The sequence below is a fragment of the Manis pentadactyla genome, chromosome 9, assembly GCF_030020395.1.
Source record: "Manis pentadactyla isolate mManPen7 chromosome 9, mManPen7.hap1, whole genome shotgun sequence".
NCBI lineage: Eukaryota > Metazoa > Chordata > Mammalia > Pholidota > Manidae > Manis > Manis pentadactyla.
The window spans coordinates 111,539,838-111,785,350 of NC_080027.1; the positions used below are offsets into that span (position 1 = coordinate 111,539,838).

Here is a 245,513-nt window from a genome sequence, read left to right on the forward strand (position 1 = left end):
AATGCAGGTAGAACAGACACTGTGGTGGGCAGATCACAATTATTTTAGTTTTGTTTGGCCATGTGTGCTAGTTACCATACAGAGATTTGGTAAGATTGTTATATTTCCTAAGGTATCTAGAGCTCCTAATAGGAAAGCTGAAAAGTAAGTACAAAATAATGATGCACAATCTCAACTCTCTCCATCATACTGCAGCATAGACATCAGCAAAATAAGAGGGCAGTGGGATCTCCATGTCTAGCTGGCCTGCTGTGCAGGGAACAAGAGGCTGAGTGTATACCAGGTACCAGATTGAATTGTGCCCACCTTAACCATAAATGAAAACACCCACTCATCAGTCTGGTTTTCCTACTTAGGCCTTTTCCACTACCACTGAGCGTTTAAAAGATAGTCAGGGGAGGGCACAGCTGCATGCTGTGGGGCCTTGTGTTTCCTTCTACGTCATTGCGGAAAGTGCCCCTTTTCATCACACCTGTGGACCCAGTAGGTGCTGAAAGGAAGTGTCAAAGAGATCTGAACTGGGTGACTGAATTTGTTCCAACTCAGTTATGGGGAACCAGCAACCTTGGGGTGGGTGACGTGGGCTTCTAGATGCATTCACAGTTTGGGGTCCAGGGAGGGAGGGGAGATGCAAAGAGGTAAGTCCAAACAGAGAGGCAAAAGGGAAGAAAATAAGGAATATATAGAGAGAATAATATTACCTAAGGGATGCTCAGTGAATTTCTTTACAGTCCATAGGGACAGGGGCCCTTATGCCCTGTTTCAGTAATTATTTGATTACGGATGTTAGGCAGACGCTTGACAGCGTGAGCTTGTTCAGTTCTGTTCCTTGATGGACAATTACTCATTTTGCAACTGAGCCAAGTCTCTCTTTCCTTCCTTCTCCCCTAGCTATTTTGCTTTGCTAAGTTATCAGACATAGGTCTTATTTCCAAGACGTTTATCTATATTCTCAGGGAGCTATGACATTTAAAATAAGGAAGAATGCAATAAAGTCCATAATAGAAGGCCAGATGAGGAGGCACGGGAGTTCAGTGGAGGGAGATATAATTTCCAGGCAGGATAGGGAGGAGATTATGGATTTTCCTACTTTGGGGCTAATATTTATAAAGAATTTCTCAGTCAATGGGGATGGAGTGGGAGAAAGCCCTTTCCATGCTAAGCAGTTTTGGCAGGAATATATCAGGGAGGTCTAGCACGAGGCATGAATAGTGAATGACAGATTATTTTGACTGAAGTAAAGAGTACACAAACATAAAAAGGAAGAAATTTCGGTAGTAGGGTGGAGCTTTAATCTGCAGGGCCTTGGATGTCTGTAGTCATAGCTCAAGATGTTATTAAGAAATGGACTGATTCACTGCAAAAGACAGGGCAAACTGCCAGAGGCTGGACTGCCCCTGGGGCTGGGGCAGGAGCTGCAAGGAAGTCTAGGCAGGGAGACAATGCATTGGAAGGGATATGCGGAGAAATATGGCGGCAGGTAACAGGCGGCCACCTGGGCAAGCAGAGTTGGTATTGGGAAGTGGGTAACAAGCCCCAAGGCTGGGAGGTACTGGTTCTGGGGAATCTAGGAACAGGTGGCACTGAGAAATACAACCAGGAATAAGGGAATAAAAAAGTCTGTCAGCAGTTAGAATGCTCCAGATGCTAAACTCAGAATTATAGGCAGACTTCCAAGCTCTGGAAGAAGGAAAGAGTGGAATGGAAAGCAAGAAGCAAGGCCCCCGCCCCAAAGGGACCGGGCAGATTTCCAAGCCCGGAGTCAGACCTGGAACGCTGACCTGACTAGCAGGAGGAATGGTCTGACGCTCCATTCCAGAATGCTGAGGTGAGGTCTTTTCATTCCTTCTGCGTAAGGTTATGACTGGTGTTAGACGCTGGGTCCCCGTGTGGAGCACAGGCCCAGCTGTGGGGAGGGGAGGAGACAGACGCTGGAGAAAAGGAATCCACTGCTGGCTAGAGTTTGGGCTTTGTTTGGTAGGCAAATGGCAAAAAATGGAAAAATTCAAACAAGGGAGTATCTTAATTAGAGGTGTATTTCAGGAAGATTAGTTTGACCTTTGTATGTAAAATTAAGTCAAGTGAGTCCTCACCTGTAACAAATTTCTACTAGTCTCCCTGAATACTTGTCCAACATGTTTACTTTTCTCCACACCTCCTTTAATACTGTGGGTTGAATAAGCTATATTGTTAAAATTAGTTAATTAATAAATATTAATTTCACCTATTTCCTTTTACTTTTTTAATGTGGCTTCTAGGAAAGTTAAATTTGCATCAGTGGCTCTCATTATATTTCTTTGGGGGCAGGGCTGCTCTAATCCTTTCTCCATATGCAGTCAGATATTTTTTAAATGCAAGAATTCTCATGTAACTACTGCACGAAGCCTTTCTATGGTCTCCATTATCTCAAGATAGAGCCCAGATTCCTTAACATGCTCCCAAGTTCTTTGTAATCTGCCCCTTACACCTCATCTCTCAACAGCCCCTTTCTGTTGCCCTCATCCTTCAGGCATATCAAACCACGTTCAGTTCTACCTGTGAAATCACTTTGTTCTCTTCAGCACCCATGCCTTCAGCATGCCACTCCTTTTCCTGAACTGAGCATTTCTCCTCTTTTCATCTGCTAATTTTTGTTTCCCAGTGAAGCCTCAGCTTTAGGTATCCCTGACTCCTTGTCCCTTGATGCTAGGGGCCCCGCCATGTGTCTGCTCCATTATCGCCTTCTCACACCCTTTGTAAGGTCCTGTTTTCTTTTCTCTCGCCTCCCTAGACTGTGCATTCTTTGAAAGCAGGGATTCTGTACTGATCCCCGCAGCATGCCCAGCACCCAGCACAGTGCCTGGAGCAGGACGGCTGCCTGCCTGGTGCTTTGAATGGGCCACCAGGCCAGGCCATATGAACCTAGACCTGATGGCAGCGCTGGCAGTCACAAGGACAAGACCCTGGTGACAGAGCCAGTAAGGACAAAATTCTTGAGTGCTGGCCACTGTTTGGTGCACCTCCGATTACTAATGGGGATGAGGAACTAATGTACTTCATAAGGTGTCATAAGTCTTAAATAATATAAGGGAAAGCAAAGATACAATCAAATGTTCTCAGAACAAAAATCGATTTTTTTTAAAGTAGCAGGATATTTGGAATCAGAAGACTTTGGTTTAAGAGCTGGGCCCAGCATTTGTATTATCTTTGTGATCTTTATAAAATGAAGATAGTAACACCTCTGTTTTGGGGAGTTCTTGTGAGGACTGAGAGAACTAAACTAGGTAGGATCAGTTCGTAAACTGCACAGTGACAGAAAGCATTGGTGATCACCAATACAAAACACTGTATACCTGCAAATAAGTAATAATCACGCTATGGTGACTAAATTGTACACAAACCTAACCTATCCCTGAAAATTACAGGGATGTTAATTTCAAGCAAACCACTCTACCACAGAGGAGCTTGGATGGACTACACTGGGTGAGGTTACATATTTCCATCACTATGACCCCTGGAATGCTCTGATGAGAGTGAGCAAGAGGTACAGTGGGCACAGGTGTGGCAGGGCTGGGCTCTCCTTCCCTCTGCCTGGTCTACAGTGGCCTCATGTGCAAGCTTGGGCTCACACTATCTGGTCTTTCCTCCCATTCCTTGATCAAGGATAACACTAACACTGAGGATTTCCAAGGTGGGATTTGGAAAAGGCCCTTCCATCCAGCCTATATACTTGCCCCTAGGTATGTGCCAGACTCTCTGGGATGTGCTAGAATGACTCTTCTACAAGGAGTTCTGATTTGGAATTTAGAGTCTGGATGGTTCCAGAAAAGCCCACAGTCATGCCCTTCCTTCTTGCCTATTTGCTTTCTTCATTCCCTTATCTGCCTCCCTGACTTTAGATCCAGGACTTGTGTGTACGCTTCAGCACTTCACACACAGGATATGCTCTGTTAAAGTCCCTGAAATCGTTACCTATTTACCTAACCCTTCACAGAGGATTATTTGAGGGATTATGGGATTGTATAAAATAAACAAAAACATACTTCATGTCTCCAGGGGACATACATCCAGTTAGTATATTGAGCTATCAAGATGAATTAGTGCTCAAAAAGTACTTCATTTCCTACTGGGCATTGTGAACTAGTGGGCCATGCCTAGGGTTTTATTTGATCTGTGATCCTCCTTAAATCCTGGGCTTTCCTCTCTTCTGTTCCCTCTGTCTGGATTGCTCTCTCCCCCTCCCCTGCCTTCTTCCTCTACTTCTGATTCCATCACATCTTTCAGATCTCACCTTAGAGATTATTTGCTCTGGGAAGCATTCCTTCCTTCCTAGAGGATAAGCCACAGTCTACTCTCTAAAGTGGTAAAATTCACTTTTTTTTGTGTGTGTGTATATATCTGTGTGAGTAGTTTTTGCATATTTGCAAGATTTGTAGCATTTTGATAATTACTGTTAAAGTTGTATTTCTATAATATATATTTTTCTTTTCTTTCCACCTTCTCAAAAGTCCTCTTTAAGGCAGAAACTTTCCATTCTCGGTTTCCTGTAAAAGACAAATATTTCTGTGAAAACACTGTTTAAGCTACTCGGCAGTTCTGGGGTTACGTAACAACAAGGAGGATCATCCTACAGCCAGCGACCTTTCTCTTGGCATTTGTCAAATTGTCATGTCCACGCTTTGCCTGTTTCTCCCTCTAATCCATTCCCACCATGAGGCAGGTAACACAACTGTCTTGTCAAAAGTCATTTCTTCAGTGCCTAGCACAGCACCTGATACATGGTTGACTTTCAGTAGATGTTTGTTGTATGACTGAGTTAATAAATAGGTAAAGGAATCCCTCTCAGAACCCAGAACCATTTCAGAATCAGAGCGTATCAGAGTAAATCTTACAATATTATGATCTGGCCTTTGACGAAGTGACTCTCTTACCGCTACTGATTTCTGTTCTGTTTAGTCATGTTATTTTGGATATAGCTTTGGCTGTAAATTGTAAAGCCAAATTTACAGCAACTTAAACAAGAAAGATTTCTATTTCTCTCTCACAAAATAGTCCAGAGATAAGCAGTCCAGGCCTGGTATGGCAGCTGGTCTGTGAGGTAAGAGAGGCAGCTTTTCCTATCTGCCTCCACCTGGAATGAGGCCCTGCTACAGGGTAGCTGTCATGGCAAAATCTTAGAAAATCTGATTTTGTACTGGAACCCTCTGGAACCTACACCCAAAGTGAACTTAATTTCTTTTTGGTACCTGGAACTGATTTTTCTGGACCCTCTTAGGGCAGCTTGAGTCTGGTATGGATTTATATAACTAATCAAATTGAGGGATTTCTCACTGCTGGTCTAATCTCCACTTAACCCCACATCTTCCTAGGTGGGGAAACCAAAAACTTAGCTCTAGTTGGGCATGTATGCCAAGAATGCCAGCTGGTCCTCGTGCTAAGGTCATGCAACTTTCAATCAAGGGTGGTGTGATTTCCTGAAGCACAGGATGCAATAATTTATAGCACAGCATCCTGGCAAGTTACAGGAGAGAAATTCCTTTGAATCATATAAAGTATATTACCAATTTGACTATAAGAAAAAGTATATTACTTATTTCATTATAAGGTGTCACATAACTTACGATTGGACCATCATTTCTTTACAGTGCCTTTCTGTTGGGTTTATGTTATTCTAGGGAGAAGTCATTAAATTTTATGATTAAGGTTCAAGATGAAGGCCAATGTACTTGTCAGTTCTATTTCCCATAATACACACACACACACATTATCCCTGGAGGAACAGGGGAGAAAAACAAGGTAGGAATGGGAACTGTGTGCAGCTTTCTAAAGCAGCATCTATTTGCCTATCTAGAAGCTGATATACTAAGCAAATGACTCCTCCCTTTCTCCTACCCCAAACTTAACATATTTTCAGTCTGCAGACCTCAGTTCACTTCATGTCTTAGACAAAACAGAATCAGTTTGGGTTAGTATGAGTTGATTCTGCCAGTTAAACAGGAAAATAACAGGAACCAAAGATCTGTCTAAATTTGTTCCTGATGTTTCAAAAGACATTATCTAACTGATATATAATCCACAATCAACTCTCTAAAGTGGTAAAATTCACTTTTCTTTGTGTTTTTGTGTGTATCTGTGTGAGTAGTTACCACATTTGCAGGACTTTGGTTAATTACTGTTAAAATTATATTTCCATTATATGTATTTTTCTTTTCTTTCCACCTTCTCAGAAGTTCTCCTTTAAGGCAGAAACTTTCCATTCTTGGTTTCCTCCGAAAGACAAATATTTCTGGGAAAACACTGTGTTTAAGCTATTCAGCAATTCTGGCATTACATAACTGACCACACTAAGACTTTCAATTAACTTTGGTTACATTTTATTGAAGATTGTCATAGAACAGAATAACTAGTGATAATTTTTGAAACTGTTGTGTTTTAAACAGGGAAAATCCTCTTAAAGTATGTGTAGTGTCTTGTGATAAGGACAGAAGGTAAATCTCTTGTCATTTGAAGTAGTCTGAAGTCCACTAACTGTATTACAAGACTGATTCAGTGTGTCTGAGTGTGTCAAATGCAGTAAGCTTTCCTGTCAGCATTCATCTCTGCAAGTCCAGCTTTCCTTCCTCTTTTTTCCCTCTTGCTCTTCTCTCTGGTTATTTCTGTTTGCTCTTCTTCAGTTGTGGGTACATTATGATACTGTTTAGATTCTGCTTCTCTTCCACTACGGAGGAATCCTGAGAATTCATGGTTTCCAACAACCTGTCTACATGCTAACTTGTAACTCACTTTCTTCATTCCCAGTCTTGTCTTCTCTTGCTGTCACTCTCCAGTTCCTTTATTTTCTTTCTTCCCAGATTTGAGCTGATCATATATTTTTCCAAAGTCCTTCCCATTTTCTTCATATTTTCATGTCCCCACCACATTCCCAGCATCCCAGTCTTAAAACCTTGCAGTGTTTTTTTCTTTCCTCTCATTTACCTTCAACACGCTGTCCATCATCGAGTGGCAACATACATTTTTTCCAAAACTTCACTCAAATTCATTTCTTTAATTAAAAACCCTTATCTTGTCTCAGCCTGCATGTTAACTGTTTGGCATATACCTTACTGTAAAAGCTCCTATCAGATGGCTCTATCTCTGTGCTTTCAAAGCTAACCTATGAACAAATAGAGTCATCTAGTTCCTACTGTTTCATCAGCTCCATTTCCTCTGAAGAAAAATTCAAGAATCTCTATCAACGGGCTACTTTACTCAAGCCTCACTTCCCTGGACTATATGAGCCATTTCTCCAACCAAATATCATCCTTTGAACCCTGCCATCCTCTCTACCAGAGGACCTCCCTCTTTTCCTCCCAGTCCACATTTCTCCTTTTCTTCAAAGGTAGTGGTTCACACAGGCTTAATAAAGACTGTAATTATCTGCAAATCCTTTGGTGTGTGTGCCTTCCGACCGATTTTCTCAGTGTTCTCTCAGTGACACATTGCTTGGTCTGCCTTGCTCTCTTAATCTGTACTTGCTAATTTCTGGCTTTATAAAGTCATTTGACAGTTACTCCCTTCATGTCCCTTCTCTGCCTTCAGATTATAAGCAGCTTTAAGGTAGAGACTATATCTAAGATTTATTTATGTCACTCAATAATAATTACAAAGCACTTACTGAATTTATAGCATGGCATTTATCTATGTTATCTGTCAATCACTTGTAGTTATTTATTGAGCATCTACTATGTGCTAGACACTGTGAGGTGCTAGAATATGATGAAGAGAAAAACTGGCATTACCTTTGCCTTCATAGAGTTTGGGGAAAACAGACATTTATGAAATAATTATACAATTAAATGTAAAATTACAACTGTGATAGAGCCACAAAGAGAGGCACTTGGTGCCATGTGAGCAAATAATAGGAAGATTTAACCTAGGTTGGGGGAGAAGAGAGGGACCCAAAAGGAAAGGGCTCTGTGATGGGGGAAGCCATATATGTTCAAGACATTGAAAGAAAAACTGCCAGAGTCTGGAGAGTGTACTGAGAGTGGGAGGAAGCTGGAGAGGTAGGCAGGGCCAGCCTGGGCAAGGCCCTGTGGGGTATGGGAAGGATTTCGGTTTTTATCCTTAGCATTTGGGAACCACTGGAGGGATTTAAGAAGAGGATCGGATGGGATGGTGATTTGAAAAGATCACTCTGATCACTGTGTGGAGGTGTGTTGAGTGGGGCAAGAATTCTGAGCACACTATTTTTCTGTGCCACGTAGCAACTCAGTCAATGTTGCTCACTGACTGAACAGTTTGTGGGGCTTATGATTCTTCTGGGGTTCTCTGTATCATGATGTTTGGGCTTTAAGATGCAAAATCTTGAGTTACTTGATATCTGGCTCTAATTTTGAGTATAGTCAGCCTCCCATAGCTTTTATAATCACTGACCTGACATATAAGAATAATAATAAGAACAATAAAAACAACAACAGACAACATTAACTGAGTATTTACAGTGGTGCCAGTTGTTATGCTAAAGGCTCAATGTGGCTATCTTATTTAATTTTCATTATAAGCCAATGAAGAAGGTATTTGTATCCCTATTTTTTTTAAATAGGTTTACACATGTTAAAGACCTTGCTTCAGAGAGAAGTGGTATATCTGGGATTCAAATTTGGTGTTTGACAGCAGAGCCATCATTCTTATCCACTGACTTATAACAGTTCTAGTTTATTTGGGTTTTCAGTACCACTTCAATATCATTATTATAGAAAAAGGCTATTCCTTTAGCCCTGAAAGAAGATATTATTTGGCTAATTGCCTAGTAACTCCTTCCAGAATCTTGGTCAAAGCCCTTTATGGCATCAGGTCACCCATTTCCCACTTCGCAGGATGTTTTATTATACATCACACAGATTGTTATGTCTGAGCTGATTATTGTATGTTTTGATCTTTTCAACCATGTGAATGAATTTCTGGCTTTCTGTCCTTTTTTCTTTTACAGAAATCTATAATTAGATGAGGTAATAATGCTCATTAGCTCAAGTCACAAATAGCATTCTAGTAACCAACTTCCTCCTCAGGAAAGCATCACCAATAATTAAGAGTTACCACCAACATTTGGTGAACTATTAGTTCAAAAATGTTTGCCATCGTGGCCAGAGGAGTCCTCTGCCTTTGGCCTGCCACCCGTCAAATGCTATTGTCTAAGTTTCTTCCGTCTCTATTTTCTGCCTCCTAGGGCAGCCTCTTCTTGAGTTGTAGTAAGTCCATCTAAAATTGGTTTGTAATTTGCCATAACAAAGCATTGAGAATTTTTAACTTTTAGTATCTCATGGTGATTAATAAAATCACTTTGGGACCTTAGACCATGGAAGCAAATCATCTTTAACCAAGCATGACTCATTATTTACTCTTCGCAAAGCAAGGTGGAAAGATCAAGCAAAGAGGAGGTGAAGGGGGCAATCCCAGTTAGCGTAGGTACAAACAAGCATAGGAAGATGCTCAGCTGAGAGTGGGGAGTGAACACGCAAAGGTAACTCGTGGGCAACACAGTGCGCAAGCCTGAGGAATGGGGAGAAGCATTTCACAGCAGTGCTGGAAGGACTGAGTCGTTTGTATTTTGACAATACTTTGATATTGTTGGAGGAAGGATCAAGAATTAGTAGATTTATTTGTTTATGTCCTCCACCAAAAGTGGTTTAGGGAACTACAGAAGATACAGTGTATAAATAAAATATTGCAAAGTGGCTATTATTAATTTCACTCAAAAGTGGGAAAGATTTTCAGACTCATCTATTCAGGTAAAGGCTGTAGGCAACTTAGAGGCAATGTGCACTCAGCAGTCCTAAGGTGTAGAAGGAGAATTCTAACCTCTTGCTTATTTAGCTTTCTTCACATAGTTACTGTAGTTTTTATTATTTCTCCTGGGGACTGTTTTTCCTTTAACCTTTGACTGGACATAGTCCAGCATTGAATTTGAGAAAGAAACACAGGCTTTCCTACCTCCTACTATCTTATGTGGATACTGACATCTTCAAGATGTACTTTTAAGTACTTAATTTCTAAGTGTAAGTGCATTATACTTGCACTGCCCTTATTTTTCTGTCACACAATACACGTAAAGAGCATGCTGATTGCAGACAAAAGAGTAAATGAATATGGAATTACACTAAAGGGAAAGAATATAGAGGTAGGGAGGGAAAGAGATACATTTTTATCCAAGGTCTCCTATGTTCCAAGCATTCTATCAGGTGCTTTATACGGGACATTTTAATCTATTAGGTGCTTTATATAGTATGGTTTATTTAACAGCCATGATAAGTTTGAAAGGAAACAGATGAGGACACTAAGGCTACAAGAAGCGAGGGTCAGAGTCTTGGTTGGAGGGCATCTAGACTGGGATTCAAACTGGCTCTCAGATACCAAATGTCCCATCATTTCCCCAGACATGTAAGTATTAGTCCATGTTACTCTACATATATAAATACACTCTATCATAATTTTTGTATTTTTCACTTTTCCTTGCAACCAGAGAGTAGAATGAAGTCTAGGATAGTGATGTCATAGAGGCCTGTGAAAAAATGAATGGATGAATGGAGCGTATAAATGATGTATTTCTACCTGTAGATAGATTTTCTTAAAGAATTTGCATAGCAGCTGCTTATGTTTGCTCTTACTAGCTCTCTATTTATTTGCTCTGGTGAAGGTATGAAGGAACTTGAGGTTCCTCAGTACCTCTTCCCTTATTGCTACTGACTTGTCAGTGACTGCCAATATGCACCATAAGACAATTCCTAGCAACATCCTAATGCTTTAAGTATAGATCTATTCTGATCTTCTCCCCTCCCTGTAACAGACTTTTAATGTACAGTACAGTATTGTTAACTGTAAGCACCAAGTTGTACAGCAGATTTCTAGAACTTTTTCATCTTGTGTAACTGAAACTTTATACACATTGAACAGCAACTTCCTACATCCCCCTCTCCCCACCACCTGGCAACCACCATTCTACTTTCTGCTTCTATGAGTTTGACTACTTTCTTCTTTTTTTGATATATTTTTCATTGAAATATAGTTGAAATACACTATTATATTTCAAGTATACAACATAGTGATTCAACAGTTATACTATCAGTAGCTACTGTCAACATAGAAAGATGTTACAGCACTATTGACTATATTCTTTATGTGGTATTTTCATCCCTGTGACTAATTTATATTATGAGTGAGATTTTGTGCCTCTTTATCCCCTTTACCTATTGCACTTACCCATCCCAACCCTTAGCCCATGGTAACCACTAGTCACTGTCAGTGTCTGTATATCTATTGCTGTTTTGTTTTGTTTTTAGATTCCACATATAAATGGAATCATATGGTATTTGTCCTTCTAGAAGTTTGACTACTTAGGTACCTCATATAAGTGGAATCATGCAGCATTTGTCCTGTGACTGGCTAATGTCACTTAGCATAGTGCCCTCAAGGTTTATCATGTTGTGGCATATGACATGATCTCCTTTTTAAGGCTGAATAATATTCCATCTTATGTATGTACATATCATAGTTCCTCTATACATTCATCCACTGTTGTACAGTTAGGTCGTTTCCATTTCTCAGCTATTAGGAAGAGCGCTGTAGTGAACACTGGAGTGCAACTATATATTTTGAGATCCTGATCTCAAAATCTTTGGGTATCATATGGTAGTTCCATTTTTAACATACTGATCAACCTCCATACTGTTTTCCATAATGGTTGTACTCATTTACATTCATAGCAACAGTGTACAAGGATTCCCTTTTCTCCACATCCTTGCCAATATTTATTTTTTTGTTCCTTTAATAATGGCCATCCTAACAGGTATTAGGTGACATCTTATTGTGGTTTTGATTTGCAATCCCCTGATGATTAGTAATGTTGAGCATCTTTTCATATACCTGTTGGCCACTTGTATGTCTTGTTTGGAGAAATGTTTATTCAAGTCCTTGGCCCATTTTAAAGTTAGGTTATTATAATTAATTTTGCTATTGAGTTGTAGGAGTTTCTTACATATTAGGGATATTATAATTCCTTGTTAGATATGTTGTTTGCAGATATTGCCTTTTCACTCTGTTGACTGTTTTCTTTGCTATGCAGAAACTTTTTAGTTTGATATAGTCTAACTAATTTATTTTTGATTTTGTTGTCTATACTTTTGGTATCAGTGAAACCAATGTGCCATGCAGCTTCTCCTCTATGTATCCTAGGAATTTGGGGGATGTCCAGTTTCCCCAATACCATTTGTTGAAGAGACTATCCTTTCCTCATTGCACATTGTTGTACCCTTGTCAAAGATCAGTGGACTGTGTATGTGTGGGTTAACTTCTGGGCCTTCTATTAGGTTCCCTTGGTCAATATGTCTGTTTTTATGCCAGTTCCATACTGTTTTGATTACTGTAGCTTTGTAATATGTTCTGAAATCATAAAGTACAGGACCTCCATCTTTGCTCTTCTTCAAGATTGCTTTGGCCATTTGGTATCCTTTGTGGCTCCATATGAATTTTAGGGCTGCTTATTCTAATTCTGTAAAAAATGTTATTATAATTTTGTTAGGAATTGCATTGAATCTATACATTGCTTTGGGTAGTATGGACATTTTAACAATATTAAAGACTTCCAACCCATGAAACATGGGATATCTTCCCATTTATTTTTGTCCATAAATAAACTGAAAAATGGATTCAGTAAAGTTGTACAACACAAAATCAATATATAAAAATTGGTTACATTTCTATACACTAACAATGAACAATATGAACATGAAGTTAAGAAAACAATCCCATTTACAATAACATCAAAAAGAATTAAATACTTAGGAGTAAACTAAACCAAGGAGATGAAAGACTTTTACACTGAAAATTATAATACATTGCTGATCTCCTTTTAACAAAAACTGACCTATCTTCTTAGGACCATGCTAGGTCATACATAAGCTAATCTGATAAATAAATTCAAATTTAGTTATAAATGGCTTGCTAGTTCAGACTTCTCACATATTGACCAGGAGTGCACTAACCCAAAGGTATGTGTGATAAAGTAATACTGTCCGAACTGCCTGCAGGTGAAATATTTTAACATTTAAAAAATTATAAACTTCAACACTTGATTGCTGCATGTAGTATAAAACCAGCCTTTTCTGTGTCTCAGCATTTGGACAAGAGCACATACATTATCAGGTATAAATACAAATTGTTTCTCTTGGAAAATCACTCTGAAATTTTAATGTAATTTGGTGAGAACACATCATTTCAGGTTTCCCCACATTGCATACATACAGAACTTTTCAGTGAGTTTGGGAAAATACAGTTTAGGAGGAGGCGCAATAAGGAAAGAATGGAATATTTTTGGATCACTTACCATGTGCTAGATGATTGGCATGCATATTTCATTTAATCTTTGGCCCAACTCTATGAGGTAGATGTTTGTCCCATTTTACAGATACGGAAATTAAGGCTCAGGTAGGTAGTGTCCAATTTCACTCTTGTAAGTGAGGATTTGTGTGGATTTGAAGCTGAGTCTGCTTGTCTCAAAGCCTGTTCTTCCCCTTTACACACCAGGTGGCTGCCAGCGAACTGGTGGGGTAGAGAGGTGGGTGATGAGGTCTGCAACCTGAGGGGGCCTTGTGAGTTACAAGCTGCCCTGTCCAGGAAGGCTTCCTGGGAGGGGCAAGTTTGAAGAAACTGCTTGCTATCCCTGAAGTGGCAACTTTTCAGTAATCTCCAATTTTACGGCCAAAAATCAGGTTACAGAAGTGGTGAAATCAGTCTTGTGAGTTGCTTAACTGTCGTCAGGTGCATTTTGTGGTCTTTACCATCACTGGATAGTTAGGTCCACTAGGGGTGGGCCTGCAAACCTGAGGAGGCAGGGAGGTAGGGCTCCACATAATTTTCCTCCAGACATTGGGGACAATTGTCCTGGAGATCACAGAAGATCTAATCTATGTGCTTTTTAAAAAAATTAGAAAACAATCACTTCAGTTTCATAAAAGGATCATCCCCTCTCTCCACCATTATTGAGAGTGGCAGGTTCTGGTTGAATAAGAGGAACTTGGTTGAGTGACTTCAAGGTGTTCTCAAGTGTCCAAAGATCCTTTTGCTTCTCCTTGATGGGTCCTCATTGTAATTTTTTCTGCCCTCCTGGGAATATCAGTGCACTTGATTCTCTAGTTTTTCAGCTCACGATATATTTACTATTAACCAAAACTTACTTAGCTTTATGCCTTAGCATGGCAATTAGTGAGAGGCCTTTAAAAAAACTTTAAAGTAGATTAAATTCATTTAAGGGTGAATAATAGAAGACCCCTAGAGGTTTTTCGTAATTAGGATGGAATTCTGTCATGTGCCAAAATTTGATTACATCATCATTTGATATATCCTTGTTGACTTATTAAAACTGGATCTAAAAAAATGTCATAATCTCTTGTCCTCATAGCAGATCTTTCTGTTATGATGCAACTCCCTCTGGCAGCCTCCTCATCCCTGTGGTTATTATTCTCACTGGGTCTCTACAGCACCGACAACTCAACGGATGGTGGCTGCTCACAGACTCACAGAACTTCCAGGGACACTGGCGGCCTACTGGCCACACTGTCAATCCCAGCAAGGCTCTTTCCTGCTTTGCCCCCTTCCCACTCGCAATGGCAGTTACTGCTGCATGAGCTTTATCCTCATGGGTGTTAGAAGTCCAGAGCGATTTCCTGCTGGTAGTACGTGGATGTCGGGCACGCTACAGCCCGTGGGCATGGGTTTCGGAATATCCTCTCACAATTCTTTCCGTGTACTGATGAAAAACTTCCCGGCTTCTGGCACGGCCACTCTCACTGGGGGGTCACTATGATTTAATCTAAATTTAATGATAACACTCAGATAATGGTAGTTTTTCTGATCTGCCCCTCCCAGGCTTTCTGCACCCCTCTTCCCCCCTTACCGTTTAACGAAGGAAGGAGAAGACAAGCACCAACATCCCCGTACCACCCCAAGTTCTTTTCTGGCACCTGGGGACCATCGGGAAGAACTGATCAACTTCAAAGAGCTGTTTCCGGACACCTTCAGAGCTGAAGAATTATTTCATGCCCACTTTACCCACGGATGTCAGAGAGGGGGAGAGGGCTCCGAGCCCGAACAGGAAAGCCTGACATCACGGAGCGGCGTGGGGAGGAGTCCGAGCCCTGGCCCGCCCGCCCGCGCGCTGCGCTGCCTTTGTGGCCGAGTCGCGCGCACTGGCGGCGGGGCAGCGCGGCGCGTGTCTGAGCTCGGGCGCGGCGGCCGCGCGGGGTGCGGGCGGCGGGCGCCGCGGGCTGAGCGGGGCCGGGGCTGCGTGGGCCTCGGAGCAGGGCGCATCATGCCGCGTCCACGTACCGAAGAGAAAACTGAGAATGAAATTGCTTTGGCAAGCTAAAATGGTAACGAGAACCCCCCGGCTTCTCCCGAGGCTGCTCTGCTGGGGAATCTTCTCCCGCTTTCTCTGGGCGTGTTTGGACTGCGTCGGAGGGAACGGAGCAATCCGATCCCAGGCTTGGGAGCTGAAGCTTTCTCACTCTGCTTTGTGTGCCTTCTTGTCTGCGTGTCTTCTCCCTTTAACGATGCCTACTTTCTCAGCCATTGCCTGTGGTGTATCTGGGGCAGATGGATGTCAGGACAGGAAAACTTTTAAGGAAAGAACTGTTCATCCGGGTGAACGGCGGAGCGCTTCTGCGTCCCAGCGGCTCTTTCACACAAAGTTTACCAGGGACGCGGAGTTCCAGGGAGTCGCTGCACACGTTTTGCTTGAAACTGCGTGATGATGTGTTGCATTTTCTGCACTTGCCAGATATTTTACGGAACTAAAAGCTTTTTACCTTCCCTCTCCTCCCACCTCGCTAAATTTCTGGGTCCTAAAACAGTGAGAGCAGAAAAAGACATGGGGAACATTTCACATCCAAGGGACTGAGGACTCTTGGCATTTGAAATACTTGTGTTTGCGTTTAAAACGTAGTTTGTTCAACTAACTGGGCCAATGATAAAAATGCAAACTTTTTTTAAAAAATGAATTATTTTCATTTCACTTAAGGAAGAAAAAATTTAACCACGGTTTCTTTAGGAAAGAAAAAAAAAGACTTAAAAAAACGACTTAAGATATGTGAGCAAGTCTAGGAAAAATAACTAGATGGAAAAGTTCGGGGATCCTGATACCACAAGGAAAGGGCTGAGGGCCAAGAAAATCTCAGCATTCCCTCTATCGCAATGTGTCTTGTGTTGCTCTGATTGTAATATTTATTTTGAACAGACCATCTTGTGCTGGGAGTGCTGATGTAAGCAGCAAAGCAGCTGGGATAGATTGTGGCTAGCAGAAAGGAAAAAAAAATACTCTTTTTCTTTCTCTTTATCCCATCCCCCTGGCAGAGCTCGATTCAGGACTGGGGTGAAGAGGTAGAGGAAGGAGCTGTTTACCATGTCACCCTCAAAAGAGTCCAGATTCAACAGGCTGCCAATAAAGGAGCAAGATGGCTAGGGGTGAGTAAAGCTGGAGAGACTGCGGACTTTGGAGTTGCAGTGTCTGGTCTGTGAATATCATTATTATTTAGCAGGGGTAGGCTTTTTTTTTTTTCCTTTCTCGTTTGGCCTTAAAAAGGAAACTGCCAAGTGTTTGCACTAGCTGTACAGGTCTGTTTTTGTACTTAATGTTTTCCAAAGCATCTTCCCTAGGTTTGTCAATAATTCAGAGCCTCTACGAAACGTCTTGAGGTATTTGGCAAATAGAGAGGGGATGGAGCAGCAGAAAGTGACACAGAGTAACAGGATCAGAAAAACTGGCACTGTTACACAAGAGCCATAAGCAGTTTTGTTCCCGTGGTCCTCCTCTTTCCCGTCCTTGCCTGTTGATGCTGACCGCTCCTCTCCTACTCCTGTAGCTTGATCAAGTACCCAGAAGGCTTGGGCAGACCGTTCCAGATCTGCTTCCTGGATGTGTGTGCGGTGGTAGCGGGTGGCAGGCTCCCCCTGTTGCCCACTCTCTGCAGCCTGTGAAGAGGCAAATGCGTGTGTGCGGAGAGCCCACGACCTCTTTGCAGAGTACATAGAGGGCCGAGTCTTTGGAGAAGCACTGAGAACCAAAAATACTGGGTGGGATCCTGTGAGTTATCTGGTCTCGCCCAATGGGTCCTTAAGCACATTCCCAAAAAAGGGGTGTGAGGAATGGAAAGCTGGTGAAGGACTAGTACTTGGGCAAACATGACATGTGGAAGAACGAAGGAATTCTTGATCTGGAAATCCTCAGAGAGCAGTGCGAAGTAACACAAAAAGCCTTGAGAAAGAAAATAACCTAGGCTGACTAGAGGGTATGGAGCGTGGTTTCAGCTGGCCTTCACTCCAGCCCTGCTCAGGCTTCCCAGGTGATGGGCTTGAGTGCATTGAGGGTTATGCACTTGCATCCATTCTATGCTGGCTCTGGGTTTCAGAAAATTCAGAGTATTTTGAGCCATATTCAGAGGTGGGTATGAAGGAGGACAGGAAACAAAACTGCCTAGGGCCGCACGTTAAACCAGAGGCAGTGGCACGTGACTTGTAACTCGGAAGTTTAAGGCAGGATGGCCAGCAGCAGTGATTTCCTCTGCCATGGGACTGCTGACCAGGCGTTCACGGCTCTGGGCTTCCCCAGCTGCTTCAACTCAGGCCTTTCCTGCTCTGCACTTTAAGCAGAGGTACCACCAGCTCGGGCTATATATAAACTGTGACACCTGCAGGTGTGGCCTGGAAAGGTAGCAAGTTTTCCTTTGAAAACCTGAGGTTCTCACTAATCAAGCAAGTACCCTTACTCCGATGATGATTTTAAAATTAATTGGCTTGCATCTGCAAGAAAGCAGAAGTAGAGCTCTGACAAGTCATCACTTTGTTTTTGGTGGTTGTGTATATGCATATTATTTAAATGTGGTGTTGATGTGGTTTGGCCTGTCTGGATATTTCAAAATGATTCACAAATTCTGAACCAGCTGCCTTCAAAAGGGTCATTACATTTCCTGAAGCCGGCTGGCTCCCCTCTTTCTAATGAGACTGATGTTGCTTGGGTGACAGTTTTAGTTTTTAGCTAAACACAATAGCAGCGAATGAGCAAGTCATGGGGAAATGGCGAGGTTAACTCTGTAGGCCCCAAACACACCGAGTACGGATCACTGAGCGGTTCACAGTTACTCAGTAGTTCTCACTGACTGTTCTGTTCACTGGTCTCCATTTCTCTCCCCCTCTCCCAGTGTTCTCAAATTTACACAGAGTTCAGAGCTGGTTCACCCAGATTTAGCAGTAGGGCTGAGATATTGAGACAGGATAATGTACAAAGATTGCTTCTAGTTGATGGAGGAATCTCTCCCTTCCCCCCATTTCCACACAGTGTGATTTGCTACTACCAACCCGGTCCCCGAGAGCAAGTTCGCAGGCGCTCACCTACTCTAACTCCATTTGTTTTCTTGTCTTAGGTGTCCTGTTGGGAAGCTCTGTTCTTTTCCTTGGAAATTCCAGGCTTAATTAAATGTGATTCAACCAACTGAGCTATAGCAATAACAAAACCTTCCTCTTCAGGACTGAGAGGCTTCTCCATATTTGTTTCCTAAATTCTAGTGACCCTTTCAAAATTCTTCAGAGCAGCTAGTTTTAGAGTGAACTAGAGATTGCGGTGAGGTGACGGTATTATTGAAATATGACAACCTTATGGGGAAGGTGGTATCATGGTTATCCTTTTTCTCCGCATGAGCAAACTAATAATTAGAGAGGTTAAATCGCTCCAGGATAACACAGCTAGGAAGTGGCAGAGGCTGGATTCGAACCCAGATGGTTAGTTCCTGTCCTCAGAAACTGTGTGTGACCTTACGGCTGATCCTATAGTAGTGGAAGGGAACCCTGGCTTGGAAGAGCTAGAATGCTTGTGGTGTATTTTTCTCCTAGAGAATCGCACCTGGGGCAGGACTTGGGTGATGTGGCTTTCTTTTCTTTATGTTTCGAATGATACTTTGAGCTACAAATTGAGACATTTATTGTGAAGGCATATATCTTATTGACCAGCTCCCCATTTTGGATGTGTAAAGTATGGTGCCACAAAGATAGTGTGAGCTTCTATAGCACAGGAGAGGTGGGCATAGCTCTCATGCCATGTCTGTAAAGCTTACTCAAAAAACCTAAAAGACTGAGTACAATTTTTATATTTTATAGTACTCAGATCCCAAAACATAATTAAGGCTCAGGTTCAGAAGGATAGCAAAATAATTACACATCCTTAGATGTGAAGTATCAGACAATCCAAAACATTTAGGGTAGTCTTTTTTGCTTTGTTTGTTAAAACTCTCTGTCCTTGGCTGTAAAATATGCCACTGAATGTGGCCCAGGCTGGGCTTACTTACCCAAGCAGCTGTAGCTTTGCCCATTGACAGTGAGGTTTTTAAAATTATTTTATTTTATTTTTATTTTTTATTAAGGTATCATTGATAGACACTCTTATGAAGGTTTCACAAGAAAAACAATGTGGTTACTACACCCTTATTACTGAGTCCCCTGCATACCCCATTGCAGTTACTGACAGCGAGGTTTTGTGGGTCAACTTTGAAAAGCCAAATATTATTGAAAAATGACCCAATTTTTCCTTTATAGTAACCAATCAGACTGGGATAATTTTACTCAGCTATCGCCCTCAAAGAAAAGTGGCTCTGATTAGGTCACAGAATTATCTTAACATTTTAGGATTGGATCACGTTAAAAAGTAATTTCACCCAACAGTTCAGTTAGCTTGTGGAATGGACAGTGATGTTTGGAAGAGCATGGTCAAAACTCTTCATCTTCCTTGGTCTCAGTGTTGTGTTGATATAGACAGTGATATGTAGAAATGAGTTAAGAAAATATCGATATTCTCTGGAAGTAGGAAATGTACCATTTTAGGAAAAATACTCAGAGAGCCAGAGGAAAAGGATCCAACTGTAGGAGAGGGGCTTTGGTGTCAAGAATATGTCATCGGAATATGACAGATGCAGCGTCCAGGAAAATGTGACAAACCTATGATGAGCTCAAAGTAAGGGTATTTGTTTCACAATTGGGTTGGTAGCGCCAGGTCCCCTCTGCAAGGTCTGTGGGGAGTGGAGTGGTCAGCAGAGAGTCGCATGGCTTTTCCCAGTTCTACACTTCTGTGGTTATGTGGTCCTTGTGGTGGGGCCCTGGTGCCCGCCTCCCGTACCTCTCGTATTCATCATGTTACCTCCCACATAGGACCTTGTTGGGTTGAATTGAAATGCTTGGTGGCTGGAAGGTTGGTAAAGACACTGAAATAGGACAGGAGAAGGCAGAGTATATTTAGAATTAAAAGGAACTGGAAATCTGTTAGAGAACCTGGTGTTCAGGGTGAACTGTGGCCAGCCTGGGGGTTACATGGTGCGTTGGGAAGACAGCCACTTGTCACATGTGGATTAAGAAGGTGACTCTCGTTTAGATAGACTATTTGGATGGATCTCCCTGGTGTTTCGGTGGTGTTGCTATCCAGGTTGCCTTCCTGTGGCATACAGTTCCCCGAATTTCAGTCACTTCATTTCTGGAAGCTTCCCTGCTCTGCCAGGTCTGGGAGTTCCAGAAGCATTCACTCTCTCTTGTCATGCATTTACCTCACTCTGTTGTAATTGCCTGTTTATATCCCCCACTAGACTGTAAGCTTGGTAAGTGGGAACTATGGCCAATTGGTTGTCAGAAACTCAATGAATGTTTGTTGAATGAATGGATCAAGCTTCATGCCCTTTTGGGAGACTAATAGTGTCTTGATAAATATGAAGGTATGGTAGCTCCTTATTGAAAACAAAATCAGCATGAAGGTGTTACTTATTCAGAAGAGGAGGAGTGTGAGGGAGTGAGAAAAAGCCATTAGGTAATGATTATAGCTATCCTATATCCTTTCTGGAACAATGCAGGGCACAAGCAAAACAAGAGGCTGTTCATTTTAATTAAAAAATTCATTTTTAAAAAATTCAGTAGTGAAAAAAAAAATTCAGTAGTGAATTAATGAGACAGTTCCCCAGTACCTTTTAAAAAGCAAGGGGGCCGTTGTACTTGCCTTATTGCTGAATACTGGGGAAACAGGCAATGCGTGGGTTAAAAAGTGTTGGCAAGCATTACAATTCTGTGTGGTTGGAAAGCTCAGGGGCGGGATTTTGGAACTGTAAGGAGATAAGCCCTGGAGGAGCCCTTAGTTTACAGTAGGTCATCCTTGTTTTCATCTGGGAAAACAGGCCCTTGGGTTGCATTATTCTTGTCTATTGGAATGTTTAATTTAGGCTTTAGGAAGTAAGTTTCAAACTTGAGCAGCCATCTGTAAATGAAGCAACTGGTGTTTTTCGTGTTGACCTTGCGAACATGTTTCTAAAATGATCCAATAATATGGTAGCCTACACCAATCATGAAAATATGGTAATTGCCTGAGATACCATTATTATGTTGGCTTTGTTCACTGTTTTCAAAATCTCTTGGGATCTGTGTAAGAAATATTTCTCTTGTAATCAAGAGTATTTATTTCAGTTCAGCAATCCAGGGGACCCTCATTCGAGCTCAGAATACATGTCTACATAACAGCATAAACTTAAGAGGCACATTCATACCTTATACTTCAAGTAAACATTCTGTTAAGTCCATATTGTAAATATCTTTCATTCTAATTTCTATGAAATTATAGAGAAAAAGTTTCTTGGAGCTTTCAATTTAGAAAGAGGAGAACAATAAGGTAAATACTGTGCCTTTCCCCTTTGACACTTATCAGGATCGGTCACCACTCTATCCCACTTAGTTTGATTCCCTTTGTGACATACAGATCCTTTTACACTTCCCCGTTCTAAACAACCAGAACATTGCAGTGGCTGTCTCACACATTTGATGTTAAATATGCAACAATCTGCAAGAAGTAAAACATTTAAATTTCTACCATGATACACTTCTTACAGGGAAGAGAAAGATTCTGTAAGCAGAGCAAGGAAAGTATGTGTTAAATGGGAGAAAGAGACTAAGTGTTGCCTCATTCCTCTTGAGTGCGGCCAGCTTGTGCCTGGCTTCCTGATGGGTGTGGCCATCTTCACCACGTTGACTTGGGATCTGGAGTTTTGCGCAGTTTCTTGGTCGCTTGGTAGTAAGCACATCCCGTGTGGGTTCCCTCAGTGCTGTTGCATGTCTCTTTGTGATTCTGTCGTGTGATTTGAGTCTGCTCACCTTGCCTTGCATGGCTTTCATTTATTCATCAGAAGCCTACTTTATGCCAGACACCACGTTAAATCTTAGGAATCCAAAGTAGAGCGTGGCACCCTTTGCCCTTAAGGAACTCACAGGTCGTAGGAGAGACGGGAATTTACACTGGTTGCAGTGTATTCTGGCAAGTGTCCTGCTGTGGGAGAGACCTGCACTGTGGGTTAGGGGAGCCCCCGAGCGGGCAAGCACATCAGATGGCACTGGGGGTGGGCACTTTAGGAAGGCTGTGCAGAGGACAGGCCCTGTCATGGGGACTTGAGGAGTTAAGTGAGGGTTGCGTGGGACACAGGAGAGAGGCAGCCAATGGGAACACAGTGTGGGGTCAGCACAGAGGCCAAGGAGGTGACCCCGTGTGAGGCCCAGCATGGGGAGGAGAGAGGGTGTGTGGTGGGAAAGCCACAGGAAACAGGCTGGAGAGAAAGTCTCAGGCATGTTGCTGAGAACCTGCAATGTGGGATCTGCTTTGCCTTGAATGCTGGGGGAGTCATCCAAGGGCTTTAAGCAGAGTGGTATGGTCAGATTTACATTGTAGGAGAGGACTGACAGCTGAGGGGTAGGTGTGTTGGCAAAGAGCTGATTGGGGCATGGAGAGGAGAGGGAGTTACGTGGTGAGCGAGGAAGGCAGTGGGGACCGGAATGGACACCGTGGCAGCAAGAACCCAGCGGGTGGGTGGGGAAATGCAGTGGAGGGCGCGTGGTGGGAGTGGAGGGCGAGGAGTCCTGGCCGGCATGGGTGCTAGGGTCCCTGGGTTCAAAGAGCAGTGAAAAGCCTCGGGCTTTCTGGGGTCACCATCATCCTCTTCTCTTCGGGTGAAACGTCTGGGGACTCAAGTCAGCCATCGTCCGTACATTTGCTCGCAATGCCTTCTTCCCTGTCGGGAGGCCCTGCAGATAAACAGAGCGGGCGCACCTGGTGTGTCTCATGCCGAGACTAGGCCTCAGTTCTGGATTCCAGAGAAGTGAGAGAGCTGGTGGTTTTCGTTTCTCCTTCCCCTCCCTCCCCTCCCTTTCTTTCTTCCCTTCTTTCTTTCTTTTTTTTTCTTTTTCAGGTCTTCTACTTGCCTACAAACTAAACAGATTGAATCTGTGGGCCATGCAGAGAGGATGAATATGGAACCCACAGGACTATGATTACAGAGTTAGATTTTAGACAGCAGCAGTTAAACATAACAGTCATGTTGTTAGAGACACAAGATATTTTATGGTTAGCTGTCCTGGTCTTTTTCTGTTTCTCTGTTCAGTGTTTTTAACTGAACTGGACTCCCTGGTCCTGCTTGTCCTGGCTGCTGGCATTTTTGCTCCTGGAAGCTCTAGGCTGACTGCTAACTCCATTTGTGTGTAAAAGAAAAAAATTTGGGAAAATCTAGCCCTTCCCTAGTTTATTTACTGCTACTACAATCTTAATCTCTTTCTCTCTTACACACACACACACACACACACACACACACACCCCCTAAATTAGAATGTCTTTTCACATCTTATTCTTTAGGATTTAGCACATCTGTATCATGGTCTCTTTTATATAGTTGATCAAAGACTGACTGTCATGTTTTGCTTGGTCTCCCTGAATTGTGTCAGTATCGTGATTAACTTTTCTCTGAAGCTGTCTTCAGTTTAAAAAATAAAAATAGAGGCAGGAAGGAAGGAATAAAGATAAGCTTTTCAATTAGGTACAAGACTCTATCTTGGTGGAAGCTCAGTCAGTCTTATGCGAAGGGAGAGTCATGGCATTTATCATCGATAAGGACATTAGCCCTTTGGCTTGACATTGTAGAAACACCTGTGCCTTGTCACGAACGTAGCTGTGTATTATATCCCAATAATTGGGGTTCTGCCCGGCTTGGTCCTTCAAAGCTGTCTTCTCCTCTGTGTCAAGCAGTGCATGACTTCTGTGGGTAATAGTGGTAGTGGCTGGGGTGGGACAGTGTATTCATGGTGGCTGTATTTTTTTCACCCTCAGCGACTCATTGCCCTACATTTTCTAGCAGTTAATTGCTTGTGCCATCTGTGGCCCATTCTTTCGAATTCGTTTCCACACGGTTAATCTTATCCCATGTAAACTCCCCCAGACATGTTCTGTTTGTTTGCTCTTTTCAGCAAAGAACTGAGCAATTCAACTTTATTCTTTATTTTAATTCCTGCTGATTTAAATACCCATTTTTCATCTTTTATAAAAGCAAAGCCAAGGCTGAGTCCTTCCAGTGTCATAATTCAAAAGATAATTTGAAGGCCTGAAACGAACCGTTTTTGCTAAAACTAGTCTCTTTGGTGGGTAATATGAACCAAGGCTCTTTGAAATGCTCTTGCTAGTAACTCTTCTCTGGGTATGTGTCATTCTCATGCCTGTAACTTCCGTCACCACTGGTGATGGCGCTAGAATCCGGGGAAAATTTTTATGCAACAAAAGAACATTTAATGGATATAGGCAAAAATAATTGAAACTGGATTAAACATTGGCCAGAAATACAGTGCTTTATAGTCATGACTTTTCCAGTTAAAAGGGCAACACTTGAAATTGTGTTTTGAGGTAACTGATACTCCTAAACACAAAATTCAGGAAATTGGAAGCATTTGGTTAGTTCGTGAAGCATAGAAAAAATTGCTGTTTTCTATCCAAATGTCAACCCCCCTCTTAATGACACAACACAATGAGCATATCTATTTAAAAAATGTCTTAACCAAGTATTAACAGGGCCCAGAGCCATGAAGGGCTGGCCTGGTTCTTTCTCCCCGGTTGGAGCCTTCTCAGGAGCTGGCACCTCCTGTGCCCTTCCGTTTCAGGGTGTTTCTAGCAGGAACTCCAGCTGAGGGGGGAAACCTAGAGCACTGGTCAGCCAGACAGACCTGAATTCAGAGTTCACCTCTGCTGCACAGGGGGGTAGGTGGGCCAAGCTGTGCGGGCCTCTCTCTGAACTCAAGTTCCTCACCTGTAAAGGGGAGTGATGGCAGTACCTTCCTGGCAGAATTACCATGAGGAGTGAATGAGTTATGGGTGTGAGGGGCTTGGCACGGTGCCTAGGGTATAGTATGCACTCATTCCTGGGGAGGAGAGCTCTCACTAGGCCCCTGTTCTTGGGGTCCTCTTTTGAACCCTGCCGTGGAACCTTGTAGAAGCTGGTGCCTTTCTTGCATGGGCTCCCATGAAGCCTGGGGTGGTGTCTAAAATGATCACTTGATTAACAAATAGTATTAGCAAGGCTTTAAGGCACGGTCTTGGCATCACTCTCTAATTTTGCACGTCTGGGAGGAAGGGCCATGGCAGGGCTTAGAAAGCCTTGTTGTTAGAAGTAACATCTATTGTGTTTTCTCTGGCTGGCTGCCTGGACAGTGAAAGACAGTGCAGGGACTCTAGTATTTTGAATTTCAAATCCCCTCCATATTTTCCTATATCATTAATTAGTTAGTGTTCTTAATTTTATGCTTTAAAAATATTTTACTGCTTAACAACGGGCTATATTCTGTCTTCTGTATTTGCTATTTCTGACTGAAAAATGGAAGGGTAGGAAATAATTTGTCTAAAAATTGATTGGTAAGCATTATGCTAATCATTCTTCAGTTGGCATGATCAAGGATGTTAGCCAATTGTGTTTGCACCATACATTCCAAGTACTGGGTTAAACTGCATAAGTTAAAGATGAATTTCTTACTCTGCCACGTGTTGGTTAGCTAATGAAATACTTCATCTCCAAACCAGGAGTGAGCTGAATTGCTCCTGAGGTGGTGACTTTTAGCCTGTCACATGGCATTTTAAATCTTCAGTTTCCATATCTGGGAAATGGGGACAATACCTGCTTTTCCTTCTGCCTGTGGGTCCTTTATAAGGATCATACGAGTTAACGTATATCAAAGTACTTTTTAACATGTAAATAATTATTGTACAAATGTAAGGATCTTCTTATTTGACCTAAAGGTTTTTCTTCTTTTTTCTCTCTCTTCTCACCACCTAAGGGCTTGAGGGGCGTATGGTCTGTTCATTAGTCCTGCCTGTCTTCCCTCATCCCAGAGGGAGTCTTCTCTGTATTTGTTTCTTCCCACTTGCTGATGACCTAATGACATCTTCATGGCCACCAGGCAGTGGTGTTTCCTCTGTCATCGCCACTGTCACTGCTGAGATTCTAGGTGCACTGGCAATGCGGGCAAGTGCTCTCTCTATAGATCGGATTTGGGAAAAAAAACACCCTGTACTACAGGATTCTGAAGACAAATGCAGTGAATATCTTGCATGTGAAAACTTTCCTTTCTTTTTCTTTTTCTATTATCTCCAGTATAAGGTTTTTGTTTTTGTTTTTAGAATAATGGCTGTTGCTTCTTTTGGATTCTCCTTTTCTTTCTAGTACTTTTAATTTGTTGCCAAGAGGGGGGTGGTAAAGTTAATGTACCAAGGAATGGAAAGTGCTGCCAGCCTTCCAGAGCTGCTGGAAAATCAAAGCCTGGTTGGAGGCCAAGTTCTGATGTAGGACTTGAACTCATGACCTAATGCCAGAGGCAGGAATGTTACCAACCGACCCACACTGACCCTCATAAGATGTAGGCATTTAAAAATACTTCCTTTGAGTAGTCCTATTGTTGCTTTCTGTGTTTTTCCTCTCAGCCTTTTCCTGCAGCGTTCCTGGCTTCCCTGTTAGGAATCCAACTTTAGTTTTAATATCTATTTTTCTCACTGTTTTTCCATTTGCTAATTGCAGTTGCTTCCTTCTTGCTTTACTTTTCTCCTGTGTGAGTCCCTTTTTTTGTTCCTCTTCCTTCCTGTCCTTCTTCTGGATTAAAAATAGTCTCCAGGGTCTCTGGCTGCTTGCCCATGAATCTGACCTTCCTTCTATTCATGTAGGGTCCCTCCTAAGCATCTTAAGATCCTTTCCTACTCCCTCAAGATACTAGAACCCCTGCGTCCATGCCCTGTTATTTGTGCCTGTTCTCAGCTGACTTGTGAGGCTAACTGACCCTTGTACTCAGAGTTGTTACTAAAAATTAAATTTCTTGTACAAAGATGCTGAATAAGTGATTTGCTCATGTTAAGTGTTACTGACAAACACTGAATTCTCTCTGCTTTTGCTGACTCTGGGTGTCGTGCTAAAGGAGAAGGGACCCTTATACACTGACTGAAAGCACGTGTCAACATTTATTATGTACAAAGTAGCAATCCTGTGATCAGCTGAGCCCAGAAACCAGCTCTCATCCAACATACTGCTATGGGTACCCTGGAGGGACATGCTGCCATTTTGTACCCACAGAAGTGTTTCTCAGGGAGCTGAAATTGTTTTAAGTTTTCTTCATGAACATTCTTTGGCTAGAGTTGGAGGATTATGATATTCTTTCTATCCAATGTTGACCTAGACAGTCCACAAATGAGTGTCTGCTTGAGGGGTAAAGACTTGTAAAACTTTAGATGACAGGGCTAGAAAGTGCTGATGGCAGCAGCCGAGCCTGAACTCCTAACAGTTACAGCAACAGGGTTTCGATGGTATTCGTCGGTGTGGCAGAAGGAGGTTTAAAAGGTTTCCTTCCTTCTGTCCCTCCAGGTCCCTATGTGGTTCTGTCTCTGGGAAAAGAACTAGCCCTATTCTGAGTTGAGAATCCAGTTGAAGATTTCACTATCTGTCGCAAAGTCCACATTTACACACAGCTCTGTCTTTCTCATGTCACTGCTTTTGCCATTGTATCAGCCTGCAGTGCTTCTCTGCACTCTGAGTGACTGATGAACTCTACTTACCTCTCACGTCTCAGCTCAAATGTCGTCTTTACTCTTCTACTTTTCCCCTCTTCTGGAATAATTACCCTTTTATCTGGGTCACCTTAGCACTTTGCCCAAAGTTCGATTACAGCACTTAATCACACCATATCCTTTTTTAATGTTTTTCTTTGCCCTATTCATTGGAGTGCCTCAGGGGCAGGGACCGTATTTAATTAATCTTCATCTTTCCTGGGATTATGTCTGAGCCACAGAGACCGTCACTTGGGACCGTGTTTGAGCCACAGTCTGTACTCAGTAAGCATCTTACAAATTGGTTGATCATCTCTCTATTATAAAACATGCACCTGTATGACATTTTTTGGCCATTTGGTAGTGTTGTAAATCCCATTTTTTGGAACAAAAAGGAAAATATTGGATAAGTAAGCTAGATCTAACTTATATTTTATATTTCAGTTAATGGCACAATTAAAAAAAAGGAAAATGCTGCTTTTGTCTCATTTTGGTCATTGTTACTTGATCTACATGTTTCATGATCTTATGAAAACTAACATACGTATGATGGTGACCTTTATTTACAGGATGACATGCTTTTAGAGTTAATCCATAAGCTTCTTAGTGACATAGAGGTTTGAGTCATGGGTCAAGAATAGATCTCTGGGAACCTAATTTCCACTTTGAACTCCAGAGTTATTTTACTTAGGGTTTTCACATTTTATTATATCTTATATCTGAGGGCTACAATTTGCTTAAAGCATGTATTGACTTAGTATTAAGACACTGGCTGAGCTCCATGCCAACACATTTTTGTGAAGGATCTGCCATCCTCTGGGCACATATCCGCAAGGTTATGCACGTAATGATGAAGCTTCTCTGCAATTTTTGTGGCAGCCTTGTGTAGGGCACTTTCTGGGGTGTGCTCCTCCGGACTCATTGGCCAAAGGGACTTAAAAATGAGCGATGTAAATTATATATTATTATGTAACATACTATCTATATACTTTTCAATTTTACTTAGTAAAACTCACTTCATTCCCTTTGCTGTCTCACCCTCCCGAGCTTTGCTCTGCTCTGTGGTCTTAACCCTTAACTTTCTTAACCCTTAAATTTCTACTTCAGGCATCATGTAAAGCCTGTGCTGGGAGTTTTGAGAATTCTAGCTGTTAGATTTTTTCATTCATACTGTCCCAACGTAATTGGCTCTGTCAAAATGAGAAGTTTTCAGACTGCTTCTGATCCTTCTTGCCTTTTGTTAGAGCATGTTTTCCTTACTGTATAGGGATTCAATAGCATATATATTTGCTTTGGAAAAGAAGAACCTCTTTTACGTAATGTTATTCTTAAAAGAGCGATGCAACATTATATGTATTTTTTTAAAAGAAGAGAAACCTATTTCTACTGCTACAACTCATTTGTTTAACCTTTGGCTATCCACCCTCCAGTGTTTGTCCATGGGCATGCATTTTAATATAGCTGCAATCATGTTATTTATTCACTTTTGCAATCAGCAAGATACATTTCTCAGGACAAATTCTCTAAAAGTTACTTTCTAGTTCGAATCTTTCTGTGACATTTGTTAGATTTCTGATGTCACAGACAAAAGAATGCTTTTGGACTTTGTGTTTGAGGAGGTTCAAGGTGATAGTGCCTGTTCTTGGTTCACAAGCTTCATTTCTGTTCTTTTTCCTTGTGAAACCTCCCATTCTTTATCAGGACAGAGGAGCTATCATGTGGAGCCTGCCAGAACACGAGCAGAGGGCATGTGAGTGAATGTGCAGCCCAGCTCAACATGAGCGGTGGTTGAGTTTCCACTGCTGAGCCCCAGTGTGGGTCCTGTGGCCCTTGGGATGTGGGACCAGAACTCTCTAGGGCTGTGCTGCTCAGTGTGGCAGCTACCAGCCACATGTGCCTGTTGAGCGCTTGAAATGTGGCTAGTCCGGATTGAAATATTCTGTACATATAAAATCCACACCAGATTTCAAAGACTTCCTCTGAAGAAAATAATGTAAACTAGCTCAGTAGTTTTCTATAGTGATCACATGTTGAAATGATAATAGTTTGATATAATGGATTAAGTAAAATATATTGTTAAAATTAATTTCACCTGTTTTCTTCTCAGTTTTTTTTTTTACTGTGACTACTAGCAAATTTAAAATTATATATCGCAGCTGGCATTATATTTCTATTAGTGTTGCTCTAGGGCCTTGTGTTTCAAAATGCAGAGTGTAGGTTGTTAATGGGTTCTGAAATCAGTTTAATGGGTCAAAAATTGGTATTTTAAAGTTGGAACCGCATGGAACAGAAAATATCAGAACGGCATTATTGTGAAACTTTTTAAGTATGAGCATGTATATACTGAGTCATGTATAAAACGTATCTTTTTTTTAATATGAATCATAGTTAAAAAGTTTGAGAATCACTGTTCCAGGGTGGTCCAGCTTAACCTAAAGCATTACCGGGAAGCCTGTTTGCTTTGTAAGGGGGGCGCTGGTACCTTGAACATCATACAGATTTAGGTCTGGTTGGCGGAACCAGACCTGCGTGATGCTAACCCTGATCAGTCGTGCTCAGCCTAAAGGCAGTAGCTGCTCAGGAGGCTCCCAGAGTGAAGGGTGCCTGTTGACTGAAGTCTGGACCTATGTGCTCAGCACTCAAGTGTCTCTTGAGCCCAGGAATGACTTTTGTCTGATTAGTTGCCTCTTAAAGATTTCTTCAAACTATTATCATCTCAGCATGTGATCACTATAGGAAAGTACTGGGCGATGATGCTTTGTAAGAAGCACGGAGGTTTCTGAATGACCTTGGATCCAGGCTGGGTTGCACAAGGGTTTGACCCTTAGATCTTCCGCCCACCACCGCCTGTTGAAATCAGAAGGGGCTGTACACTCATCTAGCATCACAATCAGACCTCTTCCCTCCTGACGGAAAACATGTCCTTACAGGACACGAGAAGTGAGGGCAGTCCCCATACTCTGCCTTTGGCTGGCTTCTAAGTAAAGGACATGTAAAGCCACAGAAAAGGGGGGAAAGCAGCTCCAAAATGAAGTTTATGGTGTTGTATGGGCCTTGCGTTTATTCTGACAGTTGTAAAAATTCTTTCAGGCTGACCCATTTTTCCTTTCTTAATTAAAAAAAAAAATTCTGGCAGGCAGGAGTAAGAAATGTGAAACATGTGACTAATGCCTCAGCTTTTTCTCCTGGAGCCAGATTCTTTAAAATTATACCTTAGGCAGGCTTGGTGTTTTTAAAGCAATAGCCCACAAAAGCCATCAAAGGTTTGTTTCTGAAACTTAGAGACTCAGATGGCATACGTTTTCAGGAAAGTGTCCCAAAGCACAATATTTAGAAGTTACTGAGCTGAAATCTTCTTTGGCGATTTTGCCCTAGTGAATTAGATTCCCCTAGGACCTGGCAGAGGGCCAGGCAGCCTTTCTCCTCTCTTTCGCTTGAGTATTTCCAGTCCTGTTGGTAGTTACCCAGAATTTTTGAGGGAGTTAGGCTAAATGATCTTCAAGATCCCTTGTAGATGAAATATACTGTGATTCTAATGGTGCACTGAGTTGGCAATCAGGAGCTGTGTTTATGCGACCTCTTGTTCTATACTTACCACCAATCATTTATTCACCTAGTCACGTGAGCCCTGCTCTGTGCCAGATATTGTTTTTGGCCTTTATAGGAAAAGGCATTGAATTTTAGAGCACTTACAACCCTGGAGATGAGGGCCTCCAAAGCCTGGTTCTGGTCTCCCTGTCTAGTGCCGTTGCCTGTGTCTCACCTTCACACACTCCACACCTTCACTTAGCGAGGCTACTTTCTTATCCTAGAGTCTTTTTTCCCACTGTTGTTTCTGTCTGAAATGTCCTCCTTTCCCCAAATCTCCTGTTTAAATCCCGGCCACCGCTTAAGAGTCCATTTCCCATTCCTCTTCTTTGAATCCACTCTGGTTTCCCAAATGGTAAATTACCCTTTTCTGAACTCCAGAGTACTTTGTACTTCTCGTGTGCCACCACCTGTAATCTTCCACTAGGGTGGACTGTGAGATTGCCATATTTGCAAGTTAAAAATGATTGACTACTGGCAACTGTGCATGGTTAGGAATGTCTGTATGGAATTTAGGTCTCTTTGCAGATAAATGTATCACGCCCCTGGCGTATGTGCAGGAAAGATGACTTGGTCTTTTCAGTTTTACGACTATTAATTGTTTTTACCTTAGGTCTCATTTAACAAGTACTTGGAGAGTTCATTAAAAAAAATCTAAATAGAAATATTTATTTTTTATCAAATTTAATTTTGTTAATCTTAGCAAATTTTTTTTCCCAGTTTTTCAAAACCTCCTTAAATTCTGATTTGTTTAGCCAGCGTGTCAGCTCTAACTTCCAATTCATTTTAATGAAGTTCTGTATAATTGTCCTCTTCACTTATTAAAATGATTTCATCAGTGTGGCCAAAGGGAAGGATAAGACTTTGTGTTACATTGCTAGAGACATTCCCCACCCCTGGCCCTACTCACCCCTGGTCAACACGGCTTCACCATTCCGCATTCCTCGACTATCTGATTTGGTACAAATCTAGCCAACTCTTCAACTCATAGTGCTCCATTTTATCTATAAAGATCTAAGGATGGTTACTGGAGTTGGTAGAATGGTTTTTTGAGTCTATGGATGTCATGTCTGCCACATTCCATGTTACTTGCCTAGGGTCAGAATTAGTTGGAAAGTTAATTTTTGATATGATCTTGTTTCCCCAGTGATGTTATGTTAGCTTCTAATGATCTGCTTGCAGTCACCTGGGATATTTGTGGCAGCAGTTGGCAGGCAGAGCTGTGCATTGTTTCTGATCTCCCTTAATGTCTGTCTGAAAATTGGCACAGTTTTCTTCTTGCCAGCCTTTAAACTCTTCTACAAGTCTATGCTTCTGTGAAGATCCCATTCATCAATATTATCATCACATCTGCTGGTTCTTTCAGTGCCATTTCAGGTAGTTTATCTGGCTCTGGAAATGTGAAGTCACTTAAAAGGCTAAGTGCTTTCTTATTATCGCCGTCTGTGTTGAGCTCTAGTTTCGTCTTCACCATGTTTGGTCTTCCTCTTCCCGGTTTGGAGATCATATTCCTTGATAATGAAGACGGAAGCATCAGTGGAGCGGAGTAGTTCTCTTCCCTCTCATTATCAGTTAACATCCCCCACCCATCAGCTAACATAGCTGAAAAAAGCTTTTCCCTTGACCATTCACATTTTCACAAGACAGTTCATCATGACGACTAACTTTCACGTTACCGTGTTTATAGATAGGCGCTACCCTAAGTATACAGCCTTACTCTGAGGCCTTCTTTCTGGCTCTAGTAATCTGGAAAACCTGTACACCCCCACCTTGATTGCTTTAGATACTTTCTTTCTCTTATTTCACATTTTAAATATTTGTCCTACCTTTCTTGAATCTAATTTTAAAATCATCGCCTTCCTAATGTTTGGGGTGAGTGCCGCAGGTAGGAGAGCATACTCACCTCCTCCGAAGGTTTCTATAAACCCTGCAGAAGTCGCTTTTCAGTAGTGATCACCGTTATGTCTACAGCAATGGCTGTTTTCATTTCTGCTCTGAGCAGAGTGGACAAAAACCTGAAAGAAAGTATCTGTGGTTGTTGGTAACTGTTTGTACACTGAGAGGGAGGAGTCAAAGATGACTGTAGAACATTTGGTGTAGCTGCACTATCAGAAGAGTGGTGTCATTAGCAGAAACAGGAATTCTGGGGAGAAGAGCTTCTTTGTGGAGCTGGGTGACCTCCTGAGCTGTGAAGGAATGGTCCAATCATGCCCAGGCTATTTCTACTTCCGAAGGTAGAAAAATAACACATTTCAGAAACATTTCCATCAAGTAAATAAAACTTCGAATGTTGGTATTTGAAAAGTCCCTCAGTGGAAAAGCCACCACTCTGGTGTTGAATATTTTATTTCCCCATGAAGGATCACGGTCATGTGACTTGAGTGTACCAGTTTTCTAAAAAATCTGAGTGTTTTTGACCTCAACTCACACCCTGAACAACTTCCTTCCAGATCTGCTGGAGGGAAATGTTAAAGGCATTAACCTCCTTTCTTCTTAGTCTCGGGCCTTTGACCAGAAGGTATGGAGTTGGGTGATGTTGGGGCCATAGAGAAGTATATGGTGGCCGAACTTACAGGTGACCAGACTAGAAACTCTCACTGGTTTGCTTCCACACTGACTGCAGCTTTATTATGGGACACCAGCAGTCTGCTCGTACCTCTCATGCCTTTTTGGCAAAGGAATATATGCTTCTAACTAACTCCTAGGTGCCCATCATATCACATAAGTAGAGTGGAAAAATGCTTCATTTTCTCCCCAGTTAAAGCATAGAAGTAGAGCATAGCTCCTCAGTTCACTTCTAGCCAGACTGCCCTCTACACATTCTAACTTCTTCCACAGTTGCCTTCTTGTCTTTAAAGAAGCATGCTCCTCTTTCCTTATTTACTTTGGGTGCAATAGCTGCATACACAATTTCCCTGGCACAATGTACTTTAAGTTTTTATTTATTTTTAATTTTTAATTTTGCTATCATTAATCTACAGTTACATGAAGAACTGCTTTAAGTGTTTTAACCTTACAAGCTACAGCAGTGACTTCCAGTGTGAAGAGGACCCTCCCCCCCTTAGAGTGATAAGTGTGTGTGGAGTTATGTGATGGGTATTCATGCAGCTCAGTTCATTACATAACGTAATGGTCACTCACTGCCGGATACTTAACCCATCTCACATTGTGTCCACTTGCAAAGACAGTGCATTCTTTGTTTGCACCAAATAAGCAGCTAGGGATTCTTAGCTTAGCTATTAAGTTAAATCACATTCCTGGAAAGGGAAATGTTGCAGCTTTCTTTTTTTAATTGGAGAGGAGAATGCATTTTTGAAAATCCAAACACAGTTACTACGGGCAGCATGACCACTGCAGCCTTTTAACAAGAGAAGCTTATGTTTTGTTTGATTAAGATACTTACAATTTCCCATAGTCCCGTGGCCTTTCTTCTGTTCATATGAAATCTAAATAGTTGCCTTCACATGATTTTGGTGGCCTAGAACAGCTATGTCTAATTTGCCTACAAGGGTGTCTTTTTTCTCCCAATACCCCATAGAGGGAATTTTCAATGGCCATTGCGTATAAGATCTGAGCGTTTTCTGATTCATTCACCCTGACGTGGAGTAGGCTGTCACTATTTGCCACAGGTGGAATGAAGGGTAGGACATGGGGATCTCTGAGGAGCAAATGGTGGTGCTCTGTCAGGGTGTCTTTGGAGTCTAGGGTCTGGGCTTGGCGCTGGCCTCCGTCAGTTACTATTAGTGTGACCAGGTAAGTTACTCAGCCCCTGGAGCTTCTGTGTCCTCATCTGTAAATTGGGATTATTGTGAGGAGCAAATGAGATTGTGTGTACAGAAGAGCTCTGAATATCAGAAAGGGACACACAGATAGAAGATAAAGGTAGTCTGAATTGTTCTGGTCAGAACTGAACTTGTACAGTAATACCGATGAACTTACACACATGTTCACTTGCTCTGCTCTGCTTCAGTCAGGAACAGGTCCAAGTGAAGTGTATGCTTCTACTCTGAATAAAACTAATATCAATAGATGACTATGGAAAAATAATAAAATTGGTCCCTTGCTACAAGTAAGGGAAGAGAGGGTGTTGGAGAGGAGAGTGCTAACACCAAAATTTTAGAAGGGGGAGCTCATGCTCAAGTAAAAGCAGATTATTTTACTTCAGTCATTGTTTATTTCATTTACTGATCATTGGAATCCCTGTGCTGCTGTCATGTGCTTCTGAATCACTAATGTTTATTATAATAACCTAGGGCCAAGTGTAGATTCCCTAATTACAAGGATTTGCATTTGGTACGTTGGAGGTTGGGCCTCAGTCTGCTGGAGCCCTCCCTGGTGATCTGATACAGGTAGATCATGGTCCACATTTTGAGAAACTCTTGTCTTCTCTAGTAGTCTTCTAACTGTATCCTTTTGTATTTTCATACAGTTTTTCATGTAGAACCATGCTATATTTGCTCATGGCATACTTACCTACTTAAAATATTTTAATGGCTTCTCATTGATATTAGGTGAAAGATCAGAATTCTTCTCTTGGCTAAGTTCACCTGCTGCCACCATCCTCAGGCTCACTCTCCTGTGGCCACATCAGCTTCTCTTTGTCCTTCCATTTGCCACTCTCTTCGTGCTTCAAGGCATTTGCACATGCAGTTGCTTCTCCTGAAATCTCTCTTTTACCCTTTACGTGGTGAACTTTTTACCCAATAAGTGGTGAACACTTATTGATTGATATGATCTCTGTTTGCTCAGTGAAATTTTCCCTGGTCCCCAAGACAACAACTGATCCCCTTATGTTCTTCTAGTACCTTTTTATGGGGAGCAGCAATCTACTACCATTAGATTATTTGTCTTCTCTGCTTGAGTGTTGGCTTCTGAGGATAGGGACCATGTATATGTGCACTTTTGTATCTGTGGTGTCTTATTATAGTACCTTGAACATAGTAAGAGCCCAATACATATTTCTAAGTATTGAAATGAATGAAAGTAGGATTTGTGGTAAAGAAGCATTTCTCTCAGCCTTCATTTAGGAAGGTTTATTGACTTAAGTGGCAAGAGGGCCTTGTTATGAAATGTAACACTTAGCATTCTAGAATGAGCTGTTAGGATACCTGGTTGTCCCAGTAATAAAAATTTATTATAAATTCAGAGACTTCAATGTTCTTCGTGTTCAAGGCCCAGAACCTGGCATGGGAGAAAGGGGAAGTTAAAAGGCTTCAAATTAAATCCTTACTTTATATGATGTCATTCATGCAAAAAAGTATTGGAAGCTTCTTGGTAGTCCAGTGCCTCACAAGTCATCTTCTTGCATGTATTTGCCCTTCTGTCACATAGCTGGTTGAATAGTTTGTGTATTCATTTCCTCTGATACTCTCACTTGGAGTTGTAAGAAGTCAAAATAAGTGCATATTCCCACTCTCTGTTTTCAGGACAAGTAATTGGCTCAATGGCATTTACATCTGATAGAACAATGAGGGCAATGTCAGTCTCAGAGAATGAGAGGTCCTTGTTGTGTGTAGTTTGATTCAGCATCTCAATCTTGATGGGAAAAGAGTTCTGGAGGAAAAAACCCATGACTTCAGTAATTTTTAAAATCATGACAAGCAAGTATGAAATGAATTGAGATTCCGAAAAAGCTCAAAACAGTCATTTTGATAAATTCACTTCAGTTTTCCACTGCTGTGAAGAGATTGAATCAGTTAACTTTGCTTACCTAAGCTTTTTAGGTAACTCAGAGGACAGAGTTTCATATTTTTCAGTAGATTTATGGATTTAGTAATCCTTTAGTTCAGATTTTAAAATAACTTGCAATTTAATTACAGCATTAATTTTGGTTTTCACTCATTATTCACAAACATCTGTTGTGTACACTTTGTGTGTTAGATGTTGTTCTGTACCTCAGGGATACAGTTAGTGAACAGAATAGACGAGGGTGCTGCTTCTGAGGGTTGACCTGTAGCAAGTAAACAGGTGTGTGCCATAAAGAAATTAATGTAATAATGTGATCTGGGCTGTTGGGGAAACCATGGGTAGCGTGATACCAAAGGGATGGTCTGGGGTTTATCTGAGGAGAGACCACCTAATCAAAAGAAGTGAATGAGGGGAAAGATCCACCATGAGATAATCAGTCTAAGCACATTTTAGGAAAAGGTGCAAACGCAAAGATCATTAAGTGTCAATGAGCATGATGTGTGTTAACTGAAAGAAGACTGGTGTGGCTGGGGCTGGAGAGGGGAGGAGGTGGTTTTAGTGGTAGGGGTCAAAGATCGGCAGGAGGGGCTTTGTGGGCCATGGTAGGAGTTTGGTGTATTATTCCAAGTGTTATGGGAAGCCAGAGGGAAGTTTTAAGCAGGGGAGTGACATGATTGGATTTGTGTTTTTGAAAGATCATTGTGGCTGCCATAGAGCAATTTAAAGAGGAATTTACTTTAGCAGTCCAACCAAGAGGCAATGATCAAGCATTGTATGTTTTCATTGTGTACATACAATGTAACTTTTCTTGTTTATGTGCACAGATTTTCTATTTGAAGAATCAAATAAAGGTTATTTAGGGAACATAATGTCAGATTTGTTAAATTAAAAAATGTATTTTTATCTTAAAAACATTAATTTAATTAATATTCATGAAGCCCTTATCAGTGTGGTTATAGACTAATTTCTGGGGATATAAATATGAGTAGTCTTTACCTTTTAAAGTATCCACAGTCTGATGGAGGATGCCTGTAAGTAAACAAATTCTTATACTGTGAAAATGTGTGGCTTTTATGAATAAAACTGCTATAAAGGTTTCTGTTCATATCTTTTGGTGGCCATAGGCACTCCTTTCTTTGGAAATGTATCTAGGAATTGTTGAGTCATAGGTATGTTTGGCTTTAGTAGATGCTTGGACTTTATTCTAAATGTAAAATGTGTGCTTTAGAAAGAACATTTTTGGCAAGAGTAGAGGCAAGTAAGACTAGTTAAGTGCTTGTTACACATACCCGGTTAAGAAATGAGACTGAAATTAAGGGAAGACAGTGGGGATGGGAAGAAATACAGAATGGAGAGCTATTTAGGGAATGGGACAGTTGGATTTTGGAGATGAGGGGGAGATAAGGTGGGAATAAAGATGACTGGGGGATTTATGACATGAACCATTAAGTAAGAGACTAGAGAAGGAAGGGGTGAGCTTTTAGAGGAATAAATGAGTTTCTTTTTGTACATGTTGAAATAGGGTTCCTTATGGACTTTCCAGTTGGATGTGTGGTAATTGGAAATTAAGGTCTAGAATCTAGAAGAAAAGCAAGAGCTGGAGATAAAATTGGCAAGAGCTGGAGATAAAATTGGCAAGTTAATATAATATTTGTGTTAGGTGAAGCTGTGGGGATATATGTGTGGGATGAACAGGGAAAGAGTATAGACTAAGAAGAAAAGAGGCCTAAGGTTAGAAATGCTTCCATATGGATGGTAAGTGAAGGATGATGAGGAATCAGTGACCAACCTGTAGTGTTGCAGGAGAGCCTTGAGGGAGATGGGGTAGAGTTCTGGTTAAGTGGGACTCCAGGGCCAGACCACTTGGGTTGAATCCTGGCATCAGCCACTTTTTAGCTATGTGCCCTGATAGAAGTTACTAGCTTTTCTTGGCCTCAGTTTTCTGTAAAATATCTATAAAATGGGGATAATAAATGTATCTGCTCTATAAGGTTATTATGGGATACACACAAAATGCTTAGAATTACTAGTTGCTGAGAAAGTGATGCGCATAAGAAAAAGGGGAAGAGAATTCCAGGAGGGAATCAATATGCTAATTCTATGGAGCTACCATGGGATCTAAGTGCTGAAGCATTTCCGTAGGACTGACAGCCAGGTGGAAGAGCCATGAAGGCAGAAGTGAACTGTATAGGCTCGTCTTAATACTGTCCCTTCTTGTTGGAAAACTCATTGAATTTTGTAGGATAAGTACATAAGAAAGATCACATGGCTTGCTTGAAAGCCCTCAGGTCATTGACATGTTTATAGTGCCTTGGTTTATTATAGTTCTTTTATCTCTAGCAGTTCAAAGCATAGCTCACATTTTTTGAAATCATCCTTACAACATCTAGGTGAGCTAAGGAAGGGAAAGGTTATATTACTCCCAGTTTACAGATGAGGAAACTAAGATGAAGAGAGGTCACATGGCTTTGTCTAAGCTTATTTTGGTTAATCAGCTTCTCCTTTATGCCATCAGTAAACCTTTACTCATTTGTTTTCACATTGTCAAGCACAGTATTTTGCAAAGGGTAATCAATGGATCTTCTGCATTTAGAATCACTTGGGATGCTGGCTAAAATGCAGATACCTTGGCTTTATTTAGGTCTAGTGATCAGAATCTCTGGAACATAGGCTCAGGAACCAGTGATTTTTATCCAGCATCCCAAGTGATTCTCTTGGAAGTGGTTTAGTATGTTCAAGGAAGCAGAAATATAAATCTCCAAGTGTACATCGTTTTCAGTGACATTTTTCACAAAAAAAATTTTAAATATTTTATTTTCAGAAACTCAAACTACTGTAACCAAAACTTTGAACCTTTTCCAAACATATTTTCTGATTCCATTATCTTTGTGAAGTTGAGGAGTGCCTTTGGTTAAAAGTAAAGCCTATCTGACCTATCCAAGTGAATGACAAAAGAGTCCAATGGTCTGTTATAATAACATTGCTGAAGGTGTGGGAGCGAGGCCGTGGCTGAGGAGTATATATGTACTTCAGTTTGGTCAGTGGTTCCATATGCAGTTACTATTTATAGTTATATAGTATTGGTTAGAAAGATTTGCCCTCTATTCATAGCTTCTATCAGTTTGCATGTGATGATGAAATCAGCCATATCTCTCGATGGTATTTGTAGCAGAGCAGCATAAAATGTTCAGGATCAGATAACTTGAAGACTCTGACTCTAAAGGGCCCGGCAGTGATGGCTCATGAATCTGCTTTCTTCCTGGTCAGTTGTAGAGGAAGTCATCTGTGAGTCGGCATCTTGTCCGCTTGGTTCTCTGTTTTTACCACTGGCTTCTAGTAGTCACAGAGTAGTGACCCAACAAATATTTGTTGAATGAATGAATCCACTTAAGTGTACTTAGAAACTAACAAAAACAACCAAATTAAAAAGTTACTCTAGCCCACTGATGGGATAAATAGAAGTCACTAACGAGTACCTGAAGATGAATTGAACTGGGACTAGAAACAAATCTAGTTCCATGCAGTATTTTCCTGCCTGCCTTCCTTATCATCGAATCTCAGGGCTGCAAGAGATCTTTATCCATATCAGTTTTGAAATTCTCTCTGCAAGGCCCCAACTTATTTGCCTGGCATTTATTTAAATTATTAAATATGAGCTGGTATGAAGCTCTGTATATCCCTTTCATTCCATGCCATTCGGTGAAAAAAAGAAATCACATTCATACTCTAGTCTCTGCTGGTAGGTTTTTAAAGAACACAGTCCTTCATTTCCTTTACAGATTCCCTTGGTTCCTCATTTGGCTTCTTTGCACAGTGGAAGCTCTTTTAATACTGTTTTTACTGACTGACATCAAGAGTGAGTCGTGAGCCATGGGGATGATGAGCATATTATTAGAAGGATATTTTCTTTACAACGAACATGCCTATCTTTTTGCATATTATCTTTACATGCTGTCTTTTTACATTTATTTTGGGCCATTAAATCAAGTGAGCAGAATGGGTGGTTTTTCAGTATTTGTTCAGTTGGAGAATTGGATCAGTGTTTTTGCCAGTTAGCTGTCCTTTCTCTACTCTACCTTTTCCTTTATTTATTTTTGTTGACTGTCAGCTCAACAAACCTGGCACTTTGGCTGTATCCTGTAATCAATTGTATTATCACTCTGTTTTCTAAAAATAAAATGAAATTTCCTTTTTATAAAAGGAGATTTATAAACCAAGAAGGTAGGAAAATTAATTAATAATCTGGAAATCAGAGCAGAGCATGAGTGCTCTCCATAGGTCTCTGCACTGTGTTATTCAGTAGCCTATCATGTAGCTTACTGACATTGTTCTCCTGGCTTCTTTGGAGCCTGTGGGTGAAATCATTCATCTTTATGAGACTTAATTTACTCATTTATGAGACTGTAATAGTGAGGGGGATTTTAATTTTCCTCTAAAGAGGATGTTTAGTACCAAAGCAATATTTTTTCACCCTTAGGTGTTTAAGACTTCAGTCAGTGTTAAAAGGTAAGAGGGGTAATATCAGAAAGCATTTGGTATAATAAGATTAACTTTTGGGGTAGGTGGAAGAAAGTGAAGCAAGAAGGATTTTAGTATTAGCATACAATATTTTCTTTTATGGGTAGAATCCTGAATAATTTTGTAACCACTCAACATGCCTTCAGCTCTTTTATCTAATATTCTCTCTTTCCTACAGCCACCCTATGGAGTATGGAGATTCTGGGCTATAGAGTTCTGCTAGTCTTGGGTGTACACACGTGGAGCTCAGGTCCCCAGTCCTGGGTCACTTTGTATTCTGATGCAGGACACCGTAATGGAAAGACAGGGCTAGTTTCATATCCTGACTCTGTCAGTTATGCTAACTGGCTGGTTGACTTTGGGAGACAGCTTGCCTCTCCAAGCCTCAGTTTCCTCAAGTAAAGTGAGAATATTTTTTGTATAAGAGAATTATAAGGATTGAGCACCTGGCCCCTAAGTGCTCAATAAATATCTGTTAGCTTTCTCTTCTTTTTCATGTAGGGTATAAGAATAGTTTTCTAAGAATTAATTATAGCTTATGGAGAGGAAGCCTATTAAGAGAAAAAGCCACTTTACTTAAGTGTGTCCTTCAGAGAGATTCGAGAAAAATTGTTCTTCATACCTTGCCCTAGATTCGGTCACCTGGTAGTGTTCTGGAAGATACCTGCTTGCTCTGTAGGTAGCTGTTCTGCAAGCCCATTATCTAGGAAGATCACCTGTGCCGCGCGCAGTGCTGAGAGATGGAGTCCTTGCCAGAGGCTCTGTGTCCCAGAGCTTTGTGGCAGCTGTAAAGGCAAATTTACATTTGAATTTATAAGTCCACATAGACTTTAAAGGTCTCATTTGGAGGAGCAAAGGAGCAGGCTGGGCAGTCATTGCTTGGATTCTGAAATCCACAGGAGTAAAGATTTTACGGCATTTTGATAATGGGGCTTTGATTTTTAAGCTTAATCATTGTAATAGGTGATAATAGTAGTGGGAACTAAATGTCTACTTTGTTTAAAACTAAACTAATCCCATAGGAAAGTGGGGAGGGTAAGAGATTCCTTAATGTGGAATGCAGAATAAGAATCAAAATTATGACTAAGTTTGGAAACATAAGGCAATCATTATCCTCTGCTCCTCTCCCCACCCGCAAGGGTTGGTTGGAGGAACAGTTTAAATCTCACAAGGAGATAAAGCCCCATGGAACTGTCTGTGGCATTTGTGGAGGGCTGGGAAAGCTTCTGGCCTGTGGAGAAGCCTTTCCATTCAGAGCCGGTTTCATTCATGGAGAATATTAGGTCACGCGGAAGCTCGCTACCCTCTGCTGACCTTTTCAGGCAGAGGTTGGCTGGGCTGCACAAAAACAGAATGGATTCCAGAAAACCAGGGCACCTGTTAATCTGTGACCTCAGGATACGAAGACCTTGGGCATTTGAAGCTCTGAAAGAGAGGAAAAGGAGGGAGTTGTGAATTTTGCATGTTCACTCTGGTTTTTAAACTGTTATGTGCCCGTTTGTGATGCTGTTTGGTAAATGCAAAAGTGACTGAGCTCAGACCTCCTTTGCCCCATGCAGCTCCAAATCCTTGAACTTCTCAAAATAGTGTGTGATTTCTCCATTTTATTTAAGAAGATAACCAAGACTTTAAGTTACTGCTCTAGGGCCCATAATAAACTGGCCTCAGAAATAGAAATGGAACCCAGGCGAATGCATAACATCTTAATCATCAGCATTGTGAGTTTCAAGCAGAAAGGTAACATATAAAAGTGAAATCATTTTATTTGAAAAATGTAGTCGGCAAACTCCCTGAAATCCACTTAATTTTTAAATCTGGTTCCTTAAAGACTTTGGAATCCTTAAAGGAGGGCCAGAATGTCAGAAACAGGGATTTGTGGCAGAGAAGACCAAGTCTGTTATGGATTAACATTGGGTGAAGCAGATTCACAGCTGGGAGGACCATTCTTTTTTTAGGCAATGGTAAACACAACTTCCTGCTTCCTCCAGGAGAGTTCCTGGACTCTGTGGGGTGACCTAGGAAACCCCGCTGAGACAGGATGGCAGAGGGGGCTGGGATTTCTGTGTGATAAAACATGGCCTTGCTTGTTACTAGAGTCCCTTAGCATTTTCCTGAGGATGAAGGGTGCCCATCACAGAAACCTGACCACATTCGAACATGTGGCTTCAAGCAAAGTCAACCCTTGGGGTTCTTGTAATTTTTTTTAGAGCACATTAATTTGTTAGGCGCATGCTTCTCTACCTCTTATTCCTTCACATGCCTACTTTTCCTTAGTTCAGAGGCATATTTTTTTAATGCATTCAACGAAGTCAAAGATCCTAGTGATGACACAACTGCCTTGAGTGGAGTAGACACAGAAAGAGGAAAATGTTCAATCCATACAAAAGTCTCTCTTGAATTTACCATTAACATAATCTGAGAAGCTCTTCTGGGCAGTGGTGCACTATTAAATCAGCTCTCCAGCACGAATGCCCTGATTTGTAGCCAATTTGCCAATTTCCATGTTGTTAATATTTCCATGAGGGTTGAGTTCACACTACCAACACAATGTCATTGAACACAGAGCTGAGGAGTACGTGCAGTTGGCTCCTGCAAGCAGTACGAGCTGGCTCCAGCACACCGCCAGCTAGTCCCGATATGTTTGCATAATTAGATGGAAGCTATTATGTATGTTGGCATATATATGAATCTGAAAGTGAATATTCAGGGTTCTCTGCCCAGGAATGCTACCCCAGATCAGGCAACGTGTAAATTTGCCCCGTGTGCAGGTGTTTCTCGTGTTTGATGTCTCTACTCTTGGAACCCTCTTAATTTGGTATCCTTCCAAATGCCATCCTTAGCCCTCTATTCCTGTTCTGCACACTGTCTGGAGGAGTGAAGCCATCTTTTTTTTTTTTTTTTTTTTTGTGCAGAACACTTTATTAATAAGGATGAATTTATAGTTACTTTTGAATTTAAGCCATACTCCTTTGGATTCAGTGTTAACAATACTGAGTTGACACAAAAGTTAATGAGTTACTTAACTTAAATAGACAATTTTGAAACCGACAATGTGCTTTAAAGTCAGATAATTTCTTCTAAAGTAAAGGAATTGGGCTCAGCAATATGGATGCAAATATTAAAAGAATGATTTTTGGAACTCAACTCAGTGGAAAACTTGTAACTATGGTTTGGATAACTTGGGTGTGGGAATCTACTTTTTTTTTTTTTTTTTTTTTTAAATTTTTTTTATTTATTTATTTTTTTTTTTATAATAATTATTTTTTATTGAAGGATAGTTGACACACACTATTACATTACATGAGTTTCAAGTGTACAACACAGTGGTAGAACATTTATATACATAATTCTAGGTTCCAGCTATCACCCTACCAAGCTGTTACAATATCTTGACTATATTCCTTATGCTATACATTACATCCCGGTTACTTATTTATTTTACCATTGGAAGTCTGTCCTTTTTTTTTTTTTTTTTTTTTGTGAGGGCATCTCTCATATTTATTGAAAAAATGGTTGTTAACGACAATAAAATTCTGTATAGGGGAGTCAATGCTCAATGCACAATCATTATTCCACCCCAAGCCTAATTTTTGTCAGTCTCCAATCTTCTGAGGCATAACAAACAAGTTTTTACATGTAGAACAAATTCTTACATAATGAATAAGTTACATAGTGAACAGTACAAGGGCAGTCATCACAGAAACTTTCGGTTTTGCTCATGCATTATGAACTATAAACAGTCAGTTCAAATATGAATACTCATTTGATTTTTATACTTGATTTATATGTGGATACCACATTTCTCTCTTTATTATTATTATTTTTAATAAAATGCTGAAGTGGTAGGTAGATACAAGATAAAGGTAGAAAACATAGTTTAGTGTTGTAAGAGAGCACATGTAGATGATCAGGTGTGTGCCTGTAGACTATGTGTTAATCCAAGCTAGACCAGGGCAATAAAACATCCACGTATGCAGAAGATTTCTCTCAGAACGGGGGGGTGAGGTTCTAAGCCTCACCTCTGTTGATCCCCAATTTCTCACCTGATGGCCCCCCTGCGACTGTGCCTGTCTTAGGTTGTTCCTCCCTTGAGGAATCTTACCCGTCTCTGGCTAACCAGTCATCTTCCGGGGCCATACAGGGAAATGTGAAGTTGGTAAGTGAGAGAGAAGCCTTATTGTTTGAAAAAGTTAGCTTTTTACTTCTTTGCATATTTATGCCCTGTGGCTTCTATGCCCAGCATTTGTCTTGAGGTATCTTTACCACTTGGAAGAATTATGATACTCGGTAAATTTGATATGAGGCACGAATTCTATTTAAGGGTTGTAATTAGGAAGGAAGAAGAAAAGCTATAGAAGTAGCAGGCGGAAGAAAACATGGGAAGATTGATTATTTCTTTGATATATCTTCTTGTAGAGTAACTTCAGCATGTATAGGTTTTAAGCTACTACTTAAATTGCACACACACATTAACATAATAGGAGTATAGTTACATAACCAAAGCATATCTGTAATTACCAGCCATCTGCAGTGAAACCAAGAAAACCAGTTAGGCACCTTAGGCATTTGTGAAAACTTATCTATGATATGGTGGATATTGTCCAAATGAACTTGAACAGTCTGAGAGAAATCAGACAAATTAAAACAACCCATTCCTGGGGACTGTTCACATGCCATATGTTCTTTTAACAATAAATAGTTTGTAGTTGTAAGACTTTGGAGCGCTACAATTTGCACTTCTCCAAATTCTTGGTTGAGTTCCAACAGTATAGATCCAGTCCAATTTTGTTGTTTTACTGTATGCACAGGCCAGCTTCGATATCTCCTTCCTCATTCCCATGGCAGGTCCAGGAACTGGTGGGATGAGTGCATCTACAGCTGTAGCAGTGCATGGATCTTTGTTGGGGTTTTTTGATGATCATCTTCTGGCATGAGTCTTCCAGAGGGTGCAGATGTTGGAAGTTCTTTTTCATATCGTATCTTAGTTCATTTTCGGGGTAGCCCAATTAGGCTTTGATCCTCTGTGTAAACACAAACAGACCCTTTGCCTACACTTTTATATGCCCTTTATACCCTTGTGTAGAACTCGTTGGAGGTTACCACACAGGAACTGCCCTTTTTTTTTTTTTTTTTTTTTTTTTTTTGCTATCACTAATCTACACTTACATGACGAATATTATGTTTACTAGGCTCTCCCCTATACCAGGTCTCCCCTATAAACCCCTTTACAGTCACTGTCCATCAGCATAGCAAAATGTTGTAGAATCACTACTTGCCTTCTCTGTGTTGTACAGCCCTCCCTTTTCTCCTACCCCCCCATGCATGTTAATCTTAATACCCCCCTATTTCTCCCCCCCTTATCCCTCCCTACCCACCCATCCTCCCCAGTCCCTTTCCCTTTGGTACCTGTTAGTCCATTCTTGAGTTCTGTGATTCTGCTGCTGTTTTGTTCCTTCAGTTTTTCCTTTGTTCTTATATTCCACAGATAAGTGAAATCATTTGGTATTTCTCTTTCTCCGCTTGGCTTGTTTCACTGAGCATAATACCCTCCAGCTCCATCCATGTTGCTGCAAATGATTGGATTTGCCCTTTTCTTATAGCTGAGTAGTATTCCATTGTGTATATGTACCACATCTTCTTTATCCATTCATCTATTGATGGACATTTAGGTTGCTTCCAATTCTTGGCTATTGTAAATAGTGCTGCAATAAACATAGGGGTGCATCTGTCTTTCTCAAACTTGATTGCTGCATTCTTAGGGTAAATTCCTAGGAGTGGAATTCCTGGGTCAAATGGTAAGTCTGTTTTGAGCATTTTGATGTACCTCCATACTGCCTTCCACAATGGTTGAACTAACTTACATTCCCACCAGCAGTGTAGGAGGGTTCCCCTTTCTCCACAGCCTCGCCAACATTTGTTGTTGTTTGTCTTTTGGATGGCAGCCATCCTTACTGGTGTGAGGTGATACCTCATTGTAGTTTTAATTTGCATTTCTCTGATAATTAGCGATGTGGAGCATCTTTTCATGTGTCTGTTGGCCATCTGTATTTCTTTTTTGGAGAACTGTCTGTTCAGTTCCTCTGCCCATTTTTTAATTGGGTTATTTGTTTTTTGTTTGTTGAGGCATGTGAGCTCCTTATATATTCTGGACGTCAAGCTTTTATCGGATGTGTCATTTTCAAATATATTCTCCCATACTGTAGGGATCCTTCTTGTTCTATTGATGGTGTCTTTTGCTGTACAGAAGCTTTTCAGCTTAATATAGTCCCACTTACTCATTTTTGCTGTTGTTTTCCTTGCCCGGGGAGATATGTTCAAGAAGAGGTCACTCATGTTTATGTCTAAGAGGTTTTTGCCTATGTTTTCTTCCAAGAGTTTAATGGTTTCATGGCTTACATTCAGGTCTTTGATCCATTTTGAGTTTACTTTTGTATATGGGGTTAGACAATGGTCCAGTTTCATTCTCCTACATGTAGCTGTCCAGTTTTGCCAGCACCACCTGTTGAAGAGACTGTCATTTCCCCATTGTATGTCCATGGCTCCTTTATCAAATATTAATTGACCATATATGTCTGGGTTAATGTCTGGATTCTCTAGTCTGTTCCATTGGTCTGTGGCTCTGTTCTTGTGCCAGTACCAAATTGTCTTGATTACTATGGCTTTATAGTAGAGCTTGAAGTTGAGGAGTGAGATCCCCCCTACTTTATTCTTCTTTCTCAGGATTGCTTTGGCTATTCGGGGTCTTTGGTGTTTCCATATGAATTTTTGAATTGTTTGTTCCAGTTCATTGAAGAATGTTGCTGGTAGTTTCATAGGGATTGCATCAAATCTGTATATTGCTTTGGGCAGGATGGCCATTTTAACGATATTAATTCTTCCTAGCCACGAGCATGGGATGAGTTTCCATCCGTTAGTGTCCCCTTTAATTTCTCTTAAGAGTGACTTGTAGTTTTCAGAGTATAAGTCTTTCACTTCTTTGGTTAGGTTTATTCCTAGGTATTTTATTTTTTTTGATGCAATTGTGAATGGAGTTGTTTTCCTGATTTCTCTTTCTGTTGGTTCATTGTTAGTATATAGGAAAGCCACAGATTTCTGTGTGTTGATTTTGTATCCTGCAACTTTGCTGTATTCCGATATCAGTTCTAGTAGTTTTGGGGTGGAGTCTTTGGGGTTTTTTATGTACAGTATCATGTCATCTGCAAATAGTGACAGTTTAACTTCTTCTTTACCAATCTGGATTCCTTGTATTTCTTTATTTTGTCTGATTGCCGTGGCTAGGACCTCCAGTACTATGTTAAATAACAGTGGAGAGAGTGGGCATCCCTGTCTAGTTCCCGATCTCAGAGGAAATGCTTTCAGCTTCTCGCTTTTCAATATAATGTTGGCTGTGGGTTTATCATAGATGGCCTTTATTATGTTGAGGTACTTGCCCTCTATTCCCATTTTGCTGAGAGTTTTTAACATGAATGGATGTTGAACTTTGTCAAATGATTTTTCAGCATCTATGGAGATGATCATGTGGTTTTTGTCTTTCTTTTTGTTGATGTGGTGGATGATGTTGATGGACTTTCGAATGTTGTACCATCCTTGCATCCCTGGGATGAATCCCACTTGGTCATGGTGTATGATCCTTTTGATGTATTTTTGAATTCGGTTTGCTAATATTTTGTTGAGTATTTTTGCATCTACGTTCATCAGGGATATTGGTCTGTAGTTTTCTTTTTTGGTGGGGTCTTTCCCTGGTTTTGGTATTAGGGTGATGTTAGCTTCATAGAATGAGTTTGGGAGTATCCCCTCCTCCTCTATTTTTTGGAAAACTTTAAGGAGAATGGGTATTATGTCTTCCCTGTATGTCTGATAAAATTCCGAGGTAAATCCATCTGGCCCGGGGGTTTTGTTCTTTGGTAGTTTTTTGATTACCTCTTCAATTTCGTTGCTGGTAATTGGTCTGTTTAGATTTTCTGTTTCTTCCTGGGTCAATCTTGGAAGGTTATATTTTTCTAGGAAGTTGTCCATTTCTCCTAGGTTTCCCAGCTTGTTAGCATATAGGTTTTCACAGTATTCTCCAATAATTCTTTGGATTTCCGTGGGGTCCGTCGTGATTTTTCCTTTCTCGTTTCTGATACTGTTGATTTGTGTTGACTCTCTTTTCTTCTTAATAAGTCTGGCTAGAGGCTTATCTATTTTGTTTATTTTCTCGAAGAACCAGCTCTTGGTTTCATTGATTTTTGCTATTGTTTTATTCTTCTCAATTTTATTTATTTCTTCTCTGATCTTTATTTTGTCCCTCCTTCTGCTGACCTTAGGCCTCATCTGTTCTTCTTTCTCCAATTTCGATAATTGTGACATTAGACCATTCATTTGGGATTGCTCTTCCTTTTTTAAATATGCTTGGATTGCTATATACTTTCCTCTTAAGACTGCTTTTGCTGTGTCCCACAGAAGTTGGGGCTTAGTGTTGTTGTTGTCATTTGTTTCCATATATTGCTGGATCTCCATTTTGATTTGGTCATTGATCCATTGATTATTTAGGAGCGTGTTGTTAAGCCTCCATGTGTTTGTGAGCCTCTTTGCTTTCTTTGTACAGTTAATTTCTAGTTTTATGCCTTTGTGGTCTGAAAAGTTGGTTGGTAGGATTTCAATCTTTTGGAATTTTCTGAGGCTCTTTTTGTGGCCTAGTATGTGGTCTATTCTGGAGAATGTTCCATGTGCACTTGAGAAGAATGTATATCCCGCTGCTTTTGGATGTAGAGTTCTATAGATGTCTATTAGGTCCATCTGCTCTACTGTGTTGTTCAGTGCTTCCGTGTCCTTACTTATTTTCTGCCCAGTGGATCTATCCTTTGGGGTGAGTGGTGTGTTGAAGTCTCCTAGAATGAATGCATTGCAGTCTATATCCCCCTTTAGTTCTGTTAGTATTTGTTTCACATATGCTGGTGCTCCTGTGTTGGGTGCATATATATTTAGAATGGTTATATCCTCTTGTTTGACTGAGCCCTTTATCATTATGTAGTGTCCTTCTTTATCTCTTGTTACTTTCTTTGTTTTGAAGTCTATTTTGTCTGATATTAGTACTGCAACCCCTGCTTTCTTCTCACTGTTGTTTGCTTGAAATATGTTTTTCCATCCCTTGACTTTTAGACTGTACATGTCTTTGGGTTTGAGGTGAGTTTCTTGTAAGCAGCATATAGATGGGTCTTGCTTTTTTATCCATTCTGTTACTCTGTGTCTTTTGATTGGTGCATTCAACCCATTAACATTTAGGGTGACTATTGAAAGATATGTACTTATTGCCATTGCAGGCTTTAAATTCGTGGTTACCAAAGGTTCAAAGTTAGCCTCTTTAGTATCTTACTGCCTAACTTAGCTCGCTTATTGAGCTGTTATATACACTGTCTGGAGATTCTTTTCTTCTCTCCCTTCTTGTTCCTCCTCCTCGATTCTTCATATGTTGGGTGTTTTGTGCTGTGCTCTTTCTAGGAGTGCTCCCATCTAGAGCAGTCCCTGTAAGAAGTTCTGTAGAGGTGGTTTGTGGGAAGCAAATTCCCTCAGCTTTTGTTTGTCTGGGAATTGTTTAATCCCACCGTCATATTTGAATGATAGTCGTGCTGGATACAGTATCCTTGGTTCAAGGCCCTTCTGTTTCATTGTATTAAATATATCATGCCATTCTCTTCTGGCCTGTAGGGTTTCTGTTGAGAAATCTGACGTTAGCCTGATGGGTTTCCCTTTATAGGTGGCCTTTTTCTCTCTAGCTGCCTTTAACACTCTTTCCTTGTCCTTGATCTTTGCCATTTTAATTATTATGTGTCTTGGTGTTGCCCTTCTTGGATCCTTTCTGTTGGGGGTTCTGTGTATTTCCGTGGTCTGTTTGATTACTTCCTCCCCCAGTGTGGGGAAGTTTTCAGCAATTATTTCTTCTAAGATACTTTCCATCTCTTTGCCTCTCTCTTCTTCTTCTGGGACCCCTATAATACGGATATTGCTCCTTTTAGATTGGTCACACAGTTCTCTTAATATTGTTTCATCCCTGGAGATCCTTTTGTCTCTCTCTATGTCAGCTTCTATGCGTTCCTGTTCTCTGATTTCAATTCCATCAATGGCCTCTTGCATTCTATCCATTCTGCTTATAAACCCTTCCAGAGTTTGTTTCATTTCTGTGATCTCCTTTCTGGCATCTGTGATCTCCCTCCGGACTTCATCCCATTTCTCTTGCGTATTTCTCTGCATCTCTGTCAGCATGTTTATGATTCTTATTTTGAATTCTTTGTCAGGAAGACTGGTTAGGTCTGTCTCCTTCTCTGGTGTTGTCTCTGTGATCTTTGTCTGCCTGTAGCTTTGCCTTTTCATGGTGATAGGAATAGTCTGCAGAACTGGGACGAGTGACGGCTGGAAGGACTTCCTTTCTTGTTGGTTTGTGGCCCTCCTCTCCTGGGAGAACAGCGGCCTGTAGTGGCTTGTGCTGCGCAGCTGCGCGCAGACAGGGTTTCTGCTTCCTGCCCGGCTGCTATGGAGTTAATCTCCGCTGTTGCTGTGGGCGTGGCCTGGCTCGGGCAGCTACTCCAAAATGGTGGAGTCGCGTTGGAGCAGGAGCTGCTGGGAGGCTATTTATCTCCGTAAGGGGCCTCCCTGCTCCCTGAAGCCCAGGGGTTAGGGTGCCCAGAGATCCCGGATTCCCTACCTCTGGATTAAGTGACCCGCCCTGCCCCTTTAAGACTTCCGAAAAGCACCCGCCAAAACAAAACAACGACCACAAAAAAAAACAAGAAAAAAAATTTTTTTAATTAAAAAAAAAAAAAATTTTTAATTAAAAAAAAAAAAGGTGGTCGTTCGTTTTTCTTTATTCTCCAGTGCCAGCCTCAGGCCTCTGCTCACCGGTCTTTCTGCCCTGTTTCCCTAATATTGGGGTCCCTGTCCCTTTAAGACTTCCAAAAAGCGCTCGCCAAAACAAAGCAGCAAAAAAGCAAAAAAAAAAAAATGGTCGCGCGCTTTTCTTATGTCCTCTGTCGCCCAGCCTCCAGTGCCTGCTCACTGTTCTTGCTGCCCTGTTTTCCCAGTATCGAGGGCCCTGCACTCTGGCCCGGATGGCTGGGGCTGGGTGTTCGGCAGTCCTGGGCTCCGTCTCCTTCCCGCTCTGCCTGCTCTTCTCCCGCCGGGAGCTGGGGGGAGGGGCGCTCGGCTCCCGCAGGGCCGGGGCTTGTATCTTACCCCCTTCCGCGAGGCGCTGGGTTCTCTCAGGTGCGGATGTGGTCTTGATATTGTCCTGTGTCCTCTGGTCTTTATTCTAGGAAGGGTTGTCTTTGTTATATTTTCATAGATATATGTGGTTTTGGGAGGAGATTTCCGCTGCTCTACTCACGCCGCCATCTTCCGGGAATCTCTGAAGCCATCTTAATTGATGTAAGTTCAACACACTTCCATCTTAGACCCCTCTCCCTGACTTAGATGCTAGTCCAGCTGCCTGTTGGACTGAACTATTGGAAAGTCCTAAAGATAGAGTTTACACTTCTAAAGTGGAACTCCGTGTCTCTGCCCCATAGAAATCTGGCTTCCCCGTCTCTATTTTCTTTCATCTTAGTGGCACCATTATCTTTGCAGTCATCCACACTAGAATTCAGGTAGTTTCCTGGTTCTGTCTTTTCCTTCGTCTTCATCCTCTACATTCAGTTAATCACTAAATCTTGACAATTTCTGAATATTCCTTAACTCTGGCTTTCCACCCACCACTTTCTCTACCCCCATTATTGTTGGTTAAGCTAAGGCCCTTACAGTTGCTCATCTAGAATATCAACACCTTTCCGAATGATTTTAGCAACTTTAAAACTTCCCATCAAATCTATCTTCCATGCTGTGATTTCTCTGCCTATGTTTAAACCTATAGGAAATGCAATCTAAGTTCCTCAGGATTTGACCTGAGTTCTCCATAATCAGGTAGTTTCCTGGTGACTCTCTCGCCAAGCTGTTCATTCCCATTGTCATATTACTTCTGCAACTGCATGTTTCCTTCCACATCAGTTTTCTTCTTAATGTCTTCATTGGTGCTGGTCTCTTTACCTGCCTTGTCTTCTCCAACATTTAGAGCAAGCATCACCTATTTAAGAAGCCTTTTCTGATGCCACATCTATGCTGGGTCCCTCCTGGGTCTTCCATGGTATCTGCCAGTCTCTCCACCACTTATATTGAGTTATGGTGAATTCTTTGTGTCTGTTTCCTCCACCAGACAGAACAACCTGGGTGTCAGAACTGTATGCTATTTACCTTTATATCTCTACTACCTTGCATAGTGCCTGGTTTAGTTAATGTGTGTTAGTACTAAGCTAGTAGTATTTAATGTAAGGCTTAATAAGTAGGTGAATAAATGAGAGATCCAGTCTGTGCTCTTTTTATGCACTTAGTGTAGGGTTGCCAGACTTACCAAATAAAAATATAGGATGCCAAGTTAAATTTGAAATTCACATAAGCAACAAATACTTTTTCAGTACGAGTACATCCTAACTACTGCATGGGACATACTTATGCCCCTGCATTTTTCAGTTATTCATCATTTACCTGAATTAATTAATTAAAATTTAACTGGCATCCTGGCAGCCCTAACCCAGCAAAAACGTTAGTTCATATCTAAAGTAGAAGTTTACATGTTGCAGAAGCTCACACTGAGCTTGGCATACATGCCCAAGGGTTTTGTATAGACAGCCTCACATCTCTGAATGCCCCACGTATAAATAGCTCACAGTACTCAGACGCCCTGGCTTCACCACAGTGCTCTGCTGTGTGCCATGATGTTCACGTATTTTTTCTATGCATGTCAGGGAAATTTAGTCTATATGTATTTGGACAATATGGACAGATGACCAGAGCTTATTTGTGAGTAATCTCGCGGCATTTCCTGTAGTAGGATGGTTTCTCACTGCTGGATGGTGGTTGTAGGGCATTTGAAAAGGGAATTTCAAATGTGCCCAGGGTATTCTAGGATGAATGTGGAGAGAGCAATGTGCATCATCTTCTGGTCTCTGAAACTGGGATTTAGATTTTCTCAAGGCAGTTATGCCTGGAATAGTACTCATTATTTACTTTTCTGCTCAAGCCAGGATGCCCGAGAGCTCATGTACTGCAGGTTGAGCATGGCTTGGAGAAGCACTTCATACTGCCTTCAGTCTCCTGAGGTTGTTGACTTTAACACATTCCCTGTCAAAGTATCAGATGACTGAAATTTTATTTTGATTGAAGGAATTTTTTTTTTCAAATGAGAAACACCCAAGTTGTTAACAGTTCATATTTTAGAAGGTGCAAGAGTCTATTTCTCCATGACCAGAGACAGAATTTAAATATGGCACATTTCATCTCTCACATTCTCTTTCTCCTGTCCCCTCAAGCCAAAATTGATAAGTATGGGAATTTCATGGCTGGGATGGCTGGGCAGAATTTAGATTTCCCCCATAGGAGTCAGACATGTTCTCTTAGGAAAAGCTGAGTCCTAATGGCAGAAATATTAGCCAAAAAAACAATCATGAAACATTTTTGTGGCCTCAGTATCATGATCTTGTCAGGAAAGCGATGGTCTCTGATTAAATCCAGATTGAGCTGTTTCCTGTTAGCGTGCTAGCCCGGAGGGCAGGCTCGGCCCTGCATGTCTTGCTCTTTAAATCTGGGTTATTAAACACTTGTCTGCCAAGACTCTCCCTCCCGCTGACCCCCTGCCGCCTCCCTCCAGTCCTCTTTTAAATTAGAATTCAAAGGTATTGAGATATTACAAACAAAAACAGATCCTATGGTCTCTTCAAAGGGTTATGTAGCTATTGGATATTTTGCAGCAAAAATGAAACTAAAATGTTAGCTTCTCCAGTCTGACCATAAGGCCTAGTTTGTTTCTTGTATTTCACTTTTGCATAATTTTATTTCAACATAGTTCCAGTAATAAGCAGTTGATTAAAACCTTTTTGTTTTATTAAAAAATGCTCTATCTGAGTGTTGGTACATTAGAGCTCACCTTCAAAACCCTGGTCTTCTCCCTGATATAACAAGTAGTTGTTAGGATGCTTATTGAATGTGCAGAAAATGGCATTCAGCAAGTGCTCTGACACCTGAACATACGTTGTTCATTTTTATGAGACTGATTTTAGGCGCCAGAGCAAATCCTGTACTTCATTTTCTGATATTGTCATTGATGCTCATTTATTGCACTTAGAGAATGACTTTTAAAATCTAAATATTTAAAATACTTTATTAGCCATTCTGTTAGCACAAACATGGTCCTTCCTGATGTACAGATGCAAACAGAGTTAAAGGGACAAATGGGGATCAGGCATGCATACTGAGATTTTTTTTCAGAATAGGGGGACAACTGAAAGGAAGAGACGGGGTTAATGGGTGACCTGATTCCATTCCCATGGGAGAACCTTGGCTTCCTGCCAGATCTGTTCTCTGGCAGGAAAAGGGACCCACTTCATCAGGTCCTTTGACAAGCATTTTTCTCTGTATTTGAATTTTGGGCCATATGAGTGCTTAAGGAAAAACTAGTTCTTTTAAATAGTTATTACTTTCAATAAGAAAGATTTAGTTTGCAAGTGAAATTTGCATTGTGAGTAAAACAAGAATCAGCAAATTATAACGTTGATTGGTAAGGGAACCCTGACATTGTCATAAGGTAAGGAGGCTTGATTTAGAGTTAGAGCTTGAATATGCTTGGAGACTGAGAAAACAATCCCTTTGTTGTTTGTTGAGAAGCCAATCCTAACCTTAAAGTATATTTTTTAACTACTACTTCTAATATTATCAGGCTGATAATGATTTTGACCAGTGACAAAGTTAAACACACAAAACATCCCTAAAGTCTGGTATTAAGAAAGAAATCAAAAGAATGTAGATGTTTGAAGATAACATTATATTTTATAATGTCTTGATTTTTTTCTTTTTAAGTGAAAAGTGGCAAATGCAAATTAAATTTTAAGTGCATCACAGTGACTTAGCTAATGTTTTCCAAAGTATGTTCATTCTAATGTTCTGCAAGATGCTCTTAGAATAAAGGGAAATCCATTTGGAAACATCATATGCCATATCCTTCTCTTGGAATTTCATAACGTTAGCTTATTAAAGACTTCAAGAAATTCTGTACTAAAGAAATGTATTGAACTTTATGTTCCCAAAGTTGACGACAAGACCTTTTGTCTTGGAACTGGCATTTTACGACTCATACTTAGGGCAACACTATAATTAAAAACTTAATTAGACTTTGAAACTGTATATCTTTTTCATTTATTGTTTCTGGTTAAAGTTAATGGGAACTAGTGGGAGAGAGCTGGGTACTACGAGGTCCATTCTAAAACTACATATAGACTGATAAAGAACAAGTATAAGCCACCTCAGAATCAACAGGCCTAAGTGGCCTAAAGAGACATTTGGTATTTTGCATGAACCAGATCTCTCCTTACTAAGCTAAAAGTGTCTTTCAAGAATGTAATAAAGAAATAAAGTCATCTGTCACATAAGCCGGGGTCTTAATATGAATTCCTGTCAGCAGCTAGACATGGTGACATTCAGCTATTCTAACCCCTTCCTAAAAGTGATCGCCCCCACTGAGGTCTTACTGAAAACAATCTCACCAGCTAATTTCCTTCCCTTGGTTTAACTTCTGACAGGCCAGGTGAAGGAAAAGCAAACATACTACTTAGTAAGCACAATGCCATCATGCAGAGATTCAGACCTCCCTTTTTTGCCCCTCTTCTTTAATTTTCACATGCCTGATTATTTCAATTTAGGAAAATCTGGTGAAAAGCAATTCAGATTTACAATTCAGAGAAATTGCCTGGTGATTATTTGCCTCACTTAGAATGATCATTTGCTTTAGGAAAAGAACCTCTTGGTAGGTCATCTTCCCTAGTCCTATGAAGGCCATGTTAAACTTTGAAAACTGCATCTCTGGATAATTTGTTAGGCACGGATTCATTGTAGAATGTCAGGCACACCCATATTTTTTGCAATTTAATTCTTTTCCCTCATACTCAGTTTTTAAGCTATATGGATCTTGTCACTAATCAGTTCTTATGTTTTATGTCTGCCAAGGTGCAATTATACCTGCTTATATTATTCAGGTTCATTCTCATGTGATAGCTACTTGGCTTGTACACTGCAAGTCTGTGCAAGGCAGGGGGGCACGCACCCTTTCCATTATTGCCCAGAGATTAGCCCAGTGCTTCTTGGGTAAAGCCATTTCTCAGTCAACTCCATTAAATGCTGATGATATCAAATCAGAAAACATATCTCTGTAGATTTCCATAGAGAACATACTCCTATCATGGCTGACTTTTCAAGCTATCAATGTGATGTCAGCTGGTTCACACAAACCCTAAAAATTTAGCAGTCAGCTCTCCACAGCCAGTGTGAGTCAGCTCCAGCACACCACTGTAGGAACTGTCTTTCAGAATGAGTTTGAGAACTTACTATGGAACAGTAAGAAGGGAATGACTGATAACACACGCTAAACTTGATCCTGAGGTCATAGAAAACATCCTTGATAAAATATGCCACAGTGATTCTCGTTAGGGTGGTAAGCAGCTAACGTGTCCACTGTGAAGGCGCTGACACGAACCCAGCCCCCACTACCAGCACCGACTCTACTGCACTCACAGGTGAGAGGACCGCCTCATGTGATTTGTAGGGAAATTAAGTAAGAACAAGAGAGAACATGCCAGGCTATGATTCGACTCTTTTAGTGTTTTCAGTTTCGCCTTAGGCAGTCATTTCTGATCATAATCATGAATTTATTGTACAGGTTGAAGGGGACCAGCTGCCTCCAGGACATACAGTCAGTCAGTATGAGACCTGTAAGATCAGGACCATAAAAGCTGGCACCTTGGAGAAGCTTGTGGAGAACCTGCTGACAGCTTTTGGGGACAATGACTTTACCTATATCAGCATCTTCCTGTCAACGTACAGAGGCTTTGCCTCCACTAAAGAAGTGCTGGAACTGCTGCTGGACAGGTAAGACTGAAGGCCATGGGGACTTGGTGGGAATGTAAGGTGCTTCCCAGAGCAGGCATGAGGCTCAGAATCATCTGCGCTCGGTGTGCTGGGGGAGATGGACGGGGAAGGGTGATCTGGAGGGAAGGACCATTGGAACAAATGGCATGAAGATTACTCAGGAGTCATTTTATGGTCTATTTCTGATAAAAATATTTCATAACAAATAGTTAGGAATACATACCATAAATATAGACTTAGTCATTTGTAGTTTCAGTTACTATTTGCCACTCTAAAATTTTCTCTATATTTTTATAATTTTATATAATTCCAGTTAAAAAAATCAGGAATTTTATTGGGTGGTTGTGAGAATTAAATATGCTGATATGTGTGAAACATGGAGCTCAGTAGTAGATCCACAGGAAGCAGCTAATGAATGGTGGCTAAAATGATGGTGGCACTAATAACAGTCACCATGTATGTGCATGTGCATGATGCACATGGATGTGCACATCTATATCACCCTGATCTGTTGTTGCGTCACATGTTCCATAGAGTGGAGCAGTATGCATTATAATTCACACACTGATATTATATTTTCCCCCTTATTTTTATTTATAATTAAACTTGGCCTTTTAAAAATTATTACTAAATCGATTTAATATTGGGAGGAACACTGTCAGCCAGTTCTTTTGGAATCACAAAAGTCCTCTAAATCCTCATATTCTGGGGTTTCCTGGCATAAGAAAGTAAGTGAGATGGGATGTTTTTGTTGGAGTTACTGGATATTGTTTTCTAACTAGATTTCTTTAAAATTTGAAAGTAATGTCTGTTCATGTTAAAAATTCTTATACTAGAGAAGGATTTATATAGGTATAAGGACTAAAAATAGATACTTTTTATGTATACTATAAAAAACTACTAACGTTTTCTCATATTGCTGCCTTTTCCCCAAATAACTTTTATTAGATTTTAAAAAATATATAGAAGTAGAAACAGACCATAATCTAATTAGGCAGACCATAATCTAATTAGGCAGATAACATGTATTAACATTTTAAAAATGGAAGTAATTCATGTATATAGTGAAAAGTTCAAAGAAATCAGAAAATTATAAAAATAAAAAGTAAAACCAGAAAGTGAAAATTTCCTTTCCTTCAAGTCCCATTTCCCAGTCCCATTCCTCCTAGGAAAGCCCTGTAAACCATGCCTTTGTATTCTTCCCAAATTTTTCTGGGTGTAAACACATATATGTGTATGTACATATATACACATTTACATAGATATTTATCTCATATATTTGTTCATGTATGTATGATATTGATCATATAATGTGTATTTACATATGGTATAAATAAAATCATAGTACACGGTCTGTTCTGTAACTTTATGTATTTTTTTATTTATCTGTGTATCTTGGGGATTTTTTACTCATAAAGGAAATTAACACTTGTAAAGGGCTTAGAAATATTGAAAGCTGAAGAAATATGAGTTACTGTTATCAAAGTCAGTACATATAGATAGATGTATCATATTCTTTTTAGTGACTTTATAGTATTTATTGAATTGAATTGATTCTATGAATGGACAGTTAAGCTCTCTAGTTTTCTTAATTTGATTTTTGAAATTTTAAACAATGCTGCAAAAAGTGCCTTTGAATATGTATACATATATCTCCTGAGTACTTGTTTGAAAATTCTATAGGATAATTTCAAAGAAGAGTGATTGATGGGTCAATATATAAGCATTTTATGTTCTTTTAAAAAAGTTTTGTTGAAGTATAGTTGACATAATATTGTATTAGTTTCAGGTGTACAGCATGGTGATTTGACATTTATATACATTATAAAACGCTTACCACGATAAGTATAGTTGCCATCTGTCAACACACAGTTATTATAATATTACTGGCTGCTTTCCCTACTCTGTACTTTTCATCCCCATGACTTACTTATTTTAAAATAGGAAGTTTGTACAAACTTCACCTATTTCCCCTCTCCTCCCCAGCTCCAGCAACCATCAGTTTGTTCTCTGGATTTATGAGCCTGTTTCTGATTTGTTTTGTTTTTGTCTGTTTGTTTTGTGTTTCAGAGTCCACATATATAAGTGAAATCATATGTATTTGTCTCTCTCTCTCTGACTTATTTCACTTAGCGTAATATCTCTAGGTCCATTCATGTTGTCGCAAATAGCAGATGACATTATCTTTAATGGTTGATTAATATTCCATTGTGTATATGTACCACATCTTCTTTATCCATTCATCTATTGATGGACACTTAGGTTGCTTCCATATCTTGGTTATTGTATATGTAAGCACTTTAAAATGTGAAAAATATTGCTAGATTGTCCTCTAGAAAGTTGCACCAACCACACTCCTCCTGAGAGGATAGAGTCGCTGTTGCTTCACTTTCCCCACAACCTTGTCCACTGTGGATATTTTCATCTCTACTATGGAAACCATCTCTACCATGATTTCCCATTGAAAACTGGCTGATTATTTTAATATTTGTGTTTTTACATTTATTAGTGAGATATAGCATCTTTTAAAATACTTATTAGGCATTTGTGATTTCTGTGAACTGGCTTTTCATCCTTTATTTTTTTACTTTGGATTATTGCCATCTAATTATTGATCATCTAATTATAACTCCTTGTATATTAATGAAATTAGTTTTTTGCTTATATGCTAGAAATACTTTTTCCTGATTTATACTTCAGTTTTAAAAGTTGTTTATTAATCTTTTTTATGAAGACATTCAAAAAAATTTATGCAGTCCTATAATCAAGTTCTATTCCAATGCAAAAATGGTTATTGATAACAGATTTTTCTCAAGATATTTTCCTTGAGATACATGTAGAGTGAAATCAGTTGGTTCAATAGTTACTCATATGTTGATATTTAGGAACATTCATAAAATGTCTATCTGATTATGATAACTCTGGACTTCACTCTAGATAGGAAGTTCTATAGTTTTTTGCATAGCATATTTAAAATATGAACATAAATCTGTGGGATTAGTGAGTCATTTCTTTCAGCGTTTGTCTGCTTGTATAGTATCTCTCACCTATAAATGGAACCTGAAGAATTATATAAATTCTCTTTTTGTTATTTAATAGTTATAAAAAGGATGCAGTATGCTACCTGTTGGCAGGGAGTATGAGGAAATAGGTTAACACATCAAAATATTCTACAAGTTGTCTTTGGAATTAGTAACCTCTTAACTTCTTGGATGACTCCATTAATACTAGGCCCAGATGCCCACATTCAGGAAAGGAGTGCACATGAATTCCAGCTGTTCATGAGCCATAAATAGTGGACCTACACCCAGGAATTAGTGTTCAGTCAATGGCTTGTGTACATCCAGCTTTTATGTGATGATTTTTAAAATAACCTTTGTTCTACTAGAACAATATTTTTGTTCTCATAGTAGATAAACATTTCTGGATTTTTTAAGTATTAGCTAGATGATAATTATTAAATAACAGAATCAACATGAATTCAAATTACATTTAATTCTCCCTATCATTTAAGGTATAACTGAATGAAGAGTTAAGATTTATCTGGAACCATTTGGATGGGCCAAGGCTTGGCCTTGAGTTTGGTCTCACAGTTGTACCCTTTGCTTGCTTCTGAAATGAGTGGACCCAACATGTACTGAATGCCTGTAAAGTACCTAGTGCTTTGCAAGATACTATATGGATGAGACTTAGTTGGTTCCCACTCTTACAGTGAATTTCCTCAGAAGATGCTGGTACTTAATAACCTCCAGGGCCCCTCACTTGCAAAACCCTCTACATAATTTTATTCATAATTTTGTGTTCTTTTTCTTGGAGAGGACCCCTCAAATTACATATGCTGGCTCTGCAAAACCTGGATCCACCCCTGAGAACTTAATATTTCACAGCAGAAGAGAAGGCTTACATTCATAAAACAAGTAGACAAATGCTTAAGATGGTGTAAAAATGAATCTCTAACATGTTCTCAGACATTTAGACAAATAAACCCCATTTATTTTGCTTCCTCTACAGAAATGTGGATTTGTCCGTATATGTACAAATTTCAACACGAATATTTGTCACCCCATTTCCTACTCACACTTAGATCTCATGACCACATATTACTCTTTGTTAGATTTTAACCAAAATACAGATTCTGTGAAACATTGGGCTCTTAAATTGGTTGTTGAGGGTCTTAATGTCTGTAACTGGGAGGTAAGCAGTTAAATTGCATGAACTTACCATTTTTGAAAATAGGCTTGATATGCTGTTTTTTTGTTTTCTTGTTATTAAATTGTGGTAGATGTGTTTGCCTTTGATGTAATTTTTTAAATTATTATTCTTGGTTTCTTAATAGTAGATTGCTTATCTTTTGTGAAATTAACACTGATAAGTTACTATAGGGTGTGCTAATTCTAACCAGTAAAGACTGGGTTGAAGGCAGGTGCTGTAGTATTTTTCTCCTGCCAAAGGAAAGCTTATTTGAAGTCAAGCTTCGATTTTCCTTAAGACTTCCAATCCTGTGGCTTTCCTCATTTGGAACTGTTTGCTTTCTGTGATTAGAAAAAAAAAAAATCTTTCAATTTTTTCATTGTGCTAATAATATGAGCTTTTGTGATTGACCAGTAGATATTGGTTTGAAGTTGCATATGTCTAATTCCATGTGTTTGCTTTATCCCTTAGTTGGTATGATCATCAGTTCACAAGGAATCCTGTTTTCTGAACTTCTTACCATGGCTCAGAGTTAATTCTAGGGCTCATTGGCTTCCTTTTAACCTAAGAAGAAAGTTTTTGAATTGTGGTTTAGCTGTGTGTGCTGGGGCTTTGAGATTTTATTTTCTCTAACTTCAAACATGCATTCCACTTAAAAACACATTCCTCCCATCATACTATTATGGAAAGCAAGGGAGTTACATACCACTGAAAACAGCCCACCTCAATGTGGGGAGAAGTGTAACTCAGCTAGTGATCTTCTCTGAGAACCATGAAATGTTTATACAGATACCTAGATTTTTCTTCAGCTACTGATCACATCAGCTGCTTTTGGGCTGTTTCTTAGTCTTTCTGTCTCTGATCCACTTGTCTGATATCAGAGGTAAGCAGAATGTGAAGGACAAGCAGAATAGGGGTGAACTAGGTGTCCAAAAACTTTTGCTAAGCCGCTAATGGCCCTTAGGTCACAGTTTCAAAAGGACTGAGCAATAATCGGAATTACTTTCATTCCAAGTGAATAGTCCCAGGGGAGGACCTTTGGGGAGGATAAAGGTTGGAGCCATCCATAGGCCTTATGCTCTAAGACCAATCTGACTTGAGTTTGCTTGCTTAGGTCACAGAGAGGAGGCTAGTTCAGTGGGTCTTTGAACTTACTTCTTCCCATATTTGCTTGCCATGCATTTTCACAGACTTTATACCATTTAGTTCATTTATCATTATATTACCCCCATATTTACAGGTGAGAAAATTGAGGTTCAATCAATCAGTAAGTGGTGGAGCTGGAATTAAAACCTACCTCTTTCTGACCTGGAAGTTCTTTTCAAGTGTATCATATCACCTCCTATGATTTGTTAATGCCATTTTTAAATGTCATTTTTAAAGGAGGGGGTGCTTTGGGAATCCCCTCTACTATCCTTTTCTCTACTCCCTCAGTTGATTTTCCTTGAAAACTGCATCTTCTGAGGGATACACGGTTGTGAGCAATTCACATGAACCTCAAGGATCCTACTCATTCATTTAATCGAATGATATTAACCAGATGTTTAATATGTACCATGTACTATCCAAGGTGCAGTGTTTATAATGCTGGGCAAACTGGTCATGACTCCTGCAGTATCCTCCCTTAATGGCTAGTGGGGTAGAGTAAGATTAAATCATAAGATTAAATTAGTGGACAAATAAATGTATATAATTAAAATTGATAGAATCCTTGGGATAGAAGAAGCTAGGTTCTGTGACAGAGACAGGAAGAGAAGATTTGGGGTGGGAGGCATTGCCCAAACAAAACTGGATATTGGCCAGTGATCTTAGGTGGTCAGATAGTTCCTGGGCTACCAAGGTCATTGTTGAGTCTGTGTGTCTGGAGTGTTCCTGTTTATTTGATGTGCTCAGGCCCAATCCCCTGACTCACTCCACTGCTCCTCCAAGAGTATTCTTCTTGGAGGACAGGGTTATAGCAAATGAGAAAGCTTGGAGGATGTGTGCAAATATATTACTACTGTGTGGGCAGGAATTTCAAATCTATACTTCATATGATACCTTGAGTAGTAACACCTTCATATGTAAAAGGGGCACCAATTACCAACAAGAATGGAACTGCTTTTGCTAGTGAGACTAATTTCTCTACAGCATAGAGAAGAGTTGATCAAATCTAAAGTTTGAAAACTTTTCATTTGTTTCTGTAGACTTTGTCATAAATGCCATATATCCTTCCTTTTCCTTTCAGAGGTTTAGGATACTTGATGGGAAAAGCAGTTTCTCTGTCTTTTAATCATGAGATTCTTGCATAAAGCATGGTGAGAATGGTTAAGGCTTGGGAGTCAGAAAATGAATTTGATTGCAGTTTTGTACCCCTTACTTGCTCTGTCACATTGGGGAAGTTATTTTATATTACTAGCTTTGGTTTCCCATAAAATGAGAATGAAAAGTAACCCTAACTTATAAGGGTAATATGAGGTTTAATCTTGATAATGTGAAGTTCTTAGTATAGTGGCTGGTGAATATTAAGTGCTTAAGAGAGTACCATTAGTTTCTCTATTTTCATGACACCACTATTTGAAATTATCTTTCTTATCTTATATCCTGTCTGTCTCCCCTACTCAGACACCATGTCTCTCTTGTTCACTACTGTACAAGTGTACTGTAGAAAGGAATGGTTATGTGGAGATAGGAGCTGAGGAAGTGCTTGCCTAACAAATAAATAATGGTTTTTAATATGCATGTGCACTATGAGCACTTGTGTTAGAAGGTACAACAGTGTACATTACCCAGCCTCTGCCTGCATTTAGAATGAGACAAATAAAGCCATAGGCTTGTACCATTGCTTTCAAGTCAGTCAGGGATCAATGTATACTTTTTTAAAAAAATTGACTTCATTTTTTAGAGAAGTTTCAGATTCACAGAAAAATGAGTGGAAAGTACAAGAAAGTTCCCATATACCTCCTGCCCCCACACGTGTGCTCATTTTCAATATACCCATCAGAGTGGTACATTTATTACAATCACTGACACATCATTAACCTCCAAAGTCCATAGTTTACATTAGGTTTCGCTCTTGGTGTTGTACATTCTGTGGGTTTGGACAAATGTATCGTGACATGTATTCATCATTAGAATGTCATACAGAGTAGTGTCACAGCCCTAAAAATCCTCTGTGCTCTGCCTGTTCATCTCTTCCTTTCCAAACTCCAATCTTTGGCAACCACTGACCTTTTTACTGTCTCCATAGTTTTGCTCTTTCCAGAATGTCATGTAGTTGGAACCATACAGTATCATGTTGCGTTTACAGATTGACTTCTTTCACCTAGTAGCATGCAATTAAACTTCCTCCATGTCTTTTCATGGATTTATAGCTCATATTTCTTCCCTTTCTGAATGTACCAGTTTGTTATTTATCCAGTCACCTACTGAAGGACAATTTGACTGCTCCAAGTTTTGGCAATTATAAATAAAGGTGCTGTAAGCATCCAAGTGCAGGTTTTTATATGGGCATACATTTTCAGCTCCTTTGAGGAAATACCAAGGAGTGAGCATGCTGGATCATATGGAAAGAAATATGTTTATTTTATAAGAAACTGGTAAACTGTCTTCCAAAGTGGCTGTACCGTGCTTCACATCTTTGTCAGCATTTGGTATTGTCAGTATTTTGGATTTGGGCTCTTCTGATAGGTGTGTAGTGGTATCTCATTATATTTTTAATTTTCAGCTCCTAATGACATGATAGGGAATGTCTTTTCATAAGCTTACTTGCCATCTGTATCTTACATGTGTATCTGATTTGGTGGGGTATCTTTCAGGCCTTTTGCCCATTTTTTTGATGGTAGTGTTTTTTTTTTTATTGTTGCCTTTTAAGAGTTCTTTGTTTATTTTGGATAATGGTCTTTTGCAATGTGTCTTTTGCAAATATTTTCTCCACATCTGTGGCTTGTCCTCTTATTCTCTTGACATTGTATTTTGCACAACAGACATTTTTTTAATAATTCACATTTTTTAATTGGAATATAGTTGATACAGTTGATACAATATTATATTGGTTTCAGATTTACAGCATAGTGATTCAATAATTATATACATTACTCAAAGCTCCCAAGAAGTTTTTAATTTTGATGAGATCCAGCTTATCAATTTTTTTCTTTCATGATTCATGCCTTTGGTGTTATATCTAAAAGGTTACTGTCATACTAAGGTCATCAAGGTTTTCTCCTATGTTATCTTCTAGAGGTATAATAGTTTTGTGTTTTATATTTAGATCTGTATCCATTTTGAGTTAATTTTTCTGAGGGCTGTAAAATCTGTTTTCTAGATTCATTTTTTTGCATGTGGGTGCTTAGAGTTCTATCACTCATCATTTGTTGAAAAGACTATCTTTCTTCCATTATATTGCCTTAGCTCCTTTGCCAAAGATCACTTAACTATATTTATGTAGGTCTGTTTCTAGATTCTATTCTGTTCCATTGATCTACTTGTGTTTTTGCCAATACCATACTATCTTGATTACTATAGCTTTATAGTAAGTTTTGAAGTCAGGGAGAATCAGTTCTCTAGCTTTGTTCTCTTTCAATATTGAGTTTGGCTATTCTGGATCATTTGCCTCTTCATACAAGCTTTAGAATTCATGTTTCAGTATCCACAACATAATTTTCCTGGATTTTGATTGGGATTTCATTGAATTTGTAGATCAAATTGGGAAGAACTGACATCTTGGTACTATTGCGTCTTCCTATCCATGAATATGGACTATCTCTTGCTTTATTCAGTTCTTCTTTGAACTTTGAAACTTCAGAGTTTTGTAGTTTTCCTCATATAGATCTTGTACTTTTTTTTAGATTTGTACCTAAATATTTCATTTTGCAGGGGTGCTGATATAAAGGTACTGTGTTTTTAATTTCATATTCTACTTTTTGATTGCTGGTATATAGGAAAGTGATTGATATTTATATGTTAACCTTGTATTCTGCAATCTTGCTATAATCACTAATTACAAGAGGTGTTGGTTGATGTTTCAGATTTCCTACATAGACAATCATGTCATTTGCAAACAAAGACAGTTTTTATTTCTTCCTTCCCATTCTGTGTATCCTTTAGTTCCTTTTCTTGTCTTTTTGCAATAGCTAAAACTTACTGTACAATGTTTAAAACAAGTAGTGAGAGGGATATCCCTACCTTGTTCCTGATCCTTGTGGGAAAGCTTTGAGTTTCTCACTGTCAAGTATAAATTAGTTGTAGGTTTTTGAGCAAATTTCTGCCTATTCCTAGTCTGCTGAGTGTTTTATCATGAATGGTTGTTGGGTTTTGTCATATTCTTTTTCTGCATCTATTGATATGATCATGTGATTTTCTTCTTTACAGACTGTTGATGTGATGATTATATTAACTGGTTTTCAAATGTTGAACCAGCTTTGCCTACTTGGAATAAATCCTACTTGGTTGCAGTGTATAATTCTTTTATTGTTGGATTCAATTTGCTAATTTTTTTGAGGATCTGTGCATCTATGTTCATGAGAGATATTGATCTGTAGTTTTCTTTTCTTATAATGCCTTTGTCTGGGTTTGGTATTAGGGTAATGCTGACCTCATGGAATGGGTTAGGAAGTAGTACCTCTGATCCTGTCTTCTGTCAGAGATTGTAGAGAATTGGTATAATATCTTCCTTAAATGTTTGGTAGAATTCACCAGTGAAAACATCTGTGTCTGGTACTTTTAGTTTTGCAGGGTTATTGACTATTGGTTCAGTTTCTTTAATAAATATAGTCCAATTCAAATAATCCATTTCTTCTTGTGTGAGTTTCATTTAGCTATACATTTCTGACCTACATCATTTTTCTTCTCTCTGAAGAACTTCTCTTAACATTTCTTGCACGGTAGGTCTACTGGCAACAAATTCCTTCAGTTTTTTGTTTGTCTGAGAAAGTCTTTATTTCTTCTTAACTTTGGAAGAGTAATTTTGCATAGTACAGAATTCTCAGTTGGTGTTTTTTTCTCTCAACACTTTAAATATTTCACTTTGCCATCTTCTTGCTTGCACAATTTCTGAAAAGTTGGATGTAATTCTTATCTTTGCTCCTCTATAGGTAAAGCTCCTTTCAAGATTTTTTTCTTTATCTTTGATTTTCTGAAGTTTGAATATGATAACACTTAGGTGTAGTGTTTCCGGCATTTATCCTGCTGGGTGTTTTCTGAGCTTTTCAGGATCTGTGATTTTGTGTCTGACATTAATATGGTAGAAATTCTCAGTCATTCCTTCAACTATTGCTTCTATTCTTTTCTCTCATTTTTCTGTTTCTGTTATTTACATTACACATATATTTTACCTTTTGTAGTCCTATAGTCCTTTGTATTGTGTTCCTTTTTGTTTTTCAGTTTAGAAGTGCTTTTCAGGTTTTCATATCGTCAAGTTCAGGGATTCTTTCTTTAGCCATGTTCAATCTACTAATGAGCCCATAAAAGGCATTCTTCATTTCTGTTAAACTGCTTTTGATCTCTAGCATTTATTTCTTATTCTTTCTTAGAATATCCATCTCTGTGCTTATATTATCCATCTGTTCTTGTATGTTGTCTACTTTTTCCATTAAATCCCTTAGCATGTTAATCATGGTTTTTAAAGATTTCTGGTCTGATAATCCTACCATTTCTGCTATGTCTGACTCTGCTTCTGATGCTTGTTCAGTCTCTTCAAAAATGTCTTGTAAGTTTTTAATGAAAGGTGAATATGAGGTACCAGGTAAGACGAAATTGGCCTTTAGTAAATATAGTTGTAATATAGCAGGGAGGGGAAGCATTCTGTAGTCCTACAGGTTGGTTTTAATCTTACAGTAGGCCTGTGCCTCTGAACTGTGAACTTTACCAGTGCTTCTTTGTTGTTATTGTTCTTTTTTTTCTCCCTTAGGGAAAGGATGTCTTGGGAATGGGTGGGTGGGTGGATGGAAATGGGTATTTTCCTTTTCCTGTATGGAGGTCTAGATAAGGGTGGAGTTGGGTATTTTTCTTCCTTTAGGTAGGTTAGGCTCTGCTAAAACCCCAGGAGATTAGATTCTGGTAAAGTAGTTTATTGTGCAGGTAGGTGTTGTTAAGAAGAGATGCTCTGGTGTATTTCAAAATAGTTCCTTTCCCCCTCCTTTTGCTGGAAACACAAGGGGATTTTTTTCTGATACTCACTGTGAGAACCTGATCAAACTCATAGAGATAAAACTCAATAGTGTGATGGTCTGTCTATGACTGGGTCCTCCTGCAGTTTTTATCTCTCAGACTTGTCCACACTGAGCCTCCAACAGTTCAATTACAGTTCAAGTTTTCCCACCCTGACACTGGTTCCTGTGGCAATTTCTGCTCTGATAAGTTGTGATTTCCTATATTTACTTCCTGTATCTTCAGTTTTGGGGGGAAGCAGTTTTCCTTGTGACCTCACTTCCCTGATGCATCTAAGTAGAGCTGTTGATTTTTCACTCTGCTCAGCTTTTTACTTGTTAGGATGGAACGGCAACTTCTAATCTAAGTTCCTGACATGCAAGATTGGAACCTGAATTCCTCATTTGCTCATTTTTCCAATTGGGTTATTCATTTTCTTGTTGTTGAGTTTGGGGGAGATTTTGTATATTTCAGATAACAGTTCTGTATCAGGTTTGTCTTTTGTAAATATTTTCTCCTTGTCTTTTGCTTATCTTCTCCTTTTCTTGACTGACTGTACATTTCTAAGAAAAAGCTCTTTCTTTCCCCTGGGAGCTGTGAGGTGGTCCTAGTAAACCTCCTTTCAAAAGTTCATAACACAAATCCATTCAGTTCTCAAATTCTTTCTTAGCATAAGGAGCTTGATAAGAATTTTTGAGATGCATACAATATGTTCCAAATTATTTTTTGTTAGCCTTCACTTAAAAATAATTGTTTATTTAGTTCTGGAGTTAGCCTAGACACTTGGCAAATATTCCTAGATTCATACTGGCATGCAGTGCTCATGAGATTTCCTTACTTCTTTCTTTTTCAGTAGGAGATAAAGTTTCTGATACCCTTCCTTTGCTCTTCCAGGTCCAAGGAGAGGGGATTATAGCAGAGTACTGGAATCTCACCTCCTTTGAGGGCCTCATAGCATCTTACACTCGTGACTGTAAGTCACCTCCAGGTGCTGGTGTCTTACAGCAGTAACACTCATTAAATGCTTTTTTTCCCCCAATTTTTAAAATTTTATTTTGGTATCATTAAAGTATAATTACATGACCAACATTATGGTTACTAGACTCCTCCCATTATCAAGTCCCCACCACATACCCCATTACAGTCACTGTCCTTCAGCGTAGTAAGATGCTATAGAGTCACTACTTGTCTTCTCTGTGCTGTACCGCCTTCCCCATGCCCGCCCCACCTACATTATGTGTGCTGATCATAATGTCCCCTTTTCCCCCTCATCCCTCCCTTCCCACCCATCCTCCCCAGTCCCTTTCCCTTTGGTAACTGTTAGTCCATTCTTCGGTTTTGTGATGCTTCTGCTGTTTTGTTTTTTCTTTGTTTTTATACTCCACAGATAAGTGAAATCATTTGGTACTTGTCTTTCTCCGCCTGGCTTATTTCACTGAGCATAATACCCTCAGCTCCATCCATGTTGTAGCAAATGGTAGGATTTGTTTTCTTCTTATGGCTGAATAATATTCCATTGTGTATATGTACCACATCTTCTTTATCCATTCATCTACTGATGGACACTTAGGTTCCATTTCTTGGCTATTGTTAATAGTGCTGCGATAAACATAGGGTGCATCTGTCTTTTTTAAACTGGGCTCCTGCATTCTTAGGGTAAATTCCTAGGAGTAGAATTCCTGGGTCAAATGGTATTTCTATTTTGAGCTTTTTGAGGAACTTCCATACTGCTTTCCACAATGGTTGAACTAATTTACATTCCCACCAGCAGTGTAGGAGGTTTCCTCTTTTTCCACATTCTCACCAACATTTGTTGTTGTTTGTCTTTTGGATGTTGGCCATCCTAACTGGTGTGAGGTGATATCTCATTGTGGTTTTAATTTGCATTTCTCTCATAATTAGTGATGTGGAGCATCTTTTCATGTGCCTGTTGGCCATCTGAATTTCTTCTTTGGAGGAATGTCTGTTCAGCTCCTCTGTCCATGTTTTAATTGGCTTATTTGCTTTTGTTTGTTGAGGTGCATGAGTTCTTTATATAATTTGGATGTCAACCCCTTATTGAATATGTCCTTTATGAATATATTCTCCCATACTGTAGGATGTCTTTTTGTTCTACTGATGGTGTCCTTTGTCATTAAATGTTACTATTAAACTCATACCATGACTTTTTTTCCTACACTTTTGTTTCTTAGAGTTATTTATGTCTAAATTCTATCACTTGGGTAGAAAAGATTTTCAAAATAATGTCATGACACTCTCTTCACTTATTTTAGTAACTCCTTCCCAACTCTCCATAAAATCAAGTGGAAACAAATAGAGTGATTCAGCCATTGAGTCTTTTCTCCCATTGTGCGTGAAAAAGCTGAGATTTATTGGTCAGTTGGCTCCAGGGTACTCATCCCATTTATGTAGTGGGAAATCTTTCAGGAAATACTAACATTGCCTTATTCCCTTTTATAGCTTAAAGTACAGACATACTGATATTCTACTAGGGTGAGAATTCCCATTTCTTGAGATTTTTGTTACAGCAGATGAGTCTAAATACATATTCTCTAGGTTTGAGTGTCGATGACCCTATGGACAAGACAGCCCTTGGATGGTTGCATATATTGAGTGGTTTGACCAAAAAAAGGCAGATTGCAGAAAGATAAATTGTACTCAGATCTTATTTCCTGTGACTATTAGGAAGATAAAAAAGTATTTGCTACTAAAAAAGAAAAGGGTTATAACAGAGCTGTGAGAATCTTCAACTATTGAAATGCTTCCAATATTGAAAATAGCATTGAAAAACTTTTGTAGGGCATGTTCCTCATGAAAGGTCCATGCTCTTGCTGGTTCATGCTTTATCAGGTAGAGAAAAATTGTTTAGTTCATAAAATGTTAAAAGATATTTATGATAATAATTTACAAACTCATCTGTGACATGCACAATAATGGCTCCTAAAGATATCTAGTCTTAACCCCTGGAACCTATAAATATGTTGAGTTACAAGCAAAGCAGTATTAAGGTTGCAGGTAGAATTAAGGCTGCTAAGCAGCTGACCTTAAAATAGAAGATAATTTTGGATTATCTGGGTGGGCCCAGTGTAATCATAAGGGTCCTTTAAAGTGAAAGGCGGAGGCAGAAGAGTCAGAGAAAGAGATGTGAGACTGAAAACTGGATCAGAGAGATGCTGTGTTTCTGGCTTTGCAAACGGAGGAAAGGGGGCCTTGAGCCAAGGAATATAGGCTGCCTCTAGAAGTTAGGGGCAATCAAATGGATTATTTCCTGCAGCCTCTAGAAAGGAACACAGTCCTGCTGAGCCCTTGATTTTAGCCCAGTGAGACTTGTGTTGGACTTCTGACCTACACAACTCTCAAATAACAAATTTGTGTTGGTTAAGCCACTAAATGTGTGGTAATTTGTTGTGGCAGCAATAGAAACCTAATACATTAATAAAAATTTTAGTCTGTTAAAGAAGTTGTTCACAATTTGGTGAGAAACAAGGAATTCTTGGCAGGGAGATTGCCTCCAAAAGTCCAGAGCTCATGGGCTGCTCAAGGAAGCTGCCAGTCAGGCGATCATGTACCTTCACCACTGTCGTGTTCAGGATATGGTGCCCTGTTCGGCCTTGGCTCGCAGGCTCAGCTTTGAGAAGCATGGGCAGCAACAGAAACAGGGCTTAGTCAGCATGACCAAGCCCTGTTACTCTTTTCTCGCTCTAACTGTGCCATTGCTTTGGGTTAACCAAAAAAGTTTCATTTGGTACTCCTTCAAAATTACATCCAACCGTAATCACATAAGGAAAAATGGAAATAAATTCTCCAGCCTGCTGGGTCAGTAAATATTTATTTTTGCCAAATGGGCCCAACTTTCACCCAGAAGCACTGTGGGAACTCTCTGTGGGAACGTGTGGTGACTGCAGAACCCTGGCTGTGTGGACTGGTAGTGAAGGTTCTGTGAAGGAGCTTTTAAAGGGATCCTATCAGAGACCTCGCCTCAGCTCATAACCAGGCTGGTTTTCTTTTCTTGAAATGAGATAAAAATGTTTCTGTGAAGTAGTTTCTTTTATTTCACTTGGCAAAGGGATAGAGGACATGTAATAATCATTGTTTTTCAGAGAAGAATACCAAATTGCCTAGTAGATTTTTTTTAAATGAGCTTTTGTTTAGAAACCACAAAAAAAACCTGACAAAAAACTGAAAGGCAAGGTGCATATATTCTGAGTGGGAACTGAAAAGTTCTAGATTCAGGTTTGATCATCTAAAGCAGTGGTTGTGATCATTTTCCAACAGTTGGTCAGTGGGGGGTTGATCACAAGCTAAAACTATGGAGCCTCTCTATAGAAAAAAGCACACCACCAAATTTTGCATACCAGATAGGGAGTCCCAGACTTCCATAAGTTCATCCAGGGAACCTGGTTATGACCCCTCCCACCCTGCAAGCAAAGGCTCCTAGTGTGGGTGATGGGGGCCACATAGGTGGCCATTATGAGTCAGAGGAGGGTACCGCTCCTGCCTTGTATTATGGAGCAAATAGGTATGGTTCTGAAAATTAAATTCATTTATTTTGTTAAAGTAAATTTAATGGTTTCATTAAAATAAGTGTAATGGTTTCATTAAAGTAAATTTAATGATTTTTTAAAAAAGAGTATCTTTGAATCTTTAAAAGGAAAATGGGCTGGCGTCTTTTAATTTTTTCTTGTCACTTCTCTCTTACTTGACATTTCCTTTTTTTTACGTGTGTGTGTGTGTGTGTGTGTGTGTGTGTGTGTACATGAACCCAGCACTTGAGAATGACCTCAGGCCTCCCTAATCCTGGAAAATATAATTCTTATGCTTTGGTCTCAACTAAAGTTGCTAGCACCAGTTTAGATGAGTTAGTGCTATATTAAGTTTGAGGAAGCATGGGAAAGAAAAGTAGTCCTAGAAAGGAGGAGATACCATGATCCTAACCTCATATTCATTGTACATGGTTTTTTTACATTGCATATTTCATAAATGTGAATTCTCAATAGCAGCTTATTGTGGTTGGGGAATTCTGAGCCACAGTCTCGCACTGATTTATTAAATAGCATATTAATTCATCTTAAACCTAAGACCTCGACTTGTCACCCGACTCTGGTGGTCAGAGAGCTGCCTGCTCCCTATCCCAGTCCGGGTCGTGTTTCTTCCATCCTCTCTCATTGCAGCCACAGCCGGCGTACATGCTAACAAGACGTTATCTGCAGCTGCTTGGTTAAAACTGTTATGAACCAGAAGTGGAAGGATGAGCCACCAAGCTCTGGTGGCAGAAATAGGTCAGAGAAGAGAAAGGGATGCCAAGGGCTTAGAACAGAGACTAGAAAAAGCCTTGCAGCCCGGCCGTGAGAGCTGTCACACTTAAGAGATGACTTTAAATTTGGATGAGGAACCAGTTATAGCAAGAGACAGCTTTTGATTTTCTTTTTCTGGATGAATAATGATTGTACAATTTTCTTGGTTTCCTCTTCAGACAGTTGTGGGTTGGGGCTGGGGTTAAGGCATTGTTTTCAAGGAAAACTTTATAGCAATTTGTAACTGTCAAGTTGAACAGAAATACCAGATAGTTTTTTGCTGTTCATGTTGTCTTAACTGTCAGGCGGTAACTACAGAGATAAGGTGGAGAATGGAAGGGAGGGAAGGTGGAGGGCCCTTCAGAGCAAAGGCCTAGAGGGGAGGGTGGCAGCTCTTCCGGCATCTTCTAGCTTTTTCTAACCCCGAGAGGACTTTGCCGAGAGAACCAGCCCTTGGGAGTGAAAACATTCTGCCAGCTCCTCTCTCAGCACCACTGGCTGCTTCCTTTCTTGCAAGAGAACAAGGAGTTTTTGCCTTGTTGTCTTTGACCTTTTCCTTCTCTCTTTGAATAACCGACTCCACGGTGGTAACAAGACCTTTCCAAGGTAGGCTTGGTGGCCGTGACCCAGTTCTCAGGTCAGACTTGGGTGGACAGGTTCCCGCCATGGGGGACATTATTCAGAGTGATTACAAACAGCCCTTTTGCTGATCTGTGGGACCCAGTCCAGTCTTTGTGAAGCCTTCCCGTGATGTTCCAGGCATCTGCAGGCTCTTTCACCCGTGTCAGCCTCCTGAGTCAAGGTCAGCTTCTGAACATTTTTCTCATACCTGACCTGTCTTTGCGGGTCAGTTAAAGGAAAATCGCTTCAGATGTTCATGGGCTGGGGTTTATTGGAAGAGCACCGACTCCCCGAGGTCCTGGAGTCAGCTTCATGTGAGGTCTCTCTCACTGGCTTCCCCCACTCTGTCCTTTCATCGTCCCCAATAAGGAGCTTCTTTCCTTCTCTTCCTTGCCCAGCCTTTCTTTTATTTGTGGTAGTAAAGTGTTAGTTAATTCATTTAGCAGATGTGTATTGAATGTCTGCTAAGAGCAGGCTTCATTGCTGGCTCAGGATATAGCACTAAGCAAGATAAAAGAATAAAACCAAAGTCCTTACTGTGGCCTGCCAGGCCCTCTGATCTGCCCTCGCCACTCTCCTGCCTCATCTCTCCATTCACTTTCTCAGCTCTGCTTCTTCACTTGACTTCTGGATGTTTCTCAAGAGCACTGTCCTGCCACTGCTCCAAGGCCTTTGCACCAGCTCTTCCCTTGCTTGGAAGGCTCTTCCCCTAGAGATCAATACAGCCCGCTCCTTCACCTTCCGGAGGACTTTATTTCATTGTCACATTCATACCCAAACACCTCGTCCGGAGTATGATGTAGCTGAGGTATGTGGCCGGAGTACGTGAGACCTCCGGTCATGTCTGATGACCCTTACCTGCTTTATTGTTCTCTGTTGCGCTTTCCGCTGTCTGACTTAGTTTACTTTAGCTAGTTAGTTTATGGTCTCTCCCCCAAGGTACAGTGTCCGCTCCATGAAAACAGGCACTCTGCTTTGTTCATTGCTGTATCCTCAATGCCACATATAGTACCTGGACGTGGGCCTTAATAAATATTCATTAAATGAGAACTCAGTGAGTGAAAGAATGAATGACTAAGTAAATGAATGAAAAACTCAAGGTTTCTAACTTCAGAGAATTTATAAACTGCTGGAGGGAGACATAGAATAAACAAACCGGATAACTACTTCATGTGATAGGGTAGTGACTCAGAGGTTGGGCCCTAGAGTCTGACTGTCAGGGTTCAAATCCCTTTCTCTTTTATTAGCAAATGCCCTGTGTCTTTGAGGGCAAATTACTTAAGCTCTCTGGGTACCATTTTCTTATCCATTAAATAATAATAATAATACCCCCACATAGGATTATTGTAAGAATGAAATGAAACAACCCCCGTAAAGCACTTAGCACAGTACCTGGCATGTAGTAAGCTCTCAATAATTATTAACAGCTATTATTATTGGATCCCACTTGCCATAGTCAAGTGGAGCCTGAAGAGTTTTTCAGGCTAACTCCCATCCTGGTCTGGTGCTACTGAGACTTTTCTGTTAGGGAGCAAAGGTTAGAAGGCCCCCACCAGAAAGACTGTCTCTGGGGACAACTTTATATGAAGGTTTCTTTGAACCACAAATATCCCGGTCCTCCCTTTAAACATATATTGAACATTTCATCTGTCCAGATAGTCTCCAAACAATACTTCCATCCCTTCTGGAAATAACTGTTTCCTGTTTACATATCAGCAACCAGTTAAAGATTGTGTTGATATTTTTTTCTTTTGATAGTAATTTTAGACTGCAAAATAATTGCTTAAGGCTGTACTTTAGAAGACATTCATAAATCTTTCTTTTGCCTTGTGATACAGAGAAAAACCATGTCAAAAGTCATTCTAACAATTTGTATTTTAATTTATGTTCTATGAGTTACCATTTAAAGAAGGGTAGTTTCTCATTGGTAAGCCTTCTTAAGAGGCTAGAGCTTTGATCTTAAATCCTGGGGAGGCTTTGCAGAAATTGGAGGTGACATTGTTGACAGGTTTGTCTGTAGCTATTCTACTGCCATTAATTAAACATGCACACATGCACACATATACATACACCCTTTATTTACTCGACCCTGGATAAATGAATTGAACTTGACTTTCAGTTTTGATGGGAAGCTATGAGGGGGCCCAGGAAACATCAAAGAAACACTCTTAATCGAGTAAAACTAACTCTCAAATGACCTGGCTTGCACATTAAAGAGTTCCTGATTCCAATGCTGGTCTAGCTTGATTAACACAAAGTGTTACTTCTCCTTATGATAAGAGAAGTGCAGGGACAAATAATTTCATCCCCTCCCCACTAAGATCCAGAGAGCCACAGGCTCTTTAATTTTATCCAGCTTCTAAAGTTCTCCTTTGTAAACCTGTATATGCATGTTTTTCATTTCATACTGCCTACACCTTCAAGATCTCATCTTTTAATATTTTAAAACTTAAATGCTCTTGCATTTTAATTTTAGATTTTTGGAATGCTCTCAGCTATCCCAAAGCTTTCTTATGCTCTTAAATCTTTAGAAATGAAGGTACAGACAGGTTAACACATTTGTTTAATCAAAAGCCAAATGATGCCCTTGCAGAGACAAATCTGAGCCTCATAGTAGGGAAGTCCATTTTCATGTCTGCTTATGGAAGCCCACTAGACCACTCATTTGCTCCCAACAGAAATAGCCATCATGTGGCTTTTTCTGTTTATATTCTAATAGACAATAAACACAATAACTAATTAATTAGACAATATATTAGAAGGTGTTGAAGGCCATGGAGAATAAAAAAGCAATTGTGTTAGGGTTGTTTTTACATTGGGTGGTCAGGGAAGGCCTTACTGAGAAAGTGACCTGCAGAAGCCGAAGGACGAAGGTGGCACCACTGGCACAGGTGCAGGAAGAGGCAGCAGTGAGTGTAAAGGTTCTGAGGCAGGAGGACACCTGATGTGGGTGGAGCAGCGAGGAGGCCAGTGAGGCTGAAGGAGAGTGAGTGAGTGTAGGAAACATGGTCAGAGATTTGGGGCAGGTCATCTAGGGCCTCCTGAGACAGGTGAGACGTTGGCCTTTTCTCAGAGTGACATGGAGCATTGAGAGGGTTTTGAGCCGAGCAGTGACAGATCTGATTTACACTGACTGGGACTCCTGTGTGGCTGCTGCTAGAAGCTGGGAGACTAGTTAAGTATTGCATTGATCGAGGCCAAAGATGGTTGTAGTTTAAGCCAGGGTGGTAGTGGCGAGAAGTGTTTGGATTCAGGATATGTCATAAAGGCAGAGCCAAAGGATTTCTTGGTGGACTGGGTGGAGAGGAGTTAGGGGCAACTGCAGACCTCGAGCCTGGACAGCTAGGCCACGGGCGCAGCCCACGTGTCTCGTCTTACTGTGGGTGGTTCACACTGGTCTCCAGATTATCGGCCATCACCCTGGTCCTGACTATGAACCTGTAGACACTCTGGTGGCCAGAAGAAGTCCCTGTATGGTCTTCGGAGCCCTCCTTCTGAACAGATGCTACCAGTTTGTTAATGAGAGAGCGCTCTGCTCACCACGTAGGCTGCTGAGTCCTTCATGACACCTTCCGACTGTCCCGGTGGCCCCAGCTTCTGGGAGAGGAACTTCAGTAGGAGTGAGTGCCATCCCAGCCTGTATCTGAGCTCTGAGTCCGACACATGTAACAAAAGAGCAGCAGAGCATGAGAAGCTAAAATTAAAGACAAAGAATAGGAAGATCAGGAAAGTTTTAGTAGAAACTTCTGTGAAAAGAAAAACTTCAGAAATAGTAAAATTATATCCTTTCTTTGTAAAGCCTTTTCCCTTTTGTTTCTCTCTCAGCTTCTAGTTGGAAGAAAAAGGGTCCAATATTCCCAGGATAACCAGAGAGAGATTTAATGAACACACAATGTGACAAAAACAGAGATTAAGTCCCACATTTAGTCCTTGAGGGCTGGCAGAACAAGAGTGTATGGGTCACTGCAGTCAGGTCCTGGAAGATGCTGTGGCTGTCCTAGGGCCTCTCCACCACCCCACCCTAATCTTTCCTGTGCAAATAAACCAACAAGCCTATTGTGAGAGAACATGAGGACATGGTTCACCATGATGGTGGCCAAGGAGAGAGCCAAAAAAAACCCTTCTCTGTTTATTTATAGCAATCTCACTTCCCATCCTTGCCTTGCTCACATGGGGCCGAGTAAATCTTAATCTGAGTTATTATCTCAAGAAAAGCAAAGGGTAGCTCGGGAAGCCCTCTAAACAGCAGGTGCAAGCCAGAAAGAAGAGGTGAATGGGGAGGGCGGAGGCAGTGGAAACTATCTTCGGGAGGCCAAGAAGTCCATAAGGCTGATTAGCTTGAGGAAGGAGCAGGTGGATTTGTATGTGTATGTGCCGGGGGCGGGGGGGTGGGGCTAATGCCTAAGGGCACAAACTGGAACCCACTGGGATAGGGTGATGGGGAGCCCAGATGGACTGGCATTCAGTCAAACCAGATGGTGGGCTTTTATTTTTAAAAGGATTTGTAAATCCTAGGAACAAGGAACCATACGGGTACTGGAGCCTTTAATGCCATTAGTAGAAGACAAAAGCATGCTCTTTAAAAATGTGAGCCCACCAATTATAGAATTTCTGTTACCACAAGTACCAGGACAGGCTACCAGCTTGTGAAACTCCAAGGTCTCTCTGGATTCTTCATTGACGGGGAGGGAAACTGCAGAAATTGTCAAGGCATTCTAATAGAAAGACTCTTCCTTCAGAGTTTAATGTGAATTTACTAAATGGATGTTCGGAACCAAACCAAACATGATGTGTGTACATGAAAGAGCCTTATGTATGGAGCTAGAAGAACAGCTAACAGTAGAATTAGGGATTAATCAATTACTTGGTAAGTTTTGAGTTTGTATGAGACAAATTTCAAATTTAAGCATCTATTGCTTTCCCAAGAGTTGTCCCCCTGTGTCCCCCTCCCCGATTGCTGGAGAAGTCTGGGTGAGTCTGGCCCCGGTGTGCCCACAGCTGCTGCACTGGTGGCTGACACGTATGAATTCTGCTCTTCGGTCCTCATGTCTTTGTTAGCCATAACGTGAGGGTCCAGAATTATTTCCAGAACCCTTCTCCAATAGGACTTATCCTCAAGGAGTGCAATGTGGAGCCATCACTCTGTGCTCTGTGTGGCACAGCTGTGATCTGTGCGAGCGGAGCCACGCCTTCCTTCAGTAGGGACAGCCGAGCGTGGGCGTGTCGGGTGGTGCGCTCGGGAGTCCACGAGGAATCTGATTCTTCTGCTAAGAGGAGAAGCCTAATTTCATCTAAGAAATTGCAAAGAAATGTTAAAAATTAAGAGAAAGTTTTAATCAGAGTGATTCATTGTTAAATCACTCTTCTGTTTAGAATATACATAACCCCATTAAGTAAATAGCAGTACAGTTAATGGTGAAACACCATTAACTGGACGTTTTTGTGTTTGGTTTTATTTTTATCTGTGAAGGTATGGAAACCTGACAAGCCCAGACTGTGAAGAAGGGGGAAGCCGGAGCTCATCCACGTCTAAGACGGTGATCCGGAAGTGAGTGCACCTTTTCTCTGCATCACACACTCTCAGTCAACACCTATTATCTTAAAAGAATGTAATTTAGTAGAGTGTTTTTTATTCCTTTGGAACATTGCCCTGTTTTTTCCCATAATGTATAAAGCCATGGAATTATTTGTTAACTATCTGACAATATTCATTTATTCACCAAGGAAAAATGTACTGAGCACCTACTGTTTGCCAGACCCTGTGCTAAAGTAAGTCAGTCCCAGCTTTTATGAAGTTTATATTTTTGTAGAGAGAGACAAAAATCCGCAGAAAAAAAAGGAGAATGAAGTAAGGCAGCGGGGCTTGGTCCTGATGGAGAGTTCAGTCCCCCTGGGGTGCCAGGAGGGGGCTTTTTGAGCTGGTGATGTTGGAACAGAGACTTGCGTGTGGTGCAGGGTAGACCTTGTGAATATCCAGGCAGAGAGAATACGGAAAAGGCCCTGAAGCAGGAACAGTGTTTGCGAACGAGTAGGCAGGTGAATGAGTCCAGAGCAGAGCGAATGAAGTGGCGGGTGCTAGGGAGGAGGTCCGTCAGGTAGTAGGGACGCCAGATCACATGGGGACCCATAGACTTTGGGGAGGATGTTGAATTTTGCTCTGGGGAAGATTTGTACCTAGGAGGTTTTGAAGAGAACCTCTATGGCCTGATTTATATTTTTAAATGGCTCTGTTTGGAAAACAAGCCCTGACAGTGGGGGTAGGAGCAGGGGTAGAAGCCCGCTTAGAACCCTTATGAGGGTCCAGAGGAGGGAGGGTGGTCACATGGTCTTGAATAGTAACGGTGGTGGGAGTACCAGCTTCTGCAGAGATCTGGAAGGTGCTGCCAACAGGATGTGCTGATGGAGTGGATGGGCCATATGAGAGGAAAAAGGAGGAAATGCTTCCTCTCAGGGCCGTGGTGGAAGCAACTGATAGAATAGAACGTCAGCTCTATGGGGCAGCAAAGACGGGGGGTGGGGAGCATGTGTCAGTAACTTCATCTGTGACACGGTACTTTTGAGGTATTCGGATGAGGATGGATTTCAGGGAGAAGTCTGGTTGGAGGTATAAGTTTGGGCATCCTTAGTTTGCACAAGGTATTCAAAGCTCTGGGACTGAATGTGACCTCCTGGAGACAAAGGGGTTGAGGAAGAAGAGAAAGGTACCTAGACTGAGCCTTGATTCCCTTTCAGTGTTTAGAGTTAGGGAAGTCGAGGGTCCGGCAGAGGAGACTGGAACAGGCAGGGGAATGAGAAAGATACAAGCCCAGAAAGGGTTTCAGAGGGGAGGGACCCGCTCTGTCGGGTGCTGCCCATGCTTTGAACAGGAGGAGTCTGCAGTGTGACTGGTGCCTTTGTGATGCTTCGGCCTTTGGTTCCCTCGACAGGCACAGTTTTGATGGATGGAGGTGTTGGCCCAGAGAGGATGGAAGGAGAGGAAGTACAGATGGTGGGTTTAGCAACTCTGGGGGAATTTTGTATAAAGGGGGACAGAAAAATGGGAGTAAGGATGATCTAGGAGCAAGAGAGCATTTTTTTCCTTGTGTATGTGGGTTTTTTTTTTCAACTTTTTGATAGTTTATGATGCTGATGGGATGCAGGAGACCCTGAAGAAAGGTCCGTGACACAGGGTGCAGCTGCCGTAGGAGTGATGCTCTGGAGTGGGGGTGCTGTACACCAGGGTGCCTGAAACCACTCGTGGTAAATCTTCATCTGGGGCCGGAAGTTCTGGGGTCTAATGCTGTGGAATTTTTAACTCCTCAGAGGCTTGACTGATGGACTCCTTTCCTCAGGAGTTGGGGGTGTGAAGGTTAGAAAACTGAGTATCTTTTTAACTCCTGAGTTAGGCTCCAGGTAGCTTTATAATTTCATTGGATGGGCCATAACTTTCCAGACAACCGGACACACCAGTGTAGATATTTGAATACTCAGCACAAGATGGGGTGAGTGGAGAATGTGGGGAGGCTTCTTGAAGGAGATGACTGTTGAGGTTAGCCTTGAAGGGGGTGAGGATTAAGGCGGTAGAGCCATCCAGGCAGAGGAACAGTGGGACCAAATCAAGGAAACTGTAGTGTATGTGATATTTTGGGGAACAGCACAGAACTGGTGTGGCTGCTTGACAGGGTACAGCTGGGTAAGGGGAGTCGCCGGAGCTGAGGTCTGTCATGAAGAAGCATCGTAATTTCTCACAGGAAAATTTGGACTTTCCCTGGAAAGCAGTGGGTAGTCAGCTCTAAAAAGGTTTTACAGGAGGGAAACAATGCCGTCGGGTGGGTGATTTGGGGGAATGGGTTACACTTACCGTCTTCTCATTCCAAGTGTGGTCCATGGACCAGGAGCATCAGCATCGAGTGGGAGCTTGTTAGAGATGCGGAATCTTAGGTCCCACCCCAGACCCAGACTAGAATCTGCATTTTAATAAGATCCTCAGGTGATTCTTATGTACTTTAAAGTTGGAGAATTGTAGGATTAGAGGAGTTTTGTTGTTGCTAATTTTGTTTATCCCTGGAAAACTTACTGAAATGATACATTTTAAAAAAGAATTTGACAATGAGTATTTTTAAGCATATACAAAAGAAGAGGTACTGTAAGAACTGAGTGTCCAGCTTGTCAAATGTAACCTCGACCTGTGACCTTTTCAGAAATAAGCAAGTTGTGATCCACATAGTCTGGATTTGAGTCAAATCTAGAGCTCCCCATCAACTAGCAACGAACACTCTGAGGAGGGCAACAGTCTGAAAAAAAAATACCCAGAGTTTTTCTGTTTCCCTGGGGGGTATTTTGTGGCAGTTAAAGAAAATTGATTTGTGCTCTGGATGTGAAAAATCATGCTCATTATTTTAAAGGCCTGCTGAAAAACCTCATTCAGATTTATTGTGTACCAGGAACAGTAACGTGGGTGAAACTCCAGGAGAAGCTGTTTTAAAGGGCTTTACAGTTTTAAGCACATTATGAAGCCTTAACAAAGAGCTTCACATAGAACTTCCCCGAGGGGTCCATCATCTGGGGGTGATGGTCCTTTCCCAGAGCCTCACAATGAATTGGTAGAAAGTTCTTGACCCTTTTCCTCAGACTGAGTTGCCTTTAAAATTATGCCTGATGAAAAATAAGCCATTTTATCTTATAATGGGTCACTCTGTCCCACCACTACTGGAATGCCAAAATCTCCTCTCTCCGCTGACCTCTTCCTCCTTCCCATTTCCCTTTCTTCTGTCTTACTTGTCCTTTTATTGTTTTTCATTTCACCTCACCGTTGTCTTTCTGCTCTCTTTTTCTAAAGTCACCCCTCTCCTGGTCATCTCTGTGACTAGAGAGGGTCACTGCTTTGTATTTCTGAGAGGAAATCTGGGAAACACCTTTTTCATTTCATATGTAACATATTGAAAGTTCCTTGATTATCCCAGAGCTCAGGCATTTGACTTGTGGCAACATTTGGAGGCTTCCTGACGGTTAATGGGTACATAGGAGATGGCCATACAATATGAACCTTCTCAAGGGGTGACTGTCCCCAGAGAACCTTTGGCAATATCTGGACATCTGTTTTGGTGTCTCAACTTGGTTGGAGGATTCTGTGGACATATAGTGGGTAGAGGGTAGGATTGCTATAAAACATTCCACAGTGCACAGACAGCCCCCTTCCACCCCACCCACAAAGGACTAGGTGACCCTCAATGTCAATAGGGCCTAGAGGCACCCTGCTATATGATGAGGCCACTGTCCTCAAGTGAAAACTATCTTTATTTATGAATACCAAATATATGTAAAAATAGGACCATGCTTATTTAGAAGTTTATTTATTCATGTCTCTTCTTATAATTAGGTGAACCAAATGCTTGAGCCTCATGGAAGGCAATGTGCTCTGGGTCAGGAACCTGGAGAACTCGAATTTGACCTCCTCCTCAATCACGCTGTCACTCACCAGCCAGATGTCCTAGTCACTTTACCCTCTCTGTTTCAGTTTCTTTACCTGAAAAATGAGTCCTTGGATACATGATCTCTGAGGCTCTTTGAAGTTTAATGATGTCCAAGAAAGAATTTATTTAGCCTTCTCTTCATCTTTTGAAAGATAAAAATGAGTAGCAGAAACAGAGGTACAGTTCAAATATCACATTGAATTTTTGAGAGGTACCCTCGACTGCCTTTCCTCTGTTGGAAAGACTTTGTAACCAGTTTTGATAAAATAGGAAGAAAAAATAGACTTGGTTGATTTGCTTATTAATCAGGATGTCACAATTACTCATTATGATCTTAAATAAAGAGATGAGCGAAAGCCCGGAACTGTGGGGCAAGGCAAGGAGTGCAAATGCCCATTGTTTTCCTTCACTGCGAATCTGCTCTTCTTGTGATTTCAGGTGGGAAACAGATGGCAGAAATTCAATGACATTCTAAGAAGTAAACATCCTGTTTTAGGGCAGATATCTTCTTCACTTTTGCATACTGGGGGTGGGGTGGAGGTGGGGAACCGCTGTTGGGTTTAACTATGAACCAAAAAAGCTCAAGTATTGTTTGGTTTTTCAGTTTTTGATGTAAAGCATAGAGCAAGACTTACATCTCGTGTAGGCTCCCAAGTTCCAAGATAACAGTCTTCCTGTATTTCTCAATATGGATCTAATCAACCTTTCAGAGATTAAAAGCACGTAAAAGAAGGAAAATATGGAAATACAGATGAAACAGTCAAGATGAAAGATTGGTTTCTGGTGTGTTGGACCACAACTGACTAGTGTTTCCCATGAATATAAAAAAGCATCAGATTATGCCATGACTCCCATTTGTAATCCCATTCCAGTAGTGGTGGGACAGAGTGACCCATTATAATTTGTAACAGCCTGAGTATGCCCATTTCAGGCATTGTGCAGAATCAGGAACCTATAAAGCTACCTGGCTAAAAGAGGAATTCCTTCAATTGCGAAGAATTCAGCTTCCAAGGCTCCTAGATGTTGGAATACTTGCACAGTGATTTCTGATGTTAGTGCTAAACTGATGTATATAATAAGGTGCACCATGTTTATTTCTATAATCGCTAAACTTGTTATTACTTGGAAATCAAGAACCTCACTTCCTATGGCAGAAAAAAACATCTCTGCCCACATTCATTCTACCTATGCCCTTTTGCTCCTTCTGCTGACATTTTTACATGAGAAAATGCTGTTTAGAATCATGAAATCTGAACCAGATGGACAAAGGAAGCTTTCTAGTACAGATTTGCTACAGTCCTGAATTGAGGAGTAAAGAGAACGTAAAGAAGGGACCAAGAGCCTTTACACCATGAATTTTCATACTCTGAAGTAGATCTGAGATGAGAATATCTACCTCTAAGTTAAGGAGGTTTAAAACTCCTCCAGAAATGATACCTTTTCCTTTTTCTTTAATGACTATTACAATGTAGAAATGGTTTCTATTTCCTCTTCTTTCATCACTGTTTCTTTAATCACGTGTTTTCTCATCACTTCCTTCTGTAATGCCATGTTTTGTTCTCTCAAATTCTTTACCACAGCAAAGCCTTCAAGTGTGGGACTCACTGCTTTCATCTCCACACATTCATCTGGTATGAATGTCATTCCTGTAATCTTCCCAGAAGTTGTAAATAGTGATACCAGATCTTAGTCACTGGTAAAGAGTCGTATAAATTGTAGTAATCCAGGATGTTTTTTAAAAAACACTTAAGAGAAAAGGGAGATGAATTAATGAAAGTTGGTTGTGATTCTTTAATGCCTGGGGAACTTTACAGTGAAAAATATTTTTAAAATCTTCCCAGAGAGTTTGCAGTCGATATTTATTCCAGCAAATTCAAATACCCTAAGAAGGCGATTGAAATTAATCTGAGTATTATCATAAATATGTAGAAAAGAAAGAGGGTTAAAGTACAGAGCAAAAATAAGATTTAAAACTGCAAATTTAGAGAATTAAGGGCTATAATATGAAAGGAGTATTTTTAAAAAGTTAAATCAAAATGAAAGAAGAAATGGACTAATAATATGCTATAGAAGAGAGCCTTGTATTGTCTAAAGAAAATTAGAAATTAGATTTTCAAAAGCCATTGAAATCTTGAATCAAAACTGTACATTTAAAGGAGAAGTTTAGGCTCCCAAGCAGAAGTTACTTTCTAATGATTAAGAAATTAGCATGGACACTCAGTAATTCAGAACGAAGAGAAATCAGTCCCCTGAGACTCTCTCGGGTTTTCTGTGTGTTAGAGAAAGGTAGACTGACATCCTATGGCATGTGATTCATCCTGTGGTCTCGTAGAGGATGAAAATGGTAACACCACCATCACCATCCCAGCAGCCAGTGGGCACAGTCTGCAGTGTGCTTATTGGAGGGATGCATTCCGTTTCTTTTACCATCACAGATATGCTGTGAGATATTGTCCTCCTTTGATAGTGTGTGAACTGAGGCTTCAGAAAAGTTGTGTAGCTTTTACTAAGATCAGTTAGCTGGTCAAGTTAGAGGTCTGGTATTTGACCTCAGTTCCAACTGATACCAAGACCTGGGCTTCTCACCATTTTGCTCTTGGACCTGCTGTTTCAAAGAGAGCATTGGGACCTCGGGTGCTCCTGATCCCCCCAACTCTGTTTGCCTGAACCGCAGCAGTAGGGCTGCAGGCAGACATACATGAAGAACGAGACTATTATCACTGTTGCCCTAATGTTTTAGCGGGATATTGTTAGCATTCTGAGATCCTTTAATTTGGGATTATTTCCTTTATTCTGTGTTGTTTTGCCTTGCTTTCTTATTGAAAGCACACCCTGAGCAAGGTTCCCAAACAGCTGTTCGAAATGTGGAAGTTATTCTTGTTTCCTGGGGAAGGAGACCAGATTGGCCAGGCCCATTGATCTGCGGGCTGCTTCCTGCTCTTGGGGCCTTGGAGCATCTGTCACTGCCAACAGAAACTCCCCTCGAATGGAGAAAGCTGTAGAGGGCTTCAGCAATGATTCCATCAGAGGCCTATTTATAATATAAAAACCCTCTCAGACTGTGAGGAATGGGAGAAGAAAGTTACTGAGGTCCCTGAAGAATAGTTTCAGTGAGGGGCAGTGTCCCTTTCTAGTAATAAGAGCCGGAATTCATTGACTGCTTAGCAGAACTATAGCTCCTGTGTTAAGTACCCTGTATCCTTTTAATTTTCTCATAATAACTCTATGTGTTATTATTCCTGTTTCAGAGATGAGGAGTCTAAGACAGATCAAGGAGCATGTCCTAGGCCATGCAGTGAATAAGTGGAGAGCTGGGGTTCACTCCAGGCCTTGACCGCTGTGCTCGGTGGCCTCTACTTCTCTCCCTGTGATAATGGGGATAATATTCCTCTTAAGGACTTAGGCTGGACCCTCTTGCTCGTCCTTTTTTTTTTATAATTAAGATTTTTTTGTACAATAGTTTTAGATTTCTATAAAAATGGAGCAGATAGTACAAAGAGTTCCCAATACCTCCCTCACAGTTTCCCCTATTATTAACTTCTTATATTAGCATAGTACACATTATAATTAATGAACCAGTATCAATCTATTATTAACTAAAACCCATAGTTTATTCAGATTTCCTTACTTTTGCCTAATGTCCTTTCTCTGTCCTGGTATCCCCTACAGGAGGCCACTTACCTTTAGTTGTCATGTCACGCTAGGCTCCTTTTAGCTGTGACAGTTTCTCAAACTTTTCTTGTTTTTGCCTTTAGGCCTTAGTCGTATAGAGTACAATTCTTGTTTTTTTAAAAATAACGCAAGTTAGCTTTTTTTTTTTTTTTGGAAACCACTATGTGTAAGGGATTATTTTAAATTCTTTATATATATTATTTCTTTTAAGCCTCATAACTCTATGAGGAGAGAATCCCTTATTCTACCCATTTTACAGATGAGGAGCTGGGGCATAGCAAGGGCAGGTTACAGCTAGGAAGTCGAGAACTGGGAACCCAGTTAGCCTGACTCCAGAGACTGTTTAGCCACGTCGGTTATGCTGCTTATGAAAAATGGGCATTCAGGAACCCTCTTCCTTTTCTTCCTTTTCTAATGGAATGCAGTCACTGACTTACTGAGTGAGGTTTGGTGATATGGTGTTAAGTCTGTGCACAATAATTCTCTTCAATTTCTGCTAATTGACCTTCCGACTCCAGGGCCTGTATACATCTGGTCTGGGAATGAAAGACAGGTGTGACAACACTCTCGGCTTTGGGCTCATCTCCCCCTCCTCTCAGACCCTTCCCATCCCCACTGACCCTGTACCTCTGTGTGTCCTCCCTGTCACAGTCTTTTCCTTCCTCTTCCTTGCCGTAGCATTTTCTCTTCTTTAACTGCCCCGTGGCCCTCCCTGGCTTCTGTGCCCTGTGCTTGCTTCTGGTGCTCAGCTCTGACTCTGGCTTTGTTTGCATTAATTTCTTGGACCTCTTTTACTCTTTCACATTCCCTCTCTGTGTTCATTGCTGGTACCAAAATGTACAATGTACAAGAAAGTATTGCAAGATGACCTTGACAAGCCCAGAGAATAATGTTTCCATCCTTTCCTGGCTTTTTTCAGAAAAAAAGGGGAAAAAAGTCTCTGTACCTTCCTTTGTTCTTTCTCGTCAGGAAAACCATCTATCCGGAGGCCTCATAGGCAGTCTCTATCTGGTAACCTTCTGTGGCAGAGAGGAAACCCATTCTGTGACCAGGAGAACCAGGTGCAGGGCCCAGGCCAGAGCCGGTGCCTCTCTCCCTGCGGGCCAAGTGCTTTGGCCCCCAGTCTCAGGGCTTGGCAGGACCGCATGCCACATGGCTTCAAAGGCCCCCCTCTGCAGAGACCTTCTTACCTTTCCATTATTTACATTAGGAAAAGATCCAGTTCCTGGAGAATATCCTAGAATAGAAAAACATTTTTTGCTTTTGAAAAATGGTTTCATGTCTTATCTTCTGCTGATGAATAAGGAATAGTAAATTATCTCGAATAGATATCTGGGGAGAGAAGAGAATTCAAAATGTACAGAATTACTCTTTTTGTCATGGTAATCCTTTCTTGGCTTGGAGGCTATATACCATGGGAGAGATGACTTCATACCTCAAAAACTTTGCATTAAACCTTTTACCGATTCTAGAATATTTTACTACCTCTGGGATTTTAATATGATTTAATACATTTACCTTAAAATCCCTGAATGTATTAAAAAGCTGTGGCTTGAGCATAATAGCAGGCTAAATGATCGCCTCAGTCAGTCCTTTTTTTGTACTGCATGCCTGAAGGTCCCCAAGGGTGATGAGAAGTTGTGTATTATCTCCTTGTACCTCTCTGCTAAGGCACCTGTCTAGTATCTCCCAACCAGATATTATTAAGTGTGATTTCTGTTTGGCTGAGAAATCAAATGAGTACAGCAAATCTCACCATGCCCCAGTCCTCCCCTCTCTTCCTGTTCTTTAACAGGTCTTCTTTTCGTTCTTCGGAAATGTTTTGTTCTCTCACCTTAGGGCCTTTGCTTACACTGTTGCCCCAGAGCCAACTCTGTGGCTCTGCTGTGACATTATTTCCGCAGGGAAAGATCTCAGCTGTGACATTATTTCCGCAGGGAGATCCTTCCTGAAGCCCTGACCAGATTTGCTCTTTCTGAAGGCATGCTTCTGTAAGACCCTACACTCCCCTGTCATGGTGTTCATCACATAAATAGTTTTTACAAATGTGGAAAATAAAGGGCACTCAATAAATATTTGTTTAATTAGTGAATTAATTCTCGCAGGGGTCTTTTTTCTTAGAAGGAAAAGTCTTAGCAGCTGCATCAGTGAGTTCCAAGCCCTGACGTTCGAGCATATGCCTTCCTTCCCCTACCGTCCATTGCAGTAGGTTGGAAAAGGTTCATGTACTACAAAGTTTTGCACATGGCCAAGAATGCCTGAGGTAGAAAAGCAATCCTCGTTGTCCCCTCTGCTATCGAGTTTGGGTCCCTGCCCCCTGGCCACCCAACATACTTACTCAGGGACTGAGGAGTTTTGCTCTGTAACCCACCAATGATTACTTTGGAAGGGCAGGTCATGTACTGGTTTCTCTCCATGCTGAGTTTAGGTTATAACCTCACCATCTTAATCTTCCCATTTGGTTTCACAAACTACTTCTTCGGTCTTCACAAGTCTTCAGCAAGCTTGTCTTGCACTTTGTATTACAATTTGGTGTCCCTGAATTGATATGTCTGGAGGAGGATACCTCAGGGGTGTGTGTGGCTTGTTCACAGTGCCGTCTTCCTCCTGTAGGCCTGGAGGCACACTTGCTGTAGCTCGGTTTGTGTTCTTGGCCATTCTTTCTAATATAGGTGGCAAATTTGAGCTAATTTCTAAAGTGCAGATTGATTTTCACTGAGCTATTTACCTTTTCCAATCCCTTTTTTTTAGGACTTAGAATTATCTTTAAGACTGCGAACAGTTGTGTTTCTTTTCAGGGATCTTGAAATGTCCTTATTGACTTTATGTCCTTTGAAATCACAACTGGCCAGTATCAGGTAGATGAAGGCAGACATTACTATGCCTGTGCTCCAGATGGGGTTCAGTGGAGTTAAGTGACCTCTCCATTCCCTTAAGCCGTAGGGTGTAGCTCGATGGGAATCAGGCTTTCTGGCTCCAACCTCCTTTCTTGTTCAGTGCGCAGAGCCAAGTAGCTTCTCTAGTTTAACAGTCACATCTTTCCTGTAAGTTTGTGACTTTAAACCAGGATTTCACTTCAGTATTAAAGTTTGTTACATCCCCCCAGTTAACCAGTTCTGGCTAGTGTGTAAGTCAGATCTCAGGAGTGGAGCCAGGAAGGGTAAGGTGGAAAAGCCACTGGCCGGGTAATCCTGTTGCCTCTGTCGTGTTTGTGATATTGCTTTCCTTGTTGAAATCTTAAAAGTTTCACATTTTATCTGCTTGGTAGTCTATCAAGCGCGGAAAGTTTCTTCCCAGGACTGGCAAACTTAGAACTACTATGATCTTTGGGCACCTGTCCAGGCCCTTCCAGAAAGCCTACCTCCCTGGCATGCTGAAAACACTGTGGACAGAAGGACAGGGGTTGGCCCGTGTTGTATTGTTCTGTGTGTGTATGTCTTTCTCTTCTTCCCTTCTTCTCCTTCCTCTCCCTTCTTTCCTCTTTGGTGTGAAAATGCTTTTCCTAGCTAATTCAGTGTCTGGGTTTGTAGTGAAACTTCAGAGCCCTCTTAGTTAGCCTAAGCTTCAGGAAGGGCCCTGTCATGAAGGATAAAATGAGAAGTGACCAGTGCTGGTTAAAAAAATCAGACTGAGGACAAAATGCACGCCTAAAAGTAAGACCAATCTGGCCTGGGGTCCCTCCTCAGAACTCCTCCTGACCTCCAAACCTGTAACTTCCCATGAAAGTAAGTTCTGTATAATACGCCCTATAGAAATACACAAGTACGCAAGAGATGTAAACAAGGACACACATTTCACAATTGTTTGTAATTGTGAGAACCTGAAAATAACCGAGATTCTCGTACACTAGTAGAAGAATACTTATATTGATTATGGAGTGTCCATGCAATGGAAAACTGTCACCATGAGAAATGGTGAGGTGGACCTACAGGTAGTGGATGGAAAGGTGTCTAAACATATTCTTCAGTGGGGAAAAAATCCATGTTGGTTTATTATATACATATCTATTTACATATATATATATATATATATGTATATATATATATATACACACACACATATACATAGAAAAGTCTAGAAGGATATACTCCAAAGTGTTAACAGAAGGTTATTAGATAGAATGGGATTAGATAGAATAACAGGGGGAGTAGATATTTTGCTGTTTTAGATTATACACATTTGTAATACCTACTTTATTTTGCAATAAATAATCAGTTTTATAATTTTAAAACTAATAATTATGGGGCATAGAGGAGTAAATGATATATTAATATCTTTTAATATCTGTAATTTGGAATTTCTGCCTGGGTTTTCTTTCACATTATGAAACTCAGGGGCCATCAGAGCCTTTGGATTGCTGGTCTTGTTGTTAGATAGATGCTTTTTTGGATTTTTATTGTATGATATGAATTATCATTCCTCCATATCTATTTTCTATCAGGATCATTAGAAGAGTATTCTTTCCCTAAAATGTTAAGAAATATTAAATATGTAGTAGCATTAAATTAATTCAACATTCTTTTGAGAAGTGCAAAACTGTATGCAAATGTCAGGTTTTCCTGTGTTCTAGCTTGTCGCCCCACCTGTGTGCCTGCACCAGTTCTAGGCTCCATGCTGGCCACAGAAGGAGAGAAATTATTCATAGAAAAAGTCATATTCCTTATACAAATGAAATCTTAGAATACTGCTTCATCATTTTCTTCTTCAATTCATGATACTTGTTTTTGGTGCAGAAAGGAAAAATAATGAATGTAAATGTGGGCTCCAAAAAAGTACAAGTCCATCAGTTTGGAGAGGCGGGGTGTTAGAGTTTCAACATATGAATTGGGGTGGGGGGCACAAGCATTCATACATAACAGGTGATGTAACAAATGAATAATGAAAGTCCATTAGAAAGAAGTCATTAATTTCATTTTACTTATGTTTTCAATTAATCTCAGAGCCCAGATTAATGTCTTCTAGCTTTCTGGAAGGGAAAGAAATTTTTGTTTAAATCTTTAGTCCAGATTAAACAAAAAGATAGAGAATATTGAATTATGTCTGTGGTTTTAAATTCCAGCTTTTATTTGATGGTGTTATATCATCTGCTTCCGGGGTAGATATGTGGATATTATACTTCCAAATGCCTTCATGTCACATTAGTGAAGCAATGGTATCCACAGCAGTGAAAACAGTTAATACATTTATTTTCCTTCTGTTTGTATTTCAATTCCCAAAGTTGTATTAAATTGCCTTTACTTGTATTTATGCCTGGACCATAGCCCAGCTTCCTGGTGAGAAATTGGAGCATGTGAAATTTCATGCCCAGCCTGCAGTTTCACCTGTATAGATTATATCTTTTAATCTCTTTATAGTTTGTTAACTAAGTAAACAATTTGAAGTAGAATTAGATGATAATTTTAAAATTTGCTCAAAATTTTTTTCAGATTAAAAATTTTGGTCAGTGAGGTCTTTAGCTAAAATGAAGTATCACGTTGCTGTCAATAAAATATGGATTGATGCATTTTATTTATAGTCCTTGTCCTCTTCCCCAGCCATCGTCAGGCATACCCCTTAGCTCTGGACATGGCTGGGCATTAAAGAGGAAAATGCCATCTTCTCCGTGGGACACAGCCCAGCCTGTCTTCTCTGAATAGCCTAAAGACAGCATGCTTGTGGTATTAGTATGTCTGTCTGTCTGTGCCCTGGACCTGTTTCACCTGAAGTGGGCTCTGCTGAATATCAGAGGAAGTCACCTTCACACTGGCTTTGCCTATCAAGTTTTTCTCCTTTAGCTTTCAAAGACCTAGTTTTTCTACCCATACTGTTTCTCTCACTTGAAACATATTTCCCTCTAGTAATCTGAGAGAAAAAGGATAGTTTGGTAAGGACATTTTTGGTGCTTAATGCTAAAACCCCCGTGATCTTTGGAAAATTATGCATTTATATTTTCCAAACCTAGGTCCCTCCTTTCATCAGTTTCCATCAGAAACTAACTGGCCTACTGTCAGTTATTTCCTAAAATGTTAATATAGTAGATTTTTTGGTCTTTGGTATGAATGAATACAGAATTAGAAACATATAATCTCTGTGTGCAGACTGCTTTGAAGTTGCTTCAAGACAGTATTACTAAGTCTTGTCCTGCGTGTCTTTTTCTTCCCTGTATGGGTTTTTCCCAAGTTTGTGATTTTTTTTTTTTTTTAACTTACCGGTCTTTCTCCTGCTCCCCAGCCACCACGTAAAATAATAAAATGCAGCCCGCTTGTTTTCAAGTGCTTTAACTTCACTGACGTTGCCGGGAACTGTTGGATGAGTGACATATTGACCACCGGCTCAAATTGTCCCCGGGCTGGGGTAGGCCTCGGTGTCCAGGTTTGCCTTGAGTCCCCACAGCAGTTGGGTGCACTGACTCTCCATGTCTCCCTGTTAGTGCGATTGCCTCCATCCTGAGGGCCTGGCTTGACCAGTGCGCGGAGGACTTCCGGGAGCCCCCTCACTTCCCTTGCTTACAAAAACTGCTGGATTATCTCAAACGGATGATGCCTGGCTCTGACCCAGAGAGAAGAGCACAAAATCTTCTTGAGCAGTTTCACAAGCAGGAAGTGGAAACTGACAGTAAGTATTCGTCTGATTCCAGGGCAAATGTGAGATTCTGGTTCCTCAAACTCCCTGTTGAGGAAATGTTCCCTCTCTCCTTGATGAATGACCTGGATTTCCCTCAGAAAGACAGCTGCTTGGAGGATGGGTGGTGAGTGTAAAATTCTAAAGGTTATTGAAGTGCTGGTTACAGAGCTTAGAGTTTTAGAGCAAAGAAGGGGACTTTGAAGCCCACCTAGCCTGGCTCCCTCATTTTATAAATGAGGAATCTGTGGCTCAGAGAAGTGAAATAATTTCTGAGGGTTTCTTCTACCATTTGCCTTCCCTTGTCAAAATACCTTCAGCCAGAAAGTATCACTGTCATTTTGCATCTCTGACGAGCTCAGCAAAGGAAGTTTCTGTGGCTGTTTTTTCCTATTGGAGGAATTTTTTTCCTGCCCATTTTGGAGACAAAGGAAGGACCTCCACTGCCGGCTGTGGGCTGCTTGGAGCTATCAGGCTTTGGCCTAAGTCAGAGAGAGGTGAGGACGGGCTTTCAGTGTGACGTGTCAGCCCTTCACTGGCGTGCTGGGTGATGGTTGCCATGGTGGCTGACCCACTTGGAGCTTTTGACAGGCATTTCCCAGAAGTGACGCCCGATTTCCTCAGTGAGGGACAGGAAATGGTTCCTCAGCACTGATAAGGGAAGCTGCATCAGCGCCAAAGGAAATAACCCTACATTCCAAACAGTACCTGTTGACTTTTTTTATGCACGGGGGACCAGAGAAGGGGAAATGCAATCGCATCATTAGAAGCTGACTGCCAAGACTCTATCTCAGATGACTTCATCCGCTGGGAATGCTTGAATGCCAGGGGCGCTGCTCCAGCTGCTGGACCTCAGCTCCCTTCAGGGCCTCCTGCCTGCCTTTGTGCTGCGGTGGAAGGCGCTGTGTTAGAGCCCAGCTCTCCCCACTGGGGCTGCCCCTGGCTCCAGGCCTAATTAGGGAACCAGTGCGACCAGTCGTCCATTGTTCCCAGCCCAGGGACTGGACGCAGAGCTTACTGGCAGGCTGTAGCAGGAAGAGGGAGATTGCCTGACTTTGGAAAGATTTTTAGGCAATATCAAGAATGAATTTGTTGTGAGTTTGGAAAACTTTAATCAAAAGAGCTCTAAACTCTTGTTTTTAGGTACAGGAATTGTTACTGAAAAGGATTTTTAGGAGCCTGGTTCAAATGTGCTTATTTTACCCAATTTCTACTGACAAAATCAACAAGCTTTTTCATGTTTTTCAAAAGTGTAATTTTGCTTCAAGTTTTTACTTACCTCTGGAAGAGAGTCAAAGCGGAAACAGTGAAGGCACGGACTGGGCCCCAGAGAGAAAGGACCATGTCATCTTCATGCACAGCAGCGTCCAAGGCACATGATGAGCTGCTGGGAGTGGTTGTTGAGTGCATGAAAAGATCAGGCCGCACTGCATGCTCTCCTTGGCTGAAGTGGGTCAGCCTCTGCACTGCAGACCGACAGGGATAGATTTATACAGCAGCCAGAAAGAGGATGGGAGGCCCATTCTGTACCTTTGTTTGGGATTTCAGTTCTCTTACTCCTGCACTATATGAGAGAGCACCAGGAGCTGTTGCAGGAGAAGTGGCGAAGGCATGGGGCTTAGCTTTCTCCAGCCGGCGCCTGTGTGTTCCCTGACCGTGAGGCAGGCTGGCCTCCCCTCCTGCCTTCTCGGGTCATAACCCAACCCCATTCACATCAGACCTTATCCTTAAGTCCCATACCTGTCAGCAGAGCACGTTGCCCCTTGGTGCTCCCTCAGGGGTGAAGTGGGCCCACCCTCCACACCCCCTTTCCCTTAGAAAGCTAAGAAAAGGTACTACATCCAAGATGCCTAAGAGCCTTTTATTCTACAAAGAAAGAAAAGCCTTAAAATATAAACATTCTGGGGGAGTAGGAACACACCGATTCAAATTCCTGCTAAGATATAAATGAATTCAACTCGGTCTTTTCCTTGAGAACAGATTTAACAGACAGGGGAGCAAGAAGTGTGAAGGGGATGAGGCTGGGAAACAACCTAAGAATTGGGGGAGGTTTCCAGGGCTGAGGCAGGGCAGCCAAGTCAAAGTTCACCCAATTCCACATCTTTCCAAGTGGAGTCGGAGGCCCTGTCCTTGTGCAGAGCCCTCAGCTTTTGGTTTGAGTGTAGTGGTTTTTTTCTCACTTCTTCCATCTCTGTCTTGTGTCACTTGCTAGTTGATGATCTTACACATTTGAGGCTCATTTGAGTTTGGCTTAAGGCTCTTCTGTTTCATACACATGTCACAATAGGTGGAAGATGGGAGCTGCTGCAAACATTTTGAGGATTCTAAGGACTTTCTGTGAGTTCTGAGAATTTTATCAGTATTTATGGTACCCACACGGTCCATTCTACTCCACAAAACCTGGCCTGCCTTGATGCCCAGTCCTTCCAACTTCTGGTTAAATGGTCAGGAATTAAGAATTGCCTATTTGGGGTTTAGGAAATAGTTAGATTACTTCTTGAGCTGACAGGATTTGAGGCTCCCTGAATGTAGCCCCTCTTTGCTTCTCTGGACTTTGCCTACCCCGGCTTTGTCCTAGGCCAAGGAGCCAGTGGTTTGTCAAGGTGACGACATGAGACCTCTGAACTTCAAAAAGAATCTATGAGTAAGCAGAGATTAGGAAGACCTCCATTTCAGTCAGATTTATTGGGCTTCCTCTTCTCTCCCATTGGTTTCCTGAAGGATCAGCCCTCTTCTTAAATAAAAGAAGTTCAATTTGACTCTAGAAGCAAGATCATATACAGTGGCATCAAATTACCAATTTGCTTCTATCTGTGAACAGATGGGTTTCCCAGCAACATCTCCTTCAGCCTGGAAGAGGAAGAGGAAGAGGAGGGTGGGGAGTCTGTGGAGTTCACGTGCTTCTCGGAAGATCTCGTGGCAGAGCAGCTGACCTACATGGACGCGGTACGTCTTCTCCTCGGGCCCCAGATGAGCTTCTGCTTAAAATGTGGGGACTGACCGTGCTGGTGGTCTGGGGAGGGCAGTGGGGTAATGGGATTTAAGTCTTCTCGAATCCTTGAGAGAGGCTGCGCCTGTAGATGCAGAGTGAATGTGTAACTTGGAGCAATCATCTGAATAATTCGGGCCTAAACTCTTCTTGCAAATTCTCAGTGAATACTTGGTGCTCAATACACCAAGGGAAATAAGAATTCTAATCATAGTGAAACAAAACCTACCCTGTTGGCGGCTATTTCTCTCCTTTTAGACTCATAAATATTTCAAGATCTGAACAGTTGATTTGGAGGATTATAAAGGGGTCAAAGTATAAATTAAGGTAAAAGAAATTCAATGAATCCACAGGTGGCTGTATCTGGCAGCTCATTTCCATGTGTGCTTCCTGTACTTTTGAAGTTTGAGTATTTTTGTTAGCTGTACATATTTGATTATATCAGTCACATTTGATAGCTCAGTATTAGCTGGTAAATACCAGCTAAAGAAAAGAGGGCCATTATTAATGATCACAATGATTTTGACCCTTAGCACTTGCCACTTTGGAGAAAGTGACATAACAAGTAACAGAGTTTCCATCTAGTGAGTCAGCAAATAAACTACCAAGAAGTAAATCAAATAGTCTATGTACAGTAAGCCCGGGCATTATGTGTTACCCAAACCTTTACATCTTTTGTTTGAATTATTGTACAAATGAGAATTGGGTTTGTTCAATGAATTTATCGTTGTAGCACGGATGATAGCATAACAGAAAGATGGAAAATGTCACTAGTTGACTTTAGGCTTTAAATTCCTGAAAACCAGGCTTTAAATTTACCCTTTCTTCCCTTTACTGTTCAACATTGAGTAGTTTTTGCCTTTTATATGCTTCTTAGTTTGTTCATTTTTAAATAATGTGAGAGCATGACATAGATGACCATTGCGTGTACTCCTGTGAACCGCTGAGCATTCATACACATAATTCATGACCATGAGTGCCCAGAATGTACCCTGCATATGATTTTGAGGTCAAAATAATCAGAATCACTTCTTTTTGATTAGTAGTGTAGATTTTTACCTGTCCTTCCCTCCAAGACAGAAAAGTCAAAAAGTTTTTGGCCACTGAAGTTTTCTTCTGGTCATTGTGTACCATTTGTTCAGTTGAGCAGATTTAGAAAGAACATGTGGGCTTTTCTGATCAGTTAGTACATTAATTAATTATTTGCTTTTGTCTGTAGAAATGGACACCAGGAGGCAAATTAAGTAGCAAAGGGTTACTTATCCATAAAATACCAGTTTACAGATGACCCAGATGATGTGCTTTGCCATATGGAATGTCTGTGTTGTCCTTAAAGTCAATTCCTCTTTTGTTCTAGCAACTCTTCAAGAGAGTAGTGCCTCACCACTGCCTGGGCTGCATTTGGTCTCAGAGGGATAAGAAAGAAAACAAACATTTGGCTCCTACGATCCGTGCTACCATCTCTCAGTTTAATACCCTCACCAAATGTGTTGTCAGCACCATCCTGGGGGGCAAAGAACTCAAAACTCAGCAGAGAGCCAAAGTCATCGAGAAGTGGATTAACATTGCTCATGTAATTGTCTTTTTAAAAATATTCTTTATGTTCAGTAGATACTGAAGGCTATACCATCACTCTAATGGTTGAAGACCGTATACAAGTGCCCATTGGGTTTCTCTTGCTGTTAACTGTTTTTCCAAAGTAAAGAAAAATGTTAGCCTTACTAACTTGGGAGCTTTTTAATTTTTTTCCTCTTTAAAAACAATTGGTCCCTCATTCACTTTTTTCTGCTTGTGGGCTCCCACACCACTGCTTCTTCAGGATGAGACATTCTGTCTGCTTTTTTCTTTGTAGTCATAGACTGACTCTTGGTTCTGCCCCTTGTACAGTAAATATAAACCGATGGGCTAGGTGACAAACAGACCGCTCTTCGACTCAGTACGGCTATCCACGTGCCCTTCCAGTACCTGGAAGCATTATATCTTCTGCTGATTTGAAGAGCCAGTACCTTCTCAGAATCCTGAATCTCTTTTCTAGAGGATCGAGATATATAGATTTCACATTAATCTGGGGTTTTTTGAGGGCCTTCTATCTAAAGTTTGAGCTACAGAGTCTATCCTAAGCCTGAACTGCATTCTGCTGAGTGTCAGTCTAGTCTCTGGCATCCGGTGCTTACAGGCCATATGATCTTCATTTGTCAGCATATTATTGCATGACTGAGAAAAGGTGAACAGTATTCAGGCAACAGGTCACCGATATTTCATGAGCTCCTAAATGCCTCTGTAAGCTCCAATTTTATGTACTTTGAGGGTATAGATAGGATGAACACAGTTAATTTGGTTCTGCAGGAGCCTGTAGTCAAACAAAGAAGCTAAGATAATATACGGGAATTATCTCAGCCTAGGCAGAGGAAGAGTCGAGCATATGAGGTAAGTGCTGTAGAAGTGGATGAGAGAGCAACGCCTCTGGCTGTGCTGATCAACGAAGGTTTCACGGGTAGGATGACACTGGAATTTAGCTTTGAATAACAGATAGGTGCTTTGGTATTTGAAGATTGAGCAATAGATATTTTTTCCTAGGCAGAAAAAGTTATATCAGCAAAAGCTATGTAATTAATGATTTTGAAAAATAATTATTATGTAAATATCCTATGAGTCCACGTTCTGGACTATATGAGTCAACCCTCAATCATGACACATTTTGCTTTTCTATCCGAATATTTCTTTTTTCACTAAGCCTCTGTCTGTAGGCCCTAATGCTTAAACTTAAACATTCTTTGTTTCACATTCTCTTTTGTTGTCTTTGATTAGAAAGCAAGGCCAAAATCATGCCAAAGAATTTGCCATATTTTGAGTTTTAAGTGGTCTGTTGCTACAGACTTTTTGGTGCATGAAAAATGTAAGAAACAAAGAATATCATATACATCTTAGATTTCTCCTATCCTGAATTGAGCCTTTCTCTCAAAGAAGAGCTACAAAGTAGAACCTGATAGTGTATGATAGAGCATGGAACTTCTCTGTCTTTTTAGAATGATGAAATATTTTTTGCTAAAAGTACCATAGCCTTTTGTCCATTCAACTGCATAGAAAATCTGTAACAAGAATACAGCAACTGTATGTTATGATGGTGTAGCTCAAACAATGACTTTTGGTCCAAATTAAATATAATTCATGCATTTATGTGATTATAAGAAATAGAAGTTAAATGATTTGAGGAATATTCCAAATCTCACAGCAGGTACTTAAAAGCCAAGGGTCCTTTCTCTTGGTGATGTAGTTTCCTAATGTTGAGCATGTTGTGCCCCTTGAAATTGTGTAGAGTAACATAATAAAATAATGAAACTCACAGGTGCTTTCCTGCCAAGATTTATTTTATTTTTCCTCCATTAATCACAGTCAATTTCTAGTGAGAGGATGTTTGAAAAACAGTAATTTACATACAGAAAATATTTCGGACCTAATATGACAGTATTTTCTTGGACTGGCCTTTCTGCTACATTTTTACTTCCTTCACATCTCCTGGAAGATGCCTCCCTTTCTAGAAATGAGGCCAGATGCCTTTTGTACTCCTTTAAACTCTTAGCTTAAGCCTCTTTCTGAGTAATGTGTTCCATATGCTTATTACAATTTGCATGACGTATCTTTGCCTGACTTCCTTTATGTATTGCAAGTTTCCTGATTTTTAGAAGATGACTTTTGGATTCTGAATCTTTGTTGAACCATGCTGTCTCTCATGTGCTTGTGCTTCCAAACTGACTGTCATTCAGAGCTAGCTAGCTCATGCTCTCTTTCCTCCTTTATTTTTAAGTAAGGGGAGGGCATTGAGATATTTAAAAAGAGTGGGCATGACTTTTGAAACATATTTTGGCATTCTAAGAAAAAAACGTTTGCAGGTTTGTTTGGCATAGTTTTAAGCAACCAGATTTTGGTATGCTAAGGTAGAGAATGCTGTTTTTCCTACCTACTCAGGATTAGCATTACTTCATAAAATGATCTTTTAAGCAATGCAAGTTTGTGCCTAACTCTGGGACCTCTTGCTCCAAATATTCTGTACGAAGCCAAGCCCATGCTCACACAGTGTCCTCAATTGTCAACCGTGGATGGATTATACTCCCAAATGCCTGTATTTGAAGCATCTTCTTTGATGTAAGGCGTAGTCCACTCCCCCCATGTTGCCAAGAGCGGGACCCTCTCCCTGACTATTTTTCTGTCCTTACCATCCATTCAGCAGGACATTGACTCCTAGGTCACTGGCTCCTGATCCCATAGACTCTATATGGTAGCTTAAGTTTTGGGATCAGAGAGCCTTTCTTCTTACCCAGAAAATGACATCCAGAATGCTTCCTGTTCTATTTTGCTTTAAAATGCTGCCAAAATGAATTTCATTTTAAAAGCCCAAGTTATTTTGGAAACACTGAAGCACCAAGGTGTTGCTGAGTGTTTATGATTGAGGCACAAGCCAATTTGAAACTAAATAAATGTGTATAAAAATATTCCCTCTTGGCTAAAAGCATAAAAAAAGGTTCAACTTGTGGTGAATTTTTGTTGCCAAGTTATATACACCTATCTGGACAAGGGTTGGTCGTGAGACGTTCGATGCCATCTGACCTCAAAGTGGCTGCGGCTGGGTTCACTTTGTGGGTCTAAGGACTCAGTGATCTCTTGTGTGTATTTTTGGGGCATCTGTGTGTTTTCCACAGAGGAAAGTTTGCTTTCTCTAGCATAGCTCTGCAGACTCACCTCCATTCCTGTTTTTACTAGGAAAGCTGGAAACTATAAAACTGTAACAACAACGCAGAAAATATATTAAAGGGAGAAAAACAAGCACACACTGCCAAAGTCTATAAAGTGTTTTGGTGACTGGGGTGGGAGTAAGGAGCCACTTTTTGATGTTCAGTATTTATACAGCTGCCTATTTAGTGGTAAGAATTCATAGCAGCTGTGATACCTCTAAAACAGGAAACCACCAACTCACTGTATTATTGATATTTAAATGCCTTTTATGTGTGTTTTAATCACTCTCCATACAGGAATGTAGGATCCTGAAGAATTTTTCCTCCTTGAGGGCCATCATTTCGGCACTGCAGTCCAATTCCATCTATAGGTTAAAAAAGACTTGGGCTGCGGTCCCAAAGTAAGTTCCCAAGTGTCTGCTCTGCTTTCTTTGGCTGGGGTGATTAGTTGCTGAATGAATGGTGTGGGTCCTCATCTTCAAAGCTCATATTATATAACCAGAGAAACATCTCTGAAAGCTCTGTGTGTTCCAGTCAGGGTACATTTCACACATAATCATTAATGAGTTTTGAGGCGGGATGGCTGCAGAAATCAAACTCATTCTCAAAGTAAGCCAAAGCCAAGAGTATTGGCTTTGGGGATGACTTTAAGGATGTGCTTATTGTCTGGATTTTGAGGATAAGATTGTGGAGTGATAAAGTTACAGCAATTTGCCATGACTTCAGGTTATTTTTCAGCCACATTCCAAAATCCTAAGTGATTCCAAGAGTGAGGGATAATGTGTGCAGATAGAACATTACTTCTTTCTGTTCAGCAAGAATCCATTTAGTTTCTGCTTCAACATTTTCAAAGCTATCTTAGTGATGTTAAATCCTGTAAGTGTTCCTTACCTAGGTGCCTGATTAAAATAATTAACTAGCTACATTCTATATTGTTTTTGTCATATTTCTTGGTGTGACCTTTGAAACAATGGACAATTTAATGGCATTGTTTTACCATCATTCTCTCCCTCCATTTCCAGAAATTCAGTTGTAGACCAGAGAGCTTTTCACAAAGGAGGGAAGGGGGAATGAGGAGACAGTTTGGGTCCCCTATCAGTGCAGATTTAGAGGCTGGGGAATGTGTCATGGCTACAAACTAGGCCAGCTAATTCAACAAGTCTACCTAGGTTTCAACTAATCAAGAAGTCTGGCTGTGTCCGGGAAGAATGTGTAAACTGTTTATAGTCTATACTGCATGTCAGGAGAGAAGCCAGCTGGCTCTCCAGGCAGGCCTGCCCTTGTGGAATTAGGGGGTTCACTCCTTAGAGTGGAGTATCTAGCTGCTCCGTTTGATCAATTCACTCAGAGCTGATTAAGCCCTAAGGGACTGACACTCTCCAAACTTGCAAGAGATCCAGACTGATAAATCAGTTTCATAAAGTTATGCTGAAAAATGAGTGGCAGAGTACTCAAGCTTACCAACGAGCTCATAGTCTCAATCAGAGGAAAGTCTACTTGGCGGAAGTCATATTATTTATTATGTAATTCTTCGAATGATAAAGAGGAAAAATTGAACTAGATGATCAAATCACAGCTATAGAAGCACAGCCACTATAGCTCCAGATCTCACACTTTGTGTACAATGCCATTATCTACCAGTAGCAAACATGACAGATAGACTTTTCAAAGGCCAGTGCAATTTTCTTGATTACCACTCTTCCCTCAGGTTCTTTCATCTCTTCATTAGTTTGAATAACCAAGGCGATTCTCTGTGTGAAAAAGAGATTAGTTGTTTGATTTTGTTCTGCATATAAATCTTACAAAAGAGATAGATCATATATAATCGCTAGACAGGCCCTGTGATACAGTGGGAAAGCCAGGTGCATGCACACAGATTCCTCAGCCTCAATAGCCAGCCCCTTATTCTTCCCCTCATCCCTGTTCCCCAAAGGGTATCAAAAACAAAGGGATGGTTAGGTGTTAAAATGCAGCCTCACCCAATTAATTGCAGCCTTCTCTGATTGCAGTGAAGGGTAATCCTATCTTTCTTTGGTGGTTGATGAATAGAATACTATGGAAAGTCACTTAGGCAGCCAAAGATTTCTTCCACAGCAAATTTGAAGCTAAAACACAAGTAAAGAAACTAGTAGACTTGTGTCTTAATCTCTTGGTTAACACACAAGAAGGGCCATTCTTCCAGTTGGCTTTTTTAATGATAAATACAAAACAAACCTCAGAGCTGCATTCTGTACAATGTGGGTGCCTGGTTTTTTTCTTAGATGGCTGGTTGATTGACGTTTCAGCAGAGATGCTACAAAAGTATCACAGTTCCTTAGAGAAGACACTTCCATATCAGCTTTGCATATTTTCCCCTGCTAAATTCAAGGGGCATGGTTAGGATACCTTATTTGGTTCTCACTTTCCTTATAATCCTTTACGCTAATAACTTCCAGCAGACAGAGTAGACATCCATTTATTTCTCTTTATTTAGGCCCACATGTAATTAAGTTCTTAATTATTTTTTTCCAAAATAGAAACGACTTTATGGTTTTCTTTATTATAAGAGTAATATTACAAGCAGTGTAAAACAGGTAAGTTCTTAATAATGGCTTTCTCACAATAATGAAAACGCTGCATATTTAATGGTATTGCCCCTGTTCATTCTTTGCCTGCAGGATCATCCACTCAGTGGCCCTGGAGGTGGAGTGTACTATGTACTAGACAGGGTCCAGGGCAGAGTAGGGCTCTGATATGTGAACCTCCTGACCGTCATAGCCATTCTACAAAGGCATGATTAGTATTTTCATTGCACAGATATTACATTTGAAGCTCAGTTAAGTTAAGGAATTTGTCCAGGACCACTGGGGGAGTGGGCGGCAGGGTTGGGATATGAGCCCAGCCCCCTGACTCCAGAGTCTGTCCTGATTCCACCATCTACTGTGACTCTGAGAGTGAGAACACTGGCCTGGGAGTCAGGAAATTCAGGTCCCTGTACCCACAACTCTGAGCAGTCAGTACTGGAGACTCGGGCAAATCCCTGACCCTGGCATCTTCATCTCCAAAATGAGGGGACTGGCCAGGATGATTTCTCAGGTCCCAAAGGGGCTGTGTGTATGTTGCTAAGATAGATTTTTTTTTTTAATTGTTGAAGGGAATATATCCCAACTGAACAACTTAATTCCCCAAGTTAACAATCCTTATTTTATGATTATAACATACATGGTTAGAAAGTATCCCTCTCTTCATACAAGTGACCATGTCAACCTTAAAAAAAAAGCTACCCTGCCTAGAAAAAGTCAGTGTCTTTGTCTGTGCCCATGTCTGTGCCCCCCCTGATCCTGAGATCAGTACCATCCTGTAGCCTTAAGTACTGAGGACAGCTGGGCCCAAGGTGTTGGGTTTTTACCAACTCTTCAATTGTTAATATTTTCTTAATCCCTTTTATAGGGACCGAATGCTCATGTTTGAAGAACTTTCAGATATTTTCTCAGACCATAATAACCATCTGACCAGCCGGGAGCTGCTGATGAAGGTGAGGTGCTGGGTAGCTTGGGAGTCCATTCAAGGCCACAGTAGCTGGAGGGCTCCTTAATTTCCTACAGACCCATTGGAAAGCCTGTAGTGACCAGGAAGCAGAATTTTTGTTTTTTATACTGAATCAAAGAAGCTTGAGGTTGAGCATATTCAAAGTCCAGCTCCTCAGCTCCACTATTGTGCAACCGGATTGGGAAAGTTGTGCTCACGTGTATATTTCTTTAACAAGCTGCTCTGCAGATGCCAAGTACCAGCCCTTAGGTGGATGGAAGGCCCTGGAATATTCCTTCTCAGCAAAACAGCTTCTAGAACAACAGAGGCCAAACCTGTAATTACACATCCTGTATTTGGACTTAATTGTGCAATCTGTCAGTCAGCAATATTTATTGAACACCAAGTGAGTGCTGACTTCTGAACTAGAGGCTAGGTAAAGGCATAGCATTAGCATGGTTCATTTTATTTCTGCAGACATTTGCTGATTGCCTAATATTTGTAAAGTATTAAACTGACCCCTAGAAATATGAAGACAACTAATACCAGCCCTGTTTTCAAGAATTCACCTTCTAGTTGGTGGCTATAGACACTAAACAAGAATAAGAAGTAGACAAATACAAAATAGTATATTTGCTACCATTGAGGGAAGCTCTGAACTGGGCAATTAGAAGATATGATCCTTGTCTTTAGTCTCTTTTTCTGTAAATTGGAGAAAATAATAGTATTTAGTCTACTGACCTTACAAAATTGTTTTGAAGATTGACTGAGATAAAATATTTAAAAGCACTGTGCAAATGTGAGTTATTTTTAGTATTTGGCAAAGCTATATGCGTATGAAACCAAAGTATGCATAACAAATGAAAATGAATAAAGTATAAGCTGCATTTGCAAGCTTAAGGCAGACCCTTGGAGTAGGAATGAAAGTCAAATGGAGGTAAAGTTACTAAGAAAAGCCATCCAGTTGATAACTATTAGATTAGTCTGCCCTATAGAAGCAACTGCTGTTGTCTTTCTGACTTTTCTCCTCCAAAGTCCTGCTCTTCTGTCAGGTCTCAGTGCAGAGTCCCCTTCATTTGGAGGCCTTCCTTGACACTCTCAGGTCTGATTGACTGCCTTCCCATGTGCTCCGGGAGAAGCCTAACATCGCCCTGTCCCAGCTCTGAGCATATGTTCTAGGAATTGCTGGGTACTTAAACCATCTCCCTACTGGCTTGTAAGCCTCCTGCAGGCAGACTGCGTTTATCTTTTACACTGATATATCCCTAATGCCTGGCATGTAGCAAGTGCTCAGAAATTATGTTTGACTGCATGAATGGAGGGACATTATAATTTACATGCCTTTAACAGCTTGCCCACTATTAGTCCTTCTTGGAGTAAATGATATGAACAGTCCAGTTTATGCTGATGTCTGACTTCAGTTTTGACCTACCTGATTAACTATACACTAAACAATGCTGCTGAGATCACCTTACTCCCTCTTCACATCCCCCTGAATTTGCAGACTTTAAATGAAAACTCATCTGGCTGGAAGGAGATGGCTTAGTGGTCTCCCTGTCAGTAATACAAAACTAGACTAACTGGAGCCATATATTCAAATCCCAATAGCTCTGAGTCATCCTTCCAAAGTAGATAAATTGAATACTGTGCAGCTCATTGCCTCATGGCAGTCTTCCGACTGAAACCTTAGAAGCAAAGCTGTATCTAGATATTAAAGGCCCCATAAACCTTTCTTAAATGTAGAAGTTTACCCTGCTTCTCTACGTCCAATTTCTTAAGTCTGGCTCAAATCCCGAAGAAATGAAAAACCTGGCTATGATTTCATGTGGTCTGCGAATTATCATTGATGACAGTGGAATGTGTTGGGCGGTCCATATGTATATGTAGGTTCCTTCCAGTCATCTTTGTTGATCATTCTTCATACAAAGTGTATAATTCTGGGTGTTAGTTCTCTCAGCACAGTTGTAAAAAAGTGAAATCAAGGTACTTAGGTCCTCAAAAGAACCACTGAGAAAAGCTGCTGGCCTCTGTTTCTGATATGCCACTCCTGGACTTCTACTGATTTATGGTTTTGGGTAATTTTACTTTTGAAGACCTCTCTCCTCTTCTACTTCTGGGTAGATATGAGTCCTACCTCTATAATATTATGGCTGAGGCAACATAATAATTAGCAGAAATATGTAGTTTTCCTTTTAATTGTTGGGAAAAGTTTTTATTTTTCTCAGAAACTATCTTAAAACTGTTACTGCCTTATGATTTCTGAAATTTAGATAACTCTAAGCAGGTGAGTTGTAGAGTACACAAATTTCAGAACAACAGCAAAGCAGAATATTCCCAGCTCTTCTCAGTTCTTGGAACTTTTGGGGAAAATTCTCCCTGGTTGAACTGATGTAAACAAGTGCTAGAAAGCCCCTAGAATTGGGCTCTGTTGGAGATGAATGTTAGTGAAGCTCCGAAACACTCTGAAGTCAGAGTTGGAGCAGAATGCTGCTAGGACTGTAAAGACCTATTCAAATAACTACCATTCCCTTGAGCTCTAATTTAAGCAACATTCACTGAGAAGAGTCCAGTGGCTGTGTAACACCCTAGTAGGAGAGGCCTCTCTGAGGCCTGGAACAGGGTGGATGAGGGCCTCTAAATCCTGCCAGGGATGGAGACAGAAGGTGAGACTCAGGTGAGAAATTTTGCACAAGAAAGAGAGAGAGAGAGAGAGAGGACAGAAGAGGGGAGAGACCAGAGGAGAGCGGAAGGTTGTAGAAGGAGAGGGAGAGATTTGGAATTCATCCAAACATAGGTGATAATTAAGGTCACAAGCCAGATAGTATTTCCAAAGACATGAATATAGCAAAAAACGAGAAGATGACTTTGACAGCAAGAGAAAGAGCCACTGAGGGAGGCTGGCAGTGCAGGGGGCAGGAGGACAGGGCAGAGGGATGCAGTCACAAGGCCCGTGACATCTCTGAGTAAGCTTCAAGGGATTGGTGGTGTGAGACCTTGTGGAACAAAGGACTTCAGGCTGAGGATGGAAAATAGTGACACTACTGGATGTGGTAAATAGTGGGTTTTTGTCGACACGTCATTAGTCAGTGGTTTTTAGTTTTCCAGGAATGGACTCTTCCGCTCAGGAAGTCGTGACCCCAGCAAATCAGCGGGCATTTAGCTCCCTGCCTCAAATCTTCCTCTCCTCCCCATGGAGGGTTTGTGCTCTGTGCTCTTTTCAGATCCCTCCCAGGTCTGCTACCTGTGACTCGTAGCAGCCTTTGAACTTTTTTGGGAATCCTTCCTGAGAGTTGTAGGTGTATCTGCAGTCATGTCCATTAAGTATCCCCCTGCCAATGACTGAGAAACTGAAGGGAACCAGCAGGCCCTACACACTGGGAAGAGGTGGGCGCTGGTTTCCAAGTCAGGCAGAATTGGTTCCTCGCTCCCAGCAAATCCGCGAGACTTTGGAAGGACTCCGGGCACCTGCCACAGGAAATAGCACATTTTAGGCCACTTTCACTCATCCCTAGGAGGAAGTAGACCTGGAAGGTCATTAAACAATACCTCTCTTTATTATCATTTTTAATTAGGAGAATTAATATAAGTGAGTCACTGTGGGCTCTGGACCCCATTAAAGCTGGCAAACAATAGACGATCTCACCTTTCTGTCACTGAAAAGGTTTGTGCAGTCGTACAGTACTGAACGGTTCCATGCTATGGTAATATAATAAGCCCAGCAAAATCTGACTAAGGAAAGGACTGCACGGGTTCTACACTACTGACTGTGCAGTTTGCCTCCCATTCATACAGTTCCTGGAAAACGAGAACTTAGTAAGACCCTGAAACCACAGAACCGAAAGCACTATGTTCAGTCTGCAAACCCGAGCTCACTCACAATGTAGAAGCATGTTAGAACAATTGACGGGAGGAGAGAACGGGCAGCCACCTGTCCTCAGGAGCCAGGAGGAAGGCGTGATTTGTAAGAGGCCCAGCACCTGAGAGGCAACCCGGGAGATTGATTGGGGGAGAAAAGGGAAAGGATGACGTTCTGGCTTTCACAACTGAGCGCTGTGCTGTGCATGATACTGGACTTCCTCAGAAAGCTTCCGGTACACAAGGTTCATTTAGCTAGGAAATACCACAGAAATAGTCCCTTTTCTTTCACAGAATGCTGGCATATGCATTTCAGTCCAAGATCAAGAAATCACAACATGTCCAGAGGAAGAGATCTTCATTTCCAGGATATGTGACTACTTCGAGTGGTATTTGGGATGTGTAGAAATTGTCCCCAGTCCCGGGAATGGCCTGCCTTCGTTTTGACAATTGATTTTATCACCAAGTCAGGGCCTCTTCTTATAAAGTAAGGGGAAAACAGGCTAATTCAAGGCCGCCAGACTTTACTACAAAGACCACTCGCAACAAGCCAGCCAAATATTTGCGGAACTTAGCCGGGAGCTGCTGGAGGCCTCTTCGCTCTGCCAGCACCCAGATAGCTGGGTCGAGGTTCTGTACCAGACACTGCATGCCTCCCTCCCTCCTCTCTAGCTCATTCCCATCACTGTCCTCTGTGAATGCTTCTGTTTCTTAGGAAGGAACCTCAAAATTTGCAAACCTGGACAGCAGCGTGAAGGAAAACCAGAAGCGGACTCAGAGGCGGCTTCAGCTCCAGAAGGACATGGTATGTAGGGCCCTCGGGCTTCCCCAACAGCCCACCAGAAGGCCGCCCTGTGTGGATGGCCGGGCCCCACAGGGCACCAGCAATCCGCAGGGTGCCCATGCTTTCAAAAAAGTTCTCTCCATCTGCCTCATTTGTTCTCAACAACCCTGGGAAGTCTGTAGAAATATCCCATCACCCTCCTGTGACCCAGTAGGAAATAGTGAGAATGGCAAATCGTGGTGTCCTCTGAAACAGTGTTTTTCTGGAGGGAAGGGAAGGTCTGGGCAGGTAGACTTCTGTCCCTTTTGCCCTGATCCTCTGTCTCCTCCTGCACTTAGAAGCAGCTGCTACCTTGGCCTTGAGACCTCTGGGGTTTGGTTCCCCTCCAGGAATGCCTACTGTCATCAGCTCTGGACACACGGTAGCCCAGGGCCAAGGTGCACAGGAAAAAGAGTGTCTGCTCCCAGGGGCACTTGGTCCATGTACTCGGAGACCTTTCCATTCATTCCAAAGCCTGTGTTCATTTCCCAGCTTTCCTTACTAACCCTACATCATTCTAGTTTTTCAGTACCCAAAGGAGTATCATGCCTCCCTCCTTAAGACTGAAAGATAGCCATTGTCATCATTAGCTTTATTTTAAAAACTCTCCTAGCTTTTAGCACTGAAGGAGGAAAACCAGTGAGAGGCAATTAGAGGCTGACAAACTCTAAATGCCCTTGTCCCTGCTTTAGAGGACTTGCTCCTTCTTTGGAAACCTGAACGTGAATCAGAAACATCGTTTTTGAATGATAGGACTCCTCTGTAGCATACAGCCTATAAAACATTCATAGCATTTCAAACTTTTTCACTTGTTCAAAGACAAATTTAAAATAGCAATTAAAAAGACTGTTTTGGTTCAGGATGAGACCTTGTGCACATGATGGGGGAGGACAAACCGCAGCTGACAGTGAGCCCTGAAGGACAGATGCCCCTTGGAGTGAACCTCACAAAGCAGTTCTGGCTGAGGAAATGGCTGGCCTCACGTCGAGCAGCCTGGAGCCTGGTCTTTCCCTGATGAGGCTGTTTTCTTGGCAGAACTTCCATAAGGGCCTGAATAGAGTTGAAGATAAGAAGCCTGTGGAAGCCCCTTTATATTTTCTTTTCAGAACGGTCTGTACCTTGGTGACCTTAGGGAGATAGAGATGATTTCAGAGGAGATTTGATGAAATAAATAAGGAGTATAACTGCAGTTGAAGTGATTCTACTCCATTTCCTAGGGCCAATTAAAAAAAATAACAATTTATTTTGGAATTTGTAGATATGTTCCAGATAGTACATAGAGTTTCTGTGAACCCCTCACCCAGTTTCCCCATTGTCATCATCTCCTCTGACCATGGCGCATCTCTCAGTGCTAAGACACTGGCACTCTGGCACACTGCTTTTAACTAAAATCTGGACTTTCTGTGGATCCCACCACTTTTCCATTATATCCTCCTTCTGTTCCGGGATGCAGTCCAGTGTACCAGCTGTGCCGGGCTGTCGCGTCTCCCCGGCCTCCTCCGCTCTGTGACAGTACCCGAGGGCGAACTTGTTGTACATTACCTTGACTATCTTAAGGGGTATTTTCCTGGTAGTCAACAGCCAGGGTACATCCGTTGTTTTTCCAGTGAATAGACTGAGGTTACAGATTTGGGGGAAGAATATCACAGAGGTGCAAAGCCCCTCTCACTGCATCGTATCAAGGAGTGAGTGCCATCTAGTGTCACTGCTGATGTTAGGCCTCATCACTCGGTTAAGGTAGAGTTTGTCCGTTTCCTCTTTAAACTTAACTACTGTTCCCTTTCCTGCCTCTCTTCTTTGACACTGAGTCACAAAGTCTCACAAGGGACAATTTACTAGTGGCACCCTGTCCTCTTGGGGTGCGCACTCTCCTCCTTTTCCAGTGGCGAGGCCGTCCCTTTCCGGGGCCATTCCAAACCACTGAGTGTGTTCACATGCTCTGAAAGAGAACAGATGCCCCTCTGACTTGAGCCTAAGAAAGCGGTAAGCCCCTCTGTGAACACTCTTAAACATACTTTGTGACCTCCTGGCTTTGAGGAATGGTTTTCATAACTTTGAAAGTCAGGCATTAAGTGATGGCATTCCTGTCCTATTTGTGCAGAAATGTTAAGCATTTCATTCATGGAAGTTAGCATGAATGGCTCCAAATGAAGCCTTGAGTGGTCCTGAGTTCTCCTTCAAGTGTGGTTGAGGCTTACCCGGTCATTCAGAGATCCCTGCTTCCATCTGCCAGGAGACGTGCTAAATTTGGCCGACAAGTCCACCTGCCCCACTGTGGAGCTATTTGAAGTCCCTACACTGTTCAGTAACAACCAAGACTGTTTTCCTGTGCTTGCTCTTCAGGGAGTGATGCAAGGCACGGTGCCCTACTTGGGCACCTTCCTGACTGACCTGACCATGCTTGACACAGCTCTGCAGGACTACATCGAGGTGAGTTCTGTGCAGGTGGGGAGGTTGGCCTGAAGCCTTCTCACTGGGTAGCCAGGAGAAAAGTCACTTTTATTAGTAGCAGGAGGCCATTCTGTACATGGCATTGTGCTAGATGCCGTGAGTAATACCAAAATGAGTAACACTGCAAGTGGCGTACAGTCTAGGAAGGTGTATATCAAAGCAGGCAGTGATTGCTGGAAATATTAAGAATTCAAATAGAAACGCAGTGAGGGAAGAGGGGAAGCCACAATCAGTTCCATATGAGGGGATGTGACAGCCTTAGGAAGGAGCAGGTTTGAGCGAGACCTTGACACTGAGCAGGACTTTGTCAGGTGGAGCTGAGGGGATAATGTGCCCAAACTTGGCTTCCTGGTGAGGTACCAGCCAAATTCATGGATTTCTAAGTATCTCTTTTTTTCCCCATATTATTACCTGCTCTGAGATGCACTTTTGTTGGGTAAGTGGGAGAAGAGGTAAAACTTGGTCAGACAAGCTACTTGTTAATAGCTGTAATAAAATCCTAAGTGGAGAAGAAATTTGATACTTGACATGAGATTTAAGGATTGCTTGTATATTTAAGTTTATCTGCCTCCCTGGTATCCAGATGCAGTCAGTCTGCTTTTCCACTCTCCTGAGTAGGAGTGGCAGTTACTGTACCTATGTCTACCTCCGGGTTTGTCCTCAGTGTTGTGGACATGTTCGTTCATCTTGCATTTCCTGCGCACTGTGTCCCTCCACATCCTCTGCCTTAGCTTATCTCAGGAAACACTCATTAGTGTTGGGATTCGTGGGGGGTGACCAATGACTGAGATGTTAAATCCAGCCTACTGAGAATAGGAGCTGGGGGGATAAAGAATTGAAACTTAACTCTTCATGACGCTGTGTAGAAGTGACTTCCTTTTGATAAACCATTGACAATTTGGTTTCCACTATGAGAAAGTGAGCATCGTTTTTGTGGCTTTTGGTCAAGAAAAAAAGTATAATGAAACATTTACTCAAGCTTTGGCCTTTACTGGCCCTGCAAATGTGTTCTGGATTCTGAATGGTGACTCCTGTTTATCGCTACTATTTTAATTGGTTTTAGATTTTAAAGAGAAAGTCGTCTGCCTATCGTGTCCTATTAGAATTAAAAGAATGTATTTCTTGAAGCAAATGATGCTTCTCTTCCTCCATAGTAGCCATAAATATAGTGTTGGTAATAATTGTGATTTTTATCATACCTTTGATCTGTTTTAAAAAGACTCAGAACAACATAGGGCTGCGTTTCAAAGTAGCTTGGTTTGTCACTTTTTTTTTTTTAATTTCCCTCAGGGTGGGCTGATAAACTTTGAGAAAAGAAGAAGGGTAAGTAGAGGACTTGTCTGTGACTTTCCATTTCACTTCATCTGGGCATGGAAAAATGAAAAGTGGGGGCTTAAGTTTCTTTAGAGGCAGAAAAAAATTAGCATTTATTGAACATTTATCAGATACTATTGTGCTTGACAAGTTCCTGCATCTTATTCCCCAAGAGCCCTGTGGGGACCAAAGGTGAGGACTCAGAGAGGTGACGTAACTTCATCAGGAGTCAGCCGGTGGCACAGACAGGCTTCAGATCCTGTCTTGCTGCTCCAAAGCCCACATTTATTGCCTCACCTGCCCTCATCTGATTCTTTACAATTAGCCTCAGCAATAACAGGTCCATCCTCTGAAGGAGAAAAGGTTCATACGGCTAAGTGACATAGAAGAGTTCATAAAAATGGCTCCCTCTTGTGAGTCTCTTTGCAGGAGGGAAGGAAAGGGTCTCCACGGTTACATGTGGATAGTCACTCTTTTCCTTTCCTGTCAGCGTAGGAAGGGGATTTTCACCATCAATTAGAACTTCTCTATGGATAGTAAGGAGTGGATAGCTTTGTACGGTGCCAAAAAGGACAAAACAGTTTTGAAAATGTGTGGTGGTTGTAGTGTTACAATGATGTATTTAAATAGCTATTTAAATAATTCAAAGGCAGATGAGTGAGCAAAATAATGACTTCACCTCATAGTACCCATTGTTCTTTAGTCATTCATCCATTCTCTCATCCCACAAATACTAATTGCATACCTAACATGGGTCAAGCACTGTGATGGGTTTAGGTATTGCAGAGGGAAAAAACCAGGGCTCTCTGCCCTCAGAAAGTTCCCAAACCAGGAGGAAGGTAGGCACACGAGTAGGCGATTACAATGCAATAATAAAGACCTGTGATCAGAAGTAGTGGGCATTGCAGGAGCATGTAGGAGGACTATCTGTCTCCAACTTGCAGGGACAGAGAAACTTCCAAGAGGAAATGACAGCACTGAAGTTAAAACCAAAACTTCGGGAGCTGGCCAGGCTGAGCTCATTAGTAACAAGATATACTAACCCAGACAGTGTGAGTCTTCAGTCCCTGGTAGACTACACTCTCATCTTTAGCATGATGGCAAATGTTCCTTGAGGATACTGATCAAGGGCTGAGGTCACCGGATAGGAAGTTGATTCCCTTGGAATCTGCTCGAGTTACTCTAGTCATGTCCTGTAATGCTAAAACGAAGTCAGTTATTACTTCCATAGTTACCAATCTTTGTCCCTTAGCTTTGGAATAATGGTGGACGGTAATCTCTTTCCTTTCAAGACTAGCATGTTAAACTTTTGGAAAGTTTGATTATAAAACCTAAAGGTAAAGTTTATACCCATTGCTGACTTTTTTTAAATGTCTTTTTTTGAAGTATCTAAAGAAGTATAAATAATTTTGGACATAATTATGTCCTTCTTTCTCTTGTAAGCTTTAAAAGACTTAGTAAATGATTTACTGGAGTAGTAAAAACCTAAGGATTCGGGAAATCTAAACATTCTAGTTTATGAGGTCCTGTTGTTTAGATACCAAAACTTACTTACTGAGGGGTAAGGGTGAAGAGGATGAGAGTGGGGGATTGGGAGCTTCCTGATGGAAGTAGTTGTTTTCTTTATCACTTAGGAAATAGAAATAAAAGTCTTAAATACATTTTAGAAGTTCTCAATTTAAAAAAATGACTTTCCTCTCCCGAGAATGAAAATGGAAGGAGGAAAAGAATCCACTGTGGTCTTTGGTGGTAGGAACCAGCTTGGGTTGCTCTGGTAGCTTGTTTTATTCACGTAAACTGCTTTTTCAAGGAGAAAGGAGGATTGACAGTTGAAGCATACAAGACTTCAGAGAAGTTTTATGAGTTACTCAGCCACTTTACTGCTGAGGAAGGCATTACTTCAGACGTCTCCTATTGGTCTTCTCCATCATTTATCCTAATGTGGCAGGTTTTCATGTTGAGGAGATGTGTATTTGGTTGACTTTGTTATTCACTCTCCCTTTGGTGTTCTCTGTCTGCTTTAGGAATTTGAAGTGATCGCCCAAATAAAGCTCTTACAGTCTGCCTGCAACAGCTATTGTATGACTCCAGACCGAAACTTCATCCAGTGGTTCCAGAGACAGCAGCTGCTAACAGAGGAGGAGAGGTAGGCAGACATACCGCCCGTCAGGGGACGGCGGTGTTGGCGGGACGAATACTGTATCTGGCGCCTCATTTGACCATTTACTCAACAGCTGTTCAACAGCTAGTGAGCAGCTACTAGGCTCTAGGTCTTCAGTTTGCAAAAGATAATGGTATGGCAGGAAAAACTGAGTTGATGGCATCCAAAGATATGCTTTCAGATTCTTGTTCTATCATTTATTTATCTTTGGAACCTTGAACAAGTCACTGGTTCTTCCTGATCTTTTTTATGTTCATCTATACAGTGAGGACTAAGTGAAATCATATTTGGGGAAGGATTGGTGACGTGCTCATGGTCAGCATCCCTCACCGCCATCATCACCATTTTGGCATTGTTATTCATGGACTCTTGGGAAGCTTTCAGTTGGGAGGAGAGAAAGACTCATGAAGAACTGAGGTTTGATGGGTGACTGCAGTGTGACAGGACCTCCTAGCAGAAACAATTCATTTGTCCAAGGATGGGGGAAATAGGGAAGATAATCATAAAGGCATTAACCTTTGGGCTAGGCTGCAATGGGGAGATATTTCACCAGGGCAACTGGAGAAGAAGAGGAGCAAAGGCCCGGGGGGCCTGACATGCTTGGCGTTTGGAGGAATAGTAAGAACTCTGGAGTGGCCAGGACACAAGGGACAGGTTTCAAAAGAAGGCTGACAAGCCTGAAGAGATACGTAACTCCAGTGCCCAGAACGTTGGCTCAGCCAGGGTGTAGTCTTGATCCTGTAGTCCAACGGAGGAGAGCCTACAGACCATACCTAGCCCACTGTGCATTTTATACTTCCTAATTGTTGGGGAAAAAAGAACAACACTGTGACGTGGGACAGTTATTTAAACCTTAAGTGTTAGTGTCCACAAATGAAGTTTTTTTGGGACATAACCCATTCATTTTCATCTTGCTTATGGCTGCTTGCATGCCTTCAAAGCAGAGTTGAGTAGTTAGAATAGACCATATACAATACCTCTGGCTGGTGCTTTACAGAGAACATTTGCTGAGCCCTGCCGCAGACCAGGGGATTTCCTTGAGAGCTGATCAGCTGGGAGAGCAAACTTGGTGGCAAAATAAGTAATTTCGCCAACGAGGAAATGAGGTTTAGGGAAGTACTATAACTAGTTGTAGTACTAGTGATGGAGTTTGGATTCAAACTCAGGCCTGCCTGACTGTATGACCTAAGCCCTGGAAGTGGTTTATGACATGGGGCAAATCATGTAACCTCTCCAGGCCTTGGTTTCCTCATTTGAAAGATAGATGACTCCTGAGGTCCTTTTCATTCCCCAAGTAGACTGGTCCTGTTCCATTACAACAAAATCTTTGATTCAGAGCCCTTACCAGCTGGTAAAGACTTTTTCTTTGCCATATAGAAAATAAAGTAGCTAATGCCTGTCTTTACATTTTCTGGTCTGATGATCAGTTTGTGTGAATTAACATTCTGTGTGTATGTCCTTCTCACATGTGGGACATACATACCATGGCTGGTGGTTTGGATCAGAAAGCCCAGGCTCAAAATATCAGCTGTGTTAGTTGACTTTTTAATGATTAAAGCAATCTTGTTAAACATATCCCCTTTTTTCTCTCTATTTATAAAAACTCCTGCAGCTTGAATTATTTTTGGAATAATTCCCATGTCAGTGAGTACTTCTACTTGAACAAATGCCTGGATAAATCTTCAGGTTTAAAAAAGTACACATAACTAGCAACCTAACCCACCAAGCTTACCCTTCCTCATCTACCCAGAGGCAAGTACATCTCCTACCTAGAGCTGCAGGTTTTCCTAAAACACATTTCAAGTCAGATAATAAATTCCTCCTGTGCTTATGGAGGTTATATCCACCTGGCACAGAGATGTCTGAATCTGGAGCATTTTAAGTTTAGGATGCTTTGGCAATTAAAAAATCATGTCAATATATCTTTATCAAGAATGTAATTGCCTACATCTATTCACTGAAGATTAGCTTATGAAAGTCTCTTCTTTCATTTTCCTTAGATAGGAAGTACGTTGAGTACAGGCACACATACAGTCAAGGTAATAGGAGGGAGGTAGTAGAGAAGAAATGATTCTTCCCCCAGCCTAGCAGTGGGAGAGAGGGGTCAGGAAACAGGGTGGAGTCGGGCTCTGATGCTGCCCAAGCACACGAATCCATGTTTTGGAGGCAGGCAGAACACAACAGCCTCAGTCCATCTGCCAGCGGAGGGCTTCGGGCAGAAGCCACATCTGTAAATCTGTAAATCTGGTCATGAAGTCAGTACCCTCTGCCACTTGTGATAGAACCACATGGCACATACGTGTTCTCTGCGGAGTCGGCCTCTTCTGAGACAAACCAGTAAGTCGTGTGACTTTAAGCCTGCTCTTAATTCTCCAGCCCCGACCTCACGAGCTCCCTTCTCTCCCCCAGCTATGCCCTCTCCTGTGAGATAGAAGCAGCGGCCGATGCCAGCGCCACCTCACCCAAGCCTCGGAAGAGCATGGTGAAGAGGCTAAGCCTGTGAGTGTCACCCTGGGGCCCCAAAAGGGTCCCATTAGCGTGGGGGAGGCAGGGCCTTTGACCCAGGCTTCTGGAGCCAGAGCAAAAGTGACATCCAGCCCCCTCACTGTTGTGGTTTATAACATGCCATGAGCGCAGCCCATTTCCAAATCCGTCCATCCTTCCCCACTGCTCTCTCTGGCGTGAACCACCGCCATCTCCTACCTGGGCCACTCCAACAGCACCCCGACTGGCTTCTGGCCCCACCCCTGCCCCAACAATCCATTCTCCACCAGGTAGTCTGGCAGCCTCTTAAAATGCACACCAATAATGATATACTTCTATGTTATTAGTACATCATGCTCACTGTCCGCCTGATCTTGCTAAGTCATACTAGCTGTTTCCTCCAGTGGTGTGCAAGCCACTGAGAGCAGGAACCTTGTCCGTCTTACACGTGGCTGTACGCCGTGTTCGGAGCCAGGCATTCGGGAGGCCCTCCATGGCTGATGTCATAATACCCACCTTCCTTTGTGTAAAACCCAAAGTCCTTACCGTGGCCCTCAAGACTTCAGGATCTGCGGTGTCATCCCAGCCATGCACACCCATCCTGTACCTGTCTGGCCTCATCTGTCCTGCTCACTCTGCTCTGCACTCCAGCCACCAGACCTCTCTGAGCACAGGAGGCATGCTCATTTTGTGTATGTGTATGTGCCTTTTCTCCTGCTTAGAACACTGCGTCCCAGTTAGCCAAATGGCTCCACCTTTACTTCCTTCAGATCTCGGCTGAAATGTCACCTTCTCAGTGAGCCTTTCTTGACCACCCTACTTAATACAATAACTGACCTGCCCAACCTGTCCTTAACACCTTCTTACCTTCACCTGTTCTGAGTTTCTTCATTGCATTTAACTCCAACTGACATATGTTGCATGTGTCTGTTTATTACCTGGAATGTAAACTCTGTGAAGGCAGGCATTTATGTCTGTGTTTATTCATTGCTGTATCCCCAGAGTCTAGAATGGTGCCTGGCATGTTGTGGATGTTTAACAAATATTTATTGAATGAATAAATTGGGTCAGGTGCCAACACTGTTCTAGAACAATACATGTACTTCTCATCCAGTCCCCAAAATAACCCAAGTGGCAGGTACTACTATTATACTGACTTTATAAACTGGGGAAGTAAGGCCCAGACAGGGTGAATAATATGCTGGTTATTGGAGTATCTAGATTCAAACCCAAGATTTGGCTCTGGAGCCAAGGTTATAACCCTTTACCTGTTGCACAAATACTGCCTCTTGGAAAAATATTTTCTGAAGAAAGAGGATGGACAGATGGAATGGGAGATAAAAAGTGGAGGAAGGGAGATGAGGGAGGGATGGAAGGAGGGGAAAGAACAGGTGAGCAGGGAGGGAAGAAAGCAAAAGAGGCTATTAGTGCAGTTGACCCTGTGCTTTGAATGGAGTGGTGTCTGTGGAAGAGCCCTAACTGGTCTGCATCGTGACGCTGATCTCTTAGACCTCAGAGTCTGGAAGACCTGAGACTAACGAGCTTAGTCCAGGGAACCAGGATTATCATTTGATTAATACAATTGTGCTTCTCTTTTGAAGGCATATACCTGTGTCTGATCTTTTGGGTGACACAGTCTACACTGGCCAGGAATGAGCAGGAGCAGTGAGGGAAGGGAGCCTGGAGTTTCCGTGGCTGAGAGGCTTGGGACCGTGCTGGCCTGACAGATCCCAGCTCCAACGGTTACCTGCCATCTGGGAGGCGAGGATACTGAAGCCCCCCTCACTGGGGTGTTGTCAGAACTCGTGGGATGTAGCACTCAAAACAGTGTTTTGCTCCCAACAGATGCCTGAAAAGCTACTGCTATGTTTTTGTGCAAAAACTTTCTGATACTATCTTTCTGAGTCTGGGTTTTTGTTCTTGCTTTCCGTGGTCAGGATTCTGTTTGTATGATGTTTTGTTACTTCCCAGCACTGTCTCTCCATGTATCTGAGTCACATTGAGACATGGAGGCAGGAATGGCACATGAATTTGGGCATGGTCATATATTCCCAGTGAGGCATGTAGAGGCCCTTTTGGGGTGCGCATGGCACGGTGCCCTTGTAGGAGCAGCTGCTCAGGCTTCTGCCTGCTGTCAGGTGATAGGAGACAGCTAAGGATTCAGTTGGAGCATGTGATTTCATAGAAAGAATTTGGAAGGTGATCCTGATGTCTTGACAGACAGCCCTCTTTGTTCAGATGGTGCTCTTTGTAAAGGTTGATTCTAGCTCATTGCTGGGCATCTCTGACCTGGAAGCAAGGTACTCCTTCCTTGGGTACCTTCCGAAATACTCTCCCCCCTTTTTGGATAGTGGCCTCATCAACCCGGGCCTTCCTGAACCCTAGGTTTATGGGATTTTCTGTAGTGTCTTGCTGTCTTTTCATCACTGCATTTACAGGAGAAATGAACTCTGGAGATAACCCAAGGGCCTGACCAAGGCCCGTCAGGTGGTAAATCGACACTTGCTCTGGAAATCAGGCTCCCAGTTGGTGAGCAGAGGAATGTAGGGCATCTTGGTGGTCCTCTCAGCATCAGAAGGATTGGAACATTCTGGACCTGCTGTGGCAGTTGGAGGTCCGACAGGCAGATGCGACCCTAAGTGCGCTGCGCTTGCCCTCTTGCTCTTCCGCCCCTGCCCTCGGTGGCCACGGCTTACTCTGCTTGTCTGCTACCCTCTCAGCCCAGGTGTCCATATTTATTTTCTGGGTGCTCTAGCACCCCTGGGTCCTCTCTCTGCACCAGCTCTGGCAAGTGCACAGCCTCTGTGAGGACACTGACGTGGAATCCAGGCGAGGCAGGCCTGTCAGCGGGCAGCGTCCCGCACCAAGTGTGGCAGGCACCCAACGCTTGCCTCTCTTTACTGAAATCCTGCTGAGGTGCTTGAGTTTAGCCCTGGGTATCTGTAGAGTTTGAACATTTATTATTAATAAAACAAGTTATATTGTTCCCCATCTTAAGTCTTGTATTCCTAAGGCTGTTTTATATGTCATTTATTTTCAAAAGATTTTATGATATTAATATTTTTACAAATGTGGAAAATGTACTTCTTGCTCTCCCCACTTTTAATGACCCACTCTCCAAAGAGATTGGAGAGAATTTTGGAGCCTTAGGGGAAGGAGTGCCTTGTTTCCAGGTCAGAGATGTCCCCAGCGTGGAGCTAGAATCAACCTTTACAAAGCAGAATGGCCACATTGAATTGTACAGATGGAAGAACCTTCACTTTTTGGACAATTTAGTTTTCAGTCAGAGACTCTCAGATAATGGGCTGAGCACCACCAGTTCACAGCCTTGATCCATCTACCTTGGAATCCATGGAGAAGCCAGCCCGTTGTGCTGTGTTCTTCTCTGCAAATTGTGAGCAGAGTTTAGCTCTCCTCCTATAGCCTCTCCAGTGTTGGAGGTTCAAGAAAGGTAGTGACACGGAAGGCGTGGCAAGAGGTGATTTGATGGAGTGGGAGGAGCTAGAGCAGAGATTGACTTCAGGTCTTGGAATTTGAGCTTGTAATTCCTAAAATATTTAATTAAAAAATATCCAGCCACTCCTCATTGTTTCTACCACTGTTATTTTATACAGTCAAAACCCATTGGGGTTTGGCCCCATTTGCTAGTTTCCTTATATGCCACGCCTTCTGCCGTCTCACCCCTTCTCTCTTTTACTGCCCCTTTTGGGGTCGTCTGTCAATGGTAAACCCTCCCAGTCTTTGTCTAAGAAAGTCGTTATGTTTCCTTGCTTGTGGGATTGTATTAGATGGTTATCGACTTCAAGGATGACTGTTCTTTCCATGCAGCTCTGCACTCCATGTCTTCTGACTTCTGCTTTCGAGATGTCTGCCATCTAATTCCCGTTCCTCTGTATCGTGACTCCCTCACTGTTGCTTGTAAGAACTTCTTTTGTCTTTGGAACACCATTATGCAGTTCAAGTGGGGACTTAGTCTTGTTTATCCTGTTCAACTTCCTGATCTGAGGATTCGCGTGGTTCATTCTGGAATCTTCACAGCCATCATCTCTGCGATATGGTCCCTCTTCTCCTCTCGGTTTTTTTCTGAACTCTTCCTACACACAGATGTTTTGTACCCCCCTCTTGTTTTTCACGTCTTTCTGTATTGATACTGATTTCTGAGGATCTCAGATCTGTCATCTAGTTCACAGTTTTTCTCTTCAACAGTTATTCAATCCTTCTGTTGAGTTTTTAATTTAAATCACTGCATCTTTCACTCTAGAAGTGAAATTTTTTTCAAATTATCTTCCCCTCTTTTGTCATAATGTCTTTCTCTTAACTCCTGTTTTCAATTTCTTATGTCTTTAATATTTTTAAATGTATTTATTGTATAGCTCGGCCCATTGTAGACACTCAAATATTTCTTAAATGAATGAAATCAGTTTCTTTCCGACAGTTCTTGTATCTAAAATTCTCAGGAGTCTAAGTCTGCAGTTTGTTATGCCTGTTGGTCTCTCTTTGGGTGGGATAGTTCGCTGTGTTTATTTTGTAATTTTGTATTGTGAGTCCATAGTTATCAAGGAATTCTCGGCAGCCTGGGTTGAAGGCATATTCCCCCACAAAGACTTTTCTTTTAAATTCTAGTTTCTCCAGGAATATCACTGACCTGAGAGCTTCTAGTTCTCAGACCACATAGGCAGCAAATCAAAGTGAGGTGCTGGCCAAGACCACACATGATTTCAGGAGAGACATTTTTCTTTCACTCAAGCTCAGGCCAAGACAGATAAGTGTGCCTCTTTTCTTCCTGTGCCAATAGGAGGACATTTTTCTAGCCCATCTTCTTACAAAGGGTACAGCCATTGGAGGGTCCTGGCTCTCACTAAGGGGTTTCGGTTCCATCTCCCCACTGTATATAAACGGAAAGCCCTCACCGCTAGGGGCTGGGTACATGTTGAAAACCGTGTCCCTGGTTTACCAGTGTTGGCGCCTCCCACTCCCCACCCAGAGCAGCTGCAGAATTAGCTCACATGTTTCTGGTTTTCAGTTCCCTTTTCATTTCTGGCCTGTAGGGATTTTCCTTATTATCTTGCAGGCACCACTTTAAAAAGAACTTTTAATGTTTCTTATCTAGTTGTTTTACAGTGCAGGGGGTTAGGTTTTATAGTTCATCAGATTGTTGGAAACAAGTTTTGCTCTTTGATTTCTTACCCAAAGCAACGCTGGCCTTTGCCTCACAGAGTTCATGTTATGGTGGGAAGTGACAGGGACATGGCAGTGGTATTCTGATCCTGCCAAAGAGGTCTATAAGCTTACAGAATGGAGACCCATTGACCTAGAAAGACCTCAGATTAGTGTGGCCCCTCATTCAGCTAAGTAACCTCTGTGTTCTTTGAGGCTGGACAGGATGCTCACTGTGGTCTGCTAGACACTTTATAGCCAATATTTTCTTAAAATAATAGTGACAAGTCATGCAAGATTGAGAAAACATCAAGGAGTTCATTCACATAAAACATTTGTTTAATCGTGGGTTCCAGATTTGTGAGAGCCCCAATGCCTGGTGTCATGTTCCCTGCAGACTGTTTCTGGGGTCGGACCTTATCGCCAGTAGTACTCCCACCAAGGAGCAGCCCAAGTCCACCGCGAGCGGGAGCTCTGGCGAAAGCATGGACTCGGTCAGTGTGTCGTCCTGCGAATCCAACCACTCCGAGGCTGAGGAGGGCTCCCTCACTCCCATGGACACACCTGATGAGCCTCAAAAGAAGGTATATACTTAATCCTGGTCCATAATCCTAATGCAGGTTTCTGACATAGTGTTTGCCACACAAGGAATGTCTGCTTTCAAGTTTATCACTCTGGAGTATTTTGAAAGTCATGTTTTTAAGATGTGTCAAAAGCACGGTCCAATCTGGTGACCCATTTATTACAGGTATAAAAGCAATGGATGTGTTGTTTTTTTTTAGCTTAGACTTTGAAATACTGTTCTGTACCCATATCCAAAGGCAACCAAAGTATTGTGACTTCTAACATGAGCTCTGTTTAGTAGATATAGGATTTTTTTAGAAGGGGCAAAAAGCAAGAAACAGAGATGTGCCTGCTTCTTGGTGTCATATCTTGTCTTAGCCATACTTTTACCATAATAATGTTACATAGCAAACCACTCCAAAACCTACTGACTTAAAACAACAACCCTTTATTTTCTCTCATGAATCTGCAAGTTGGTTTATTTCGGTTAGATTTGGCTCTGGGCCTGGATTTGGTCTGGGTGGGCTCTACCTGCCTCTCACTCTTTTTGGAGTAATGGGCTACCCAGGGCATGCTCTTAGCATGCTAAGACAAATGGGCAAGACGGCAAGCCCAGCCCCACAAGCACATACCAAGCCTTTAATTGGATCATATCTACCAACATTTTATTGGCCAAAGCAAATCATGTGGCTGAATCCCACATAAATAAGTAAGGAAACCACACTTCTAGTGGGAGGGGCTCCATGTTTCCTGAAGCAAGGCGATAATCTCATTCTCCATGACCTGACACGGTCACAGGACAGAGGGCATGCATGTAGAGGGGGAGGGTAAGGAATCGGTAACAGTACCACCTACCATGTCCGAAACAATGAAAGTGGTTGAGAGATGAATGAAGGCACTCCCTTAGGGAGTTTCCATTTTCCATGACTGCATAAATCAATAAAAAGAAAACAAAAGATCCTTCTTAATCTACACACAGATCTGCTTCAATCTGTTGGTCAAGGAACATGGATCAAAGACATGACCTTGGACGTGACTAGCACACGTCATTTACAACATTTGGGAGAGGTTTTAGGTGGCTAAACTTGCTGTGTAAATGACTTCTGGCCACTTAGCTTATGTTTAGGCCAGTGAGGAAGATGTGGATTACAAATCCTCCGTTTGCTTTGTGTCTGCTGTTCTGCGAGGGATTTATGAGCCGTTTCACATTGTGTTACAAACAGCAGCGGCAATCCGGGAATCCTCGCATGACCTTGACACAAAGTAGCCAACCTGGGAGGGACATCGACTCAGGACTCATCAAACTGAAATGACTCAGCTGCTGCCCCAGCTGGATTTCTCATTTTTCTACTTTGACATACAGGGGAACGTCCTCCAAATGTTGAAGGAAAAGCCCTGTGAACCCCTACAGACTAGCTGTCCTCGCAGGCATGTTTCCTGAAGCAAGGCCATAATCTTATTCTCCATGACCTGACACACGGCATTGAACTTGTCAAAATCTGGAGTGAAGTCTCATTAGGCACCTTTTGACAGCTTCTTAGGCTTTGTAAGTCCCTTTCCTGATGATGGATATTGTACAAAAGTGACAACTGAGGCCTTGCCCACATCTTTCTGGGATTTCTCTCTGCCCAGGAAGAGAGGGACTCACTCCACCCGCCATCACCTGGCTGCTGCACTGGACATGTGTGCAGACCACAGACCATCCCTGTCAAAACTACACAGAAGCCCAGTGTGTGTCGTCTGCACACCCTTTGTTTCATCCTTTCTGCCTCCTCCCTTTTACACCCATGCTTTAATTTTTTGCATAATAATGAATTTTTATTCTTTGGATGAACTTTTCTCAGCATCATGAATTTCTTTCAGTTTAAAAAGGAGAAATTGACTTGGGTGCAAGTAGTGTCTGGGATATTAAATCCCCAGATTTCACGTGGAAAGGCCTCGTTCCCCAGCCCAGTTGCATAGCTGGACCTGGATGACCTCCATAGTCCCTTCCTGCTCTGAGATCACATGGCCCTCCAGACGGACACCCTACCTTTCCCACTGGCTACACTGGGAGGTTGCTCTTTTTTTAGAGAAGTGTAATTTGCGTTCTTTTCTCTTCATTCCCCTGATCATGATTTCTACATTTATTTTCACACTTGCTGCCCATAGTAAATTCCCAATAAGAATTTAGGGGCTCATCAGCTAGTCTGTTTAGAGGTGCTATAGTCCAGACTTTGCCAAGGCTTTATCTTCATTATAAATGTTACTAAAATCATGGAAAATCTGAGGAAAAAGGATTTATATGGAGGAAAAAGAGGGTGAAAACCTGAAGCAGTAATTGGAAAATGGGCCCCCTTGGCTATTCGTGGCACACCTGCAAACAAAGGTGACACAGTTGTAATTTGTCACCATCAGGAAGCCATCATGTTGAGCTACAAGATTGATTCACTTTGAAACATAAGAAAAGAAAAAACTAAGCCGTATTGTAATAGATCCACAGTTAGACTCCTACATATGAGAGAGGTCATCTCAGCTTGCTGGCTCTAATTAAACTAATCACGCAGCAGACTTTATAGTTATGTCAAAGAAGGAAGTTCATAGGAAATGAAATAGAGTAGACTTCATTTTACTTGGAAGCCAGCTAATCTGGAAGCTGAATTTCTGTACTCGGTTTCCATGGGAAGGTAGACAGGTATGAAAGAAATGAATATGTTGTTTATTTTTGAAATGACTTCAACAATATTTTATAGTATTATGTGGTATAATTTAGCTTATCTTATTCTTAGAAATTTCTTGTAATTTTCTATGGTAAGAATTGATACTGAAAATAATGCAATTTAATGATTTTTTGGGAACACCACCTAGTGAGTTTAGGGCAGCCACTTTCTTCGGCAATTGGGACTGCACGTATGGTAACTATGTTGTTAATCAGAAAAGAATATTATAGTGCCTCATTCCTTAATTATGCTTGATGTATAACATGAAAAATACAACATACAGTTGGTTCTAGAAGCAAATCTAGAAAGGCAGAGCTGCTCAAAGACTGTTCCCTTCGGCAAGTTACTCATTTTCTCTGCATCTTATTTCTCTCATCTTTATACTGCTCTGCGTTTGTTCACAAGATAGCTACAAGACCAAAATGAGCTAAAATACATAAAAGCTCATCACAAACATCACAATGCTAAACATTGCTGAGGTAATGGTATACTATGTTCATTTACCACCTTAGCATCAACTGTAAACTTTGCCCTGCATGTAGTACTTGATCTGTAAACCTGGCTGCAGGAGTCAGGAGACTTGGGAGGGCGTCCTGGTGTCACTGCCAACAGTTTTCTCTCTGGCCTCAGGCTCCTCAGCAATAGAAAGGGAAAGGGCCAGTGTTCCCTCCCAGCCTTTTTCCAGAATGAATATTCCATGCAAAACTCTCTAATCCCTGGTCATAATCTTAGAAACTTCTAAAATACAGACATTTCTCTCCTGCTACAAAATATGTGGGTGAAGTAGTCAGGATAGAAATGCCCTTTATGGGCATATTAAGCAACATTTCCATTCGAGGCAGTAAGACTGGATAAACCGGTGGTTAAGACTTCCCTGTAGCCCTGTAAGCATGTGACTGCATTCAGTCCATAGTGCCTCTAATTGTGGTATCTGCTGCCATCTGCCGGTTAAGATCCTTCAAAGCAGCTAAAACTAAGGAAATGAGAACTTCTGTGTGTCCATCACGTGGGTGTAGAGTAGGTCAAGTTCTGAGTCAGTGATAGGCGTCTGCTGTCAGGGTGCTTACTCCAGTGACAAGATAAGTGTGTGCTTTAAGCTGTTTTGGAGGAAATGGCTGAAGTTGATGAGTCTCAACGCCTACTTCTGCTTTTGGAAATTATGAAGTGCACCATTGGTCAAGGTTCTCTAACAGTTCCATTTTCTTCGGGGGTGTTTCCTCTTCCAGCTCTCCGAGTCCTCCTCGTCATGTTCCTCTATCCATTCTATGGACACATCTTCCTCAGGGATGTCATCTTTGCTCAATCCTCTCTCCTCCCCTCCATCCTGCAACAACCCTAAAGTCCACAAGCGCTCCATCTCTGTGACGTCCATTACCTCGACAGTGCTGCCTCCCGTTTACAACCAACAGAACGAAGACACCTGCATAATCCGCATCAGCATAGAGGACAACAACGGGAACATGTACAAGAGCATCATGGTAAGGCACGCAGACTGACGCCCCGGGACACGCACAGTGTCAGCATATCCATATGCAGGCACACAGAAGGGGGTACCAAATGAATAAATACCAAACTCTCCCTGGGTATAGACCATAGCGTATTTCTATAAAAATCTTCCTACCAGCAGTGCCGAGAGGGTATAATTTTTACATCTTAGAAATTTCTAGAACATAATCATCCAGGTCAGTGTCTCCCTTTCCAAAACTGTCAGTTTGGATGACTATATAAATGTACCATGCCACTGATGCATACCTTCTTGGAAGTCTTGCTGTGGAAGCAGATGTCTGGATTTATAATTGAACTGCTGTGCATTCTTAGCAATGTCCTCCATGATGGCAAAATTGTCTCCTTTAGTCAATTGGAATCAACTTTAGTAAAGGGGATGATCAAGCTGGAAATACAGTTTGAGTCCGCAAGGACCTATGTTTATAAATAAATGAGACTGACCTTTTCGAGCTTCTTGTAAAAGCTGTTTTTTTTCTGAGCACAGTTCCAAAAATGTTTTGCATAATGGCAGTCACTTTGGAATACATACAGCGCCTGTCCTGGTGATGACCTTGGATGTGTAAGGTCTCGTGTGCTTATTACAAGAATAGACTCCTTAGTTTATAGGACATTTCATGCATCGGAAAGCAGATTCTCCTTTGCAGTAAAATCCCGCAGCTATTTCTACATCTCTTCTCATCTTCGTCGCCCGCCTTCTTTGAGGGCACGCTGACTGCTTTCAAGCTGGGCTCCGAACAGGACGCATGCAGTACGGAGGTGCCGTCTTTGGCATTCCAAGGAGAAGCTTTACTGAAGAGCTCATCGAATCTACAAGCCCCTCCTTGAGCGTTAGTTGGGTCCTAGTCATTGGGCCAGGCTTTGGGAATAGGGAGCCCCATGAGACGTTTCCCTCTTTGAGGAACTTATAATCAAAAGAGAGTTTATAAAGTGTTACTCAAAATGTACTGAATACTGTAATGAGCTCACATCAGATTGAAGGAGTTTGTGTCAGTCCTACAGGCAATAGGGTCTTGTTGAGGCTTTTAAGTTAGGATCAGATTTGTTCATTAGAAAAATAACTGGCATTGTGAAGACTTGAAGCTGGGGTACAGGGGGTAGGGGATGGGGAAGCAAGCTAGGATCTGTTGTCATCCTCCACGTAGGAGACGACAGGGTCGTATGATCTGGAGACAATGTGGATTTTTGGAAGATCTGTATAAGGTAGAATTGTAGAATTCTTTCATTAGCTATTAAAAGAAAAAGAAGGGACATGAACTCAACAGTCTAAGCAGGTTTATTGCTAAACCTGAGAGGAACCTCTCTGTTCTGGCAAGCAGGACAAAGAAGGCGTCTCTTACAGGCTAAGAGGCTTTTCACGGCCAGATTTTTTGGCAGGTTTTTCAGGGGATGGGTCAGGGGAAAGGTGGGCTTGTGGCCTGCTGCCGTGTCCTCCGGAAAATGCTTGTAGCCTAAGCAAAACGAAACCTAGGTCTCTCTGAGATGACGGGTGGGCTTATTCAAAAAGGGGGGACTCCTGTCCAGCTCTATCAGCTATCAGCTCTGTGGGGATGTGGAAGAGAGGACTAAAGCCTGTCCCAGCAGCCTGGTGGGTGATTCTACTATCAAGTGAAATCTGAACGACGGGAGGAGGAGGTACAGGGGGTATTTAAATTGAAAGAACCAGTAGGACATCCCAATGGCATTGCCTAACATGGGTTGGTGCAGGGCTGGTGCTGGGCTCCAGTCCTGGGAGTCACCCAGCCCCACCGGGTGGATGTGGTCATGCAGGCAGTGAGTGTGGGCTGAGACAGAACTAACTGGGGGTGACTGAGCCGCTGATATGGGTGGGTGGGAATGGCGGGAGCCGCCGGGAGCCAGGGTCATCACGGTTCCGTGTTTTCAGCCTCGTTCCTCCATGGCTGCCCTGATACGGCGGCCCAGGAGGTAAGCTCCTCGGTGCGACTCTCCCTTGTCTCTAGACTAAAATGAACTAAGTCCTGATGCATGTGACAGTGTGCATGCATCTCTAAAACAGCTGAGCCAAGGAAACCGGACACAGAAGATTCCAGGCTACAGGAGAGGAGTCTGTTCTTTCAAAAACAGGCCAAGCTAGGCTGTGGCATTAGAAAACCAGTGCCAGGGAAGGGGTGCAGGGGTCTTTGGCATTCCATCTTTACATGGTGCATGAAGGTGACTCCTAGTATCAGTATCATGCCATTTGCTGTAATAGCCACCAGCCACACGTGGCGACTGAGCATTTGAAAGGAGGATCTTCTAACAACTTAGTAAAAAAAAAAGAAAGGGTGTAATATATCTCATTAACAATTTTTGTATTGATTATATGCTGCAATAATATTTTGGATGTATTGGAATAAATAAAATATATTATTAAAGTTAATTTCCCTTTTAAATGTGGCCACAAGATATTTAAAATTCCAAAGTAGGCTCCCTGTATATATACCTACTGGACGGTGCTGGCTCAGAACATCAGCCGAAGGCTGCATGATTCAGCTGTTAATACTAGTCATGATCATCAGTTGCCCTCAGAAGCTTTTGTGGTACAAAGTAAGGAACACTCAGGGGAAGCCCTTCCTCCTGCCTGTGTTTGACAAGTTGTCAACTTAACCTACCCTAAACCACCCTCACCCAACATCCGTCCTCCAAGTAGGGTGCTTTCTCCTCGGCCTTGTGCTCCAGGTCCATTTTGAGCCAGCTGTGGGGCTGCACCCTGTAGACTTATCAAAACACACGTTTTCCTCCTCTGGAATTTTGTGTACATCTATTTCTTCCTTATAAATGGATATGCCAGCTGTTTGGATAATGGACAAGCGAGCAAGGTCTTTGTCCCTTACAAGCACTCCATTGTAGTGCCTGTTGTTTATTGAATCACAAATACCAGCTGCTGCCCCAGATCAGAGGAAGACGGCGAGGCCCTGCCACCCTCAGGCTCACAGTGACAGTCGCTTGGAGGAAATTAGACTTCTCTTCTGGCAGTCTCTCCTCTTACCTCCAGGTGAGAGCTGCCTTTATCTTTAAGTAAGAATAATGTGTGTTTTCTTTCAATTTTAAATAATAATCACCCAAGGGATGGTACATAAATCAGCCTTCCTTTCCTGTTGCCCTGGGCACCCACAAATAGTTGGCTGATAGGCAGAGATAAAGGGAAGAAAGTCAGAATTGGGGGTGAAGGGAACCTTTACTTACGCTTTTTATTAAAAAGTTATACTTAAAAATTTTTTTTATTATTTTTAAACACTTAGAAGCTGCTCTTTGTTGAAGTATAATTTACATGTAACTATAAAGCCAGATCTTGAGTGTTGAGTTCTTTGAGTTTTAATAAGTATGTATCTGTGTAACGTGTAACCACCACCCCAAATCTAGATAAAAAATGCTTTCGTGCTCTCAAAATTGCCTTTTGTCCCTTATCCCCCCTTACCCTGGAAGGGTTGTTAAAGTTACTTTTCTAATGCCACAGGTTAGCATGGCCCATTTTGGAAAGAATAGATGCTTACAGCTTGTAATCTTTTGTGTCTGATTTCTTTTGCTCCACATGGTGTTTGTAAGATTCATCCATGTGTCTGTTGCGTGAGTCTGACTTTAGTTCCTTTTAGCTGCTGAGTTAGTTCTGTTGTGCATATACTACAGCTCATCCCTTCCCTTTGCCACATTGGCAGAGATTCAGGTTAATTCCAGCTTTTGGCTATTTTGCATAAGTCTGCTACAAACATTTGTGTACAAGTCCTTTGATGGACATATGTTTTCGTTTCTCTTGGCAAATACCCAAGAGTAGGATTGCTGGTCACTTGTGCTTTTTTGAAATGATCAGTGTGCAGAACTGTGGCCATTTCTGACCCACAGGTTGTAACCAGTGCCACTAACAGCAGCTGAAGAGGTAAGGACTGTTTTGGACAGGATTGAAACTGCTGTACATTTCTCACAATACCCTCATATTTATTTTTCCATTAGCACCTCAATCAGTGTGGGGAAGATAGGCAAGGCAAGCCTTCTGTTGTGGCTCTGATAGAGGAGGTGACTGAGACGTAGGCTAACTGTGATCTTTGGGCGACTAAGGGTGGGGCCAGGACTAGAACGCAGGAGTCCTGACTCGGTGGTCCTGTTCTCATTCCCTGGCCATTTCTCCCAGAAAGGCACTAGTAACAGTAAGAAGGTCAAGAGACCTCTTTCAGGACACATGAAGCTAATAAACACTGTATTAACCCATGCATTGTCTTCCCAGCTGACAAGCCAGGATAAAACTCCCGCCGTGATCCAGAGAGCAATGCTGAAGCACAACCTGGACTCGGACCCAGCGGAGGGGTACGAGCTGGTGCAGGTCATCTCGGAGGACAAAGGTGGGCACCTGCTCCTGCTTGCTGCAGGTTGCCCCAGTCTTAGACGAAAATGGATACAATGTCTTTTTTAAAAGGCAACCCCTTGAGCATGGGTGGGGGATTATCGTACCTGGTGGGGAAGCATGCCACCCCCTCACTTGTAGAAGTAAGCATGGCAAGCTGCCCCCCAGAGCAACACCTGTTTTTTCCCACACTTCTGCTGAGCGTTTCTCCTGCCCATTCTTTGTAAACTTCTCCTCAAGCACTCTTCTAGAAGGAGGTGTCCCCCGGTGTCAGGAGGTGCAGGGTAGACGGGAGGGCCAATTGGGTCTCTGCAGATGGTCACACACCTTCTTTATCCAATACTGTGTGTGAACCTGAAATGTAGCAGTTCTGCAATAATTTCTCATTGTTTTAGTTTCTCATTGATAGGAGGCTTATAAAAATTTATGTTCCAATTTGTCTGTATTCATGGTTGATCTCCAAGTAGCAAAAGTTTTTAACACCAGAAACTGAATGTTCTTTACCTCACACTTACTTGTGCAAGAACTGATAATCTGTGAAATGCTTCAACATGCTGAGGAACCCATTGTTTAAAGAAATCCCTTTTATGGAAACTCAGAGCAAATAATCACCCTGAATGTAACTATTTGCTAATTTGAGTTGGGGTCGTATTTGTTGAGAGGAGGAGATGAGCTGGTAGCTTGTCTATACCCTGTCCCATCGTAGGAAGGGACTCAGCACAATAAGCCACTCTTCTAAGCACAGAAGGAGCAGCAAATACCGTTGACCGAGGCCAGGCCCGTCTGCTGACAGACCGGCACTGACGCAGCGCGAGTGTCTTAATGCAGGGCTGTTCACCAACAAGCAGCCCTGTATAAAGAAAAAGAAGAATTACACAAGCTGAGGGTTTGGGGCTTCATCGTCCCCCTGGCCACCAAATCGTCCAGGCCTTCTCTTGGGCCCAGCGGAGAACAGCTGAAATTAGAGCAGCACCTTTTCCTAGAGTTGAAAAGCTCTGAGAAAATTGTTTTTCAGTGACTTCTTGGAAGTTTCTCCTTCAGTCAGCTGAGCCCTAGATGTGGGGCAAACGTGTCTCAGCTGAGGGATGTCCTTCCCTGCAGTTACAGGGAAAAAGCTAAGCCTGAGAAGTCTCACCATGTTGCCCACAAAACAGTGTCAAGGTGAGGCCAGGGGGACAGCCTGGGCCCACCGGCAGCGTGGTCCTAGGGGGGTTGCTTGACCCCTTCGGGCCTCAGTCCTTAATTAGTTAAGTGGAGACAACACAGGGTGACTGTGAAGATAATAGGAGAAAACGGGCCCAAAAGTGCTTTAGCGATCTGCTAAGTGACATGTAGCTGTGAGGTGGACTATTACTTACCCAGGAATATGTGAAGAGGAGATGGGGGTCACTTTAAGGGAATTATTCTTTGTGGGAAATTTGTGCAAAATGTGCTGGAGTCACTTAGAACCAGACCACGCCAATCTCACTTTAGAATTACAGTATTTGAAGTGAGCTAAGCCCCACTTGATCCAGTTCTGCCATCAGATGTCTCTCCTGGTTGCCTCCCCAACTGCACTGCCACAAAGCTAGACTTGCACATTTTACCATTTCTTTTCCCAGTTTGATTTTTTAGATAATATCACCTTTGAGTGCTAAATAGTATACACCTTCTTTGAAAAATAAAAATGAATAAAAATAACTTTGCTTAGTAATTTAAACTTTACTTGAAATAGTCCTTGTTCAGAAATTGCCACTATCTAGTTGGGATCATTGAAGTAAACAATAGTTCATGTACCCTATCTTATATGGAGGCTGTTTACTATTAAATGCAAGCTCTTGATGAAGCAAGGCCTCAAATGGAATAAAATACTGTTCTGACTTGGGAGTGCATCAAAAACTATTCCAATATTCCAAGAAAAGACGTCTAGAAAATGTTGTGGATTTTCTAACTTTTTCCCGTGTCACTGGCTTCTCTAGTCTCTGAGAAAAACCACCTTCTGGACTAGGGGAGGGAGAAGAGCTGGGCTCTCAGCCCAGTGCTGCCATTTTCTGGCTGTGATCTTGGGAAGGTCATTTAACTTCTAGAATGTTTCCTCCTGTACTTTCTTTCACTTAAATATTCTGCATTTGAACATTTAGTTTATTGATTGAAGTTCTGAGATCATATCGCACTTGGTGTTTTAAAGTTGGGATTGAGAACCAGTTTTGTTGGAACCAGCTTTGGTCGTTGTCTGGTTCGTTTCACATTCCAGGGACAGAGGGCCATCCCAGCCTCGTGTCTAAGCAAAATTCCTCCCCACCACTGTCGGTGCTGGGCTGACCTACACAGTTGACTGCTTTCTTTTTCGTTATCTTTTTTAGAACTCGTGATCCCGGACTCAGCAAATGTCTTTTATGCCATGAACAGCCAAGTGAACTTTGACTTCATTTTACGCAAAAAGAACTCCCTGGAAGAGCAAGTGAAACTGCGTAGCCGGGCCAGCTTGACGTTACCCAGGACGGCTAAACGGGGCTGCTGGAGCAACCGACACAGCAAAACTACCCTCTGAAGGGAGGGGCCGGCGGTGCTTGCCGAGGTGGGGGCACCGAGAACAGGCCACGGTGAGTGTAGCTACCACCCAGTGGTAGAGGGTAATCAGTGAAGTCAGCAGATACTTACTGAGTACCTCTGGTATGCAAGGCTCTATGATGGGCGCTGTGGGGAGGTCAGAGATGAATTTGCCATGAAAAGGATGGATTCACTGATGCTCTTTGAGCTGTTTGAGATTGAAATGCAAAATTACCCACATGTGTAAATAATATATGTACACATATTTGGTATGTATGTGTATATATATAAATATATGAGGGACTTACGGGATATTCTGGACTATGGAAAAACAAATTTGCACAATGGCCTGGGAAGTTGAGGTCACTTTTTACAGGGAAATAGAACTGAGAACCTAATTCCATACCCTCCAAGTAATTGGAAGCAGCCCTAGGAATACAGTGTCCTTTGCGCCAGTATTACAAGAACTCCAAACTATTTTTATAAAGAGAGAGGGTTACTCTCTCAATCAAGTGCCACCAGAAAAGAACAACTGTAGAGGCTGGAACTGCCATTGGCGGAATGAAAGGCCACTTTGGAAAGGGTTTGGATGAGCCAGTGGCTTTCAACCTCTGCCTGCATCTGCATTTCTGCCATCCCAAGGAGGGCAAGGACGACCTTCCAAGGCCCACCGGTCTGGCCCACTGGCCCAGCCGTCGTGACATCGCTGGAATCAACCCAAGCCCACTTTGATTTCTGGCGACCACATTGTGTTTCTGTTCCCCCTGCTGCAAAGAACATATCACACGCATTATTGCATAGATAGCCATGTTCTTTGGTTATTTATCAGCCCAGAAGAGAAAACGCAAAAGAATGGTGACTCATTTGGACCCTGATTTGTGTTGGAATGCCACGACTTCATTGCCTTTCCGGACTGCCTTCTTTTGCATGTAAAACTCTATGTCTCGAGTCTTTTGCCATCTGGATCGTAGTACCTCTATACTATGTGCAATTTGTTCCTCAGGTGTAGAAATTCCTACTGCAATTGACTACGTTTGATCATTTCGAGCCTGTGAAAGATTTCTGGACAGCGATTGCTCTGGTGATTGTTCCTTAGAAGATGTTCCATGCTGATAAGAGCGTCCCTTTTTACTTATTAACTTTTATAGCATTACTATGCCTAGTCATGGGCAAAGAAATGGGGCTGCATATATTATCCAAACTGTTTCTGAAGAGGTACTTCCTTCCACATGGAATCAACATTTTTTTTTCAGGTCCCCAACGTGCTATCACAGTGTCACTTGTTAAGTGACATTCTTTTCTCTAGTAACACCATCACCCACTCCCTTTCAAATCTATGCTGTGCTGGGGTTGGAACTAAAAAGCCATATTTGGGATGTTGACATATGTAAGAAAGCACTTTCAGAATGTTGTCCTTTTTAAGAAAAAATTCTCAAAATACCAGTTTTTTGTTCCAAAAAATAAAGAGAACAAGCCCAGATATGAAGTGCAGATTGCAATATGGAGCTTTTTTTTTTTTTCTTCTAACCCTGCAAGACAGTTCCCAAAGGTTATGTAAGATTTATGGTATGTGCATAGCTGTGTGACATCCACAAGAAATACCAGGGAGTTTAGCGTTTTGGGGCAGTGGACCGAAGCGTGAGGCAGGAAGGCCGCAGATTTCCTTTAGGTCTTTCTAGGAGATCAGACTGGGTTTCAACTGGTCTAAAAGCACTTTTCTTTTGTTTGTGAGGCTGATGTGATCTGTGCTTCTGTGCTTGGAGGAGATAGCCAAGGTGCTAGCCATCATGGAGATGGAGTAAATGTAGCCTCAGCCTGAATTTTTTGGCTTGAAGATCAAAAAGAAAACAGAACTGTTGGATTGGTTTAGAGTGTGGCAACCAAGATATATTGTGCCCATGTACTCCACCTGTTTGTACTGGACATACAGAGTCTAGATTTATATACTGCAATGTAAAAATATATATATTTTTTCCTTTTTTAAAGACAATGGAAATTCCAAGTAGATAAAATATAGCCTCATTTATTTAATGCCACTTTAAATGTCTTAAATGTGTTTCCCAGTAGACAGCTGGGTAATGCTTCTAGCTGCTCGCATGCTTGTCTTTCTGCATCTCTACCATCTGTTTACCTTTTGGTTAAACTAATAAACTGGTTCGGGACTTGGCTGGCACATGCTACCAGACCCAAAGGGATTGTATCTGGAGTATTCATCAGGTGGGTTCTGGGTTCCAGATTTGCCAGTAAGGCCACTTTTTTGGAAGGCACTCTGGCTGGCTTGGAGGGAGCAGAGGGAAAGCCAGCGTCAGAGTTAGGAGGGGGTCCTCTCCATTGGCAAGTGTTAAGGGCATTTGGGAGAAGAGAATGACATCCTTAGGAAACTGCAGTCTGGTGGGATGCCTTGCTAGGCTGCTCTCCCTAGGAGTCACATGGTGGGGGACACCTTCTATAAAGTCAGACTTAGAGTTAGGATCCAAGTATTACTTTGTCTTCTTTCCAACAGTCTCTCCCCTAGTGTGCAGTTGCCACCATCTGTGTAGTTCTGGAAACCACCCGTGGTGCGCTGGAAGCCCGGAGGGCCTCTGTGGAGGGAGAAAAGGTCTTCCCAAAAGGCAATCCAACTGAGGCCTGCGTGCTTCCCTCAACACAGGCACATTATTGGCATTTCATCATATTGTTTCCAAAACGTTACCAGAATTATTTTCCAGTGGATTCCTAAATGGATCCAAATTATCAAATTTTCTGGTCCCTCATGGGATTTTGGAGAGAGCTAAGTAAGTGTCCCAATAACTGATAATATGGAGTGGGACAGGAACAAAAGGTATTTCTGCTTTTGGCACAAGGTAACTATTTTTTCAAGATCATTCTAGAAAACTGGTTCCCTTGTTTGCCTAGAAACTGTGCTTGGTAACTTTTCCCTAGGGAGAATAATGTCTTAATACTTCCTTCTTTGGAGCCTTTTCAGATTCACCGTGCAGCACAGGGCCAGTAGGAGGCACAGAGCTCCCAGTGCAGTGGCATTGAGAAGGTTCCCTGATGCCAATCCTCTTTTCCTACAGATGCTGCTAAAGTGGCACTTGTTACCAACTGTATCCACAGTTCCACTGTAAGTGGTTATTGTATTGATACTTTATTGCTGTACCCACCCACTATAAGTGGTCATTTGGTTATTTCCATTGTGTTTTGCATTGCTCTTTCCTCTAGAATCTCTCTTAAAATGAAATACTTCTGGAGGGGATGTATTAGGCTAGATGAGCTGAAGCAACAAACTATGAAATCTCAGTACCTTAAGACAGAGAGTTTTATTTTTCATCATGTCGTAGGCAAATCAGGCAGCCCTTCTTACTTTCCTCTAACGTAAGGCCCAAGGATTCGGGCAGTTCCCATCTTGCAACTCTGCCATCTCTGGGTTTTCCTTCAAGTCACAATAAGGGTGGAGAGAACTCGTAACTGTTCCTAAGTGCCTCAGACTAGAGCGACAATGTCACTTCCACTCACAGTCATGGCCCCAGCCTCAGTGCCGGGGAGCTGGGGCAATGGGGGACGCCTGGGGTGGTGCGTGAGCGTCAGCGTCTCTGCCACAGATGGTGAATGCCGCCTTCTCGCTGGGGTGCGCAGGTTGGTTCATCGTCCCAGTCACCAGAAAAAGTGTGTGGGAGGTGGGGCCTTGATAAGGGGACCACGCAGAGCAAAGGAAGGGTTGAGGAAAGAGAGGATCTCAAAGGAGTGGAGAATACCAGAAAGAGTAATTTAATTTTGTCCAGAATTGGTCTTGTAGAATTTAATTTTTAGCATGCACTCACCACCAATTCACATGCTTCTAATGTGGTCCCTACTTTGACTAAACTAGTTGCTGCTCGACAGATGCAGGTAGCTGCATGTCAAGTCAAAAAAAAAATCCAGGAAATTTAAAGTGTTTACACATAAACCACAAGATGAAATAGAAGCCAGGCAAATTTAATGGTTTTAGACTCAGAATTTAAAAAACACTATTTGGTGTGGTTTCTTGACATCTGTACCCAGAGAACTGTGGAAGCAATTCACTTATTTAACAGTTTGAGGAATCCAGTGTATTTAACATTTTCTTAAGAGCTGGAAGGCGTCTTACCAATCATGTGGTCAACCCCCTCATGTTACAGATCCAGGGACTGAAGCTCAGAGCCCCTGAGTCAGCTGCCCAGGGTTAGGGGCAGAGCTCTGAGTGACAGAACCCCACTCTGTGTGTGCCACACTGGGCTGGGCACTCAGGCCAGGAGCCTTTCCTCATAGCTGCTCCTCTCCAGCCTCATGGACCGGAGAGAACGCCTGGGCTCTGTCGTCTCATCCCCAGCCTTCTAACCACGTGAATTCATGCAAGCTGTCTTGGGTAGGAGGACATCTGGTAGGTTCTTAAAGTCTCCAGGGAATGTCCTGCTGCTGGTGGGAGCACTGCTGCCTTTTATCCTGAGCACTGTTCCAGCTCGCAGCCGAGGAAGCTGGGCCCCGAGGATCAGGGTTGCACTGAGTCAGTCCCTCAGCTAGGACCGAATCCACTTCCGATCCGTGCACTAGGCAAGCCCAGAGGGCTGGGAGGGGCATGCAGGGGAAGAGTCTCCTGTGCAGAGCACCCGATGCATGAGGATCCCAAGGAGGAGTGGGCGTGGGGGTGCTAGGGTGCCACCCAGGAGGGCTAGGGCCCTCCCAGCTTAGTGTCACGGTAAACCAGTTATCAGTATCCACATGCTTTATCGTACGTTTCTCAGAAGAAATTTTTGTTTCCATGACTGTTTAATCCCAAGGCAATATTGTGTGCTGCAGTTCTAATTTCTTACACAAAGGGTACCAGTAAGTCAAGTTAAAAAAAAAAAAAAAGACTGAATGATATAAACAGTTTCTGGATTGCTCCAGCCATAAAAAAAAAAAAAAAAGCACCAATTTCAAAATGGGAGAAGCATTCTAGATGAGACTGGTAACTTAACCGCAGACATCTATTTCTGATCCTCATTTATAAAATACCTGACATCCAAGCCTCCAGCAAAATGTCATCAGAAAATCGGTCTCATCAACTGAACAATCAATATATGAGATTTCACAGGGGGGAAGTCAACAGGGGTTAGGGCTGCAAGCTCCTTTATATATTAGGCTGTGAGTGTGTGTGTGTGTGTGTGTGTGTGTGTGAGAGAGAGAGAGAGAGAGAGAGAGAGAGAGAGAGAGAGAGAGAGAGAGAGGGATGGAAACATTAGATATTAGTGAGAAAACAGAAACAAGACACTGTCCCCCAGAAGCTTTGGATGGGTGTCGTTCAGTGTGGGTGGGATCTGACTGCCTAGGTCCAACTCACAGGCCATCACCACCTTAGGCCGCTCACCTCACTGAGCTCTTGCTTCATCTGAAAAGTAGGGATTGCCAATAGTTCCTGCCCCTTGAGGCTCATGAAGCATTTAAGTGCGCAGCCCAGGAGAGAACGCACTTCTCGCCTTGCCTCACACTTTAAGGGCTACCTGCTGTTACTGTGGGGGAGCTGCCGGCCCGAGGGGAGGCATGTCTTCCCAGAAGCCCTCCACCTCCTTCCCCAGCTGAGTGGCCGCAGGGTGCAGATGTGAGACCCTCAGCACCCTGGGAAAGTCTGGCCTGCTGTTGCTTTGGAGAAAGACTGACTCAGAGTGCTGGAGGGCAGCCAGGCCCTGTAGCTTGTTCTGCAGCTGCAGGCTGCGGAGGCTCCCCGACAGAGGAGCAGGCCAGCAGGGCCCTGACCAGTCGCGTCCAGCAGGGCTGCGGGCCACAAGCTGGTGGGAAGCTGCCCTGACCCTGGGGTGTGTCCTCTGGAGCCCGAACCTTGTAGGGCTGTGGAGATTCCCAGAGGGCCCCACCTTCCTGGATGCCCTCCTAGAAGGGACAGACACCCTCCTAGAAGCTCCCCGCCTGGGTCCTCCCTCCCCTGTGGCCACCTGGACTCTGTATCTTTTCCAGCATGAAGGGGCTTTCTGCCCCAGTGGGGATGGTTCAGATGCATGACCCACTGGAGCTGCTACTGGTCCACAGGCCCCAGGGCACTAGGCCAGTTCCCTCGCAGGCAGTTCAGCCAACAGCGCCTCAGTCTCTCCCGTCGTGGCAGGTTTGCAAGAATAAAACAGGCCCTTTCAGGACTAAGCACTGCCACTTCCATTCTACGCCTCCCTCCTACCTCTAGTCTACGCCTCCCTCCTACTTCTATTTTCTCTGCTGGTTCCCTCCCTTCTTTTCTGGCCTGTGCAGCAGCCTCACTTTATCCACTGACAGTCCTGCGTTTGTCTCTTAGCCCCCTGTCCCTGCACTTCTCTCCTGGGCCCTGTGTGCTGGGCCTCAGAGGCCACCTCTTCCCTCTGCCTTCAAATTCCCAAAGGCTGCAGCCCTTGTGGGTCCCCTCACACCCCACTCTGCCCATGGCTACCTCCCTTCACCCTGTCGGAACTCCCTTAATACTCCCTTCAAGTCTTCACAACCCATGCTGGCAGTTTCCAAAGCAGTGAAAAGTCGGGAGAGAGCCCTTCATTGTGGATGATTCTCCAGCTTCTCTGAAGAATGGAGAGAGAGGGCTGTCGTTCCACTCTGCAAATCAAGTTCCCCATGAGCAAGAGCCTGGGCGCCTGTCCACCCTCCCCCAGAACAGGAAATGCCCAGAGGAGCCCCCTTTGCACGTGTGGGGGCTGAGAAGCTGGCCCTCTGCAAGCCCCGGAATTGCTTCGACATGGAGATTTTATTAAAACACTCATTCCAGAGGCAGCCAGGCTGAAGAAACTATAGGGAGGGGCATACAAATAAACACAGTAAATTAAAAATAAAGAGAAACCAATGCTCAGAGGTGATTCTCCACTCGCTCCACCCATTTTGAGGGCAGATGGGAGGATGGCTTTGGGCTGCGAGCAGCCCAGCTGCTGTCACATGAGTGACAGGAGCAAAGATCATCTCAAGTTTTAATACAACCATGCATAGAAGCAAAAAGAGGCCATTTTAGGTAAATTCATAGAACTGGAGCAAGCCATTCTCCTGCCCCACAAGAAATCTTAATGCACCCATTCCACCACTTGCCTTGGAATCCCACTCCGTGTTCATTATTGCCAACAACTTCTTCCTGGAAGCTACCTAAACTCTAATTCAAGCCACATCCTCTTGTTCTGCGCATGCGAATGGAGGAGGCCGAGTCCCCTCTGTCATCTATTGCAATACAATGCACTAAACCCGCCGCCGTCATTTCTCTTTTCCAAGCAGGCACAGAAGGACTTACTGGCCACCACTGGGCAGACATTTTTTCCTTGTCTTAGTGGCCCAGCACTGACTTAGGGCTGCCACCAGCCCGCTCACAGAGAGGCCCCCTCACGGGGAGAAGCCACCCCTCTCTCCACCCGGCCCTCCTCCTTCTGCCACATTTAATCAGGACGTCCTGCGGAGCAAGGTCCTCTCTGAAACAATACACATCACCACAAATCACAATAGATGAGAGTATAATCATTATTTCCAAGGCTGTTGCTCTTAGTTGACAGGCTGTGTCCCCCATGACATGCTCTCTGCACACCAGATAACCAGCCTCACCTTAACTGTCCCTTTGTCTTCAGTTACCTCCGTCCAGTCATGGGATCACTCGTGGATCATTTCTCTCCACTCTGTTTACTCGGAGAGAACATCTCAAAAGCACATTGTAGAAGCCCCCTGGGAAGACTCCAAATTATTTGACAGTTATTAGTTAGAGGGCCTTTTTCCAATCCTAAGTGAAAAGATTTCCAAGTTTGTAGCTGAATGGGAACTTGTTTTCGACACCGGACATTTTCCTGGAAACCTCTACATTGTCTGTCAGGAAGGTTGCCCAACCCCGAATTCCCCCAGAGGCAATGGCCTCTGTGTTCATGCTGAGACAGCCCAGAGAGGGAGTTGCTTCCTGGCTTGAACCCAACACGCACCTCGCAGCTCCGGTCCCTCGCAGCCCACCCAGCCACAGTCCCAGGCCTTTGTGGGGCCTAGGAAGCCTTCCTGTTCACCACCACCACCCCATCCCTCTTCTGAACTCCCATTCACATCCTCAAAACCAACATAACTGTTGCCTACCCTGCAAGCTGCCTGACAGTCCTCCTCAGCAGAACCAGGTTTCCTGGGGCCTGAGCCTTCCTGTTTGCATGGCGGCTCCACTAGACCCAGACCCCACAGCAGCAGGGGGCCTCTCGTAGCCTGGGGAGCATCTCGGTGCCCAGCACAAGGCCCGAAACAAGGCAGTGCTCACACCTGGCTTTTGAGGCTCTGGGGAAGCCTGATCTGATATTCAAGGGGCCACTGAGGTCAACATGGACTCTTTTTTCCCCTCCTTACCTCAGACAAGCATCTCAGTATCTTCTGATGACTGGACAGACTGACAGTATCACACAAATATTCAAGAGGCACCCTCCCTCCCACCCCTCTCACCGGGGACTCATCTGTCTGTAGCCTGCACTCCTTTTCAGCTTGCCCACCTCCAGCCAGCAGTCTGAAGCAGCCCCCTGGACAGGACAGTCAGGGACCACCCTCTCCTGTTTGCCACAGAGATCACGTAGCAGGCATGGTTCTCTCTGGCCTCCAACATCCTTGGTCAGTGCAGACCCGGAAGTCGCAGCTGTGTTGGCCATGGACCACTGTTGCATGAAACAATGAATGACATTCATAGAGTTGAGCTAGTTTTTTTTTTTTTAATTTTTCACGAAGAGCTCTAGAAGGCAAGTAGTTTACCACTTCCCCTCCCTAAAACGACATGGCATGACAGACAGTGTAGAATGCTGGAGGCCGGCCCTTATTTTCTGAGGTTCCTGCAGCAGATCCTGGTGAACCCAAGGCAAGCAGCATGCCCTCTGCAAACAGAGTCACTCAGTCCACCCTCAGCAGCACCAGCGCTGCTGAAGTCGGGGTCATCTGTCTGGAAGACCCCACCTTGGAGCCCAAGATCCAGAGAGGGATCCGGATGGGGTTTAGCTTCCAGAGGCAGAGAGCAGGTGCCATAGCCCAAGGTGAAGGCCTCTGACACTGCGAAGGTCCCATGTCCTGACTTTGGACCAGAGGGGAAGCAGGAAGGAAAATGAGGTCAGGGAACCCCTGCATAGCTAAAGACATGACTTGCAAAGAAATGCGGGTCTGTAGCTCACCATGTTCACAATAGAACATGGCTTGGGATTCTGGACCTCAGGAGGGAGAAGCAAATGCGACACTTAGAACTTGATTCACAGTAGAATAGTCCTAATAAAAAATTCTAGAATTTAAGACCAATGTCTTTAAAGAATGAGAATTCGTAAACCCATCAGACCAGCTGATAGGGAAAAAGGCAAAAAATGTTCTCTACTCAACAAAACCACACAAAAATCCACTCAATCTTCCTATACTCCCAGCACCCTTAGCCACCTCCCACCCTGTTAAAAAAGTGAAAGCCATGCACACTTGCACACATTCATATATGCAAACAAAATACAAAAGACCCAAGGAAACTTAGGTATCACCTAAAGGATTTTCATTAGCTCCCAATGCTTTCTGTTTTTCTAGAAAAAAGAGACTCACGCTCTGACAGGTATGTACAAGCAGCAAAATCTAAAGTTGGCTGAGACCCTTTCCCCAGTCTCCTTGCTTACTAGTCGATATAAAAGATCATCAACAGTAAGTCAAGAAGGAAGGCTGACGCCTGTGCTCTGAGGCAGGCAACAGCCCTGCTGTACTGTGGCTTGGGGCCCTCCTGGGGGTGCACTAAGCTTGGTACCAGCAGCAACCCCACCTGTGGGTGCTGCTCCAAAACGTGAAGCTCCCGAAGGCATGTGTGTGTGTGGTGGTGGCGGGGGAGATATTTCTGGAGGCGATGTTTTACTGCTTGTGGACATGAGAACATGAACCTGAGGCAAGCCATCACGAGATGCCTCAGGATCACGATTGTGCAGTGGGAAGAGATGATGTAGCCCAACTCTGCATTTCATAGAAAATCAATCCATGAAGAAAGCGGAGAGGTTGTCTGCCCAGCATCCTGACTCTGAGAGCTGCCCTGTGTGTCGGCCTCAGCCAGTCGATCAGCCCGCTGTTTCTGACCAAGGCCTCTCACCTGAAATGGAGAATCGTTCGTTTCCAGGTGGTTCGAATCGCCCGCTCAACAGGCCTCCCTGCGAGAGTCAGGCTGGGAAATGCAGGCGACCCAGGTCACTGGGCTCATGTGCCCACGCTGTCCACTCCTCAAGGGGCAGTGAGAGCCTGAGAAACATTTCTCTGCCTCATTCCGCAGACGTTTTCCTTACTATTGCTAAAATAAATAATTCAAAATAGAATGAAAAACCCAGACAAGGACGGTTGCTGGCCTGAAAATGTGCTCTGCCTCTCCGCAGCGACTCGCAGCGAACACCTGCAGTTTGTTCCTAAGCTTGGGGGTTGGGGGGAGCGTCTCATGCCGCAGCAGAAATGCACCCCAGGACATAAACACCAACCCTAACCCCTTATATATTACATTCATCTTCATAAATACAGCATCCTCACTCAAGTGACCAGAATAAAAGGGGCCAAAACGTGAGTTCCTTTCTCCTCAAAGAGCTACACAAACCCTCAGATACCCCCTACACCACACCCACGTGGCCAACTGACTCCTCTTTATGTGAGTCCCCATTGCCATGATGGTCAGAAGCCAAGTCTCAGACGAACTCAAATACCTATCCCGAAAAAAAAAAGGAAAACACCCATCCTGAGTGGATGAGGAGGACTCAGATGAAAACCTCAACCTTGCTATATGGCTCATGACAGAATCCTTTCAACCAAACACCCTAATTAATTTGATTTTAAATGATTTGGTTTTTTCAAACTATAACTACACAAGTTTTCAGGTCACATCTGTGACATAAAATGGGCCTTCAAGGCCAATCGATACGGTCCATTTGGCTTGGCTGCCTTGTCCACCCATCTGTTGGGGTGACCGCCTTTCTGCTGGCTGCCTCGCTGAGCCATATTGTGCAGCTTTACTATGGGAAGCCATACCAGATGGGTAGTGGACTGAAGAACTGGGTCTGGATTGAAGTTTATCTTGATGGTCGCCATAAATCCCATCTTCTAGCCATGCTAGGAAATTCAGGTTTAGTTTGCCTATTTTCCTCCCCATCAAGAATATATTAATTTTGATCCATCACATTAGACCACTTGGGCTAGCGACTGTGACCGCTAAAAGGAACTGGAGGAAAAGATGAACAGCCTGTCAGAAAAGCCAAGGAGAGGTGGGCTCCCCCTGGGGCCTTCATAGCTCATCCCGCGAAGGCAGAGTATCCAAGGAGGTTGGCGGCGGCAGGGCCTCTGTGTTCTTGGCATTGCGGTGGATATGGCCTTGCTTCCGGGACTTCCAGGAATGTGTTCTGTCCCAGTCAGTGGACACTGTCTCGTTGTCCCAGATGGTCGAGGTCTCGGTGTCACTCAGGTAGCCCGGCTGGCCTGTGTAGTGTGTGGGGTAGATGAGCAAAGGTTCTGCAGAGAAGGCTTTCAAGTCCCTGGGTTCGTAATACTCCTTGTACGCAGCTCTGAAAACAACAGGTGTACAGGCACGTGAGGGGGTGCGCAGGGGAGAAGAGCAGATGGGCCCTGCTTGCTGTCTCTTAAACTATCATGGATTTTAATTATTTTTTAAGTTGTGTCTTTTGGGGAAAGCTTTAATCTACAAACATAGTGAAAGAATTTATTTTAAAGCTTTCAGGGGATCTAAACAAATACCTGAGGAAGGTCATGGTATTTCTGTTGTACTGGGATAGACTGGTTTCAGAGATTAATTTCAGGTCTTCCTCCCAAAGTTAAGATTAAATTCTGATGGACCGTAATGATCACCTTGTTGAAAATGCATGTGATCCCTTTGTAGAAAACACCCTGTTCCTGGATTAATAAATAAGACAGTTGAGATGTGGATGGCAATGAAGGTATAAGTGAAACGGTGGAGGCTTCAAGGCATGCCAGCTTGGCTTGGCATTCCAGCCCCCTGTGAATACAAAGTAGAGGAAGGCCTTGGCCTCCCTCCCAGGGCTCCAGATTATATGCGGCAACATGTGCTCAGCTCCTAGGTCCGTGAGCGCACCATAGGTGTTAATTTCCTTTCTGTTAAGGGGCTGATGGTTGGCCTCCATGTGCCTGCCAGGATGCAGATATCAAGTCATTGTCTGACATGTTGCATAAAATAGGGCAAGGAGCTCTTGCACACTTAAGTACTTACTGAGCACAGGACACAAAATGAGTAACAGGCAGGACAGGAACTCTCAACTGCTAAAATGATGACCATCTAGTGAGGAGATAGACCCTCTCAGCAACTGAGAGAAGGAGTTGAAGTTAGAACCTGGTCTCCTGCTCCATTAATGCATTTAGGAATGATTGATTGAGCAACTATTTTTAACATAGAGTTTGGACTAGGCTCTAAGGACATAGAGATGTAAGACTGTTTCTGTCTCAGGATTCACAGGTTACTGGAGAGACTGACAGGTAAGCCATCAGTTACCATAGTCTTTGATAGGTGCTAGGTCAGAGCAAGCCCTGAGGTATGGGGACCCTGAGCATCACGCTGCTTTCTCCCATGGATGCCTTGCTCAGGGGCCACCTCTGCTCTCCCTGTGATCACAGGTATCACTGCATTACGATTACTGTTCATGCGTCTGAGTTCCTGACCTGACTGTGAGCTCTGCAAGACTGGGGACAACTGGCGCACACAGTGGACCAAGAAAGAAACAAAACTTTGAGGTACTTAGGACAATGACCTTCACCTTGAGGTGTATGAGTTTATGGAAATAAGGTCAAAGACATGGAGAAGACTGAGCAGAAAATGCCTAGTTAAATTATGCCCTGGGTTTAAAGAGGACCCCCATGAGAGACTTGCCATTTCTGCCTCATCTTTCACATCTGTAAAACGGTGTAGTCACTCAAGTCAGCCTCTCTGGGTCTGAATTATGGAAAGATCATTTAGGAAAGCAGTGCATCTTTAGAAAGATCAAGTACTACCCAGAAACAAAGTAGTGTAATTCACAAAGAAGCTCTGCCCAGGGGACAGGTGGGCAGTGCAGTGCGACTCACACGGGATGTTTGTTGTACATGATTGGCAGAAACTCGTCCACTGGCAGCATCTTCCCAAAAGGATCCGCTCCCACCAGCTTCTGTGCTCCTTCTAGGGAGATGACGTAGCCCAGCGTCCAGTAGGAATAGTCAGCTTCTACCAGATTCACCACGTTGGGCACTGCTTTCTCTGGCTCCTTTACTTGCATCCTCTTCCTACCAATATAACTAAAAGGAAATGGGTGGAGGAGAAAAGTTTCATTTTGAATATTGGACATCCGTGAGAATGGAGCACAGCTTTGCAGACACTCGCAAAAGCTGGGACCAAGCCTTACATTAAATGTGTCATGTCGCAGAGTGCGTCACTTCACCAACCATGACTGTCACCTGCCACCTACGGGGCTCCCTGGCCCCACTTATCAACATCTCAGCTATTTGCTTGCCTAGCAAACTGTTTCAGCTGGAAAGTTAATATGTAGAGAGATTATAAGGTCTGTCTGATCATTTCCCAAAGATAGTATGGGATTTCCAGCTGTGTGTTTTCAGAGGCTGGAAGGGGATAAAAAAGGCCAGATTTGAGAATCCTGTTTGTGGCTTTCAAGTCCCCAGAGTTTCAGCCTCCAGTGTTTTCTGCACAGCTCTCCAAATGCTGGTGGTAAAACCAGGACAGAAAAGAAACAGTCTGTGGTAAAAGACCCAGGAATCCAAGGGAGTCTTCATGCACCCGCCCGGCTCTCTCCCCTCCCACTCACCCAGCTCTGCCCACTTGTCCTCCCGAGCCCTCTGCTCTGGGAGGGGCACCCAGGTGCGCCCTGTCCTCCATGAGCAACTTCTGCAACGCAAGATGTGCCCTCAGCCATTCCCGCGTCCCCGTAGTCTGCTCTCAGACTTGTGTTGCCTCCATCACTGCTGCCTGAAACCTGTTTTCCCTCTTGCCTAGAGCATGTTGAGGAGACGCCTGCTAGGTAAACCTTACTTCCTTCTATTTCACCCTAAAACTCTCTCTTCCAACATTCAAGAAGTTCCTCTTGCCAAAGTCCCAGGATTTGGGGACCAAGTCTATATCCACTTTCAGTTCTTCTGAGGACGTCAAGCATACATCCTCCCGGCCGCTGTCTCTTCAGATGAAAGAGCCTCTTATGTATCTAATTTCTCTCACGTAGCAAGTGGAAGGCAAACTCCTACTGAGCACTTGAGATGTGTCTAGGGCACTGACAAACTGAGTTTGTACTCAATTTGTTAATTCTACTTAATTTTAATTTAAACTTAAGAATTGAAGATGGGTAAAATATTTTTTTCCATTAAACAAAAGTATTGTTTTTGGTAGAACTACAGTTTCACCTCAGCAGTTGAAAATTCAGTGTGGATTTAGATGTGTTAACAGTATAAAATACACACTGGATTTTGAAGACAGTACAAAAAAAAAGAATGTAGACTACTATCATTAATAGTTCTCAAATACTGGTTACATGTTGAAATAATATTTGGATATGTCAGGTTAAATAAAATGTAGTATTGAAATCAAATTCACCTAATTTAATTTAATTTTTTATTTTTATTAAAGTACCGTTGATATACAATCTTATGATGGTTTCAGTACACAACACAGTGGTTCAACGTTCACCCATATTATCAAGCCCACACCCCCTCCAGCGCAGTCACTGTCCATCAACTCAGTAAGATGTTACAGAATCATTAACTGTATTCTCTGTGCTGTACTACCATCCCTGTGACCAACCTATGACCTAATTTATTTTTACCATTTTAATATAATCACTAGAAAATTTTAAATGATATATGGCTCATGTTATTGGACAGCAAAGCCCTGGATGATTCTAATGGCTTGTTCTACTCTTCCCATTTACATGTTCCTTTTCCTGGGGAACATTAATGTAGTAGTCCTTGACAGCTATCAGCCTTCATGTTTTGAGTTTAAGTAACATTTGTTTCTTTTTCATTTTAGAAAGTGAGAGGTAAAAAACTTGAAGCCACTGTAATTCTTGAAGATTATATAATAGATTCTGGAGGAAGAGTTTGACTTGCTCAGTCTGTTAATTTTCAAAAACTTCTTCTTTTCCCTGTATCTTTCTCAGGACAATGGCTCTTTCTTGGATCTGTTGGTACTTTGTCCTGAGAAACGCACCAGCCAGACTGCAAGGGGACCAGGGATGTGTCCCAATCTAAGCCTTAGACACTCTCAGTCACGTCCTCTGTGATTCTGAGCCTTAAGTGAAAGTTGCCTTGCACATGTCATATGAGCATCAAGTGGCTTCCAGCCTCCACGCCTGTGGGGCCTTAACCCCAGGTTGCAGAGCCAGATTCAGAAAGGCTGCCGTGTGGTGACTTCTGGGGGATTATAGGAACAATGAGATGAAGGAACCGCGAAGCATCTAATCACACGACTGGTATCTGAGAGGGAGCCAGTCTCTTTTTAAAACATAGTACTGATTCCTGGGTCTATTTCTCCTGGGTGAGTTGGGCCCTTGCTAGGTTTCTTTGGAGCTCAGAATGGTACATCTGAGGGAACTAGTACTCCAGCAGGGCCCACAGGTAAATCTCCCTGTGTGGCTGGGAGGAGCAGGGACAGCTTGTCTGCTGCGGCCGCTCCAAAGGAACAGGCTCTGATTTGATGAAATTGCCTTTGACACATAGCTGGGGAGTGAATGATGCTTGGAAACTTTCTTTCTCATTGGAGAGAAGTAAAAAGTGTTATTTTGGCTTAAAAAGAAAGAGAGAGACAGAACTCAGCTCCCAGAGGTAGCAGACAACAGGCATTAACCCCTTGTCAGTGCCGAGCAGCTGTCCCTTGGTGGCTGGAAATGCCAACAGCCTATGGCCCTGCACCAAGCCTACCTGTCAGGATTCTCCCTGTGCTGGCAGCTTCCCCTCCCCACAGAGGAGCTCTTCCACCGACCTCCAGCATCCTCCATGGCAGGAGCGTGCACAGGGGAACCTGCTCTCCTGGGAGCTGAGGTTCAAGTGTGACACAGGACCTGCCCTTGAATGAATGCCTCCTTCTCCCTCTTCACACTCCCTCCCTGGACCTCGCTGCTTCTTGCGTGCGATTTTGGCCATGCTCAGAATGGAGTGCTTAGTCTGCAGGCCATGTGAAGGCCTCACAAGAGTCACCCATGGTGTCTTTCTCACCTTGCAGAGTTTATATGTGCAAAAACTAGGGGCTAGCCTCTGTTCACTTCTTGTTTTGGGGCATGTTCATGGAGAGAAAACCAGGCAAGTGGAAGCTTGAACTGCATCTCCTACTAGATGGTGCTGACTGCCCCCGGAAAGGACTGCGTGCCTGTGTGCTCTCTGATAGGCTTGTCTTGTCACTCACATCAGTTCCCAATCCAGCTGAGCCCGGTCAATGTCCTCCATCAGCTTCATCAGCTTCTTCTTAAACTGATGTTCAAAACGCACATCGTCCTCAATGACAAGGGTCTTCTCCAGCTCTTGGTCAATTACCTGTAAAGGTCATCAGTGGGAAGTTTGATACCTCTTTTTTTAATTAGATAAATAAGTATTAAAAAAACCTAGAGTATAGTAGCACGATATGTAATAGCTCATAACGAATCTAAGCAAATGCCAATCAACAGTGGAGTGGATCAACTGTGGTATATTTATGGCAATGAAAATATGCGTACTGCAATTTGATGCAACATTATAGATGAATCTCACAAACGTGATGTTGAGCAATTATACACACTACATGGTTACATTCATATAAAACAAAAGTACAAAAGTAGACAAGACCATTCTGTGCTGCTGGAGTTCAGGATGGTGATTACCTCTGGGGACTGGTGACTAGAAGGAAATGCAGAAGGGATGCTTCTGGGGGGCTGGGAATCTGTTTCTTGATCTAGGTTCTGGAGAACATGGGCTTATTGTACAGTTTGTGGAATTTCAGTGGCCCATATTTTATGATCTACATACTTTTATACATATCTGTTTCATTTCATTTAAAATTTAAAGAAAATTTAAAAATAGGCATAGACTCGATCATTCAAAGAGAGAAGGCATTCCAGGGGGCTCTTCTTTCGGGAATTTTTCTTTTGTGGGGACTGACCCTTTATCAGAACCCCACACTCCAATGCCACCTCTGTCAATGCCTTGTCTGTAAAACGGGTTTAAGTCCTGTCTCTGCCTCTTCTTACCTAGACAAAATATTTAATTAATTCCTCTTGGATAAAATGGTTCCATCCCTCCTGACCCCCCCCCCACATAACTTGTGTGTGACTTCCTGTAGGGAATCACTTAATAAATGATGACATGTTAGATACATATAAGGCATTTCTACCAAGGACAAGAATGTATCAGCAGGAGTGTAGCCTCCAGAACCTGGGTATTTTCTCCAGTCATCATCCTAAGTGGCACCAATCCTCCTTGTTTGTTCCTGGCTTGTGTCAGAGGGAGAAACAAGGCAGCAGCAATTTCCAAGCATACTTCCAGACAGTTACCGATTCACCTACAAAGTCCCATGCTCTTTCCTCCTCATTAAAAAGCTGCACATCTCAATAAAGCATTATGTACCTCTTTCCATACAGAGTAGTGGCTAAGAAAGCAGCCGATTTCACCCCTGGTCAGAGGCCTGGAGGAGTAGGGATCTCGATATCCAGGCAACATTTCAATATTCAGGGCCTTCAGCTGGCTTGTGTTGAGTGCCCTGCATGACAGAGAACATGTCTGGAAATTAACAAGTTGGGATACCCTCCCAAAGGAGCCACAGAGAGAGAGTTCTGCATCCCCTAGAACTTTCATGCACACTTGGAAAGACTTTTAGGTTTCCCATCAATCCTTAGGAGTTCCTCAGGGCTAATGTGTCATGTAGCATTATGAGCATTGTGAAGACAAGAGGCTGTGTTATATATTGTGTATCCCACACAATGCCCAACATAGTTTTAAGTATCATACGTTTTTTTGACAACTTTGAAAAAGTAGTTTCCTAATGAAGGATAGTGGCTAATAGAAACTTGAACTACTAGAAGGGATGAGAACAGAAAGCAATGAGGAGAGGAATTATGTGCATATGTGTGTCTTTTCTTTGGACCTAAATTTTAAAAAAGGGGGTTAAAAACAAAAATAGCAGAGAGAATCTTTTAAGCAGCAAGAAAGAAGTGACTTACTCCATAGAAAATACTCTCAATAAGATTGATAGCTGATTTTAATCAGAAACCATGGAGGCCACAGAGCAGCAGGTTGACATATTCAAAGCGGCAGAAAAAGACTGTCAACCAAGAACTCTATATCTAGTCAAACTATCCATCAAAAATGAAGAACTTAAGATTTTCCCAGATAAAAACAGAGCTTTTCACTAGCAGATCTGCTCCATAAGAAATGCTAAAGGGAATCCTCAGGATGACATGAAAGGAAACTAGATAGTAACTCAAACCCACATAAAGAAATAAGGGGCACAACTAAACATAAATGACAGTATAAATGATTGTGGTTTTCTGTTTAAACTCTTTTTTTCTTATCTGACTTAACCTATAGCTGCATAATGCAAGAATTATAAGTGTTAAAGGGCATATAATGTAGAAAGATGTAGTTTGTATGACAAAAATAGAGCAAAAGATGGGGAAAGGATCTATAGAGGAGCTAAGTTGTGTATTCCATTGGTATTTCTTTTATTGAGATATAATTGACATAACATTATATTTATGTACTATATAAAGATTTATTTAGTATTTGTATATATTGTGAAATGATCACCACAATAAGTCTAGTTAACACCTACCACCACACAGTTACAATTTTTTCATGATGAGAACTTTTAAGATTTACTATTTTAGCAACTTTCAAATATACAATACAAATATTAACTATCACCATGTTTTACATTATAGCCCATAATGTATTTATTTTATAACTGAAAGTTTTTACCTTTTCAACTACCTTACTTTTTTTCACTCACCCTCCAACTCCCACCTCTGGCAACCACCAGTCTGTTCTCTGTATCTGAGTTTGGCTTTTTCTTTTCCTTAAATTTCACATGTAAGTGAGATCATTTGGTAGTTTTCCTTCTCTGACTTATTTCACTTAGTGTAATGCCCTCAAAGTCCATCTATGTTGTCACAGATGTCAAGATTTCCTTCTTTTTTATGGCTGAATAATATTCCATTGTGTTTCTATACATGTCATTTTCTTTATCTGTTTATCTTTTGATGGACATTAGATTTCTTTCATGTCTTGGCTATTGTAAATAATGCTAAAATGAACTTGGGAATGCAGATCTCTTTTCAAATTAGCTTTTTAATTTTCTTCAGATAAATGCCCAGGAATGGAATTGCTGGAGCATATCACAGTTCTAGTTTTAATATTTTGAAGAAATTCCATCTCTTTTCCATAGTGGCTGCACCAATTTACTTTTCTAGCAACAATATACAAGGGTTTCCTCTGCTCCACTTCCTCAGCAACACTTGTTAGCCCTTGTCATTTTGGTAATAGCCTTTCTGACAGATGTGAGGTGATACCTCATTGTGGTTTTGATTTGCATTATTTTTTATGTTGAGTGCCTTTCCATGTATCTGTTGACCACAAAATATTTCCCAAACTTTTTCAGAAAATGTCTATTCAGATCCTCTGCCCATTTTTTAAGTTGGATTGTTTGGGGATTTGTTGCTACTGAGTTGTATGAGTCCTTTACATATTTTGGAAATTAATGTCTTGTCAGATATAGGATTTGCAAATATATTCTCCCATTTAGTAGGTTGCCTTTTCATTCTGTTGATGGTTTTCTTTGCTGTGCAGAAGCCTTTTAGTTTATTTATTTTCTTATTGCCTTGGCTTTTGGTATCAAATACAAAAATCATCACCAAGAATGATGTCAAGGATCTTACCCATTATGTTTTCTTCTAGGAAGTTAGTATTAATATGAACTAGAACATTATAAATTAGGATCTTTATTGTAATTGCCAGGGCAATCACTGAGGAAATAACTAAAAACATATATAGCAAAAGAAGCAACGAAAGATTTTAAATAGTAGGGTAAAAAATATTTTTTTAACACAAGAAGGCAATATTGAAGGAACAAAGGAACAAAAAAGACCTCCTAAGACATACAGAAAATAAATTTAAAATGGCAAGCATAAATCCTACCTTATCAGTAATTACATTAAATGTGAATGGATTAAACCCTGCCATCAAAGGCAGAGCTTAGCAGAATGAGTTTTTGGAAACATGATCCAACTATTTGCTGTTCATAAGAGACAGATTTTAGATTCAAAGATACAAATAAGTTTAAAATAAAGGGATAGAAATAATATACCATGGAACCAGCAACCACAAAATAACTGGAGGAGCTATACAGTTGAGCCTGTATTTGAACTGAGTGGGTCCACTTACACACAGATTTTTTTCAATAAGTACATTAGAAAAATTTTTGGAGATTTGCTACAATTTGAAAAAACATTTTCTTTTCTTTAACTTACTTTATTGTAAGAATACAGTGTATAATACATATAGCACACAAAATATTTGTTAATTGACTATATTATCAGTAAGACTTCCAGTCAACACTAGGCTATTAGTAGGCAAGTTCTGGGGGGAGTCAAAAGTTATAGTTAGATTTTAAAGATTATGTGTAGGAGTCACCACCTCTACCCCCCACCCTGTTAAAGGGTCAACTGTACTGATATGTGACAAATAAACTTTTAGACAAAATTAATTACTAGAGAGAAAGACAAACATTTTAAAATGATGAAAAGTCAATCTTTTGGAAGACATCATTGTAAATATATATGCACCTTATAACAGAGCAAAGACATGAAGCAAAAATGGACAGAACTGAAAGGAGAAATAGACAATTCAACAATAACCATGCGAGACTTTCAATAATGGATAGAACAACTTTGCAGGAAAACAACAAGAAAACAGAACACTTGAACAATACTGCAAACCGACTCGACATAACAAATATCTATAGAACATTCCACCAATAGCAGCAAAATATACATTCTTAAGTACACATGAAAAATTCTCTAAGAAAGACCATATGTTAGACCATGAACACCAAATACCATAATCAAGCTTAATCAACACTTAAAAGGATTAAAATCATACAAGGTATGTTCTCCAATCACAATAAATGAATTGAAAAATCAACAGCTATAAGAAATTTGGAAAATTTGCAAATATGTGAAATTAAGCAACACTCTCCTAAATAGCCATGGGTCAAAGAAGAAATCACAAAATAAATTAGAAAATATTTTGCGATGAGTGAAAATGAAAACACAGCATACCAAAACTTATAGGATGCACTTTATGGCATACTTAGATGGAGAGTTACAGCTTTGAGTGCCTATATTAAAAAAAAGAACATCTCAAATAAATCTGATTTTTTACATTTTAAGAAACTAAAAGAGGAACAAGTTAAACTCAAAGCAAGCAGAAGGAAGGAACTAGTAAAGACTATGTTGGAAATACATGAAATAGGGAATAGAAAAACAATAGAAAAAATCAATAAATCTGAAAGTTGGTTATTTGAAAAGATCAACAAAATTGATAAACTGATAATTAAACTGACCAAAGAAAAAAGAAAATGGACTCCAATTATTAAAATGAAGAATGTAAGAGGAGGTGGTCCTTACTGACTTTATGGAAATAAAAAGCATTAAGAAGAGTGCAATGAACAGTGTACACCAACAAATTAGATAATCTAGATAAAAGGGACAAATTGCTAGAAAGATAGAAACCACAGACTCATGAAGAAATAGAAATTCTGAAAACACATACAGCAAGTAAAGTGGTTGAATTAGTAGTTAAAAAAAAATTTCCCACTAAAAAGGTCCAGGACCAGATTGCTTCACTGGGGAAGTGTGCCAAACATTTAAAGAATTTATAGCAATCTTTCACAAACTCTTCCAAAAAAATAGAAGAGGAGGGAACACTACCCAATTTATTTCTATGAAGCCAGTTTTATCCTGATATCAAAACCAGAAAAAGACATCACAAGAAAATGAAAGACCAATATTCCTCAATAATATCAACTCAGAAATTCTCAAAAAGATACTAGAAAACAAAGCACAGCAACATATAAAAGGGATTCTACACTATGACCAGATGGGATTTATTATGGGATTGCAAGGTTGGTTTAACATGTGAAAGCCATCAATGTAATACACCATATTAACAGACAAAAATCATATGGTCATCTCAAAAGATACCGAAAAAGCATTTGACAAAATCCAATTGTATATAGATTGAATAATTAAAGGCCCCCAAGTTTACATGTTGATGGTCATAGGAGGTGGGGTCGTAGGTCATGAGGGTGGCACGCTTGTAAATGAGATTGGTGCCCTTACAAGAAGAGCCATGGGAGAGCTTGCTTCCTCTCTCCTCCTCCTGCTTTCTGCTCTGCGAGGGCACAGCAGAAAGAGAGCAATCTGTAAAGCAGGAAGGTCTCTCCCAAGAACCCAGACATGCTGGCACCCTGCTCTTGGGCTTCTTAGGCTCCAGAACTGTGAGAAATAATGTTGGTTAAGCCACCTAGTCTAGGGCAATGTGTCAGAGCAGCCCAGGCTGTATAAGATGACATACTGTTTTGCAATAAAAACATTCAACCAAATAGGAAGAAAAGGGAACTTTTTCAGCTTCCTCCAATAAAGTCCATCTGTGGAAACCCCATAGCTAATATAATACTTAATGGTAAGAGGCTGACTACTTCCCTCTAATATCAGGAATAAGACAAGGATGTCTACTCGCATCACTTATATTCAACATGGTACTTGAGAATCTGGCCAAATCTAGGGTAATTAGGCAAACAAAATAAATAAATGATATTCAGATTGTAAGATAAAGTGACACTATCTACATTTGCAGATGACAGTCTTGTATATAGAAAATCCTAAGGAATTTCTTCACACACACACCTTATTAGAACTGATAAATGAGTTCAGCATGGTTTCAGTATACAAGGTCAAAACACAAAAATCAGTTGTTTTCCTATACAATTAACAATGAGCAATCTAAAGCAACTCCATTTATCATAGCATCAAAAAGAGTAAAATACTTAGGAATAAATTTAACAAAATAAATACAAGATTTGTACACTGAAAACTATAAAACATCATTCAAAGAATTAAAGAAGATCTAACTAAATGCAAAGATAACCCATTATCATGAGTCAGAAAACAAATTGTTAAGATAGAAATACTCCCTCCCAGTTGATCTCCCCCGACTTGCAATTTCTATCAAAATCCCAGCCATCTTTCTTTTTGTGGAAAATGTCAAGCTGGTGCAAAAATTCATATGGAAATGCAAGGGATCTAGACTAGCCTAAACAATAACAAAGTTGAGGGATTCATACTTCCTTACATACAAATCTGCAGTCATCAAGACAGTGTGGTACTGGAATAAGGACTGACATACACATTACAGAACAGAATTGAGAGTCCAGAAATAAACCCTGACATTTATGGCCAACTGATTTTTTATGAGGGTGCCGAGACAATTCAAAGGAAGAAAGAATAGTTTTCTTAAACAAATGGTGCAAAGACAACTAGATAACCATGTGCAAAAGAATGAATTTGGACACCTATTTCACACCACATAAAAACTAACTCCAAATGGGTCAAAGATCTAATGTGGAAGAGATATATATGAGAGAAATCTATAAAACCCTCATAAGAAAACATAGAAATAAGTCTTGGCCTTGGATTTGGCAATGGATTCTTAGATACGACACCAAAAGCACAAGCAACAATAAAAATATCAATTAGACTTCATCAAAATAAAAAACTTGTGTTTCAATGGACACCTTCATGAAAGTGAAAAGACAGCCCATAGGGTGGCAGAAAAAACTGCAAATTACATATCAAGAAACTTGTATCCAGATTATGTAAAGAACTCTCACAGCTCACCTAGTGTCCGCTGGTTTATGTGGCCTAAGAATGGGATTGTATATAGAAAATCCTAAGGAATATTTGAAGCAGTGTTTCCCAAACTCTAATGCACCCAAGAATAGGGTTGCCAGATTTAGCAAGTAAAACATAGAATGTCCACTCAAATTTAAAATTCAGATAAACAATTAATAATTTTTTTTAGGATCAATAAGCTCCATGCAATTACTGGGACAAATTTGACTGGATGTTTTATGTGTCAACCTTACCTAAGAGTCACCTAAGGGCTTCTTAAATGCAGATTCCTTGCCCCAGCCCTATAGGTCATAATTCAGCAGTTCTAGGATGGGACTCAGGAAGCTGCTCTCTTTACCAGCAGCCCCTGGGACTCTGACGTGGGTGTCCAGGCCACTTTGAGAAAACAGATAAGGTTCTCTAAAGAAGTTATAAGAGCTTCCACAATGGATTCCAGGCATATTCCTTACAACCATTCATATTCCAAACTAACATTTAACATGGAACTGCAGGTTTTACAAAAATCTATGCCTTGAAATAGAGAGTCAAATAAAAAGGCAATTCAAAGCAAAGCAAAGCAAAACAAAATAAAAACAACAGTAACAAAAACTCTTGACTGAATCTAGCCAAGTACCTTGGGTGACTTTCCTGCCCTATTCCCGGGAAAAGTGATCGGCCCAGGCAGCCTGTGGTAAGCCTTTCATGCAACAGAAGACACAGACCTTTATGCATTTTTTCCGTTTATTTTCTTCAGGTCACCCAAGTTTAGAAGCTTTGCTCTAAATCAGGCTCTGAATGCAACTCTGAACGCATTCTTTCCAAAACACTAGAGAAAACTGGAAACCATCAAAGCCTTGCAAAAATCCCAGAGACAGGGGAAACTCACTCACTTCCAGGGTGACCTTCAGAGAACGAAGACCAGACATCGCTGGGCGGTGAATGGATTTCCCTGCTCCGCATGGTGAAATTAACTTACATGCTACTATAATTCATACAGTTCTTCCCAAAAGAGGCTGCACGTGGCCGTTCCATAAATGTGTCTGTCACCTAGTGACTTCAGATTCCTCCCACTAAGGACTCAACCCGTCAGAGAGGGCAGATCCCCACTCCAACCACACTTGCAAAGGTTCAAGGAAAAACCAAACTCACTTTCCATCCACAGCCTCAACAATCTTGACCTCAATCTCCTGCTCGTACAGAGTGCGTAACATCCGGTCCCGCCTGTCCTTTCTGCGTTTGAGGTTTATCATGAAAATCTAATGGGGGAAAAAAAGAGATTATCAAATCTTATATTATCAGGGTGTTTGAAAAGCAAAGTAAATGTACAGACCAAATTTTTTGTTAGAATAAGGAGTGGAAAAGATAGGAAAAATCATGGTGAAGATTTCTATCTTTTTATATTTCATAACAGGTCCAATGACATTAATCCAGAATTACTTTCAAAACTGAGTCATTGGCAGTGACTTCCCCCATTCTTTGTTACTCTGATGACTGTTGATAGACATATTTGCCCTGCTCTTGAGTTAGGAAAGTTCAAAAAGTTACTCTTCAGGAGGCCAGAGGTGAATTAATCCCCAAACATACAAGACTAAGGGGTAGGAGGTGTCTTGGCAACTGAGTCAGATTTATCAGCTGACCTAAATTTATGTCTTTTATTTACTGAGTTGTTTGCCTTGGGCCAGTTCCATGCCTCAGTTTCCTTATCTGTAAAACTGGGATAATACTGGTCTTATCTCATGGGTACTAAATACTAGCCATTATTATAATTTAAATTTAAAGCCATTCAAAGAATCAGAAAAATATAGTCCTAATACAGTCCTTTTGTTTCCAGAGGTTCCAAACTGAATTATCAATGTTTCAATTTTAGGAGCTTCTTTGCCAGGATTCTTCACTTCCTTTACAGATGAGATTTTTTTCTGAAAGAAGATGGGAGTAGCCCTTTGAAGAGGCAAGAAGTAGAAAGACGTAATTTCCACATCATGTGCATCTGAAGGAGACATTAAAGAGAGGACACCTACTGGTCTACAAAGCCCCCTCCAAATGTGCCTTCAGATTTCCCCCTGAAATGAGGGTGGAGTCCACCTGCAGTCTCTCACTCAGGCCCCTCGTTGCTGCTGGCTGTACTCAACACATGCAGATAATGAGGAGTCACAGATAATGAGGCTGTCCTCAGCTTTTCCAGATTTAAGGAGCCCCACTAGTATCTAATCTCATGAATGCTATTACAGGTAAATACATGTTTTAATAAGGTCTTTTTGCTACAAGCAGGAATAAATTCTTTTTGAACATTAAACTAGTCCTCTAGACAGAGAGACTTTAGCTGCCAGCAAGAAATACGGATGACAGGGAGCGTGGAAAAGGAGAAACCTACAGGATTAAGTCAGATGATATTGGCTTCCTCCTGACTAACCGTCTATATGACTTTGAGGAAGATATTTAACGTTTCAGGGTCCATTTCCCTCGTTTGGAGAAAGAAGAAGTTGAACCACCTCATCTCTCAAGTACAGTACAGATGAAAATGCCTGTGATCCATGGTTTATGATAAAGTTAGCTTTGTGCTATGTCCACAATAAAGAAGACACTACATCTTATAAACAGCCTGGGAATTTACTGGGGAGCTAAGCTTTGGTTCACATAGTCATTCTGAGTATAATCATCAATATGTTATGTGTTTTATTGGATCTAAAGCACTCCTACCTAAAATTTCAATGCTTCCTTACAAAATATTCTCATTGTCATCCATTTATAAAGCTCTGGGCAAAGAAACATGGCTGGGGTGGAGGGTGATGTGTGTGTCCCAAGATGTCCTCTTTAGGGCAAAGTGGATTAGGTGCATCATGATTTCATTACCTCCTTTGTTTACCTAACTGGGTAATTACTTTTTTTAAAAAGCACCATTTCTGTGGTGACTCTGTTTGTTTTGTTACTTGGGACTTTATAACTTCATGGGTTCTTTTATATTTCACTTCCCTCCCATCCAGAAGCTGTGACGGGCCATGCTCCCGTCCCATTTTACACATCTGGAAAGGAAGGTGCATTTCCTCATGTGCACACAGGAAACTATCTGAGGTCACTCCAGGACAGCAAAAACAAAACAGGACAATCAATCAACAGAAATACAACAAAAAGTCCCCTCAAGCCAGAGACCTCCAGTCTGGAAGAATTTTATTAAATAATCCAGTCCCAGTGCAACAAAACTGTAGCCATTGCAGGGAAAACACAGGAAAAAAAAAGCTTGCTCATATTTGGTGAAGAGCAGACCGAGAAAGAGTCACACCACCAAATGTACCCAGACACCAGCAATAAGGTCACCGAGTACTGGGAAGGCTGAAAAGGCCCCTGAAAATCCCTTTTCTCGCCATCCTATCTCTGCTCCAGACAGGGAGATGGTTCCCAGGGCTTAGAAAAGTAGAGTCCCTGTGCCTCAGGCATTTCCTAAAGTTGGAATTTCCAGAAGGCTTCTAGGAGGGAGGGACCCAGTCCTTAGTCCCACATCCAAAGGGAGCCCACAGCTGGAAGATCCTGGTTCTGTCCCATTTTACTTGCTCTGCTTTCGTCCTCATCACAATGCGTTTGTAAAAGGAGCAATGAACATGCGTAAAGACACTTGGGTTTTCTGACCTGGAGAACTGATTCCTGAAGCAGGAAAGCTGTAGTGGTATGCGGAAGCTGGTCCAGTGTGGTCCAGGGCTTTTCTGCAGCCCGGATTGCTTTTAAGGCTACTTACACTCTCGTCTAATTCCTCTCTACCACACTGAAAATCATCTCTTCTTCGGCCCTCTGTGGAAATAATGTAATAGCTGCTAATTGCTTTCCACTTAATATTCACAAAATACTCCTTCCTGTTCCTGGAGTCCAACTCCACATCATTTCTATAGAAGAAATGCCAATTCCCAGTCCCAGCACTTCTTGAAGACGGTCAAACTGTAGGACATGTATTACTTGAGCACAGAACCACAAGCCTTGGCATATAACATCTAGAACCATGGAAAACCTCCATCTCAGTGTGTGGAGTCCTGATGTATTGTCCTAGCTGCCAGATGACCAAGCTCCTGAATACTGATCAGAAGCTACATGACTCAGGGGGACCCATAAAGGATTCACTGACTCGGAGTCACAATACTCTGCCAAGTATCTGTTGTGCCTATTACCAAGAAAGGCCTTTCTTTAGATTTCCGTTTCATTCTTTATGTGAGTAATGCTTTTTAATTATGGCCCTGAGAGCACTATCACAAAGTTCTGGCCTGCTGAAAGGCAGGTTTCAGAGCAAGTTCTTTTTCAACCCTGCCCTCCACCTCTTTCCATGGAAGAACAGCAAGAGAAAGTAAAGCAGAGTGTGCCAGAAAGGTTTCCATTCATTCAGGAAAAAGTTCGAGTCTTCTAATACCTAAAACATATATCCCCTGCCCTAGAATCTTGATAAAAAGGTTAATAAAATAGGGTAATATCTGCACCTAGAAAATATCAAATTCACTTTCATGACAAAAATAGTAACTTCTTTCTGACTCAATGATTAATTCAGTTTTACATGAGGCTCCTTTTTAAAAATAAGAAAACAGAGGCACCACAAACCCCAAGTATTTTTCCCAGGCTCTTAGTGGCTTTTCAGCAGCCAAGCCAGTCTCACTGGCTCTCAGACGTATGCTCAGGCTTGCATATGTCTACATAACACATAAACATATAATATATGCTTCCAGTATAAACACATAAGCATGCTGCGCCCGTGTGCATGTATGCACGTGCACACACACCATTCCTACCTCATCAAATCCCATCTTGTCTGGATACTTAGGCACAACTGAGACAAACTGGGAAGGTTCCATCGGAGGATGGTCAACTGGAAGACACAAGAAACATGCACGTACTTTGTCAGTAAAAGGCTCAGCGAACAGAATCCTATTTGCACCCCTGATCCCTAGGAACACAACCTGGATGTCCAGGACAGGGGTTCAGGGATGTCCAGGACTCGGTGGTTCTCCAGGACTGAGTGGCTATGCAAAAACCCTGATGTTCAGGGTTTGTTTATACGCAGATTGCAATATTTGCTACATTTTCCTTAAGACTTATTTTAAGAGGATTCAGAAGGCTGTTTAGGGTAATGGTTAAGAGTGAGGGGGCTGGAGTCAGATGATCTTTGTCCGAACCTTGGTCCGTGAAGGTCTGGAACAGTTAGGTGGCCTCTCCGAGCCTGTTTCTTCCTATGTAAACTCAGGATAATAAGTACCTCTTCGGGTGTTATAAAATTTAAATAAGACCTGCGAGAATTCACCAAAGCAAATTAACATAGTAAATACTGAATAACTTTTAAGCTATTACTTACTGTGGCTGGTGATGAAAGAGCTCAGAAATAGGCCAGTCCTTTTCTGAATAATGCTTTTTCTATAAAATGTGGTCAAAGTCTGGGGCTATTTTTATCCCATCCAGGCCAATTTAGCTACAGGTGTGCAAAAGGTCCTTCATATTTAACATGAACTCACCTCTGAGGCCCAGTCCACATCCCAGAACTTGGTACAGGGTTAGTAGGAAGTTTTCAGATGGAAGGGACACTGCACATTCATTAAGTAATAAAAGTTTTATTTGATCCCCTAAAAAAGCTTACTTTAAAAACTATGTATTTTAAAGGTTAGAAGCAATGTTGATTAAAGAACCTGAAAAGATCTTCAAGATTTTTGGTATTGCACAAATTGAAAGTACATATTTGGTTCTCCTTAAAGGGATAATACAAAGAAAAGTTAAAATGATGGCTAGTAACTGAGTTGTTTGCAGAATTATTGGATATGGCCAATACTACCAATCAACAATATCCACTCTCCTTCATTCCAGGCACTGGAGAGGAATCCCTTCCTCACCAGTGAAATTCGTAATGACCATGTGAATTCCTGCTGCTCACCTTGCCAAAAGCTCCTCCCACCTTTGTCTCAGCCCCACCTCAGTGATCACAGCAGCATATGTTGAACTGGAGAAGCCACAAATTCAATGCACGCTAGAATGATGTGCAACACCTGGAGGGCAGCTGCCCAGGGAAGACACTGGGGCCACTGCCTTTTGTGCAGCAAGAAATAAGTTGTATTAAACCAACGAGGACTGGTACTGTTTGATATCACAGCAAAACTTCACCCATCCTAACTGAGATAGTGTCCAGAGGACATTATTTATTTAACTTACCCTGCACCAGGATATTAAAGAAAAACCATGACATCCAGTTTTATTTATGATCAAATGATGTGGCATTCTAGAAGGCAGTGAGACAGGTTTCCTAATATAAACACAGAATCGGTCTCATTACTTCAGCACCAACCACATTTCTGTGAGTACACAGTGCATGGGCTTCTAGTTCCATTAGCAGCCCAGAATGTTTTGGACCTTTCAGCTCCACCCTACTTACTCTTCATTAATTTCTCTTAAGGTCACCAAATACTGATTGAGGGTCCACCATATACAGAGAGAAACTTGTCATACAAATTCCTCCCTGCTCATCACGTTGTTTGAGGAGCTGCCTAGCCCTCCCTCCTTGGGTCTTGGACTTGGGAAGGGATAGTTTGAGTTGCCCTTTCCACACTGTTGGCCTCTCTGGCTTTCATGTGGCCTGCATGGTTTTGATGTTTCAGCCTAAGACAGAGCTTTCAGCTACTTTGCTCCCATCAAACACGGCAGTCATGTTCACAAGACAGTCCCAAAAAAGCCACAAGTGGCTGGCTCTTGAAAGCTACCATGGGGCAAAAAATATGGGAACAATACTCAGTTTTGTCAATGAAGGCAGAGCTAAGCCATAGGGAGAAACAGATATGATACCAGTTAGACCTTCCTTCTTCTCTTACTATGTGAGGAGAAGGGATGTGTCTTTGCTGACATCAGACTTGAAGGTAGTTATAGCCCAGCTTCTGCTTGCGGTCACTTCTGACTCTGTTGTTCACGATTTATCCAGTCCGTCTGGATTAGATCCCTCCCTACACATATTCCTGCACTCCATCACCAGTCGGGACAATGTGCTTCACTGGCTCCGGGATACTTTCTAAATCTAGAAATAATAATAATAGCTATTGTTCTAGAGATCTTACTAAACTCTGGGCTACACTCTTGATGTATGTAATCTCATTATTTAATCTTCCCACAATGAACCATGGGGTAGGGCTGAGTGTCCTTATTTCTACAGGTAAAGAAACAAAGGTTTAACCAACTTGTCCAAAGTCATACAGCTGACAAGACTGGTATGTGAATGTGTTAACCTGACTCCTGCACCCAAACTCGTAACTCCCATGCTACCCTGCCCCCAAACCTAGTCTCTGGTAGCCTTTGGCATCACACTGGCCTTAGGCAGCTTGGCTGGGTTCACAGTAGTTCAGTTCCTTAAGTCTTTGCTCCTGCGTGACTGTCATTTGTTGCACATTCTGTAGTCTGCACTGGCACACACACCATCTAGTGTACAATACACCCACCCGAACATGGCCAGGAAGGCATTTGAGAGATTGTGCTTGGACCAGTCCTAACACTTCTTGATAGTTTCTTCTGAACTTCTTCCATTGCTGCAGCCACCACCTGCGCTCAGGTCCTCACCAGGTTTGGGCTGTTTTAGTATTTTTAAACATTCACGTCTTTTAGTCTTGCCACATTTTAATTCATTATGCACATTGTTGTTAAAAGAATCTTCCTGAAACACAGGTCTGTTCTCCACCATAATAGTTACACTAGGCATGTAAGTGCTTTACAATTTGTTCAATGCTTTCATATTCAGTAAATTGCTGGATCCTCACTTTTTTGTTGTTCTTATTGTTTGTTTTTATAAATGAAGAAATTGAGACCAACTCTGATGCAGACTTGCCTGAGATCAAACAGTGAGTGACTGTCAGAGCTGGAACTCAGTTGTAGACTTTCTGACTTCAGATCCGTAATCTTAATAATCTTTAAATGACATTCTGTTGCCTCAATATGTCATTACTGAGAATGGGCACCAGCGATTTCCCGTCACGTCATGTTCTGATTTGCAAGACCGATCTCCTCAGGCCTCAAAACCCACTTGCTTCTATCACCTTTGTAAGATCTAGCCTCCTACCACTCATCCCCAAGGTTTCTGTACAGCTTCTATTGCACTAAACAAGCAAGTACATGCAGAGTGATGGGCACGCTGCTTTTATTGTTAGCCATTGTTGTTCTGGCCCGTCTCCCACTCTACCCAAGGTCTCCCACTCTGTCTCTGAAACTCCAGTCTGCAATCCATCAACTCCCTGACATTTTCAGGCCCTTCACTTTTGCTAAATGCCTCTTTGTATTTTTGTTAACTAAAACTTGGCTTTCTTTTGAGGACACGGCTTTCCTTTCAGCTGTCAGAGTGGAAGCTGGTTTTTCTCATATCCCCCAGCCCACTCCCAAGTGTTTTCCTCTCATCCCTCAAAACCCACAGCTTTCTGAAGCCTATTTTAGCACTCTCTACCTCCTAGTCATGCCCCCTCAGCCACTTATGACTCCAGTCACTCGCTCATGGTCTCGCTGTCCCTGACATCATGCTTAGAAATGGCATTAACGTGCTGATCCATTCAGCAACCTGGCTGCTGGGTCCCCGACCTTACTACCAACAGTCATTCCTTCAGTGACCCGCTCTCTCGTTTGTACCCATCACACCCTTCCTGTCCTTCCTTCCATTGGTGCCCAACCTAGATTTCATGGTCTAGCTCCCTCACCAACTTTTGTAAAGACTCTTGATTCCCTTCCATTGATTTGCTTGGTAAAACCTCAATCCTGGTTAAACCTAATTGTCTACTGAGCACCAAGGACACTGCAAGAGAAATTCACACAATTGTGTTGACTGAGTAACTTCAAAATTACCACCACAGATGTCAAATTGGCACTTAACACTGCCAAATGATGCAACTATACTTCCCTAGTAAATTAACTTTCCCACACCCTGAGAAATCTATTTTCCTTCCTAAAATCTTGAACATCTCTCTCGAGTGGATGACTGAACTACATATGTCATAAAGAAAATATTCAAAGTCAAATCAGACCAATCTTTTTCTTCCACTTCAAGTCCCCAAACGCAGTTGCGTCTGAACCTACACGGTCTGCATTCCCATCTCCTGGAGTGGACAAAGCATCCATTCCTGTCTAGGACAACCCCTCCTATGTTGTCGTGGATTACAACACCGCTTGTTTTATCAAGAATTTCAGCCTTACAATTATCTTCTCTTCTACATCATCAAGTTCTCCTTATATATATATTACTTGATCCCTCTCATTGGATGCAAACGTGCTAAAATCCTATCTTAAGAAGACAAACACCACAAAAAAATAAAGCAAAACAACCTCTCCCTTGAGCTCTTACTCTCTTATGGCCACCATCCCATTCCTCTACTCCCCACCACAACAAAATTCCACTTTCTTGTCTCCTCACTGTCCTCTCTTCTGGCAATCCTGTGGGCTCGTGTCCCCATCACGGCACTGAAGTGGCTTTTATCAAGGTTATCACAGATCTCAATCTTGTCAAGACCAAGAACCAATTCCCTATCTTCATTTTATTTGACTTCTCAGCAAACAGCTGGCTCTTTCTTAAAACACTTCTCAATTTTTCCTTCCAGCTTTCTGGCTCTTCGCCTCCTCCAGGGATCTGCCCTCCTCCCTTCTCCTGTCTTTCTTTGTTCTTTTACTAAACAAGTTCACACTGTTCCATGGCTTCAACTATCCTTTTAGTCCTGATGACTCTCAAATGCCTGTCTCCAGCCGGAGTCTTTTCCCTGAACTCCAGGCTTATATCTCCAAGTATCTACTAACTTTTCCATTCAGATGTCTAATAAATATCTTAAACCACCTGACGGAAACTTCCTCCCCAGATATTTTTCACAAAGTCTTTCCCATTTCACTGACTGGTATAGCAAGACAAAATCCCATGTAAATACAGCAGAAAAGCTTGCTATCTAAATAAATCTTCTGATGAATCATTTTAATTTTTATTGTCTTTCTTACCTTTGGTCCCAACCATGTTTCTTAAAGGAAAAATGCCTGCTTTCTTTCTGTTTCCTTGCTTCTGAATTACTTCTCAAACACTTTGAATTCTGATTCAGCCTTCTCTGAAATCATTCTTGTTACTGGCATTCACTGAAAATATTCACTGGACTTTTTCAGTCCTTATCTTATTTGAACTTCCATATCTCCTACTCCTATTTCCTTGAAATTCTGTGATATCACATTATCTTGTTGATGAATCCCAAATCAACATCTTTAGGCTTGATGTCACTTAAGTAAAAGATTTACTCTCCATCTACTCACTGGGCATCTCCACTGAACTCATTCATTCAGTCATTTAACTTTTCAACAAATATTTACTAGGTGTGTACAATGACAGGCAATGGGCTACATCTTGACTCTCTTTTTCTCTTAATAAGTCTGGCTAGAGGCTTATCTATTTTGTTTATTTTCTCAAAGAACCAGCTCTTGGTTTCATTGATTTTTTTCTATTGTTTTATTCTTCTCAATTTTATTTATTTCTTCTCTGATCTTTATTATGTCCCTCCATCTGCTGACCTTAGGCCTCATTTGTTCTTCTTTTTCCAATTTCGATAATTGTGACATTAAACTATTCATTTGGGATTGTTCTTCCTTCTTTAAATAGGCCTGGATTGCTATATACTTTCCTCTTAAGACTACTTTTGCTGGGTCCCACAGAAGTTGGGGCTTTGTGTTGTTGTTGTCATTTGTTTCCATATATTGCTGGATCTCCATTTTAATTTGGTCATTGATCCATTGATTATTTAGGAGCATGTTGTTAAGCCTCCATGTGTTTGTGAGCCTTTTTGCTTTCTTTGTACAATTTATTTCTAGTTTTATACCTATGTGGTCTGAAAAGTTGGCTGGTAGGATTTCAATCTTTTGGAATTTACTGAGGTTCTTTTTGTGGCCTAGTATGTGGTCTATTCTGGAGAATGTTCCATGTGCACTTGAGAAGAATGTGTATCCTGTTGCTTTTGGATGTAGAGTTCTATAGATGTCTATTAGGTCCATCTGCTCTACTGTGTTGTTCAGTGCCTCTGTGTCCTTACTTATTTTCTGTCTGGTGGATCTGTCCTTTGGAGTGAGTGGTGTGTTAAAGTCTCCCAAAATGAATGTATTGCATTCTATTTCCCCCTTTAGTTCTGTTAGTATTTGTTTCACATATGTTGGTGCTCCTGTATTGGGTGCATATATGTTTATAACGGTTATATCCTCTTGTTGGACTGAGCCCTTTATCATTATGTAATGTCCTTCTTTATCTCTTGTTACTTTCTTTGTTTTGAAGTCTATTTTGTCTGATACTAGTATTGCAACACCTGCTTTTTTCTCTCTGTTGTTTGCATGAAATATCTTTCTCCATCCCTTGACTTTTAATCTGTGCATGTCTTTGGGTTTGAGGTGAGTCTCTTGTAAGCAGCATATAGATGGGTCTTGCTTTTTTATCCATTCTATTTCTCTGTGTCTTTTGATTGGTGCATTCAGTCCATTTACATTTTGGGTGATTATTGAAAGATATGTACTTATTGACATTGCAGGCTTTAGATTTGTGGTTACCAAAGGTTCAAGGTTAGCTTGTTTACTACCTTACTGTCTGACCTCACTTGCTTATTGAGCTGTTATAAACACAGTCTGATGATTATTTCTTCCCCTTCTTTTTTCTCCTCCTCCATTCTTCATATGTTGGGTGTTTTGTTCTGTGCTCTTTTTAGGAGTGCTCCCATCTAGAGCAGTCCTTGTAAGATGCCCTGTAGAGGTGGTTTGTGGGAGGCAAATTCCCTCAACTTTTGCTTGTCTGGCAATTGTTTAATCCCTCCTTCATATTTAAATGATAATCGTGCTGGATACAGTATCCTTGGTTCAAGGCCCTTCTGTTTCATTGCATTAAATATATCATGCCATTCTCTTCTGGCCTATAAGGTTTCTGTTGAGAAGTCTGATGATAGCCTGATGGGTTTTCCTTTGTAGGTGACCTTTTTTCTCTCTCTGGCTGCCTTCAATACTCTGTCCTTGTCCTTGATCTTTGCCATTTTAATTATTATGTGTCTTGGTGTTGCCCTCTTTGGGTCCCGTCTCTCGGGAGTTCTGTGTGCCTCCGTAGTCTGAGCAACCATTTCCTCCCCCAGTTTGGGGAAGTTCTCAGCAATTATTTCTCCAAAGACACTTTCTATCCCTTTTCCTCTCTCTTCTTCTTCTGGGACCCCTATAATGTGGACATTGTTCCTTTTGGATTGGTCACACAGTTCTCTTAATATTGTTTCATTCCTGGAGATCCTTTTATCTCTCTCTATGTCAGCTTCTATGCATTCCTGTTCTCTGGTTTCTATTCCATCAATGGCCTCTTGCATCTTATCCATTCTGCTTATAAATCCTTCCAGAGTTTGTTTCACTTCTGTAACCTCCCTCCGGACATCTGTGATCTCCCTCCAGACTTCATCCCTTAGCTCTTGCATATTTCGCTGCAGCTCTGTCAGCATGTTTATGATTTTTATTTTGAATTCTTTTTCAGGGAGACTGGTTAGGTCTGCCTCTGCAGATCCTTTCTCAGGTCTAACTATCTTGGACTGGACCAGATATTTTTGTCTTTTCATGGTGATAGCAGTGGCTGTAGGCAGGTTGTGGGTGTGTCAGCTGGGAGAAGAAAGTCCTTTCCTGCTTGCTGGATGCCTTGCCCTTCTCCACTGCCTGTGACGGTTACCCGCACTCCTGGAGCAGCCACTGGGTTAGTCCCCTAAGCTGCTGTGGGTGGGGTGTCCGTCAGAGCAGCGCGGAGCCCTGCGGGGAGTGGCAGGCATGCCAGGTGCACTCCTCCGTGCTAGCAGCCACCCTGCTGGGCAGCTGTGTAGCAGCAGTGGCCTTTGGGTCTGGCCCGGGTGGCTGTGCATTGGGCTGGGATTCCAGTCGGCTGCTAGGAGCACACTTGCTCCCTCTGGCTCCGTTGCAGGTGCACGCTGGGCTCTTCCGCGCAGGCTTCTACCGGGCTCCTCTGGCTTCACTGCCGCCAGTGTGCATGAGCTGCGCCTGGGCTGTTCGGTTGCGCCGCTGCGGGCTAGCACAAGCCTCTCCTGCGGTGCACGGATCTGCTCTCGGTCCCTTCCGGCGCTGCCATACCCAGGGCGCACTGCCACTCTTCTGCTACTGGGCCGGCGTGTCGGGGTCCGCGCCAGTTGGAGGAATGACTGGCAGACTGCTTATTGCCGTGAGGGGCTTCAGAGCTGCACTGCCTCCCCGGGGTTTAGGGTGCCTAAGTTTCCCCGGTATTCCCAGCTGCCGGGACAACTTCGTCCAGCTATGGGGTCCCTGTCTCTTTAAGACTTGCAGAAAGCACTTGCTTTTCTTTTGTCTCAGGGGCGCCGATTGCGGGGACCTGCCCACAGGTTTTGCTTTTCCGTTTCTCTAACATCCAGCACCCCGTGCACCTTGTGTCTGCGTTCCGGGTGCGGATTTCTAGAGCTGGTTGTTTAGCAGTTCTGGGCTTTCACTCCCTCCCCATTCCAACTCCTTTCTTCCTGCTGGGTTTTGGGGTGGGGGAGCGTTCGGGTCCTGCCTGGCCATGGCTTGTATCTTACCCCCTTCATGTGATGTTGAGTTCTCACAGATGTAGATGTATCCTGGCTGTTGTACTGCATCCACTGGTGTCTCTTTTAGGAATAGTTGTATTTATTGTATTTTCATAAATATATATGTTTTGGGGAGGAGATTTCCTCTGAACTACTCATGCCGCCATCTTCCCGTGATCCTCCAGTGGGCTACATCTTGAGACCAACATGATGAACAAGGAATTTATTATCTGGGGGTGGGGAATAGGAAGTAGTGTTCACAGGCAACTCAATAAGCTTAAAAATGAACTCATGATTTTTATTTGTAAATGTCTCCTTTACATACTTTCACCATTCAAACTTCCTACAGTCATCCCAGACATGAAGTCAGAACTTAGACGTTTTTCTCTGCCTCCCTTTTGCTCATCCACAAACTCTTGGCTAAGTCTTTTCGAGTCTTTATCATAAGTTTCTTTTAATCTGTGCCTTCTCCATTCCTGCTGTTCTTGCTCTAGCTCTGATCCTTGCTGTCTTTTGCTAGTTTATTGTGTAATGTCCAAAATGGTCTCTTCTCCTCTGATGTACAACCAGCATCCACTGCCCCACCCTGCTATGGCCATATTTCTTTTACCACAAGAGTGGTCTTTATAAATCCAAATTCAACCCCACATTTCTCTGCTAAAATCCCTTTAAATGCTCCCTTCAGTTCAGGAAAAATCCAAACACCTTGTTATACATCACAGGCCCTTCTGGCTGGGTTCCTGCCCACTTTCCAGCCTCACTTCCTACTGTGTCTCCCCAGCCACCACCAGCAGCCACAAATGCACATCCTTCACTCCAGTAACGAGTAACAACAGAATTTCTCAGAGGTTGCATGAAAATTCAGTGCAAATATTCCCTCCTTTGGGAAGGCATCTAACATGGTCTCCAGGCAGGGTGGACTCATTATTTTTTTCTTTTAGCCACCACTGCACATTACACATAATAATTAATATAGCTACTGATCATCAAGCATTTGCCAATTCTGACATCATGCTACACGCAGAGCCAATAACAATACAGTGCTTAAGGATATGAGCTTTGGAGATAGTAAGATTGGCTCAAATCCCAATCTGTCATGTGTTGTTTAGCAGAATGATCTAGGGCAAGTTACTGAAACTCACTATAGCTCCATTTCTTTACCTTTAATATGGGGATAATAAAAGCCTTTTCATTCAAAATTATTTATAAGGATTAATGAGGCAACCTACATGCTAATAACTTAGCATGGTATCTGATACATCATAAGCTATTATTAAGTTGAAGTCATATTGTTATTATTATTAGACTTTTTTATACATCGTGGAGAATTTGCCCAAAAACCCTAGAGTTTTCATCTCCATTTCACAACTGAGGTAAGGTTATTTGCCCCAAGACATATAATTAGAAGGCAGCAAACTGAGAGTTTAAAAACACACCACAGAACACCCTTATAGGCCTCATGGCATTGTGTGAAATGCATTTCCTGGGTACTAGCTCTCCACCTGGCTGGGAACTCCCTGAGGGCAAAGACTCAGTCATAGTTATATTTCACACAGGAGAATTTAAGGATAGCTATAATGCATCAAAGCATAGCTTTGATGCAGCCAACACAGACTGATGAGTGCGAGGTTCCAGTCCCTGGAGAGGGGAGAAGTGGCTGGTGCAGGCACGGTGGCAATGGAACCAGAGCCACCGCCCCAGGCTCCTGAGTCACTCACTCATCGCTTCTATCTGCACATGGATGAGGTTCTCGATGTCCTCCTGCAGGGTCTGATGGGGCTTCAGGGGGATGGGCAGGTAGCCGTAGTGCTCTCTGTTGCAGAGGTACATCTGGACACCTGAGGACCCAAGAGAGGGACAAATCAGAAAACACACTTCTTCATTCTATAGTGACAGCTAAGGATAAAGAGAGTGGACTGGCTGAGTTTGAGTTTGGCCCTAAAATCAAACGAGTAGTTGTTGCTCCAGACACTGTAGACTTCAGAAATGCTCCTTTATTTAAAAAAAAATAGGCTAAAAAAACCCTAAGCCATTCTTAACTCAGAGGAAATTATTTCTCTTCTCTGAAGAAAAAGCATACTCATGGCCGGAAATGCACATGAAAGGCATGAAGGTATCAAAAAAAGAGGGATTCCCATTCATTTCCATTCCAAAGAACAAAATGGAACACTATAATCCACCTACAGGAAATAACGAGAAAATGAGGAATAAAATCCACATGTGATATGAAAGCAAACAGGAAAATCCTGTAAGGCTAACAGATTATTAAGTTAAATCTGGTTAGGTGTAGAAAAAAAAACAACAAAAGAAACAAAGGAAATTCAGAATTCTCCTTGACTCTCCTTGGTTTTATGTCTTCTCTTAGCAGACATGGATTTGGAACCCAACAATAGACAGGAAAATTCTATAATAGACTCATAAAGAGTCAAACGCAAGTCTGCATTTCAAGTCCTGTTAAGAACTGGCAGTGTGGCAATACCAGAAACATGCCACAGCCCTCCAGAACACAACACTGGCCGTCACGGCTCCCAGGAGTTATTCGGCATCTGTGTTCACCTAGGTCGCTAGCAATATAGGAATCAGGGAGGTCTCAGAGGTCCAGCCGCTGACAGCTCTGACTAATGAAAAGCCTACTTGGTTAAAGGATGAGTCTGCCAACCTCCCAACCTCTGGTCCCTGTGTCCAAGCTTCTGATTTGTTAATTACTATAATCTTCTATGCTTTCCTGAGAGAGATGTATCTGCATAGTGGCTTCTTTATTTTGTGCAGATGAAATTTCCTCCAGCCAACTGCATACCCTATCAAGTCAGGTAAAGCCATCTCACAGCATTAACAGAGAAGAACGGGAAAAGAAAAGCGCTTTTATCCTCCTCTCAGCTGAATCTGGCTCTGATCAGGGCTGGCCCAGCGGCACCGTCACTTCTCTGGCCTTCACCGAGTGAACTCCGAGCTCTGCCGCTGGCCATGTGGACACCTCCGAGGAACTTCAGACTACAAGGTACCCTTTTGCAGAGTCGTGATGACTTTGGAAGGCACAAGGAAAATGATTTAATATTTAGGTTGCCTCCCTACCCTAGTTAGGCAAGTCATCTTGCCATTCAACTTTCCAAAGCTTCAGGAACAAGGGGAGGTGAAACCTAGCCAGGCTGTCCATCAAGTGTGGGGACAAGAAAAGCATTTTCAGCCACGTGAGGTCAAAAATATTTACTTCCCATCACACCTTCTTGGAAAGGTACTAGATGATGTGGAAGAAGGAGAAGGAAGAGGAGATTGCGGGAGGACAGAGGAGGAGGAGAAGGGTCACAAAAAAATAACCAGGAAGACTTGAGGCATATTATAAACAGGAGAGTCAGCACGGAAAAGAGGAGTCCCGTGTCGTTAGCTGGGACACCACCCGGGTTAGAGTGACAGCAGAAGGCTCCAGGAGAGACACCCTCACAAACATGCAGAAAGAACATCTGACGAAGTCTGACCGTCCTCACAGGAGTTTTGGACAATTAGGGTTTCGTTCTGGATTGTATTAGTAACAGTAAAACTAACTTTTCAAAAGCAATTTTTGTTAATTTAGATAAGAAAGGAAAATTAACCGTAGTCTATAAATGGTAGGAGTTTCTCAGCTCTGCCTTTTTTCTGACCACCAATCTACCTTAAATTACAGGGGAGACCCTAACTCCTCATGTCTGCAGTGCAGAGTCAATAGATGATGCCCAAAGTAAAGCCAGGAAATCAGGAAGGAGCAATACAGATATGTTATGTAGAAACATGGAGGTAAATATTATACTTGCACTATCATCTGGAAGAGTTAAAAGTGTCTGTCTTCTCGAAGAAGGAAATGGTAGGGGGACAGGTGCTTGCAGAGGACTTCGATTTTGTAATAAACCCTGGGAAGCTATTTGAATTCTTCCAACTATGTGCATAGATAATTTGATAAAAATATAAAAATTATAAAAGGAGATGTGCTGATGCTTACATAAAGTCTATGAAGGAATCTGGCACTCTCAGTGAAAACTGCTTCTGGGGAAAACAATATTCTCTTTGAAAAAAGATGATGACTGATATTCTAACATGAGGAACTGTATTTCTCTTATGAAGATATCAGATGTTATCTTGTACTCACATAGGACCTTAACATTGCAGCTTGATATGCTCACCATTATCCTTTGTAATGAAAAATAGGACTTAGGCTATGACTTGTCCAAAGTCATATAGTGAGTCCTTAGTGCCATTGCCAGGTGTCCTTCTACCCACTGAGTCTCAGAACTAGTAATCATTCTGGATTGCAAACCATGTCCACAGGAGCCCCAGTGACGTGCAGATCACTTGCCTCTTTTGACTCACTGCAGTCATTTGGAAGATGACTGACTGGCACCAGAGGAGATTCCTGTGGCCATAACACAGAGTTCAAATCACCGGCCACAGTGGGACGTGAATTCCTGACCCTGGCCTTATTGTAGCCACAGAGACCTGCTCCTGACCCCTGTGCTCTCTTCTTGGGCTAGACGGGCAGCCTTGCCCCAGCACACCTGGATCTCCCCTCTCACTCATCACCCATGTGTGGCAATGACTGGAGTCAGAGGTGAGAGATTAAGGATCAAGGTGTGCAGTTAGATGGCCTGATGGGGACATGCAGACCGTTTATTTCCTGTGGGGCATTTAAAAAATGTTGCTCCAACAGATGTTCACAAGAGTGAGAACAAAAGAATACAAACCATCATTCATAAAGTCTCTCAAGGGAGCAGGCAAGTGGTTTGCTTTGAATCTCAGGATGCAAGAGCCTGGAGATACCCCATGAGCTGTGTAGGACACCCAGGCTCACTCATGTCCCTCCTGAAAATGCTTCAAGATAAGTTCAAGTGCTATCTCAGAACCACATGACTGACAGCAAAGCTCCTTCTTTCCCTGAAATGACAGTGATTCTTTTCTGCTTGACTCCTGCCTCAGCTGTCCCACTGATCTGGCCCTCAGCTTTCATGGTTTCATAACTGTTACTTATATTTCCACATGTAAGAATCTTACCTCCTCAGCAAACACAGAGCCTGACACCATGTTAGGCACAAAAGTAAAGCCTAGAGTATCGATCCTCTCTCCTTCCTTTTTTGCATCTCCTCTTCCCAGCGGAGCCACCAAACAGCTTTGGGCCTGTGCACCTGTTTTCAATGTCCTGGGAAGTCTGACCATAAAGAATGAAGTCCAAGTGAACAGGCCAAGCAAAAGGCAGAGCTGAAAAACCCCTACCAGCTTGTGCCACTCTTCTAGCCCCAAATCCAATCCTTCATTTAAAAAATACATCATAATAATTTAGTGCATGGGCCACAATAATGCCTTGTGCAATGGCTATAAAGGAGGACTCTGTTAGGCAAGGATCATTATTGTAATTGCTAATGGTTCACTTTCTTGGAACATCCTTACTTCAAGCCCTGAAGCAAAATAACTGGCACAATGCAAAGGAAGGGGAAGGCCCTGGGTCGGCTTCCTGTCCTGGAGAAGTCAGAGCACATCACAGAACAAAGGGAAAGAAGCAGTTTCCATTAACACTGACACAAGAACCTCCATGAAAACTTCCATCCGCATGAGGATTCTTGCTTCTGCCCTGACCCAGGCATAAAAAATGCCTACACATGGCTGAAGGATCTGAAAGGCTCCAGCAGCCAAGGGGGAAAATCAGCCTTCCACATTTCCACCAAATATTCTCATTCCTACCAAATCTACCACTGATGAGTGGGACACCTAAGGCTTTAAAGATGACCCAGTGGGAGAGTTGTAGCTTGAGTTTGTATTAACATTCTCACTGCCAGCAACCTGCCTCAGCTGACTGGGGTGTTGACACGACCCATCCACCCTAACTTACATGGCCGCATGAGTGTATTCACCATCTGCCAGGTTTCTAAACTCACTGTTGCTAGTGGTTAAGGGGCACATTACTGGTTTATTGATAAGGGGCTTGACTTCTGTCAGCAAGGCATGAATGATCCTGAGAATGAAGGTTTGCTTTAGGAATGTCATGTATCTTCTGGATGAACTGCTTCAGCGAATTACATCCAACTGCAGGTGACAGAAGAGAAATACAATTCAGTTAGCTTCCTTAAAAAGCCTACAGATCTGTGGATAAAGTGAAGGTTCCTGTGGCCAGGATTCTCACCTGGCCCTGGTTGGCTGGCTCACTACACAGGTGTGGGCAATACGTTGTTATTGACTCTATATAAAGAGCTCCACCCAGGGCTCTGGGCAACATAGTGGCATGGCTGCAAGGCTGCAGGAGAGCAGAACAGACAGCTAAGGGGGCAGAGAGGCCCAGAGGCAGAGACCAGCTTGCTGCATGCAGACTTGCTCTGAGTGGACGGGGTTCTAGTGACTGACCTGCCACCGTGGAAATGAAGTTGGATGTAACCCTTTCCCCACAAGAACATTCTACTCTCATTTCTTTGGTCACTTTGAATCCATAGTGAACTTGCCTGGGGCTGAAACCCTATTTTCAGGAGGGACGTGAGTGAGCCTGGATATCCTACACAGCCCATGGGGTGTCTCCAGGCTCTTGCATTCTGAGATTCGACAGGCTGCCCTCAAGAAGGAGTGTTTCAGTGGGCTGCACTATGGACAGGGAGACATTCAAGTGTCCCCCAGTGGACATATGTTACTGGGAAGGGGTAGAGGACTGGACTCCACCCCAAGAGAAAGAAAATTTGTTGGTGACTGAAATGACATCACTACGAAGTGCTGTGGAAATGGTAGAGGATGTCGTGGGGGCCCGAGAGGAAGCAGCCCGAGAAGAGCGGCACGAGAGCGCAGGCTGCCCAGTGCCAGGGGGCGGGTGCAGGATGTAGTGAAGCTGTCTGCCCCGGAAAAGGAGCAGAGGTCTGACGAACAGGTGGGGGTGGAGACCCCACCTGGTTGAAAGCTGGTAGAGAGCATGAAGGACTCGGCAACTGGGGGTTCTTCCAGGAGAGGTGCAGCCCCCTCGTCAGGTCGTGGAGCCCTCCATGCTCTGCCTCTACCCTCAGGCTCAAGCACAAAAGGAAATACGGTCTGCTTCTCGAACAAATTTAAAGGGCCCCGTGAAGGTCACAAGGACCCAGATGTGGGTTGGTTTGAAAAGGCAGGAGCAGACAGAAGGAAATTGGACTGGAGCCGTGGCAATAACTGAAACCAGAGCAGCAGTTCCGGCCGCTGAGGATGAAGCAGAAGGCAGAGATAAAGCAACAAGATCGGCCTGTGTGTCTGCAAGACTTTCTGCTGGAGAGGCTGGAGAAGGTGGGTATTGTAAGGCCCACCCATGGTTCTTTGACAGTGTTCCAGCTTCCTTGGACAGGGACCATTGCAGAGGATTGAGGGCACATAGATTGAGAGGCAAGAATCCTGGAGGGGTGGAGTGTGGATAAAGTGAAGATTCCTGTGGCCAGGATTCTCACCTGGCCCTGGTTGGCTAGCTCACTACACAGGTGTGGGCAATGTGTCATTGACTCTATATAAAGAGCTCCGCCCAGTGCTCTGGGCGACACGGTGTTACAGCTTCAAGGCTGCAGGGGGCAGAGATAAGACTGGAGTGGTGGCAGCGCCGAGGCCAGAGACTGAGACGGCTGCAGGGGCAGAGAGGCCCAGAGGCAGAGACCGGCCTGCTGCATGCAGACTTGCTCTGAGTGGATGGGATTCTAGTGACTGACCTGCCACCGTGGGAATAAAGTTGGGTATAACTCTTTCCCCCCAAGAACATTCCACTGTCATTTCTTTGGCCACATTGAATCCATAGTGAACTTGTCCAGGGCTGAAACCCATCAGCAAAACAAGACCCAGTGGAAATGCTACCCCAGTGGTTCATGAGAGACATTAAGTCTGGCTTTGCCTTTCCTGCCATGGGGCCTCTGGTGGAGACTGTTGGTTGCCTCCCCTAATCTGTCCTCTCCTTCTTCCAGAGTGACAGTGTCTTGCCAATGGGTTTCAGCCCTGGGCAAGTTCACTATGGATTCAATGCAACCAAAGGAATGATAGTAGAACATTCTTGTAGTGAAAGGGCTATACCCAACTTTATTCCCATGACAGCAGGTCAGTCACTAGAATCCTGTCTACTCAGAGCGAGTCTGTCTCCACCTCCTGGCCGCAGCCCGCACAGCTGTCCCCGTCTCTGTCTTGGTGCTGCCACCATTCCAGCCTCTGCAGCCTTGCAGCTGTGCCACCATGTCACCCAGGGCACTGGGTGGAAGTCTTTATATAGAGTCAGTAGCAACGTATTGCCCACACATGTGTAGTGAGCTAGTCAACCAGGGCCAGGTGAGAATCCGGGCCACAGGAACATTCACTTTACTCACAGACAGGACTGGGGCTCTAGACTGCGTAAAGACAACACTCTGACCCTCCCTTTTTGCTGGGTGTTATCCTGTGACTAAGCTCCAGCTAATGATTTCATCGAAGTGATATGTGCGACCTCTGGGTTGTACTCTCAGAGGGAAGGAGGGTGCCCTCCCCTCTCTGGTTTCCACTAGAAGACTGGAATGCATCCGTAGTGATGAGACATCTGGGTGATAGAATGAAGGGTGATACCTCATGGAAGGTGGCAAAGCAGTAGAGGAACCAGGGTCTCTGGAAACTTTGTGGACTAGAGCTGCCATCCCAGCTCAGACTCTTTTGAGAAGGAATAAGCTTCCATTTTTTAAGTCTAGGGTCTTTGCCTCTATTGTTTTGGGCCTTTGCCATGGTTTCTAAATTAATTAAAGGTTTCTAAATTAATTAAAGGACTCTTATAATGAACAATGGTTCTCTGTGGCACTACTGCAGTCACCTGCCCACGGCCACCATCAGTGCCCCTCCACTCAAAAAAAGGAGAGGATTCCTGGGGGAGGGGCCATTCTTGGCTGTGGGTCATGGCTGCTCCCAGGAGCAGCTGGTATGGTTACTGCAGACAATTAATTGCCTCTAACACTACTTGACAGGGAAGCCCATCTGCTTATTCAGGAGTGTTTTTGAGTAATATGCACAAAACAAAGGAGCCGGTGATTTGCGGTGTTTCCACGGCGGCAGCACAACTACCTAAAACACTACCTGCTTGCCTGCTGGAGAAAGCGAACACCATGATGTCATCAAAGGTCCAGGCGTAGTCCTGGTGCGGGGGATAGAACACCAGCTTGTCAGAGGCGGCCTTCCTGAGGTCGATGAGGAACGTGGAGTGCACCATGGGGACGGGGAAGCAACCTGTCCTCTTCCATTCTCTGATCTGAAGGTAGTCCGGAGTCCGCTTATAGAAGCCCTGAAAAAGGGCCAATGGGTGCGTTATAGTCTCTGATCTGAGGGCTTCATCTTTCCCAGTCTTCTGCTGGGCTGACTCCTTCTAAGTCACCATCAGCTAAGTAGAAGTCCCCAGGCAAAGTCACCTTTGCTCTTCCTGTTTTGGCCAGAGAATTTCCTTTGGAGTTCAAGAAATGCTACTTACATATAAAACAACACCAAAAGGGTCTGGTTATCAGAAATAATTTTGGTTTCAGCATATGTCTTGATTTAATAATTGCATAAAGGTATGTTTTATGTTGGCTTATGATTGACTATTGAGTATGTGTATTAAGAGGTGGGAGGGCAGAGCCGTTAAGAGCGCAGGTTCTGCTATCTGGCTGCCTGAGTTCAAATCCCACCTCAGCTACTTACTGTCTGTCAGCACTGGTCAGGTTACTCAACCTTGCTGTGTCTATTTTCTCATCTGTAAAACAGGTATAATGGCATTATCTACTCTTAAAGGGTTCTCTGTAAAAATTAAGGTAAAATTTGAAAAGTGTGTAGATTAGTGCCTAGCACCTAGAAAGCTCAATAAATATTAGCTATTATTAAAATTACTTCACTACACTGGCTAATATTTTTAAGTACATACAAATAGGACCCCCTTTCAATGCAATTACTTATTCAATATTCTGGTGGAGATGCCATTGCTCCACACGTTTTGGGGATTCCCTTTTTGAAAATTCCTTTCAGACAAGCACACAGGACAATGAAACAACCCAGCTTGTTTTCCCACCAACTCAACTGTTCAGACAACATTTACTGAGTGCTTTTGTAATCCAGGTACGATGTTAGATGCTGGAGACTTAGCAGTAAGTAGGCAACCCCAATCTCAGCCCTTGTGGAGAATCCACTGGAGTTTAAGTGGCACCAATTATAACTTCCCTGTTGCCAAAGCTCAAATGTATTCCTGAAAAGATGAGATGCATCTCAACAAAACATACTTAAAAGTATGTGGAAGCTTGGGAAGGCATTTCCCAAAATGTTCTAGGTAATGGCAGGCTCGTGGAAGGAGGGCAAAGGTTCATGTGGCACAATTTTTGGTGGATGATAAGTCCTTGTTATTTACTAATCAGTCACATTACTGTAGGGTCACGTTTGTGTAGTGATGTCTGTACACACACAATAGACACTGCAGCCTCTTCTACTTTCCTGTCATTTCCTTCAGAGTCTAGGTGTGTGTTCTTGCTGGGCTAACCCTAACACTGACCACGTGAAAAGGTAGAAGACTCACAAATTAAGACTTAGAAGATGTGAGTCTTAGGTTCATCTTAAGCATCTTCTAGCTGTTTGATCTTGGCCCACGCTTAACCTCTTTGAGCTTGAGTTTCTTCTCGAATGTGGGATTAACAGCTGGTTTGTCTGTTTCTCACAGGGCTGTAGAATGCATCCCATGTGATAAGGTCTATGAAGATACTTTGAAAACCATAATTCATTTCATGAGGTGTTATTATTACTACAATTTTTAATTAGCCTTTGTAACTTAAGGATCGCTTAACACGCTTTGATTTATGAGCATTCTTCCAACAGATAAAAGAAACACTGGTTCTCTAAAGGACTGCCCAAGATAAAATTCTAGACTACTTAGAACAATATTATCATAAGGAGAAGCTTAGAAAATTCATGGTGATTAATGAATCACTGAATATTCTGGAGGTAGGGAGAAAAGCAGAGAAAGAGAGTGAAAGAGAATTAATATGCCTCCTGCAGACAGGTCGGGCGATAGATGTGGCCCTTTGTCCACATAAATTGGATGTTGTTGGCAGTAATTCCTGTTGATTGGCTGAAAACACCAGGGTCATTTTGTTTTGGACATGTTTAAAGGCTCTGGAAACCAGGGCCTGTCTTAAGCATATGAAGTCACTGGCTGCTTCTTTTCCTGCCCTAACCTTGGCCTGACAGGGGAGGGTTGAAAGCCAAAAACGAATAGAGACAAATTAGAATTGCCCCTATGTTGCTAAGATTACACTTTTACTATGTAAAATAAAGGAGTTCATTTCTCTTGTTTGCTTTTAATGACTAAAGCAAACAAGGAGTTGACAGGAACCTAGAGGCTGTGGTTTCTAGGATAATCCACCCTTGTTGCTGGTGTCAATGATCATTAAATTCACAGCCCTCAAGTGATTCTGCCATGGGAAACACTGCAGATTATTAACTGAGAATGTACGAATTTAAATGAACTTTCTATAATGTTTTCTCCCCAAGGGACTGAATGGCTTTTATATATAAGAGTTTAATGCTTCCCTAAAAAAAGATACGGATAACATGCATTCAAAATCTCTTGTAACAGCAGGAAATAATTGTAACCGAAGAGGAACACCTCATCCAGTAGTGTGCTTGAGCCACTGGTTGTTAAATTCTCAGGAATTTTGCAAACTTGTTGACATGTAGCTCAGAATCTGCAGAAATGAAAATCATGTCAATTCCTACCTGTCCACCATCACCAGAGACAGCAGCCTTGCATATTTTTCATAATTACATCATCAAGTGGTTATACTGAAATTTACTTAATCTTTCCCTTAGTTTAAACATTTAAGTTGTTTGCATAGTGGGAGTACTTGCACCATGAAAACTAGCAAATGCTACCAATCAGGGTTATTTCTCCCTATGGGCAGCCAATTATTAAACATTTATCAGCACACCACTGGCCTCTTTCTTTAAACATAAACCAAATACAAAAGAGGGACTCAAAAGTTAGCTCTTGAGCATGAGGACACATTTAACATACATTTTTTTCGCTTAGCATATCTTTATTCTACATTGATGGATACTATATTGGTCAGCTTAATTTCTCTCTCTAAATCATTAATTAAGAATACAAAATATAATCAGTCATAAGCATTCACTTTAACAGATCTATTATATAATGGGAAAGACAGATGATGGAGATTTTGAATTTTGTTTTTAACTTGAATTTTGTAAAAACAAGATACTAGTATAGCACGGGGAAGACAAATATTGACTATAGCATGTTACTACACTGACAGACAGTGATTGCAATGGGGTGTTGGGGGGCTTGATAATATGGGTGAATGTTGAAACCACAATGTTGCTCATGTGAAATCTTCATAAAATTGTATATCGATGATGCCTTAATTTTAAAAAATACACATAAAAAAACAAGATACATAGCAGTTCTAATTATTAGATCTCTTTGGAAATAAATTTGGCAACATAAATCAAAGGTCACCAAAATATTTATACTCTTTGACCCAGTAATTTCACTTCTAAGAAGCTATCCTAAGAAAATAATAGTAAATACAGAAAAATTTATATTAATCATGATGATCTTATAACAGTTAAAATTTGCAGACAACCTAAATGTTTTTGAATTAAGAGAAAGGTCAAGTAAATTACATCATAGCTACTTGATTTAATTATTCAAATCATGCAAGCTGTTATCTATGATGTTAGAGTAGTGAGAATTAACACAAGGTGTTTTTTTTTTTTACTTTTTTGTATTTCCCTGTTTTTCTATAGTGTTCTTATGTTAAATTTAATGACAAAAATATCATTTAATTTTTAAAAATCTCTTAATCAGGGAGGAAAAAAGTACAAATCCCAGAAAACTTCCTTAGCTAATTTAAAGCTTCCAAGGCTAAACTCATTAGAATATTTTCTTCATAATTCATTAATACACAGGAGCTCATTGGACAGTGCATTGGACCTGGATTTACCTCCTTTCCTGAAAAATGACATGCATATTTCAAGGGAGGAAATGAGACAGAAGAATGGGACTACTGGTGACATATGGCTCCCTGTTGAAACTTATAGCCTGAATACATAGGCCAAAAGACTTGCCTGAGGTGTGATTCCGCACCAGAAATTAGAGTACAGGCCCCGGGACTCCAGCATGGGGGCCACAATGGTTTTGTTTTCTGCAATCATTAGACTGAGGGTCTGTGGATTAGTCAGGAAGTTGTCAACGTCTATGAACTGGGAAAAGAAAAGGACAATGTCAAGCGAAGAGAGACTTTTCAGTAATGGGTTCAAGAGCAAGCCCGTACTTCCAAAGGGTCACAGAGACTTGCTCGTGAACATGGAAGCAGTTATCTACGTGCTCCTTACTGAAACTCCTCACAGCTGGATGGCTTTCATTCAGGCAAAACTCATTTAGTCTAACTTCCACGTCTAGCTGTGCGTAAGGTACCAAGCAATGAATCAGTGTTACCACACTGGGTACACGCTCAACCAGGACCCAACCTTCACCTTGGTGAGTGGTTATCAATCACCACCAGCTCCCACCAGCTCCAAAAGACTCATGCAAAAACAGTGATTGAGTACCCATTCTAGGTACAAATGGACAGACTTATTTAGGTTGTCTACATACCAAAATGACTCAAAACAGATCCATCAATGCCATTTTAATGCTACAGGTAAAATTTTTGTTGAGAGTACATTATATCCATGTTAATCAATGATGCTATTTCCCGTTCTTAGCAGAAGTCCCTGTTAACACTGATTCATTACAGGGACGTGATCACAACAGATTCTATCATAAAATAAGTCATTACACTGAGCTGTACATTTAAAAATGATTAAAATGGTAGATTTTATGTTATGTATATTTCATTACACACACACACAAAATAATCTGAAGCGTTCATTCCTATAACAGTCAATCTGTTTACCCAAAACTGGTTCAGAATTTTTGTACACTTCAAGGACATCTAAATAGCTCTACAATATTAAATATCATCAGCACAATTTGAAAACATCTATGAAATTATTTGCAATGAAAGTATGTGCATGTGATAAATGAGTGGGTTGATTTCAACTTTCAAAAGTTGTGGTTGAGGGGCCTGGATAGACATAGGACAGAAGTATTTCCTTTATGAATCAGAGCCTAGTGACAGAGAGCTAGTGTGGACAAGTTTAATGAAACAACATTTGTTCTGTTTCATTGGCGTTATTTCTATTGTTGGACTAGAAAACATTTGCCAAAAGATTTAAATGCTTGTAGGGGAGCTACAGATGAAGAATCTGGTTCCCATTAACATGTGGGGACAAAAGTATCAGTTTTCAAAAGGGAAACAGGGACTGTGGCTCATTGCTATACAGGCAGCTGTCCTGCTTGCCCACTGAGAGGTTCCTGAAAGACAGGGACGGAATATAACACTGCTTCCTAATCATCAGGCCCAGCATTTTCTGGACCACTCTGGAAGTTCTAAGGGAAGTGATGGAACCTCTTCACAGGGACATATTCTCCATGAGAGCCCAGTATAATCAGGAGCAACCAGAAACCAAGCAAGAGATATTCCCAAAATGACTCAGGAGCAAAAAGGAATGGCGTTTCGGAGGGATTAATTTAAATCTCTTCTTATATAACTAATGCCTCATGTCTGAAGAATTCTCCTAAAAGGTTATTAGCACAATTTGCTTGGCTTTGCCTGCAACATACCTATTCAATGAAAGAGATCAAATAATTCAGGAGCTTATTCGCTTAGTGAAAATGCATGTCAGGAGTGAGTCTGAGACGGAATCCAGGTATCCCAACAATTTCTTTCAATTTTTTCTAATGTTTCCCTTGTCCCTTTCTGTAAATGTGGGGAGGCAATGCCTAAGTGAAAGATTGTTTTAATTGCTCTCACAGGCCTAGGTTTTGGACAATTGATTTGGACACATTCTAGATAACAGTTGTCAAGAAATCAAACATCTGTTTTACCAGAATGTAGTCTGACCATTTTTCCCTCGCCGTTCGGAGGGCTGCCTGTCGGAGCTTCATCACATGGGCAAACCGGGAGCTTGGCCAGTGCTTTGGTCCAATTTCGTCAGGATAAGACCTAAAAGAGTAATAGTAATAATAGCTTATGATGAATATATATTGAATGTATTACAATTAACATGTATATAAAATACAATCATAGCTCATAATAAATATGAGTGCCTATATATTCCAGGCCTGTCTTAAAGGTTTATATGTACTAACTCACTTCATCTTCCATCATCCCTAGGAAGGAAATACTATTATTGTTATCATTATCCCCATATTACAGATAAGGAAACAGGAGCCAGGAGAGATTCAGTAACTTGTTGCTTATCATACACAAGACTCCCTCAGTGAAATAGTTCAGTGCATTCCAACAAGCGCCTACTGAGTGTTTATAAGGCAAGTACTACCATTCTCCCCATTTCACAGATGAGAAAACCAGTATAGAGTGGTTAAGGCATTCACCTGATTGACACAGTTAATAAAGAGCACAGTCAGGGTTTGAATCCAGGCATAACCCCAAAACCCATGTTCCTAGACATTTTTTAATACATTCTGCCATCACATAAATCTGGAAATGTCTCAGCATAAAAATATGAATTTCCCAAGGGAAAACAAAAAAGATTCCATTTGTTTGATCAAGTATCAGCAAGGGATTCCGCAAACCTTAACACATGCATCTGTTCCAGGTAGAGTGAGATCACGGAGCAGATGCATAATCATGGGGATTTCTGTCAACAGCCACAACACAGCTGGGCCAGGCCTCTTACATGGCCACATAGACAAGGGGGTTGGCATCCCCTCAAGAATCCTTTTGAAAGCTCCCAACTGGTATGGACATCGATACTGTCACAGGGGCCCCAAACTGGCCACCACTTCAAGTTCCTGTAACTGTGCTGGCAGTACATTTGCCTTAGTGAATGAAAAACCACAAAAAACAATGAGACTGTAACTATACAAACATGGTAAATAACATTATGTTTTGCACAGGAATTCTCTGGGATGCCTTCCCCAATTGTTTCTTCAATGACAATCTATAGAAGTTCTGCTTTTCTGAATATACTGTGCAAAAAAATGCCTTCCTTACTATTTTTCACACTGACCTTGGCATACAATATATTTAGTTGAAATCTGGGTAGTACAGAGAAAGTTATCAGATGCAATGTGGGTATGTAACATCTTTCTGGGTCATTTAATTTAGGCCAAATTCCATTATAAGAAACTCCAAAACAGTGTTCAAAATCTCTTATAATGTTGAAATTTCATTGTTAAATTTTACATAATATATGGACTTGAGATATGTGTGTGTGTGTATGTATACATATATATATTATAAAAGTACTAGATAGAAACTAAAAAAACAAAACTTTTCTCTGGAATGGCACTTATTGTTATTATAATACAAATTTGGCTTTCAATAAATGATTTATTAGGGCACAAATGCAGATAATTCATTCTACTACAATTCCTTAAGCTAGAATTGTAATATCCTTGGTAACATTTATAATAGTGAGTTTAAATAAGTTTTTTCATATTGTCATTCACTCATTTTTCCATCCAATATTGACTTAATGTCCACCAAGAGCATAGCATTCGGGGGAAAATATAAAGTATTTGTATACTCTAGTCCCTGCCCAAGAACCCAAACATTGCTTAGGAAAAAAATGCATAAATTACAAACTTAAAGTTAGTTCAGTGCATTTTGATAAAAAGGAAAATGTAGAAAATAAGAGTTGAGAGAAAGAAAGATCTTTGGAATGATTAGCAACAGCTTTCTGTAGCAGATGGAATTTGGGATAAGATGGATGCAAGTAGGAAATTGCTATGGTTAAGACGGAAAATAACCTAAATGTTCATCAGTAGGGGATTGATTAAATAATTATGGTATGGCCATACAATGGCTACTATGCAGTCATAAAAAATGAAGCAACTTCTTAATTATTACCATGGAATGATTACCAAGATATGATAAGTGAAAAAGCTAAGTGAATGTAGAAAGTATACAAACTTTTCATTTTGATCCCTCAAGTATAAAATGTTTATACTCAAAATATGAACAAATAATATCAATATTTTTAAAAATATATCACATGGTAGTTTATTTGTGAACTAAGGAGAATCTGAACAAAGGAAGAAAGGGCAGCTCTTTGTAACTTACTCGATACAGAGATGATAGTCAGGAAAAGTCACCTGTACCTCCAAGGCTAGAAGCCTGAATGGCTGGAAAACTGGTTAAGGAAGGAAGAAAAATACAACCAATAGAATGTTTTCTTGTTACTCACTCTGGTTCATCCAAAGGCCTCCACTCCACATAGTGATAGGCTTTCTGTACATTTTTCAACCACTCCCTGAGTATTGCTGTTGTATTATCCACATTGTGATCAGTGGCTGCCCTGCATGGGAAAGCACAAGATAGTTCAGTTGTCATCCAAAGAAGAAGGGGGACATCCCAAAGACCCCAGGTTAGTTGAGAATGGCCTGTTCTAAAAAAAAAATTATATATATGAACATGATTCTGTTGTGGTCTGAACTAGACAATGAATTTCTGAAATAAGAGATATTGCTTAAACTCATCTTTGTGTCCTCAGATTCATAAAAAGGGCTTGGCCAATAGCAGAATCAGTAAGTGGTTGTACAAAGACAGTATAAGCCTAAAATGAATTAAACAGGAGTAAATTAATCTAGGAAATTTTCCCATTTGATTTAATTGTTAGTTATTCAAGGTGAAAACCCTGCCTTTAGCTTCACTAACAACTACCATCAATTTAAACAATAATTCAGTTGCATGTTCATTTCAAGTTTGTTTTCAGATCACAAAAAAAATTTCCAGACAGTGGTGTAGAGGGGAAAGCCACAGTCACAATTCTCAATATAAAACTCAAAACCTAAGATATCTTCACCCACCTATATGGTGCAGAAATCCTAGATAAAGTATTAGCAAACAGAATCCAACATCTTATTAAAAAATATTATATAGCATGGCCTAAGATTGTTCAATATAAAGGAAATCCATTAGTATAATTCACTATATCAATAGACCTGAAGAAAAATCATGATTATCTCTGTAAATGCTAAAAAGATTTTCAACACAACTCAACACATATTCCTGAGTTTTTAAAACCACAGTGAATAAAATTATGAAGGAAGGGCAAACAGAAAAGACTCATGGGAAGAGAGAGGTGTCTGAGACTCCTAAAAGGTGGTAAAAATATTTAGGTTTTACTGGCAATTCTGCAGTTCCTTCTGGGAGGGAAAACTATTGGCATTATCAGCAGTAGTGGTTCGCTAGGAGCATAGTCTTGATATGAGCCAATGAAGACATGGAAACAATGGTTACTTTTTCCATATATGGCAATTCCAGTAAATAGGATTTTGTTAAACCCAATCTATAAAGGCTTTTGCTCTTCCTACTTGAGCTTTTGTAGGTCACTGCTGCTCCATCAGTAACAACATGAAATCTTTATCAGAATACTCAGGAATGTTCCAGAGTAAAAAAAAAAATTGTACAGCAAAGCATAGTGGAACCTCACTCTCCATAGGAAATAAATTTCTGTGAAGCACCAAGTAACTTAAAGCTATGTAATTTAAATCATAAGGTATAGAAAAATGGGGGCTAGAGGTTTATGACCAAAATTTGAAAATCTTATTTTTTTAAAATGGATATTTGAATTAAAACTAGCCTTATGAAAAAAATAGAGGACCTGGAGGTGATGCCATGGACAACTTGATCTGTTTTCCAGTCTCTTCTGGAAGTCAGATTAGAATAAGCTCCTCCCTTCAGAATAAAGTCTAGGCAGGAGGAAGACATACAGGCCCACCTGGACATTCCACCACCTGAAGGGGGAGGTGATGTGTGCAGCTGACTGAGGGAACCAGGTGAGCACCTTGGCACAGAGACAGGATGGTACGAGAGGTGGGAAAGTGGACTGGAAGCATCGTAGGAGAGGGACATAGGCTCCATCTAGCTTGTGTGAAGAAGAGCAGCATGCCAGTAAGAATCACATCCACTGTAACACACGGCCACAAGCCACCAACATGCAGTGACATGGCCATGCAGGGCACACTCCTCCCACAGTGAAGCATGTGGGAGCAATTCCCAAGGCCAGGAATCAGGCCTAATGCACATTATTCTTTGCTCAAAATATTAAGAGTAAGAGTAAGTTTAAAAAAAATATATCGACTACCATGATAGCCAAAAGTTCTGCGAATTCTGTATTATTCCCAAGTTCCTTACAAATAGTATAGAAGAATTTATATAACATTTCTTTCTTTCCTTGGTTATTGTTTCTTTATTACACAGGATTTAAATTCTCTTAGCCCTCCCTACACACTGATGCATTTCCTAATCATTTTAACAAAGTTTAACAAAATTTCATTGTATGAAATTTATTTTCATGGGATGCAGACTAACCAACTGAAAGCTCTGCCTGAATGCCCACCACTGACAAACATCCTTAGAAACGAGCTGCCAGGAGTACGCAAAGACAGACGTGTCTAATGAACAGCGGAAGCATAGATTTTAAACACTCTCCCTATGAGTTACATTTTTTTCCTATACAGTCACTGCTCCAAATTGTTAAGATTCTCTTTGTTCTCAGGCTTCCATGGACATGAACAAATCCCCCAGCTGTGGCCGGAGGTCCATGGACACTTTGATGTGCAGGGCCAATCTCCTGCTCTGTCCCAGAGGAAGAGCAGTGCGGACCACACCAGCCCACTGGGGAAGGCTCGCATCCACTCCCCGAGTGAAGGCAAATAAACAGAAATGCAGCAGACACTTCTAACTGCTGCCTTTTAATCCCACTGTCAAAAACATGTTTCCATTTGAATACATAATCATGAAAGCATGCAGGCTCTGGTCTGTTCAGGGGGCTGGTGAGAGAGATAGCAAAGGCCCAGAGCAAGTTCTCTGGAGGAAACACGAGGCTTGAGTTACCAGTGAAGTTTTCAGAGTCCCGTGGAACAACGCAACAGTGTGGTGCCTGTCCTGCTGTGAGCCTCCACAAGCAACCTCACTCAAAACGCTCTGCAGAGATGGATTTTTCCATCAGAATTATGGATTTTTCTGGGAAGCTGAGGACGCAGGATGTGTGAGTCCCTTCTGGAGAAGCCAAAGCATCTCTCCCAGCCTGAAAGCTCCTTCCCATCCTGGGGAGAACCAGGGCTTCCCAGGGTCAGCTGCCCTTCCCCCAGTCAGACCGGGAAAGGCCACAGACATCATTAAAGGATGCCTTGAAGAAAACAAATGATGTGAAGAGACATCTGGAGAGGTGATCTGAAGATGATTTACAGTCTCTAATCAAGCTGGAAAAGCATTCTCGTGAAAGCACGAGCACACGCTGGCTGGAAGACCAAGATACTGGGAGGCTAAGACTGTTCCCTCTTTGCCTCAACTCTCCCTACCACCGTGAAGTCATTCTTAAATCAACAACTCTTCCCTTCTGTCTTCCCTGGGTCTCTGGCTCAGGACAAGAGCAAGGAGAGCTCAGCTCTTGAGCTGTGCTGGTCCTTACACAATTAATCTTCTTCGAAGGCCATGTTGGGATAGTGACTTCCCTTCATCTCTCAGAAACACCATGCCCTGCCAGCCAGTAAGGGGTCTCCCTCTCTACGTGTAGGAGAGCTGTGGCCCGACACAGCTGCGGTGTGGTGGTCAGTCCCCTCTCTACCCATCAGTTCTCACTGGCTTCCTTTGGAGCTCGTACCTGAAATAGAAGAGCTGGTAGAAACAGGTGAACACCCACTTGGCCTCGGAGGGAAGTTAAGGCCATTTCACCCCATAATGCTGCCCATCCACTGTCTCTCCGATTCTGGTTCTAGTTCCTGTTTCCTCTTTGCCTCCCTCTTCTCTCACTGTGCATGTAGCAGGGCCCCATGTGTCTCAGAGTCAAAGTCAAATGAGAACAAAAGCAAACATAGTGCAAATACAATCAACAGCATGGGCAGGGATTTCCTCGGCTAATGAAGCTCCAGGGCCAGCAGGTGCATTGTCACCATGAAGGAAAAAGTGGAGTTCATTGAGCAGACCAGCGAATAAACACGTCTGCAGGACAACATAACTTTAGTACTTGGCCGTGGCCAAAAAAAGAAATTGAGATTTCTCTGGCAATGTCTAATCACACTGACATTTCAGAAGGTCTGTTTTCATTCCCCAGTCTTGGCTCTCAAACTAATAGCCAACTTGAAATAATTAGAGCTGACTCATTTATTTTGACCACAAGTCCTACTGAGTTTGTGCAGGCTGAATTCACACCGGCAGGGGTGGGGCCACTGGAGCTGTGGTAAAGATGTAGACTGCAGCTCTCAGCAGGTGGAATGCACACTGAGGACAGCGTACTGCTGATCACTTCCATCTGCCCTGACCCTCAGGGAATGTTCTCCACTTCCCTGCCGCTCCAGAAAGTCTAGAACAACAGGACTGCGATCGCTGGAGCAGGATGACGGCAACACTGTGCAGCCGTCAATCTTTGTTGCTGAGGAACCTGTAAAATTCATCCCCCAGAGGCTCAAGGGAACCGTGGTGGAATGAGCAACAAAGTTAGTCACCACCTGGACTCTCCGCACCATGACGGGTGTGTTGGCAAAAATGAATTTTCCAACTTAAGACTTCAAAACCTGAACTTCCCTCCTAAACTGCCTCTTGTTTTCATCCAGCAAAGAAGACTCATGGGTGTAGAAAATAAAGAGCTCCACCTAAAAATAAAATCCCACTTTGGGAAGCAACTGGTGAAATTTATTTTCAAGAAAGGTCACGTCATCGAGTCCCACCACCCCTGCCTACGTTCTCAGCAGTTCTGCGAAGGGGAAGAGATATGCTTGGTCACATGGCAAAAGGTGATGATGGATTCTTGCTGCTTGGTTACTGTGTAAAGCTGTTTAAAGATCTAGAATTGTCTGCTGGGGAGAAACGATGTGAATATGGTTAAGGATACAGATATATGAACTGGGTGCTGGGGATTTCTCCCAACAAAAGCTTTTTCTTATGTCCTACCACGTCAACAGCAGCAATTTTACCTAATGAACTAAAAATCAGGAAAACTCACTTCTCATGGAACTCTCCTCACCAACAAAATTAATGTTTATATTCCTGCAACATCCCTCCTCAGTATATCTCATTTAATTTCAGAAACAAGCATAGACATTGTACACTGAAGACTGGGTAAAAGTAATGTAAAAAGAAATGTTTGATTCTGGAAATGTAATCAACCAATGTATCGATTTCATTCCTTAAGGGCAGGAATGAGAAAGAGTAAAATTTGCCAATTGACCAGTTAATAGTCAATTCAAAAGCCCAATACCATTTTAATGAAATCAATATGAACTTAAACATATTACAAATGAGCCATTTCTTGATACATTCAACTCTGAGCTATAGTTTTCCTCTCTTGGTATTAACCCCTCACCCATACATCATGCATTACCCCACTGAGAGCCTTCTGGCTGCCTAGGTTAGGCATTGCTGTCATCTCCCCGCATTACAGCAGAGAAGTCTGAGGATGAGCCGTTCTGACTTGCTCAAAAGTCATGCAAATGGTGGGTGTTAGAGTTTGGACTTTTCCTTCAGGCCTTCTGAAGCCCCTTCCCCACCCCAGCTCAAACTGCACCCCCCACTCCACTGCACTCGCCTACAGAGAGCAGATGCCCACCCATCCAATTGGAAGGAATCCTCTGCCTTGTCAAAGACATTAATGAACCCTACCAGTATCACCACCTCAGAATGAAAGGATGGACATGCCCCTGCAGGAAATGAAACAAGAAAAATGGGGAGATTTATCAATTTGCTATAAGCTTCGTTGAATTCACTTCAGTATAATTTTCCTTGGAGCCAAAACCCTTGGGATTCTATGCAAATAGCAGCAGCTATATCCATAATGAGATAAATATGTTTCTCGTTTGTCTAAGAGCTTTTTTCCTGTTTTTTTCTCCTTTGGCCTTGGTTGTTTCTTCTTCCCACTCATTTTCACCCACTCCTCATTTCCTCTTCTCTCTTCCTTGCTGGATTTCCCAACTCTATTAGGTTTTTATTTTTTTGGGTGTTCCCTGAAGAAATGGAATTACTAACAAAGTGTTCCTGTGTAGTCAACAACTAGAGCACTGATCCTAAAATAGAGGACACAATGGACCAGGAGCCCCGAACCTCTCTACCCGCCCAACACCTCAGACTAGACCTGATGCCCCATATCTGTAATGGCACCAATTCCCAGCCCACACTCCCAGCATTACACTTGCTCTTGTATTAAAATTAACTGGTTCTATCTTTCTCTGTTACCCGATGCTCTTCCCCCTGGTAATTGTCCTGGTGCCTAACAAAGTTTACTGTGTAAAATAGGCACTAATCATGGGCTTGATGGATAAATGAATGAACAATTGCAGGGGATGTCCCCAATCCCACCCAAATGCCTACAAAGACTGAGCACAGAAAACATAAAGGAGGGAGCTGAGAGTGTGGGAGGAAGATTATTAAGAGGAGACACACGCCTGCTTCAGGGTCAGCTGATTGGTGCCATGCTAGGAGGTGTGCCCGGAAATGCTAGATTGTCCAGTTGTTTTGAGAGAAGACAGATATTGAAGTTTTAGAGATAAAAGTCTATTTGTAACCTACAAGAACTTTTAAGCTGAAATGTCATGAATGTATTCCAGTACGACAGGGGCTCTCTGGAAACCAGGAACACAACACAACGACCACATTATTTCAGCTTTTAATGGTCCTGGTACATCCACCTGTACATGCCCAGGGCACACAGTTCAGTAATTAAATATTTCCATTATGGCTGGGAGGATAGCAATAAGGCCACTTCACTGCTTTCACAAACACAGAAAGCGTTTTCACTGAAAGGGAAGGCAGATATGCACTGATTGAACAAGGTCTTATTAAGTCAGTCTAATAGAAGTAGAACTGGAAAAAGCAATAATGCAAGCACCGTGGAGTGAGCATGAGGGTACATGTCCCACAAACACCACATACAACCTCATTTTGCATAGCATCTAAAGCATATTTATTGCGCCAATTTTCTAAAATAACACCTTTTTTGAGATATAATTCACATACCGAACATTCACTCTCCTAAAGTGTACAATTCAGTGGTTTTCCATATACTCGTTAAGTTGTACAGCCATTGCCATTATCTAATTCCAGAACATTTTTGTCACCCTGAGAAGAAACCCTGACCCTGATAGCAATCACTTCTCATTCTCCCTCCTCTCCGGTTCCTGGTAACTATAAGCACTATTTTACTTTCTGTCTCTATGGATTTGCCTTTTCTGGACATTGTGTGCAAAGGGAATTATACAACTGTGCTTCTTGTGTCTGACTTTTTTTACTTCACACAATGTTTTCCAGGTTCATGCAGGTTGTGTACTTTATATATTTATGTCTGAATAATATTTCATTGTATGGATATACCACATTTTGTTTATCCATTGATCAGTGAATGGACATTTGGGATGTTTTCACTTTTTAGTTCTTACAAATACTGCTGTGATGAACATTCATGTATGAGTTTTTGTGTGAACATATATTTTCATTTCCCTTGGGATTACTGCCCAAATTTTAAGTATTATGGAAAGTGAAAAAAACATATTTTTTAATTCTCTTTCATTTGTGGAGAACCTACTGTGTTACTGGCACTAAGCTGGGCATTTATATATATGTATAACTCTAATCCTTATAGAAATTCTCAAGGTAGGTTTTATTATCCTCATCTTACAGATGATGAATCTGAAATTTAAAAACTCTCTCTCAAAAATTATTCTCTTTGCACTTACACTTCCATCTCTGATGTGTGTGTTTGTTTTTTTTTTAATTTCTGAAGAGCTCAGTTTTCTGTTTGAACACATCAAGGAGGGATCCTCTCTGGTCTGCTATCTGAATATCTTAAGGGTATGACATGAACAGATGCAATCTGGGAATGTGGGGGCAGTTACAAACATGCAAGAAGTGTTGGGTCTCAGCAGAGGAGCTGGGCAAATGCCACCGATGTTGACAGTCAGTCCTCAGGGCTAGCAGGGCAATGCCCCAGCCAAACACAGGACCCTTGAAACATGAGGTCATGATGAAGCAGGGCCAGCATGAGCACAGGGAAGCCACAGCCCAAGGACCGGCCTTGCTAAATGAAGCCCAATGGGAGGACCCGCCACCAGGAGCCACTCTCCAGATGCAAAGGAAAACTGGCTGGCCTGGGCTAAAACTGTAAAGGCCAAGTGGTCATTTGGGGGCAGATCATGTTCTGTGCAGGAAGGTTTACTTTAATTCATTCATTTCTGGAGACAACTGCAGCTGAAAATAACAGTAAATATTTTGGTTACCCTTTCAGCCTGGGTTATTGGCACTATTATTGAACTAACCACGTCCTTAATCAAATAGAAAAGCATGAAGTCAGGAGACATGGCTCTTCTGCTAAAGATTAAGCTCTATAATCTTTATGAATTTGCTTGAACTCTGAGTGCCTCGCTTTTCCATCAGTGACATGGAGTAGTAACACCTGCTGTTTGCACCTAGCCAGTGGGGTATTTGGAGGTGCCAACAGCCTGTGAAGGAACCTGCTAGAACACTTTGGAAGCTGGCGTCTCTCTAGCTGTTCCCAACACACACACACACACACACACACACACACACTCAAATAAAAATAAGACAGCCTGTTAAATAGGCTCTTAAGATGCATGCAACAAAGTTCAACACACGCTTTTATGGCAAACAAACCAGAATTACCACAGTCCACATTTTTTAAGAATAAATGCACATGCCCATTTAAAAAACAGAAAATCAAATACTGTGGCAAAGACCGCTAATGGTCTCTGTATCAGTTTTCCTCTTCTCCCCTGGTAACATGTCTAACTGGACCTGTGACCATCCAGCTGAAGGAGTAGATTGTAAGCTCCATGTCAGTGGGGATGTTTGTCTGTTCTGTTCGCTGTTCTATTCCTAGTGGTTAAAATTTTAGTGCCTGGGACATAGTATGTGCTCAACAAATATGTGTTGAATGTTCCTTTCTCACCACCCTTCTAACCTAGTAAGAACTGTAAAAACACCTGTACGGTTCTCTCAGTCCAATAGATGCCTGGGCCTCTCCTCTGGGCCAGGTGCAGGAAAACACCACTGTCCTTGGTGTCAAGGTGCTCCCAGTTTAATGAGAAATGCAGGTATAGAAATAAGTAAGTGTAATTTGGTGAGACGTTTGCCTCAACGGATATATAACAAGGTGTCCAGGTGCCAGAGAGGACAGAGGGGCCAGAAAGGTGGGAAGGGTCACAGGATGAGACGTCTGAACTGGAATTTGAAGAATAGCAGATATTTAGAAGGAGGAAGAGGTAGAATATTCCAGAAGGAAGAACAATATGTGCGGAGGCAGAGAGGTATGAAGCAGTATGATGTGTTCGCAGAACTACATGTAATTTGTTGGTCTAGGGCTTCTACGTCAAGAGAGTGAAGTGGCTGCTGGTTAGGGGTGACGCAGCTGTCCTTGGGAATGGGAAACGTGTGGGAAGCAATGAAGACGTTTGCCTCACTTTCCTGGTTCCCCAGAATCTTGCCCCTTCAGAAAAAATAAGCTGGTGCATCAGTCTCTGAATATATATATTTTGCCAGGTTGTGACAGGTATTGCCTTCACCATGATCCATTCTTTGAATTCCTTAAGGAAATGCTCGAAAGACATATGAAGTGCTGGCCCCCTTTATTCCATTTCCATACACAGGTTCAGCTGCCACAGATGATGGGTTTTCTGGGAAAAGTGTGATTTCTAACATGCTGAAACATTTTCTTCACAACTTCATTTCTACTTCTCAGACCACGTGTCCATATTTCTCCCTCAAAAACTATGCCTGGGTCTTAGCAAACATCTAGCAGGTGCCTGTTGTAGGACCTAGTGAATAAATAAATGCCTGCATAAATTGATGACAAAAATTATGGCCTCCGTATTTACTAAGGGTCTCCCGCTTATGCCAAAGAGGCAGTATATTTAACAGAATAATGCTCAACCTGTATAAAGCCTTTTGACTTTTTTAAGTCATGGAACTTCTTCCAGCTATGGGACTTGTTTCCCCATTCAAAAGGTTGGGCTGGGAACATGAACGGAGACAGAAAGTGTCCAATTTGAAAACTGAATACAAGGCCATTTTCCCACAGAGTCGCCGAAAATACACAAGTTGGTTTCAGCTGACAAGAATTTTCTGTCCAGTCCCTGACTGTTACCTAACACCTGTTGACTTGCTTCCAGGAATAACACTCCCAGCCAGCCCAGGAGGGAAAGAGAAAAGTGTATGCTTTGGATTTATCTGCTTGGAAAAGTTTTAAGTCTGTCTTCCCACATCATTTCCTTTGAGGTTTCTTGTCAGGGGGCACGGCAGGGGGGGCGGGGGGGACTCCTGTATGGCAGGTGTGAGGCCTACATCCACACTCTATTCTCACACTCACATGCAAACTGAAGAGTACCAAGAAATGTTTTTGAGGAGTTCTGAGTTATTTTACTCTTATTCGTGGTGTCAGAGGCAAACAGGAGGCTATTTTGACGGTATTTTTTCCCATCTCTGTTATGGAAAACTACCACTGGAGAGAAGGAACGCTGTGCTCCTTACCTTTCCAGGGTCCCTGTGGCTTTGTGACACACTGCTGAGCAGGGAGGCATGCACAAACACACAGCACACAGATGCTTCCCTGCTACCTTCATTACCCACTCCACTTCTGCACGGAGGGGAATAGCGAGAGAAAGCCTCAGCTGAGGGTTCCCTCCCCATCAGACAATGAACTAGAGCCCTTTAATTTGAACATTTAATCCTATGATGTAGTACTCTTATTAACCCATTGTAAAGATGGGGAAAATCACATCCCGGAAGGTGACACATCATGCCCCAGGTCCCAGAAGGTAGTAAGGGGGAGAGCTAGACTTGAAGTCAGACAGCAGGGCGCAGACGATTATCTTGTTGAGCCACTACTTTGAGTCTCATTTTGAAATTGCACTTTTGGAGTGAAGTTTAAAGCAGAGGAAATACTTTAAAGAAGATAGAGAGTACATCACACTTTTCTTATAAGTGCTGGATGTATCGTCAGGCTTTATGTTATTAGTAAAACTGCCACGCCACAGGACATTTATGTTACTTTAGAGCCCCCAGGGGTCACTGGCCCTCTTCTCTGCATGCCTCAGGAGCAAACTGATCCAGCCAGTGCTCCTAATTTTTAGCAATATCTTGATGAACAAATAACAATATTTGCATTTAACAATAACTGATTGATTTTTCTCTTTAATGTTTCTTTTAACTTAATTTTAACTTGGTTATCTCTTGCATATTGGATAAGTTTAAGGACCATTTTTGCCCTTGCTGTGTAATGGAGAAATGGGATTTAGGGAAAGGATGACTAGCTTTTTAAAAGCCTGCTCCAAATTTCATCTGATGACTTTGGAAGATAGGACAAGGATCCTGGATCTTAGACTTCCAAAGTCCTGAAGTGTTCCCCAACCTCCCCACGTAGGAACCATGCACCTCTTCTTTCTAGTACTTCCAGAATTACAACTTTATACTTATTTCTAGGGAACTGAGTATTTATTTCTCTCCTTGTGGTCTATACATGGTGTGAGGGCAGGGATTCATTTGTCTTTTGTCATCACAGTGCAGTGCCTGGCATTGGCACTGAGTCAAGTGCTGCTAAATGAACTGAATCCGAGATTGCTGTCCTCACCCTTCTTTTTAATTACTAAATAGTTAAAATGTGGATGCTTCCGTGGTAAAAATGAAACACATAGTCAGACAAGATGGGAGAAATATCTTTTGAGCACTCCCTGTCTGTTTCATAATCCATATCTGGAAAGTTTGGCTTTCAAGTGGGCCTGGGTACAGGCAGGGGCAGACACTGAATGGCACTGAGCTGTTGGAAGGCTCTGGGGGAGCCCAGTAACTCATGCTGGGTGAAGCAGGGAATGTGATCAGTTGCTCTGAAGGCAGCACCCAGCAGACATTTGGGCAGGGCAGAGTTCAGGCAAGTGTAATTGTGGTCAATGGCCAGTATGGCAGCAGGTGAGTCATTCTCCCCTGTTTTCATTAGGGTGTGTCATTCGAGCCAAATTAAAAATCCAGCAAAAGGACTTGGCACTTATCATAATAAACAGTCTGATTCTAGCCAATTCAGGGAGAAGGCTGTGACCTCCCTTTCAGACCTAAAAGAGCATGTGATGGCTTCCCTAGGAGCAGGCAGCCCAAAGACAGCTCTTCCTTCCCCAGCCGCAGGTCAGGCCATGCGGAAGGCATGCTGCAGCCTTCAGCTACTGCCATGTTCTCCCGAGGCACCATGGGAAGGAAGTCAGTGATCCATTGTTCAAGGTTCATTTCCCCAGAATCTCCTGACCGTTTTTTCAGTTGCCTCTGTAAAGTATCTCATGACATGCCCTTGGGAAAATCCTCATTTTCTTTCCACATAGCTGATGTTTAGAAAGGGAGTTAGATGTTACTAGAGTAAGAACTCACTGACCCAGGTTTCTTCAGAGAGGATCAGAGCAAAGCTTCAAAGGAATCAGTTTTTCATTAAGACGGCTATTTATACGAAGACTTGACAGAAGCTCTTCAGGTAATGTGACACTCAAGATGAGGGTCTGGTAAAATGATCACATATGTTGTATTGTTTAATCCTCACATGCTAGGAAGTAGGTATTCTCCCCATCTTAGAGATGAGGAAACAGGTGCAAAGCTAGTAAGGGATGGACCCAGAATTCAAGCCTACATAATTACCCTGCAAATTAAAGGTAAGTTTTCAAGAGCAATGGATGAAGAGATTTCCTTGTGGTAAGGTCTCAAGGGAAGGAATAACAAAATACCTGCCATGAAGTCAAGAATTTAAATTTAGTCAGATTTCTTAAAAATAGAACAGAAAGATAAGTGTATCTGACTATACTGTCTACAGACAGAATTCACTCTGTCCAGAAGACTGTGTATTGAAGTGGCTTCCAGAATCTTTTAGCAATTCAGTCCTGGCTAAATTACTTAACATCTGTAAGATGTCCTCATCTGTATGTAAAGACTAAAAAAGCAACATGGAAAGAATAAACTTAACAGAAAGAAACAAAAGGGAGAGAAATAGCAACAATGATACACAACATCAAGAGTCATTCTTTTGAATATGTAAAATTTCCAAACTTACATAGTAAGAAATTGTAACTAGAAGTAGTTCGTCAATAAAGAAAAATATACTGTAATCCAATAAAATGCATTTGGCTCTGATTCAGTGGAAAAATCTTCTGAGTAGCCAGTCATTCTTTCAAATTCTAATTTATTTGCAAAAAAGTGATTTTTGGACCCCATATCTATAAAGAACAATTTCAAATACATATATTCATGCATGAACATAGGGGAATAAAATCTCAAATAAAACTGTAGCAAAATACAATACAAAAAAATGTGTTGAAAATGAAGTACTCATTTGAGCTAGCTGGGGTGGGGGAGCAGGGAGGGACAGGGGAAATCCCCAGGCACCCTCATCAGGCCAAATGAAGGCCCTCAGCTTTGGGAGCCAGAGAACATTAGGCCAAAGAATCTCAAAGTCTTCTTGTATTACCAGCTGTTTTTCCAGCTCCTCTGTGTTTTTTCCTCTCTCTCTCTCTCTCTCTCTTTCAGTTTTTCTGCCTTTTTCTCTTTTTGACTATTTGTTTTTCTAAAGAAACCTTTTGGGTTTTCTTCACAGTTTTTAAATGTAGTGTCTTCATTTATATTGTTTTATTGTACTTTTATGGGGTATTGTAATTTACCATCTTTCCCTGATCTCTTTATGATTCTTAAATTTTTCTTTAAAAAAATTCAACACTTTCTGTTACTTTTTTTACTCCTAACTTTTTACTCCTTATTTCTTATCCTTAATCTTCATCCTGACTACAATAGATGCTATATTTTTAATTTTTCAAACTTACTGGATTTTGGTTTTTTAACTGTTTATCTTTCAGTTATCTCATTAGGTAAATCTATGGGTCTTTTATTTTATATCTTACAGTATTTTTTTCAGTTTTATTTATCAACAGTTTATTTTATATCTTACAGTATTTTTTTCAGTTCATTTGTCAACTGTATGAGCATCTAATATAGTACAAAGCCTATGAAAAACACACATAATCCCTTTGGAAGAACAAAAGAAACCTTGAAATGGGGAAAGGAATGCAGAAAGTTCAGGTTGATAATGTTCAGAAGCTACTAGAAACTGAATGCATCCACCTTATGAGAAGATGGTTTAAGGGTATAGAATAGACAGTGATTGAGTTTTAGTGTTCGATAAAGATCAGGACCAAAAATCAGTACCAATGAGACTAGTGGAAAGAAAACTCTATGAAAGATGCAATAAGGACTCTTTGCTTGAAACACTGGACTATGGAGCTCTGTCTGAAAAGGAAAGGCTATTTCCTGCCAAGTTCTTGCTCCTTAGACAAAAGTAAATGTTTTGACATTCCTGCAGGCTCAGGGAATTCTCCACCTTGTGAACCAAGGCCGGGCTGCCTAGAGGTGCGGACTGTCAGCTAGCATGCTGCTTATCTGCCTAAAAGCTCAGCACATTGGCCTTCTCTAAACACAGGCAAAGGTGTCAATTAGAGAGCATTGCAGTTCCTTTCACGGGAGAAACACCAGCTGAGATAAACTGAAGAATGGGTTTGGACACACAGGAGGTGTCTGAGATCCTGAAGAAAACAAATATCAGGCAGGCTGAAGGAGATGACCTATTGGATTAGAGTCAGCTAATTAACACATTAATTACATAAGATTTTACGTACTTGAGCTTTAGCCCCTTGAAAAGAAATTCAGTGATACAATACATATTAAATGAATGAATGGCTGGAGAAGTAAATAAACAAATGAATTCATGGGATAATGACAAATGGTAGAAATACCTGGACAGGACAAGGGGTTTAGCCCCTGCCAACCTACTGTGGAACGTCAAGCAAAGAAATTTACATCTCAAATTTATTTTCTGTAAAACAAAACTACCTTTGGCTTAACAGAGGTGCTATGAAGATAAATATAAAATAAAAAGGTATGTTGGGCAGCATTATATAAAGATAAGAAATTTAAAATGGTCATATTTCTTACTGTGAATAATACAAGAGTGAGTGCAACATATATTTAAAAGAATGGTAAATGTACCCATGCACCTCCACCATGCTTAAGAAATAGAACATTATCAATATCTTTGAGGTCCACTGTGTGCCTTTCTTAGACACCCCTCCTCCCTCTCAGTCAGTAATCTCTAGCCTGAAATTTTTGTTATTAATTCCTTTGCTTTATATATATATTTTTTTCACCATATGTGTATATAACCCTCACCACAGAATACTTTGAGCTGTTTTTGAACTTTCTATCAATAAATTCATACTGTATGTGTTTTCTGTGGCCTTAACATTGACTTCAAAATTCACCCACGTTGATGTTTATACCTGTAGCTATTCACTGTCAGTGCTGTAATTTGGTGATCTATTTGACTGTCAATGCACACTTAGAGTGTTTCTAGAGTTTTGCTATTTGAACAAGATTGCTACAACTTCTGTTGTATGTATCCTCCAATGCGTGGACCAAAGTGTACTTAAGAGTGACATTCCTGGGTCAGAAGTCTGAGAATGTTCAGCTTTACTAGGGAAGGCCAAATCCCTAGTGTCTCAAAGTAGTTGCACTGATCTGTGCACCCATCAGCAGTATACGTGAGCTCCTGTTGTTTCTTCCCAGCAATATTCACTGTTGTCAGGCTACAAAATTTTGGCTAAGCTGGCCGATCAGAAATGATACTTCATTGTGGTGTTTTTTCTTCATTTTTTTTATGATCCATCAGGTAGCACAATGTTTCATGTATTTTTGGTCATTCATGCTTTCTTTTCTGTGAATACCCGTTGATGTGCTTTGTTCATTATTCTTTTGGGTTCTGTGATTTTTCTTATTTATTCATAGGCATTCTTTGTCTATTCTCAATTCTATTCCTCTGACAGTTGCAAAAAAAAACTTCCTCACTGTCTCTGTGGTGCCTTTTGATAAAAAAGCACCCCCCACCCCAATCTAGCTCTTTTGCTTCAGGAATGACTTAGGCATACTTGGCCCTTTGTTCTTTCAAATTAATCTTATAATCAGTTTCTTAAAATTCATGAAAAAATGCTCTTGGGATTTTTCTTGGAATTGCATTAAATCTATAGATCAGCTTGGAGAGAATTCATATCTTTATTGAGTTTTCCTGTCCATGAACATCTATGTCTCTACATTTATTTAGGTCTTCTTTAATGTTTTTAATAAGGTTGTAAGATTTTCTTCATGAAGGTGTTACCTATTTTTGTTAGATTTGTTTCTCTGCATCTTACACTTTTAGTTGCTTCTATAAATAGTATATTTTCTTTGATGAGTTTGTTACTTGGTGGTAAAGAGAAACTTTATATGTTGAGTTTGCTAAGGTTTTCTATAAATTTTCGTAATTTATCTGCAAATTCTATTGGGTTTTCTATGCAGCCATGTAGTCTGGGAATGATGATTCTTTATTTCATCCTTTTTCATCCTTAACCATTCATTTTTTCTTTTACTGATATTGTTGAGGCTAGAATCTCTAGAATAATGCTAACAGAAAGTAATGGTAGTGGGACCATCATTTCTAACCTTAAAAGAAATGTTTTAGTATTTCACCATCAATATCATGTTTGCTACAATCTGCTTTGGTGTTTAGTTTTTCTTGGTGTTGTTTTATTTTGGTTTGTGGGTAGCATTTACAGAGCTGAGAAATTTTTCTCATTTTCCTCGACTGCTAAAATACAAAAAGTTTTTTTGCATCTACTGAAATGAACATATGGCTTTTCTTCAATAACATGTTAATGTGACAAAATGCGCTTACAGATTTTCTACTGTTGAACTAATTTCCATTCCTGGTGTAAACCCAACTTAGACATGATAAAATATCTTTTTGACATGTTGCTGGATTAAGTTTCCTAGTACTTTGCCTAGGATTTTTATATTACGTACACGGGTAAGATTTGCCAAGATTTTCCTTTCTTGTATTGCCCTTCTAGCATGTTAGTATGGTCATGTGAACCTCATGAAATAAGTTGGAAAGTATTTGCTCTTTTTCTGATCACTCAGAGAATATACAGAATGTTGGAGTTATCTGTTCATTAAATAGTTGGCAGAACTAATCTGTAAAAATCTTCTGGGCCTGATAGTTTCTTTGAGGGAAGGTTTTGAACTATCAACTCAATTTCTTTACTGGTTATGGGAATGTACAGGATTTCACTTTGTTCACAAATTAGGTTGTTATTTTTTTCTAAGAAATTTTAATATTTTACCCAATTTCTCAAACTTATTAGTATAAGCTTGTTTATAATATTTTTATGTCCTTAACATAAGTTGCATTATTATGCATATATTCTTTTTTCATTTCTTATACTGTTTGTATGATCAATCTTATCAGATTTTATTGATTTTATTCATCTCAGAGAATCATCTGTTGAATTAATTGATACTCTATTATATTTTCAATTTCAATTTTATTAATTTCTGTGTTTATATGTATTACTTTCTTCCTTCCTCTCTTGTTGGGTTTATTGTTTGGTTTTGTTTTTTTCCCCCAGTATCTCAAAATCACCAATTAGCTTATTTAGTGGTATTCATTCCTCAATGTCTTCTAAATTTCTATTATTATTTATTCCTTCTAAATTTCTACTGCTAATAAATATTATTATTTGTAATTGTGGTTTTTATTTTCAAAATAGATGGCAATTTTTGAATTATCTTTTTGTTGTTGATATTTGCCTTGTTGTACTATAACCTGAGAATGTGATCTGTATATCAATTCTTTTAAATTTTTGGAGGCTTACTTTTTAGCCTACATATGTTCATTGCAAAAATTATTTCCCGTGTATCTGAGGAAGAATACGTGTTCTGCAGCTATGGTAGTGTTTTGTTTTATCAGTTTCTTCACTCTTGTCTTATTTTAGATTAAGATATTTCCTCTCATTTCATTACTTTCCCCTCCAATAGTTAGTGGTTATTACCGGAATTAGAATACAAGTATCTAACTTACAAAGTTTTAATTTAATAAACATTTTTACTCTTTGAAAACCAAGACAAAGACCTTAGAATGATTTAACTCCAGTCACTCCCCATCCCAAACTAAATGTTATTATGCCATATTTAATTCTATGTTGGTTTTTTTAATCCTTTAAATTAGACATTATTGTTATCATTTTATAAAGACAATAATTTGTTAAGATTCACTCACAAGTTTAACATTTTCCTTGCTCAGCATTACTTCCTGCAACCTGAATCTTCTTTCTTGTTAGCATTTTCCTTCTTCCTGAAGTACATGCATTTAGGTGCTTCCTTTAAGTGTCTGCCTGCAGTAAATTCTCTCAAGTTCTGTTTGTTTGAAAATGTCTCCATTGACCCTCCTTATTGAAAGGCAGCTTTGCTAGGTATAGAACTCTACAGTAGCAGTTTTATTTCAGCACTTTAAAGATGTTATTCTGGCTTTGATTCTCACTCTTGAAAAGTCAGCTGTACTATGTTGTCCTTTTTCCATAATCTATCTTTTCTCTCTTCTTTTTTTAAGGTCTCATCTTTTGAAAAAATATATTTTACAGTCTAACTATGATATATCAAGTTGTTGGTATTTTTTTATTTAGCCTGCTTGGGATTCATTGGGATTCTGAATCTGAAGATTGGTGTCTTTTACAGTTCTGGAAAATTCTCAGCCATGTTCTATCCAAATATTGCCTTTTCCCTGTTCTCTTTAAAATCTACTGCTAAAATTTCAACAAGTATATATTCAATCTTATCCTTTCCACTATATGTCTAAACTTCTCTTTCATAATTTCTATCTCTTTGATTTTCTGTAATAAATTCAGGATAACTTTTCAATTCTATTTTCCAGTTTATAAATATGCTCTTGTACTGTATTCAGTCTGCTTTTCTAACATAAAGCATCATATTTTTTTCATTTCTAGGAATGACTAATCCATCCCTATTTCACATTTTCAAATATGTAGAGAATCACATTTTTACAAAGCATTTTCATTACAAGCCAGTTCAACTTCCATATTTTTAAAATTATTATTAAACTTAGCATATGAGTCTCTTCATTATTAGGAAAATCAGCTGGTATCACATTCTGTCTCATTTACAAAACCTTATGAAATGTCCTGCCCCAGAGCTTTCTTATCCCTGAATCTCAAAGTTATTACAATCTTCTTGAGTCAAGTCAGAAGTCCAGACCTCAGATATAGTTGGGAATATCTCAGAAGTTTGCAGGTTTGGGTCTTATGCATCTCTGGCCCCAAATTCCTTTTCTTTATAAAGGTCTTCCTCTACTGGGGTTTCGAACAACAAAATTTAAACCTTCTAGCTATGCTACTCCATGCTCCTCTTTTCTTTTCTCATTCTATTTATAGAGGCCTTTTCCCCCCCATTTCACTGCTACAGAAAGCAAACACTAGTCTACCAGGAGTTTGGGATGGAAGCCCAGTGCTCACTGCATGCCTGCCCTGGGCTCCACAGGTGGTGCACCTACCAGCAGTGTTTGAAAGCATGAACCAGACAGCAGACAGGGTCTACTCGGCCTGGAGTGGACGGCTGTCAGGTGACTGCTGCTGTAGGCTGTGAGAAGAAACCTAGGTTGGACTCCAGGTCTGCAAATAAACTTGTGGCCATCTGCATTCCCTCTCATGACTCAGCTGTTCTTTATGAAAGGATTCACTGTGTGAAGAGCAAAAGGCTGGAAGATCTGGAAGAAGAAACAGCAGAGGAAATCTGTGGAGATTTTTAAGTCATTGAAATCAAGGTGGAAAAGCAACTGGTCTAGGCTGTTGCTGCTTTGTGGCAGCAGGAAGAGAATTTTCCACTTAAAGAATAATCATCATGGGAAAGTTGACCTTCATGTACACAGTGCAAACACCACAAAAACAAAACAGAATCAAAACAGGATCTTATTGGGATCTCAGAGAAGAGCAATAATATTTTAGGACAGGCCAAGTAAATGCTGAGTTTGTAATGGGGAGTTCTATTCTACTTTGGTATAGTTAAAAAAGGACTTAGGTCTGAATTTTTGTTCCACCCTTTCTATCTTTTGAACCATGTGCAAGCTCCTTATCATTTCTGAGCTTCAGTACCCGCATCTGAAAAATGGACATAATAGTAAGTAAATCTTTGTGAGAATCAGAGATGAAACATAAAGAAATGATACAGAATTTGTTAGATGCCTCCTGGTATTCATTCTCTGCTTCTTTCAGGGTAATAAGAACTATGATTTCATCTGGGCACATCACCACTCACATAAAAGGATATATTCCCCCAAATCACACACCTATGTATGTATAAGTTTGGGCTAATGAAATATAAGAGATGTTGAACATGATTTTCAGGAAGTACTCTTAAAGGAAGGAGAGTCATTGGCCTTCCTTGCTTCTTTTTTCCATGATGTTGCCTGGAACTTAAGTGAGAGGGTGAGTAGCCATTTAGGATTCAACTTTAAAGGGCATACTTGTTTCAATTCAAATCAAAGTAAAGATTCAGAATGGAGAGTTGGAAGAATACTGGGTACCTAATGATACCAGGGAATCACCATACTGGCCTTGAGCTCTCAACTCCATATTTCTTTATGGGGGAAAAGTTATCTTGTGTGCTTAATTTTATTAATTATATCATGAAATATTATTTTGAAATCTTTTTGTTTGTTTTTTGTTTAATCAACTCAACCAAACTTAATACTGATGCAAAGAATAGGCTTAGTATTTCCCAAATTTAAAATTTCATATTTTTTTGATCCAGCAATCTACTTCTAAAATATATCCTATAAAGGTACTGGAATGTGTGCATAAAAGATATAATAAAAAATATGTATTGCATCATTGTGATATCAAAAGACTGGAAACAAACTAAATGCTCAATAGTAGGTGACTGGTCAAGTAAATGATTTGTACTCAAGCAGTATATTACTATGCAGCTGTTAGCCTGAGAGGTGTGTATGGAATAATCTCCAAGTGGAGTAAATTCCCATTTGATGGGGAGAAGATTATATGCTGTGGTTTTCAGAGGTAACTGCAACAATCTATCCCATCTCACACAGCGACTTGACGTTCACCTTGTCAAGAGATGGGTTACGTTTCCTTCTCTTGCATCTGGGCTACAGAAGCACGACTTCCAAGACTAAGTCAGAAAGATGAGGCAGCTTTCTCCTTGTTGACCAGTGAACTCAAGCCTAGAACCTAAAGTCCCCATGTAAGAGGCTGCCATGCTGTGAGGAAGCCATGCTCCATGGGGAGGTCATGTGAAAGTGCTTGACTCAGCAGCCTTAGTGGGCCAAGTCTGCCCAGTCCAGGGACCGATCTGTGAGTGAATAAGCCTTCAGGTGATTCCAGCCCCTAGCCCTCAAGTCTTGTGAGCTGAGGATCCAGATATCATCCTTGCTGTGTCCTTTAGGAATCCCTGAATTATAGCATGGTTAGCATACTAAAAATATAGCTTTTTACTTTGCTAAATTTGGGGTTATTTCTTGCACAGTAATAGCATAGCTTCTGTATATATAAAAACTTTTGGGAAGACTATACTATAAAGCCATTAACCTCACATGTTTCTGGAGAGTGAGACAGATCTAGAGTGGGGAAAAGACTTAGTTTTCATTGTATGCTTTTTCATAAAATTCCAATTTTTCTTTTACCATGTACAAGTATTATTGTGCTTTTTTTCATGTATTAAAAAAAGGACATACTTGGGGTTGATTAACGATTGTGCATTGAGTCCCCTATACAGAATTTTATTGTTGTTAACAACTATTTGATCAATAAATACGAGAGATGCCCTCTCAAAAAAAAAAAAAAAGGATATCTTTTAGGAAGATGTGTGATACTGGAGACAAGCAGGTCTACCAACTTCCACTAGCAACATGACTCTGAAAGTCCAAATCCCCGTTAAGCACAAAAGTTACAAAGTCCAAAGATGATGAAGATAATATGCCAGGTTTTCCAGTTTTTAAAATAAGAAAACTTACCAACTTTAGCAACTGTATTATTTCAACATGACACAATGTTTATTATTTTCTTTTCCACAATAATTAATTAAAAAAGAAAATTATCATCATCTATCCCTATGTCTAGGATCTAAAATAGCATTAGTTTAATCATAATTTAAGGCACATGCTGAACACAACTTTGATTTCACACTTTCTAAACAGCAAGCTCGCCACAGTCTTAAACCCCTGACCAGTCTAAGCAAGGGAGGCATTAGGTGGTCAGGTGCAAACCAAGCACCTGAAAGCTTGTCGGTCACTTTTCCCCAATCTTTGCAAGAAAGAATGCATCCTTGGAATTCATACAAGCATCTTGAAATGTGGTAATGAAAGAAGAAAAAAAAAAACCTTACCTATCCACCTTGCCAAACTGTAAAGTTAATGGAGAAAATGGGACATAACTAGTAACTCAGAATATTTATTCTAAACACCACCAAGAAATACAAATAGAAACCATAAAGCAGATAAATTTCAGTTCTTAAAACTGTTTTTTGTTCTACAAAGCTTTCTTAAGCATTTTAAAGTGTCTCCATTTTTTTTTAATTTACAAAAAACTTCCAGAAGGAGTTGTAGAAAGAGACAACCAGTTCTCTATAAAAACCACTCAGCAATTAAATAGCATACATGATACAGATTTTTCTATTTCCGTATTTTCTAAATTGGCAGCTTTCTCCTTGTTGACCAATGAACTCAAGCCTAGACCCTGAAGTCCCCATGTAAGAGGCTGCCATGCTGTGAGGAAGCCACACCCCATGGGGAGGTCATGTGAAAGCACTGGGCTCAGCACAATTTGTAAATTATGGATGATTTACAAACATCCTAAGGGATGGACTGGCCCTTTATGGACATTATAGAGAACATCAGTGTTCTGGGAGTATTTGCAGAAAGTCATTTTACTTTGCTGTAATACGGAACGGTCATAGTACAGAGCAACAGGAAGCCATCATAATAGGGAAAGGGGTAGGGATGGGACATTGCTTACGGTGGTTGGTCATGGATTAATCCTGAATATCATTACAAGACTTCCTCACTTCATGAGGCTCATGAAAATTACTAGAAATAATTAATAGTTTATACCCAAAGGGAGTTGCTTTTTCTACTAACAAGAAAACAATTTCCACATTGAGGGCAGGAGGCACCTGAAAACAGAAGCCTCGTGGGATGCTGGAGCAAAATTCCAGCAGGGGCTCAGCTGCCTGTGATCGGAGCACACCAATGGCATCATGCAGAGCAGCCCAGGGTCGGCGCTCCAGGAACATGTGCTGACTAAATGAATGAATAGCAAGAAAGCCCCAAACTTCTCTAGGCTTCCCCAGCCTGTGGACACAAACCCATCAATAAGTGCCAAGTTCCCTTCACCCTCTCACACAGGTCCTGCAGTCCCCGCGGAGCTCCCTACCACCCCGTAAGCACTGACTGCCTTAATCTCTCCTAGCTGCTATCACTCCCCCAGGCTGAGCGCCTCTTTCTTGGTGGCAGGATGACTGAGAAGGGGCACATCCCTGGTCAGGCAGTAAGAGGGGCTGCTTCTGCTCCAGTGTGTCTCGGAGGCTCAGACAACTGTCTGGGATCTGGGCTGGCTACACATTTGAAAAAGAGCCACCTGCTGATACTCAGAATTTCTACCCCAGAGCCCTTCTTGTCTAGAACTAGTCTGATGGGCTAACTCCTGGAAGCTTTCTCAGCCCCGTGTACAGCCTTCCCACCCTCTGCCTTGCCGTCTCAACTGCATCCAGGCCCTGTGTGCCATGCAGATCTGGTGCCTGGTGCCTGATGCTGGTGCTCATTCATATCACTTGAATTCCTTCCCAGGAGCTCCTCAGCCCTGGTGTGAATCATCAGACCTCTCCTCCACCAGACCTATTGTTGTGGACAAAATGTTTGTGACCCCCCAAATTCACTGTTGACATCCTGACCCTCAATGTGATAGCATTAGGAGATAGGGCCCTTGGGAGGGAATCAGGTCATGAAGGTGGGTGCTTCGTGAATGGGGTAAGCGCCCTTGTAGGAAGAGACGTGAGAGCTTGCTCCCACTTTCTGCTCCCTGCCGTGTGAGGACACGGTGAGAAGACGGCCATCTACAGGCCAGGAAGCGAGTCCTCACCAGACACAAGATCTCCTGGAGCCTCCATCTTGGGCTTTCAGACCCAGAACTGTGAACAGCAAAATAAATGTGTGTTATTTAAGCCAGCCGGCCTGTGGTCATATGTCATGGCTGTCCAGACTTACTAAGATGACTCTCTCACAGGCCCTTCGGGTGAGTCCGGCTGTGTCTGCGTCCCCAGTGGGTGACACTAGGAGGCCATGGTTCATGTGCGGCTTCCCATTATACCGCGTTTGTGGTAGAAACCATGAACTACTGGATGGATGAGAAAGCCGGTGCCTCACGAAGGTCACAAGGACCCAGGGGCAGCTGTGTTGCTGTTCTCACAGGAAACTGGGGAAGGCGGTGGGCGAAGAAGCAAGGAAAAGGCCCTCCCACACTGTTTGAAGGGAGTTATTGGAAAGAAGCCACATCAGTACCAGTTTCTTTCCCCGAACTGCTCTATTTCTCTCCCCTTTCTTGTATATGGTTAAACAATATTGGAACATATTATATATGCAGTTTTGTATCCTCCAGGGGACATTTGTTCACATTATTAAATATTCTCTAAACACATTATTTTTATTCCACTCCCATGTGTTGAACATTTGTTTCTAATTTTCCATTTAAAAAAAATTAATGATGGATGGATATTTGGTTCATAAATCTTTAACTGCATCTCTGGCTATTTGCTTAGAATAGAGATTGAAAATTAGATCATAAGGGAGGGCAAAGGACACTAACAAAAGTAAGGCTGTCTATATACATTATTAAGCTATTTTCCAGAGAGTAAAAATTTACACTATTAGGAGAAAAGCACAAGAGGTACTGTGCCTGATTCCACATCTTCACTACCTTGCATAATACTATTTTTTAATTTTGCAAATTACTTTTAAACTTACCAAACACAAGTTGCACTTCATTGACTCTAAAGACCTATTTTTTTTTCCCCCTGAATTTAACGTCTCTGAAGTCAATGGCATCTTACACATAGCTGGAATCTTCCAGCTATTCCATCACTGAAGACCAGGAAGCAGTCACAACTTAGTATCTATGACAAGTGAACTTGGCTGTTCATTCTGATTTTATGATTAGACAACTATCTCCCTCAACATTTCAGTCAGAAAGCACTTAGGAACCATTTGAAGAAGGAACATAAGTCATGGTTGTTAATTCGTTTTGGTAAGATCAAGACAGAGGCAGCATTAAATGAGCAATACAGGTAAATGTGGCTTGGAAGGAAAGCCTGGAACCAAAACAGAGCAAACTTTAAGCAACCTTGCAACCCCACACTCATGATGGCACAGAGAATAATAGTGTGCATAAAACACAGACCTTGTTAACTCAAAAAAAAGCAATTCTCTGATATTTTTAGGTATTTATCATATTTTCCTTATATTTTTATTTACTTCTCATATTTTATGTATTCACAAGAGGTTAAACACATGTATAAATAAATCTAAAAGAATCTTTTAAAGCATAGAATGAAATTTCTAAGTGATAAGGAAAAATCATATTATAGTTTGCAGCTTTTCTTTCTCTGTAATGCATGAAGTTATGGTGTATCTTAGATTTGTTGAAATACCATATTTAAAAATATCAGCATACTCTCTATAATAATAGAAACTGAAGCCAGTTTTACATGTATTACACTTGCAGCAAATCACGTCTTTCCTTTCTAATATGTTGTCTTTCCTTCTTTATATGTCATCATTTTTTGAAGAAGTTAGAACAGGAAATGTCTCCTTGGGGATGTGGCTACTCTGAGCATCAAGATGACAGCTCCGTTTGGCATGGAGTTCCATGAAACTGGTCACAGTGGCCAGACTCCCAGGGTCCTCAAACAAATATTTTGGAAAAAGCCCCACTAGCTATTCCTCTTTAGTTTTTCCTTTACCAAAGTTATCTCATCTATCTTTCTACAAATCTCTGAGAACTACCAAAGTAGAATATAAACCATATTGTTTTTTTTCCAGTAAATGCACTATTGCCCAGTCTCATGCTCAGTGCTGGTAATACACCAAGGAACACACAATGCTTCCTGCTAACTAGGGACTGAAGAGCAAATGAGACAGATTACTAATTAATTTTGAAAGGAAAACATGACCATTCAATGGGGAAATCTGAAACACATCAAGCAAGTGATCAAAATTAACATCAGCAGAAAGGAGCAAACAGTCTCCAGGTGGTTACTGAAGATACATGACGTATGCACTATTCTAGCCCCAAATGCATAAACAGAAGAAGCTAATCTTGAGGGAACATCAGGGATAACAAACTGAGGGACATTTAATAAAAGACTGGCCATATTTTTTTTAAATGACCATGACATGAAAGTGAAAGAAAGGCTGAAATTAAATATGTATTCAAATTAAATGTGACTAAAGAGACAGAAGGTCTTAATGCAGTAAATGATTCTGGGCTGGATCTTGTTCTAAAAAAGAGAAAGAAAAGAAAGAAAACAATACTATAAAAGACATCAGTAGAACAATTCATAAAATCGATATGTAGATTGCAAATTAAAGTACTATACCAATGTTAAATTTCCTGAATTTGAATACTGAACTGCAGGTATGTAGGAAATGTTTTCATTCCAAGGAAAAATACACTGAAGTACCTTGAGGAAAATGAAGTGTGCAGTCTCAAATGGTATAGACAATCATAATATGTATATACACATACATAAAGAATGATAAAGCCAATATAACAAAATGTTGGTATGTGAGAGTTCTTTGTATTACTGCAAATTTTATCTAATGTTTTAAACTACTTCAAAATAAAAAGTAAAAGGCAATTCACATGAAAGTCTTTTGTATAAACTTGTAAGGTTGTAGTATAATTAAAGAGAACTCTATTCTTAAACTGAAAAAAAATCTAATGAGAGTAATAGACAAGTGAACTTTCAAACCTTGGTGATAAGAGTCACACTACTTTAATCTGCAGATCTTGAGAAATGAAATCTGAATGAAGTCAAGATCAGAGAGGGATTTGTCAGCCTTAGACATAATCTGTTAAATGTAAATTAAGAGCAACAAAATTTTTCTCTGTTTCAGCATTCCTGAAATTGCATTTTATTAAGAGATTGACATATTTTATAATCAATATAATTCCCTCAAATCCTTTTTGGAAATAGGTATTTCCAAATGCCTGTAAGTATATACTTACAGGTGTAAGTAAATTAACCGATGTATGACTCTTATTTTGGTCTCTTTCTCAGCCATATGTATTATGTATTTTGTCAGTTACTCCAGGAGCCACATAACATTGGATTGTAAATGGCAACTTTTCAATTTACATCTACTTGTCTAACACTCTGTCCTCTATGTGAACCTCCTTCCTTCCTCTAAACATCAGTCTTGGTGCTTATTCCAGAGTTTAAATGCAGAGTTATGAGTAGATCATCTTGGGGATTGTATTCTTATTGTTGACAGAAGACAATACCACTTTTTCCAAATCACTGAACCTCCAGAACACTGGTAGTTACAGTCCAAGGAGTCAACTGAGACAGAGAGACTTAGAAAACACAAAAGATTTGGGTTTACATTTAACATTTGTGATTATTATATTTTAAAATATGACTTCTCTCCCTACTTTATGGACCTAATTTATATTCATTCATTCTTGCTCAAGTTCCTTGGTCCATAAGAGTGGTTACTGTAAGGACAGAAAGGAAAATGCCAAAGCAACTAAAAATCTGAGCCTAGAGTCACCAAACACCCTGCTTTTGACCTATTCCTGGAGAAAAGAACCTCAAGGTCCCTTTGGACTTGGGCCAGCCTTTGCTCCAAAGGCACCACCAGAGCTCCTGGCCAGATTTTAAGCAGCTGAAACAGATGAGCAGAAGCTCCCTGGCAAGCCTGGGAAGGGGCGTGTTGTGCAGAGAACCGCCCTTTAGTGCAGCAAAGCAGCGGTACAGAATATTCAAAGTGTTTTATTGTGGGAAATGAGTGTGGGTGTTAAAATACTGTTTGTAACTACAAATTTGGGGATGCTAGGTTTTTTTTCAATGGTGAGATTTCAGTGTTAAATAAGGATAAACTCCATTAATTCAGAATGGACTAACATGAAACTTTAATTGCAAGAACAGCTGGCTTGTGAGACAATCAAAAGTAAAAACAAAGTTTTAAATAGACTATTGATACCACTTGATGGCATCATTACCGGTGGTACAGAAGAGCCAGGAGCTGGCTTTGAAATCTAAGCACTTGGGAAGGGTTGAATCAAGGTTGTATGGGGCTTGAAGCTTCTATAACTTGGGGAAACTCAACTTAAAAATGGAATACAAGATTCTAAATGTAAAATTAAGCATGAAAGTGAAGGTTTGTCATATAAATAATTATACTAATAAATTTGTTTTATAATTAATTATACTGAATGAAATATAACAAATTTTCAAAGGGTGAGAAATGCCACCAACATCCAAAATCCAGAAAGATATTTTATTAATTAATCACCTGACATACTTTTGCAAACTGACTTTCTTAGACTTTTACTTACATACTTTCGGTTTCATTTGAGAATTATTTTATATCTCTGTGTATAGAGGGAAAGCAATATACTTTTATTTTTCCTCAACCAAGGTCAATTGAAATTTGCTTTTTATTTTAAATAGTTCAGAAAACTTAAGAGCCATTTCACGGTGTCAGGACAGTTTTGCACATCATTTCAAATAGAACTTGCAGATGTTGTTGGGCCAAGATGCACTCAGTCTGCTAGAATGCGACCTGAGTTGCTGCAGTGCAGAAAGCATGCATTGTACACAGACACACTGCCACAGGTCCGTGCTCATCAGGCACAGCAATTCTGATGTATTCCATTTCATGTGATACTCATAGGAAAAAGGAAAGTGTCCAATAGGTTTATAATTATATTTAAGTATATTCGCTGCATTATCAAGTATGTTTCTGATAGAAGTTTTGTTTGGGCCAGAAATCAGTAAGAATGAAGTCATTCACTTAAAACTGTTCATGTCTGATGTTGGAAGTAGTTTCCAGAGAGGGGCTGCAGTCATCGGTTCTCCTCTACACCTCACTTACTTCGGATGCCAGCACATGACAGAGTGTGTGATCCCTCCCCTGAGTGTCAAGCGGATCAGAAGAGTAATAAACTATACATGGAAGTGCGCATGAACCCCATTATTCCATTAGCCCCAAACAAAATGCATCCCCAAGTCAGCTTTCCCTTAACCAGATTCCAGATAGACTCCTTTCTTTCTAATAACACTCAAGATAATCAGGGTGGGAAGGGGAAGTTGGTTAAGTGATCTTCGCCAACTGCCGATAATATATTTTTTTTACCAAAATAGATGTGCCTTTGCAGGCACCCTAGCAGGTGAATGAAGCTCAAGCTTCATTAGTTCCACAGTCAGCCTGCCTCTGGTCAGAGCTCTTCCACGAAGCATGTGGCTTGGAAAAATCTGAATTTCTCTCAACTTCAGGTTCCCCTTTGTCAGATGAAGCTACTAACAACAATGTGCACTTTGTGGGGCCGCTATGAGCTCTGAATAAGTTAATTCATGGAAACTGCTGTCATAAAGCTCATATGTGTTGTCATGAACACAGTAAGTGTTCAATAAATATTAGCTCTTGTGATTAAATGAAGCGTATTATATTGCAGAGCACTATATAATAAGCTGTTTTAAAAAATAATTTACATGCCAACACTAAAGACAGACACAATTGTCATATACCAGTGAAAAATGATTCTCTAAGGATAGCAATAGCATTACAGTAAATTACCAGATGTATTCGAAAACAATGAGACTACTTTTTAAAATTGCATTTTGAGAGATTTAACTCATACAAATTGAACACCCTTCTTTCCATCTCACCGTGTTTGAATTGAGGTGTGGGTACTTTGCTACACTACAGTCTTAAAGGGGGAAGAAGGATATTTCTTTTTAGTATTAATTATTCTAAACAGTATATTTCCTCTCCTAGAAAGTGTATAAAGAACTCCATTCTCAGAAACAAACATCTTGAGTCAAAGTAAACAAAATGGAAAACAAATCTTAACAATGATTTCATTTATAGGAAACTTCTCATTGCTCATAAAATCAAGAAACAGTGTAAACCTCTTTCAGATGATGCACATTCCTTACTTCACCTTAAAAATCTAGATATTTAATAAAATTACTCACATATCTAAGTGAAAAGGCATAAGATATTTTAGAACCAAATTTGACACAGAGGTCCTTGCAAGAAAGACTATATGATTTTTCAAAGTCAGAAATTAATATGCTGGGAGATGCTCTAGAAACCAAGGATCAGAATAAATTGAGAAGGAAGAATTGTTTTCTGCTGGTAGCAAGCAGCAAGAATGACAAATGTAGGGGAATAGGAAAAGCTTTTAAAAAATAGAGATCATTGTGGAACCAGGTATCTGCTAAAAGCAAACCAGATTATAACTATTACTTTATTAGACATGAGATTTTGAAACATCTTGAATTGCAACAGTTAAATTTGAACAGCAAATGTCTTTTCTCACAGTCCCTATAAATCTGTTTCTCCCTTTTGAAACAAATGAATCATTGCTTTCTATTCTGACTTCTGGCTTCTCAGTATTAACTCACTTCTTGGTTGTGCTATATGGAAGGCAGAGGAACTGTTACTGACCTAAAGAATCTAAATCTTAAGGGGTGACAAGCAGCACTTGTGAGGGCTTATGAGGTATGAGACAGAAAAATCCTCGCAGTTATCTTATTTTTTCATGAAGCAACCAGAGCTGAGCTTTGCCAAGCAGACAGCTATGAGCTCACTGGTCTGAAATAATTACTCATTGATGCTTTTCCCCAGGACACAACTACTGGGTTTAAGCAGGAAACACAATTTGAGTATTGATTTACAGGATTTTTCTTTCTAAATCAGTAATGAGTACCCTTTGCCCGTACTTGGGCCTGACGAAATTCTTGGTTACATTAATTGGCAAAGGAGGAGATGAAAAAGAAAACAAATAGTCAACCAAAGCAGATTGTTTTCAGTTCACATTTTTTATGTTTGTGGGTCTCATTCTTGTTTTGGGGATAATGAAAGCCTCACATAACTGAAACTGAGAGAAGAGTTTTTAAGGGGTAAAATACTCCACAGCTGAAACTCAGACATTAAGCACAAACTGAAGCAAACCCAAAACAAAGTGCCCTGTTTATCCCACAGCCAATTCTGAGAAATGTTCTTTTTAATCAAGATGAGATGTGCTGAAACGTCAACCAAGGGACCAGGGATATCAAAAGTGGACTGGGTTCAAATAATTTCTGTAGGAAGATGCAGAGCAGGATCTAAAACACTGTTGTTCCTTTTGCAAAATGTTGCTTTATGCCTGAAGAAAACAAATGAAAGTATAGCAAATCATTCACCTAAAACTCAGGGATACAGGCTGTAAGTTTAGCAGGTCTTTTCAGTACTCCTAAGCGGTGCTTTAAGTAGGAGATATATGCAGATTGGATGATGGCCAACACTTGCTTGTTTCTTAGACTCTGGATGACTGTGTAGAATGTCTGCATTTACTGTTGGGATTTTTATGTTCTGTTTAGCTTTATTTTGTTATTTTCAAATTGAGCACTTTAATTTTTTATACATACTGCCCTCTGAAACCTTTCTGCCATTAACGACAATGGAGAAAAAAGTCTTTTGAGAGCATTTCACTGCAAAATCAGGACACATAGGATGCTAACATGGGGAATTTGCTGGCATTTGAATTCATTGACCTTTAGCAATATTCAAGGTATTCATTCAGGCCTTAGATCAAATATCACCTCAAAAAGCTCTTCTCTGACCACCTTATATACAAAGTATTCTCCCTTCAAAGTATTTCAAACATACTCTATTATCCCATTTTACTTTCTCCTTCTCATGTATCTTGTTAAATCATCTTATTTATTTATGTATCACTACTTTCTCCCAGTACAACATAAGTAACATGGGAGCAGAGTCTATATCTGTATACCCAGCACTCCCAACAGCAACATTTATTATGTTCTTAGATTGTGTGGGGCAGATGTTTATGTCATTCTTACTTGGAGACTCTCATGAGCTTGTATTTCGATGTTTCTGAAAGCTGAACAGGGCTGCAAGACCTATTCCCAGTGGATCACTCAATAGCAGCGAGTTGGTGCTGGCTGTTGGTTGGGGACCTTAGTTACCCTCCACATGGCCATCTCGTTGGGACTGTTTCCATGTCCTCATGACATGGGGGACGTCCTCCAGGGCAAGCAATCCACGAGGCCACAGCAGAAAATGCAATGCCTTTTATGATCTGACCTTGCTGAGTCACACACTCTCAGTTCCAACTATTTCATTGGCCACATGATTCAGCACATGGAGTGGGAGGGAGTAGAGGAGGGCCAGCAGGGAGGTTGGTTACCACACTGCTGTGCACAGTTTACAATTTAAAGAGCAGGCAATTAAGGGAAGGCAAGAAGCTATCCAGGCAACCTTATATTTTTACACATTATTTCAACACTTTAAACACTTTTTAAGAAATCATCAAATTTTTCTACTTTCCTATGGAGACTGACATATGAATTTCTCCTTAGTGACAGAATTAAGTTAGAAGAAAAAAACGTAAAATGACTACTGTTGTCCCTTTCACTTTTCCTTAACAATGGGTGACTGGTTTTTGTTTTGCCATCTGCTTAGTTGGGGATGTGAAGCACTCGGGCTCTTTGAAATGTATAAGTGAGATTAAGGCCAAATTCCATCTAAGCAGAAGGAGTTAGGAGAAATATTTGGAAGCAGGACCCTGGGCAGGATCTGCAGCCCCTGTCTCTTTTGAGACAATGACATATGCAATTCTTCTACCCAGAAAATGACCTCCCTTGTTAAAAGTTGATGTTTCAGAAGTCTGGAAATGATTGTGTATTATTTACCACCCAGAGTGAAATTAACTACAGACTGTAGCCATGTGTAACCTGGGTCTTCTCAGGATCAAAGGCCAAGGAGGACAAATATGTTTTGTAAATTGCTGAAAACAAGAATTACCTGTCTGGATGTTTTTTTTAAGTCATACTCATGTGTTACAAGGTGATGAGAAAATGAGAGTCTGCTAATTATTTCAGATAAGGCACTGAGTTTCTAGTACTGCCGATTCTATCGATAAGTAAACAATAAATTAAAATAAACCTACCTAGAAAAATGTCTCTTTGAAAAAATTAAAAGGAAAGAATTGGAAAAGAAATATGGAACCACATCCACGATGTTAGGAAGTATAGTGAGAAAAGCAGTGAGATTTAATTAGGGTGAGACTCCAAGTATCTACTACAGAGAAATGATTTGGGAGGTGCGACACAGACTGTGGTTTATTTGTTCTCCTTTCTTTTGACATCAAAAAGATGAAGTGTTCCTTTTCAGGAAACTATTTGCTTTCTACCTCAAAACTTCAGAATGTCTGTGCAGTTTATAACCTAAAACTTAACAGCTGCTGTATACCAATTAGGAGAAGCAACACCAAATTTCATAAATCTCGTTACATAAAAAGAAAGGAAGAACTTCAAAAGCCGCTCTACTTCAGGACAGGAATTGTTTGACCCTCTGTCATTTAAGTCACACTTCCTGTCATATCAGAAGAAAACTCTTTAGGGCATTTGATGCTACCACACCTGAGCCTCAGGGGTACTAAAGCACGTGGAAGAGTCTACTTCAGGAACTCAGAACAGCTGGTGCTAGAGTGGGGTGGCCGGCAGCCAGCTCACAGCCTACAGAATCCACAGAGAAGCCGGAGCAGAGAGAGGCAGCCAAAGAGCAGCGCTTTCTCAAGGCGGTTCGGACCCCGCTGAAGGTTTGTTTTTTGACTTATTGGTTATAGCTCAGAAAAGGAGTTTTAGAGACTGTACTGCAGGAATGTAAGCCACTGACAGGAACTCTCTGAAAAAGAAAATTGATTCCTTCTTGATTTTCTCCCTGTAGCATATAAATTCAAAATGAAGAGATAAGTCATCCTGTCTCCCCATCTCCACTGCCCCATCCACCCCACTGCCCCCCATGCCCCCACCCTTCCTATTTCCCCCCCCTCACCCACCCCCACCACCTGGTTTTTCTTCCGCTCCTACACTAAGGCATCAGTAAGGAAGGGCATGGCCCTGCCCAGCTGCATGTTACAAGGATCTTCCCCAGGCACTCAAGCCCCTGGTCTCTGAAGCACAGACCAATCTTTGGCATTTCTGCCACATGATGACACCACGGTGAAGGAACGCTGCTCCCTGGGAAGGAGTTATCACTTCAGTGCAATAACCCATCAGCCTGGTGAAACCTAACTTCCAGCTGGCAGGCTCTCCTAACTGCCAAGGTGGGCAGGCAAGCTGCTGCCCCTCACATGGTGGACCAATCAAAATATGTAGGCCAGCACGCTGGCTGCAGCTTTTGCAAAGAACAAATATATATATTCTTTCCCATCACAGTGGCAGAGTAAACTCTTAATTTTGCCTTTTCAAAAAAAGGGGGACTCTCTAAGGAAGTCTTGTACTTCCTTATTTTACATGAATGAGAAAAGTCAAATCTAACAAAACCCCTGCCATGGGTATACTCATACTGCAGATTTTCCATGCCAAGTGCCAACGGCAATGATTTGCCCAGCTTCCAGATCTGGAACTCTCACTTCCAACATAACTCTCTGGGTTCTTTTTCTTCTCATCCCAGACTTCTTTTGGCTGTTGTTCATAAAGAGATGATATTTTCTGTCAGATTAGAGTTTATATTAGGGTTCTCCAGAGAAACAGAACTAATGGGATATGTATATACATACACAGAATATATATTATATATCTCTCTATATTATATATTATGTATTATTTACCTATATATATGTGTGTGTGTGTATATATATATATATATATATGCATGTATATATACATTCTTTAAAGTATCTCCCATATATATGAGACACCTGAGATACACATACACACGCACACACACATGAGAGAGCAAGAGAGAGATTTAAAGGAATTGGCTCACACAGTTATGGAGGTTGGCAAGTTCAAAGTTTGTGGGGTGGGCTGGCAGGCCAGAGGCTCAGGGAAAAGCTGATGTTGCAGTTCAAGTCCAAAGGCAATTTGATGGTACAATTCCTTCTTGCTCAAGGTCATCGGTCTTTTGTCCTATTCAGGCCTTTCAAGTGATTAGATGAGGCCCACCCACATTATGGAAGGCAATGGGGAAGCAAGTTTTACCCAATCCACTGATTTAAATGTAAATCTCATCGAAAAACACTGTCTTAGGAACATCCAGAATAATATCCGACCATATGTCTGGGCACCAGGGCCCAACCAATTTGACATATAAAATTAACCATCACAAAGGGCAAAATTTTTTTTAATGTTTTAATTATATATAGATAGGAACTGTCAGTCTAGTCACCAAGGAGAAGTCAAAACTACTGAAGAAGTCAAACCTAAATACAAATAAAGAAATGAAGGCCCAAACGCCATCTTAAACAATGTGGCAAGAGAGTAAGTTGTGTCATTTCTCATGATTGATGGTGGAACTGCAAATACATAGCATGCTGTGGCTAAAAAAAATCTTTAAAGATCAGTCTATCCAGCAATCATTGTATGGATGAAGAAACAAAAGCAATCAAAGAATTCAAGAAAATCTGAAAACGCAGTGGTGCATGGCACAGACAATGCACAAGAGCAAACAGCTAAGAAGCCAGATAAAGCTGGTCCTGGAACGTACTGTATGGAATGCTGCTGAATACCCGACAGCTTTTTTTTCTGAGCTGAGATAAAAACTACTCTCTGTTGTTTAAATACACAACTGTTGGGCAGCAAAGAGACATAGCTCAAGGGTGTACTGAATGATTGGACCAAAGTGACCTGTTATCAAAAACTGGCCTCTGTTTATCCAAAATACAGACAATCCATGCTTGGCTAACTGAGAGCTCAATTACTGCATTTATTTTGTTAAGACACATGGGAAAACAAGGGTTTGGCTCTCACCATGCCAATATCAGCAAAGACTGGCCTATGGGCCTGGACCTGCCTTGCTTTCCAGAGAGACCCTTAATAATCTGCCTCTCATGGGATAGGGGGAATTCAGTAAATATTAGTGAGTTACTGTCCTTCCCTCTTAAGACATATGCCAGCAGTGTCCCTTGAGTTCACAGTATTTGCACACTCTTTAGGAAAAGCTATTAAGATTCAGCACCATTATCAAAGAGGACTTGGCAGAATCTAATTTTCTTTGGAAGACAGAAAACTGACTCAGAAGTGGCGCTGTAACCGTCCGTCACCTGCTGGAGTTGCTGCAATCTGATGCCTAAGAAATAAGGATCCAGGGTTTCTTTGATGCCCAGTCAAGGCTTTGAAGCTGTGACAAGACCACAGGACAAAGGCGGCACTGTTTATGCAAACCTAGAAACAAAAGAAGCTAAAATCCAAAGCCATTAAAATTAACACCAGAAATTCTATACCCTGAGATGGTTAAAGGTGCAGTACCAGTATGAAACAGAACAATCTAAAAGCAAGGCTGGGCAACACACCAAAACACATACTGTGGAAAGGAATCCTGTGCGGCTGGAGCTTGGCTAGATGTGCCTGGAAGGCTTGATAGATGCAGGTCCCTTAGCCAAGGGACAGCATCTGTGTGCCGCAGGAATGAAGCCGGGGCTGCCTCTGCTCCCGCACCTGGTGTGCACAGCCCCTTCATGAGCAGCTCCAATCTGCACCTCTGGAAGGCCAGCTCTCTTGTTGCCACATCCCTGGCAATCATGATCATGTAGCAAAGCCTTCCATGGGAGGCTACACTCTTAGCAAACCCCTTTGGGCACCATATACAACAGGATGAAATACAAAGAGCTTCCAAGAAAACAGATTTTTTTTAGGCCTCTCCAAAAAACTAAAGTTGGGGCTGAGGGTCCAGGAAACATCAAACATGCAGATTATGATTCATAAAAATTCTCCAGATATGTCACTCCCGTGAAGGGGTACTAATGCCAAGTCACAAAGAAACCAAGATTAGGGAGTAGGAGGACTGACATTGTTCAAGTGACTACTATTTATACGAAGGAAATTTCCCTCCACTCTATTAAGAGATGTTCATCAATATATATCTTTTCTTCTATAAAACTAAATGCTCAATGAGCTCATGATATGAGATTCACTGAGAAAAGGAATGCGCTTGAGGGAGTGTCATCTTAAATGGAGGCCCAGTGCAAGGCACTTCATGCAGTGGTCAGTTTGGGGCACTGCCTTACAAAATATTGTTTTTATTATTAGCCACTGTTGAAAAGAGGGAGAACACATGTGCTTGATTCAATAAAAAAACACAAATGATGCATGCCTGGAAGAGCCTCTCCTTTGTAATCCTGTACCTTACTCCTTTTAAAAAGAAAATCCCTTGGCCCTCTTGATTGCTTAAGCATCTGAAACGTGGAGTTAAGAAGATTTCCAAATTTCCAAGCTCTGAAAACCCCCTGCCTGTACTTCAGATGCACACACCGCCTTCAGTGCTTCCATGAGGCCCCCCGTTCCTCACAGGGTCTTCTGAGGGCTCTTCCCTTGCAGTTCCCATACCGAGTGATGCATCCAAACCCTTGTGTTCATGTTTAAGATATAGATTTCTGGGCCTCTCCCACTGACCATCTGATTGAATGCAGCTGATTATGGGGCTCAGAAATCTATGTAACCAATAAATGTCTTAGGCATTGTGAAGCTGGCCCCTGAACAGTATTTAGGAACCACTAGTTGGAGCCCAACCAGCCCTATGTCAGAAGGCTGGCAGCACAGTGGTGGCCATGTCCACTCATGGCCAGTGAACCTGATCAATGCAGATGAGTCACTTTTAGACCACCTCAACTACTAATTTCACCATGCTTACCTGGATTTATCCACAGAGACAATCTGTGATGAATAAGTAAAAGGAGGCACATAACTTTTTTTTAGTTCATTGCTTTAGAAATTCACAGCTTATCTCACCGAAGAGAATTTTCGAGGATAGACATTAATGTGCCCAGTAAAATCTTAAAGTCTAGGATTAAGGAAGGGCAGAAAGGAGATTTTTATTTTTAAAAACATTTTAGTATGCTGGCTGTTTCAAGCCTTATGCACCAACTCCACAAAATCCATTTGAAAACAAGACACGGTCTGACTGTCTGAATGCCCTTCCATCCCACCCTGCTTCTAGCAGAGGGAATGCAGTAACGAGGGAGCTGCATATCAGGTTATTGCTCAGTGGTGTGGTGATGACATGAAAAATTCTGATTCTACTTGGCAGCAACTTTCCTCTATCTTGGCAGGTCTAAACCATAATCACTGTGCTGTATGGAGCTGGGACAGATTAGGGGGCTGGCTGGAAACCAAGGAACTAAAAAGCAGTCCAGCAGTCCAGCAAGTGACTCCACGTTGGGAATGCCACAGTCCCGTGTCCACAACCACATTTCTCAAAGGTTGTCCAGGAATTTAAGTTCCCCTGTTAGTCTCCAGCAAATTCTGCCTTTCCCAAGACCTTGAAATGCAGCAGTTTCTCTCTGCTGACTTTTAGCAAGAATGTAAATCAACATACAACCTTAGACTCCGTTTTCTAGAATAATCTCTCATCTTGTGAGAATAGGAAGCTTGGATAACCCATTGCCCTCCCCACCTCCAAAATATATAGGATTATTCTCCAAAAGAAAAGGGGCTAGCGAGAAAGAGTCTTACTTTCCTATTGACTAAAATATAGGCACTTGTAGCAACCTCCATGGTTTTCTTCAGCTGGACAGCTGTCTTAGTCTGTTCAGGCTGCCATAACAAAGAACTACAGACTGGGTAGCTTATAAACAACAGAAATTCACTTCTCACAGCTCTGGATGCTAGAACTATAAGATCAGAGTGCCAGCATGCTCAGGGTCTCGGGAGGGAGCTCTTTCAGATTGTAGACTTCTTGCTGTATCTTCACACGGAGGTAAAGGTGAGCTCTCTGGAGCCTGTTTCTGCATGGCACTAATCCATTCATGAGAGCACCACCCTCATGACTTAAGGGCCTCTCAAAGGCCCCACCACCGATTACCATCACCTTTGAGAGTTAGGATTTCAACATTTGAATTTGGGAGGTGATATAAATATTCAAACCCCAGCAACAGCCAAAATGGGGAAAGCTTTATTTCAAGAACCTCCTCTTTGCAACCTGACATGTCTATGAAGTGATTCAGCCTAGAAGGTAAAGAATTTTTCCAGTACAGCCAATTTATCCTTTCAACTAGGTACTCAGGAGAATGCTGCATCAGCAGTGGTCTGGCCCCAAACTCAGGCTTCTGCCACATTCTTAGGGACATACAGCCCAGGGTCATTACTTAACATTATTTTTTATGTTTCTGAAATGCACATGTTCAAAGAGGTCTGGAAATATTAATCAGACAATGCTGGGGTGGGGAGTTATTTTGCACAATGTTTGCAGAGGAACAAAATCTCATCAGCTAAACCGGCAAGTCAAGGACAGGGCTCAGCTTGCAGAAGTTGATAAACAACTAAAAGAATAACAATTGTTGCCTCAATTAAATGTAATGTGTTACAAAGTTACGTTTAGCCATGGCAGGATGTCATGAAGCTATTACTGGAAGTCTAAGCCTGAAATGATTTCTGTAAAGTGCTCTTAGAGGAAAAGAAATGCCCTCCAGGCAAATCTAAAGGTCTAATTCATGCAGAGTCTTGGCTAATACCACCAACCCCAAGCACTGCATTTTCATGGATCTGAATGGCAGTGAATTAATTACAGCCCTTCTATTTATATTCTGCATGACTTTTCAGTTATTACCTATAACGAGATTCTTTTTCACTTTTATGGATGTTAACAGAGCTTTCCTACCAGAGGAATGGAGAGCTGAGGGGGAAGTAATACAATCTGATCCTTTTATTACTAGGTCACTCGCTGGCAGTTTGCCAAGCCTGCTAGTTCTAGAAAGCAGTTACTGCTTGAGTCCTGGGGCTCCTGGGAAGCCTGAGGAAGGAGTAAGTGTCACTACCTGAAAGCCTACAGGGCCAGCAAGCCACATCGAAGAGTCAGCCAGGAGCACACAGGTGGGTCTGATGGGATGTGACTGCCTGGACAAAGTCCAGGGCACAGCCATACTCAGTCCCAACATCCGTGGCTGTATGCAAATGCAGACCTTGCCAGACAGGTGCTGGTTACAAAGGTGTGTTCAGTTTGTCAAAAGTCACCCAGTTATACATTCGGATATATGTACTTTGGGGATGTATATTACACTTCATAAAAAAATTATTTTAAATGGACTTAGGGCTAGATTCTCTAGGGACCAGAGACACAAGGACAAGACAGCAAGATGGCTGTAATCAGGGAGGGGTTCAGAGTAACCACTTGAACAGGTATTCTGTGAAACTGGGTTTTACTGTGCCACCAGTGCTCGGGTACAGGTGGGCTGGTAGAGTTAAAAACCTGGGATAGAGAGATTGACTTGGAAACATGACATTGCACAAAGTGAGGTATATAAAACACTCATATTTGGATTAATACTAAAAGGATGTATGTATATTCCCAGAAAATTTCTAAAAGAATACATAAGAAACTGTTAACACTGTTTGCCTCTAGCAGGTGGTGTGGAATAGAAGGGAGATTTACTTTTTATCTTATTCCTACTCATGATGCTTACGTTTTTATTGTGGGAGGATATTACTGTTTCAGTTAAAAAAGTCAGAAGAGCAAATTCTTAAAATAATTAAGTCACTATTAAATAAATCTACAAGACCTCTGCAGGATTTAAAATTTTTTAATTTTTCAGCAATTTTTGATATGCTTACAACCTAAGTGCCATGAAATGAACAAGTCACTCCTGTGAGAACAAATATGTCAAGACATAGACAATACACACATTTTGCGATTTCTGATGAATAATAGCTATGATTGAAACACATATAGTGAAACCTCTTCATAATATGGTAATAGGGGAGTAGGATTAACAACTAAACCATCAGCTAATCATTTTCCCACAGACTTGAGCTCTACTGCATAGTGTTACGTATTTGAAGAAATGTGCAGAAACAAGCCTTATAATAGTCCTACTCTAGTCCCCATGTAAGTCTTATAATGGTCCTACTATACTGTGCCGTAGACTTGAAGACAGTGCCACACAGTGATATGACCCATGTGTACATGTAAGTGCTGGAAAAAGGACCCAGGCCCAACCAGCAGCCTTTTTGGTTACAAAGCTTTCATTGTCCATTCCCGGGACTGCTAGAGACAGTCACGGGAGAGGGCCAGAAGAAGCATGCATATGTGCCTGGCGTCACAAAGAAACTCGGTGGTAGCATCACCTGATGAAAGAAGCGGAAGACAAATCTATAAAACCGAGCCCTGCTTAGAATAACTGGCATGTGCCTTTAAACCATTTAAAGCATGAGCAATATTTGTTATAAAATAATCAACGCTAAAACAGCCACCCAGGCTTTCAAATCTAGAAGTCTGTTACATCATCCCAACACTCATTCACTGTGTAACAGACTGGAAGGAAACCCTTTAAATGCCCTATGCTCACGTTTCCCTGTGCATGGAAGTCAATAAAATAGAACCGGGACAATTTAGGCATCCTTTGGAATTCTGCAGGCAATTTGTCACAATTAGAACAATAGGATTGGTGACATTAACTAATCACTTCAGTTTTTTCGCAAAGGAAATACATAATTCTGAGGTCTGATTGTATTTTGAAATTGGACAGTGAGGAGAGAGTTGATAGTTCTCTCCCACCATTTGGAAGAAAATTGAGTTTAAGGGTCAACCAAATCTAAGATCACTAATTAAAAAGGCTAAATGCTTTTTAAGTCATTAAAAACATGCTCTGTTTTACCAGTAGGAACCCAAAATGCCACCATGCCTATGAGTAGCAGTGCCTTATTCATTTGCCACTAACAATACTTGCTAAATATCTTTCTGTTGCTATGTGGCTGTGATCATAGCAAATAATCTGCATATTTATGCATAACCCACATATGTAGTCTCATTCTGTTCCTATAAAATCTATCATAGAGTTCAGGAACCAGAAAGCGCCTAAGCTAAGTGATGAAATTGCCAAGACAGCCGAAGGGAACCCCTGAGTCTCCTGTCATTCAGGCAGAAGGGGCTATTCTTGTTTGAAAGAAACACTGGCACTCTTACCTTCCTAAGTTGGGTCAACCGACAAAAGCAAAAACTAGAACTAATCAGTCCTTTCTTGATCTTAAACAGACTGTCTGATTCAGTGTGGGACATAAGCTGCCTGGGTCACATCCTGGCTGCACCACAAACAGGCCTTGTGACCTCAGGTGAGCTTGTTAAATTCTCTGTGCTTCAGTTTCTTCCTGTGTAAAGTTAAAAGAGAAATGGCACCTGTAGCCTAGGGCTGTTATTGGGGGTAAATCAGTTATCACACCAGTGTTTAGGACAGTACCTCCAAAATGTTAGTTTTCATTGTACTGGTAATTTTTTGTTGGAAGAAAGGAGATAAACAGACTTCATTGTGGACATACTTCTTAAATCTTCATTTAAGTATAGAAAGGTAAAGGAGATGGGACAAAAAGGAAAAGATGGATATGGAAATAGCATCTATTGTCTATTTAGCAGCATTTATGTAAAAGATATTGTCGATTAATTATCTCAGTTGCTTGTTAAAATAACTCTTTAAGGTAGTGCTATATGATTAGTCACTTGTAGATGAAGAAGCTAGGTTTAGAGGCTCACTTAGAGGTCCACAATCAGACAGGAGACCTGAACCCTCGCATATCTGACTGTCAGCTTGCATACTCACTTCTAGTACCAAAGCACCAGGCTGGGAAAAAATAAGGAAAAGAAGGTGGAACAGTGAGGAAAACAGACAAACTGAAAGAAGGGGACCAATGAATCATCTACCTCCTATCAACCAGGAGCTGAAACTTCTATCCATAAGGGGTAACGTAAACATTTAGTGTCAAGATTGCAATGAAAAAATGTGACATCATTCATCACAAGGGCTGAAAACTATCACTAATAGTAGTTGGAAACATTTTATAAACCCACTAATATTAGAGAATCTAGTTAAACCATTCACCAAAATGCTACTGGCTGAGCATCAAGAGGTGGAGAGAAATCCAAGCTAATCCCCAAATGCTGCGCAGATAAATTAGTGTACAAAATGTCGGGATCAGCGTCCTAGAACAGGCAGAAGTTCAACATGGTTTATGTTTACATCAACAGAAACCCATCTCTTTCCTTAGAAAGCCATACAGCAGCAACCAGCACAGTATATTACTTTTCAAAATCCTACCGAATGAAGTGCCTGAATCATTCTGTAATAACACAGCAGTCCCTGCCTTGGGACAGATGCACCAACTCTGAATTCCAGCTGTCTTTGCACAGGCAACAGCAGGCTCTCCAAAAGGCAAACTTTATGTACCTTTTGGGTCAAATGTTTTCCTTTTGCCCTGCTCCGTTTTTCCTTATCACAGTACTTGGCACTGCTCCCCTTAACCATAGGTTTGAGAAGGGGAATGAGGCAGCCTTCCCTCTCTGCTAAGGCCACTGTCGCAGCTCTGCTGAAGTACACCGCCGCATGTCACAATGCCAAACAGTTCCCTTCAGCTCACCACAGCAAATCCCCTTAACTCGGTGCAGGTTTTAATTAGAAGAGTATCTTATTTCCTTATCAGAGAGTTGTATTATTTGAAGGAAAACAATTCCTTTTAAGATCAGATAGGTAAAGGAGCAAGTTTTCATTTTTGCTGGGACAAAGTATCTTTCTTTAATTCAGTGAATGCAAATACACTCGTTGCTGACTGTTGAACTGCACTCATTCTCCAAAGGCAAAAGTTTCCAGGATGATTTGTTGGTGGTACTCGGTGCAGATCTAGTCCTGCAATTTTGGTGAGAAAATAATCACATCCCTAGGAAGTCTGAAGGTGATCAATGAGCCAAGCCTCTCATTTACTCATTGAGGAAGAAGTCTTAGCAGATGCTCCTCCTGCCATTGTTAGAGGTAAGTGGATGAACAAGGAGAGTGAGCCTGCAGAGTTACAGAAATAGAATTCAGTGGAAGCTTGCAGCCCAGACTCTATGCTCAACGCAGTTCTGTTTTGTAAAGTTCTGGGTAGCTCGTGGCCATTTTAAACATCAGCGTGTGCTGGCTTTGCTGAGAGGATACTAGTCAGCTTTCCATCTCAGGATGTTGAGTAGTGTTTGGGAGTAATGGACTAGAGGTAGACAATAGGCAGAAGTCCTTCAAATCTGTAGCAGTCCTAAACTGGGGTACCACCTCCTGGAGGGTTATAGCCCATAACCTTCTAGGCCGAATACTCCCCAAGTGCCATTCTAGAAGTTAGCAGCTCCAGTGGTACAATGCAATAAATTTTGAGATTTGTAATCAGTAGACCTGCCACCTACTTTATCTCCCTTATGAGGTAATGTCCCAGTGCCTTCTTTTTTCACCTTTTGCTGTTTCCTCTTTCCAGAGCCCTCCTTTCTTCCCAGGTTTTAGTGGCTTCCTATTTGTCCTTCAAAACTGAATTCAAAGTGTCAACTCTCTTCCTTGACCATGTGACTTCCCCAACCTGATTTAGAGGTCTTTTGTGGCCCCCACAGTCCTACAAATGCCATTCAGATCACTTTACATTGCCCAGTAAAAAGAGCCATACTTGTCTGTGAGGAGCCACCTCTTACTCAATTTTTTTCAGTGTGAACCTGGCATAGTGCCCAGTTCTCACAAAGAAGGTCATTTGGAGCATGTGCTTGCACAATCACACTGTGCCTCAGTTTTCTCATCTGTAAAAGGGTATAATTATAGTACCTACCTGATAGGGTAGTGATGAAGATTAAATAAGAAAGTGGATGCAAACTGCTTAGAAGAACTGTGAACTGTTATTATTAAGTATTTATGTAATTAATAAATAAATGTACTGTTGAGTAAGTCAGTTACTTTAGACACAATGTCTTCTACAAAATGGGGAAAATTTAAATTCTTTACACAATGGTAGTAAGGGTCAAATGACATAAACATAATTGATGAAAGAACTTTGAGAGCTATAAAGGACTATTTAAAAACTGACATTTTTGATTACTATTACCTAATAAGTGATACGAGATTTCTAAGCCAAAACTCAAAAAAGAGTCTTTAGTAACCAATTCAGGTCTTGCCCAAGGCCTTACCCAGACCTTAGGGTTTGTTTGTTTGTTTGTTTGTTTGTTTTCTAACACTAGCCATAAAGGGCAAGGTAAGATTACAAGGACCATGAGCAAGGGTAAGGGGAAATAGATCTCAAAGGTCTGTGCAAAACTGGACTATAACCCACATAAATAGAACAGCAACATCCATAGACTCTGAAACATCCAAGGGACTTAGGATATACAATCATTGCTGGTTGATTCTGATAATATCACAAAATCTATGGAATTCAAAAGCCAGAAATAATTTTTGAAATTGTTTATTCCAATTCCCTCATTTTACTTATGAGAAAACTGATGTCTAGGGTCCTAAGCAACTGGCCCCAAACCACACAAACAACTCAAGTCTCCTAACTTGTAGCTTATGGGTTTATATGTTTAGCTTCCATATGTTCCCATCACTACTTTTTTGAAGTGGTCCTTAGGGACAAACTTGGGTTCAAATTCCAGTTTTACTATGTATTAATTCTGTGACTTTACGTGAACTGTTTAACTGATCCAAGTCTCAGTTTCTTGTTTATAAGAAGGATCATCTCTCTTTAGAAAGTTTACTATGATAAAAGAGGTAATGTCTGTACACCACGGAGCAAACCCTGTGCCTGGTACGTGTTTTACCCCTCCCGTCCCATAGTAACTTTTGCAATGTTCATTAAAACTAAACATTGCATAAAGACCAAGCCCATATCCTAAAACTGGGAACTGACATTTGTGAAATTTTCTTTTGGTATTGAAGTGGTTAAACAAATCCTTCCTTCTGGTTAAAAACCTGGCTGCACCAACATTCTCACTTCCCACATAGCATGCCCTTCTCCGTGGCCGCCATCACGTATAGCAGGGCATATAGTAAAGCAGTGTATAGCACAGTGGGGCACTATATCTTCTCATGTTTGCTTTCTCACCTCAGCGCCTTTCCCACCAGGTATTAGGCTGCCAATTCCAGCCACTGCTTTATCCTTCCTTCTCTCTTATTGCCCAACCGCAGCTCTAAGGATGTGTCTGGTCTGCGGACAACTTTAACAACCTAGGATAGAAACTGTTCCAGAGTGACCTGGGCTCTGTCTCCCTCGGGGAAGCAGGGTACCTGGCTGCCCATCTCCCCTGGCAAGCAGCACCTGCCTCCTCCTACACAGGCCCCTAGGCTGCTCACCTGGCCTGCTGATACCTGCATTTTTTTGAAGGTGCAGGACTGGACCGAGTTCTAAAGTTAGGGTGAGCAGCCACCCCCACTGATGTCCTGGCCCTCCCTGCAGCAAACACAAGGACCAGGCCTGGGTTTCTATCCTAAGGGCAACAAAACTTAGCTGTTTGCCTTCTCGTCTGAGTCCCCAGCACGCAGTACCTCGGGGCGCCCCGCGCGGTTTTCATCTTAGGCGAGGAAGGCGCGCCAGGATTGTGCACATTCAGGGATAGCCTGGAGCGCTCGAGGGGGGCAGGGACCACCGCGGTGGCTTCAGTTGGGAAGCCTCAAACTCTGGGTCCGGGTCCCCTCTTCCTCCGTCCCCCGGGAGAACCAGGAGCCACTTTTCTAACCTCTGACGCGGGAGCAGGAGCGGATACTGGGAAGGAAGGCGGCGCCCTCTCGGCCACCCCAGCCGTTCCCGAGCCCCCTTGCCGGCCGCAGCCGCAGTTTGGTTCCCTGTCACGTCTGGAGTGATGAGAGGCGACAACCCTGTTCCCTCACTTCAGGGCTAGAGGGATGAGGAGGGAAAAGAGGACCCCTCAAGAGTTGAAAGAGGGGGACGCTAGCACTCTTGAGAGGGTGCCCCAGGCCCTGGTCGGGGAGGGGACGAGCCGCCCGACGGGCGCTCAGGGCAGGCTGGTATCCCCATCAGCCCCGCGGGCGCCCTCCCCCGGCGCTTCCTCACCCCGCCCGACCGCCCGACCGGCCCTGGGGCAGCGCAGGCGGCCTGAGGGCGTGCGCGCCCCGCGTTCCCCGAGGGGTGCCCGCGCCCGGCAGCCGCAGCCTCCGGGGCTCGGGGCGCCGGCGGCGGAGGGACGCCCCCGACCGGGACCCGCGCCGGCAGCCAGGGCAGTGCGCGCTGCGGGTCGCCCCTCGGCCGGCCCCCGCCCGCTCCCGCCCCTGCCCGCTCACCAGATGGCCATCCTGGGCTTGGGGTAGTCCAGCCGCTCCAGGCAGCCGAGGAAGTGGGGCAGCGAGTGCGCGGCGTTGCGGGCGAGCACCGCCACGAGCACCGTGGGTCTCTGCAGGGGCGACTCGGGGAAAAGCAGCGCCTCCGCCTCGGCGCCCTCCGAGTCCGGCTCGGCGGCAAAGCGCGCCCGGCAGCCGCCGCGCAGCAGAGCCCAGGACAGGAGCAGCAGCGGCCAGGCGAGGGTGGCGGCGCGGCGCGCAGCCATGTTCAAGGCCGTGGCGGGCGGCGGGAGGACCTGCCCGAGGGCGTCCGGGGCCGCCGCGAGGGGTGGGCAGGCGTCGCGGCTCGCCCGGGCGGCTGGCGCGCGCACGCTGGCACCGACTGGGGCCGCCCGAGACCCTCCCGCCGCCGCTGCACAGCCCGGGTCCGGGCGCGGGGGCGCACCGCGTACCTGCCGCCGCCGGGGCTCGGTTCGCAGACAGTCGTGTCTGTGGGGCTGTTTGTCCTGTCCTGCGGAAAGTTCCTCTAGTCCAGGCTCAGCTTGTACAGCTGAGGTCTGTGGCTTTCCCCAGAGCTGTGAGGTGTGGCCCTGTCTGCCAATGGGCGTGTGAGCGTATGTGTGTGTGTGTACATAACGGTACAACTCCAAAATTTATTCTGCTTTTGCAAACCGCAGTGTAAGGTCCTTCACTGTGATGCAATGTACCCAGTTTTTCATAATGTAACTATTGACTAAATGGGTAGACTTTTAAAATGGGAAGTCACCCAACTATTCATTATTATGCTAAACGATTTTTTAACTTCCACAAAGGCAGAATGCTTGCATTTCCTTAAGCACTCAATTTCTTCTGAAGTTCATTCTTGACCAGTGGGCAGACCCCCAATAACACCACTTTGGAAGACTCAAGAGAATTTTAGAGCCAGATAAACCTTGGAGATGAAAGGAAAGTCCCTTGTGGGACACTACTCTGAAGCCTCATTCTACCCTCCATCCCAGGGTCCTGACAGATGGGTGTAAAAGAGATTCTCTTGATGGTTTTCTCTTTCCTTAGTGACCCAAACAAAGGACAATAGAGAGAAGGAAAACCAATTGATGTTGGAGGAGATGAGATGTAAGGAATAAGAGAAGGGGTGAAGGGCAACACAATTAGTAGGTACAATGGAATTGCTAGAGTACTGCCAAAGGAATTTACTCTTGAACATTACATGGGAAAGCTAGTAATGAAATCTGGAGTTTCCTTTTTGTGGAATTGCATAGTCTGTTGATCTATCTATGCATGGGATGGATTGGTACAATTGCCCATTCATGACCACTAACCCCAACTTGCCCTCAGCCCTATTCCACAGTCTTTTCACTTCTTGCATCTGTCCTTCTCTCCAACTGTTAGAAGCCTTCATCACTCTTTTTCTACCCCCTCACTTTCTCAGAGTATCACCTCCCTACTGAACTCCCTCAACATCCCTGTCTCCAGTTACTACCCCTACCAACGCATTCCTTATTTGCAGGTGCTTATTCATAACTAAGCCTTTGATCCCATCCTCTCCCTTTTAGTCCATGAGTTTTTCCATCATTTATCTTCACTCTATCAAATCTTCAACTGGTTCCTCTCTATCAGCTCCTTTCCCTCAAGTTAAAAACTTGGTCAGTCTTCTCCTATCCTTAAAAAAAAAAGTTTTTTAATGCTGTGCTTCTTTCTAGCAATCTCACCCTCTCCCCACCCTTGGCCAGGCTCCTTGAAAGAGGAGTCTAAATTTGCTTTCTCCATTTCTTCACCTCCCATCCCTCCTACTACAGTGCAGAGTGGTTTCCTATTTCTTTACTGAGACTGATCTGGCAAATTCACAGATGACCTCCATACTGGAAGATTCAGTGAACTTCAGTTCTCACACTCCTGGAGCTCTGTTACCTAATCTATCCTCTGATACTACTTGTGTGTGAGCCTTCATGGTGTGCTGCTGTTCTAGCTCCATGTGATCTCCTGGGATGACTGCAACCTCCAAATCTATTTTTCCTGCACTAACTTCTTCTCTAATATTCATACTTTCATATACAAAACGCTGCAGACATTTCTTTCTCTCCCATCCTCCTTCAAAAACTGTCCTCGCTCTTAAGGGCCTCACAGTTATGTAGGGAAGGCTGAGAGTTAAACATCTGTGAGAGGTGTCATGACAGAAATACATACCAGCTACAGTGGAGGCACAGAGAAAGATAGGATCACTAATGCAGAGAACATGTTGATGGAGGGATGCTTAGAAAGGTTTTTTTGAGATAATATACATGTTGTTCTGTCTTTTTTCCCTTTCTTGGCTTATATCCCACTCATCTATCAAGGCTAGGATCCCCATTCCTCAGCAAAACTTAATTTAGTATTTATCATTTTATCACCTTTCTGCAAACAGAGGGCATTAAAAGCTAGGGAATAATGTTGCTGTCTAATTATCCTTCTACTACGTAAGTCAACAGCTTAACAGAGACCATGTGTTTTCAAAGAATGAAGAGGCACCCAAAATTACCCTGGTGCTGGGCCTTGTATGGCTTTTAATGAATGAAATCAGGTACACAGAGTTCTCCAAAAATAACCCAGCCTGATCTGTGGATGAAATCAGATGTTTCGCAGCCATATAACTGAAAAACATCTATTTGAAAATTTCTGTCAACTTAGAGTGATCATTTAGTCACTGAGGATATCAGAGCCGTGACAGGGTTCATTAACAGCAGAAAATCGTTTTAAAGATGGGGGTTGAGGAAGGGGAGTGCAAAGGTGCAGCTTAGGGAAGTTGAATCCCCATCTAACTAACAGATTTGTCCCATAAGTTCTTTAGAAATTAGTAATGCAAATCTTGGATGGTTTTCTTTCCTCATGGAATCAATGTTATGAGACAGTTAATTCATGAAAACTAATTTAAAAATAAAAGCCAATTACTTTTTTAAATTATTCATTGCTTATAATGCTCTTCCATGGAAAATTAGTTGAATTGAAAACTAGGGCTGTGCATACACATCTCTTGTCTCCACTGCTAACAGACTGTCTGCGGTAGTTTTGCATGAGTGTTGAAAGTAAGCACTCTCCCTCACATCTGCTCCCCACACTGATCCGGCACAGGGGACTTAGATCTGGGACAACAAAATCTATTTCACCATCACCCCCAGTGCAGCTAGATGGGGAAGGACCACCGAGGTGGGCAGAGGGCTTCTTGAAGGAAAGAGTCTCAAGGTGTCCATGGTTTCAGCAGCCAAGAAGAGGAGTTAATAAATGCCTTTGGGGAAACTGTGACATTAAAGCTATGGACATATGGAGTTGGGGCTAAGTTTTTGTCCCACCTGTGTCACTTATTCTTTGTGTGACCATCGAGACTTAACCTCTCTGGATATCAGTTTCTTCCTATGTAAAAACATTTTTAAATGCCTTTCTCATTTTTTCATTCAACAGACATTTATAAAATTGCTCAATGTCGGTCATTTGCATATTGAGTATTTGAATCCACCTCCCCTAGAAAAAGGGGGAGCAGGTGGCCTGCCCCACTGTCCTGCTGAGCTAGAGTTAGAGGGCGAGTCTCTTGACTGAATCCTCAGGGCTCCCTTACCCTGCACCAAAATATTTTTTTTCACTACCTGGATTGTTTTACTCCTTTTTCTTATCCAGCCTAAACTCCTACAATGTAAACATTCATTTGAATTAACAAGAATGCCAATTGTAACATGGAAATAATTGAAAGAAGAATATTAGGCAGTATCTTCTCTCATCCCTACATTTGTGTGAATTAATTAAATCATATCTTTCTTAATCTAAATGTCTAAATTGAGGTACATTATAAGAAGATTTGATGAAAGGAACTATGATCCTCATTTGGAGCATGGAACCCTGTGAGGACAAAGCAAATTCTGTGGATTTCTTACATGTTGACTTGAGGACTCTGGGTCTTAGCAAGGAAAAGGATATGGGGGGCAGAGGGGGAGATCAGGAACTGAGGTCAGAAGAGCTAAAATTAAACTGTCCCAATTTCAAAGTTTGCTCTAGGCTCTGGCCTGCATCCAAGAGCTATATAATAGTTATGATAGAAAAGTGTTTTCCAATTCCAAACATGTTTATACAAATTTAAAATATAATTCTGTGCTCATTAGGAAGGCTAGATGTGTCACTTAATTGTAGTCACTCATTCATTCCACCACTTACTCAGTGTCTACTGTGCCCAGGCACAGGTGGTGGAAATGCATGGATAATTAAGATGTATGGTATGAATGAATTAATATCATCAGTTGGTATATGTATTATGGTGGAAAAGGAGGTTAAGAAAGGGAGTAGAGATGGTTAGGGGATGCTTCATTGAAGAAATGTCTTTGAACTGATATTGAACAGTATGTACTAGGAAAAGGACAGTGGGCTGAAAGGGGAGGCGAGGTTGGAATTTTAGATAGATGGAGCCATAGAAGCAAAAGAATGAAAGAGCATGGCACATGAGAAATTGCAATGATTAGAGCATGACCGGAGGGTAGAATAGGAAAGGGGAAGAGAGAAATCTGGATAATTATGTGCTTTTATATAATTTTACATATAATCATTTCTAGAAAAGAAAAATTTGGTTAAAAACTGAAAAAATGAGCTAAATATCTGATACATAGTTGGCCTACATCATGTTTTCAAATTTTCATCTGTTTTTATAGATATTGAATGGTTACAATCATGTGGCAGAGTTGTAATTTGATGGTGATTAAATCCTCAAACCCAAAATTTTGTTACATATACAATTTTAAAAACTCAGTAGTTTTTACTTTGTATTTGGTTAAATATTTTATTTTAAACATACTTAAAAACTTATATAAAAACATATAGTTCTTCATTTTGTTAAATAAAATAGCAGTTGTTAATACTTTTTAGAATGAGGACTGTTTTTTTAATATAAACAAAAAGATCTTGTGCATGATAGTTGCATTTTTAGTAGCCACCTAAAATACAAAATGGCACACTCTGTTCTGGCCTCAGACACTCTGTGCAAGGACACTTTTATACTACCCTGTATATAGGCAACAGGGACTATTAGGTATTGCCTTTCTCTTGGGATGAGATGGTATTGTGGACAGTTGCTGGTGTTCCTGGAGCCTAGTATTGCAGGGTGTATTTAGTTTTCTGAATGATCTCCTTACTGATTTCTAAAAAGAAGTTGTTAATTAATTATGGCCTGGAAAAGAAGAATGGTATTTCCCCTGATCTTAGCAAATTCTTAAAACACATGTTAATAGAAAATATTTTATTAATCCTAACTGCACACATAAGATATGAAAAAAGTAGTTCATGTGTATGAGACATAATACAGATTTAATTAGCCTCCAGAGAAAGCTTGGTGTAGTAGATTCCACAATAGATTCCACAATCTTTGCAAAATTCTATTACCCAATGGGGTAACTAATAAACATTCGGTAAAGTTGCAGGATACAAAATCAATATGTAAAAATAAGTTGCCTTTCTATACCATAGCAACAAACTATCTGAAAAAGAAAGATAATACTCCAATAGCATCAAAAACAATAAAATATTTAGGAATAAATCTAACCAAGGAAATGAAAGATCTGTAGTCTGAGAACTGTAAGACATTGATGAAGAAATTGAGGAAGACACAAATAAATGAAAATATATCCCATGTTCATGGACTGAAAACCTTAGTATTGTTAAATTGTCCATTTTACTCAAAGCCATCTATAGACTCAATGCAATACCTATTAAGATTCCAATGGCATTTTTTACAGAAATGGAAAAAACAAACCTAAAATTCATATGGAACTGCAAAAGATCCCAATAACCAAAGAAATCTTGAAAAAGAACAAAACTGCAGGCATCTCACTTCCTGATCTCAAACTGTACAACAAAACTATACTAGTTGAAACAGTAAGGCACTACCATATAACAGACACATAGACTAATAGAGCAAAATTGAAAACCCAGAAATAAACCTATATATATATATATATGGTCAACTAATATTTAACAAGGGAGCCACAAATACTCAATGGGGATAAGATAGTCTCTTCAATAAATGGTATTGAGAAAACTAGATATTCACATGCAAAGTAATGAAATTGGACCCTTATATTACACCACTCAAAAAATTAACTTGAAATGGACCAAAGACTTAAATGTAAGACCCAAACTATAAAACTCCTACACAAAAACATAGTGGAAAAGCTCCTGGATATTGGCCTTGGCAATGATGTTTTTAGATAAAACAAAAAGCACAGGAAATAAAAGAAAAAACAAACAAGCAGGACTACATCAAACCAAAGAGCTTCTATCCAGCAAAAGTTAGCAATCAACAAAATGAAAAAGCAGCCTATGAAATGGAGAGAATATTTACAAACCATATATATGAAAAGTGGTCAATACCCAAAATATATAAAGAACTCATACAACTCAATACCAAAGCACATACACACAATATTCCTGTTAAAAAATGAGCAAAAGACCTGATAGACATCTTCTCAAAGAAGATATACAAATGGCCCACAGATGTATGAAAAGGTGCTCAACATCTCTAATCATCAGAGAAATGTAAATCAAAACCACAGTGAGATATCACCTCACACCTATTAGAATGACTATTATCAAAAAGACAAAAGACAACAAGTGCTGACAAGAATGTGGAAAAAAGAGAACACTTGTATACTGTTCATGGGAAGGTCAGTTTGTAAAGCCACTATGGACAACAGTATGGAGGTTTCTGAAAAAAATTAAAAATAGAACTACCATAAGATCAAGCAATCCCACTTCTGGCTACAGACTGGAAGGAAATTAAATCATTATCTTGAAGCCATATCAGCACCTTCATGTTCATTGCAGCATTGTCTAGAGTAGCCAAGACATGGAAACCTAAGTGTCTGTTGATGGATAAATGGATAAAGAAAATGTGACGTGTGTGTGTCTGTGTATGTGTGTGTAAACACTATTTAGCCATAAAAAAGAAGGAAATCTTTCCATTTGTGACAACATGGAAGAACCTTGAGGGGATTATGCTAATTGAAATAGGTGAAGATGATAAAAGGGTACAACCTTCTACTTCTAAGGTGAATAAGTTATGGGGATGTAATGTACAGTATGGTGACTATGATTGGCAATAGACAGTTCCCAAGAGATTAGCTCTTAAAAGGTCTCACCACAAAAAAAGAAGAAAAAAAAGGTGGTATGTG

At 41.6% G+C, this 245,513-nt stretch overlaps 2 protein-coding genes across 3 annotated transcripts; one reads left to right on the top strand and one right to left on the bottom strand.

Moving 5' to 3' along the window:
• The first annotated feature begins 15,163 nt into the window (after nt 1–15,163).
• RGL1 (ral guanine nucleotide dissociation stimulator like 1) lies at nt 15,164–138,926 on the top strand. The gene is made up of 18 exons (XM_036912566.2): nt 15,164–15,383; nt 16,363–16,473; nt 58,476–58,684; nt 81,386–81,463; nt 95,449–95,633; nt 98,461–98,585; nt 99,986–100,201; nt 103,656–103,759; nt 106,788–106,872; nt 111,436–111,525; nt 113,887–113,973; nt 115,285–115,317; nt 117,333–117,454; nt 119,879–119,968; nt 125,508–125,694; nt 129,600–129,851; nt 134,096–134,210; nt 136,555–138,926. Exons 1-18 carry the CDS (start codon nt 15,357–15,359, stop codon nt 136,740–136,742), a joined length of 2,304 nt encoding a protein of 767 aa, XP_036768461.2. The 5' UTR covers nt 15,164–15,356; the 3' UTR covers nt 136,743–138,926.
• Nucleotides 138,927–141,942: 3,016 nt separating this feature from the next.
• On the bottom strand, nt 141,943–238,932 carry COLGALT2 (collagen beta(1-O)galactosyltransferase 2). Of its 2 annotated transcripts, none has more exons than XM_057507942.1 (12): nt 238,788–238,932; nt 191,379–191,489; nt 189,052–189,169; nt 187,188–187,322; nt 183,162–183,366; nt 175,850–175,969; nt 165,357–165,433; nt 161,746–161,852; nt 154,277–154,409; nt 153,084–153,211; nt 149,771–149,977; nt 141,943–148,242 (listed from the first exon to the last, which is right to left on the bottom strand). In XM_057507942.1, exons 3-12 carry the CDS (start codon nt 189,109–189,111, stop codon nt 147,966–147,968), a joined length of 1,449 nt encoding a protein of 482 aa, XP_057363925.1. In that variant the 5' UTR covers nt 189,112–189,169; nt 191,379–191,489; nt 238,788–238,932; the 3' UTR covers nt 141,943–147,965. The 2 variants fall into 2 exon arrangements, with proteins under 2 accessions (XP_057363925.1, XP_036768463.2); XM_036912568.2 differs by having other exon boundaries at nt 238,339–238,932.
• Between the last annotated feature and the right edge of the window lie 6,581 nt (nt 238,933–245,513).

Excerpts from the sequence above, each read along its gene's own strand:
- RGL1 (XM_036912566.2), top strand. The coding sequence starts at position 15,357 with ATGAAATTGCTTTGGCAAGCTAAAATG. Across the intron at positions 58,685-81,385 it reads CTGGAACTGCTGCTGGACAG|GTATGGAAACCTGACAAGCC; the intron begins GTAAGACTGAAG and ends TTATCTGTGAAG. Across the intron at positions 81,464-95,448 it reads TCTAAGACGGTGATCCGGAA|TGCGATTGCCTCCATCCTGA; the intron begins GTGAGTGCACCT and ends TCTCCCTGTTAG.
- COLGALT2 (XM_036912568.2), bottom strand. The coding sequence starts at position 238,601 with ATGGCTGCGCGCCGCGCCGCCACCCTCGCCTGGCCGCTGCTGCTCCTG. Across the intron at positions 189,170-191,378 it reads AGGCCTTTGGATGAACCAGA|GTCTTATCCTGACGAAATTG; the intron begins GTGAGTAACAAG and ends TTACTCTTTTAG. Across the intron at positions 183,367-187,187 it reads GGTGCGGAATCACACCTCAG|GGCTTCTATAAGCGGACTCC; the intron begins GCAAGTCTTTTG and ends GCCCTTTTTCAG.